Genomic DNA, 284988 nt, shown 5'->3' on the forward strand with positions numbered 1-284988 from the left:
TATTCTAAAAACTATAGATCAAAAGTCTGATTAATTTTTATAGAATATCTGACCAATCTACTGATTACATTTTAATTTAACTGAAAATATTCGATATTTCTGAATCAGTAAGTCAGCTGATTAATTCCGATTCTAATTTCTATAATCAAGAAATACCATAAAAAATTCTAAAATTTTACATTTATGTTATGTAAAATTTGCAAAATATAAAGATCAAAATTAAATGAAAGAATTATTATTATTGTTATTGTTTTTAAAGGAAAAACTTAAAAACACTTGTATGGAACTTGAAGTCCCACACGGCCACACCTCAGCTCTCTACTACACAAACTGCAGTTTTATCTGTTAACCAACACACAGTTGAGCCAAGAAAAAATGAAGCTCTTCTCTTCTTCAACCTCTTCAAACCCCTCAAACTTAACAATCTTCTTACCAAAACAGACCCCATCACCATCAAAACTCCTCATCCCCACACCCTTTAAACCCATCCACTCAAAACCTCCTTTCCACACACTCTCAGCCCATGAGTCCTCCTCATCACTTCAAGAACCCAAGGCCTCAACTGAATTATTCAGTGAAGATAAAGATAAGCTTAATGAAGAGATCAGAGCTAGTAGACAGTCTTTAGAGGAGCTTCTGGTTGTTAGAAGACCAGTAATGGATTCATTGGTTGAAGATGAGGAGGAGGAGGATGAGGAGGAGGAGGGCTTGTCTTCTGTTGATGCTAGTCTTGCAAAATTTGCAAAAAAAGTAGCTTTTTTTGAACCTGAGAGAGTTGAGTCCAGGGAGGAGAGGCCTTTGGTTGTGAATTTGGACTTGGCCCTTTATAGAGCTAAGGTTTTAGGCAGGAATTTTCGATATCAAGAAGCAGAGGAACTTCTTCAAAAGGTAGAATTGTATGTGATGATCAATGTGTAGAAGATCAATATGAATGTTGTTGATTGTTTGTTTGATTTGCAGTGTATATATAAATGGCCTGAAGATGGGAGGTCTTATGTGGCTCTTGGAAAGATATACAACAAACAGTCTAAAGCAAATGAAGCTAGAAGTGTGTATGAGAAAGGTTGTCAGGCCACTCAAGGAGAAAATGCCTACATTTGGCAGGTTATTTCTTTTACAGTAGTACTATTTTTCGAGTTTTTTTACAGAGTAAACTTGTAGCATGATTATAGAAACTGGGAACCGGAACTAATTGGTTGAATTGCTGATTCTGGATGTATCGGAGATTTTTTCGATAAATCGGGGATTCTTAGTTAAATCGGAGTGTAATCGATATATCAGTAAAATATTTATTGAGGATTAATCGGGGATGTTTAGAACACTACTTGTAGAGATATAACTTGTTTTTTACTAGTAATTCACTTGCCCTTGTACATTTCTCTCAATTCATCCTAAATTTAGATCCCAGTGTAACTTATCTTTCTCCGTCAGTGATAATATGCTGCAGCACAAGCACAAATTTGGAATAATATCTTTTGGCACATCTACTTTTAAGTTGGTAACTTATATGACTCGCAAGATAAGGTGACTGTAGAATTTATCAATGAATTGCAGTGTTAGAAGCATGATATGTGTAATTTAAGCTGAAGACATATGTTTCCACTGTGAACTCTATAGGACAGCTCTAAAACATTATCCTGATTGGTGGGACAAATTATTTAGCTCTAGCCTACTAGAACTGTAACGAATTCTGGTATGCGAAAATAAATCTTTCATATATTCTCTTAATTCAAATTACCAGAAAGCTGCAAGGCTTCACCACTTCAGAACTTATGGAGAACTGCCTTGTGCAATCTCTTAATTATTATTTCTTCCACTAATACTTGCAATGAACACCTAGGATCAAATCGATGTCAGGCCATTGCATGTACACAACTAACACTGATAAGAATCATATTAGGCAAGTTTCTTACTGTTCCTTAATTTCTCTAAATTAGTGATCGTGTTCCTTTGGAACAGTGTTGGGCTGTTCTAGAAAACAAGATGGGAAATATTAGGAAAGCTCGAGATTTATTTGATGCTGCCACAGTTGCTGACAAGAAACATGTTGCTGCTTGGCATGGATGGGCGGTCTTAGAGCTGAAAGCTGGAAATATTAAGAAAGCTAGAAATTTACTTGGAAAAGGTCTCAAATACTGTGGTAAAAACGAGTATATCTACCAAACACTTGCAATGCTTGAAGCTAAAGCGAATCGGTTTGAGCAAGCGCGTTATTTGTTCAGGCAGGCTACGAAATGCAATCCTAAAAGTTGTGCTAGTTGGCTTGTAAGTGTTCTTTCAAATGGAAATTATTGGTTGAGGATTGACATATATCCGCACAATCTTTTATTATATCCCTTGTCTTCAATTCCTATAGGCTTGGGCTCAGGTTGAAGCTCAGCAAGGCAACAATATAGTCGCCAGGAAGATTTTTGAGGTTACCAGTGCTTTCCTTTATCTTAATGAACTCCAATATTAAGTAGTAGTCATGTACATATGATGAATTCATCTTCTCAAGCAGAAAGCAGTTCAGGCGAGTCCTAAGAATAGGTTTGCATGGCACGTGTGGGGAGTGTTTGAAACTAATCAAGGAAATGTTGATCAAGGAAGGAAGCTCTTTAAGATAGGTCATGCACTAAATCCAAGAGATCCTGTGCTTCTTCAATCTCTTGCCTTACTAGAATACAAGTACTCAACTGCAAACCTTGCTCGAGTCTTGTTCATAAGAGCATCTGAATTGGATCCACGACACCAACCTGTGTGGATTGTAAGAGCCCGTTTAGTACATTGTTCACTACTTAGTCATAGCAATCTTTCTAGCTCTTCCTACGTAACCATGTAGATCAATGAAACAAATATTTAGCATCTCAGAGTGCACAAGTTGTATTATAGAAGCTTGACTTGGTTCTAATACAGGCTTGGGGATGGATGGAGTGGAAAGAAGGAAACATAGACACAGCCAGGGAACTATACCAAAAAGCATTGTCAATAAATTCAGCCAGTGAAAGTGCTGCTCGCTGTCTCCAGGCAAGGGAATCTCAGAGCTTACTTGATTTGTTTTCTCTTGATCCTTAGAATATAATTTCAGAGTGGTGCTAGTCTGCGAGCAATTATATCGTGTCTAACATGAAATGATATATAATAAATTCACAGGCCTGGGGTGTCTTGGAACAGAGAGCTGGCAATCTATCTGCAGCTAGAAGGCTCTTTAGATCTTCACTTAATATAAATTCTCAGAGCTATGTAACATGGATGACTTGGGCATCATTGGAAGAAGACCAGGGGAATGCTACACGAGCTGAGGAAATCCGCGACCTCTATTTCCAGCAGGTATAAGCCATCAAGTATTTTATTCTCAACAAAGTTCTTAGGAATAAGACCTTTAGCTTATTGGTCACCAGACATTGCTATTTGCCCATACATACACATGGTATATATCTCTAATTGCTGATACTTAAGTTCCAACCATGGTTTTTTTTGGAAGAAACCATGGTTTTATTTTATATATACACAGAAGATTTGGTTCCAATTGGAAGCCTGGGGTTCTGCACTACAAATTTGCAGGACCGCTACCTAAAAATGTGCAGAGCTTTGGTTTATGTTGTGCAGAACCTTTGGTTCTCACAGTCGTCTGGTTCTCTGCTGAAATGTGTGTGTGTGTGTGTGTGTGTGTGTGTGTGTGTGTGTTATATCGCAATTAGGTATCAATGCTACTTGATTGTTCCAAGTAAAGCTCTTAATACCGTAGTGACTCCTAAGTACTTGACTAGCAACATGTTTGGTTTTGTCAGATTTTAGGCCTGCATTTCCTGAGTTTACTGGCCAAAGCCTTGTAGTTGTAACTAACAATACAATATACTAAAATATATATTGTTTTTTCTTGTGAGACAGCGTACAGAAATTGTTGACGATGCATCATGGGTTATGGGGGTCTTCGATATCATAGACCCAGCAATCGACAGCATTAAGAGACTCTTAAACATTGATCAGAATTCATATTACAAGGCAACTAACTTTGATGATATTAGTAGCATCAAAGAAGAATCTTCTGGCTTTTCCACTGATCTTGTCAGTGGGAGTGGTTTCGAATTGGATACTTTTATACGGGGAAAGCTTTCACTGGACCCGTCTAGATTGGACATTATGTTGGAAAGGACATTTCAAAACCGAGTCTCAGGAAATGCCAACTCTTCGAGAATATGGAAAAGGTCTTCCAAAAAACTTGCCAATGATCCAAGACAATAAATGGCAAGGAGAATAATACAGGCTCAGCTGTGCAGAAACAAGTTTGGTCGCGATTAGTCTTGCAGCATATTCTTTCTCTGTGGATCCTAGAGAATTCCCAAGCTTCACCATGAAAAAAATCTAGTGGTGATTACTTGGACTGCATATATTTGAAGTTGGCACTGATAAAATGTAATTATAGCTCCAATCGCAGACCATTGCTTCAGTTCTCCAGAAAGAAACAGATATAGAACATGTAAGTTGCTGTCCTGAATGTACATTCACAGCAAATAAATTATACAGATTAAAAATCTTAATGTTCCTTCCCATACAAAGAAACCTATATCAGACTAGTTGGTCTGCACTTTGCTCTGTGCATTTAAAGTGAACATATTAGCATAACATAAAGCAACTTTTCATTCTTCTGGAGGCTGAACATACCAGATTAAACATCTGACAGAAATTCACAACTTTTTTCTATATCTTAATAATGGCATTAAACATCCACAAAATTATTTAGAAAACTCAATGTATATTTCCATAAATAATAATCAAGAAATCATAAAGGTTTTCATCCCATCTAGCAACTTTTTGTAAGAAACAAATTACTCTTCCATGCGATTTTCCTCGGACTGCTGGGGAACCTTGACCTTGATTTTTAGTAATGTAAGCGATGGGTCTTCTAGTGGGACTAAACGAGGTTTGATCATGCAAATATTCTGTTCCAGCTCCTTTGCATCTTGCTTGCGCTCCATGGATTTCTTTCCTTTCATCCTAAAAGAGGAAAGCGTAAATAGAAGAGTTTAAAGAATAATTACTATGATTAAACAAAATTGATCAACATAAAACCTATTCTTATGGTGGTCTTCCGCCCTAGCAACTCTAACTTTATCAATCTTCTTAATGGCCTTCAGTGTATTCTCAGCAAGATTCCTGTCATATCTCTCTGGCCTATTACGCTTCCTCTCATATTCAGATGTGGAATCCTACAGGAGTAAAATTTACACATATACATCAGCAACCACAAATATCAACAGTGTCAAGGATTTGGAAAGCCTTATGGTTACAGAATAGAAGGTTTTCTCACCTGAGTCATTTCCTTCCCATGTAACCGCCTATAGGCTTTAGCCCATTTAACTTTCCGCGGGTTCCTCTTCATCTTGAAATTCTTGTGGCATTTAGACCTACAAAATCGGAATATCTGCGCAAGGGAAAACAAAACAAATTTCCAGGTAAATTATTCAACATCCTTTTAACAGGATATATATACCAACATAACATTAATTTCAACAAAGCGTAATTCATCCCAAATTAAGCTTTTACCCCAGTTCAGACAAATTCCGTAAAAATAAAACATATGATCACTGCATCTCAAAGAAAAGACCTTCTAACATTTCAAAGTTTCCTTTCAATTCAAATTTTACTATGAAGCTTAAGTTAAGGTTGGGAAGAAAAGAATAAGAGATGTGGGCTAGCAAAGTAAAATTACATAAGATCGATGAATCTTGAGTGTAAAACAAATATTTCGAGATCAAAGAATCCAACAACAACAAAAACCTAGCAGAATTGGAATCCTTTAAGATACAATTTTATCACTCCGAAATTCCTACATAACCCGAAAAATCCTGGTTAAATGATATTTGCATACTATTTAAATTGATCACAGAAACAGTGAATTCTCCCAACCCAAGATATAAACCCTTTGTGTCTATAACAAAGGGTTTATCATAATCACATATTTTAAAGTCTATATTAAAACCAAATAACATACACATATAATTTATCATAATCACATATTTTAAAGTCTATATTAAAAAATATATCGAAAATTAATCCCTTCAGATAACATGATTTCATGTGTCTGATCAACTACTACTTATCCAAATTAGAAAATTTCAGTACTTTATTCCGCAGAATCAATTAACACATATTATATATTATTCCTGATACACGACACGAAAACACGAAAACAGATCGTACCTTGGCATCGTTTCTGACAAACTGAATACCGTGGCCAGGATATACAGTTGAAGAACAGAACCAACACTTCTCCAATCTCATCTTCGCTCACTCTGTATTATAATTAAAACAATTCAAGAAACAAATAATTAAAAAAATATACACATAAATATTCAAATACAAATAAATTAAAATACAGACTTGCAGATTGAAAAGCAGGAGGCGGCTTCAGGAGACTTGTCGGTTTGTAACAAGGAGCAAGCATGCAATTCCTTATTTTCAACCCCTAAAATATTCCTCCCTCCGTCCTTATTTATCTGCTAACTTTTAATATTTTCACGCATATTAAGAAAATTTAAGTTTGATAAGAAACTTCTATCAATACCCTTATTTAATGCCTTAGTAGTAGGAAAATACTAGTGGGATTATTCCTTTATCCAATACAAATTTGATGAATAAATAGTCATGATATTTATAGCATGAAGAACAAAATCAAAGACTCTTCAGGTTATTAAATGAAAAATTTTGCTTTGGTTATATAAATGGACAGATAAATAGGGACAAATTTTTACTTCCAAAGTGAACAGATAAATAGGGACGGAGGGAGTATATATTAATGGATACCTAAAATATTGGGGATCAAAAAGCTATTTTGCTCCAACGATTTTCCCTATTTGATTCCCTATATTTTAAATTTATATATACAACTCAAGGAGAGAGAAAAATTGCACTAATAAATAACAGAAAAATAAGAGGAGATATTAGCTGGTGATGACATGGAGCATATAGGGGGTTGCTTTTTCATCCCTCAAATAAGTGGTTGAACTTTTTCTCACCTCAAATTAATAGGGGATAGAGAGTTGCCTTGGAGGAGCTCTTTTTGTTCTCAATCCTCAAATCTTGTCCAGGTAAATCAAATATAGGTAAGAAATGGGTGCATTAGAGTTGCTCTTATGTTGCATGCAACTGCTTAAAATAAAAAACCAAACAAAATATACGAGGGCAGCGGGATCCAGAAACCCCTTTACTCTGAAGAAGGCTGTTTTAGTGTATCAAAAATAAACTGAATTAAAATCAGAAATTAGTTATATATATTTTTTTTGGTAAAATTAATCTTTTTAGAAAAAAATTTATACACAAGTTATTCATAAATCACTATTATATTTATTCTTATTATTTTTTTAATAAATCACAATTCATTAATTAATCAAATTACCCGAACAGATATTTTAAATTTTAAATAAGGGTAATTTTTCAATGATTGTTAAGTGAAAATGGTAATATTAGAAATATTTGAATTTAAAATATAATAATTAATGACATATTTGATATTTATATGTTTGAAAAACAAGTTCAATATCTTTTTCAAATATAATTGAATGTATATTTTTATTATTAATTATGTAAACTAAAAAGGGGAGTTATATATAATAGGGCTTTTCTCATAAATACCCAAGTTTAAATGATTTTTTGCAAAATTACTTTCATTTTCTAAAACAAATTGCAAAAATACTATACTTCAAAATATATTTGCAAAAATACGGTGGTTGCATATGCAACCATATATGCTAGCAACTATATATGCAATCAGAAATGCAACTTTGAAATTGAAAATTACGTTTAGTTGTATAATAAGTTGCAAGTTATTGCAAAAGTCGAAAAATGAGTGCCTGCGGGACCAAACATTATAACCTAGAAAGCAACTAAAACAACAAACTGGAAACCACAAATCAACCAAAATCTAACAAATCAACCAACAAACCAACCTTGCGAAACTCTCCCACGCCTACTCATACCCCGGGCAATCACGACAATCCCCCACCTTCTCATCTTTCATAACCAACGTAAGCAAAAGCACGTCGTGAGGACATAAAACTTTTACTCCGGCCTTTACGTCTTCTGGACTCGTCTTGTATGTGTCCGTCGTTTTTCTCCACTCATCTTTTTCGCCTATTCATTATTTTTTGGCTGAGATCTGAAATCCTAATTAAAAAATTATTTCATCAATTGAAATTTGAGAGAGCTAGCAATGAAAAAGATGAGAAAGAAGGAGAAAAGAGCGATAGAGAGAAGAGAGATGAAGGCAGAAGAGAGAGGCATGGGAGAGACAGAGAGTGAGTGAGACATGGAAGGAGAGAGACGAGACAACCACATCGTAAAACTGCAAAATGTTCATAGTTTATGTGATGAGAACGTATATCTGCACTTATTCCAAGCAAACTGTATTGATGCAAATAGTTTCTTAAAAAAGAGTATAGCTGATATATTCCCTAAATTATAAGTGTCGACGCTTTTTTTTAGCTCAAAATTAAGAAAGAATATATAGAAAAAAAAAGAGAAAATGTGACTTGTAAAGAGTTGATATAGCACAATGGTTAAACATGAAGCTTATATTAGGAAATTAAAATTTTAATTCATATTGTCAACAAAAATGCATTTGTTTTAGCATAAATAATAAAATTGTGATGCTTTTACAATTTTTATTATATAAGAGCAAAATTGTAATGTCACGAGTTTCATTTACTTCATGTTAAATCCAGCAAACAAAGACCGTCATCTTATATCTAGAGTTACTTGTTCTCTTAACGACTGCAGTTCAGAGACACTTATGTAATTTGACTCTCGAGTTAATTGAAAAACCAAAAAGGTCGGATCATTTTATATATAATATTTTGTAAAATAACTTTTATAATTTATGTAACAAGAAGAAAAAGAAAAGGTTCTATTCCTAATTAATTAAGCAAGACATCTGAGTGGCCTAAATTAAACTTTATTTTCATTCATGGGCCTCAAGTAGTACAATTGCATCAACACACAGAGGATAATACATGATTAATCATTTAATCAACTAACCGATGACCAATATTTCTAGCTAGCTAGTCTAAATGTATATTCATGCAGGCATATGCAGTAGTCTAATATTAGAAGTCTCTGGGATCAACAAACACATTCCCCAACTCTCCTTTCAAAACTAAATCATCATCTTCACTGCTGATATTATTGATCTTTTTTGCATACCAGGAGTCATCAATGCATGCTGTAGAGACTTCTTCAGGAACATGCTCTCGAATAGGATCCGAGAAACCTAATTCAGTTACTATTGCCTTGCAATCCTTCACATTTTCAGCTATCTGCAATGCAAAGCTCCAGAGAGTTTTCACAAGCTCCCCAAGTCGATCTCCCTCCCCAAGAAGCCCGAAGAGGAAGAGAAATCCAAAGGGTTTCTCAATCGAGTCGCATGCCATCTTTTTAGGGTTTTCTTCATCATCTTCGATTGCATGGTAAACTGGTGATGAATGATGATTAGTTCTTTTTACTTGAAGCTTATAAGCTTCACAAGTATTCCAAATACTGAATATCATCCATGAGTCTCCGGTAATTTTGTTGTCGTTATGATTAATCTTCACATTATCCTCTTTAAAGTGGCATAACCATGTGCCAAGGCTAAGTTTCTCCTTCAAAATCATGTCAATATCTGTAGGATACATGTCTTTGGCCCCGAGACGTGTCTGGTAGAAAGAAATGGCTTGATCAGTAGGCAACTGCTCAAAATTTACGCCTTCTGGTAGATCATCAAGAGGTGGATTTAGGCGTTGAACAAATATGGATAGGGAGCTTAATTTTATGTAATTGCGTCTGAGAGTGAAGAGATTTGTGGAGGCTGCATTGTTCTCCTCAGTGGCAGCAAATGTGTAAGTTGCCCCATTCTTACTCAACCATTCTTCTATTGATTGGACAAGCTTTACTCCTACACCCTTACGCCTGTTTGACGATGAACTAACATCATGCTTGAATAATTTATATATGGTTGGCTTAGTATTGTATGTGGCCACATAAGAAGAAAGAGACTGAGAATCTTGATAAGGTTGATTATCTTCATATATGGGAGAGAGAAGAAGAAATGACCACAAAGTAAAACACTATCTGATGCATAGTACTATCAAAGTAAATTTTTTTTGCAATTCATATCGCTGCATATATATATGATGGATAACTACACATGTGATGAATAATTAAAATCTTGGAATTTCAACTGGTGTTATGTTACTTATCAGATTCGGCCCGCCCATCTTTGGCTACTTATCACTATCTATCACTTATTAGTTTATTAACATTATACGTATACTAATATACGCAAATTGCAGGCAGAATTTGGCTGTAGAAATGATGAGTTTTTAACTCATGACATTGTTTTGCATGATAAGTTATACTTTCAGTCTAAAAACTACACCATAATATGAATTGTAAGTAGAGCTTAATTATCTCAATCCTCAATCCTCCCCATTGAGACTACATTCTACCATAACAAGCATAATGACATCTTAATTTAATCACACTCGACTCGTGCCATAATCTTCATAACTTTAACTACATGTACTAGAATTCACAACACACACACACACACACACACACACACACACACATATGTATATGCTCTTGTAGAGATAGATTTTACCTATGAGTGGGAGATACCCTGAGGCCTAGTATTGAACCCATTGTGACTTGTCTCCGCCTTTCATGAACTCCAATTTCCACATACTTGATGCATCCTCGAACAATGCCAACAATTTCTCCTTCACTCAGTATCTCCGCAATCTGCAACTCAGACCATTCAAGTATTCAAAAATCAATGCAAAAGAATTCAAGCATGTATTCACCTGGTACCAAAACACGAGAGACACACCAGCAAAACATGAAGAGGGTAGAGCCTAATTCTGCACAAAGGATCATCTCCCATCATATTAGAAAGTATAGACATTCCTTCATTACTAGGAGATGCTGTAGTCTTACAGCTCTTCTCAAGTTCCACCACCATTTTAAAATCTCTTTCCTCATCATATTCCCTTACTAAAACCTCCTCCATCTCTCAAAACAAAGCTCAAAGAACAGCTAGGAGAAGCTACTTATTGAATTATGAAATATACATGAAGGTGACTTGTCATATATACATGCATAAATGAGCACATGTATATACACCAGATATGAATACATATGTATACTCAGATACATTTAAAGCAGCAGAGAGGTGCAGTACATTTATCTGGTTGATCGCACGACATGTGTCCCCAAGTGTGTTGGATTGTATATAGGTATTCTGATTTTTGCAGGGATCCGTTTGACTGAATTTATTATTCCAATTTAGGTGTATCTTATATCTTTCAAGTGACTAGGCTAATTCCAAAGCCAAGACACTGGTTTTTGGTTATAGCATGCATGCCGATATGATATTCTGAAATCAAACGTATTCAATTTATGTGGTACTCTCATTTAGTAGTATAAATAAGCATGGACATGGAGGCTTTAAATCTCAAGGTAACATGAGTTTAGACAGTGCTGCTTGACGTCATTTACGACAGAAAAGACGGAACGCTAAATTTACGATAGAAAATCAATATTCGTCATATGTTCTCGTCAGTTCTTGCTGCATATCCACCTTCCGTCGTATTTACTCTGTTTTTCGCTAGAATTAAGGCTCGAACTAATAAAATATAATAAATTTTCCCCGCGGAACCGTCGTAAGTTACGTTTTCGTCGTAACTAAACCGTCGTAAGTTAACATATTTAGCTAATTAAAAACACAAAATAAATGAAAATAAAATGGTTCCGATTCCGTCATACTACATCATCGTAAGTTCACATAATTATATAATTATAGATATTTAAAAATGAAAATGATATGTTTTATTTTTCCGTCGTAACTAAAAAGTCGTAAGTTAACATATTTGGCTAATTAAAAATAAACAAATAAATAAAAAATGAAATAAATTATATCATGTTCTAACTTACGACGGATTAGACTCATGCGTTGAACTTGGCGGTGTTCACGAAAACAGTATCCTTACTCTAGCTAATAGGGTATGATTTACGTACATTTTTTTGAAGTCAATTTGCGCGCACCTCGACTAGTTATACTCATACCCCCGAGCATGGTAGCACATTAACTTCCGAAGCGCCGAGAGAATCGAACTCGTGATCTTGTGTTAGCAAGCCTTAAACGCTATTATCGAATCATCTGGGACAGTACCCGTGAAGGATTTAGGTACATTTTACTCTCCTGAAATCCTCCTCTAACGGAATATCCTGTATATTACTCTCGTGCAATCCCACTCTAAGGAGGATATCGTGGGGGTAGTTGGCTTGATTTGATCCCATTTGTTAGCATAAGCGAATATATGTCAAATTGTTCGATTTTGGGTAGAAAGTGGAGATTATTAAACATAAGCCATCATTTTTTGGCTGGTCGGTTGAACTTGAACCTGTTCTAAAATAAGATCTGTTGTCAGTGAAAGAATAAGGCCCAACTCGTTTAAGCATAAATCACATTCTAAATGATAAAATGCCGAACTCTCTTGATACTACTCTTATACTTGACCTACAAATCTAAAAATTATATTTCTTGATAATTTTTATTCAAAATCATGAAGGATCTCAGTGACTGAAATGTATATTAATGGGTTTTCCCACATGTTTGAGGGACAATATTGTATATTTTATATTGGGAAAAGTCGCATGAGAAACGTACGATCTTTCATTCAATATTCTCCATAAAATATTAATTAAAAAGCTCGATAATATATTGCATTCATACCTTAGAGTTTCGTTAAGCAGTTTAAGGGGACAGCATCTCTCTCTGTCCACAAAAAGGTGACAGCTCCTTGTGTCAAAATCATAGTATTCGATAATGACACTCTTCGTTACATTCATATATCGATCACCTTCAGCTACAAGCATTTCGAACTAATACAAAGCGAGAGATAATTTGTTAAAAAAATTCATGCCATTTTTCTTCAGCTTTTGTGGGACAAATTACATACGGACATTATTTACATGTGGTGTGGTGCACCACAAACATGAGTGATAGTGTCACGGATCTCTGCACCAATTCTGCACCAAACTCATACATCTTATTTTCTTGTACCTTCTTGTTTTGATTGGTTAGCAATATGTCCATCTTGCATAGCCTTGGATTTTCCTCTTTACCTCAGAAGCGAATTAGGTGAATCAAGTAAACATGGATTAGAAGCGAATGAATGTGCTGTCGGCAAATTCAGATTAGTCATTTGGTCATGACTAAATTAGTGAAAAACTTATCAATGACTATTATCTTATGTTTTCTTATATATGTTTTATTAATACTCTCTGGTTTTAGGAAACTGGTCACTTAATGTTGACACATGTGTAACAGCAGGTACAATGGGTTACCCATAATATTAGTTATTAATAATATAAAATAATGAGTTTTAGTGATTCAGAAAACCTACTTTTAGTGTCAACTCTAATACTCCTTCCGTCCCCTTTTACATGTCCATTTTGACTTTTGACCAGTCAAATTGACTATATCATTAGAAAGTATATATAGTCTATTATAATATGCAACTTTCAGATTTTAGAAATAATAAATTGATAATTTGCAATGCTTAGTCAAAAATTGGTCAATTTGACTTCTCAAAAAGCAAAATGGACATGTAAAAAGGGACGGAGGGAGTAGTAATCTCCATTTTTTGTTTTTTATTATTATTTTATTAATAAATTTGAGGAAATAAGGTGGAAAAGGAGGGAAAAGATAAAAAAGGAGGGAGATCAATTTTTTATTCATAAATATTAAATAGATAATGATTAGAGATTACCTGAAAATAGATAATGGTTAGGAAATTCGGGGATGTACTTTAGATAATCACGTTCTGTAGTAGCTTTTTTTATTATTATTGATTACCTAATGGTGAGTTTAAGAGTTCATTTAGCTAATCTATTATCCTTGCTCTAAGTCCGCATCCTTCATTCATACTGAGGTTGACAAAATATATTCCTAGTGAAAATAATAAGAGAAATGACGTGCTAAAAAACTGCTAATTTCCACATGCAGTTTTTTTTTTTTGGCTAAATAATTTCCACATGCAGTTGTCATGAATTGAAATGCAGGTTTTGTACCGTCTCCGGAAGAGTTGGTCTGTTTCCCAGCAGAATATAGATATTATTTTAACAAAATCAAAGAATCATAATATCACAAAAATATCAAGGGTTTGACATTTAAACATTCGGATTTTAAATAACATAAACTGAAATTATTCTTATTCATGTGCAGTGCTGCCACGACACAACCCCTGATCTTTAATGTATTAAAAATCATTGGAATAGTATAAAACCTAGGTAGCAAAGTAAGTCAAATTTACCCGGCATGATTTGAGATACAAATACACACATAGACCAAGTTAGCCGAACAGAAGAAAGGAAAAAAAGAGAAACAGATGGACTGAACTCAAAACAAACACTTTTCAGTGTCGACAGCTGCTTGGTGCTTGTAGCAGTAAGATACAAATAAATATATACAGAGAGACTATACATTATAACTATAAAGGAGCAGAGCTTCTTGGACTCTTATACATGGACAAGGTTTTACTAGGGCAGCCATGGGATCTGCCACTTATGGAAATCACACTACTGGTGGGACATCAAATTTCGCATCATATTAGTGTTAAATTATCTACTTTTTCATTATACTCATCCTCACTAATTAATAAGATTATGAAACCATCTCAAAGAATTATATTGGACTTGGTCTGTTAGCCAGAAAATATTTTCACATATTTTTTGATATTTGTATACCTTCTTTTATTTGTCAGAATATGTTTTCTCTCATTTTCCGGTATTTACTTATCTTTTAAAAATGTTACTCCTTTCATCTCATATTATGTGTCCATAGGGCTGTAATTCGAGTCGGGCGGCTCGCGAGCTCGCCCGGCTCGAACTCGTTTAAGTGGGCTCGGCTCGACTCGTTAAACGAGCCGAGTTCGGGTAAAGGTTTCGGCTCGTTTAATTAAACGAGCCGGCTCGACTCGACTCGTGAAATTAAACGAGCCGAGTTCGGGTAGAGGTTTGGGCTCGATTAAGTGTAAAATTATACGAGCTGGCTCGCTCGGCTCGTTAAAACCGGCTCGTTCATCTAAACGAGCCGGCTCGACTCGACTCGTGAAATTAACCGAGTCGAGTTCGGCCAAAGATTTAGGCTCGATTAGTTAATCGAGCCGGCTCGGCTCAATTAAAGTTGGCTCGAATTAGGCTCGGTTCGAAACTCGCCCGGCTCGGCTCGAATTACAGCCCTATGCGTCCACTTTTGACTATTTGATGGTCAATTTGACCAAATTTTGACCATTAGTTAAAGAAAATTTATTAATTATTTTTAAAATTCTGAAAAGTGGATTTTGAAGGGAATTAGATATATTTTCTAATAAAATTAATTTTTTTAATTTTTTAAGTTGGATAATTTGTATAATTTGTGGTCAAAATTTAGTCAATTTGACTCTTGAGTAATCAAAACAAGACACATAATATGAGATGATATGAGATGGAGGGAGTATCTTCTGCAGAATTTTGTAACCTAGAAGTTAAGCAAATGCAGCCTATAAGCAAAAATGAATAAACTGTTATTGTTACTAGATTAAAGTGGTTAAAGATATAATCCAAAGCTGGACCCAAGAATGAGATTCTGATTTGAAATGCTGACATTGAAGAACGGTTGGCTCTAACGGGAACAAAAAAGTTGATGAACTGCAAGATAGGACTTTGATACTACATATATAATTTGTTTTTAAACTACACAGCTTGCACAAGGACTTGAAGTTGATTCCCCATCTTTGCTCAAAGATGTGGCTAGGAGTGATTTATGTGGTGCATATACGTTTTGGATCTTATGGTGCCTCCAAGATCTTATGGCCTTTCTTTCTAATCATATACTATCATCATTTAAAAATGACTTTTACCTGTTGCAAAAGACTACCTGCTAGACCATGTGATAATTTGTACCCGATCACTACTCACTTCGGCATCTTCTCACTCTCTACTTTATTCGATAAAGATCGAGAACAGGATGAAAAATTTACGACCAGTAGCAACGTTCATCAGAAGTTGATTCTACTTACAATAATCAATTTTGAGTGTCTTTGCATGAGGATCCAGGATTTCTTGTCTACCTGGGGAGATAAAATCTATCTAATATTGTGAAATAGAGTAATATGATAAAAACAAAAAACAACTAAAGGAGGAAGTATATATAATAATTTTCATTAACTAGAAAATCTCACTTGCTCACTTAACACTTAACTCTTGTGAAGATGAAAATAAAATATAAAGATGAAGAAACTATATGATAATTATCATTAACTAAACGCGCCGTGTTTATAAGAAGTTACCCTAACTATGTTACATTTCCTATTGTTATATTATTAATATTACTAGCCTTTAACCCGTGCGAAGCACGGGCGATTATATTATTCTTAATTTATTATTTATAATTTAAATTTTAATATTATTTTAGTATTATAGATTAATGAATTGGATTTATTATAAATTATATTTAAAAGGATAATGATAAATTTTTTGTCTTGTAATACAAGTTGAGTGTTTTTAGTTTTTAAAACTGTTTAACAATCTTGATACGTTGTAGACTTCTGCTTCGGTAGAAAGAGTACCAAACTAAATAAACATAACCAAACCAAAAATTTGTCCGACTACAAATTATACCTATGTTGGCTTATTATAGTATAGTATAGATGAGCGAAAAACATGTCTTCTTGTCTTATATCACATTAATTAATCTTGTTTTATCATTTGAATATCTCTTAGAGCTTACTTTTAACCCAAATGTACTATAGAGATTTATTCTTTTGACTTTAAATAAATAAAATTTGGACAAAATCACACAAAAAAACTTGATAATAAAATTTACACATTAAACTAACAATTAAATAAGGTATCAATTAGTTATATTTAAGTTTCAAAATTAAATATTCATTCTTTTATATGAAATTAAAATTGGGGTTTTTTCAAAAATACCATAATTTTTTATTTTCGAAAAAAATATTAAAAGATACAATTTTTAAGAAAATTTTTCAAAAATACTGTTTGTAATTGTTACAACCATATTTTCAACCGTATAATCAAAATCAATAATTTAATACTAAAATCATATTTGGTTATACAGTACATACTACATAGTATGCTGCATAACAGTTGCACACTTAAGCGCACTTAAAAATCCCCCCAACCCAATCATTATCACTTCGCAACAGCATCATTACTCAGAAAGGCGATCTATGTCATCAAAACTCATATTTTTATCAACTGCATATCAGCTCCTCCCTTAAAACTAGGTCCAGCTATTTGAACCCCAGAACTTAAATTAATAATAGCATCAATCTTTATGGTGCCTTATTTCTACATGAAACAGGTATCCTACTACTATGAATTTGTATAACACAGAGCAATTCGGAATGTGCATATGATTATATATATTACTCTCATGTGTCCTTGGCATCGATTCAAAAGATATGAAGCGGCATTAATACAAATTAGATATGAAGGATCAAAATTGCGGGAAACAAGGCTTCAAATTAGATATGAAAAGGGATCGAAAAAAATGCTTGAATGTGAATACTAGACAATCCAGACTTTTAAACGGTAAGAAACTAAGCTCATTTGTAGTACTACAAACTAAACTCTGTGTAGTATTAAAAAAAGTGATCCTTGTGCAAAGCGTTTGCCTTTAGTTAAGAACCTAAAGTTTCAAGTTTCAAATTTTCACCACTTACAGATTAAAAGAAACAATACCAACTAATCAAAGAATGCTAGAGTCATCCATTTTTCTTTGATCGGATGATAATACGTGTTTAAGTACTAGAACCGCAAAACTCCTCTCCGACATCGATGATCAAGAGGGTCTCCGGTTCCAGATCCCGATCATTCAATTTTACGTCAAAAAAATATTTCGTGGAAGCACGAAGAATGGACCCCGTGAAGATCATTCAATACTTAAACATAGAGTTGTACTAATTACATATCTATATTGCTACAGGTTCTAAACTCGAGAAAGCTCCGAAGGCAGACGTTATTTTGTCTTGAGAATTTTGATAATATTTGCTATTGTAACTCTGTTTTTCAGGTATCTCTTCGTTTTTTTGTTTGTTACTTTCATTTTCTGATTTATTTTGAGTCGAATTGCGAAAAGGTGTTTGACTTTAATCTTGTTTGTTTGTGGGTATTTGTTTGTTTATTTAATCCTTGTGTTTTGTTTGGTTTTTGGTGTTTTTGGCGATTTTCGTGTTACAAATGAGACGCTTCGTTGTTTGCTTCGCATACGACGAGGCAACTTGACCGATAGCACAGCGGTGGTGGCCGATGGTGGCGGTGACGGCGGTTTCGGGACGAGATCCGGTTTCAGAAAGGAAAGCGCTAATCGGGCGTTAATTGTGCCTCCTAATTAAGGGCGTTAATTGTGCCTATTTATTAAAGGCGTAAATTGTGCTTCTTAGGCGTAAATTGAGCCTCTTTATTGAGAGAGCGTTAATTGTGCCTTATTTGAGGGCCTTAATTGTGTCTTAATTAAGGACATTAATATTTTATTATTATGCCTTAATTAAGAGCTTAATTGTGTCAATCATGAGTTATCATGATTATGGGAATATTTTGATATAATCTATTAAATATATCGACCTATATTCTTCTTATTTCTCTTGTTTTATTTTCAGGATTCTTGGAAGAAGACCGGTTTTTCTTTTCGGACATTAAAGTTTTATTGTCTAAATTTCCCCGGTCATCTTGCATGTCCGACGGTTAGATAATAAGCTTTCTTGAATGAAAGAATTATCACGGTGAATTGTCGATTCTCGTTGAGATTTATTCTCATTTTCAAAAAAAAAAAAAAAAAAAAAAAAAAAAAAAAAGAATGCTAGAGTCACTAGGGGCCTCACCAACATACTACCATTGGGAAAGGTCTTGTTATCTGATGCCAAACAAGCGCATCAGTGAGTTTCACAGCTAATGACTGAAGTCAAATTCATCTTACTGAGGGATGGACAAAAAGACTCCTCAATCTCAACTAATATCACACCGACTCTTTTAGCATGTATTTGTATCAAATATGCAATTATGCACACATGTTAACATATTGACTTCATAAGTACATGTAAAAACCAATTCCACGTCTCACTAGACCCAATGGACGCTGCAGCCTGCAACCACACTCTGCGAGGGGTGGGCTGAAACATTCCTCTGCTGCCTCCTCTCTGACCCTCTGGATTGAGACTTCTACAGCCTTTGGACCTGGTTGGGATTAGCCACTTACGCTCTGACAATGCGACTAACAGGCAGAACCATTATTGCCCATAACCACAACAGACAGTTCCTCTTACATGGCGCTTATGGAAGAAATTATTTTCTGGTGTGATTCTTGGAACATTATGCTAATTTACCAACTTTATTATGATTCATGCTGTTAGTAGAATCCACTAACTGGATCTTAGGTGTCCATAGTTCGAGAATATTGTAAAAAAGATCATGATAAATTAACTCTGTTTGCGCTAGCTAGCAAAATACTTAAGTTTTGCGTTCTCAGTTCTTCTCCAGCAATCTTCTCAACAATATCCAATTAGGTTATACCACATAGGTTGTAAATAGGACAGGGTGATTGAGAAGTAATTACTATCCTAACTAGTTTTCTGGTTAAACTGATCCCAACAAATTCCAGTAGTTCTAACAGATGAGCCCTTTTTCCCAGAGCATCTGATTCCAAGTTTCCAACCTCACATCATTAACCACTCTCAAGAATTCTATTCCAGATGCTCACTTATTAAACACCGACTAAAATATATTCGATCAAATTTGTACCTATAGTTGGTTGAAGAATATGATTCTGTGTTCCTGTCAAGTAGACAAATTCATTAGGTGGTCGTTTAGTTCTACTTATTCTTAATAAATTTAAACTTTTACCTATTAACCACAACAACTGCTCAAGTATTCTTCTTTTCCAACAAAAAAACTTACACATTCAAGATCAGGAAACACGTGAATAACGTTTTGAAGAACTTTTTAAAGTATTATACTTTGATATCAAATATATATACTTTATACAAGTTAGCCTTTGTACATTTCCATGCCTTGTGATGTACTTGAACCTCAAGCTTTAATACAATTTTGTGCCTTTTCATGCTACACTTAAAGTTATATCCTGGATCTTTCATAGCATATAAACCACCTGAACAAGTCATGATAATGCCTGTCTTTGTCTACTTGCCTGTCTGATACAAAGATTTCTCAAGAAGCAACTAAATGGTTTCGAGTTCTCTGAAACTTTCTGTATTGTAAAACACACCTCTTTTCTTTTGTAATTCACTCTTCACTGGTTTCCATTTACATTTAGTAAAGCAGAATCGAAATTTGAGTTAAATGAACAAGAGTATTTCAATATAACCCGATACAGTAACTATGGAACTGTTCAAACTATCCTATTTTGCACTCAACAGAAAATACGAAAACCGAGTTTTAAAAATGTCCTAGTATTATATCAACAAGTTTTCTTTGATTCTGAGGGTCCTCACATGTATGTTATATATACTCTTGAATACATTAATATATCTGAGCTTCTGTTGTGCCTAGGAATGGTACCGAATCAGGCAGCAGCTATATTCTCGTTTCTTATGTATATGATCAGTTCTTGAGCAGGTGACTCTTACTCTTCTTCCTAAATATTACAGCTTTTAGCTATTTCTGTAATGCCACAACAAATTTATTACATGATTGTTTGGCAGTTTTGTGTCTCTAGCTTCTTAAAATAGAAAGGAACACAGTAAAGTTAATAGTGGAATACTGCAATATGAGGTCTTGTTATTTTGATTAGGCCTAGTTACATTGGCAAAACAATTTCTTATTATCGCTCAATGTTTGAACAAATTTCATTAATATCACATACTTAATTACTGTGAAGGCAAGCCAGATTCCAGAACAACTATCATTGCTGCTAATATGCTTAGTCTGCTTTCACTGGTACAGCCATTCCTTGCTTTTATTAAGGTTAATCCAGACATACGCGGAAAAGTGCATAAAGGTAAGCTCTAGTCTAATATATTATTTTCTTGGGAGAGTTGTAAGGAAGCTGAGATTATGGTAAATATATCCTCCCCTCTCTGGAAGATATTAATAACTTTGCAATAATTTTATGAAATGATGATGCAGGAGTATTCTAGTCTTAAACGTATTTCAAAAGAGCACGGCCTAAGATATAAAATAATGGAAGCAGAAAGAAGACCAAGAAGAGATGCCTCAACTGAAATTGCTCAAGGACATGAAAATTTTGTATTTTCTATCAGAGAGAAGATGGAAAAGGTTTCGCATTCGGGTTGCATCTGCAAAATCCCAGATAAACTTTTCAGCCATGATGAAGAGAAGTACACTACCCCTACCCTAGTTTCTATTGGTCCTTTACACCATGGTAAAGAAAACTTGACATTCATGGACGGTCAAAAGTGGTACTATATCAACACACTTTTAAGTCGAACGCCAAACTTGGAGAAATATTTAGACATATGTGTTGAGAAGTTGAGAGAATTAGAATGGAAAGCACGAAATTGCTATGAGGATCTCAAGCTTGAGACCAATGAATTTATAGAAATGATGTTGCTTGATGGTCTTTTCATCATAGAGCTGTTTCTCAAGTTGGCTGTCAAGAGTTTGAGACGCAGAGGCGATATTATTTTCAACGCACACGAGACTTTCATCCGTTTAAGAAGTGACTTAATACTACTAGAAAACCAAATACCCTTTTTCATTCTTCGTGAACTTTTTACTCTTGTTCCAATCCCAGAACAATGTAGTCTATCCCTAACTCAGCTAGCCTTGCACTTCTTCAGATCTATGATTTCAGGAGATGTACAAATTCTTCAAAAGAAGTTTGGTCAGGATTTCAGCCATTTACTAGACTTGGTCCACCAGAGTTATCTCCCAACATATCCTATGGTGCAACACAGTGAAGCGGAAACTAACTTGCACTGTGCAACAAAGCTTAAGGCACTAGGAGTTGATATCAAGAAGTCCAAGAATGATATCTTACTGAACATTAGTTTTTTCGATGGAGTTCTCCAAGTTCCATATCTTAATATTAATGATCACACTGAAATCCTACTGAGGAATTTCATCGCGATGGAGCATTGTAACAAAAATTGCTCAAAACATGTTACATCTTATGTTTACCTCATCAGATACCTAATGCAATCTGAAGAAGATGCCAGATTACTACATCGAAGGAGCATTTTTACTGGTCTGGAGGAAGAAAAAATTGTTATAATGTTCACAAGAATGCACGTGGAGATCGAAGTTGAAGAATTTTACTACAAGGGTCTTTGTGATCAAATTGATAAGTATGTCAAAGCAGGAAAGCAGGTATATGACTATGCTCTATAAATTTCAGCTTCTTTGTCGCATACCGTAATTATTAGCAACCAGAAGTTTCTTTTAACACTTAATAATTTCCGATGCAGGAAAAGATGTTGATAGGTTTTGCCAGGTTTTGCAGGAAAGCAAAGGCTTTGATCACCTAGCTCTGCTACTGCTTCTGCCCCTTTTCTCTTCTCATCAGTGACTAGTTATTATTATATAGTTTATTGCAACCCGGTAAGTTTAAAATTTTACGTGGAAGTGTGATTTTGACTGAATAAATCTTGAACCTACATTTTGGAAGAATTTGTTTCGTGCAATCCTTATTTGCCAAAACTCAATATAGAATAAGGTCGTTTAATATAATTATAAAATTTTACTTTGAGCCAAGTTTGTGTTATTATAGTTTGAATGATTCGGTTAAGGTGTATATAAACTGTAAACATTTGGGTTAATTACGAAGATTAAATGAAGTTAAAGAAAGATTTTGAAATGTTTATGATATAGAACTGGATAGGACCTCCTAGAAATGAGAGTGCTAAGACAGAGTGGGTTCTTGTTGATGACAAAAAACACACTACAAAGTACAAACACAATATAGATTTATATCATAAAGTTCTGTCAATTTTATTGAAATTCAAGTATAGAGTAAACACTAGTTGGTGGCAATGGAAGAACTAAAGAATGTCATTAAACCAATTTGATCAAGACGATGAAAAGATCTGATCAGCCTTGTGGCCTGCAAAGATCCCCTCTATGATATAATGTTTGTCCTTGAGGCCTCGTGTGATCGACTACTGACAGGGTGTCAAGCAAACATTCTTGTCTCTAATCAAGCATTTTAACAATGGACATGTTCGTCTCTATAAATTTGTTGTTTGTCTAGAAATCTTTGTTATTATGATTATGATTATGTTCTGCAGGGTAAAAGTTATTGCTTCAAACAAGTGCTCAAGGCAATGACATTGCCTGTTGGTGGCATAAGATTCTTCCTCATTTTTGAAGCCTCCGACTTTCCATTAGTATTGTTGTTAGTGACCATGTTGGTACGGGTGCTTTCCAGCCCAAAGTTCTCTTAAAGATTCCAGACCCAAGTAATGAAACCTACTGTCAGGAAAAGTTTCCATTAGTATTGTTGTTAGTGAGCGTATGTGTCTGTCTTTTTAATTGATGCTATCCAGAGTGTCCCCGATATTGAATTATGTATTTGGTTTTCTATGGTATTTATGGATATTGACACTTTCTTCTCCAAGACTTGTGAGAGATACTTGTGCATTGTGAGTCCAGAAGTTTGAGCAGGAAGGGCCAGCTAGCCTGTTTCGTAACGCCTTTACTAAAGCCAATTTATAATTCAATTTATGTCACACCAGAAAGATCAAAACTTCAATAGTGTGTAAGGTTTTGTAAAGGAAACCTAAAGATAGAACTCAATGACACTTAAGTGACTCGTAGTTAAGGATTACTATTTACTTATTTTTTTAAAAACACAAGGATTACTGTTTTTTGCAAGTTAAAGCATAACTATGCTTGTCTAACTCCACTCAGTATGAGATATTAGGTACATCTTTAACTAAACCGAGTATGATGTTGTAAACTGGTAACGCATCATAATATTCGAAAAACATAAAGCCCGATACAACTGGCACAAACTATTATTTTGGTACATACAAGTAATGTATATGGGATACCTGACTCAGAATTTTCTGCCAGTCCACACTGTTCGGCAATAACTATTGACAAGCACAACCTAAAGCCACACACAAAAGGATTCACAGTTCCCATTAGGTTGGGTCTATATTACTGAATATAAAAGGAAAGAGCTATACAAATTAGAGACTTTCCTATCCGTGAACAAAAGAGTTGCTTGAAGTTCATATTCACCTCCGCTGTAATATCTTTACGACCCATCCATGAAGACGGTACCAAATTCACTAGCCTTTAAGAACTTTTTCACAAGAAGATAAGCAATAGCAATGGTCAATCCTACAGCAGCTAACGTGAACAGCCGATCATCCGCTGACCTCTGAACTCTAGTCGCTGGCCTCTGCAGCAGCTGATGCTGCTCGCTTGGGCCCCCGGTAGTGACCTGTCTTGCCACCACAATTCTTTCAGAGACAGGGTTTGCATTTAAAGGAGCGTCATCTTGTTGCTCGACAATCCTATCATCTATATTATCTACAACAGGATTATGGACTTCTTCAGTTTCAGCTTGCACAGCAGTAAGTTGAGGATCTGCCTCTTCCACTGTAGAGTCTTCTTCAGCATCCTGGGCAGAACCAAGTTCAGGAACGGGTGGTGCTTTGCTCAGCATACATTCATGAATCTGCAGAACTAGCCGATGATAAGTCATAATTCCTTGCATTTAGATAAAGTTAATATGAATCAACTGGAAATAGAGAACCTCATCAATTAGCTTTTGACGTTCAGGATTCCCAAACTTTGGTGCAGCCTCACGAGACTTAAGTGCAAGAACACGCCTTTCTTCTTTCTTATAATCCAATGAACCCAATGCACCATTTGGATTGGTGGGCATAAATGCGATTAGTGCTGTTAAAGCTGTACGAACTGCCAAAACCATAACAAAGAACCTTTATAATTTGAAATTACAAGGATACCATGTACATTTACAAGCAATTCACGCATGTTTATATACCAGCTTCCATTCTACATGACTTTTAGCCTTTATTATTGAACAGCCTACATTATGAGTCACAAAAAAAAAAAAAAAGCAGATGGCACACAATGTATTATGAATTATCTCCATCAAGTCCTACATGTGATTAGACAAAATACCCAAACTTTGTTTCCCTTGCAGCACTCGCAGAAAGTTACATATAATAACATACAGTTACACACACAATAACATTTGTTAGATACCACACTAAACATAATCAGAATAATAAATATCTCGGCACTGAACATAATCAGAATCAACAATCTGGACATTCTCCAATTTGTATAACCCTTAACCAGCAGAGAAGAAAGGTTGCAAATATATATGTTCCTCCATGATCAAATAATTATAATGCAAGCAAGATCAATTTAATTCAAGTGACATGTAAACAAAAATTACCACTCCATGATGGTTGCCAGTGCTCAGGATGATGATTTGATATGCTTAAACATATCTTGGTTTGGGTTTCAAATCGGCCATTCGGCTGAAACAAAGAACAAAATCTACTTAGCAGATCAGAGATATGTTAAAAAAAAATACCAAATTATACCGAAAATATATAATGAAATTATACACAGTCAAGAAAATTATTGGATTTTGTTGAGAAGAAACATTACAGTCAATAGCATAAATGAAGGAGGCTTAAAAGGGTATTCTGATGGCAACTGAATTCTTCCATGATATATTCCTCCCTCAAATTCTGTTTCACTAGGTCCCCTGATTGCAAACTGCCATTCAAAAATGTTCTCCTGACAATATAATTAAAAAGGCTATAAGACTGGTTTGTACAATATACTACATCATCCGTCAATTATTTCCGTTTAGTAAAGCAGAACAGTTCAGAATGCATAGTAAATTTCTATATCTATAAGAGTTAGGATGTCATAGTTTGGCAGAGGGAATTCCCCCATCTTAGCATTAACATACGAATTGTTGCATTGCACCTCTCCCTCTAACTCTAAATTGTAGCATTTTAACCTCTCTCTCCCTCCCTCTAACTCTGAATTGTAGATTTTTAACCTCTCTCTCTCTCCCTTCTCACTCTCTCTCCTATCTATCAATATCTCCCTCTCTCTGACTTATAGCATTCAAATTTCATCTTAGCATTAACATATGAATTGTTGCATTGCACCGCTCCCTTTCCCTCTAACTCTGAATTGTAGAATTTTAACCTCTCCTTCTCTCCCCCTCTCACTCTCCCTCCCTCCTGAAATTTAGAATTTTAACACTCTCTCTCCCAGTCCGCCTCTCTCTCTCTCTCTCTCTCAAATCTCTCCGTATATATTCAATCAGTTCCATGACTACCAATCAAATTCAACCCCAACAAACTGAATCACAAACACACATCTATAATCAGTCCCAGCAGCTCATAATAAAATCAATTACAATCAACTAAACACACACACACACACAATCAGAATTCAATCAGTTCCACAACTAATAATCACACAAAACAAAGCTAATCAAATAAAAACCCTAACCTCGAGAGGAAGACTCATGAAATCATCGCAAGGATCATTCTGCATCTCTTTCAGCTCCTGCAAAATCCTCTTCACCGATGGATTTTTGCGATTGTATTTCTCATCCGCCATTTTTAGATCTAACCGCGCCTGATAATTTTTCCGATAACAGAAACGAAAGTGATAAATAAATGTATAGATACAACGCATAAAAATGTATACACACAACACAAAGTGTGGACACGCGGAATGAGTCTTCGTTGACCTCTGCTTACCTGTCACTTTGCACGCTGCTGACTGCTGTGGTGTGTGTTTATTGCTATTATATCATCAATTTCAATTATATAAAATTTATTTCAGCAAAAATAAAATTTGTCAAAGCGGCTTATAAAAAATATACGAAGTAAAAGTGTAAATTCACTGCGTCAAGTATTATAAATATATTTTAAAAGCGGTTATTTATTATTTAAAAATAAAATTTTATATTTTTGTTATCTAAATACATATTTTTTTAGATCCCGTAATTTTAAAATATATATTAACACAACAACACCTTGCATCGAGAATCAATGTCTCAAAGGGTTTTTTAGAACATGACCCTGGGATATGGGTGATAATTTCGAGTAACCGGTCGTGTTCGTGTTAGCAATCGGATCTACTGGAGCTACTCACTTTGATCAATTAGCCAAGATTTTGACCGGATACGCAACCGAAGGCTGAGGGTGTTTCGGTTCAAGTCGATTTCGGGTCAAGATAAAATCACTTAATATTGAATAAAAATTGAAATTGAAATTATTAGAAATGAAATTTTAATTTTGGGTCATTTCGGGTCAATCGGATGATTTCGGGACAAGTGGAAGAATATGAATAAGGTGACTGATAAAAAACAAAAACTGCTTAGTCTTGAATCAAGTGAAGATAAAACAGATAATCTACTTGCTGTTGCGTTCAATAAGGTTAGTTGGTAGAAATATATTGGATAAGTTTGTGATGAAGGATAAGCAAGCTTACAACGTTGCAGAGGGTGTTGGGTTCAGGGAAGGGAATTAGTTTAAGAATTACAATCAAAGTTTGTTATCCCAGGTAATATTACAATTACTAAGAGATATCTATCATTTGTTTTACAACAAGAGAATCAAGTTAAAGGAGTAAACCGAATATTACATGTGTCTCACTGTACAGTATATCATTTGTGATTGAAACTTGAAAGTTGCAAAAGTCAATAAAGATCTCAAAATTCTGATACTTTGTTGAGAAATTAATTCTCCAAAATTTTAAAGTTACAAATATGATATTCGGGTCGTTTGGCTGAGTTTAAAATTAGTGCTTCCTGCTTAATGTAATCAAATGAAATAAAAGTCAGAAGCAAGTTAAAATTTATAAGTGATTAAAGTGTTAGAGAAAGAAAACATAAGTTATGAAACAAGCATTCTTAACTTTTTATAAGTACTTCTTGACTTATTACACAAACAATACGAAATAAGTGCTTCTAACTTATAAACCCAGAAGCCGGCTTTTAAGCCGTGACCAAACACCACCATTATGTCTAACAGAGAGATCAGGATGCATATACCATCTGTATGCGTAAGATAAATCAATTGATAGACTCGTGAAAAGAAGATTCGAAGAAAAAGTATTACTACAGATACTTGTTAATATGTATTAATTTGAAAGGCACATGAATATAATGAAATGTAAACATCATGCATACACGAGGGACTTTTGAATTGTTATATTGCAAGTATTAAAAGGTGTAAGGTGCGATTTTAAACTTTACTCGTTGAAATTTAGCAAAACATGGTTACACTTTGAACCATTGGTTGACAAATAGCCAAGTCCGAAACTTATGAGGCTATGATAACATAAAAACACTCCTGTTAGCATGAAATTGTGTTTTTTTTTTCGAGTATCAGATTATCAAATTGGTGAAATGTAAGAACCAAGCAGCGTATCTGAAATCTCAGTCCCAATTTATCGGCTTTTGTGTGTTTGATACCACCCCATAGCATAAATTTCAGTATACATTAAAAAATTTAAAAATATTTGTCTACACATGAATGCTACTATCTGCTTGTCTCCATTCTCTTGTCTCTTATTTGCTTAGATATTAACTACAACAAATATCCTTTTGTTTCTTTTGTATCCAACTATATATAATCCATCCATGGCATATTCTTTCCCCGGGCTTTACAGTGATACTCTTTGTTTCTGAATGATATCTCATGACTGTTATAACAAAGCGTTAAGTAACCGATTTATCTAAGAACGTTGGAGAAATATCTCAACAGAATCTTATGTTACGATACAACAGACAGGGATCTTATACTTGTCTGATACCATGTTAAGTAAGCGGTTCATCTAAAATTTTAAGGCGTCGGAGAAAGACTCCAACAGGATCTTATGTTACAACAAACATTATTCAGTAGAAAAAACTTTTTTCCAGTTTTATAATCGTTGAATTTTTTCATTTGACAAGTTCTGCGGAATCTTTAACCAGACTTATTGTTCAAGACAGTTTTGGACTCTAGCATTTGTCCGAGTTGTGGGAGAGTAGTTTAAAACTAGATAAAAATATGAAATTTTGTTGACGATGAACATTCCATCTAAATCTGCCAAGGGGCAGGCGATGATATCGATACTATCAGCTTGTATTAATTTATGCTGTGAAACGATCTTGCACATAACGTGTTATTCGTGATACTTGGAGGATCTAATTGCTTATATAGTTGTCAGAGTGTAGTTGTGTAATATTTAGAATATTGTGAAAATGAGTGAGATACTTCCAATAGAGCAACTGAGTTTTACTGAAATTTACAATCATTGTAATAATTTTCAGACGCATGAATGGGGAATGTCGAAGGAGGTTAAGTATGAAAATCAGAGTGTTAAGGAAGAGTTCTTTTCCTCGGATCCTCTTCAGGAACAGCCAGTGGAGTTCTTTTCAGAGATTAAAGGCTTTGATGAGTCCTTTAGTGATATTAAATATTTACCTGTTGAACAATGTCACAAAGTAAGAAAGATTAGCAATGGTCAGAGAATGGCTGGTGCTGAATCCGTCAGAGAAACTACAAGGACGATCCCTCTGGCCGGCCTTGAGATTCTGAATAACTATGGGAGTAGGTTTAGTCTGTCACATGGTGAAATGGAAATTGCCTCCAGCTATGAGATTGCACAAACAAAGGTGGGCGTGCGCCAATTGACAACTGATGGAATTCTGCGGTTGGCTGGAGAAAAGTTCATCCGATCATGTTCCCCAAGAAACGCTGACCTTTCATTGCTTGTCGGTCCAATATCTAGCTCTTTCCCTTGCTTAACAGACGATGAGGTCAATGATGTTGAGCTTGTCCAAATTCTTCTCATGTCTGCTGAGAAAGTTGGGAGGCAACAATATGATTGTGCAAGCAAGCTTCTGGATCTTTGTGATGGCCTGTCTTCTCCAGAAGGAAATCCTGTTCAAAGATTAGTGTATTACTTTGTGAAAGCTCTACGAGAGAAGATTTATCATGAAACAGGTGTGATTCCATCGAATTGTCTGGATATTAAACACTTCTTTGATGTCAAAGAGGCACTGATGAGTCCGACCCCTACTGTCATTTCATTCCACAAAGAGGTACCCTTCTCTCAAATTAATCAATTTATCGGAGTCCAAGTAATTGTAGAAAATGTTGGAGAGGCCAAAAGGGTTCATATAATTGACCTTGAGATCAGAAGTGGGATGCAGTGTATGGTACTGATGCAAGCTCTTGTCAATCGACGCCAGAGTCCCCTTGATCATTTTAAGGTAACTGCCCTCGGAACTAAATCAAAAGAAAAAATTGAAGAGACGGGTAGAAGATTAATGACTTTTGCTATGTCCATGAACATACCCTTCTCCTTCAATGTGATCATGGTTGCAGACATGCTTGCTCTGAATAAAAGCTTATTTACGCTTGATCCCAGAGAAGTAGTTGCAGTAGTCTCATCGTACTACTTGTGGACCTTGCTTGCAGTCCCCAATCAGCTCGAGTGCCTTATGGGAGTGATCAGAAAGATCAATCCATGTATAATGGTGATCACTGAAGTTGAGGCAAAACATAATTCTCCGGTCTTTGTGAACCGTTTCACTGAGGCTTTGTTCTTCTATGGTGTGTTTTTCGACGCTGTAGAAGATTGCATGGGCCACAAGAATCCAAACAGATTGACAACTGAATCCATGTTTCTTAATCAGGGAATAAGGACTATTGTTGCAGCTGAGAAAGAAGAAAGAACAATTCGACATGTGAGTATAGCGGTTTGGAGGGCTTTCTTTGCAAGATTTAGAATGGTGGAAAAACAACTCAGCATGTCCTCATTGTATCAAGCAGATTTGGTGCTGAAGAACTTTTCTTGCAGCAATTCTTGTACACTTGTTCGAGATGAAAAAGGGCTTATTATTGGTTGGAAAGGAACACCAGTGCATTCCCTTACTACTTGGAAGTTCCTGTAGATAGAATCCAATAAGCAGTTCAAACATGTGAGGTCTTGCATCAAATAAGTTTTTGGGTATTTTTAAAAAATATCCAAGTTTGCACATTTTTATTTTCAAAATTACGGTTCAATCATATGTGCAACCTCAATTGTAACTATTGTAACTACAGTAATTTTGTTGTTACTATTCTAAACAGTCTCTGTTGCAAACTAAGTTAACAAAAGTAATGGAATGATCAGAAATGATCGAAACTTAATACATGTTATTTTTTTTAATGATTGATGGGTATTTAATATATGTTATTTTTGTTTTGCGAAAATTGTGTATTCAATTTTATGCGTGAAGCACTTTTCTATTATGAATGATGTTCCGGAGCCATGTAAACATGATATTTGGTGGCAGCTTGTGAGCAGGACACCTGGACAAGCAGGACACGTGTGCACTTACAGCTTCATGTTACTCACCACCGACTTGTCCTCTTCTAACAAAACAATCAATCTCTGTTGCAAACTGAGAGCAAGTTAACAGAAGAAATGGAAGGAAAGCATATGATTGAGAAGACTGGAATGATAGAGACTTGGTTAAGAAAGCACACTCTTCTGTACACTGGAGCTACCAGGCATCCTTTTCTTCTCAGCATTAGAGATGGCACTATTGATCTCTCCTCCTTCAAGAAATGGCTGGTATTTTTCAACATCTCTATGATTTTGTTGAGATTCAAGTTTTGGGTTTTATACTGTATAATATTTCATGCTTTTATTGACAAAAAAATAATAAAATATGGTGTGTTTTTTGTTTGATTTTGCTTACTGATTCAAGATTTATGTTTATTAGTATGTTTTTGAGATAAACATTGAACTTTTGCTGATTTATGTTATAAACAGTTCTTTATTTTTGAGGAACTAGTCACCAGAATGTGAATAATAATTTCTTAAATGTTGTGAGTTGTGATAGAGGAGTAGATAAGAAGACTTTGGTAATCTGGGATGGAAAGTTCTTGTTAATGAGCTTTGAATATTCGAACTAGTTATGTTTTGTCGATGTACATATCGTGAACATGAAATTCGGATGATGAATTGCAGGGATGTAGGCGAGCAATAAACAGTTAAACATGATTGGTAATATTACTATGTTTATGGTAATTTAATGCAAACTGATACTGCAGGGACAGAACATTATCGTTTTTAGAGCACTTGTCCCCTTCGTAGCTAGTGTGTTGGTGAAAGCTTGGAAGGAATCAGATGACAAATCAGATGTGGACATGTTGCTAAATATTATGGCTTCCATGAATCATGAGAACTCTTGTTTTAAAGAAGAGGCTTCAAAGTGGAGAGTTTCGCTGACTAGCGTTGTTCCAGAAAAGGCTATCCTTGAATACTGCAGGTAGCATAATTGGTATATCTGAATGCACTGTTAGCTGCAGCCTACTTCCCAGTATTAGATTTTCTAGACTTGCAATTTTTTAAAAAGTTAGCCATCCTGACTAATCAATGCTTTTTCCCCGATATGTCAATAATCAATGCTCATTATCCTAGATACCCCGCTGTGCCGTATCGCTTTATTTTCTCTCATGCTTAGTTTTGTACTATAAATCTCACTTCAAGCTTGTCAAGCGCTAGTGTTCTGATGAAAATGTGGCAACGACATGTTCTCTGGTGGTCTTTGTGTTATATGTCTACCAGTCACCTTTAGCTATTAGTACACAGGCATGTAACTTGTATACTGCAACTTAGTTTTTATTGTGAAATAAATTTGTCTGATCTACTCATAGTGTTCAGTTAATTTATGTGAAACATTAATGTTGTTCTGTCCTGCTATATATTCTGTACATTAGGCATGTGTAAACACCATCAACCAGCAATCCAACTTTATTTGTGCTGACCTCTAGTTTAAATACCAGATCCGCGTAAACATTGTTATATTTTTTAATCGATCACAACTGTCAGCTCCATTATGTGGCTAGTGGCTGTAAGATTTAGTATCTGAACTTTGGGGGCAGATTACTGAGTCCTTGGTTACTTTATCTTCTACAGCTTTTTGGAAAGCTTGATGAACTCAGAAGTGGAATATGCAGTGGCCCTCACAGTGTTTGGCATCATGGAAACCGCTTTTTATGAGGGCTTTGCTCATTGTCTAGAAAATGGGACTAAAATTCCAGAGGAGCTGACTGAGTTTTGCCAAAGATATGGAAGTGATGGCTTTCGTCATCAGTGCCAATCTCTTCAAAATGCAGCTAATCGTCTCCTGGAAAAAGCACCCAACGAGGTGCGCTCAAAAGCTGAAGTTAATCTGGTGAAGGGTCTTGAACATGAAATTGAACTTTGGAATATAAGCCGCAGGGAGGTCTAAATGCTGTGTGGGAAGACAAACCACTCTAGCTAGATCTAAGCTAGTTCTTGCAAGTCCATCAGAAGTTTATGTAATTAGCTTGTATGTGTGAACTTTCCTGCAACTTATGGCTGTTTTCATGAGTACGGTGTGTCGCAGTGCTCATTTTCGTTTGGATGTCCTAAAAACTTTACTGATCTGGTACTAATGAATCTCATATATATAATTACTATGTACTATGTGATAAGAGTATACTTCTGTTTGTTTATCAACTACAGATGATATGCTATGCAAAATCATTCATTTACTTGCTCATCACAAGAACATTATGCAGAACAAACTCTCCAGATACTGAGAGCTACCCCTTCAAAGCAACTGAAGAGGTGGAAATTAAATATCAAGATTTCACTTGTTAGTATGATTTATGGTATAGTTTTATGGAACTCATGCTATTTCAGAACTGGAAAAACTCGGCAGAAGTCATGATAGGCATGGACTGTGAAGGCTGCCACAGGTTATAATACCAGGGTTCCTCAGCAGTATTCACAGGATACCCCTTCGCTGCATCTAAATAGCTGGTAACAAGTTCCGCTGCTTCTAATCTTTTCCTCAGCTCTTCTTTCTGTGCTCGCATTATCCTGTTCTGATTCTCAATTGCTGTGAACTGTTCTGTGAAATTACTAATGCTCTGATTAATCTCAGTTCTTCTGTTCTTGTAGAACATGATCTGGTTATTAAGATCCTGCATGTGCTGCTGCCTTTTCATCCGTGAACGCCTTGCAGACTCGCGGTTTGAGATCATTCTCTTTCGCTTCTTGTCCTCTGTGATCATCATGTATCGATCATCTTCTTCAGAGCCAGAGCTGGGACGTTTTGCATGATCCATCTCAAGCCTTTCTGTAGGAATCCAAAGCCGGTATGTTGCTCGATTTCAAGTATATATATAAACCACCAAAAAAACAAAAACAAAAAAACAAGCCAGGTATTGTAAACTAGAATGAAATAATGTTTAAGAGATCACGTAAAACCAATAGAGAAAAACAACAGAAAAAGATTGAAGAAGCTGGATTCCGCGCAAAATGGTAGCTAAATTCATTAGCTGAGAAAATTCTCTATGGTTTCGACTCAACTCGCCTTATCCCCTCTAGGGGTATCTTAGTGTTTCCTCGTCTGAACCTCGCCCTTAACTTTAAGGTATCGTATCGTGCCCCGGGCTTGAAACAACTATCTGGTTTTGGTATTGCAAGTGTTAAGAAGTTTGAAGAACTAAAAATGTTGAAAGATTTGTAGATGTTTTGCATTAGAGTTCATACTATATATATAGAGAGCTTGATTTATGGCTAAACTGTTGAAGGAATTTTCTTTAGAAGTTCCTTGTGTACTATGGCAACCAGGGTCGTCCGGGACTTTTTTGAGGCCCTGTGCTAACTTTAAGAATGAGGTCTTTCCAAATGACAAAACAAAATTTTAATTTAGCTAAAATAACAAGATATCATAAACAAAATTAGACTACTACAACTGAAAACTGTTTTTTTGAGTAGTGAGACTTAAATATGTATGTGGCCGTGTGGGATTTACTGTTGTATAGTGTACTAGTATGTGGAGAGAGAGAAAGAATAAGAAGAGACGTGCATAACTGGGTCTTGGGAGTTGAGAATTGATTAGTGTTTAAATGAAACAATAGTAAAAAATTAAAGAGATACTAATATTATATTATATTTATCATGAGGACACCAAAAGATAGAAATAAATAGTCACGGACCCTAAAATTTCATGGGCCCTGTGCTGTGGCACTTGTTGCAGTCCCTCAAAACCGGCGCTGATGGCAACATAATATTGACTTGTGCTGTATTTCAAAAGCTGGCTACTAGAAGCTTATTATATTAATATAATTTTGGAATAATCTGAAAGTGTGGTTCGGATAAGGATAGCTGTGAGCTTGTGACATTGTATCTGAACATATAAAATTTGAGATTGAGACGTTAGCCTAATGGTTAGAGACGCATGTTATTTATTTTATGCGGAAGTGAACCATTTCATTGGGATTCTCGTATAATCTTAAATTAAAAAAATCCAGTGTTGTGGTGGGTTTGGGTTGTTATTGGAGAAGTATGTGAAAATAGTTTATAATTTTTTGTTGAAAATAGTTGTTAGTTTGTTAAATTTAAAACACCTTTTTTGGACAGTCCTTTTACCAAAAAAAATCTTTTTTGCGGGAAGTTTACATAGATTTTATTATCAATCTGAATATTATTCTTTTAAATTATAGCTCAAAATAAGTAAATATTAAAAAAAAATTGATCAAATAGTTATCTGCTTTTTTTAATAATACTTTTATTATCATATATTTTTAAATATAATAATTTTTAAAGTGACGAACAATTTCGAAAGATGGCCAAATAATATGAACTTTTGAATGGACAAATATTACAAATTGATAACTCATACAAACTTATCCTATAATTATAAGATGCTCTCAAACAAATTCGTGGGATGGTCAAATAATAAGAAATGATAACTTATACAAATTTATCCTAATCAAGAAAGCTAATGACATCAACCGTGCTGACTGATTTAAGCAAAAACTTGTTATATATTGCACGGTTCTTATATTATTTTTTTGTCTAATAATTTATAAATCCATATGTTTCATAGTCTATCGCGAGATGGCGAGTGAGGGTGATTAACTATCGAACATTTTATTAATTTTGTTCGCTTAGTTTTGATATCTAGACTCCCTAATAATTTGAATTTCAAGTTTAAAGTGGTGTTGTAAAAAGTGGAAATCGAACTTAATCGGTGAAGTTACGGAACAAGGATTAATCGGGAATTAATTGAATTGATCGGGGATTAATCGGATTGATCAGTGATTAGGCAGAGATTTAATCAGTTCGGCAAGTTACGGAACAGGGATTAATCGGTGATTCTTTTAGAACAGTTTTAAACACTTAAAAAGTAAATTGCTTTATTGGTTTGAGTTTCAGCTGGTATATTTGTGACGTTCCTTGTCAGTTCTACGTGTAAATAACATGGTTTACTTAATGTTTATAAAAAAAACATGGTTTACTTAATTTCTTCCTAGAAATAATAAAATTTAAAATTAGAATATCAGTGCTTTATTAGTCCATCTATCGACCTAGAACTTTATTAGGGAGACAATCTGTAGCTTTTTGATGTGGCGAAAAGCTTAGAATCGGAACTAGCAGCCGGAAATTCGGCACTGTTGGCGTCTATGAAACTCAACAACAAAAGGCTCAAACTTGGTTGTGTGCGGAAAAACATTCGATATCAATATACTCTCACTCTTTTTCGATGTGACTTTTTGATTTTTGACACAGTTATTTAGACGGTTGGACAATATGAAAAATTATTATTATTAGTTGATTTATCTTAAATTAATATTCTAATTACATATTTTTATTTTTAAAAAATGTCTGTGACAAATAAAAGCATCATATGAAAAATATATGAAATAAATGAATATAAGATTGATATATTTTTCTGAAACTAAATATATGATTAATATCAATTTATCTTTAAAAACAAAATTGACCCCAACTACCGGATTTCATCCCCCCAAAAACACTCCCTTTCTTTATTACATCTATCTATTATTAACATGTTATAATTGTATTGTTTCAATTAAAAAAAATTGAGTATAACATTTTATGATTGCATTGTTTCAATAATATAATTGAGTTGCCATTGTCATCACTATATATTGAAGGAGCAAACAGATGACATAAAAAGATGTTATTACTGATCTTGTATAAACAAGAAAACATTCCCACTATAGCTTGTGATACACAAAAGATGTCACGTATATCAATCATACAAGAACAGCTTGCTATTGCTTAGAAACTTGGTACTCTAAAATATTAACCTTATCTTAAAGTTAAGAATCCTGTATTATAATACCACGTGCCATCGCGATTTGCTGTGAGCGGTTTTTGACCTGGATCATTAAGCAGACTTTTTGTCTATTTGATTTGCATCGTTATCCTCCACAAAAAGACATCACCAAATGGTGCTGCTTTTACTAATTTGTTTTTAACAATTTTATATTTTAATATCCAAATTTCGATGCTATATGACTTGAGCCATGAGTATGCAAGTATGCAACCCCCGAACCAGAAAAGATAACCATTGTTGTCATTGTCTATGTTTAGAAATAGAGTTCCGCGTGCCTGCGGCATTTATATTATGGGCCCGTTGGCCCGTTTGGCTAATGTTAAAAAAATTGATTTATTGATTAAAGTAAAATAAGTAGATTATAAGTGAGAAATTGATTTGAATTTATAAATTGTTAAAAGTGTTTGGATAATTTTTTTTCTGAATTTTTAATACCCCTCTTCAGAAGTGCTTAAATTTATTTGTCAAAGAGGCATTCAAAAAGCATACCGCACTTTTTTAGTAAAAAGGCTGAGAAGCTGGGTAGCCAAACACCCACTATATATAAAACACTCTTCGTCACATCTTATTTAGAGGCACATTTTATATGATTTATAAGATGTTTAATTTTTACATAAAATTAACTTATAAGTCATATTTTTACAATAATATCATAAGATTTTCTGAAAAATTCACAAATAAATGAATATCATATCATATTATATATAAATTAGTCGTAACAATTTAGATATGAATAAATCATATAATTCAGTATATTTATATATGTTTAGTGGATAATTTTATTCTTATGTAATATAGAATGAAATCGAATTTGAATAGATTAAACTCATACACAACATTCTACAACTGAAATTTAAAATAAAATATTAAATATTATTTACAACTTAAAAAACTTTTTTTAGTTTTTTGGTTGACTATTTTTGACTTATCTGACTATCTGTTAATCACTTTCCTCCAATGAATTCGAAATTAAAAACTAATTATGATTTTTCTATATTCCGCCAAAAACAGTTTCAATTATTCGTCAAATACATTTATACTATCAGAAAAGTGTGTCTATAAATGTTTAGATAGAAAGACCTGCACACTATAAAATACTAGCATTTCTACTCCTTTATGATTTTACTCATTCACAGCGTACTATTCAGACCGAACAACCGATACTAACATAAACAGCAGATGGCTTAATACTTTATACACTGAAAAAATCTATACTCTTTTTTAATTATTGTCGACCTAAAAATGTATATACAATTGCATCCAATATTTTGCTTGATCATCTTCTGGACTGCGAAACAAATCTACAAGTGATCAGCCACAAGTTTATTACATACAGAATAGAGGCCAAGGGCAAAAGTTTGACAGTTTTATCATTATTACTACATCCACATCCTGCGTGGTATTACAACTAAACTAAAGCTACGGGACAGTTAACAAGTACATTATATGATTTGGGTACAAAAGAACCAATCCCAGTGCAGTGAGTTAAAATAAAATCTTGAAGCTCTCATGTTTCCAGAAAACAGGAGCCAAAACTACCTACTGTTAAACATCATATTGACAAGATGTACACACTGTTTACAAAACAAAGGTAGTAAAATGTGTGTGTTGCAGTTTAAGATCATTCCCCGTAAAGTTCTTTACTATCCCATGTCTGTGTCAGGATTCACTAGACCTTCATATTCCAGCTGCATATAACAAGGCCAAGTTGGTTAAACAATTTAAGTACTCCGGTGAGAAACTCGGAATAAGATAATCCCTACTGTATCCATAGATTCTACAGCAAAAAATTTAATGAAAGTCAAACTGGACAACTACTACTATATTGAAACGGAGGGGGTATGTTTGATTTTATTTGGTCTAGTTCCCGATATTAATTATCAACAAAATGAAAATTTTACATTCCACGTCTATTTGAGACTTTCCTTAAATATTAAGTTCTGATTCCTATTTCTCAATTGATAAGAGATTAGTTGAGTGGTGGTGCGTAGCATATCTATAGTATGAGTAATGATTAATATGATAAATTAATGCATGGAACATTTTTTCCCACATACAATACTAAATGTAAGAGATGGGGATGGCATTTGCTTACAGAAGCTTTATGATGTGCTAGTTTCATCTTCTGATAGTCTTCTTGAGCTCGCTTTGAGCGAAACATGGCTTGAACCCTTACAACAGATCGCTCAACACGCTCTTCAGCCTGCTTTCTGCTGACTTTAAAGAAGTCCTCCTCCGCATTGTTATTTTGTTCCACATCTATGGCAACTTCACCTGGACAAACCTGAAGACCGCGGAAACCTTTCCTTTTCAAACGCCAACGCAAGATTACCTTTTCAAGCACTCCCACAGCAAATATAATTTTCCTGTACTGTTTTCGGACTTGGAAACCCCTAAAGATAGCCTGCAGTTGAAGTAAACAAAATAAAAGCTCAAAAGCATCTGAAAAACTAATTAGTAGTAACACTAGCAGGTAGTTAAAGACAAGTACTAAATAATGATATATCAGTAACATGCATATGCAGATATATTATAAACTTCAATAGCAAAAGGTATTGTTGCATTTTATTAGCGAAATTGTCATGTATTTTTGCAGTCTATATAAACAACCATATCTCTGAATTTTAACTTAATAGCGCTCAAGCTTCAAGCCACTACAAAAATGATTAGTATAGAGTAAGTCATTAGATTCCTCAACTCAATTCAAGTTCTGAAGTAGAATCACAATAGTGGAATGGACATATATGAAATAACAAGTTGAAAGCCTGTAAAATCTCAATTAGTGAGTCAATCTGCCAAGTCGTAAATCTTCTTACTTGTATTCTGACGGTTTGGCGACGCAGATTAAGAAAATCTTTTCGTATCTTCCAAGTGTGGAACCTGTGTTGAATTCTGGCAGCTGCCAGTATCTTTTTCCGTGTTTCATGGTTCCGAAAGGCATGCTGAATTTTCATTGCTGCAATTATATTGCGTGCTTCATCCTCTGGATTGGACAACTGAATAGCATCTCTCTGCAATTTAAGTGACTGCTCCCTAAATGCAGCCTGTATGCGTGCTGCTGCATCAGCAGCAGTGCGGTAAGCTGCCAACGTATCTTTCAAGCATGTCTCTTCCTCAGTAAATGTCCCAGAGATATCAAAATTAGATGTGGTGATCTGTAGTGAGCCACTGACATTCCCAGCTATGCTCATATCCTTAAAATGTTCCACTAATCCCTTTTCGGCAAGATAAGCAGCCAAACCGTCATAACCATTCTTCGATGCAAGATCAGCTCCAGTGCATCCACCAGGGTTTTCTGAAGTGGGGTCAGTCACCAAATTTGGCTTTGCACCTGCAGATAGAAGAGCTGCAACCATGTCCTTCCTGAATATTGAGATTCGTTTAGACAATGATTCAACTAGATGTCATATATATTAGCAAGAAAAAAAGTTAAACTAGTTAAACACTCTGCCTCAATGCTAAGGTTTTCTTTTTAATTAAGTTTATCATTTGGGGCAAGGCCCAAAGTCGACTTGTGATACCAAAGGTAAAGGGCCAGACCAGCACCAAAATGATGGAAGAAGGCCTCAAACTGAAGCCCAAAGACACCTCTAAAATGGAATTAACAGATTTTAAACTCTAATACTATGATTACTAATATCCCTACTAATCAAATTATTATTTAATATACTTGGACATAATAATAAATAAAAAATTAACTTTTTTCCTAAATAATTATGCATGCGTACATACATACATACATACATACATACATACATACATACATACATACATACATATAAATATATACATACATACATACATACATACATACATATATATAAATATATATCAAAAAATAAATCTTTCAAGGCCTAGCAACGTGGCAACAGGAAGACAATTTATAATTCATTATATTGATCCACAATATTCGACGAATTCTGTTGGTAGAGTGGCATGCTGTACCGTACATCCAAACCGGGGGAATATGTGGCAACCAAAGAGTCTCATACATTTATACAATGGGAGCTAGGTAGCTTTTAAGTACTAAGGTATTCACCTCTCACCCAAGTGAGATACCATGAGGGTGAGCCAAGAAGCCACAAGCGCCGTGTTTATTTGACTGAAAGTGGCCATATACTTAGAGTTGTTCAACAATAATTTTGTAAATTTCCAGAGGAAACATAAAACCAAAATGAATAGTAAGGGTAACATTACAAGTAAATGGTGATTAAATTTTGCTTTGGATCTTCTGCCAACGTATAATAGCCTTATTCAATGTACACAGGCTGAAATTACAAAGAGATGTCTTGTCATTGCTTATATCTCTCTTGCAGACTTCATATATAGATATATTAAAAGCATAGATTCTTAAACTATCATTTGTTACTTTCTGAGCACGACTTAAGGGCGCATATTTTAGCGGCTATTCATAACATATGGTGTTTTCCTGACCATCTAACCAGAGGCAACATATCGAAGAGTAGCATAGTTGGGACCAAATATAAATAACAAAATAAACTTACTAGAGTAATATTCAATTGACACTGATATACTAGCACACAAAACAAGGAAAAAGTTCAAGGTCAAACCATTACAAAGTAAAACATAAGTTGAATGTGAGAATATGTGAAACAGACAAACAGTACATATGATGGGCAATATCACCTTGTACCTTCCATAAGATGAAGCCCAGTGAAGAGCTGTCCATCCATATTTATCCCGATAATCCAATGATAAGCCAGACAACGAAAATGGATAAACCGCCCATGTATATCCTAAAATTGCACAGTAATGAATTACTCCTAAGCCTTGATCATCTCGAACAGAGATCTCAGACCCTTCAACTATCCTATCTAACAGCCACTCATGAAGTCTGTTCTGCAAAGTAATCTCAAACAAGCTATCTTTAGCCCTTAGATATGAAAAGTTGCTGCTGTTAATAGATTTCACCAAGGACGTCCAATTATCAGAAATTTGACAAGTTTTATGAATAAATATTTTGGCCTCTTTCAGGGCATTTCGACCTGGTTTGCTAGACAATATAGTAAGCCTGTTTGATGCAGAGAAGAGCAAATGAGAAAGCCTCATCTGATATTGAAATTCTTCCTTCAATTTGTTTTCAGACAAATTCATCAACTTTTCAGTGACACAGTGATACTCGAAGGTCACAACTTGGCTGATGGGATTCTGCCCATCAAAGCTCAAATAAAGATCAACTAAACCAGGTTTATGAGGTGAAACAAAAGAACGATAGACTCCAGCTTGAACAAGGTCAGCAGAAATGCATTCATCCCCACAAACACAAAGTAGATTAGATTTTGCAAGAGGAGACGGATCTTGATGGAAATAACCAACAACTAGGATCTGCAATAACAATTGCTAAAGGTAAATGAACCACAAAATTCAAGCTATTACTTAATTGAATAATTATTATTTGTTAGTAAAAAGCTAGCCAGACTGTGTTTCAAGTGTTTAATCCTACATGTCCCAAAGTGGTACAAAAAAGAAGAGTGAAAGGAGACGAAAACAACCAGTTAAATGGCTGTGTGACTGAAGAAGTCTAGGCTTTTTGAAATTTTTAGATCATTAGTACTGCAGGTGTTGAAAAATCAGTAAGTGTTTGGTTAAGTGGTATAAGAAGCATCCCTCCAGGCTCCACTCTTCTTTTTTTGCAAAGCAACGCGTCTTAGTTAATAAACAAACTAGTTCTTCATTTCTACAAGAACATCAGTTAATCCAAATTAGTAGTGGACAAAAACACAGTGGGGAAAGAATAGAAAAAAACCTTTGTTTCTTCCGCCGATAAAGCAGATGCAGGTGAGATATCGGTTATGGTGAACATTTGCTCCGGACATGTCAAATTTTGGTGATCTGTTAACATAGATGGTTTAGTCTGATTCATAAATGTAGACAAATCTTGACCAGTTGAAATAAAAGATTCCAAATTTGGGTCATCTGCTACTTCAGGATTGGTAGAATCGGCCATGATATAGGTCATCCATCTTCCAATGCTGTCCTGAGTTTGCAGACCATCTTTGTTTATAATTCGCAAAGAGTCATCAGTGCCTGTATTCACTGCTTTGGAGCCATTGATAAGTGGAAGGTCCACTCGACCATTTGACTCAAAGAGACTGTTGTTTGAATCATTGATCTGATCAGAAATATTGGAACTCTATCAGAAACATATCAATGTGTGTATCGGCAATACAGGGTTACAATTTCGAAGATAAATTAGTATCAAATACATCATCTATCTAATAAATCAAGCACCAAGAGTCAACAACGGGAAATGGAAATCAACGACAGAGAGCGGGGACAGGAATAGTTTTTTTGAATTATTTACGATATAATGGTAAATAGGTCCTCATAATATGCTCTTACAAGGGCATTGTAAAAATACTAGCAACAAAATGTAAAAAGTAAAATTTGTGGACTGTTAATTTAGTGCAGAGTTGCCTTAAATAGCTTTGCAGCTTATCTGAGTATAATATAAAAAAATTTATAGAGAAAGAAAACTCTGCAATTCAAGAAAATGCGAGACCACTTTTAAACTCTTTACTTAGGACAGTGCATATGGTTCACGGTTTAAGTAATGGAACCATAAACTAGATCACGCGTCAGTACGATCAACTCTACTGAACCAAAATGTCACCGTTTGATCCGAAATACAGAAAAAAAATCCAACAGGAGCTTTGAACAAAAAATGCATACACAAAAGAAAGAAGAGGCAAAGACTATGAAAAACAGTTTCAGAGAGTTGGAAGTTATAACTCATTTCTCATTATTCTAATAATATCACATATCATAAATATATTTGAGCAGCACAATAAAATCATATACATACCTATATATATATATATATATGATATAATATAATATATAATTGTAATCACTTCTGCATATAACGAAGAGTTGTAATTTGCAATTAAAAATTTAATATAAGTGTATCTCCATACACTCTAAGAACTATGCATCAAGATATAATATCATCCTATTGCATATATATTTTAAATCTTTAATAATATGTTTTAATTAAACTTCAATTCGTATTCAAAATATTTAAGTTTCCTTTCGTGTTTGTAAACTAATAAATCTTTTCTTTGTGTTACGCTAAAAGTAACAAAAAAAAAAACATTATTCAAGGAACCTCGTATAAAATGAGTATCATGCACATGTACTTGTAACATCTAACATATACCAGAGTAGAATCTGGGAGGAGAACTTCTCAAACGACCAGACATGCTTTTTGTGGTGGGAATAGGGGATCCTAAATTCTGGATGCATGAGTTATATTATAGTATCTTGATATAAGGCATGTGACTTCGGTTTCTCATGAAGCCAATTAATGTAGAATGACTAAATTTAATGGTGTATATAGTAGATCAATATGACGACATAATGGTGTTAGAGCTAGCAATCATTCAAGCCTCTCCCACTTGATCACTTCTGCCATTTAGGTATATAACTTGGTGAACATTATTTTAATGAAAAAAATTAGAAAAACTCTTCACTCTTTAGATTTTAGATCCCTACTTCAAAGTTAAAATAGGTCACTACAAACTGAAAGCAAACAATGTTCGCAATTTAAGAGTTTAGATTTCGGGTAAAAATCAAAGTGGTCACTGAAGTGGAGGTATCACTTTGCTCACCGATCTTAACAAGCCATCATATGAATCACCAAAATCATAATAATATCAAACAGATACCTCCAAATATGTGTTCAGGGAGTAAAATTAATATTGATTGAGTTTTACACATTTTTATCGGATGTATTCACAACAAAGTAAAAAGTTGTGAATTCGAGTTTTAGGCAATATATTTAGATTTTAAAAAGTTTATTTACTATTCATTTTTAATATAAATTAAAAATGAATAGTAAATAAACTTTTTAAAATCTAAATATATTATCTGAAATACTAGAATTCACAACTTTTTACTTGGTTGTGATAACATCTATAAAAAAATGTGTAAAAATATTAATTCTACTCCCTGAACCCATATTTTAAGGTCTGTGTTTGATATTTATTACGACTTTAGTGATTCCAACAATACCCCGTTAAAATCAATGAGCAAAGTGATATATGACCTCCACTTCAGAGACCACTTTGATACTTTACCCATTTAGTTTTCAATAGATACTTATTCAAAAATTAAAATGCAAGACAGTGACATAATTGAACTATGAGCAATTTAATACATATCAGCATGTTGTACTTACATAACTTTTATGGCCATTCGTTTCAAATTCACTACTCCGCTGTTCAAAGCATAGAATGTTTCCTGCACAAATGCACAGATGAATGGTAAATATTTCTTGTGGATCACCTGGCTCTACAGCAGATTTATATATACTTTCTTACCTTCATCAGAAATAGTCAATTTATTCGGATCATCCGGTACAACAAGCTCATCCCATTCAAGTGTATTAATTTCATGAAGTCTTATTTCATGATGCTGAATGAACTTGTTAGGAGCCTCTGTACTGTTGCCTAGAAAATTAAGATGATATTATGACAAAAAGATCTAAAAGGAAATAAATATAGAAAAATTATATGATGTAGGACGATATCCAAAAATTAATATTTAAAAAATACACCATGACTTCATTTGTAGGGCTAACTTTGGTTTCTATGTATGAGAAGAAGAGTGGTCATATGCAAGATTACACAAACGATAATTGATGTTACCTATAGGGGCTTGGGTGCTTGCACTGTATGCCCTCACAACACCGGAATCGGATTCTTCGGGTAGAAGCCAGGCAGGTTGCTCAGAAAGGGCTGAGCAAGAGTTGGAATTGATAGATGCAATTGGAGAACCCTGTGACTGCATCTTAAAGAATAAATCCCCGCATCACTTAATAGTCATTATATGTGGGAGGATAAATTATAGTTTGAAGTTTATAAAGTGCAGCAATTTAAGCTTCTGATAAAGGAAGTATTTATCCCTACAAGTGAGTAGTAACAATCCTTAACAAAATACATACACTGGAATCCCAATTCCCGCAAAGTAGATACAAATAAGCAGATGCTACGATATAAGATTTTCATTGCAAAGCAAGGGAGGGAGAAAGTGCATGTAAAAATCCACATATCTATCTTTGAAACAGCTAACATGTTTCCATTTAATAGGATTACTGGAATTTTAGTGAAGATATAGTTACTAGGTTGAAAATGAAGTATGCGTGATATAATTATGGATAAAAGCTAAGCATGCAAGTAATGTGCAGGAGTGGAAAAATATTCATCTGCACACGTGCCAGCTCAAAATAAGGAAAACTCAAGATTGCATACTATTGTTAGAAGATGGAAAATGTTTGTCCATTAACTACTACACATTTATATATCAATCACACAAAAAAAAACTAATGGAAGTATAATGCATACAGGAACTGTTAGTACCTCTTGAGTTTCACGATAGTGTACAAGGACAATGTTCTCCAACTTCCTTTAACATCAAATTAATTACGTTAGAGTCTATGACTATGTTCATAACAATTAAGTTTGACATCAGAATAATGGTCAAGCAATTAGGCAGTAGAATATAATCATCTATAACAAAAATTATGGTGTCAACATACTTATCAAGTAGCCAGTAACATCTGCGAACAAAAGTCGTGTTATCTTGGCCATGTGCATAGTATACATGAATTCGCTCTTCATTACCAACCTGTAAGCAGTAAACACAAAAGATAGTTTAGAAAATTTGCCCACAGTTTCTAATTGAACTCCAGACCACACAACAAATACTTCAGGCTTCATTACAGACAAACATTTTGCTTGTGTAAAAAAATTCATTCAATAGCAATCCCATATGCAGACAGTAATGGTTGGTCCAACTATAAGCCTAATAGAACATATAAAAAATTAGGTAACATGCTACACAAAGTACTGTCTGTGTATATCAGAAAATTATTTTTTTAGCTTCAACATTCATGCATGTAAAAGAGTTCTCACCTTTAAGTGTTCATGTGCTTCTTTTACAGTCTTCCCGTCTTTTTTCTTCTTCCAACTATGGCCATCTTTCCGGAAATTTCTGAGTTTTCTACGGTCAAACAAAACAATAGTGCCACCTAGCAGATTGCAACAGACAAAATATATATAAACTATCAATTAGCTACAAAATTAATGAGCCTGGACTTTATGCACGCACAATTATCTTAACAAACACAATTTCATTGTAATTGGTGGGAAAAAATGTATGCGACGAAAAAGTGGTCTAGACAGAGGAAAGTAAAGCATACGCGTATTAGGATCATATACCTGATGGGAAGTTCACCGGCTTGACAAAAACATTAAAATATTTATGGTTACACAGTATTGCATGAACCTCATTTGGTCGGAGCCATCTTCCCTTGGCCTCCTCCATTATGTTGCTAATATCCAACTCTGTCCACAATTGAAGGGAGCCATTACAACAGGGTGATTACCAAAGAAAATGATAGTTGCTGGAATCTTGATGCTAACGAAATTACAGATATGGTTGCATGGTCATAATTTAGTTGCATGTAAATTATAAAAATTAAAACAATTTCAGTTTGTTGTATACTGTTTGGACTTCCATAACCATAGCTTAATTAAAACTAATACATTAATATGACAATCAGGGCTATTATACTAAACTGGAATCGACTCAAATTCCTAGCTTGGGAATTCAAGAAATTTGGATTCTTAAATTTGGAATCACCCCAGTCCAAAGTATCTAATTAAAGTCATTTCTCCAGAATTTGAATTGACAACCAAATTGTTGTCATTTGCAATGCATATGTTTCTATCTGATATCGCTGCCTGAAAATTTGTTATAAACACCAGTGCGGCAGTCAATACCAGCCGACCCTTTACAAGTTTCAGATGCAATCATAATTCAGTTTCATTATCATTTTGAACCTAGAATGATGTTAAATCAAAATCCCCCATATTAGCTATTGGTTATAAGGTCCTCCCCGTCATCAAATATGTAGTTAATGTATATGTAAACATACAAGTTCTAGTATGTATATACAAGGGGAAAGATGGCTCAGTGCAAAATGATAAAAAAGAGAACTGAATGGTATTTTGGCTGACTCATATACTCGCTGACTAAATTAAATGGAACCTTCATATTAATTTTCAATTTTTAAAATTTTCTTTGAGGTTTTCTTTGTTTGTTTATGTTTTATTATAATAATGATAAAATATACTAATAATATAAATCATAGCAAATATGAATTAACAATTATGTGCTTACAAACTGTTTCTCGATAATTTGTTGAATGTAATATGTCTATATTACATGTAAATTAAAATTTTCTATGCTTGTCAGAAAATGGTATAATTTAAATATTTTGGGATACTCGCATTCCAATTTATAATATTAGAATTTGAAATTCAGATCCAACTTTTTGTGTTGGCCAAACATAGAATTTGGTATTGAATCCCAATTTTCAAATTCTTCAATTTAATTCCACCGTTTGAAATTAAATCAGTCTTCCCAAATGCAATCCCCATTTTGTTGACCTTTTTTCAACAAAAGGTAAGTCATGTCAGTTCTTCTTACTGCTTATAATAATCTCATATTTCATACTTTGTTGGCCATTATTTGACAAAAGTGCGTCATTCTAAAATTTTCACGTCCAGTCCAATGTATTGCAAAAACTCAAATGCGGCTCAAACTTTTTGTGCCTAACTAAACATACCTAAATATAGTAATATCTACACTCGAACTCAAAGCAACATCAACAACTCAAACATGCACACTCAATCGCCTTAGCGTGCATTGCATTGCCACCGTCATCATATCTTATAGCTGAATTTTATAGTTAACAAGCTATATACTAATTTTCACCTCCTCGATATTTCCGATCCTAATTCCATCCTAATTCCATCCATAACCAATTCTAAACTATCCTTTAACATAAAACAAACAGTTCTCTCATTCAACACTTCACTAGAACACAATCGCGGTAAATCGAAGCAATTCTAAACCTATCAGCTAATCAAAACACTAGAAAAACATCTCTAAACACAAAAACTAAACAATCAATCAAACGAAGTGTTATATACCTTGGAGAGTTCGAAAACCGTGAATTTCGGAGGCATCGAGCAGTCCTTGAGCGGAGCTTTCCATGGCGAATCCAATCTAGATTAAAACAAAACAATCAGCATAGAAACTGATAATTAAACATGTGAGTAGAGATGAGCAAAAGATAAATTAAGATTGGATTGTGAGAAAAGATGAAGAAAATTAACCATTTCTAGAGAGAGAGTAAAGGCTGCTTTTGATTCGTAAAAAGTCTTTGTGATAGTCGAATGTATTATAGAAATTAGAAAGACTAGAAACGTTTTTTTGGTGTATTTTAACACATTATTTACCCGTCCCAACAACTATCCTGGTGGCCGTTTCTTTTACTGCATGGAAAGACAATAATCGATTATCAATTATTGCGATAATCGATTCGAAATAACAATTTTGATTTATTTTTTTTTTGGAATATGAAATAAGAATTTGGGTGAATTTAAGTTCTCATGGAATGTGTCTTTATGACGGTAAAGGATATATGAATGATGTTTTGGATTATAAAAATTGAAAATTGTAAAATAAATTTTCAAGTGTTAATATTATTTAAAAAATTAAAAAAATCAAATTATCTAGATATTAGTAATTTGTAAATCGTAACTTTCTTATCATTTGTAATAAAATTTATAAAAAATACATATATATTCCATCATTTTGATAATAAAAAAATCTTATATGTAATTATAGTCAATTTTTTCATATTATATATGTTTCGTCGATTTCTTGATACATGTAGCAAGATTTCATATCATTTATTATTAAATTAAAATAATATATTTTATTTATAATAATGTGAAATAATAATATTTTTATAACATAATCAAGTAATATAGTCAGTAACATCAAAATAACATGTCTTATAAATTGAACAAATTTTGCACAATCTTCTATTAGTCGAACCAACACTGTCAGCAAAAAACATGTGACATGCTAAATGAGAATTATAGATAACATGATTCCAAATATAATTAATATAAAATTATTGGATATATTTGGCCGACCACTAAAGACCTATACTAATATTTCGCATTATTTAAACGTCGAATTAAAATAATGTATTTTTTTTATAATGGTTTGAAATAAGAATGATGCACCATTTTTAATTATATTTAATCAATGTAATTACTTTTATGGTACAAAATATTTTATAAGTATGGAAAATTTTACATAATATTTTATAAGTCTAATTAAGTCAATAATTTTTAATAACACTACTGCATATGCACTTAGATACATAAAATTTGCAGGATTTATAAAAAAAGATACTTTCGAGAAACGACGAACATGACTGGAGTGGCGCTTCGGTCCCGAAGCCAAGCCATCAAACATCAACATCCTTTGATAAAAAGTAGGTTGGCATATCAAAAAAAATATAATCTGTTCCAACTAAACTCTACCATTTTCTCATAATTATAATCAAGATCATATGCATCTTTTTATATTTGTGGAAGCTCTACATATCTCCAAGAAATGTATGAAGGTTAGAAATCGTTTGTTAACATATTGAAGTGATTTATTTATAATAATTAAAATATTAATAAAATATTATTTTGAAATTATAGTTAATCAATACAGTCAATATCATCGAAGTAAGTTCAACAAAATTTACACAATGTATTACAGATCAATTTAGTTGATTTCTATAACTATTGTCATTGGAGAAGGGAAATGTACTGGGATAGGTAAAATTTGTCAAATGTGTAATATATTTTATTTTGATGATATTAATTATGTTGATTCTCCAATGTTGTTTTCAACATCTGGGTTCGGCTGCAACTCATCCCGCCAAGTATTAGAACAGACAGGGGTATAAGCCTAAATTGTCAAAAATAACTATGTTGATTTATTATATTTAAAAATTAATATATTATTGTCATTTCAATTTTTTATAAGTATAATATATTATTTCAAAATTTGATATGTCGACCTCAACGACATAATAGCCTACAAAAATTAACCAACTATTTAAAAAATAATCATCAGCGTGCATTTATGATACCACAGCAGAAAAATCTTTTTTGATTAATACCCTAAATAATATATTTTCCGAGATGCTCCGATATAACACATCAATCAAATATTCAAATTTTACTAAACAGAGCTGTAGTCATCGGAGAAGCACTGAAGCAGGCAAGCAGCCATATCTATTAAATAGTGATGGCTACAGGCTCAGATGGTCAAAATGTGACTCCATTCCATTGATTTCGACAGCATGGACCCACTTGCTTTGAAGAAATGTGTTGAGAGGATGAGTACAATTATTAGGTAGGAGCTAGCATAGCGTGGAAATATTTATATAATATTATAAATATTTTCAAATTCTTTTATTTTTTTCATAAATAAATCTTTTAAAAACAAATTATATTTTATAAATATTTTAAAATGAATGGAACTGGGAGAGTATTATTTTAATTATACATATATGATATATATATATATATATATATATATATTAAATTGTATAAAATACAAGTTCATAAATTATATTTTCATTCATTAATAAAATTTTAGAATCTAAATTATTAATAAAAAAATAAAATTTAAAAATAATTAGTGCAATAAACATTATTTTTCCATAAATTAACTGTTAGCATTTTTCTGTCCTAGAAATAATGCTAAAAAACTCAAAATTTTCCTGAAAATTATCCGAAACATATATGTGTTACTTTCACGACACTTACGGGGGTGTATTCGATTGGGATTTTAATGCATTGTTTTTAGTCCATGGATTTTAATGGATTGTATGAGATTTTGATTTGTGCGGATTCTTGATGAAATGTCGCAGAGTTGATAGGATTTAAGTACAATGCTTCAAAATCCCATTGAATTTGGTGGGATTTCAAAAAACTTAAAATACACTGAAGAATGCCACAAAATCCATCATTTTATGAAATGAAAAAAAATCCATGAGCATTTTAATACCATCAGATTTTAATGGATTTTAAACAATCCCAATTGAATACCATCAGATTTTAAAGCATAATTTAAAATCCCAATTGAATACCACCAGATTTTGTAGCATAATTTAAAATCCCAATTGAATACCTCAAGATTTTAATAGATTTTAAACAATCCCAATCGAATACCATTGGATTTCATGAATGCAAAAAAATGCTTTAAAATCACAATCAAATACACCCCTCTTAAATTTCACGTCGAAAAATACACCTCAACATTACGATCCCAAAATTTATCCACCGAGTGAACAAAATTATTATTATTATTTGGAATAGTGAAGCGATAAATTTAAATAATTGACCTGACGAGTGACGAGGGAGGATAACAAACAGTGACAAATGAGCTACTGGACCCACTAGTTCGACTAAGTGCCATGCCTATAAGAAAGAAAGCTTGTCACGATATTGAAAGAGAACAAGACCAAAAACAGTTGTACTACTAGACTAGTACTCACACTTCTCTGGAGAGATCGATCGAGAGAGAGCGAGAAAATGGGAGAGAGAGATATAGATGACCTACCAAAAAACAATGCAAACTACACAGCTTTAACACCGCTAGGGTTTCTCGAAAGAGCTGCTTTGGTTCATCCTAACCGCACGTCAATTGTTCATGGCTCCCTTTCTTACACCTGGCTCCAAACTTACCAACGTTGTCGACGCTTGGCTTCTGCTCTCGCCAAACGCTCCATCTCCTCCGGCAGCACGGTACCGAATTCACGTGTCACATATGTTTATTAATTCATCCTCGTATTCTAGAATCTTCTTTATGCGATTTTTGTGTTGATTATGTTTGTACCGAATTATATAATTAAGCTTGTAGATACTGTTTTTTATGTCGCTGTTGAGATCACTGATCCCTTATTCACATAATCGAGTTGAGACTAATTATATTGTGTTACTATGTGTGTTTTTATATGTGTACACGGTCAGGTCCACAGCTAACGTTGGTTGTGAGCTACTATCAGCGTTTATTGGGTTTATGATTTGTTAGTTTTTGCACATAGGGCTGCTAGATTCATACATACATGGATCATGCTAGGTACCCAAAATTTCCCAAAATTATTTACCAAATGACGTGGCAGTCAAGTGGAAAATTATAATTATGCAACCAATTAGATTTCGACACATCATTTGGGACAATTTTTTGGGGTACCTAGCATTTTCCTACATATATACATGTGTTATTGTAAATGATGATGTTTTGTGCTCTCTTTCGCTTTTTTTTTAATTATGACTGATCTGGATTTATAAAAGTTTCTTTTGCTATATGATTATTTGGATTTTTATTTGTGCATCCTAATCTGTTTTGCGTTGAAAGAGATATGTGATGATGTTTTGATGGGGATGAACTCAATTTCGTGCAAGTAGATATGATATACTTTCATAATTAAGGGAATTAATCAACTCAACCGAGATTAAGTGTGGTTTCAGAAGATTGACTGTTTGGCTGAATTGATATATATACCCCCACCCTGGTTTAGGGGCTGCGTAACGTTGTGTTTGTTCTCTCGAGTATGATTACTAATTGCTATATAGGCAGGAATGCGGTGAGCTGATTGAAGCTTCACGTATCTTTTTTGTACCTCTTGCTATTGCCATTACTCTTGTTGTATATCAGATCAAGAAATCTATATGTGTGTTGCATCTTTGGCGTAGTTTTAATTTTATCTTCAATTTTTTCCTCGTCCAGAAATCTAAGCTTTTCTGAGAGTATTATTATGCCTTCTGTTTTAGTTGTTTGATGTCTTTTCATGTAGTTGTCCCTTTTCTTCAATTAAAGCACATTTGGCATATATAGTTGTTTCATTGTATGGAACTTGTCACAATCATTACTAAAGAAGATACAGTGTAACATTTGGTGGTAACAACCAAAAGGGGACCATGTATGAGCCTCATAATTGATTGCTGAAAAGAATGTCCACATAGGAGTTTTCCAAGGGGCTGCTTGGTATGTTACCGTCAAGGTTAGGTGTCCGTCTGAACTGACCGAGGCTGGGGCTGAGCTTTACCTTCATTAGATTATGTGCATGCGTTATTCTAACTTGAATATATTCAGTCTGTTGCGTGAATCGAACACTATTAGATTAGCTTTAGTAGAGAATGAACCTCTGTTTGGACCTATTTTTTTCAACTGCATTAGTTAAAGCTTAACCGTGTGGTGGGCTTCATACTTTCAGAAGGAAGTTATGTAAATTGGAAAGTTAAGCTACATATTTGGCTTTGCTTTGGTGGAACCATCACCCTCTATTTTTACAATTGATATTGTCATTACTTCTTTTCATGATAAAAGTCTTCATAAATCTATCCATCCTATTGTGTTTTGGTTTGTCTAAGATGTCAAAATTTCCATATAGTTGCATCTCTGCTCTACCCAATAACATCCTTATCCTGTGGTTTGCTAGTTTTTGTATGACATATGTTTAATAATATTTAGAATGATGATAGACTTTTAAATTGTGTGAAGATTATTGTCCGCTAAAGTGAAGAGAGCTACTACAATCTGGATATGTCGAGTTATGTACATATGCAATTTTGTTTCCAACCTGTGTCTATGTGTTCTATCTTCTTGTTTTACATCACATGAAATGTACCTTGGTTTGGCATGTTATCCTTAGGTTGTCCAACTGAGTTGCATAGCTAGAACAGCCTCGATAAGCAATCTTATTTTTATTTAGTTTCACTTCTATGTGATTATTTATATTTCATGCTGACAGTTACATATATGTTGATGTACCCCATATTTTCTGTATTTATGGTCTTAGTGTTCTTATCAGTTAGGAGTATGTATGACATGATATATAACTTTATAGTTATATTTATATCCGTTGTCTGCATTTGCAGGTAGCAATTATTGCACCAAACACCCCTGCCCTGTATGAAGCTCATTTTGGAATTCCAATGGCTGGTGCTGTCGTCAACACTGTTAATGTTCGTCTAAATGCTGGAACTATTTCTTTCCTTCTAGAGCATTCACGTTCTGCAGTTGTGATGGTGGACCAAGAGTTCTTTAAATTGGCAGAGGAAGCTTTAAAACTTTTGGCAGACAAGGCCAAGAGCAACTTTAAGCCCCCAATTCTGATTGTTATTGCAGATGAAGACTGTGATCAAAAGTCACTTCAGTATGCGTTAGATAGAGGAGCAGTTGAATATGAGAAATTCCTTGAGACCGGTGATCCAGAGTTCTCATGGAAACCACCACAGGATGAGTGGAAGACTATTGCTCTGGGTTATACTTCTGGTACAACAGCTAGCCCCAAGGGAGTGGTGTTGCATCATAGAGGAGCGTATCTCATGGCATTGAGTAATGTAGTGATATGGAAAATGACTGAAGGAGTCGTGTATCTATGGACATTACCCATGTTTCATTGCAATGGTTGGTGTTTTCCGTGGACGCTGGCTGCTCTGTGCGGGACAAGCATATGCCTTCGGCAGGTGATTTTCTTGATCCCATCTTATAATATACAAAGGATCTAGAGCTTGCTCTGGTTACGATTTTCTTTGTGCTTTATGATTCAGATAGACCCTTGTAGTAGCACAACATACCCTATCTGTTGCAAATTTATTGAACATATGAGACTGAACTCTATGTCCATACAGAAAATCTAAGTGGACATTAATTCTCCTATCAACTGATTGAAAGTTAAACTACTGAGTAATTTACTGAACCCCTTCTATTGTCTCCTAACCAGCATAATTTTGACACTGATGAAATCTAGTTTCCATCCGCCCTTGTGCCAAAACTTTAAATGCCTGATAAATTAGGATCTGCCCTTATCTCCAATTCAGCTATATTATCGGTTTATGGTCTTAATGATATCAATCCAACTAAAAAGTTGTCCACTTCCCCATACAATTAATGCTACCATGGCGATTTGGTTTCTTGCAGGTGACAGCAAAGGGTGTTTATTCCGCCATTGCCAACAATGGTGTAACTCATTTCTGTGCTGCACCTGTGGTGCTCAACACTCTTGTAAATGCCCCACAAAACGAGAAAGTTGTTCCCCTCCCTCGAGTTGTGCATGTAATGACAGCAGGGGCTGCTCCACCAACCTCTGTTCTACAAGGTATGGCCCAACATGGATTTCGTGTCACACACACTTATGGCTTATCTGAAACCTATGGTCCATCAACGGTAAATGCATGGAAACCTGAGTGGGACAAACTATCCCTGGAAGAGCAAGCTAAACGGAATTCGAGGCAAGGAGTACGGTATGTTGGCTTAGAGGGTTTAGACGTTGTCAACACTAAAGACATGAAACCTGTCCCAGCAGACGGAACCACTGTAGGGGAGATTGTATTTCGGGGTAATGTTGTCATGAAAGGGTACCTAAAGAACCCTAAAGCCAATGCGGAGGCTTTTGCAAACGGCTGGTATCATTCAGGGGATCTTGCTGTGAAACATCCAGACGGGTATATCGAAATTAAAGACAGATCAAAAGACATAATCATTTCTGGAGGAGAGAATATCAGTAGTGTGGAGGTTGAAAATGTTCTATACAAACATCCAGCAGTTATGGAGGCATCAGTGGTAGCTAGGCCAGACGAACAATGGGGAGAATCTCCATGTGCATTTATCACTTTAAAGCCCGGAGTCAATCAATCTGATGAACACAAGATAAGTGAAGATGTAATGAAATTCTGCCGGTCCAATATGCCTGCATATTGGGTGCCAAAATCAGTAGTGTTTGGCCCATTACCGAAGACTGCTACTGGGAAAGTACAGAAGCATGTCCTGCGAGCAAAGGCAAAGGAGATGGGACCGGTGAGGAAGAGTAGGTTATAACCTGCAGAAATGATACACGAATAACCGGAATGCAATGGCCAGGCTTTCTTCCTATGTTTCTTGTGTATTTAGTATTTATCGTACACACATCAGAAATTATGGACAATCCAGGTGTACTTTACTGGAGTTGTAATAAATCATGAATCATTGCTACAAAGTTGGACTGTTTTATTTATTAGTATAAGCTGGTATGATTTGATGATTATATTTTGGTACAATTTGTAGAGTTTTATATGTTCAGATTGTTTGCCAGAATATGAAACTTCAGTCTTTAAAGAAAGCAGGCCTCCTGCTATATACCTGCACTTGTGGCCCCTGACTGTGGAATCACAATCCTGTATGAGACATTTTAGTGGATCTTTTTTTTTTTAGAGTATTTTAGTGGATCATTCTGTATACAATAAAAATGGGAATTCAAGGTTAGTTATAGATAATCTTTTGGATATTTTATAACATAGCTGTTTTACGGCTGAAATATAGAAATTTATCATAAACAAGACTTGAGTGTACGACAAATTCTCCTCTCTAAATTCATCTCGCTTGTTATTAATACTGGCCTTTAACCCGTGCCAAGCACGGACAGGTATATAATTCGTAATTTATTATTTAATTTTTAACATTATTTTATTAAAATTTTAGTATTAATGAGTTGCATTCTAATTAAATTATATTAACCAACTGATTATACGTTCTCACAAAAATTTAACTTTTACAATTTGTTATCTATTTATAAATATTTTTCTGTTGTTAATATGTGATGATTATTATTCAATTAATTTTAAATCAGGTTTTTCATATTTCGTATATATTTGTATGTATGAAAAAGATATTTATCGTGTAACAAATCAGAGTTAGAAAGGGTTACATAATAATTAGTGTTTGTATTGAAATAGAACACATTAGAGTTAAAAAAAAACGTTATATGAAGATTTTGTTAAAAAAAGATATTAAAAATTAGACATATAAAAATTTATTTTTAACATCATTATAAATTTTCTTATAATATATTATATGATAATGTATTAAATGTAATGAGTGTTCTTAAAACTATTTAATAATATAAGAGTAGGAGACATTCACATGTTGTAGACTTGTAGTTTTAGAGGAAAAGTACCAAATCAAAAAATATAACTAAAAATTTAGACTATAAATTATACATATGTTGGCTTATTACATGATAGTATATTATAAATATATTATTGTTAAGCTAGTTAGTTATAATATATTTTATAACATAAATTATTATTTCAATCCGATATATTTCATGACATTTGGGTGTATTTCATATTATTATTTTTGGATTATATTAATTTAATGTGATAATTGTCCGTTTGTTTGATCAATGAGCTGTTTGGGTGAGAAAATAAAATTAGTTGGTTAATATAATTTAATTTAAATTCAATTTATCAATACTAAAATACTAATAAAATAATGTATAAACCCTTAGGCTTAGCACGTGTTAAAGATTAGTATTAAATTAAGAGCTTATTGCACTTTGTAACCCCACATTTTGGCTGATTAGCAAATCAGACCTCACACTTTGAAACGTGACAGTTTGTAACCCTAAGTTTCATTTAGCCTTCGGTTTGTAACCCTGACTCACACATCCGTTAAAAACAACCGTTAACTTTAACTGTTTGAGAGGTAACTGTGTGTATATTATTTTAAATTGTTTTACATTGTTGTGTGTGTTCAGAAATAATTTCCAAATATGATACATAAATTTTGAGGGTCACGTAGAGTAAAAATAGCTGTTAGAAACTAATATACATATTATTATCTCTCAAACAGTTAAAGTTAACGGCTCTTTTTAACGGATGTGTGGGTCAGGGTTACAAACCGAAAGTTAAAGAAAACTTAGGGTTACAAATTGTCACGTTTTAAAGTGTGGAGTCTGATTTGCTAATCAGACAAAATATAGGGTTACAAAATACAATAAGCTCTTAAATTAAATAAAGAATGACTAGTTATTCACTCCATGATACCGAGATGTATACTATCTATTAATTGAAATCATCCCGCAATCAACAACCCCAATTTGCCACAGTGTACAAATTCTTCGCACATAATTTTGTGCGTACTACTCGTAACAATAACATTACTGCTGCCTGCTGGACGAGACATCCGCGAATCTCTCGCTCAATCGTCCAGATAACTCATCAAATCATATTCCTAAGGTAACCCGCTACTATCTCGACATGATTCGCGGGATATTTGGGTTTTTCGCGCCTATAGAAGCCGAGCCGTGCAAAAGGGTTTTCTGATATTTACGTTTTCAATTAGCTTCTTCTCATCCCTTCGGCGGCAACTCATCCCGGTATGCTTTCATCATCTCTACCGTAATATACTCTTTGTATGTGTTGGATATTACTTGACTTGTTTAAGAAAATTCAACCGTAAATATGCAAAAGATTTCATATACTCTTTTTGTGTGTTGGGTCGTTGGTGAAGTTGTGTTTGATACAGTTTAATGTTCTTTTGTTCTTATTACTTTGAGATATTATTCGAAGATATGGGTCGGCCGAATCGTGCAAAGGACAAGGACAAGGACGATGATCCTCCTCGTACCCAGGTATGCGATAGACCGACAGTTGGTACATTCTATACGAGGACATATTACATATACAATAGTTAATTTTTCATCCTAGTTGTTTTTACTCTTTAAACACAATTACACACCCATCCTGACAAGGTTCGAATCTTCGACGTCCTGTGATAGTTTTTCATCTTAGTTTTACTTGTTATCCTCTAAATTTTTGTTTATTCAGAATGCAAAAAGATTGGATTGTCAAAAGTCAATATCAGATCGTGAGAAGGCAAATTTAGATCGTCTAAAAGTTTCAATGCAACGTGCAAAGGCTTTGGGTGGTGAGGTAATTTACTATTTTCCTCTTGTTCTTCTTTAATTCCTACTTAAGAAAAAGTTATGCATGGAGACTATAATCTTTTTTATCATTATTCTTTTCTTTTTCTAATCTTTTTTAATCATCAGATTCCAATATTAAATAGTCTATCCCCTCAAATCCCAACTTCTGATTCTCAATTCCAGATATGTGGAAGAACACCGGTAAACTACACACTAAAATTATATTATATATTTATTTATTGTTATTGATTTTTTTATTATTTAAATGGATTCAAATATTATTTTGTCCCTTCAGAGTCTCACTGAAAGCCAAAGATCAATAGTTGCGGATGCATTGTTTGCTTTTCCACGGGGCTCAGGAGCACCTTGGGTAATTTTTAAAAAAAAAGTTAAGTCAAGAATTAATTTACTTTTTGCCAACTCACTTGCTATGATTCCTATTTTCCAGGTAGGATTTACCGCTTATTTTCTCTTTGAATTTGCTTGCGGGTATGCACTTTTTGAGGCCCATGGAGTGAATGAACTTCATATTTCAAACCGCAAACACCCTCTTTCGCTCCACTTTAAATCACATGAGGAGTATATTAACCGCCCTCACCAAACATTCACGCTAAAAGCTTTTCATCCCTTTTCATCAACTGCTGACGCTCTCGTTCAAATGAATGCAATATCCAATTGTAAGTTAATTACCCGAATGAGATCTTTAATGTATTTTGATCCTACTTCTTGCTTGTGTGTTTGTGTTTTATTGAAGCGTATTTTATGTCACAATCTGATTTCTAATTTGACTAATCAATTTTTCCACACATATATTTATATCATCTGTTTTATATAATTTTATAAAATCACCATTAAAAGTATAATACGGCTGGTCTAATATACTCTGTAGTTAAGTTCTCTTGGAATCCTACACCAGTCCTTCAAATCCTTCATACAAATGAGTTAAAAAAAACCCATAAACGAAGGAAGTAGAGAACTTGCCTTTGTATTTGTCCAATTCAATTTTCTTTTCCTCGTTCTCTTTTTGGAACAACTATTGAATTGTAAACCAGGTTGACAGGTAGCAGGACCATCATTAACCGATATTATGTCCTTCATATCATTCTAGTTGAGTAAATCATTTAAGTTACGCTATATATCACAAAGTAGTGCAGGTTATTACATAAACTTCCCATAATTTATAATATAATTCTTCATTTAACTATCACAAGCTTCCAAGTACAAATGTATTAGCAATGTTCCTCTATTCCCCAATTTGTTCCCAAATTCTATAACTAGTGTAAATTCGAGTTATCATTTGGAGTTGCTATACTCTTCTAAATTTTATATAAGCACAAGCCAAGAAAGCATTTAAAATTACTATTTCTTACATGGAATTAATAGTATATATATATATATATATATCTACCCCTGGAATACAACCTTTATTTATTATAAGAGAATATACTTTTTTTGCAAAAATAGGCAAATTTTCTGCATTTTTATTTAATAGTGGTCCATTACATTTATTTTTATTTTTTTGCAGCGACACTGAGTCAACAGTTAAGAAATTTCCTTGAGAATGATCTTCCAAACCCGTTTGATGGCCAAACAAGATATTATGTCTCAACTATGGATATGGATTTGGGACATAATATATCAAATGCATTGAGAATGTCCGTTGAGTGTGGTCTGCAAAATAATGATCTTATGCGTAGTTTACGGATGAACATTGAAAAATTCATCGATGGCTTGATGGTATACGTTTTATATTCTGTACATTGTTCAATACAATAATTATATATGTGTGTGTGTGTGTGTGTGTGTTTGTGGTTTCATACTAACATAATCTTGTGCATTTTTGTAGCCTAAAGACGTGGAAAATGCTCAACAGAATTTGGCACGCCTATATAGTAGACAAATGTGTACTTCAACGCACGCACAAAGTTCCACGAGAATTTCATCTTCTTCCGTACAACGAGGGTTGGTTGTACCATATAGATTTGAAGGAGTTTTCATCGCCAGGGGTAAGGAGGATTTATTTGTACCAGAAATTTGGTACCCGGTGAAGCTCTTTATGGTGAGGAATTAATATTTGTTCAGGTGAGTCAAATTATATATTATTAGTATTTAATTCTTAATTGATGGATGTAGTTCAGCATATTTATGATACGTGGAAATTATTGTATGTTGAGTTTTCTCTTTTGATCCTATGCCATACAGCCAAAGACCAACATATGTTCGTTCGAAAATTAAAGTTCAAAATAATTGATAAGATGCTCTTTATAATGTTATCCATGTTTATTGCATAATATTAAGAAGCTATATGTTGTCTTTATACGAAATCTGTGACATAGTTCTATATGCTGATATTTGTATCAATCTTCCAGAATGAGGGTGGAACCGAAGTTGAATACAGAGTATGGAATCCGCTCAGGTCGAATTTGGCTAATGCAATCATGTGCGGTATTACCAATATATGGGTTGTAAGTATCAGCTATGTTGCAAAAGCATGAGTTGTAAATTTAATTTATTAATTAAGTTAAATTTGCATTTAATTTCTTTTATCCTTTTTAGAAACCTGGATCTCGTATTTTATACCTGGGAGATGATGTGTGTCAAATTACACTTTCACATTTGTCTGATCTTGTTGGTCTGGTAAGTTCTTTGTTGCGTTCTTAATCATTGTATATCCTTGTCTACCTAAATGAATTTAAGATTTCTATCATATGTTATTTATGTCTTGCATAGATATGGAGATAAGATCTAGTACTAGTTTATGAATGTATGTTTAATTTACAGGATGGTTTGGTCTATGTAGTGGGGTTGTCTGATGTTGCAGTAAAAATGGCGGAGAAGAGGCCAAATGTTATAACAGTTTTCCAAAAACCTTCATGTTTTGGGAAGTATCGCATGGTTGTTGGCATGGTGGATGTAATTTATGCTGATATACATTCAGACGAGGTAATATGATTTGTAATACTTTGTTGACTATATAATTCCAGTTTCTTTTCAAATGTTTATCATCTCCGGAATGTGGGAGATGCTTCTTTTCTTGTATATGTAATGCTCTATCATCTTCTCATGTACAGTTCATTTTTTAACTCTTTGTTTTGGAGCTTTTGGTCATTCCATCTGCACTATATAGTTAGGTATTCTGGTATATTATCTTTATATTCTCTTTACATAGTTGTGATTTTAGTTCCTATGTTGTTCATCAGGTACATACTATTATTAGTAATGTTTGTTACTATCTTCGAGCTGGTGGGCATTACTTGGTCTACACACGGGTTTGTTTCTTAACTATGATATTTATTGAGTACACTACAAAGTAATAACGTTTTTTGAAGTTTATTTTAAATATGTTGATCTTTTGTGAATTATAGGCAAGCAACATCTATTTAACTACTCGAGGTAAAGATCCATTTGCTTACCACCCTCGACGGAAGGAGTTTACACCAATTGAAGCAGTCATGTTGGAACCGATTGACAGAGAATATTCAATGGCTGTTGGTGGTTTCCGTATGCCGGAAGAATAGATTTACAATCACAATTGTGTTTTCGGGAACTTTCTTTGAAACTTTGGTTTTCATTCCTTTCTTTTAACGAAATGAAGCTTGCATTCTGGGAACAAAGTTATATTTCTTTTTCCTTGTGTTCTTTTTGTGATTCACTCATTTTATCCATGTCCTGTGTTTGTAACTCACTTTCATGGCAAGTATCAGATTCATCGGAATAGTTTGTGAAATAGTAAATCAACCCACAAAATCTCATGTATTATGATGTGATTTCAAAAACCATAAAATACATTTAACAATTGCACAAAAGCCATCATTTAATGAAATCCAAAAAAATCTATCATCTGATGGAATACCACTAGATATCATAAAATTTTGATACATGTATTAAAATTTAGTTGAATACACCAAGATTTCATATATGAAAAAAATTCCTTTATAATCCCATTTCAATACACTCATTAACAAGTAACAAATTGGGGTTCGAATACCAAAGTAACAATAACGTCTATTTTATTATTAAATTTATAAGATCGTTTGCGATCCATTATAAAAGAACACGTTTTTAGTGACTCAAAAATGACATTAAATCTCTGACAAAAAATGACTTTAACTCGGATTTAAATCCCGCCCGGACTCTAAATAGAGTTGGAAATTAGGTTAATTATTTAAAATGATGGATTATTAAAAATGAAATATAAAATGGTAAAATGAAAAAGAGTGAATAATAATGTATTGTGTGAATAATAATGTATTATATTTAATATTTTTTTATAATTTTCATTGGACGAGTATAAACAGAAGTTCTGTTAACAACAGAGTGTCGACATAAGAAAGGTAAGAAAGCCGGTGTGACCATCTAAAACCAGAGTCTTTCTAATACTTTACTGAAAGTATTTCAACGATCTCTCCCCATCGCCGGAATATCTAAGTACCGGAAAATGAGGCCATCGGCGAAATCCATCAACATCGACGCCGTCGCTCGAAAGATCGACGTCGATAACCGAATACCTCTCCGCAATTATTACCGAATTGCCGATAATCTCCTCAAACAGGTTAATCTCTCTCTCTCTCTCTCTCTCTCTCTCTCTCTCTCTCCCCTCTCCCTCTCCCTCTCTCTCTCACACAAACACAAGTCTATTGTATGTATCTTTGTATTGCAACGCAATTACATATTTTGCAGCTGATATCATCGATTTCTGAATGTGATTTGTAGTAGTTAAGTTATAGTGGAAATTGAATTAAATTGTTTTGATCATTATTTCTAGTGCTTGTTTAATTACTACGTTGGATTTCGTATTCATTGACAGTTATATTGTGGTTGAGTAACTAAAATATTTAGTTGAATTGTGTTGATTATCTGATTTTAGTTTTTTTTTACGGTTTTGTGAATAAGTTGCTATTCGGTAGTATAATATGTATGTGTACTAGTATGAAGTTATATAATGACTGCTGCTATCTTCGATACCTACTACTAGGCATGTATGTCAGCTGTGTCTTCGATGTCTATTACTTGTGATGTTGCCGATTTGTCGCAGTTAAGTATCTGTGGTAATTGATTTATATCGTGTTCATTATCTGATTTAAATTCGCTATTGGTTTCTTATGATTTCTAGACAAATTGTTATTTGGTAGCTTCGGTTGTGTCTTGCACGCAATATATATTTACAGATGATATGATTGATATCTATTTTTTGATATGTTGTTGTAGTTTAGTACTGGGATGTGATTAAATTTGTACTGATTAACTGCTTTTAGTGTTTTTCTGATTGTAAACTCTTAATGAATGATTCAATATCGCAATCCTAAAAAAAGGTTCTCGCAATAGTATTGAGACCTCATTCTGATCCGCCTTTTTTTTTATTGTGCAGGCTAATATTTATAGAGGAGAGAAGAACATAATTGACTTGTATATAATACTTCTTAGATACTCAAGGTAATTACACAACAATGTTGTAATAATATTTGTATATGTTGTAAGATGTATCATGTTACGTGTATGTGCTTATTTTTATGTTTTTTACTCAGTTTGGTGTCTGAAACTATACCGTTCCATCGAGATTACCAGGTTTTGTACCCTAAAGAACGATCTAATCACAGGAAGGTGAATGCAACACTCATATCTTTTTAGTAAAAGTTTATGGCATGTTATGTGTGATATGATCATGATAATTTATTGGTGATTTCTTATGTTGTCACAGAAATTGTTAGCATTGATTGGTGAATTGGAATCTTTGAAACCTGAGTTTCATCGTCAAGTGGATGAACTCAAAAAGGCCAATGATTCTTCTCAATATCAAATTGAAAGCACGGATGTAACTCCATATGCATCAATATCACCTTTGGAGTGGCCGCATGTCAGTAGTAAATCTTCTTTGAGCTTCGAGAAAAAGCTGGTAAAAAAGCAATTCAGTATATACGCAACACATTATCCTCGAATTCTGGCAATTTTCAAATCTTAATGTTGTGAAAATGTGATGCGATTGCAGCCAAGCAGTACAACACTTGTGTCTACTTGGAAGCAGAACAATACTAGCAGTCAAGTTTGGCCATCAAACTCAATTGATGTGCAATTCCAAAATTTGTGAGTGGATGCTTCAAAGTAGATCTTATAATCACATCTTTTTGACAATATTAGGGATGAGTGTCCTTGGCGTCTAAACATATTAGATTCCCTTTCTAGCAATATATTGAGAGGGTGATTTATACAAATCAATGGGTTTATTTACTAGAAACAATGGTTGTAGCTTGTAGTCCAATTTTTTTGTCTGTGAGGTACTTGATCGCTTGATGGTAGAGGTCATTTTATCTAATTACTAATTTGAAATTGGAGCAATTGAACTATTATCTAATCGGTAAAAGTTTGTGATAGTAAGTTTAACTGTGTCGCAAATGGTTTTAATTAAAATTGTTTTGCAATCATTTGAGCTCATTTACTTCAATATCTTTTAGGTTTTAGCTGGGCGACTATGATTTTATATTACTGTTGCTATGTTGGTGGAAAACTACCTTGCAAGTTCATTCGTATTATATCTGAGTTATAATTAGGATAAACTACTTTTGAGTTTGCAAGTCATTACTACCCTTCCTAATCCTCTATATATCTGCAAGCAGACGAAGGCTGTCAAATCATTTACACCGTACTCCTGTTTTATATAAGGTGCTTTGCCTGTGGGCATAATTTGCATGACCCCACAATAAGATAGGAAGTGCTAGAAAAAGATTAAAAGCCTTACCGGCACACAAGTAAAAAGCAATGAGATAGATGTAGAAGGCATATTGCAATCTTAATAGTTAATTCTGAAGTCTTGACCACTCTTTCCGACCTTAGATATATGTGTCTTCGAAGTTGTGGTGCTGTGTATAAAACAAATTAGGTTATGATGTTGAATTGAGAAGATTTGATTCGAGAAGTAGTGATGTTGGAAAAAAAAATGGAAGCGATGTGGGTTTAATTTAAAAGTAATGGAAGAGACAAATATATTAAAAATATAAACCAAGCAGACAATAACTTATAATTCTAAACCAGGGTGAAAACATCCAAAAATTTCACTGATACTGTAAGCATGTAGCAATCACAACTTCATTCATATAATTATCACTTGATTAATAGTTTCCTCTAATTCAGGAACTACATGGCTGTTCTAAAATAATAAAGGGCTATCTGAAATTTTAATTTAAAAGCTACTAAGTGCTTGTCTGGTTGTTAGTAGCTATCTATTTCCTTTGGAAATGCTAAAACATAGGTATTTAATTTCTTCATGAAGTTCCTGGGAAATTTAAAAATATGTTTGGTTGAAAAGTAGGAAATGTAGGAAATTGTACTTCCTAGAAAGTGCAACTCACCAAGGTACGAGTGGGTAAGCAACTTCCTCATTGTCTGGTATTCTAATTTCCCATAACACACCATTTTCCATATAATTGTCAACCAAACAACCTTACAAACCGCAACCTCCTAGGAAATTGAAGTTCCTGGATATTTACATGCCGACCAAGCAACTAATAACAGTGAATTTCTTAACTAAATGGAATTTCTAGTTTAGTGGTGTACTTTTTTTCCTTATAATTCGTATCTAGTGAATCGACTCATTAAAAAGACTGAGTTAACTAACATCTTTTTGCTATATGCTAGTGAGCCTTATATGTGTGTATGAGAAAATGCTGACCTGCCAACATGCGTTGACATGTACAGATCAGTAAATTTACCTCGTCCAAAGAATGAGACGTTATCTAGACATTCATTTCTGGGGCAAACTGGTCTCAAAGGTCAATGGCAGGGGCCTACTGCGGAGATGAAGGTGAACTTCTTGTGTGACCATCTTGATCTGCACTCAGTATATATAAAAGTTACATATGTTCTCATCTTGATATATTTAACGTCCAAAACTTTGAGAATTTTTTTACTTGATGCAGGTTCATTATCCAAAGTACACTGATCTGACTTCTGATGAGACTTCAAGGTCAGGATGCTATAAGAATCTGTATATCTAAGTTTTCCACGCAAACTTACTACTGTACATCTGTATCAAGTTTAATCTGTTTAGTAAATACTAGGCATGATCCCAGTTTAATCTGTTCAGTACATACTAGGCATGATAATTCACGACCTGGTCAAACTGAACCAGTTATTTAGGTCTATAAATCTCAAATTGACCTTAAAACCTCAACCAACTTTAACAAAGCCAACAGTCTGGTACAATGGTTTGTTAGTTTGACTTTTTTCCTTTTTAATATAATAAATTACATAATAACAAAGATGACTATAACCTGCAAATGTTATTCTCCTGTTCAGATTCCAAGATATGAAAGGGTGGACACAACCAAATCTTTTAAAGTACAACAAAAATAAGTTATGATACAGTCAAATATATTATATTCAACTGATATCCTTTTAATAGAAAAACCAACATTGTCTTAGGGCGTAAAAAAATATTAAAATAATATTGCAAACACACGTTATAATTACTAGCTTTTAACCTGTTCGAAGCACGGGCTGAATAAATTATATTAAAATCATTAAAAAAATTATTTTATTAATTTGGCAGTAGAGTTTAGTAATAAGCTTTGTATTATTTCTTAATAATTTCTGATAAAATTTAATATTACTTGTATTATTAATACTTCTTTTAACTTAATAATTTTGTATAACGGTGCAAAATAATTTTATATATTTTATTTAGTTTATCAGTTTGGAATTTTTAAAAAGCTTAATGATAAGATATTTAGTTTTTTATGTTCAATTTAATTCTTTTACATTCAAGTTAAGTTGTCTATACTTCTATTCTGAGATTTAAATTTTGTTATTTATAGTTTTTATTTTGATCAAACCAACCTACCAACTAACCAATTATCCCCTATTTTAGTTATAATAATATAGTATAGATAGCATCATATATACGGTTAGGTTTATAAATGAGATGGTTTACGTATAAATTGAATTAAATCTTTTGGGTTTTTTCGGATATTAAACGGTATTTGGTACTCATCTCTACTTTTAAGTTCAACATGAACAGTGATCACCCCTAATAAATACAGATCCCTAGTGTGTTATGCATACAATATAACTGGAGCATATCGATTTCTTTTTGTCAGGTGGAGAATATCGATTTTGTAGTAATTTTTTTATGTGGAAACTTGCGGATGTCTAACGAGCTCTGTCTATTTTAACTTCGATTGTAGCTCGAATCAAACTATATTATACGATCATGGAGCAGTGAACGGTCTTGCTTCTACTGTCAATGGGTCCAATGCCATGGAATCAGTGCTCTCTCTTAATGATGGTAGATGGTCAATTCCCGGTGAGAAGTTTTTCCCACCAGCTAATGATGGAAGGAACAATCTGCCTGTAGGCATCATCAGACAACCTTCTCCACCGCCTGTTCTTGCTCAAGTCCAAACAGAGCACGTTCCAATTTCTCCTTCAAGAGTTGCTGATCCAAGACCTGGACCTGTAAAACCATTCCAGGAAGGAGCATCTACTACTGCATCGTACCAGCATTTGCATATTGTTAGTCTCATAATCCTTGAGATATTTGATGATATCAATGATCTTACAGTTCTTTCTTCACAATTATTCCATTTATTCTTTTGTAGCCAATTAAGTTGATGGAAGATTTTTTGAGGCTGGCACAAAAGAATACTGCAAAAAATCTGGAAACTTGTGGTGTGCTTGCTGGTTCACTGGTATGTTGCACATCTTTACTGTTGAGTAAATCATAAAAAAGCTATAGTGAACATGGCATATATCTGATTTATAATACATCTTCTTTATATTTGTAGAAAAACAGAGTGTTCCATATTACTACACTTATTATACCAAAGCAGGAATCGACTTCGGACTCGGTAAGATAATCATTTATTTGTTTTGGTTTTGTTCTAATGCTAATTTTTTTATTTTACGTTTTACTAAGCGTTTATTGCAATTTTGTCATTGTGAAGTTCAGAGCTGAGAAAATAATAAAATTCGTAATGTGGATTTTGCTCGTGGGCATTGCACAAATTTGATTGTCTGATACAAATTCTAGTGCTGATTGATTATCATAATACCAATATGATATCTGTCCTCTGGTTAAGTTATTTGTAGGTAGATCTACAATAATAGTTGATATTTCTGTGTGATGGGCATAACTTACTGAATAAGACATATATCTTTTATGTTTTTCAGTGTCAGACATTAAATGAAGAAGAGCTTTTTGAGGTTCAAGACAAGTATTCTCTTTTTCAACTTGGCTGGATTCATGTGAGTAACCTTGTACCTTGCTGGTGCAATTAATTGCTTCTCATACTCTGCATTAAGGTCATAAAGTTAATTAGAGCATGCCCTTTTATTTCTTTGTACTCTCTGGCTCGAATACTTGACTAAAACATATTTTAGCTTTGATGCCTTGTGAATTCTTGTTTGCTGAATTTATGACCTCAGAGGAGCTTCTGGTATATGGGTCCAAGACTGTATGTCTAGTCAGCCTTTTGAGGATCTTAGATATTCTTTTATGTAAAGGAATAGTGGATATATTGAATTTACACACACGATCCTTGAAAGTGTCAATTCCACGCTTATTATTCACTTTTATTCTGAATATGCTAATTTATCTTGTTTTGCATGATAGCAACTCATGGGTACACTATTTTTATTTTTCAGACTCACCCTTCACAAACCTGTTTTATGTCGTCAGTTGATCTGCACACTCATTACTCATATCAGGTAATAGTTTTTTATTTTGGTTTGTTTTTGTATTATGTCGTTTGATTTTTAAGAGTTTTGGATCTTTTTTCATGAATATATTGTTACATGTTTTAAACTATAATTGTATAAGTGAGGTATAAACTACTCATGACTTTATCTAATAGGAGAAGTCACAAATAATAAAACTAATTTGTCGTATCTATATAAATAATTGTATTTGTGTGATTTTTGAGAATGAAGAAAACAAAAAAACAACTTGTTAGTTGTACTTTTTTAATTTCATAGGATGGACAAGTAATTTGGAAGGGAAGGGCTATTTAAAAGTACACCAAAATACACCTCCCACTAAGTTCTGACTTCAAGTCCTTTTTTTTTTTGGTTAATTATCTTTTCAGTTATGACAAACGCTTTTTTTTGACAAAATCCCCAAACATCCTCAAAAGCTTTGTATCAGTTGCGCACTTCATTGTTTGGAGATACATATTGTCTCTTTATAGTGTTGTGATGGTTTAAAGTTGCGAATTGAGTATATCTGGAATGCACCAATATATATTGATTTCACATGCGCACCATGATGACAAATGCACCAGCTTGGATAGATATGTAAATCAGGATCTTCCGTGATGGATTTGAATATAAGATTTTACACTGATAGGAAGCCTCAAGAAATCACCACTTAAGAGATAGTCAAAGTATTACTCTGTTAGGCACCCTATCCCATTAATCTACTAATACAGCCTATTTGAATGCTACCTCTCAGGTCATGTTACCAGAAGCAATTGCAATTGTCATGGCTCCTACAGATGAATCTAGGTATGGTTTTGTATTCTTGATTCCCTTCCTAGATAAATGTGATCTTACATTTTCTTGACAAAAAAAAGTGATTTATATAAAGTTACTGGTTCATATATTACTTTCTGATCTTTTGGTAATTGTTGCCTATCCATGTTGGCATCATCTTGAATGACCATTTGTGGTCAACCTTTTTGGTGTGCTTACTCTAACATGTTAATTTGTCACAAGACAGGAGACCTGTATGAGGCTAATTTCCAGTTTGATATCTGTTTATTGTTTTGCAGTCCACATGGCATATTTCACCTATCAGACCCAAGTGGAGTTAATGTTATGCGAAATTGTCAGCAGCGTGGTTTTCATCCTCATGAGGAGCCTGAGGATGGCAGTCCACTTTATGAGCACTGTTCTCATGTTTATATAAACCAGAATTTGAGCTGTGATGTTGTAGATCTGCGGTGAGCATTTGTTACTAGGCAACCTTTGTAAACTTTTAGTATTGGCAAATTTTGGATCAGGGTAAAACATATAGACACTAGTCAAAATTGTTTGTCGTTGAATACTAGAGTATGTTGTATATTCCTTCCAAAGAGGGGTTTTATGTATATGAAAAATTAGAGAGTAGAGGCACTAAGCTTTTTACAAGTAAATGCAAGGTTCATATTAAAAACACGACCTTGCAGCTCATTTTAGAGGAATCCTGACAATGAGTAGGGTGGGTTTGTATTTTAAATACAGGCGGCTCTGTACTAGTCTGGTGGATGTCTTTAAGCAGAGTAGCTCGGCAAGGGGGTTGGTCCCTTTTTATCACAATTTCAAGAGACATATCACGTCCGAATAATATGGTCTCAAATATCACTTTATAACATTATAATTGTGATGTTTGTAACGTTGTTACTTTATATAACATTTGAAGCCTAAACTACATAAAATACATTTTAACCTCAAATGTGATATTTGGGGAATTTTCTCTCTGCACTTCGAAATCTTTTATATAAAGCACCACGTTTTACTCCAAACTGGAATTCCAACTTTTCACTGCTAGTTTGCTATCATATGATTTCAAAAGTATTTCCAGATTACAGAGAATTGCCAAGATATAAATAGTTTTAATCACAGAGCAAAATATTAACAAGTTGATACAAGGGTAGACAAGAATGTGCCCGGGAGCCGAGTTCTATAAAAGAAGCTGTGCCTAACATATAATGTTGTGATGAAGCTGCAAGCATTTTTTAACCGGCTAGAGTACCAAGATATCGGAGATAACTTCATTGAGCAAAGAATTCAGTATCCGGCGCTCGATTTCTGCTCCTAGTTCAGATGCTTCGACACTGAAGTCGAGCCACCTTCCACATTGACTGCTCATATCCTTATCGACGAGCTCGTCTACCATGCAATCCCCCATGGCTTCCCAGCTGGAAATCTCCCTATGAATTTCCTCTGCCAACCAGTCCTCTCTTCTTGCCATTGACAGTCCTTTCTCCCATGCTTTGTATCCTCCACCCACATACTTTCGGAATCTCAAGTCCATGCATTCGCCAACACAATCAAATATAACTTTCCGTTGTAAACAGAGCTCTCCTTTTTGAGTTTCTAGCTGATCAAAAAGACGGGGGTCTATGATTTCAGATGTCCGACCAGCTGAAACGTCCTTAAACATCGTCTCAGTGTTGCATAATATTGTTTTTACGTATTCCAGTTCCCATTTCACTGGTCTGACAGCATCGATCACCGCTATATTCGCATGCTTGGTAGCCACAACTCTGGTAGATGATGAAGACGCTGAATCTGATAACTCTGCATCAGTTTCTATTACATGGAATTTCTTTGAACACCTTATGTCATATACATCTTGTCCTTGAACTGATGAAGAACACTGCTTGCTGCTAACAAGACCTAAAATTTAAGCAAAAGAGGAGTTTTATGTTCAACCAATGGATTTATTTTTAAAAATACAAATAAATTTATTTATAGTTATGTAGCAATATATAACATCACGGACTGCTTTTACCTTCTATACTAAAACTATCTCCTGTATCTGTAGAGTTGCAACTTTCTGCAAAGATAGAAGGTTCAAGAATAGAGACTGGACTTGGATTTCGACAGCTGAGCATTTTTCTGGCTTCACTACTGCTTATACCACAATCAAACATATCTTCCACATCCTGAACAGGGTACCGAAAATCGTGTTAAGCAATGAAGTGCATCCTGATTATTATTCACAGACGGAATTGACACTTGCAAACAGAGCATCTAACAGAAACGTTATCCTATAAGCATATAAGCATGACTGAGATGAGTAGACATCAGTAGATATGTCTTCTGAAAGAGACATGAACACGATAAGTAAGAGGAAAGAATCTCATATTCTCATCTTGCTTGTTGGAAACTTAATAAATTCACATTCGAAAAAAATAGTTAATAATATCACTCTGTGTGCGTCCTCGTTACACATAAGTAACTTCTGAGGCGTAATAAGAAACAAATTTTGAAAAGCTTCATAAACCTCCAAATCTTGCATCAAATTGGTGCAAGTTATACTGTTTGGTTGGAGGAATTCACTTACTGCATATTGGTGCAGAAGTACTATTATACTTTTGAATTGGGATACCCTGACAGATACTTGCTTTGTATATATTTTTGAAAATTTTAATCAAGCAGACATATTTCATCATGTTCACACCATGACACATTTCCAATCCTTCAAATGTAACTTTCATGACTAAAACAAATATGACTCACCTTGGGCGAAATGCCATACTTGTTATAGGAAGCAAAACAAAATATGATTCAGCAGCAGAAATTAGTATTAGAAGCGTACAACGCATACCTGAAGCTTATGTTTGCTAATGCGTCCTTTTTCATAAGTAGTTGAAGAAAATACAGGACTCTGTTGTTCATCCAAGCTGTCTGTCCAAGACCCTCTTTTGCTTCCTTCAACATGTAATTTTGTTGGCTTTGCTACTGTCTTTAGTGGTGTCTGATCCTGAAAACTTGAAGCAGAACTACCAGCTTCTCCTGTTTTATGACCGGAAGACTCTACCCGAAGACTTAATTCTCTAAGCTTTTGTTCTAGTAGAGCACTTAAAGCATCACCTTCTATTACGTTACATCCCACTGAAGACGACCTTAAACCATTAGTACCACCTGAGTTAAAAAATACCTTTTTACCTTCGAAATCTGCTGAAAAGGCATTATTTTTTTCCAAAACATCCCTAGAGGTCTCAGGAACAGGCAAAGAGCGCCCCATTGGAGCTGTAAATGTAAAAGAAATAACATCCATTCCATTTCTTTTGCTGTCTTCGGCCCAACTGAATTTACTGTCCATCACACCATCAGATTGAGTTGCCTTTCCATTATTTTCATTGTCAACAACAGCCCGGTCTTTCTGAAAGTTAAAATCTCCATCTATACACCGTTTCTTCCTGGTGACACTTGTACTGGAATACGGAAGATCTTTACCATCATCAATTATCTCACGCCCAATCTTTCTGGAACCAACTTTGCTGTTTCCAGAATTTTTACTCGAGCTTCTCTGCCGCCCAACTGAAGAATCTCCAGATATCACCTTTTTACCTTGTATATTATTATAAGGCAGTGATTTTGAAGCCACCTTTTCTCTCTCAGTAGAGCAGTTTTGTTTTTGATTATTCTGCCTAAGTACGGATGGAGGATTACTTGTATGAGACTTCTTATGTGAACTCCTTTGCACACTCGGCTGACTTTTAAAGATCTGGTTTGACGTTACTTCACCCTGTTCTTTCAGACCAACTGAATTTCGGTTGCAATTAGGGGTTAGTCCTCTTTTCTGAACATTAACCTTTGCTTGGAGTGCAAGTGATACAGATTTCCCCTTATTCCGCGAGCCAACTGAACTTTCTGCTAAATCTGAGGAAGCTATAAATGTCTTTGTATCTAGCGATCTATTCAAATTCTTATCAGTGGATTGTCCCTTGATATTTTTGACAGCAATTGATTCAGCTGGTTTTTGAGAAGTTTCAGCAAGCTTTAAAGGTCTTCTGGCAGCTTCCGCTCTCTCTTTTAAATCCCTGACTTTCAAGGGAACTGAAGACCCAACTGGAGGCATTTTTGCTTTGGAAATAACCTGGGATCCTGACTCAATTCTCCGAGCAGCGGCTTCCATTATATGCACCGCATTCTTAGATGGATGGAATCCTCCACTCTTAATAGGAGACAAAAGCTTATGGTGAGTGAGTGGAATTGATTTCGCTGATTTGGGAGGCAAAACTTCAGTTTGAAACTTCTTAAATGGACTGCTTACAGTTTTTTGTTGCTTTGAATCTATGTTATTCCTAAGAGGCTCCTGCGTTCTATTAAACATGTTTCCAGAGTGCATGATTGGATGGTTGTCATTAAATTCCTCACTTCTTTTATGGTAGTAAGAATCTTTCAGAGAACGCGAGTCAAAGAATGGGGTAGAGTAGGCCTCAGAAAAGTTGGACGTTGGCAAGGAATCCAATCCCATAAGCTTGGCAACAACTCCAGGAGCCTTACTCCCGCCAATATCATCGTCTGTTACTGATGAAGCACAACTATAATCACTACTCCCTTTAAAACTGGACCCAGCTAGACTATCATCTTGATCCATCTGGAGAAGTAAATGAGGCAGATTATTATCTCAAAAGAAAACTTGATGGGACAAATCAATTTATTAGAGCAAGCACAAAGTAATATAGAGCCACAGATATATGACTTCCATACCAGATGTAACTGCGTTGTTAGATAGTTTCCATCATCTCTTTTTTTCTGCTTCAATCGCTCTATGGAAATGACATTGAAAATATGTATATTATACAGCAGGCAAGAATAAAAACTGAATTGCTAAGTTCTAACGAGACTAAGTATCACAAGCATAATACATATATGCTTTAGTTGTACCTGGTGGATCCGACTTGCTAGCAAACAATTTTTTCCGAGATTTTGTATTCCAATCAAAAAGATGGAGGAACCCACCAACATAACCACCTCCTGTCTTGGACCCTTGTTTATCAACCCCCATAACAGTACACAGAAACTAGAACTGGGAGCACTTTTAGGAATCCGATTCAACGGAATCCATCTGCAACTTTGTCAACGTCAACTACATTAATGATTCTTGGATTCTAATATAAATATTTGGACTAATTTGAACAGTGGATTATGTGAATTTCATATTAACTTGTATCTTACTAAAATACGTGTGAAGGTAACAAGTATCATTCATAGTTCCAAACTCTTTCATATTGAAACATCTCCATATGAAAGTTTCTATTATAACTGGAACTACAAAGAATTCTAAATTGATATTCGAAAGGTTAAATAAATTAACAAGAATTGGCCATGAAGAGAGTGACAAATTGCTGCGTGGGATACACATCCAAATGCACATTTTACAATTCAGCAACCATCCTCTTCGATAAACAAAAATAGATATACTTGTATTAATGAATTAACCGGAGTTAGTTATGGAACTAAGCAGTACTAATGAAAATGCATGTAAATGAACATATAGCTTGGCCACAGGTCCATGAGCCCTACATTAGCTAGTATTAAGAGCCTATATCTCTAATCTAAGTTCTAAAGCAAGTGATTTGCACAATTAAACCACTAAGGTTGCGTTCACTTGGATGGAATGGGATGATGGAAGAATGGAATGAAAAATTATAAAAAAATTAAAGGAGAAAGAAGAATGCCTGAGACAATAGTCAATGAGCATGAATGAGGTTAAATTTTTTATGATGAAGATTTGGGGGAAAATGGTGAAGAATTGGAATGGAGCATTCTTTCCAAACTACGTGGGTCAAATTTCTAGTTCAAATAGTTTAGAATGGAATGATGAAATTAAAAAATATATATATAAATATTTGCTCCAACCTCCCCCAAATAGAGTGCAAATTTCATTTCATTCTCCCATCATTCCATTCCATCCAATTGAACTCAGCCTAAGATCAATAGGTTGGACCATTGGACATAATCTGGCATGCTTAAGTTACCATCACCGACTTAGTTCAACATTTATTTCTTTTCATTTTCCTTCAACAAATTCCCGCTCTTTGACATCTTTTTTCTGCCTATAGTAAACAAACAGACTCTTCTGATTACACTGACACAATTGCAATTCATTACACCTTTGAATTAGTTTACTTGTCAAATATCGTAAAATCCTAAGGCCATGTTTCTTTTGATGGATTAAATCACTGAATAACAACCTTATATAGTCTAAATAAGACTGTTATCCCATAGAGCTAATTTCTATTATCTTTGAGCACAATTTAAGGGATCATAAAAGGTATCATAATCCATAGAAATCCTATAGGATAATAGTTCTTTGAATTTGATCAAAGCATCTTTAAAGAAGTCCATCACCGAAAAGCTCATTATTTCGTATTAAAGAGTAAACCACTATTCACTAGGAATCCATGCTATCGAGAACTTAAGACCTTACCTCAACTAAACTCTCATATCATATAAAATAATAAAATTCTAAACTCAATTATTCAAAACAATCCCATTAAACTCAAAACTTTACTACATGATCTTGCTTCATATACATAATGCAGCACACTTCACAACTGTCCACACCCTCAATCTCCTCCATTTCTGATCAAATTCACATCAATTAAATCAATCTCAATTCTCAAAATCAACCACCACAACCATAACCAATCATCAAGAAAAATACCTAAATTTAAAGGCCTAAACAACAGCAACAAACAATCCCAAACCCAAAAAAACACAAAAAACAAGAAAAAGAACCTTACTTGAACAGTTGAACACAAAGACTAATCAAGATCTGCAAATGGGCTACTTTCAAATCTCTTCCAGCTAAACCAAGCTTCTGGGGTTGTATAATTATAGACACAAACATACATACACGGATTAAAAGAGGGTTTTTGTTGTGGGTTAGAAGAGAGTTGAGTGTTCAAGCATTAAATATATTAAATATACTAGTAACATATTGAAAACTCGTTTTAACACACATTGTACTTCGTATGTGTGAATAAATGTGTGTATTTTAAAATCTGTTTTTGTAAAGTAATGCATGGAAACAAAAGAATAATCATAAACAAAAGGTTGAGTTGTGTAACGTCTCTTTGGAGAGAGGGAGAGATTTCAAATTCACAGTACATGTAATGTTAAATTGTTAAAACTGTGATGAATGGTTGTGATTGGTTTACTATTGGGTTGTCAAACATGTGGGCCCATGAGGTTTTTGAATGTGCTGGACCCACCTATTAGGAATATGTGTTTAAGCATAGATTTTCTATTTTGTTTGAATTCGCAATTAAAATAGAGCTGAAAATATTGGGTTAATTTCAAATGCTTTGGTTTTATTTGATAAAGAGCAGTATAATTTGTAAAAATTATCAATATTTTTAAATTAATTTTCAAAATATGGATCGAAGCTGTACACGAGTTGCAAAACTGACTGAAAGTAGTTTTTAAAATTTATATCGTATTTTTGGAAAAAAAAGTATAATATGAATAGTTTTTGAAAAAACACCCGAAAAGTCTTCTTTCATATTTTAGAAGAATATTTTTAACGATATTTTCGTGAAATTGATTTTTCTCGATAGTATCATCACTTTTGTGACTCTTAGAGCAAGTCCAATAGGTGTGCTAAATCAAGTCTTAAATCCAAAAATAGGGAATATAGGATAAAATTGCACTCCATTTTTAGAATATGCTAGCCACTTTTAAGAGCATCTCCAGCAGTGTCTTAGTGTCTTCCTTATAAATATTATAAAATATTGATTCCTAGTGATTTAGGACAAGATTTTGTATTTCAACTCCAACAATGATCCTTATAATTCATTCCTTATTATTATTATAATAATAAATTGGAAAGAGATTGATAAAAGATGGAAGGAAAAGAGAGAAAATAAGTTATAATAAGAGAGAGAAATGATTTTTTTATTAAAGAAATCAAATAAGGCATGGCTAGTGGTGCCTTAGAGCAAGTCCAAGAGATGCCCTATATCATGTCTTAAGTTATAATTTAGAGCAATTGACCAAAAAACTTGATCCAACAATGTCCTAGTGATGCCTTATATCACTAGGACAACCTCCCCAAGCCCTATTTTTGGGGCACATCTCACCTTGCCCTATTCAATATTTTATTATAAATTCTCATCACACTCTCTTTCTCTCTCTACTTTTACATTATGCTTAAATGATGAAAGAGAGTCTTTAATAATAAAATATTAAACATAGTGTGAGAATAAGGCACATTGTTGGAGTTCAAGTTAGTAAAGTATGTCCTAAATTACTAGGACATAATATTTTATATTATATTTGTGGCATGAAATAGGACACTCTTGGACTTGCTCTTATTAATAAGGCATGAAAGGAGGATCCTAGTGATTTAAGGCACCTCTAAGACACTGCTAGAGCACCTTATAATTGGACTTAGGACATGAAATAGGGAAGCTGCTGGAGTTGCTCTAAACTATTTTTATCATTATAATATTCATTTCCCTCTCTCCTCCACATCATTTCTCTCTCTTTTTTTTCCTCTTTCCCTCTTTTTTAATATTATTATAATAATAGGGAATGGATATAGGAAGTACTATTGGAGCTCATATGCTAAATCTTATGCTAAATCACTAAGACATATTATTTTATAATATTTTTAGGGAACCTCTTAGCATAGTGTTGGATTTGCTCTTATGTCTTACAAGGATGTACTTACATTATTACTTGGATTTTAGTAATGTATATTACTATTCACCAGCCACTTTTCATCTAACATCCATAAGTTATTACTTGAATTTTAGTAATATATATTACTATTCACGAGCCACTTTTGAGCAAATAATTATGTGCATTCCCGTTACATCGCTTAGATTACAGGATCAGATCTGGTGAGGTTTACTCAAACCCCTCCTGTCAAAGAAGAAAATGTGTGATTTCATTTGGGATTGTTATTAGAAGATCCAAAATGGAAACTGCAGCAGATATGAAAAAAGGTCATAAAATAATGAACACGCAACGCAATCTATGCTGAACTAGTTGATTGAAGGATAATTCTGTTAGGCCGTACAGTGATATGCAAACAATAACAGTTTGAGCAGATGATAATAAAACAGGAAAAAAAAGATTATTTTACTAGAGCCAATGATTCATCTTACCATGCTTCTGAAAATTATTGTTAAAAATTATGTTCCTTCATTCTTTCGCAAAATTAGTTGCTCATCATGGCTTAAACAAAGCACAGTCGATTATTCCTTGTTTTGTAACTTGTTGAACTGATTATATCTCTTGTTATTCAATTAATCGTCTGATTAGCCTCCGGTCAATTCAGTTATCTTCCATTAATCTTTATTCCGTGATTCGGGAGTCGGGACCAACCTTACTAGAGTGATTGTACATAATCTGAAATGTATGAGGTTGATTCAAAATCATATGACATATTATGCTTTTGGATCATCAGAGAACAAATATGACTACTTATACATTCACTAATAGCTTCTGCCATCACCAATCTTTTTAAAAGGATAATATAAAAATGACTTTCCCCCACTAATTCAATAAAAATGTACTCAAGCCACTAATTAAAGATAAGAACCCTGTGTGAAAATTCCCATGTAAAGCTTAAACCAAAAAGAATGTCTAAAGTTTAAGCAACCCTTTGTTCCAAGTGATACTAATCTTCCTTCCCTTCTCTCCATATAGAATAATTAACCATGTTTCATCCATTTGTTTTATCAACCAAAGCCTTGTTCTTGCCAAAAAACAAATTCAGACAATGGCAGTTACTCATGATGATCTTGCCCCGAGTCGTCGAGGCATGGATTTACGCAGCAGAACTGGTGCAGTTCTGATGATCATTTCAGTTGTGTTTGGCCTAATATGCTTCATTTTCTCCCTCATTGCCGAGGCCACTCGTTCACAGGTACCAATAAATTTCCGGAAATATGGTTTAGACGGGGTAGAGTGTACGCAGACCTTACCCTACTCTCGGAAATACATAGATTATTTACCTAAATTACTTGCAACATTTTTTTTGTTTTGTTTGTGTGTTTAAATGTTTGAGTCACCATTTTGCAGGTGAATTGGGCAAGCACAACTAATGGCGACGCAGAGAAACATGAGTGCACATACAGCAGCAGTGGAAAAACGCCACTTTTTTGTGCTTGCGGTGCCTTTGGAGCCCTGGCAATCGCGATGATTGTAGAACATACTTACATGCTCATCGCAGTTAGTAAATCTACTGATTTGGTCACTTGGGAGCCTGAGTCCAACTCTGCGAAAAATCTCACATGGCAAGCTGCATTTTTCTTTTTCACAACATGGTATAATAACTTCTTAATCTCTAAAATCTACAAATATTACACATATTATTCTCAACAAGTAACATCCCCATTTTTCCCTTCAATGCAGGATTTGCTTCGCGGTTGGAGAAATATTACTATTAGTAGGAATAAGTGTCGAATCAGGACACTTAAAAAATTGGTCGTCTTCAAGGCCCAACTGCCTCGTCCTAAAACAAGGTCTGTTTTTAGCTGCTGGAGTATTCGGATTAACAACAATACTACTTGCTTCTGGTTTGTACATAACAATTTTACGCGTGCAAAAATTGTTACTTGAAGAAGAGATTGTGCGACGCCAGGCTTTAGAGGCGGCTATGCTTTATGCATCCCCGCCAAGGTCACCAGGGCATAGACTCGAAACGCTCAGAAACGAAAGTCCTGTAATTAGACAGCACAATGAACATGATTTGAGTCTGTATATTTCAGCATTTAGCAAAAATCTAAATTTAAATTCTGTATAAACATCAAGAGGGGTACATTAATTTTATATTTTAACCACAATCTGATAGATCATAGATGAAATTGTAGATACTGATAACAAATTCATTCAAATTTTTATAGTTGCTTATTAATCTTGCTTGTTGTTTGTCACAATAGTCTACACAAGAACAGAATGTTAGTTTTAAACGGGATCCTCTGTTTCAACTGCAAACTATTTATCAGCATGTTTGGCTGACCTTGTTTTACGAATTAAATACTTATTTCGGGGAAATTTTCGTAATATTGTTTTAATATTACGTATTAAATAGCTGTTCCGTAAATGGGACTCTCGAATTTCTGCAGGCATTTTGTGATGTTCACAACGAGTATGTGATATGCATTATAAACAGAGATAAACTGTGATGTTTCACCAAATCCAGATAATTTGTGTAAATATATATTTCAATTTTTAAATAGTCGTTTGTGTGAAGTTCCTTCGTGTTTTGCAATAAAATGTATTTTCTCCTGCCTCCGAGTATTCGTAAGGTTGATAAAAGTGAGTAATCTTTAATGAATAATGAATAAACTGCAATTTATGTACATGCATTTTAAGCGAGACACCACTTGCAATATTACACTTCTAAAACCATCACATGCAAAATGCAATATCATAGTTCAATAAACCGCTACAATTTATGCAGTCCCGTCTATAATTCTTAACGACATTAACAGACAAAGGAATATTTTGTGTAATTTCACCTCTATAACTGCTCTTTTGTGCTTATTTTTGCTATTTAACGCAACCTCCCCCCCCCAAAAAAAATCATTTTACCGCCTCACGCAACTCTAATTTTCCAACTAGCATATGAGATAACTACGGGAAAATTAGGGTTGTGTGAGGCTGTAGAATGATTAGAAGGGGTTGGAGTTTCGTTAAATAGCAAAATGAAGCACAAAAAAGTCATTATAGAGGTGAAATTACACAAATACCCCTTTGTCTAGTAACGTCGTTAAGAATTATTGACGGGACTGCATAAATTGTATCGGGTTATTGAACTGTGATATTGCATGTGGTGGTGTTAGAAGTGCAATATTGCAAGTGATATATCGCTATTTGTTTATAGGAAAATCTTGCATTGGCTTTGGAGATAGATTTTAACATATTTATGAGTAATCACGAAATCCAAAGATTATAAATTTATGATATCCGGCTGAAATTAATAGCAGATATTGATATCATGCGTTTTACTATTATTTGGTTGCCTTTTAATTAACAATATAGAATTTCTCTAAATTTCACATATATATATCACAAGTGATAGTATTTCTAATTCATATATCATCAAAATTGCATCATTTAGATATATTTTTAAACACCAAATTTGATGTTTTTCTCACTATTCTCATATCTACAATTTTTTTTAAAAAGATTTAGTTACACGTCTAATTCTGAATTCATAAGTTTAAAATAAAAAAATTACTACATAAGAATATTCTTTCATTTACCTTATTTTGTGTTCTCCAAAATATTGTAATCTCTATAAATCACTTTTTATAATTAAAAAAACAAATATGACATAGTCCATGTTGAAAGTCTATCAATTTTTCCTTTCAAAGATACTCACTGAAAGCTCAGTTTTTGTGCTTATTTCTCAAATTCATGACTTAAAATTTCTATAATACTTTATTGGTACTCGTTTAAAATATTAAGATAGATTTGAATTCGTTCATTTCTATTCGAATATGAATTATATCTATTTTTAAAAAATTTAATCATGGTTCGAGCCCGATTATTCAGATTCTTTTTCAATTTTAAATTTAGTTACGTAAATAATTAATTCATAGATATTAATCTATCATGTGAACAATATATGAGACTTAGCTGAAATAATAGCTTATATCAACTAAATAAGATATTGAAAAGAATATAAATACAACAGTTTTAATGTATGTGGTTAATGCTTTTGAATAATAAACTAATTGCTTGTGTAGCTCGAATGGGTGAGTGATGTATTTGTACTGGAGATGTCTTGTGTTCAAGTCAGTTTATTTACTCAGGATGGAGGCTTGACATGTAACTGTTGTGCTGTTATACTCCCTCCGTCCCTTTTTAGTTGTCACCTTTGGATTTGTGCCGGTCAAATTGACTAAAGTTTGACTGAAACTTATTAATATTTTATCAAGTGAAAAAATAAAAAAAAAATATGTCATCGGAAATAAATTTTAAACTACTTTAAGATGTAATTTTCAGTTTTTTAGAATAATGAAAAAGTGACTTGTAATCTTTGGTCAAAAATTAGTCAATTTGACCAACAAAAATAGAATTGTGACAACAAAAAAGGAACGGAGAGAAGTAGATAAGTAGATTTGGGAATCGGAGATGGAGATAGCACTCGTCGATTTGATGTGAATTAGGGATGGGTATTCACCCCACCCCACCTCGATCTTATCGTCGTCCCATTCGGGTCGAGGATTGAGAAAATTTATCGAAATCAGGGTAGGGAACGGGGAAAGTTTAATAAAAAAAATCGGGGATTCGTGTCTCTACCCCTCATTATATATACACGTAAAATAAATAATAATAATAATATATTTATATATTATACCAAATAAATTATTAAAAATAGATACCTTTTATAATATTATTCAATTAAATCTTTATTTTTATCTATTGATTATTATTATATTGTACTATAATATATTTTAAAATTTTAAAATAATAATTATTCATATTATAAATCAATTTTATTATGAGATCATATCATTTTGTTAGTATCTATGATCTAGTAGTTTGTTTTTTATTAAAAAAAATATATTAAAAAGTATATCATTTTATTAGTATGTTATGAGTTAGTAGTTATTGTTCGGGACGAGGATCAGAGAGGAAAAGATTTTCCTTTCAAGATTCGAGGCTTAGTCGGGAATGAATATCAAATTTGAGGATCAAACAGAAATAGCACTCCTCGAGCCCAAAGTACACAGGTCCATCCTGCGAGAGCATTTTCTATTTTTCAGCTTGGCGCTCGAAACAAAAGAATTAGGCTCCCGTACAACCAAAATTCTCAAACACAAAAATTCACTAAAAACTGCCCGCCCTTATTTTGTTAGAGCCAAAAGTGGTTTTGGCGGGTGAATAAAAATGATTTTGTAATCAAGGGTAAAACCGTCAATACCTACGGCCAAGATGAGTCTAGGGTTTTCCACCAATCTTTATAATGAACCCTCAATTTCTTTTTCATTTTGCCGCTATTATCCCTTTTATTCTAGAGTCGGTTCTCTCTCTCTCATCACTCTCTCTCCGCCGCTATAAGCTCTCTTATACACCTTCATCATTTCCTCATCTCTCCCAGTCTTTATCCATTACCATCTCTCCCAGAAATATCTCTCCCGTGTAGTTTGAGTCTCTCCAGAAGTGATCATTTCAGCTGTTTCTAGATCATATGCTGTGATCACTCTATCCAGAGGGCGAATCACATAAGTTACTTTTAAGTTACTTAAATCGAGTCTAATTTGTTGAAGTTGATCTCTCGGAAATGGCGGATTCAAGTGACAGAGTAAGTGATTATGTCCTGTTTGAGTAAAGATTCGTGTTGTTTTATCCATGATCTCTGTTTTAATTTGAGTTTTGATGTGTTTACAGGGCTCGGACTGTGATGAAAACATTACCAAAGCTTGTGATAAAGTTGTGCGAGATGAAGCCCCAAATCAGGGGGCTAAAACTTGTGCTGATTGCGGAACTACTAAGACCCCTCTTTGGCGAGGCGGTCCAGCTGGCCCCAAGGTAGCCGATCTTGTCTATTTTGTGTTTGATTTTTGTCTATTTTGTTTTTGATTTTTGATTAGTGATTAATGGGCGGGCTTAAAAGCCTAGCTTGTCGGCCGTAAGTTAGAAGCAGTTTATTTATATCGTTTGTCTAAAAAAGATAAAAGTACTTATAAGAAGTTCAGAATGCTAGTTTTTGTTTCACGGATGGTTCCACTGATTTTGTGATCTGGGTTTTTATTTTTGTTTGTGTAATGCTTGTGGGATCATACTCCCACAAGCATTTAAAAGAAGTTTATTTGTATCGTCTATGTAAAAAAGTTAGAAATATTTATAAGTAGTTGAGAATGCTAGCTTTTGTTTCACGACGGCCTGACTTATTTTGCGATCTGGGGTTTTGTTTTTGCAGTCGTTGTGTAATGCTTGTGGGATCAGGAGCCGGAAGCGAAAGAGGGCTCTGATGGGTCTGAGCAACAAAGAAGAGAAGAAGCCCAAGAAGAACAACTCGAATGCGAGTACGATAACCAGCAGCGACGGATCATCTAGCAATAACGGCGAAGACGTAGTGGAGAGGAGGTTTTTGTGTGTGGACAGTGAGAACGTTTTGCAGAGGCCAAGATCGAGCATGTGCAAGAAGAGGAGGAAGTTTGGGGAAGAGGAGAGGCGAGCTGCGATGCTTTTGATGGCTTTGTCTTGTGGTTCGGTTTTTGCTTATTAATGAAAGATCTTGGTAGTATCTAGTAGTGTGTTATGTTTAAGTGTTGAGTCATATGTTGTAGGGGTTAGGTTTGATGGATCCTTGTTTGTAATAGTTTTGGAATGATGATGAGAGGAGAAACAAGGGTTATGAGAAATGGGAAAACTGAATTGTCCTAAATTCCGCAAGTTTTGTGTTTGAAATGTTTTGCGAAATTGTCACAAGAAATAAATTTGGATCTTGTCCGAGTGGAGTTCACTGGCTGATGGTGAGATCAAATTGGTTTGGTTCACTGGCTGATAGTGAGATCAAATTGGTTTAGGGTTGAATTGAAGGGTCCGGGTTTTGGAGAATGAGGGCCGAATTGTTTTACGGACTTATTTAAGAAAAATACATAAATTTTTTTTGAGTGTTTTTATTGATTTTAAAACATAAAAATGTTTAAAAAATGAATATAATCAAATTTTAAAGATTAGATTCATAAAGATTTTAAGCATGATATTGATTTGAACACTTATTCTGTACTATACTCCATTTGCGTTTTTGAATCGACAAAAGTCCAATATTCAATGAAATTTATCTTAATATTATTAGAATTTTTAATAAAAAAATTAGATTTTATACTTAAAATGTAATATATTTGTACTTCTAGGGGTAAAGTTCATATATTCAATTAAATTTATCTTTATTATCAAACTTCTAAAAAACATAGTATAAATTTAGTAATGATATACACAAGTTGTGTGGTGAAAGGATTTGAGGAATTGAAACATAGGAATCTGAATTTGGAACAGAGAAAGGTGTCCGATGACTAGATAGGTTATTCATTACTTAGAAATGTCACTCTCATAATATTTGTTAAGCTTGGTACAAATTATAAATCTAGTATTAATATGCTTTTTTGGCATAGTTGGTCTGGTTTGGGTTGGTGAAAGAATGAAACTTGTTTGGTCCACACTCCACACTTCTTAAGTTCTTATTACAATATTGACTATTTGTCTGTTTTTTTTAGTATGGGATATTAATTAAGAAATGTTAGACGTGTATTAAGAAATTGGTTATGAACTGTTGAACTCGAATCTTTTATTCTATTTTTGCTAAGTGGAATATTTTTGTATTTTACTTTTTTTTCTTATGGCATTTGTTCTTTGTTGGCAAAAAGATTCTCTCCATAAAAATATACTCATGACATTGGAAATACAAGAATACAGTGTAACTAAATATTGCAATGACAGTGCTTAAAATGGTGAATAAATTAGTTAAAAAGGAAAAGCAAGAGGTACTTTTACACATATGTGACTCAAAAGATTGACAGGTCGAGCCTGTATTTCTGTTTTCAGCTGATGTACCAACAAAATTGTAGAAGAAACACAAGCCATCCAAAGGGCCCGTCGCGGTGGTTTGGAATTTGAAATCAATACACTTATTTAGATTAATTTAAAAGATGTTTATTTTTTTATAAAGGAAAATGTGTGTATTATTTTTTAATAAAATGTAACTTTTAATATATTTTTAGATAAATTTCTATATTTACAACTTATTAAGTATAAAAATTATTAATTAATAACAATTTATATTATAAATTATATTTTAATACGATATTATATATATTATAAAATTAAATAAAAAGATAAGTCGTCGAAAAAAGTTATGATTAACGTCTGATATTCTTTCTTAGTGTTTTTAACTCCATTTTTATATAAATAATACAAATAACCGGTACGCGTAAGTTATTTCTTGGGTAGAAAAATGTTACACGAACGATTCCGTTGTTTCATTTTATATTATTACCACACGTCCACACATCCTTTTCATAATCTTTTGTTTTATTCGTAATATTTGTGCTATATAGTTTTTCAAGAATATAAACAAAAATGGAGTTGGCGCTGCGTAGACCACCAGTGACAATATCATACACGGCCACAAACCCGACCTAAGCTTGTTTCAATCCGCAACCGAATTTATTCATACAAAACTCGAAAATCATCCGATTGACTTGAAATAAATCTGAAATTGAATTTCATTTTTAAAAATTTCAGTTTTATATAATTTTAAGTGATTTTATCTTGACACGAAATCGACTTGATTGCTGATACGAAAATGACCTGTTACCCAAAATTGCCACCCAACCCAACAATTAAGTCCATCGCAGTACAAATATCGAAGCAACCTACACCTACCAATTATTTGATTTGATAAGTTCGGGTGTTGTTTAGTGGATGTCATTCTAAATAGAGAAGTTTTGTGTTGTATATGAGCAGTTAAAAAATTTATTAGAATAATTTTTTTTGGAGGAATTCAAAAATAAATTCGCAAGAGTTAACCGACAATATTTATTGCATAACATCACACAATTCATCAGCAGTAAATAGACATTCAACAAATACACATTTTTCCATAGATTTCTTAAAATATTACTCCTTTTGTTCCGGCAGGTCCTTTACATACTTTTTTTTGACACGTATGTTAGAGGTTTCTATAAAATATAATTTCATAATATTTTCTTAAAAATTATTCCCCGTGAATAAAGATTTGCTTTAAACTTTTATTCAAGTAAAAAAAATTAAAAAAATTATAAGTACCACAAAATACGTATAAAATATACGTAAACAATCATACGAGACGGAGGGATATGATGTACGATTTTCATAAAGCACATAGGTTGCTTTTGGATTATCAGTTACATCATATCCCGCCGTCCTGAATAATATAAATCCGATACGGGAGTTTGGATACGTATTTTAAAATCTTAATAGAATACAACTTTATAAATTCTTATATTTCTTTTAATAAAAGTTTATTATTTAAATTTTATTTAAAATATTATTTAAAAATGAGATATAAAATAAAAAATATAGTTAACTTTTTTAAAATATATGTTTAAGTAATAAAAGTTGTATATAAATAAATAAATGGAGGGAGAATAGAACAGACCTTTTTTCTTTTTATAACAAAGAATAGAACGGACTTGACTCTTGAGAACTGTAAAAAAGCAAATGGTAGAAACCAGAGAAGAGTGAGAGTTTGTTAATTTCAATGGGACACAGCACACATCCTTGTGAAGTGTGATTCCAAACTTTCACAAAAATGAATTTGTCTTTACATGTCAAGTGGAACATGCAGCGATTCATAGCAAATGCTCTCTCCCCCCACATGAATTGATTGTAAACTTTGTACAGTAGTAGCACACTGGTTTTCCCATGGATAACTCGACCTTTTCTTGTGCTTGCACCCCTAACATGTTTTTCTTTACACTGTACAACTATCTTATAATTCGGTGACAGTCTCTGGACACAATCCGTTTTTAAGAAAAATATATTTTTATTAGCATTTATATATTTATTTGAAAAAAAAAACCGTTATTATTATATAAGTTTGTTCTTATTGAGTTAAGTTCCATGTAGTCCACATATTTACTGTAGTACCGTAGATCACGTATGTTCTGCAACTATAGAATGTTATAAAAACATTACAAAATGTATGAAACTTGTTATTTTGTAAAATACATTCTATAAATATCACTATTTCATGAAAAAATTGAAAATCATTTATGTTCGACAAGTGGAACACATATGTTCTGTAATATATAAATATGTTCTGCAAACTTAACATGTTTTGCAGAATAATGTGTTTTTCACTATTTAACTTGTATAATGTTCAGGATTGTCAAAATTTTTAACAAAATAATGATGTTTATAGAACATGATTTGCAAAATAACATATTTTGCAATGTTTTTATGCCATTTTATATTGCAGAACATACGTGGTCTACGGTACTACAGTAAATATGCGGACTACATGAAACTTTGTTCTTATTTATAAATCTAATAATAGCGACGTTGGGCTCGATGCAATACACCAAAGAAAAAAGAGCCTGCCGATTCCATAGCCCAAAGGTTGACAGTGGGCCAAACCATTTGTAATGTACAATTTCTTTCTAATAAACTAATATAAGCCCATAACCCATTGTATGACCACCAGAGGCCGGATTCAAAGACCTAATATGAGTCGTTTGGTTCGAAGAGCGGTATGGGTTAGAAGGAGGAATCGGGTTAAGCCGTCCAAGGGTTGACAGTGGGCCAAATCATTGGTAATGTCCAATTTCTTTCTGATTAACTAATATAAGCCCATAACCCATTGTAGACCCCCAGAGGCCGGATTCGAAAAACTCATATGGGGTTGTTTGGTTCGAGAAGCGGTATGGGTTGGACGTTGGAACGAGAAATCAGATTAAACTGGTATGAGTTTAAAATATCCTATATCATATCATGTGTTTGGTTGAGTGCCGGAATCAATATATACAATTTTTATAAAAAAAATAAGTTTTTAATTTATATTAATTAAAAATATTAATAAAATTATTATTGTTATATATTTTTGCATCATTGATTTAATTTTGTATCAAACATTAATATTTCATTACTTAAATAGAGACGAAAAAAATCAAAAATTAATGCATCTCATATCTCCAACTCATGCCCACCTCCCTACTTGAGTATCAAAAACCCATACCCACCACCCTACTTGGGTATTTAAAATCTATATCTTAAAGTATAGGTTTGAGAGTCTATTTATTCCAACCAAACATCAAGTATGGGTAGCGTCGAAATTAGATTACAACTTAATTTTCATGCATAATTTATTTTGATGGATATATTAATGTATCAGGACGATGTAGAGCTCGAATTATATATTTTAGGGATATGCATTATCCCGGTCCACCCCACCCCAGCCCAATCCAATCATTTCATCACCCAATCCAATCATCTCATCCCTGGCCCAAATAAATGTAGTATTTTTTATAAAATTTATATTTGAAATATTAAATTCATAATTAATATTTTAAATCAATATATTAGTTTAAAAAATACTTGTTTATTTTAATAATATATAAAATAATATCAAAATATATGTATTTTGTAAATGGGTAGCGGTCCAGAGCCATTAATGGCTGTGGAGCACTTAACTAACACACACATTATGAAGCGCTGGACATAGGAATTTCCGTCCACCGCTAAAAAAGCGCTGGACATATTAAACTTTTAATATGATCTTAGCCGCTGGATATGCATCCAACGGCCCAGGATCTGTGTGTTTTTTAACCAGTCTCTGGCATATGACTGCTAGAGACCCGGACCCTTTGTATATATGTATAGTATTTTAAATAATTTTTTTGTGAATTGAGAGTAATCGAGATTGTTGTTAAAAATTGTTGTGCTGTCAAGAAAAGTATTGGTAAATAAGACGTTATCGTAGTAATCAGATAGTTGCTTGATTTTTTTTTTTTTTAATATTTACATATTTTGAATTGTAATATAAAAAGTTATATTTTGATGAAATTTGATAGTGAAATGTATGACTGGTTCCATCAAATGTTGAAAATATTTTCAGTAAAAAATTATTGTTAGTTATTACCATCTATAACAACAATACAAAATAATATAATAAAAAGTAACAAAATATTTTCGCATCAAGTTCGAGTCCATCGCAACCTACACTAACCCAAGAAACTCTAAAAAAAATTCATAGTTTGAATCTGAGTTGTACTTTTGGAGTCTTATTCCGCGGCTGTCTCCGATAATCTTTAAATAGGTTCTTAAAATCAAAATACAAGAGCACGAGAAATTTACAGAGTTTTAATAGAGTCGTAGAGCAAACTTAGAGCAAGTCCAATAGATTACCTAAATTTAAATCTAAACTCACACTTAGGTAATGTATTAAAAAAATACACTCCAACACTCTTCTAATGATTATTTAAATCAGTAGTACAACCTCAAACCTTTTATCAATTATCTATTTATAAGTAACCCCTAGTCATTACTTATTTAATATTTATGAATAAAATAATCATCTCTCTCCTTTTTCCTTTGTCTTTTTCCTCCCTTTCCCGTTTTCTCTCTCAAATTTATTAAAATAATCCTAGGGGAACAAATATAGGGATAGTTATTGGAGTTAACACTAAAAATAGATTACCTAAATTATTAAGACTAACTAAGATTCATTATTTTATATTATTAATAAGTAATGAGATAGGTAACATATTGGACCCGCTCTCAGCTACTTCTAAAAACACTATAAACCTCTTCTCTCTCCTCTATTTCAAAAGTAGATACATAACTCTTAGCTTATATTTTACAATACAATATTCACCTACAAATTTTGAATTTGAATTTTGGTTACAGTGGAATTCAAATAAGAATTAAATATAATGTTAGAAATGAGTATAAAGAATATTATTGAAGTTCACACGCCTCATAATGTATAAACTTGGTAGAAACTTAATATTTTGTAGCATCTTTCTACCCTGTGCTCAAGGCACACAATAAACATAAAATTTAATAATGTAATAAATTTTTATTGGTTGAATTGATACAGGAGGCCGTCCATATTTATGATTAGATGACTAATACAAATACAACAAACTCATAAAAATTAACATTTATTATGTGTTCATAAACACATTTTAAAAAAACAGTAATTTATATTATTTTTAGGGAGTCAAATTCCATTTAGTTCACATATTTACTGTAGTCACTAGTACAGAAATGACTTTCCGCGTCGCCCTTTTAGCGTCGGTTAAAGACAGAACCGACGCTGTAGATACTTTTATGCGTCGGTCGGGCAAAACGCCGACGCTGTAGATACTTTTATGCGTCGGTCGGGCAAAACGCCAACGCTATAGGTTCACTTGTAGCGTCGGTCGGGAGAACGCCGACGCTATAGGTACACTTGTAGCGTCGGTCCGGAGAATGCCGACGCTATAGGTTCACTTATAGCGTCGGTCACGAGAATGCCGACGCTATAGATTCACTTGTAGCGTCGGTCGAGCGAACGCCGACGCTATAGGTTCACTTGTAGCGTCGGTCCTCAGAACGCCGACGCTATAGGTTCACTTGTAGCGTCGGTGAAGAGAATGCCGACGCTTTAGATTTTATATTTATTTAAAATTATATTATTTTATATAATTTTATAACTATAATTTAACATATGATTATATGTATAATCTAGTTTTAATATTTTAATTGAAATTATATCGCATAAGATAAAACTAAAAATTTGAAATATTTCTTATTAAAAATATAATCTTATAATTCAATTAAATTAAATTATATATGTATATATATTATAATTTAAAAGTATATCTTTTAAAATTTTAATAACCAATTATATATAATGTAATTTTAAAACTTAAATTTTATAATATATATGTATATATATATATAGGGATAGGATCAAATAAAATTTTTTTTAAGTTACAAACTTACAAACTTTTTTTTATTCTCCCATCGTGTTAATCCTTAGTTATATAAAGTATATCCATGTTGAAAATTTTTCAAAAAACATCACAATTTTTAAAAATAACGCATAAATATATCGCGTTTTCAACACATTTATAACTGGGGTTCAACATCGGGTGTTGAACACTAATTATCATTGTGTTGAATATATCTAAAAAGATGTTTAAACTATACCTCTAGGGTTTGGGTAGGGTCTAGAAATATAAATATTAATTATATAATATGTTTACCTTAGTTCTTACATTTAAAAATTGGTTTATGTACTTATCCACTACTATTTTAATCGATGTTCAACAAAATATGTTAAAAAAATGTTGAACTCAAGTTATATATATATGTTGAACAAAAAAAGTTTGTAAGTTTGTACCAGAACCCTCCCATATATATATATATATATATATATGTGTGTGTGTGTGTGTGTATGTATGTATCGCTAATTATAATTATATCATATAAATATAATTAAAATTTTTAAATATTTATTATCAATATTATATGTTATAATTATACTTATAATTTAATTAAATTATGTACATTCTATTTTAAAATTATATATTTATTATAAATATAAAATTATATTATATAAAATATAAATTTTAAATTATAAATAAAATTGTATTATATATAATACAAATAGAATACTCCCCCGTCCCCTGGATAGTATACATTGGGGAACGGGAAGCTGCACGGACTTTAATGCTCCTGTAAAGTATAGTTGCGCAATTTATCTTTAAAATTTTCTTTTTATGAATTAATGTTTTGAAGTTAAATTTTTATTCATAAATTTTTTTTAAAAGTTTTTATTAATAACTTAATCTTATAATTTAAATTAATGAAAGTTCATATATTATAATTTAAAAATATATTTGTTATTATTATCTTAAATTTACTTTTATATAATTTAGTTTTAAAATTAAAAGAGATTTAATATTATTTTAAAATTGTGATATAATTTATAGTTTAAAATATATATATATTATAAATATAATCATATTTAATATTTAATATAATATAAAGAAAAATATATTATATAATTCACTTTTAAAATTATAATAAAAAAATATTAAAAAAATATATTTGAATAACTACACTATAGGATAGGATTTATACGAGAGTGCTAGACTGCCAGGTGCTGGTAGCCTGGTATACACACGTTCGCCTCACAGAACTTCTCGGCAAACTGTCGACTCAAAGAGTCAAAAGACCTAATTCACTCTCCATCCATGATCCATCAGTGATCAATCTTTTTTCAGTTTCCCACTCTCGATCTCCTCTCGCTTTTTCCACTCAATGTCACTTTCCCTTTTCGATATCTTGGTGGATGGTGGGATCGATTCTTCTACAGGTTCACTAGATTGCTCGGCTTCCCAAACTGATTCGGATGCTTAATTACGGGATTAATTAATTGATTTCACAGATGGATTGCTGGGCTTCTTGTATCGGTACTTTCTATATCCCCAAATTTAGGGATCAGTCTGAAAAATTGCATCTAGGTTTTGTTTTAGTATTGATTCTTGGTGGGTATGAGTTTAGTGTACTGTTTGATGTTGTTAATTTTATTCTAGTCATGTGATGATGTTTTGTGAAATGGGCATTTGTTGTTAACTCGATTAATTAGTGACGATGATTTTACTTGGCTATACTGTTTATTTTGTTTTTTTGACTTCTGATTTACTTGGCATTTCTGTCAATGTTATCGTCCACTGTAGGAATTTAAGCATAAGCCTGAGTAATTGAATCTGTCGTGTAGGAATAATTGTGCGAAGTTTACCTTTACTTTACAGTAAGAGATAAGTTAGAATATGAAGTAGGACTGTTCAAAAATGATATTTTATCGAAGCAACGAATATGAAATCTGATCACATGAGTTGATGCTTGTCACGGGTGAAAATTTGAAGTATAAAAGTTTTGAGGATAAGTTCAACTTGGTTCCAGAAACAAAAGTATTGCTACATTGTGTTTACAATTTTCAGAGCTTTGAAAAGTCAGAAGACTTGACTTATAAAACCAAGGTCAATATAGTCTTGTAAATACAATTCAGCTTTACTATTTGTTTGGAAAAGTCCGAAGCAATGCTAACGCCTACACACATAATTAATTAGATCATCAACTTTTATGCATCATATTTCTTTTCCTCTCGAGAATTATTATTTTTATTGTGATAACACATTTGAATGGCTATTCATGTTTTTGGCTGTTTTGTACACAGGGGTATGGTATGACTGAGACAAATATGATTAGTGGTGTTAGTCAATCTGGTATATCTTCTGCTAATGGCACAATGATGCCGACTCCTGGAATGGGTCAACAAGGACAATATTTAAACTTCTTTACTGTATTAGTGCTTGCTTCGGTTAGTGTACTCTTCTTCTCATTCTCATTTTGCCAACTATAATTTTGATATTCTCATCCTCATTTGTTATCTGAAAATATAGATACATCTATATTTCCACACATGAAATAAATTATAGAGCTCTGGCTCCTATATAGGAGTATCTGTCTAGCAGTTTATTAGCAAGTATTGCAAGGACTAATTCAAAAACTTTGGAAGGTACCAAAACCTCTGTTCGGCCTTGCTGGTATAATGTGGGTAGCTTTCGCCGAGAGCAAACAGGTATGTCACCTTGCAGTAGTTATATGTGCAATTTATATATGTTCATTATTCTTGTATTTAACTTTCATTGTTTTAGATCTATTAAGGAATTTTTGCCCGGTAAAAGCTGTGAATGCATCAAGAAATGTGGACACTGAAAACTGCATGGTCAACTAATAGATACAGTTTAATAGGGAGAAAGTTGCTTGTTTGGCTTATGCTCGAATCCAGGGTAAGGCAGCCCTTGCACCCAGTTGCTTGCTCTTGTGCTTTCTTTTTTCTTGTGTATTAAGTTGAGGTTTTCTCTTGCAGCTTCTCTTATCATCTTGGAAGAGATATATTATACCGGGTATATGTGGCATTCTTGGGGGTTCTTTATATCAGTTAAATTTTGTTTTACATCCGAAAATTGAAGGTGATCCAGGACTTTTAACATGTTCCATATACTAATACTATGGGAATACTTCTACTTTCATTTTTATACATATTTTGTTATAGCTCTGTTAGTTTTTTAAAGAAGAAGGAAGTGAACTTTAGATTAAATAATAATTTTAGTGGCATCAGTCTTATCTATTCTTCATATGTATCGAGAATAAAACATTAAGTAATTAAGACTATGTCACTTGAACTTGGCTGATAGTGTCCAAGTGACAAGCTCGACAACATATTTTAAATTTGCCCTGTTAAGTAAATATTAAATAAAGGGTAACTATTTTTATCACAGGCTTTCTGGTGCATCTTCTCTCCTGTTTTTAGTCCCCTTCTTAGTGCGCTTTGCTTACATATTTCCTATCTTTAGAAATAAGCTTACTTATATAAGGTGGAGCAACTGAATGTTTATCACACGCTTTCTGGTGCCTCTCCTATCCTGTTTTTTTGTCCCTTTTATCTTTCTTTGTTTTTTTTTAAAAACAACTTTTGTTGCACATCATACAATGGTAATATATTGTTAATGATATTGGTTTAATATTTCCTCACTGTAATTATATTGGACTGCAGACTTATTTACAATGCGACTTCTCTTATATGAAGAAGCTGCCTCAGTTCCCATTACCCACTCACAATGTTGTTGTGAGAGGACATTCTCCGCTGGAATTTGAGGTATGTTTCTACTTGTGTAAACTCCTGTAGAATTTAAGGCTGCCTTTTTATTGATTTTGGTTACTTGGTGATAAAAATGTAAACTTGTGTACTCTTTTCAGTCCAACCTGCTTTTACACATATTTTAGTCCAGCCTGCTTTATGCAATAGTATGATGGCTTTGCAGAGATCTGAAAAGTTACAACCTCACTTACATTCATTATTTTTAGATCTTCGTGCAACATATCAAGACATTGCTTTCGGGGCTTAAATTATGCACTAGTTTCCGTCGCAAAGGAGCATCCTAGTTATGGAACAGCTTTGTCTTCTGTGATCGAGGGAAAGAACGAAGAAATGTCTAACACCTGAGCTGTCTGGTGGAGCAAGAATTCATTATATATTCCAATTAATATTTGTGAAGAGTTTGGAGATGTTCTTAGTGTAATAAAAAAATTCATTATATATAACAATCAATATGCGTGAAGAGTTTGGAGATGTTTCTAATGTAATAAACAACTAGGTAATATTTTTTTATTAATAAGATCGAATTGTTTATTCATTTCTCTCATGTAGTTTGAGCACATTCTTATGATCGTGGTGAATTGTCAAAAGCTTACAACAAAATAAAAATATTATTATTATTAAAAAGAACACTTTAAGCGTCGGCATTTTAGACAGCTGACGCTATAGGTAAGGGCTATAGCGTCGGCATTTCAGACAGCCGACGCTATAGGTAAGGGCTATAGTGTCGGTATTTCTGACAGCCGACGCAGTAGGTTAGGCTATAGCGTCGGCATTTCAGATAGCCGACGCTATAGATAAGGGCTATAGCGTCGGCATTTCAGACTGCCGACGCAATAGGTTGGGATATAGCGTCGGCATTTCAGATAACCGACGCTATTGTCAAGACAATAGCGTCGCCTACTTAACCGACGCTAAAGGCATATACCTATAGCGTCTCCTACATTTGCTACGCCACTTAACCGACGCCTTAGGGGTTATTTGACCGACGCTGAAAGTCCATTCTGTACTAGTGAGTACCGTAGTCCACGTGTGTTCTGCAACTATAGAATGACATAAAAACATTGCAAAATGTATGAAACTTGTTATTTTGTGAAATACATTCTATAAATATCACTATTTCATGAAAAATATTGAAAATCATTTATGTTCGACAAGTAGAACACATATGTTCCGTAATATGTAAATATGTTCCGCAAACTTAACATGTTTTGCAGAATAATGTGTTTTTCACTATTTAACTTGTAGAATGTTTAAGATTGTCAAAATTTTTAACAAAATAATGATGTTTATAGAATATGATTTGCAAAATACACATCTTGCAATGTTTTTATGTCATTATAAAGTCGCAGAACATACATGATATACGATACTACTCTACGGTACTACAGTAATTATGTGTACTACATGGAACTTTGTTCTATTTTTTAGGAGTAAATTAAGACACCATTGACCATGCTCCGGTTCGCATGACATGAGTTCAATTTTACCGTGGGTAGGGTTATGTTCAACCTCTCTTATCTCTTGTCCACTCAATAATAATTCTTACCTTTTTGTCCTCCTTTGTGTAATAGGATCATAGGATTATGATACCATCAACCTACCATATCACCTAACTTTACCAATTTCAAAGGGGCCCATATCATCAAAATGCATGCTATCCAGCTAATTATCCACACACCCCATGTGTTGCCCTTTTGTCATCTTTATAATCTCTTCACATTTTCTACCGCATCACCTCCGCAAGCTCGGCCTTTTGACACTCCTGTATCTTGTGTCAGTCCAGTTTTATGCAAGGCTTATATTTCTTCATTCCTATCCGATTTAAATTGATTTTTAATTTTTTCATACTTTTATTTGAATTGATATTTTTTACATGTATATTAAAATGTATAAAAGTAATAATTATGCTCGACAATTTCTTTTAATCCTTATATCAAATTAAAATTAAAACTATAAATTTTTATTTAATATAAATTTTATATAAAATAATTATGTTTAGATGTGTTTTGTTAATTTACATTTTTAAATAAGTGTAAAAAATCAAAAGAAAAAGTAATATGATGAAGAGTAACTAATTAAAATTTTAATAAAAAATAATTAAACTTGATATAGTTCATATCATCATTTTAAAATTTGAATAAATATTATATTTAAATATCTCAAGGTGGAACACCTAAATCTAATGACATGCCTTGCTGAAGCATATTTGTTTCCCAAAATCTAATTAAGTTGTATAAGAGCATCTCTTGGTTATAACCGTTGGTTAAATGGGACCAGCATATTATGTAAAATTTGTTGAACCTGTAAGACATTTTACTTCCATGGTATTGGCTATATTGGTTAGTTATAGTTTAAAAATAGTATGTTGTTAATATTTTAGATTGTTAAAATAGAATATATCTATTCAATATGGTAATAAATGATGTGCAATCTTCCTACAGATTTCTTACAGACTTGGAGAGGTTCGACAAATTTAGCCATATATAGAAGGTTGACTAAAATTATAAATAAGAGCTCGGTATAGTAGGAGACTAGGAGTATAAGTTTTTCGAGCTGTTTGGTTAATTTTTTTTTATTTATGATATTCCACGTCACCATTTACCCAAGAGTCTTCGATGGTTGGAGACGTTCTCAGTTGAATCATTATACATAAACCACAATTTTCAATGACAAGAAAATAATAATAATAATAATAACAATAATAATAATAATAATATCTATTTATCATGATTAACGGGACTAAAATAATTCTAAAAAAAGTTGGTTCTATTTCAGAAAGAGTGAATGGTGCCACCTTTAATATGCCCCTTTTGAAAAGCAAATTGCATGTGATTGATATTTTCTTCCCTTTTCTCCAAAATGGTCCCTCTTGTCTATGTCCTCCTATCTACATTCACTACTACAAACACTGAATTGAATTATTAATAATATCCCACCTACGCAAATAACACTATCGAGTAGGTAAACTAGCTATGAATTCCACAGAGTTGTTCCCAGTAAATTAACACTTCACAAGTTCAATATATATCAACCAGCTTCATTACAATAATTATCGTAATTATTGTAATATATCAAAAATTTGCACTATATAATTTCTTACATCATCTTCATCACTATCTTATAAGTACATCTATTAATATCATTTTTAATGGAAATTATAACAGATAGAAGCATAAAAATTGTCATTGATTTGCAGAATTACTTACTCTTGCAGAAACAAACTTGATGAGCCAGGTGTGATATTACTCTTTTACCCTTCATCGCCTCCTAAAAGACCAACAATTCTTGGATAATCCTCGTTGAACAAGGGTAATGTTGGAAATTACGACAATGAGAGTTCTTGACTTCTTGTTCATGTTCCTGCAAGCTTGTAGATCTGTGAATCTGACACATGCACTTTATTTTTTTCACTTTAATAATAATTAAATTACCAAAATGAATAAAAATAAACCACTATAACATAAATTACAGTCACAAAGTTGACAACAATGGAGCTTCTTGAAACGTGAGCAGACGAAGGTGGCGGCGGGCTGTGGTAATAAAACGGAAAGTAGGGCACAATAGGGTTTGGCGGCGGCGGCCGTACGTAGTACTTGTCCGGCGGCGCGTAGTAGACGCCGGTGTTTCCCGGTGGTGAGGTCCCGTAAGATGGCTGAGTCGGTGGTGGAGGGTAGTAGTAGTTATTGTTGTTGCCGGAGCTCGACGGCGGAGGGTAGTTTGAGGTGGAGGAAGACGGCGGAGGAGGGGAGGAGGTGGGCGGCGGCGGGGGGGAGTATGTGGTGGAAGGGGTGCATGGGTTGTCACAAGCGGAGCACATTGTGCATGCAACTTCATATTTTGAGCCAATCCAAGAATTTGAAGCTACATTTGATGCAAAAAATAGAGTGATTATGAAGAAAGTGAGTAGGGGGAGTGTAGAATTTGTGGTTATTTTCATGGTTGGTGAAGGAGAGTGAGTTGAGAGGGAGTGGTGATGAGGTTGTAGTGAATATTTAATACTCTCTTGGTTCCATCTAATTATAAAACCTTTTTTCGATATCAAATTTTGATATGTATTATAGATTTTTATGAAATATAATTGTTTTTTGTGTTTTAAATATAATCTAAATATTACTCCGTTTCAATTTGCATGTACACTTTGGAAAAAAAAAAAATTGTTTCAAATTACTTGTCCACTTCAACAGCTTTCAATGCAAAATTATATTTTCAAAGTCAATTCTACTCCACATATCTCTTATTTATATTTCCTATATCAATCTCACTCCACATATTTTGAATGCAAATAATTTGTGAACATCCACTTTTCTTAAAGTGTGTGATTTTTTTAAAGTGGACATTTAATTTGAAACAGAGGAATCAAATATCATAAGAAAAAATTAAAATAATTTATATAATCATATTTTATAAAAATTTTAAAATATGTGCCGAGTCCTTCGTTCTAAACATATACTGTTAAATGAGATGGAGGGAATATAATCTGTTGTATACAAGATATTTGAATGAATTAAGAATTATATATAAATAATTACGACTAAAGTAGGAATCCGAGCGGTATATAAGTATGTGAACTTTAATCTTTATGTTTATCATTCTTTCCTTTGGATGAGGCACAAAGGAGGGGAAAGGTAGTAAAGTTTGTATATTTTTTACTAGTATGCGAGTGATTGTTAAAAAAGTGACACCGACAGGCGACAAGTTTATGTGTTTTCTTTGTGGTGGTGGGCTACATTTGTAAAGTTATTGAAGATAATTGAAGGGTACTATGGGATTTGGCACTGCCTAACTGGAATTTGATGATTTAATATGTTCGCAAGTGTTTATTTATGCAACAATTGAAATTATATTTCTATCGTCAAATTTTGTTATACTTAGAGTATCTTCAATCCGAGATCCTTAACTAGAAAATTTTATGCAAAACAAGTGAGTTATTTAAATGTCCATCAGTTATTTATAACATGAAGAAAAAGAAAATAATGAAGTGTCTCAACAGCAAATAACAACATGACACTCTTCCTTCTTAAAATTTACCCTGTTTTCCTCCAAAATGAAACTTTCTGTATCGTTAAAGGATCCGGTAAACTTTTAATGGATATGTTGTAAATTAAATGCTCCTGTTTGAATAAAAGTTGCTGTTCGATAAATCTATAAATATCAATCTTAAATCATCAGGGTTTCCCTTTCAAAAAAAATCATCAGGGTCTCCATGTAAAGTCACCACTATAAATCCATAATCATAATCATATGGAAATCAACCTCCAGAACTGCATGTAGTTTACTAAATGTCAAACTAGTAGGTCGATATAATGATTGTATTATTACCTTTGTTGGACCGTAAAAAACTCATTGAATTTGTTTTATATATAAAATCGTATGCATGCTCGCATATCTTCAAACTGAAGTCAGGTTAGATAGAATTATGATCCCGAATTACGTAACCTGAGCAGCGGGATTCTGGGTAAAAATTTTATTTAAGTGTTAGAATATTATCCTGATAAGACCTCTTCCTAACATATTTTAAAGTTTTAGGAAAATCAGTCACTTAATATTAAATTTTTAAGCTTTTTACTACAGAAATATAATTTTCAGAGAAAAATATACATGTGTTTAAATTTATTTTCAAAAATACGGTTGAAGTCGCAAGACAATACTTAATTTATAGGTTGCACCGTATTTTTGAAAATAAAATTTGCAAGTCTTAATTTTAATTACTTAATATATTTAAATTTTGTATAAAAAAGTGATTTAAATAAAGCAGGAGAACTTTTTTTACTGGGTACAACTTTTTGACACATGCTGTTTTTCTCTCTATACTTTTTCAATTTAAAACTTTTACACGTCCTATACATTTTTTCGGTCGGTATTGCGTTCCCTTTATTTTTATTTTCCTTCGAAATTTTCTTAATATTTTAAACAAGGATCTAAACTTTCGTGATCATAAGGAATTTATTTCGTAAATACATTTCAGTTTTAACATAAATTGCTCTAAAAATATGAATTAAATATTCTCCTAAAAAATGTACACTCATCATACATCCGTATTTAAGATTACACAAAAAATGTAATTAATAATCGCAACTATATTTAGTGACATCAAAATTAATAAATTAATATTTAAATAACAATGGCTTCTTAATTTATATACAGATAATTGGGCCTTTTAAGCCTAGTACCACTAAATATTGATATAGAAGATGGGCCTTAAGCGTTCTATCATTCTATTTTCAGGTTTATCTCTTTTAAGTTTTAACCGAAGACCATCGCGCTTCTTACATGGATTAAATTAGCAAAATTTAAAATTTGCCAGCGTCGTATAGAGCACATGGCCTGATGGTCATGTAAAATTATTTTTTTTGGTTGTTTTTTTTTTTTTTTAAAAGCAGAGAATGTATTAAAACAATGTCCATGAGTTTCTTACAAAAGGACCTACCAACTAAGTTAGTAAGACAAAAACAGACGCAGCTGTTCTAAGAAAAGAAACCTGAGGACATCGAACAAGAACTGGAAATAAACTAGACTTGAACATGATTGGGAAGAGTGCCCGAACTGAGATTAAATCTGGCCAGGCTTTGCTGCAGAGGAGGAAGATGAAGCCTGGACAAATGACATAAGACCTTTGATACCATCAAGGGTGGCTAAGAGCTTGTGGGTGAGATTGTTCATGGTCCCCGCCAGAGCATGGAGAAAGGAGTCTTTAGCCCTGGATCCAGCGCCCCCTACAGAAACTGTGTTATTCACCGCCTCTTCAATGTCCTTATCAGCCTGCATAGTGTCGGAACGGTACATCGGAAGAACAGGAGCTAGCTTTTGTTTCTTCAAAGGAGGAGGGCCATCCACGACTTCGCCATTGTCGAGGAGCTGGGACGCTGGGATGAGAGTTCTCCCCATGTCTCTTGCCAGGAAGTGATCAAGCTCACCAACTGAATGGTTGATTTCCCCAAACTCGGTTACATTAGCCAGGCCGTAGTTTGCCAGATATTCCGCAGATCCATTCATAAACCCAGGGATGCATGCTACTTTCCTCTTAGTGAGCCCTTCCTTGAAATTATTGGCTAAGAGAGTGTTGAGTTTACGGTAGACCTCAAGTTGATCTTGGTCGAGGAAGATGTGCTCCTGGAGACTAATGGTATCATACACTCTAGGGCTGGTGGTTTCAATATGAGTTGCATCCCAACCCTTGGAGATGGCATGCTCACAAGCAGCATGGAGAGCTGTAACAATAGCTTGCTCATCGGTGAGGTGAGAGAGGGAGCCTAACGCAGCCCAGAGTCTCTCCCCGGTAGGATCTCTGATGATTACCCCGACACCATTACGATTCCCATTAGGCATAGGATTTTCAACAACAACACAATGGACATTGATTTTGACAAAACCAACAAGAGGAACTTCCCAGAAAACATCCATGAAGAAGAGAGGAAGAAAGAAAGAGAGGAAGAAAGAAAGATGAAGTGGAGTATGGGAGAGATGAGCATGTAACTCATGATAAAAAGGATGAAATGACGGCAAATTTGAAAAGGTCTGACAAAACCCACTGTCCAAGGAAACAAACGGCTGGAAAAACTGCAGAGAGCTGTAGAAAATGCTTGAGAACTAGCAGATAAAGGAGGTGACTGGGAAGGACTACCTATAATCGTACCACACAATCCAGTCTGCCAGAAAAGCACTGCTAGAAACGATTTGGTTAGATTTTATGAATCCTCAGGACGAAGAAAGGTGGCATGCGAGGCTTCTTGTGGACTTTATGCTCACTTACAAACTTAAAAAGCCCAAAACTCTGCAATTATCAGTAGGCAGACTGGGAAAGAAAGAGTAGTGGGCCATTAGACAGCACCAGTCCAATGGGCTGACATGATTGGGCGGCCCAAACCTTTTTTAGCAAGAGAGTCCGCGTTCTCATTTAGTTCACGCGGGACAAACTGAATAAAGATAGAAGAATTCAGTAGATGCTCAAAACTAAAACCCGGGTCTAGCAAAGGAAAATCGACATGTAATCCCTTGTTAAACGCATTCACCCCTATAGTCGAATCCGAGCAGATAACTGAACGCGAAGAAGTGAGGTTGTAGTTGATAAGGTATCAGATAACAAAGAGTATCCCTTCAATTTCAGTGTGGAGCGCGTTCGAGGAAGAGACGGGACCGGAAAAGGACAAGATCAGAGAGCCCTGATTGTTGTGGATGGTACCTCCAATACCTCCACCAAGTCGACCAGAATCTGAAGTTCCCCAGGCGCCATCCACCGCACAAATAAAATCGAAACCATGTCTCTTATGCAGCCAGAAGGAACTGCACTCTTTAAAAGTATGGAGAGCTATTGCCCCTTGAGGGTGGACTTTCCATAGGGGAGTGTCACCATAGTTTAGTACTCCTGAGGCTTTACCCCATTTTGAAGTTCTAATATAGATCAGTTCCGTCAAGGATTGTTTATTGACCTTGACTTTGGAGAAGACAAGTTCATTCCTAGCTAGCCAAACTGTCCATAAGACTGCAGCCACCACTATAATCCATATGCGCTTCGCCTGTCGAGAGACTTTGAAATTCAGCAATCTTGATAATGAAAATTGTGAAGATTCCTGAAGAAGATTAGGCAGACTCCACCATTTACTCACAAAACCCCAAGCCCATCTCGATAATTCACAGTCCCAGAAGAGATGAGTTGCTGTTTCAGCGGCCGAATTACACCAAGGACAAGAGCTAATAAAACCTTGAATGCGAGTCTGCAAGAAAGCTCTAGTTGGGACTATTCCATTGGACTCTCCATAAAAAATATTTGATTTTTGGGGGAACCTTACTTGACCAGATTACATCCCATACACGATTAGCTTGACCTGAGAAATTTGATCGCTTGTGCATTTGAAGATAGCAGCTCTTAGTGGTAAAAGGGCCAGCAGAATGAGACCAAATCAGAATGTCCGAGCCAGGTTTTAAGGAAATAGAAAGCAGCAAAGTAGAGAGCGAGCCAAAATCAGCTGGATGGATGGCAAGAGGGCATTGTTTCCAGAGATTATCATCCCCCCAGAAGGATAGAAAATCGCAGACAGAGAGGTGATGTTTAGCGGCAAGACCATATAGATTAGGAAATTTAGAACAAAGAGGTTCATCATTATACCACCAATCCTCCCAAAACAGGATCGAGGATCCATTCCTCAGGACCCACTTGAAACTACGTCTGTCGAGAAGGGAAGAAATGGGGGAACACTGATGAGTAAAAACGATACTCTTGATGATAGGAGAACAGCCTTTCGGATTTAGAAGATTAATATCGAAATTCCAGGCTCTACCATACTTAGCAGATATAATTTTATTCCAGAGACTGTCCCTTTCTTTATGGGCTTTCCAGACCCATTTCGCTAACAAGGCAAAATTTCGTTGTCGTAAGGGAGTTAAGCCTAGCCCTCCTAGCACCTTAGGTGCGCATACTCTATCCCAACTCAGACAATGCATTTTTCTTCCGGCGTCTGACTCTATCGTTCCACTCCACAGAAATTGACGCCGGACTTTTTCTAAATTGTTTAGCACTGTCGCTGGAATTTTGAAGAGACTAAACCAATAAGTTGGGATGCTGTCAACTGCTGATTTAAGAAGAACCGTTCTCCCAGCTAAAGATAGAGTGGAGGAATTGTAGGCTTTTATTTTAGAGCGAAACTTATGCAGCAGGGGGGACCAGTAATTAATGGAGGTAGGGGATGAACCCAAGGTCGCTCCGAGGTATTTTAGAGGACCATTGCCAACTTCACAACCCAAGAAAGAAGCCCATTTTCTTGTGAAAACCTCAGATTGTCCATACCCATAAAGAGCGCTTTTTGAGAAGTTAATCTTTAGGCCCGAAATAATCTGGAAGCATTGTAGAACTCGTTTTATTCCTACCATAGAGCTCGGACCAGGATGGAGGAAGAGGATTACATCGTCAGCAAACTGTAAATGAGTAATGGGTTTGAGGCCTTCACAGATCGGAATACCCGAGATGATTTTGAGGTCAACTGCTCGTTCTAACAGTTTCGCCAGAACTTCACCTATCAAGTTGAATAAGAGCGGGGATAAGGGATCCCCTTGTCTCAGACCTTGAGAGGGAGTGAATTCGTCCGAAGGAGTGCCATTTACAAGGATAGAAATCTTTGAGCTTTCAAAAATCGCAGATATCCAATCCACCCATTTCTGGTCAAAGTTCATGCACTTTAGCACCTCAAAGACAAAACTCCATCGAATTTTGTCAAAAGCTTTTTCGAAGTCGATTTTCAATACCATACCAACTGATTTTTTGGACTGCAAGGAATGGATGACTTCACTTGCGATTACTATGCTATCTGAGATATGCCTGCCTTGAATGAAGGCAGACTGAGAGGGTCCAACCACGGAGTTCATTACAGTTTTGAGGCGCCTAGCCATTACTTTGGAAAGGAGTTTCATTATGGAGTTCATCAAACTTATTGGGCGGAACTGGGAAGGAGAAGAGGGATTGATGACTTTCGGAATCAAAACCATGAACGAAGAGTTGTAGCCTTTTGGGATGTTATGAAGGCTGTGGAAAGAGGAGAAGAATTGCATAACCTCTGCGCGAATTACAGGCCAGAGAGAGCGAAGAAAACCCGCATTAACACCATCCGGGCCCGGCGCTTTAGTGCCATCTGTGGCGGCCAGGGCATCTTCAACCTCTTGTAGCGAGAAAGCCTTGATCAGGTCATATTTTTCCTCAGGTGATAACGAAGGTAGTAGACCCTTCCCCAGGAGGAATATATTGTCCGAAAGAGGTCGAGTAAGTAGAGATTTAAAATGGTCAAAAAGGAAGTTTTTGATCTCTATAGGTTTGAAGATCAAATTACCGTCCTTCACCAGAGAAATAATATTGTTCGAGTGGTTCCTCTTTGCTATAGCCCTGTGGAAGAATTTTGTGTTTCTTTCCGCTTTGAGCTCCCAGTTTAATCTAGATTTCTGGCAAAGGGCCCCCACTTTCACCCTGATTAATCTATCTAGTTCATCCCTGAGATTCGACTGAAGACTGGTATGGTCGTGATCTTCATCAGCTTTGTTCTGTTGTGATTGCAGAGTCTTGATTTTTTCATCTATTGATCCGAACTCCAAATTTCCCCATGACTTCGCCACCTCACGTAGCCTTCTAAACTTCTGTGTAAACCCCTTCAATCGACAATTAGACCAAGAGTGCCTTAGGAAAGAAGTGAAGTGAGGGTCTTCAAGCCAACTGTTAAAGAGTTTAACTGGTTTTGGACCCCAATCAATTGGGTTTATCGAGAGACAAAGAGGCCTATAATCAGATGTAACTCTGTCTTTAGCTGATAGGGACCAATTCCCTAGCTCAAAACAGTCGCTAGATACAAAGACACGGTCGAGACGGCTACATTTATTTCCAGGGCCATACCACGTGAAAACAGAATTGGCAATATGTACTTCCAGGAGACCAGAAGCTGAAATGAAGTTATTGAAAGAAGAACTCTCTCTAGAGTTAAAGATTGAGTTAACCCTTTCTTCCTTTGTGCGTACTGCGTTAAAGTCACCCATAAGTAATACAAATGGTTCTGTGGCCCCGGTTAGAACCTCAAGAATTTCCGTCCAAACTCTATTCTTCGCCGCTAGAGACTGGGGGGCATACATATTTATCAGCAAGAAATGACTATTGTCCACTACTAGAGACCCTCTTATGAGAGACCAATTGGATGTAGACAAGGAAGAGGAGATTGAGAAAGTATTCTTGTTCCAAAGAGTGAGCAGCCCCCCAGACAGACCAACAGAGGGGGATTCAATCCAACCGTACGGAGATGGCATACCAAGAGATCTCAGGTTTTTCTCCGTCCATGAAATGCACTTGGTTTCTTGTAAACAGACAATTGCCGGTTTTGACCGACTTATTAGCTTCCTGATTAAGAATCTACTAGCTGTGCTGTTTGCACCTCTTACATTCCATGTTAAGAAGGTTTGTAAATCCATAAAAACAAAGGGTGGGATGGAAATAGAGAGGACGGGGGCTTACTTCAGATTCTCCTTGATGAGCTCCAAAGAACTTGCCTTTGAATTTAGGGGTAATAATCCCATCAGCACACCTGTTTCATAGATAGCCTCTGCCTCATCATGTTCTGAATTTAAGAAGAAGTGAGAAATTTGTTGAAGTCCTTCGCCCCGCGTTTTCTTACGTCTGGGTAATTTGAAGTGCTTGTTTAACTGAGGTCGTTTGTATTTTCTAGGTCGCCCCCTCTTTACTTGAACCTTGAGGTTCTGAAGCTCTCTGAGAACGCCATTGGAAATAGTGAATGAGTCTGATAGTTCCGGGTCTCCATTATTCTCAACCATTGATTTGCTATCCTCGCTCACCGACCGAAGTAGAGATGGAGAAGAGTCCTTATCCCTAGGAATCCAGTTAGACGTGAGTATCTCCATGTCAGGGGAAGCTATTGGTTGTTTGGTTTCAGAGTCCATGCTTCCCAGATTAGCCTGGAATTCTGTTCTTGGAGTTGCTGGATTGATGCAAGATCCATCCTCCCCTTCCGAGTTGTCAGCATTCTCTTGCATTGCTCCGTCTTCATAGTTTGTAGAATCTTCATGATTGTCACTTCCAGTGTCACTTCCATTGTCATCCCTCGTATCTGAGTTTGCATTAACCGAAGTCCCATGATCCTCGCTTGCACTGTCGTTCAATGTGTCTGTGGATTGGAGGATACAGGTTTCAGGGCCACAGTCCATTTCAGTGTTAAAGACATGAAAGTCTACTCCTGGAATTGAATCCCCACTTGAGGGTTCTGGCAAATCTTGTCCTGTCCCATAGGTTTCCACAATATGTATAGGTCTTTTCTTGCCTAGAATGACGACTTGAGTTGTAGCTTCAATTTTCTCCAGTGATGCCGTCTCAATCAGCACCTTTGGTGTAACATAGAAAGCATCATCATCTAGAGTGCGCCCATAATGGATAATGTTGCCCCAAGGGCGCAGCAATAAAGCATAGTTTGCCTCAGTCCAACCCAACAAGGGGAGTCCCCTGAGTTCTACCCAGGCCTGTCGTGGTACAATTAGATCATCCTCTTTAATCTTGCGTACCTCCAAGAAACCCAGACCTAAGAACTCCAGATCAACCTCCTCTAAACTAGCCACCTCAGTGAAATAAGCTAGGAACTTGGTATTTGAGATACCTCTGATGATTACCTCCTTAAAACCCAGACCTTCCGCTATCATCTCAACATTTCCAACGGATTCTTTTTTGGCTGTGATAAGCAGAACACAATTTTTTAACTCCTTTGACAGTTCAGTATCATAGGAGAGATTGACAAAATTGGAAGGCTCTTTGTCCTCGACTCCCTCTGAAAATTGAGCGATGTTGTCCCTCTGATTCTTCTTTCTCCTTGCTGTAGAAATGCGATCCTGGGAACCGATGGCAGGGCCATTTCCTCCTTCGGACTTGCAGTTGAAAGCTTTTGATTGGGGTGCTTCCGCAACCTTGAGGGGCTTTGGATATGTGTTGGTTGAACTCTTGGTATGGTCCCGGTTTGCGAAATTATTTGGTTTTTTTGCCATTGCCAGGTATATAACATATTTGCCTAAATTTTTCCCATTCTGAGATCCGATGATTTTCTTTGCTTCCTCTACATTTCGGGTGATGACAAAACCGTAACGATTGCCAAACTTATCCCTCTTCCTGGGTAGTATTATGTCCTTGATGGTTCTAGCTCTTTTGAACCATTGCCACAATGAAGGAACACTAACCATATCATCAAAACCAGTAAAGAAGATTGAGGCTGGACCAGAAGGTGTACTGACCTTGGTGGGGGTTTCAGCACGAAGCGGTGTAGCCGCGGAGGGAGAGAGAATTGCCTCCTTGAAGGATTTAGGACCTGCCGGGAGGGTTTTGTGGTGGATCTGTCCAAGAGCCAAGGACAAAGCCTTCTCATTTCCTTGCAACGCGTCTTTGAAGACCGAGGGTTCTATCAGTTGTTCAAAGCTAAGGATGAAGTTCTTCGCAACCTCCAGTTGTGAGCTGATAGATAGTTTTTTGGGCTTCGACTGGGGGTTAATTTGGGGTTTTTTAGCAACCCCTTTCCGTGGTGCCCTTTCTTTTAGTGAACCATAGTGAATTTGATTTAGGGCCATACGTATACCTTCACTGTCTCCCTCAAGAGCTAATTGACGAGTATTAGGGTGAATCAGATGTACCTTAGCACGAAGAAATTGAAAGAGAGGGTCAGACCCTTTTGGACACTCCGGACCTTCATCTAAACTTATTTTGAGAAGCCGGGCCCTTTCCCACCATCCGTTGTTGTAAAGAAAACGATGAAGACCCCATAGTGATTCTTCATCTCCCTCTAGGCATTCGGAAAGCAGATCTTTAGGAACGACGCCTACAAGATAATCAACTCTCGCCAAAGCTCCTGGGACTAGGCTCAAATTCCCTTTCCTGATTGCCGATACATAGTCGTTTTCGAGAAGAAACCAGTGCTGGTAGACCTTATCCAGTTGTTGTTGCAGAGCATCCGCGGAGTTTCCTTTTTGCGAGCTATCTTCCTTATCCCCTGGACTGCCCAGTCTGTTCCCCTTTGAGCTTGCTAGGTTACCCCCTCCATCGTTCCTACTCTGGCTAGATCCATCTCCGGTGAGCTTGCCTTATTTTTTTTGGTTGTTACATGGCCATGTAAATTAAGTGGGATCAATAATTTAAAAAATAAAAATCAGATTTAATCAATTAAGATACAGAATAAAAATTAATAAGAGATTATTTAATTTGATTGAAAATTATTCAAATAATTAAATAAATAATCGGAATTTTATTTAATTCGACAAGTAAAGAAATATCAATTAATTAATGATTAATCATAACTAATCGCCAACTTGGAACAATGGATGCGAGTCATTTTTAGGGCATGAGTTGTATAATATATGTGTTTGGTATTTTACCGGATAAAAAAGAGATTTGGACAAAAAAGAATTAATTTTGATAAGGCAGCGTTAGATGTTTGACATGTATTTTGTTGAGATTATTGCACTTTGTAATCCCAGACTTTAGGTCATTAGCAAATCAGACCCCACATTTTGAAACGTGGTAAGTTGTAACTCTAAGTTTCAATTAGCATTTACTTTGTAACTCTGGCCCACACATTCGTTAAAAACAACCGTTAACTTTAATTGTTTGAGAGGTAATATTGTGTATATTAGTTTCTCACAACTACTTATTTTAAAATTTATTTTAATTTTTTTACATCGTTATGTGTATTCAGAAATAATTTCAAAATAATATGATACATAAACTATAAGGGGTCGCAGGGGTAAAGTAGCTGTTAGAAAATAATATACACGCAGTTACTTCTACAACAATTAAAGTTAACGGCTGTTTTTAACGGATGTATGGGCCAGGATTACAAACAGATAATCTAATTGAAACTTAGGGTTAAGAACTATCACGTTTCAAAGTTTGAGGTCTGATTTGTTAATGAGCCAAAGTCTAGGGTTACAAAGTGCAATAATCTCTATTTTGTTTATAAAGAGCTATTCATCAAATATTTTCATTCAAAATAACTAATTCAATAAACAAATTTTTTATTTGTGAGTAGTATTGTACAAGGTATAAGATAGAATTCTCTGTATTCGAACCTACGACCCGACTAGTCAGTTAACAGTGACCGCTCTATAACGGAGCAACTGACGAACAACGGATTTAAGGAAGCCGGCTCTTGTTCTTTGAACAAACCTATGACCGAACAAAAAAGAGTTTGTCACTCCTTTTCACATACGCCGGGAGAGAGGGTTAGATAGCAAGTCCCTCCCCCGCCAGAGAGCCTCCAGAACAAGAAGGCGGCGATCAACCATCAACTCCCGAGTTTGGGAAAAAATTTATTCGAAAGAATTTATAATCTAGTCAAAAGACATGTAAGTAGAACTTATATTCGAAATAATCTGAATACCTGCAATTAAGAATATAAATATTATCAATATTATATATTTGAAAAGGTCAAAACATACGAATAAATCTGATTTCATAAAATAAATCATTTCATTAGACATATAACCAAATAAAGTCATCTAAAAATGATCAAATACATCTTAAATGATATTCAATCATCTTCGTGTATGATCACGATGCGGTCAAGTATGTCCAAAATCCATCAAAAATTTATATTTTTGTATAAGCACGAACCGTCATCAAGTATGATATAAATTTCAATATAATAAGATGTATCTATAAATAAGTCCAACTAATTAAATAAGTGGCAACGTCAATATAATAAAGAAAGATTATTTAAATAAGAAAAATCAAAGTAAATAAAAGAGTTCAGTAAACAACCTGATTAAGAAAGTTGTATACAAGTATTTGCACAAAATTTAATACCTAAGGGTCCACACAAAAAAAAATCAATATACTTATATAAAGGAGAAGTGAGGGGCGTGTAGGCGGCGCCTCTCACATCGCTCCGTTCTATTTTTCTAATTTTCTGGAATTTTTGGATGAAAAATATCAAAAATTAGAACTTCCTTTTTTAATTTCGGGTACATTAGAAGCAAGTTTTAGAATCTGATTTTGTTTCAAATTATTTATGGAATATAGTTTGTTGAAAGTTTTAATCTAATTTTGCTTCAGATTATTTAATTATGAAAAAGACAAATTATTTATGGAATATAGTAGCTTGAAAATTTTAATTAGATTTTGTTTCAAATTATTTATGAAATATAATAGCTTGAAAGTGTTAATCTAATTTTGTTTCAGATTATTTAATTATGGGAAATACAAATTATTTATGGAATATAGTACCTTGAAAGTTTTAATTTGATTTTGTTTCAGATTATTTAATTATGGGAAATACAAACTATAATCTGATTTTGTTTCAGATTATTTAATTATGGGAAATACAAATTATTTATGGAATATAATAGCTTGAAAGTTTTAATCTGATTTTGTTTCAGATTATTTAATTATGGGAAAGAGTAGCACACAAGTCTCTCTACACCTATAAATACCCTTATAGATCGTAGGGTTTTGGATCATCTAAACACAACATCCTCTCTCTCAACACTACAACCCTATCTCTCTCTGGTGATAGTCTTTCGCTCGATTTCTAACTCGGAGGTGTCGTTCTTCTGCAACGATAAGTGAATGCTGTTTATACAGTACTAAAAAAATAAAGGTTGTTGCAAGGAAAGGTAGTTATAGACCGGCTATATTGGAGTCGACAAATCCAAACACGGGAAAAGAATATAGTCTTGACATGATATTGATGGTTGATATCAATAAATTAACTATTAGTGATGTATGTTTGTGGTTATTCTTTCATAATATTTGTTTTGTTCATCAGACATGTTTGTTGTTGTTAATTTTTATATGATTTACTTTGTATAGAGGAAAAAATTATTCATGCATTATCAATTTGCACCGCTCAAAAAACTTTTAAGTAAAATTTGTTTATACAGTATTAAAAAATAAAAGTTGTTACAAGTAAGGTGGTAGTTATAGACCGCTATCTCACATATTTAAGTTAGATGTGTTTGTGCACAATCGATCCAAAAAAAATTGGAGGAAGGTGACAATGGAAGAACGTGATTACTTTTAAAAAAAACAAATAAAATTAAGATTCGTCATGCTATAAATTGTTAATTATGTGTATTTTTATTTTCATTTTTTTAATTATGAATTATAGTCCAAATTTGCAATTTTATATATTAGTATTGGTATTAAATCAAGATTTTTATAATAAAAATTTATTGAATCCTACAAATATTAATTTTGAAACACTAATATATTAATATACTTTTAATAGACAACAACAAAATTATTTTATTCTACAAATATTAATATTGAATTATTAATATGATTTTTATAGGCCGCCGCAACGCGCGGCTTCTCAACTAGTTGTCTAAAAGATCAATTACAATTTCAACTGAAAAAAGCAGTTTTAATCAACGAGAATTTATTAATAATATAATATACAATTTTTTTTTAAATATTTGCTAACTTAGATTGTAACGAGGTCTTCGGACCAGATATAATAAAGTGATATATACTATGGTAGATCCGGTAGCTTGGCTTTTATACACATGTACAGGAACGCGTTTGAGTTAACTTCAAAAAATGGCTTTTTAATTAAAATAAAAAAGTGTGAGAAATAAATTAATAATTATAAGTTGTGAAAATATTTGAAAAATAAGTAGAAGTTGTAAAAAAAAATTAGCATTTTCTACTTTCAACTTCTTTCTCGCGGCTTCTTAAAATTAATTCTTATTTCTTTACACAAACGGGTTAAAAGAAGCCGATAAAGAAGCATGTTCTGCTCTCCCAGCAGGGCCACCTTTTAGTATTTGATTTTTGAAAATTCAAGTTAAAGGCAAGTCTAGCTTTTGTCACTCTCATGGTCCAACGGTCCAAACCAAACGGGAATTAAAAAAGCAGTGTTACATTTCGAAATTTAAATACTGCTAAGCTATAAACATTTTCTTCTATTGGGCTAGCCAGCATAAATTAGTTTGTATATATTGATTAAAGACTTGTTCTTTATTAATCCGAATATTTATTAATACAATAAACCCAATATCTACAATATTAAAATTTCAAGTACATATAATCACTTAATTAAAATCATTTATCACGACATTCTAGAAAAGATATTATTATACATTATTATACAACATTACTAACTCGTAAACATTAAAATTTAAACATTGTTATTTCTTGTTACTGAGATATGATACCTTGTGTTTTTATTTCAGGTTGTCCAGAAGAAAGGTGTTTTCTGACAATTAAGTTATATTATCTAAGTGTCCTCGGTCATCTTGCATGTCCGAAGGTGAGATGATAAACTTTCTTGAATGAAAGGAACTCCTCGGTCAAGATCTTGCCGGAGCCCTCGTTGAGATTTATTCTCATATTAAAAAAAAAAAAAAAGAATAGGACCACCTCCAAATTAATACACGTCCACAAAAATAAATCAGTAACCGAATCAATTTTTTCTTGACAACGAGCGACCCACTCAAACACGCCAACGCTTCACATCAAATCTAACACGGTCACGCACGAACTCTACTAACAAGAATAAAAAACTCACCAAAACTAATGTACATTTAATTATTCGAACAAAACACCGTTCATTTAGACAGCTTCTCCCAAGCTGTTCCTCTTCAGACACTTTCCGCATCCGCGTTTTAGGTTTATTTACTTGTCTACACTTAGACATTATTCACACGCATGTTACACACACATATAAAAATTCAATTTATTCTTACAATCATTTTGAAATTCAAACAAGCATGGCTCTCTTTACTTTCTTCATCATCACCATAGCTCTGCTCCTCCCCATCTCGGCCCCACAGCCGACGGTGGCCCCACCGCCGTCCTCCGCCACCTGCAACGAAATCTTCATCTCCTACACAGTCACCTCAGTGAAGAAGATCCCACCGACCCAGAAGAGGAATCAGCCTTATAGATTCGAATCGAGTCTCTTTGTGGTGAATAATGGGCTTGATGAGCTGAAATCTTGGAGGGTTTTTGTGGGGTTTAGGAATGAGGAGGTTTTGGTGAGTGCAAGCAATGCTGTGTTGAGTGATGGGACGAGCTTGCCTGGGAAAGTGGGGAATGGGAGTGTTTTTGTGGGGTACCCTAATGCTGATTTGAAGACTGGGGTGGAGACTGCTGGGGATTTGAGTCAGATGTCTGTGAAGGTTGATTTGGTTGGGACTGAGTTTGGGGTGGGGGCTGGGAGTTTTCCTTTGCCTAGTAATGTTTCTCTTGTGAATGATGGATTTCTGTGTCCTAAGCCTACTCTTCAAGGTATTTTCTGATCACTTGTTTGATTTGTGATTTTCGATTTTCGGGTTTTTTTTGTTAGTCCTTTAATTTGTGATTTTCGAATTTTCGGGTTTTTTTGTTAGTGCTTATTATTGGAATGGGAAGTGAGAAGTGGTGATTTAGATGGAATCACTAGTGATTTGTGTGGTTGGATGTGATGATTTGAATTAGTAGTGAATTGTATGATTGGAAGTAGCAATTTGTTTTGCATCCAGATTGCTTGTCTTGCTGATATCTACACATCACTATGATTTTAGAATTAATTTTGATCTGAACAGAGGTGTGTGTATCAGTACAAGATTAGTATGAAAAGATTTAAATCTTGAAAGTTGAATTGTTTTTGTTTGAGATATATTGTGTCTATTAGGTCAATTTGTAAACAAATTAGACATGTCGATGAGAATTTCTTGAATTCGGGATATGTTTGTGTTCCTTTAATCACGGAGTGATTTATTCTGCAAACTTCAGATGTATTACAGAGTGCAGATGATTTGTAGTTGTGTGATTGTGAGTGATTTGTAGCTTGTTTGTTGACAAATATGACCCTATATATATTATACACAAAAGTTTTGGCACCTTATTCCCCTCAGTTGACTTTGTCTTCAATGTGGTAAATTTTAAGATTAGTGTCATGATAAAGTGGTTGCTGGCTAATCTTTACACATTGCCATGGGGATATTGTAAAACAGCATGAATATATTTAAATGAGAATCAAGACCTCTAATGGAGGAGAGTGTTTTTAAGGGAAATAGTGTTTCTCTTGTACAGGGCCGTTCCATACCTTTTGAGGGCCTAGGGGCGAAAGAAGAAAATGGGCCCTATTTTTTTTTACTTCACTAAATTTGATAAAATATGACCTTGTAGCAATGCAAACTCAAATTTTAGTCAACTTCCGTAAAAAAATAACTATAAAATAATCAAATTTAACGATAAAGTGTACAGGATGTAAGAAAAAAAAGATTAAACAAATGTTTGATGACATTTATCTGTTAGTGCATGATTGATAGTACCATTAGTTTAGGTACGGACGTAGTCACTTAGGATAAAATAGGCTTACAGGACTGATATATATTAATAACAATACATAAATTATAAAATTTTTGGGCCCCTAAATTTTTTGGGCCCTGGGCGGTCGCCCTGGTTGCCCTCCCTCTGGGCCGGGCCTGCTCTTGTAGGATCAACTGTTATCGCGTACATCTTGATTGGTATCAGATAATATATAGGGGTCTAATACAGCAATATTTGGTAGCATGCTGTTTGCCTTATATCTCATAAGCTCCAATACGTGCTATATCTTGAATCTCTAGGAAATTAGGCAGAATTGAATGGTTCTGAAGCAATAAACTATAACTTATAAGCTAAACTAGAAGCATGTTTATTTTTGTAACATGCTTCTAGTTTAGCTTATAAGTTTTGCAGTATGACTTCTTATTTCTGCTGTATTAATTTTGCAGTATGACTTCTTATTTCTGCTGTATTTCTTTAGCAAATGCAAATATACAAGAATCTTAGGTGGTTGTTATCTAATATTAGTTTTTTTATCTTCTTTATTGGGTTCTTACATTCATATGAATCTGAACATGAATCTTTGTTGCTAGTATAATTTTTAAGATTTTTAAATTACTCAGACAGGGTTAAACTGTTTTATCTCTATTATATTTTCTTGACCTCTTTGTTGAGCTATATTTTATCATTGTTTTGCTTATATAAGTTTCATCTTTTCCAGGTAAGAACCAAATGGAGTTATGTTGTACAAAAGACCCTAAATTCAAGAGCAACGTCACCGAAGATGAAGAATTTTTGCGTCGGCAAGATGGTGATCTTACAATAATGTATGATGTGACCAAAACATATGAATCGTATTACTGGGCAGATGTTACAATCTCAAATCACAATCCTCTTGGCCGTCTTGATAATTGGAAATTAAATTGGGATTGGATGAGAGATGAGTTTATCTATACTATGAAAGGAGCTTATCCCTCAGTCCTTGATTCATCCAATTGCATATATGGCCGACAGGGTGAATTCTACAAGACTATGGACTTCTCGACAGTTATGAACTGTCAAAGACGGCCAACTATTGTTGACCTTCCACTAACCAAAACCAACGACACAGCCCTCGGTTTAGTGCCTTTCTGTTGCCGGAATGGGACAATTTTGCCGCCCACTATGGACCCAAGCAAATCTATATCAGCATTCCAAATGCAAGTCTATAAGATGCCACCAGATCTTAACCGTTCCCAGCTCAGTCCACCACAGAACTGGAAAATTAGTGGCAGACTGAATCCGGATTATGTATGTGGTCCTCCAGTTCGTGTTAGTCCTAGCCGTTTCTCAGACCCAAGTGGTTTATCAGATTCAACTGCAGTTGCAAGCTGGCAAGTGGTGTGCAACATCACCCAGGCGAAGGGATCGAGTCCTAGATGCTGTGTGTCATTTTCTGCTTATTATAATGAATCTATTATCCCATGCAAGACCTGTGCTTGTGGCTGTCCAAGTAACACTGCCCGTACTTGTAGTACCAGTGCCTCGGCTCTTCTTCTACCATCTCAAGCTCTTCTAGTTCCTTTTGAGAATCGGACCAGAATGAGTTTGGCTTGGGCTGATATAAAACATCTGCCAGTGTCAAATCCATTGCCTTGTGGAGATAATTGTGGTGTCAGCATTAACTGGCATTTATTGACAGACTACAGAGGTGGATGGTCTGCAAGAATGACAGTATTTAACTGGGAGGACGAGGCATTCGTCGACTGGTTTGCTGCTGTGGAACTGGATAAGGCAGCATTAGGGTTCAAGGAGGTGTACTCGTTTAACGGAAGTGCATTAAATGGTGTCAACAATACTATTTTCATGGAGGGTCTTCCTGGCTTAAACTATCTGGTGGGTGAAACAGACGCACCCAGACCTGATAGGGACCCGAGGGTGCCAGGGAAACAACAGTCTGTAATATCTTTCACGAAGAAAAAAACTCCAGGAATTAATATTCCCGCTGGAGATGGGTTCCCTACAAAAGTGTTTTTCAACGGGGAGGAATGCTCACTCCCAAGAATACTTCCATCAGGCAATTCTTACAGATTGCACTCATCAGTCTCGACGTCTTTCGTATTAGCTCTAGTAATCCTGGTTTTGATTCAGCAATAACAATTTGATCTGAGTATTGCTGCCTGTTTTGGTTATGGATGATATTATCTTCATTCTTTTGGTTTATATTGTCTGTATATTACTGTTAACTCGAATTATTCAACCACACTTGAGTTGTTAATGTATGGTTACGCTAGAATCCTATTCACATTCTCCTTCTTATGTTGTGTTTGGTGGGGCTGACGAATAAAAAGAAATAATAGAGGGCAGAAGGGAGGACTCGAAAAAAATGAATAGATTTGAATAAAAAATAGGTATAATAAAGAATGAAGCATTTATAGATAAAAGAAATAGGTATAATAAAGAATGGAGCATTCATCTATAAACCGGAGAGCCTAACTCTAGTTTAGGGTGATAAAAATGGAAGGGTGGAGGGAATAAAATTATTACACATTTAATTAAATTATAGTTCAAATTTTATTCCGTTTCTTCCATTTTTATTCACCCCAACCAAATACTCCACAACATTATTATCTCTTTATCTAAATACATGTACTTAATACAAATGATTCGAAAATATATAGGCTATAATATACCAAGCATGCCTACGAATTTTAACTTCATTTGAAATTCTGAATTTGATTAAATGACATATTTGGATAAAAAGAAAAGAAATTTGAATTTTATTCGAAATTCACGACATTCGAATATTAATACAAAACTAATAGTTTGAAATGACAGCTCAAATCATGTTGAAATCCTAAATTTAAAATTAAATATATTCTCAAACGCAACCAAACGAAATTTTATGTACTCCTCGCCACATTCACGCCCCTAAGAGCATCTCCAACAATCTCTTAAGTCTTAATCATACTCATCAAAAATAATATAAAAAATTTACTCCCAGCTACTTAAGACATGCTATTAGAGCAAGTCCAACAGCTGCCCTATTTAGTGTCCTAAGTCATAATATAGGGCATTTGATGAAAAAACTTGATCCAACAATGTCCTAGTGATGCCCTATATCACTAGGACAACCCATTCAAGCCCTATTTTTGAGGCACTCTCTCTCCTTGCCCTATCTCATATTTTATAATAAATTCTTACCAACACTTTCTTTCTCTCTCTATTTTATGTTATGTTTTAATGATGAAAGTGAATTTTTAATAATAAAATATTAAACATATAGTGAAAATAAGGCACATTGTTGGAGTTGAAGTTAGTAGAATATGTCCTAAATTATTAGGACATAATTTTTTATATTATATTTAGGGCTCTAACTAGGACACTGTTGGACTTGCTCTTACCTTTCATCTCCGATGGTTTCTTCATCTATACCTCCTAAATAACTTTTTTATCATTAAATGTACGCATGATACTCCCTCCGTCCCTATTTATCTGTCCACTTTGGAAGTAAAAATTTGTCCCTATTTATCTGTCCATTTATACTTTCAAAACTAATTTAATGATAGTTTTTCAAATATATCTCCATAATTTCAATTTTCAAGGCTTGACTTATTTAAAACTTGGTTGAATTCATGTTTTCAAGACATAAAGTAGGGGTATTCCACCATTTTTAAGATATTAATTAGAGGTATTTAATGAAAAAGTTTATACAATCAATTATTCCTTGGTATGTGTTTTTTTTTCCAAAATGGACAGATAAAAAGGGACGGAGGGAGTACTAAAATAGAGAAAAGTGAAGGTAAAGAAACTAGAAAGAAGCAAATAGATTTATTAAAGAATGAAGTAAGGAGAGGAGAGAGACTCTTAGAATTGAGGAGCATTGGAGAGCTCTTAAATATACGAGGAGGAGTTACGAGGCTCTTGGAGCTTTGTTTTGGACAATCCTTCTCAAATTATAAGTAAAGAGCTTGAGTAAGGAACTCGTTAGAGTTGCTGTAAGGCCTGTTTTCTATCCGGTTTAAATATTTTGAGTTTTTGAAATACACCTAGATTTTGAACTGCATCTCAAAAACTCAAAATCTCATAAACAAATCCACTCAAGGACTGTCGTATTCATAAAGTCATAAACACTAACTTTGTTTTTTGTGACAAAAGGCTTCTATTGGCATCTAAATCCATAAGATCGTGTTCAGTTGTTGAGGAGAAAATGGGGAAGAAATTTGTATGTAAATCCATGAGATTGTGTTCAGTTGTTGAAGAGAAAATGGTGAAGGAATGATATGGAAAATCCTAAACAAATTCTATAGGAATAGAAGAATGGAAGAGAGACAGGTGAATGGACATGAGAAAATTTTGAGAAAGTTTAAATTTTCGATGATAAAAGATTGAATGGAACACTCCAAAATAGTGGGCTATAATTTTAGTTCAAATAGTTTGGAAGGAAATGAAGAAATAAGAATTGTAAACGTTTTTCCTAGTCTCACCCAACAAGAAGCCGAAGCGGCAGATTTGATTCCATTTCCTTATCATTTCATTACATCCAAGTTGAACGCAACGAGTTATCTGGAGCCACTGAACTCTTTACGTGAAAATAGTCCAGACTCCAGACATGCTGTAAGGTTATGGTATGTAACCTCAATTACATAATTCAAAATTTTAACATGACAAGACATAGGCATACCAAAAAAACCCAGCAAAAATATTGCAAATTATCAAAGACAGCAAAGACATAGGCATACCAAAAAGACTCCAGACATGCTGTAAGGTTATACTGTAATTATCATTTAAGAGAAACTCGAACCCGCCAATGAGATCCCATAGGCATACCAAAAAAACCCAGCAAAAATATTGCAAATTATCTACCAAAAGTAAAATCAGAATAATATCAGAAATTTCCCTTTCCGCAAGATGAAAGAATTTATCCAAAAGGTTTTTATTTGAGATTAATCAACCAACTTCAAAAATTTGAATCCATAACCGACACACTTTGACGACTAGTCCTAGAGATATAATGTTCATCCCTAAAAGTTGGTATATTTTTGGCATAGCATACGCTTTGCATATGGTGTGATAGCAAAGCATAAATTCTCCCTATGATGTAAATGATTATTTAGTTTCAGCAATCTCTAAACTCCTAAACCAACAAGAAAAAGTGAGATCATCCCCTTCTTGATGGCTGGCCTAAAAAAGAGATGACATGAACTTTGTTGTTTGATAATTGCTAAGTTTGAATCAGACTGCATCTAAACTTTGTACGCGCCACAAATTGCAGTCACTAATATAAGAAGCTATGAAATATCTATATTGGAAGATGATCCATGGAATACCCGTCAAAGCCAAACTCATCTTCGCCTCTTCCAGTTCCGTCTTGCTGTTACACGAGATGTTAAATTTGAGTGAGTACACGCAGACACTTGTTTAATATTTTATATAACAGTATTGGATAGAAAAAAACTGACCTGTTTTAGTAGGGCACTCATGAGATCCTCTTGCCCTCCATTTCCAGGTAACAGAGCATTCTGATAGCTAGTTTCAGGGAAACTTTTAGCCTCGACTTGAAATGAGCTTTCAGTATTAAGCACAGTAGGCTGCTGACCAACAATTGGCATATTCTCTTCCCCACTGAGGAACACTCCCTGACCAAGTGACGAACTACTGCTGTTCCCAGTACTCAGGTTACCTAGAAAATCCTGCTGACCTAAAAAGGACGGGAATGTACCAAGGTCTCCTTGCATGTTTACAAGTGGGGATGCGCCAAAGGTCAATTCCGGATTCAGTGAACTCCAATCTTGAGATTTCTGCTCAAGCAGATCATTAATGATATCATAAGTTGTTCTAGCATCTCCTCCTGATCCTTCCACTTCCATACTAGCATCTCCTTGGAACACCCCTGTTGATAAAGTGGGTGGAATATCTGAATTGTCCCCAACAGAAAAACCATTCCCCAATAAATCTGTACTGTGGTTCACAGAGAAATCCATGGCAGAGGGTTGAGAAACTTGATCATATGCTGGTCCTTGGACATTGTTAATTACTCCATTGTATCCCAAAACACCATTTGCTATCCCATTTGATGAGATAGGAGTTGCTATAGATGATGAAAACATTGATGCAAGATTACCATTAGTTTCATTCTGTATCTGAGCGCTTGCCTGTTGAGTCATCGGCACCATTGAAGAGCTGCTCTGGTTTCCTTGCATCATGCCCGCAAATAAATTTGCAGTTTGATGCATATCGGAAAGCTGCTTGGGTTCCATATTTGTTGGGATACCAGGGAGGAAGTTCATTTGCTCGCTGTTACTGCTTAGTTGCTGTTGTCCCTCTACAAAATGTAAAGTTGGGGACTCAAAGCTGAATATATTTCCCTGATCAACCAGGGGAGAAATAGTGGATTGTGACACATCTTGCAGTGCAGCAAGACTTTGTTCTGGGATTTGACCACTAGCAGCAAGACTTTGCAACTCCTGACCATTGAATGAAGACATGGACCCAAATGGTGCTTCCTGGGTCCCTAAAAAAGAGTCACTTAGCCCATTCTGTTGCTGTCCACTTACTCTTTTAAGATATATCCGGTATTTCTGCAAAAATTGACAAGTTGTAAGGGGTATATCGAAACAAGGTGGCAGCCGATTTATAAAGATATATACAATTGAACAATTGTGAAGTTATCAATATATTGACTCTCTCTCTCTCTCTCTCTATATGTATATATATGCACAAGACAATAGGCTAATAATTTGTTCATAGGACACTGTCCAAACAGTTTATTAACTTCTCATGTACTTGCTCTCTTTATTGGTATAACCAAGCTATGTGTAGAAGAGTACTTAGAAGTGTCTATTATAGCAAAATATTAACATCATACACATCCCCACTCATAATATAAACAAATAGAAAGAATATAAGCATATAATGGTAGCTTCAATGACTTTTTAAGTACAAAAACTTTACATTAAGAAAACAAAAGACTTACCTGTAGGTGGCTAGCGACATTCTCTCTTGTAAGTCCGGGTACATTCATATTCTCAAGAATTTTCTTTGGAACAGCTTCTGCATTCAAAAGCAATACATCAGAAAACACGTCTACCATATTCAAAAAAGAACACAAGGCAAATATTAGTTTGCTGCCTTGCCATAACAATTCTCCCATCACAAAATAATAAGATCAATGTAAATTTTACAATAAGTTTATACTGAGAAGATCATTGATTTGGTTTCAACAGAAAATAAATTATAAGACACAGATTTATAGTCTACAATATTCAAATGAATCACTACTTTTTATTAGCTCCCAATTTGTGATAGACTGAAGATAGTTAATAGTCATCTATTTAAACATGAATTAGCAGATAAAATTATCTTATTCATCTTGATAACTTATATACAACTTGAGAGAGAATATGAACTATTTGTGTGTGTCTGTTCATGTGTGCCTATGTATTGTGAAAGATTTGTAAAACGTAGATGACAATTGTAGCATCTCTTTTTTCATTAAATGCACACAGATTTATACTTACTATAAATTATATCCCTTATGCTATATAGTGTAGAATAAAAACACATAATCGGATAATTATGCTTATGGAAATGAATGGAACCAGACACGGTATACACTGGACATCGTCTACTTTCTCCATAGCCATGTGTATAGTTGTATAAATAGAAACCGGAAGTCAAGCAGTGTGTGTATAAATGTAAGAAACCAAGTGAGAGAAGTAGCTACAAGGTTCTTACTATCTAATCCCAGTTGATTAACAGCTGCCACAAATTGTTGATGAAGTTCTACCGACCAGACAACCCGAGCTCTCTTGAGCGAAGTTGTATCATCCTTGTCCTCAGATTCATCTTCGTCGTCCTTCCTCTTCTTGATCATCCAACTTCCTTCATTTGCAGAAAAAGAGTAGTCAGCTTCTTCAGGGGCCTTTTGCTTCCGGTCTCCATCTTCCACACTTCTTGATTGCTGAAAGTCCTTGTTCTCATGTTTCTTTTTGCGTAGTACATGCTGCCATAAGGTCTTCAGAGATTCAATACGGATTGGTTTGATTAGATAATCACATGCACCATGAGTCACTCCCTTCATCACGACTTTATTATTATCGTCAGCAGACATCACTGTTCAGTCAAAATAGAACAAACTTGTCAGATCTTGATCAAATCAATTAGACAAAACAACAAAGTCAAATTAATGAAATAAAACAAGAGACAGAGGCAACTAACTGATAACAGGCAGATCCATTTCCAATCCAATGTGCTCAAGCAGTTTGAACCCATCCATATCAGGCATGTGAACATCACTGATCACAATATCAAATCCACTTTTCTTCTCCCTGAGTAGGGATAAAGCTATGTCTGCTCGATGGCATTGGGTAACTGAAAACATAAATAATAACTAGATAAAATGTGCAAATAAATACCACGTGAAATACACAAAGGAGATATGTATTTTGTAAAGGGGGGAAAAAACCACGCAATGCGCAGGGATACACAGCTCCAAATGCATATCTAAGAGATGCACATCTCCCAAATGCGTCCTTGGCACGTTCAAGGAGATGAAGACTCCCAAAATTTGCCAATGACGCACTTGTATCTGAACTTGTTTTCAGGCAAATAGTAATGATTGTATTTAGCAAAAAGGAAAAATGTACCACACATAACATGCATATGAAAAATGTGTATTCGGTAAAGGGTGCAAAACGAGCGCGCAATGCGTGCGGATACACACCTCCCAAATGCATATCTGCGATCTCCCAAATGCATTTTTGGCACATTTGGGAGATGCAGATCTCCCAAAAAGCTCTCAGATATGGTATTTTGGAGTCTTGAACACAGAATTATTATTTCGTCGTGAAGGGAGAAAAAGATTATCTACCAAAACTACACAAGGCAAACTCCACCAATTCAATAAACTTCAATAAAGTCTCAATTCCCTTCATTCCAAGCATTCACTTGAAAACATTATTCATGCACCTCAATTAACATATAAAATCACATTCAAAGCCAGCGCGCAATGCGTGTGGATACACACCTCCCAAATGCATATCTGCGATCTCCCAAATGCATTTTTGGCACATTTGGGAGATGCAGATCTCCCAAAAAGCTCTCAGATATGGTATTTTGGAGTCTTGAACACAGAATTATTATTTCGTCGTGAAGGAAGAAAAAGATTATCTACCAAAACTACACAAGGCACAAATGAACAAGGCAAACTCCACCAATTCAATAAACTTCAATAAAGTCTCAATTCCCTTCATTCCAAGCATTCACTTAAAAACATTATCCATGCACCTCAATTAACATATAAAATCACATTCAAAGCCCATCATCTAAACCATTGCACCACCCAATTCCCAGTCAGTAATTAATTCAAAACTCATAATCAAACCTCCCTCCCTTTTACCCTTCATTTTTATCTATCCTTACTATATAATCCAAAAAAAAAAAAATCCAAAAACAAGAAATCACAAACAAAATACATGTACACACACACACACAAACGAATTCCATCTACAAACATATATCAAATCATACAAAAGATAAACATAAACTTTTTTTTTAAAAAAATTAATAAAAAAAAGTGCAAACAAGACACACACACACACACACACAAAATCAACCGGATTCCATCTACTAACATATATCAAATCATACAAAAGATAAACATAAACTTTAAAAAAAAAATCAATAAAAAAAAGTGCAAACAAGACACACACACACACACACAAAATCAACCGGATTCCATCTACTAACATATATCAAATCATACAAAAGATAAACATAAACTTCAAAAAAAAACAAAAAAAAAACTGCAAACAAAAAAAACATTCAACAAGAGTCCATTCACTAATTAAAATGAAATGATCACAAATAAATGATACCTTGATAACCACAACTTCGAAGCATCTTCTGCAAGATCATTAGACAAGTAGGGTCATCATCAACAATCATCACCCTGAGCCCCTCCGGAATCTCGTCGGAAACCCCATCTCCGGCCGACTTCGCCGCCACACTCGAACTCTGCATAGTCCAATTCAGTAGCTGACAACTACACAGACACTATTCTATACACCCAACACAATAAAACATGTACTTATATAGCTATACAGATATACACACACCCAAATGAGGCAAATTTAAAAATTAAATCCTCTGGGCCAAAATTCACAGAAAATTTATTGCCGAGAATAAAAAATACCCAGTTTAAGAAAATGCATGGAACGTTTTCAACAGCCGTTGAATCTTTTTTGTTCGGTTTCGGAAAAAAACAGCACTTGAATACATGTAAAGTGGTTGTAAGTATAATTGATTTGTGGGTGATTTATGAAAGCATGTCAGTTGTAAGAATTGAAACATCATTTTGTACTTGGGAGTTCAAGTTGTAATGAATCTTTTATTTTGAAAGAGAATTTGGTTGTGGGGCCAGACTTGTTGGGCGTGAATCCAGCTCATCTGAGTACTTGACTTGGCTCCATGCATTGCCAGCAATATTTTTGCTTCTCGTTTCTTAGTTTTGGAGTGACATTCTATTTTACTTCTAATGTGAGAATGGATTTTAATTAAATCTCGAGAGTTTTCTGGATTGTTTGGTTTAGTTCAAATATTTGTTTCACGGTTTTAAGTGAGAAGTTTTTATAAGTTAATAGTAATTTTTATATTATGTATTTGGATAATTGACTTGATATTTATAAATTATTAGTATAAAAATCATTAATATAGTAATTAAATATTAAAAAAAATTTAAATTGATGTTTTATATCTTTTAAAGATCAAATTTTAAAACAAAAATAAATCACTAAAAAATGATAAGATTTTCAACTTCTCACATAAGATTTTGTAAGCCAAAAATTGACTTACCAATTTTCACGCAAAGTTATTTCTGATTTATAAGTCGAAAAACTTGGAAAAAAATTACTGTGGTAATTAGTTTAATAAGTGTTTTTAGTGCAGTTGTTCTGTTAAACTTGCAATCAGTTTATATCAAAATTGTTTCTAAGTCGAGAAACTTAAAAAAAAATTACTGTTTTAGTAAGTGTTTTTAGAGCATCTCCAATGGGGTTGGCTATAATCGTTGGCTAAATTGGACATGTAAAACATTATGTAAAATTTGCTGAACCTGTAAGACATTATGCTTCAATGATATTGGCTATATTGGTTGGTTATAATTTAAAAATAGAATGTTATTAATATTTTAGATTGTTAAAATAGAATATATCAATTTAATATGGTAATAAATGATGTGTAATCATCTCACAGATTAATTTTAGACAACAAATAGATATGGTTGGAGTGTGGTTTTTTAAACAAGTTGGCTGTATATTTTATTTTTGGCATGATAACTCATTTTTTAGCTAATGGTTTTTTTATGATTGGAGATGCTCTTAGTGCAGTTGTTTTGTTATACCTATAATCAATTTATACCCCGAACATGTCTTAATTACGTTTTCTTAATTTAAACTTTTATATGTGGCCTAATTGGTGGTTTAATAATATTCTTTTATGTTTCGAAAAAAGAGTTTAGAATAAAAAATTAATTAAACACTTGTTTACTAATCTGTCTCATACAAAATACTCTATTAATTAAACCAGATATTTTGATTAGTCACCCAAAACAATTAATTCAATATAATAATTGTTAAGGGTCAATGCCCCGTAACATGACCAATATATTTAAATATAAATTTTGAACTTTAAATAAACTCATTTCATGCTAAATTTATTCTCTCTCTTAAAAATAAGTGTTCCACAAATAAATGATATAAGTTCTAAAGTGTCTTATTAATCTAAAATATGGAACTTCGCTACCATGCGAAAGTCGGATATCCGGCCCGGTTAAAAATAATTAAACTAGATACATGGATCATTAAAAATCTAGTTTAGTTTGGTTTGGATTTGGGTTTAATCAGATATCCGGAATTTGAATATTCATATCGAAATTAATTACATATAATTAAACATAGTTTGTAAATTACTATGCAATTTAGTCATGTTTTAATCCAACACAACTAAATTTAAGAACTAAATCGATTAACAACTTAAAAACTAAAGTTTCAGATTTAACATCTATAAATAATTTTTTCTATATTTTATTTTAATTTAGTAATATATATAATTCAGTTCTTATAATAGTTCACATAAATGATAGATGTGATTAACAAATTATTGACTATATTCAATTTAAAATAATGAATCCTCTGGTACGTGTTATTAGTTAAAATTTTGATTCATTAAAAAATCCGGATCAAATATCATGTCTGGTTTTTCAGGTAAAATCAAGGGTGAGCAAAAAACCGAATAAATCCGAAACCGTAACCGAAACCGTTAAACCGCTAAAAACCAAACGGAACCCGAAACCGAAAATTTAAAAACCGAATCCGAAACCGATTCTTCGGTTGCGGTTATAGCTAGGAACCGATCCAAAAAAAACCGATCCGATCCGATTTTTATAATAAATATTATATACATATATATTATTGTAATTTATATAAAAAATTAATTTTTAAAAATAAGAACTTATACGTTACATGTATATTAGTTAATTTAATTAGACTTTCTTTAACTGAATAACTTACCTGAGCTAATTCTGAAACAGTTAGAAAATAAGTATGAAAAGTCTTTGTGATGATTGTTGTTTCTCTGCCTTCAAAGGTGTTTTTTTTTTAGTTTAAGAATCTTAACTACATGTGGAAGATGATCTTGGCAATGTTATTTAATGTAAAATGATGTAAATCTAATATGTCCAGAAACATATTTGCAACCACAGAGACCACAAATATTATCTTACACATTAGTATCAGAACTTTGCACAAGAGCAGAAAATTAGACAAGTACTTCGATAAAAAATGGTTACTATACGTATAATTGTTCTTGTTTTTTTATGCGGTTTTTTAATCGAAACCGAACTGATAGGAACCGAATCTGAGATTTTGAAATCAAAATCGAAACCGATGATAAAATTGCGGTTGAGGTTTTCGATTTTTAAAACCGAAGACATGTGGTTTCGGTTGCGACACCGAAACCGCATCCGCTCAATCTTAGGTAAAATATCTAAATTTCGGATTTTTTTAAAACAAATACTCAGAGTCTCAGACAGAAAATTGAGATGATTTGATTTTCAAATATTTACGCTCACCGCTCCACCACGTCATGAAGCAGAAGGCTATGTGTCAGATGATATGTAACTGGACCGACACGTGCTATTGTCTTTTGTATAAAGTGTAGGTCCAGTTGACAGCCCAGTAGTCTATATAGTTGATGGGCCAACGCGGTTCAAAGAGTTTGGATGGTCCCACTCCCATCGCTTTGGATGAACAAGGACTGCGGGTCCTCTAGTTGTTATGTGCGTGCAACTCAAGAACTTCACCCCCTTTCATTACTCGCCAGTATGTTTTACGGCTTTTTGAAAATAATTAATTTTTTTTTTTGAGTATTTAAAACTAACCGGCTTAATTAATTTGAGTTTGGACGATCCAAATGAAAAAAATTGATAAAGCATGGGGCGCCATATTCACATTGTTCATTTACAAGAGTACTTTAATTTGAACAAAATAAATAAAAACATGATGACCGCTGCTCTTCAATTCTTGGCTGAATGGTTTACCTAACCATATATCATACCTACAAATGCATTAATTTTAATTCTCTTAAAATTATTTAATGTTAATAAAATCTAAATTTTAATTTAATATATTATAATATTATTTTGTATCATAAATTTCTTAAACAAATAAAAAAATCAAAATTATATTTATACAAAAATTTAGCCATACAGATAATCAATTTTAAATTTAAAAAAGGAATCATAATTTACTATTCAGAATATAATTCATCCTTCTCGTTGATTCAGAAAATATGATTCAGATTTAACAAGTGAGTTTGATTAAATTTAAAATATATTTATATTTTAAATATATTTTGTGTTAGTAAAATTATATTCGATAATATTTTATGTAACGTCAGATATACTTTTATAAAATTTATCATACACACGTAACTCACACACATATAAATTAATATGAAACATATTTCTATTTCAATATATTTCTTGTACATACTATTAAAACAAAATATTTTTTGTAATAGAGAATATGTTATTCTCTATTATAGAAAATAATAATATAATAATATAATATATATTAATATAATAATATAATAACAAAATATTATAATATAATATGATATAATATAATAATATATATTGATAATATATTATACAATATATTAGTTTAATAATATAATATATTTTGATAATATAATGTGTAATATATTATTTTGATTATATTATCAAAATAATATATTATAATAATATATTATTTCGTTGTTGGGCAAGATATTCAGTGTTTATATCTAATAATGTTAAGGTGAAACTCGTAATCATGTCGTACATCAACAAAGACAAATTTCATAGTTACATGAGTATCAATTAAACACAAGCGAAACGTAAAAAAAAATCTTGAAGCAGCGTATAACATAATATTATATTATATCATCAATATATCATTATGATATTATGTAATATATTATTTAATATCATATAATAATATATTTTAATATAATATAATATTATATTATAATAGTTATATTATTATATATAATATTATAATATAATTATATACTATTATTTAAAATTATAATATAAAATATTTTGGTTCAAAATATAATAAAATAAACAAATTTTAAAAAATATGTCAAAGTACACGTAATTGTCAAAGTTCAAAATACACATAACTTTAAAAAACCACAAGTGTCGCCCGTGTATAGGGTGACCCATGCAGCAACATAAACTTACACCGGTCGTCCTGGGCGAGCCGTGTGGTGTTCACACGTGGCCCAAATTCCTTTGTATTATACTGGTTAGTTTTAGTTTTGAAAACTGAAAAAAAACGAGTTGTTTTTGAAAAATGATTGAACATACTGGTTAGTAATGAAAGGGAGCCAAGAACTTCACTTCCATATATGCTCTATGCTCCGAGCATATGCATGCATATCCAAGAGCATCTCCTGTGTAACACTAAAATATCAAAATGATGTCACATTTGGTGTGAAATTTGCTTCAATTCAATACCAAGATAAAATTCGCAATGATTAGAAACGTAAACTTAATAAAATTAAAAAGTTATAAATAATTATATTTTGCTTTTGGGTTTTTTTCATAACTGCCTAAACTCTTAAATTTTTTTTACGAAAATATTGTTGCAAACTTTTAATATTTTAAAAATATCATTTTCTATAAATTATTTATAAAAATACGACTTGCAACTTCTGCAACCTCATTTACAACAGTTGCAAATAGTTGCAAATGAGAATTAATTTACAACTTTTATAACAAATACGACTTGCAACTTCTGCAATCTCATTTGCAACGCCATTTAAAACAGTTGCAAATGGAAATTTCATTTGCACCTTATCCAACTTCATTTGCAACTTAGGTTGCAAAAGTTGGTAATATTTCAAGAATGTCAATATCCATGTATCACATCACATATCTGTATAAAAACACGGATAAATTATAATAATATAATATAACACAGCTTGTCGGAATTGTTTAATTATAATGTATAAAAACACGGATAAATTATAATAATATAATATAACACAGCTTGTTGGAATTGTTTAATTATAATTTACAGGAATAGATAATATTAAATTAATATAAAACTAAGCCATAAAATATACTTTTGCAAATAAATATGATGATCACAATATATAATAGCTAGCCTTGGTGATATGTAAATTATATTTAGCAAATATTTTAATAATAATATATTATAAAAATATATTTTTAATATTCTCATCTTTAATTATAAATCATAACTAACAAAAAACTGGCATGGAGCAGATGAGCCCTAGACATGAATGAACATGGGCTTGTAGTAGAAAGGGTTCTCAATTTTTTTCAGAAAATGATGTTCGTCACGTTCGTATTGATGATTCTGTTACAAATATAATGAGTCCCTACTTAGCAAAATATATATATATATATATATAGGGGATTACTCCAATAGAAACTAAATTAGCCTAGAAACTAGAAACTAGTATCTGACCAATTTTTTATCACTATTTTTGACTGCAAATATCACTCGTTTGTACATCACAAATCACTATTTCCTATACAAGAAATCTCAGAAATATAGATATATAAATATACATATATACAACATATGTCATCATCATCTTCACTCATACCACATTAATGAACCTCCGGGCATCATTATCAACCCATTCCACTGCTACTTTACCACCACCACACACCTCATCTCATCATTTTTTTACCATCATAGACCTCCTACAACTATAATTGATCATCAATAATCGATAACCACTAGCAAACATAAGTAAATTTTCTCAATTATCAATAATAAAAATTGCTAATTTAACTGCATAAAATAGTGATAAATAGCTTATAAACGAGTGATATTAGTAGTTATAAATAGTGATCATGGGAGTGGTTTCTAGTTTCTAGAATAACATTAGTTTCTATTTGATCACTTGCCTATATATATATATATATATATATATATATATATATATATATATGAGTCCCTTTTTTACTAATTAAAACATATCATATGTTTTCTACAAGTTATAGGATCCACCACTGGCGGACCCAGAAATTTTTTCTAATGAGTTTATTGTTTTATTTTATTACTATAAATAATAAATATTTAATTAAATATTAATTTTTAGATTTTTGATATTAATATTAAAAGTTAATTTAAAGAACACCGGAAATTAAAAAGTATATAAACTATAGTTATACAAATATCTTAATAAATACAAGATTTTAAATTATTTCGAACACCAGTCACCCAATAATTAATAAGATTTTTGAATTATTGAGATAAATTATGAGTTTGGTAAATATATTAATAGATTTCTACTAAATTTTAAATTTTTTAACTGAAATTTACCTTTTTTTTTTTTTGAGAATGAACTGAAATTTACCTTATAATTAAACTTCAAACGGAAAGTTTAGTGGGAAAAGTTGAGTGGGTGAGGCTATGGATCCGCCCTGGGATCCACACAAGCTAGTTTTTTTTTTTTTTTTTGACGAAAAAAAAAAAAAAAAAAGTTTTAATATAATAAAATATTCAAATATAATATGAACCCACCTGGAAAGATTTTGGAATCCACTGTAATAAAGTTTGGAGCCATCAAGTTATTCGAGCCCATACTAAAAATGAAGCCCAATTCAAGTAGTTAACAAGAAATGAATTACATCTAGGACTTTGTTTCCCTCTCAAAACTAGCCTAGCTCAGGTAATAAGACATTTAAAAAAAACGTGATGACCAAATTGATGATAAATTTGCAAGTGATTGTGTCATTTAGGCATTAGAAAAAGACGGCGTTGTCACTTTAATACTAGAGATGTAACAAGTCGTTTTTAAAAGATGAAAATTCGTAAGGAATTATAGAACGCAAAACTTGGTATTATATTTCATTAAATGTTATCATGTCCATATGATAATTTACTTTTTATTTTTATAATAGGAATTCATCGAAACAAAATCATGTTTATATTAGGAATCCACCAAAACAAATTCTGTATCCGCCATGCTTTTCTAGCTTTATTCATCTTTCTATATAACATAGTCCCTCTTGTATTATATCAATGTCCTTCCCGTCCCTTTTCAATTGTCATATATGACTTTTGACGAGTCGAATTGATCAAAGTTTGATTAAAAATTATTAATATTTTATCAATCAAAAAAAATATGTTATCCAAAATAACTTTTAATCTGCTTTAATATGTAATTTTCAGTTTTTTAAAATAATGTAAGAGTGACTTATAATCCTTCGTCAAAACTTAGTCAATTTGACTAATAAAGATAAAAATGTGACAACTAAAAACGGACGGAGGGAATATCTATTATGTATCTAATTTTCTAAATTAATCCAAAATCGATATTAAAGAGATCAGACTTTGATATTATAATTTACACTCTTCCCGGTAATAAAAACTGTAAATTTCTTAAAAACAAGTGTTATAAAACTACAGTTTACTGGTTGTCAAAGTTATTTTTTTTTAAAAAAAAACAATATGCCAAGGTACCTCAAATTTATTTCCAATTTTTTTGTCAAATTAACAAACAAGTGACTCGGAGGTCTTATTATTATATATGTGAGTGAAGCTAATAAGACATTACGTACTGAAATTTGAGGATAAAATGGGATCCAATTTTGAATTATATAGCATATTTTTTTTAAAAAAACAATAGATTGTGGTAAAATAATGCTAACCGTTACCTAAAAATATCACTTCCTAAAAGCATTTCCTCACAGTTTTACTTGAAATCCAATTCATCTTAAAAATAAAATCGGGCCGCAAGCTAGAAAATAAAATTGTAAAGCCCAATTGTTTACAGATTAGTCTGAGCTACATTCTTACCCCGACTCGCGATCCCAAATCGTTGAGCCCAATTAACGCACTGTATCTCTTTGAAAGCTACGAGAAAAACAAGCAAAAAAAAGAAAAAAAACAATTTCAAATGGGAGATAGTCTTTATACAACAACCCATGAGTTATTCGTTGTTTTTCCCGTGGTTCTAAAAACCCTTATCGAATTTGTCAAAAAAAAAAACCCGTTAATCGGATATAATCGCTTAAGGACCTTTTAGAGTTTAATTGGTAAATCGGGGATTAATTGAAAAGATTAATCGGTTGTATTTTAATATTCATTTTCAAATATAAAAATATATATTATTGATATTATATATGTATAATATTTTTATAAATTATCTATCATTCACAAAAGAGTAATTCATTAATTTGGTGGACCGCAAATACATAATCAGAGTCCTTGCAAATGTTCATAATATGATATATTGATATAAATCACAAACCACTGCCAGTTCTTAAAAGAAATCAAGCGTCTATACATGCATCTTGCACTATTTTACATGTTTGAGCATAAGCAAAAAGTGAGCTGTTTAGATTAACTAAAATCACTAACCGGATCCATGTACCACCATTTTACTATAAAACAAAATCTACTCTTTACAATTATGAATACGTTCAAATAATCGAAATTCTCATTTTTGTAACACCCATTCAAACTAGTACAACCAGCATCATTTTTTTCTAAACGTAAGAAGTTAGTTCATTAGAATTATGAATTCGTTTCAAAAGTGAAAACAAACATTCACACATTTATATTGACACAACTACGACTTATATTTTTAAACATTTAAAAAATAAACTTATTGTTAATGTGCATACATTCAAAATTTCGAACACCCATTTTTGTAACTCTCATTCTAATTCTACAACTAATACCATACTTTATATAGGAGTAAAAATATAACTCATCACAGTTGCTAACACATTTTAAAACTCGCAACTAACACTTTTAAAACTCGGAACATAATATTATCTACTTATAAGATTTGTACAACACAATTATGAATGTGAATTTGTACTTAAATTATATATATATATACATATATATATATATATATATATATATATATATATATATATATAATACAATATAAGACAATACTAACTCATTACAATTATGAAATGTTCAAAAAATTGATACTTCAATTTCAATAAAATAATTATCATCATAATTATTTGAAGTAATACACAATTTGAATATATTTACAAGAATATTGGTTGTACTCTCTGAACACATATTTAGAGGTACTTATTTGATATTTATTATGACTATAATGATTTAGAAGATATCTCGTTAAAATTATTGAGGAAAATGATATATGACCTCCACATCAGTGACAACTTTGATACTTCACCCTAAATAGAACAATTATTGTTATTCTTTTAATATAAGACAAAATCAACTCATCACTATTACAAAAACGTTAAAATACTTGAAAGTTCCGCTATAATTTTCTTTTTAATATAAGACAAAATAAACTCATTACAATTATGAATACGTTCAAAAGCTCGAAACCTCTACTTTTGTAACTCTTATTCTACTTAATACAACAACTACTATCATACTTTTTAAAAATAGTAGAAATTTAAGTCATGATAGTTGTGAATACATTTAAAACTAGGGGCTCACAGTTTTAACTCAACTACTACTTACATCTTTCACAATTGTACAAAATTAGCTCATTATGAATGCGAATACGTTCAAAAACATGAAACCCCGCGGCCCCACTTCTATAAATTGAATTATTATTGATACCATTTTATTTAAATTTAAGACGAAATCAACTCATTACAATCATGAATATATACGTTAAAGCCTCGAAACTGACACTTTTATCATCATTTTAATGAAGACAAAATTTACTCATTACGCTTATGAATTCGTTCAAAAAAGCGAAACTCTCATTTTTGTAACTCCCATTTTAATTAGTGCAACTAATATCATACTTTTTTAAAGGATTAAGAATTTAATTCATTAGAATCGTGAATACTTTTCGAAAGTGGAAACCGACACGCGCACACACACATTTATATCAACACAACTATTATTTACATTTTCAAATATGTACAAAATAAACTTATTGTCAGTGCGCAAATTTTTCAAAATTCCAAACTCTCATTTTTGTAAATCTCATTCTAATTCATATAATTATTATCACATTTTTATATAATAGTAAGAATTTAACTCATTATAATTGTGAACACGCTTTAAAACTGCAAACTGACACTTTTATATACAAGCACAACTACTACATCAACACAATATTATGTACACGTATAAAATTTGTGCTATAAACTCACATGAATGTGAATTCGTTCATAAACTCGGAACTTCCACCTATATTATTATTATATATCATATGATATAAGACTGAACTAACTCATTACAATTATGAAATGTTCAAAGAATTAATACTTTCCTTTCAATAAAATAATTATTATCATAATTTTTTAAGTAATACAATTTGAATATATTTATAAGAATATTGATTTCACTTCTCGAACACATATTTGGAAGTACTTATTTCATATTATATTATGACTATGATGATTTAAATGATACCTCACTAAAATCATCGAGGAAAGTGATATATGACATCCACATTAGTGACAACTTTGATATTTAATACACAACCGAACAACTATTGTTATTTTTTTAATTGGAGACAAAATCAACTCATCACCATTATAAAAACGTTAAAATACTTGAAAGTTCCGCTACCATTATTTTTCTAATATAAGACAAATTGAGCTCATTATAATTATGAATACGTTCAAAAATTCGAAACCCCCACTTTTGTAACCCTCATTCCACTTAGTACAACAACCACCACCATACTTTTCAATATTAGTAGAGATTTAAGTCATGATAGTTGTGAATACATTTAAAACGAAGGGCTCACAATTTTAATACAACCACTACTTACATCTTTCACAATTATAAAATTAGCTTGTTACGAATGTGAATACGTTCAAAAACATGAAACCCCCATTTTTATAAACTCAATTATTATTGATATTTTTTTTAATATAAGACGAAATCAACTTATTACAATTATGAATACGATCAAAAACTCGAAACTGATATTTTTATGACCATTTTAATATAAGACAAAATTTACTCATTATAATTTTGAATACATTCTAGAACTCGAAACTCTCATTCTAATTAGTACAACTGTCATCATACTTTTTAAAAAGTATAATAATTGAACTCATAAAAAACGTGAGTACGTTTCGAAAGTGAAAACCGTCGTGAATACGTTACAAAACTAGAAACCGACAAATACGTTTCGAAACTCAAAACTCCTTTTTGTAACTCCCACTCTAGTTGTCCAACAATTATCATATTTTTATAAAATAAAATTAATTCATTATAATTCTAAATACGTTTTAAAACTTGAAACGAACACTTTTATATATCAACACAACTACTACCAACCTTTATAAAAAATTAATAAGATAAATTCGTTATAAATGTTGATTTGTTCAAAAACTCGAAACCTTCATTTAAACTATTGCACATATAATACAAAAAAAAATACTCATTAAAACTATGAATATGTTTAAAAAATTTGAAACTTCCATTTCAGTAAACCAAATATTATCATATATTTTTTAACCAATACACAATTTGAAATTATTTATAAAAATATTATGACTCAAAAAGGCTCGAACAATTAATGCAAAATTAGTATCAAGAACGCGAAATTTCCATCCTCGTCCACACCATACTATAGTTAGCTAGGAGGGAAAAAACATCCGTCACCCAAATGGTCATAAACTGACACGTACACCAGTTGTAACAGAAATTTCTCACACGTGCGAAACCTGACAAGCTTCACATTGCATCATCCAAAACTTCAAGGCTTCAAGACTAGTAGTGGCATGCATGTAATTAACCCCAACTTCAAGCCCTCTTCCATAAAAGGCCAATATAAATAGACTCAATGACTGTCTTTGTTTTGCAGACTTGCTTATGATGAGAGCTTAAAGACTGGCAAGCAAGAGAGCTCTCTCTCTGTATTAATTATAGAGATATAATTAAAGGGTCTGTATTAAATTAAACATTTGTAAGTAATTATTATAAGAATATAAAGGAGGGACCTTTATATTCAAGAAAGTTGAATTACTTAAATACCCAGATAAAGAAATTGCAAGATTCTTCAGTGCTGCTCTGTTTAAAATGGCTTCTGATACTTGGACTCGATTTTCTGGCTCTTCAAGGCGTTCCCCTTTTCAGCCAGGTGATTTTGCTGTTGAGGAAAATGTTGAATTTGATCAAGAATGTGTTAAAGTTCTGATTTTGTTGTGTAGTAAGCAGAAAAAAATGTTCTTGAATTTTTTTTTTTGGGAATTTGGGATTTTGTTGTTGATGTTTGTGTGTGAATTTTAGCTTAAATTGGAGTTGAATTATGTGTAAATTGTGTACTTAATGTTGGTTTGTGTATGTGTGCAGACCCTTTTAGTGAAGAAGAGGATGTGGAGGGGGGAGAAGAGGAGAGGCCAGAGTACACTTGTCCATTCTGTGCTGAGGATTTCGATATGGTGGGACTTTGTTGTCATTTGGAAACTGATCACAAGACTGAGACTAAGAATGAGGTATATCTCATTTTTAAAGAATCTTGTGTTGAATTTTCGAGTTGAAGCTATATGGTTACTGTGTGTTTAAGTAGTTCTTTTAGCTATGATTTAAGTTGGTGCACATGTGCTGTTTTGGATTTAGATGTTGTAATGTCGTATGGTTTTCGAGTTTTGAATCACACTGATGACTTATAAACCGTGATGTTTTTTTATTTAGTTGATATGATCAAGTGCTTTTTGTCTATGTTTGAGGATTTAAATTGTTGGTGAGTCACTAACTTACATGTAATTTGCGAGAGAACTTGAATGTTGTGGTGAATAAATGTTTATTTTCAGAATGGCAGACATTTGAGTGATCACGTTTGTTTTGATAAAAACCAGTTCGCTTTGTATGAGTTACATACTTTTGTCTGCACTACTTATGATTTAAAGCAACTTATGAATATTGTATATCAGTGTGAACATTAAATGTATTTAAAATTTAGTCTAATGTTTTTTTAATATGCAAGGCAAGAGGATTTTTTCTACAAAAAAGAATATCTTAAAAGTAAGATGCTTTGCAAAGTGATTATTAATAATTATTCTAAATCTTTGGTATAGCCACTGCGTTTTTACTATTGATTGTGTAGTTCCCTATTTGTGAACTCAAATTGTTCCTACCACATTACACATCAGATAACTAGAGCAGTTTGATGGGTATATGGTCACTCAATTAATTTGGCACCTAATATGTTTAAATGCCTTTAGATCCATGCTATATATCGTATTTATGTGCTACTCCTATAGGTTTGAAGTGTTTAAGTACCAATTTCAGTAATTTTCTGTAATTGTAATGCAGGTATGCTCAATATGTGATCAGAAGGTCGGGACGGATTTGGTTGGCCACATCACCATCGAACATGCTGATCTCTTAAAAATATCCTTTACTAATATTCATTTATTTAAATAATGCTTGAAACTGTCATTACTGTCTTATTAAATATTATTGGTATGAGAGATTTGGAATAGTTTGGCTGATAAATGACTTTTGAATTTCAGTTATGATCTGATCTGTGCAGCAGGTTAAAAGTAACAAAAAGATTAATTAAGTTTACACAGGTTTAAAGTCCTTTGTGAGATAAGTATGTGGACATAACTCATGTATAATTATGGGATCAGAAATTCATACCTGGTTAAGACACCTGGTTTGTTCCAGCAATTATATAGTTGAACACTAATCCTTGCTGAGCAGTTAAATGAATAAATTGCAGGTTTAATTTTCTATGAAGGAAAAGGTTCCTCAGCATATATTTTTTTCTTCCCCTTCATGATCAGCGCATGGCGCGGACTAGAGTGTAAATAAGTGTCATTTGGAGCCCAAGATGGAACTAATAAATGGCCGCGCATTGCGAGCTACACAGATATTAAGTTGTTTGCGCAATGCGTCAGTGGCTTCATACCATAAGATAATAATCAGGGTTCTGGAACTCCAAAAATTTGTTACCTTTTATCTGTTTTGGTGAATCAGTTCAATTTATTATCACATTAAATAAACTACATGTCGATTGGAAATCGAATCTTTTTTTACTGGATTTGTGGTGTCTCAATTGTTCGTCACTACACCTTCCTGCATATTTTTCCTAGACACCTTCTGGTTCACGGCTTTATAAATTAATTGGAGTATTTTTTTTTCTTTGTTAGCTATAAGACTAGTACTACAGTACATATATGAATGCTAGTTCCACCATTTCAGTTGTCAATTATGTGCAAATAACATTTTCCATATCACCAGCTTTTCCTTGACTAACATTACGTGCAGCGCAGAAGGCGTTACCGTAGGGCTTCATCACTGAGCTTCATAAGGAGAGAGTTGCGGCAATTAAATCTGCCTAATGTTGCTGAGGGATCTAACTGGGCTGCTGCTGCTGCTAATACTGATGCTGATCCATTGCTGTCTTCGTTTATGTCCAATCCACCTGCAAAGGATGAACAAACAAGCATTGAACCTCGTTCTTCAGAAAAAGCTGTGACTGTAGAAGGAACCTCCGCCGGGAGCTCCTCCGAAAGGTATGAGCTGTTTGATATATGTTTCTTAATTAGTTCCCATGGGTTAGTATTTTCGTTGATGCTTGAAGTGACTAGAGATAATATATACGTAATAAAAATGGATAAGATTGTTACTTGCATATGCATCAAGGTTCAACGTTCAAAACAATCAGTTCTAATTGTAGGCAGGGTTGCTCTAATACTATACTTTTCACACACACACACACACACACACACATGAAAAGCTGAAACTAGACTTTCCTGTTTTATGTTCAAACATGGGGGCAGAACTCATTGTTTGTTGATGTCCAAGCTTTGTATCACTATCAAAATCCTCTCTAGTTTTGCTGATATGATGACTGTGCTTGATAACAGCAGAGTTCAACCACCTGTGCTTACGGAGCAGGAGCGTGAAGAGAGAGCAGAGAAAGCTCGGAGAAGTAACTTTGTCCAAGGGCTGGTGATGTCAAGTTTCTTCGGCAATGATGACTTCTAGATTGAGGATACAATGTAGCAGCAGGAGCAATTCAGTTTCATCTATTAAATTATAGTTTAAAGAAAAGGAGGAGATAATCTGGTTTATTTTGTCGTTTAAGTTGTTTAAGAGAACCACCTAAGCATGAAGATAACATTTTATGCTTAGACCAGTATGTAAAGTTTGAACTTGTTTTAATCTTGTTATTCCTGCGCGGTACTTTCTTCAGTTTCGATGTCCATTATTAGCTTGTTTCTTTCACTGGCACTGTAATGCCAGAGATTATCCTCTTTGCAGTGTTATGTGATCCTGAGGTATTTGCTAGTTAGCTATCAATGTCATTTGTGTTGCAGGAATTTGAATATGACAGGTTATTTTAGTACAGGAAATAGTTCTAAGTGATTGTTAATAACAATCCGTATTTCTTAGAGTTCAGAGCCCTAGTGTGCCTTGGGCTGATGCCTTTTGGTGCAAACTGAAGGTCAGACGTTACTGTTTTTTTATCTTGGCTTCTATGCCGTGACAGGGTGAGCACTAGAGTGGTGCTTAAGGACTCGCAGGTGCTTGATGACAGCTCCTGTATTTTTTGCGTTAATGGAACAGAAGAGGTACAACATTTGTTTATTTCTTGTCCATATGCTTCTTTTATTCATGATCATTACCTTAAAGGTGTTCACCAACTTCAACCTGATTACTATAGTGAATGGAAGGGGATGCTTGTTTGGATCCTTCGAATTCGGGATGTTGCACAGAAACAGGTCCTTCTTCTTTATCTGCAGACTTTTGCTTATCATATGTGGAGGGAGAGGAATGCTCGTCTTCATGGAGGCGGCTCTTTTGGTCCACGGAAGCTTCTGGATGGAATTCTTGTTGATATTCGGAGGAGAGCTTCATCTTCTACTTGGCTTTCTAAATTGATATGTAATAGACCAGTCATTTGTACATGGTTAGTATAGCTGCTAGCATGTTTTAATTTGTAGTTGGGCCTTTGGCTTTGTTTGGGCGCCTCTGCCCTTGTTTGAGCTGCTTTCTATTTGTAATCTTTTCTTTGAAGATTGTTTATAGAAAGTTCTTTTTGTGGCTAGCCTTCGGCATCTTGTATATCTTCTTTTCTTTTTATATATACTAGCCTATAACCCGTGCGAAGCACGGGCGGGTATATAATTCACAATTTATTATTTAAATTTTAATATTATTTTATTAATATTTTAATATCAATGAGTTGATTTTTAATTAAATTATATCAACCAACTGATTATACTCTTAAAAATTTTGCTTTTACAATTTATTATCTAATTATAAATATTTTTATATTATTAATATGTGATAATTTATTATTCAATTAATTTCAAATCAGTTTTTTCATGTTTCGTATATGTCCATATGTATGGAAAAAAATTTTTCGTATATTTTTACATTTTTTCATATATTTTATATATCTTCATATGTATGAAAAAAGATATCTTCAAGATTGGATATTTATAATTTTATTTTTTAACAACATTATAGTTTTTATATAAAATTTTATATGATAATATATTATTATGAGTGCTTTTAGTATTTAAAACTATAAAATAACATGTGCAAAGCACGGCGACCATATTATTTATATTTTATTATTTCTAAGCTTAATATCATTTTATTAGTATTTTATTATTACTTTAATATGATGGTATTAGATTATATTAACTGATTGGCTTTTGAAATTTTGTCTTGTACAATATTTTTTTATATTATAAAATATAAGTACGAACAATCAATATTTATATTTTTCAGCAAAAATCCATGTTTCTTCAAAAGGTGGTGGGTCATAGTAGAGGTACTTACTCCGCTTGTCCTCATTATTCTTATCATCTAAACCTTAAGGTATATTCACATCAAGCATTTCAACAATTTTGTAGCTGCAAATCGACTATCCTCATCTTCATATTTCATCACATGCCCAGGTGTTGCACTGAGACGCTCTTTACTACTATCTACTTTTGGATGACCTGGTTGCCAGACCTTCTTGCGTCATGTATATCATCACTATTGTTATGAACAGAATGAGATATATTTACATTACACTCTTGAGCACCGGTAACCTTTTGGCCAATGACAGAACAGTTCTCCACAACTGCGCTTTGATCAAATGAATTTTTATTACTATCTTTAGTTCCAGCAATTTTGAAACTCTTCAAATCAGCATTCTCATTTTCTTTCACCCTCATCCGAGTTGTACAAATTTGAACTTCACCCATTTTTTGTTCCTCAAATCTTCCCTCATCAGTCCTCGAACCTGAGTACTCGAGTTGTTGAATACATTCTTTAGCTGCAGTACCTTCGGACTCGTGGAGCATCTACAGTCTCTGCAAGAGGAATATTACAAATTTTTGCAGGAAAGTGTTGAAGCATGAAAAAATGTAAGCATTTTGATTCTTACTTGCAGTTGGTGTCAAGTTATAAATATATTAACTTGGGTAACATAGAGGGGAATTGAAAGGCACGGAGGGGAAGGAAAGAAGCAAATATCAAAAGGACAAAGATAGCCACTAAAATCCTATAAGCTGTAAACTGGGGATATATGTGAATTCAGGGGACAATAGGGTTTATTTCGATGTACTGGAGCTTGTTATGAAAGATTAGAAATGGCAACTTCACTTAGAATTATATTCATAAGCAGAGAACATACGGCTGAGACAATGTTGAGGAATTCACAACAGGCTGAGACAGTTCAGGATTTGTATGCACCATTGAACGTAAAGCTTGGAACTGGAGCACATAAAAAGAAGCATAGTCAGCCTTCTGTATATACAATTCAAAATTTTGCTTAACTTTCTTAGCAATCTAAAGACACAAATTAAACATGCATAACCACAGTAGAAGGCATAAAAACTACGAAGAACATAAAGATCAAGTGAACTCACCATCCTGCAATGCTATACTAAAAAATTGAATGGATAACAGCAGTAAAAATATCTGAAACCTCTGATCCATTACAGAATTGTATCAGTCCAGTGAGATTGTTTTTGGCCAAATTCCTATCGTAATTTGACCCTTCAGAGATATATGGAGCACCGGGGAGTGGATAGTAGTCGACCTGGTGAGTAGTGATCAATGCTCGGATAGTAGTTCTTTAAAACAATCTTCTGCAATCCTTTACTGAAAATAATTAATATATATTATAAATAAATAAAATATACAGATTATGTGCAAGAATCCAATTCCAATAGTACATTTTCATTATTTATATATATAGCCAACCTCTTATTATTAGTTATATTTGTCGAACCTCTACATAATCATAAAAAAGAATTTATAAGAATTTATAATAACCTAAAATATTAATAACTTACTATTTTTAAAATCAAACCAAATAATACAATCAATATCATCGAAGCACAATGTCTTACTAAATTAACAGATTTTGCATAGTTTTGTAAGTCCAATTTTAGTTAACCCCATTGAAGATGCCCTAAATAGACCAATTGAGATTTATTGTTAGCAAGTGATATATATTTTACGAAATGTGGATGATTAAAGTTGTCATAATTTCTCCACACAAAAAAAAGTTTGTAATAATTTCTGTAAATACCTTGGCAGCTACAAATGTTGAATCACTGAACACGCATACAAATATGAGACGATATGCGCAGTTATTAAGATTCTGAAATGAATTTACAGTATAGATAATGTCAGAGAGCACTAAGATACTCGATACTCCCCTCATGCCATTTAATTACACTGGCACTCCTAATAACACCATATACACTACTGTGGAGCTGCTGAGCCTTTTTGCTCCGGAGTTTGTTTCTCTATATGTTGATTGTGCTATTTAAACATAATTTTGGTTCGTCATATACAGTAATAGTGGTAACAATAGTGGTAACATGCATGTTTATTGTTCTATTTCTTTTTAAATGTCCTCTCCGTAGTCTAATTACGTGACCACATGTGTATCCCTGCATATAAAAAATACAAATCAACTATCACCTGTGCAATTCATTAAGCTGCTATATATGGTCCAGGTGAACAGAGACATTTGCCTAGGACTGTAAATCTCGCCGTGCTAGGCCAACTACCATTTATCTATACTTGCTATTCATATTTTATGTATCTATACTGCTTGTTCTTCTTTATTGTATATATTTTGCAAATTTATTTTCTTCCATGTAAAATTCTGATTAAGTGCCTGACTAAAAGTCTACTCAGGCGAGGTTCACCAAGCCTGGAAAATGATTTTGGAATGGTTTCATTTAGTAAATCGTTGGGGAATTAAACTCTTTCAAAGGCTTGCACAAACAACAGAACATAGTCAATCAATATTACACTGTCTATAGACTAATCTATATATCAATATTACACTGATCCTAGACTAATCTATATTACCTTTTAATTGTAAATCTAAAGCATAATCCAATAAAAACCTAAACAAATATCAATTAAGAAAAGCTATATCATGTTTTCAACTGTTATAAAGTTTTTCATGCTTTGTCCTTAGAGTATACATTGGCCATTGGCCCATTACTACTCACACTCCAAAACAATTATCTACCGTACATTTTATCCTTATCTTCCATGTGTTATATCTTGCTTAATTACTCTGCACAAACAATATTAAATCAATATACATAATGATTTAAGGCATACAACATTATTCATGAGCACATTCTTTAAAATTCTGGGAATAAATGGTTCAAAAGAATAACATACCTATGCGACGGTGGAAATACAGTCGGATAGATGAAGATCCCTATCACCGCGTAATTTCTTTAAATTCCTTATTAATATAATTTTATTTAATAATTCCTGTCTCTGATGATACATAAAAGGTTATTATTATTAGTATTGAGAAATGAATGTGGATATGTTGACTAATGACAAATAAATTAAAAAGGGACAATACACTTATCAATATATCTGGCATAATATATTATATTATATATTTTAAGCAAATGAACTTTCTGTTGTCATTAAGACAAAAAAATTAATGCAAATCAGTGTAATTTAAGTTTAGAGTAACAATAATGTTTTAGTACTTGTTGCAGAATACTCAAACAGCCAACAATCTTTCCAATATAAAACTTATTGTTCTGTTTCTTTTTAAATGTCCTCTCCGTAGTCTAATTACGTGACCACATGTGTATCCCTGCAGCAGTGGCACTCCTTATGCCCTTTCATCTTGCTAATACTAAACGAAGTCTGCTATTCTCTGTGCTCTAGTGCTCAACTCATATCAAGAAAGCTGGTCAGAAGCTCTGCCCATTAATTATATCAGCTGTAAGCAGGGCAGTTACATCCTGGAGATTGGTCCTAGCTAGAAGGTTTCGACTCCTCGATGAATGGTGCAACTTTGTTGAGGTACTAATCAGCAAAGCTGCTATTAAATGATGCTTATTTAAGTGAATAATATTATTTAATAACTAAACAAAGAAAAAGGTGCTTGCTTTGAATCTGTAGCACAAGGGAGATATTTTACATTTTGAACCACTGGCTCTTTCACTTGACACCTTTTTCTTTTCAATTTGACATGTTACTTTTAGTTACAAACGTTGCTTTTGGTAACATAACATTTATGTATAAGCTTCATCTTGCTAATACTAAACGAAGTCTGCTATTCTCTGTGCTTTAGTGCTAAACTCATATCAAGAAAGCTGGCCAGAAGCTCTGCTTCCTAAAAACTACTTCCTGGTGTTGAAGTATACATTTGGGACAAAGGTAATTAACTCCTAAATTTGCCAAGCGTTTATTGTTAGGATTTTAAGGACTTGGTTATAAGCCTCTTCATATAATAGTATCATGGCCGGGTTTCGGAATAAGTTAATGTTTCAAACAACTTTCGGATCAAACACTTTACGTGCATTACCAAACACAACAAAGATGAAATTATCAATCCTTATAAGCAACCTAATTCTTAAAACTTATTTTGATGAACCTAATAAAAACTTTATTAAGTTTAAACACATCTATCGACCTACTTCATATAGACCATTTTAAAGAACATAATTCTTAAAGAAAAACTAATTAAATTAAAAGACACATAATCTTTTAATACAAACACATCTTTTTAAAGCAAATAAATACAAATATAAAGTTAAATATTAAAAAATAGAAAATAAGTGAACAAATATTAAATAACCATGTAATATAAGCACTTAAAGATGTAATATCTATAAATATTTGATAATCAGAAGATTATGTAAATTTGATAAAACAAAATTATGAAAAAAAATAAATTTTAAAGAGGACTTACAGTGGCAGAAAAGAAGAGAACTACAGGGACTTGCAATTCAATTAATACCAAGCTCCTATGACAATATAGCAAGCAATTAACTACAGAAATGTAATCTGGAAACAGTATCTAAAACAATTTACAAATGAAAAGCATATTAACCTGTGCCAAGTGCCAATAGCTCTCCATTATGGAAGCAGACTGTCAATCTCTAGCCTGTCAGAATACAATTTGTACAAAAAACACTGCTGGCATAATAGTAAAATACTGCCAGCAATTTGTATAAAAAGAAAATGATGCAAATCAAGTTTAAATACAACACAATATTTTACTACACTATTAAAAGTCCTAGACAACCAAAACTTATATACCAATCGACGAAAGAGATACATGAAACATAGTCTGATTCAAATGAAACAACCATAAAACAAAAATAAGTAGTTATAATAGAGACTGCCATTAGCTTGCAAAAATATTTTCAGGGGTTTATAACCGTGAGGAGGTGATCAGATATCGCGCCTGCTTTCATCATTTCCGGGGAGGGCATTGCTGTTGCAATGGAAATTAGTAGCCTTATATACTCAGTAGTTTGAAAATTAGAGTTATTGAGACTGCAAAACAAGAGAACCTCTGGTCTATTAGCAAAATGGAAGATTTGTTTTGGGCGACACATTTCAAATTGTTTTGGACGACACATAGAGTTGTTTTTGACACTGGTGGCATTCGAGAAATGCATTTCTAGCACCTATTACATTAGATTAGCTGTCAAAGTACAAAGTCCTACAATAACATGACGAAACCCTAGACTCACCAGAACAAACTGAGAAGACATGCCTAGTAATCACTGGAACACTAGACAACTTTAAATCAATTAATGAATCTAGAATCATATAACTGAAAAGAAAGAAAATCTTAGCAATATCATACTTGAGTTTAAATAGGAAAGAAACCCGAAAATAAACAGTGAACAGATTTGGCAAGAGATAATACTTTACATAATAATTGCGCACTTGAGCTGTTCTCAATTTTCCAATACATACAAAGATTGATAAAGAATAGCTACGGGTGTACATAGAACATATAGACATCATCAAACAGACCTGATCATTATCATCTACAGGTTCTGAAGGGGACTTCTTGGTGTCGGACGGCTTATCAGCCCCACAATTTTGTCTATTGCACTTTGTCCTAAAAGGATAATTGATATTGTTGCATTTCTCACACTTCCAGCTCCCCTCGGCATCTCAGGTTCTGTAAGATAATAGATTATTATAAGCAATAGTTAAAACATGAAATATATTATGATTTTTCCTAGAGGGGATAGAAAAAACATAATATGGACATCTGATAGTTAACTTCAGTACTGCACATGGGGGTTCTGCCTGTGTGTATGTGTGTGTTAATGAGGGAGGGGAGGATAATAAATTGCTAGATAGAATATCATTTTAAGTAGAACAATACAGGGATAATGCCATCTGAAATTCGCAGCTTAGTCAGTTCAGTAGCAGTTATTTTAAGCTTCTCAGCCGCCTGCAAATAAAAGAAGTAAAAAAAAAAAGCTTCAGCAAATTAAACCAGCAAGCCAAGATCTCAAAGTTAAAAATAAAGTTTCTACAACCTTCGGAGATGCTTTGGCAGTCTTCTAGAGAATTGCTGCGCATGCTTCAGTACTGGAATGATATCTACGAAGGCAACAAAGATTAATACATTAAACTGGTAGATATGTATATACTGGATCTGGAGGCATTCAAAGGAATAAAACAACCTTGTTCACTTGCTAAAACAGGGTACCACTAGTTAAAGTCTGCAAGATACTCTACAGATTAATAAAACAAAAATCCCCCAAGTATATTTCTTGACAAGTCTGGATCAGTTCGAGATAAATAATTTTACTTCTTTCCATTGCAATTTAGATGAAGTTTTCCTTTTTACACAACTCAAATGCACCTTCACGAGGGTTCTTTGTGAATATGACATCTGCCTTATACTTTGATTAAATTATAAATTAAAATAGAAAGAACGCAAATTACTTGCACATTAATCTTCGTAAACAAACTTTCACTCATTTCTAATCATTAGACAAACTACAATTCAGTCGAAATATACTGCTGCCTAAATTTGAACATATGACCATACCATATAGCAAATTTTCTCATAGAGCATCTACAATTGCATAAAATGTTTAGTCATTGACGATGCCAGGCGCAAAGAGCACATGGGTTTTAAGGCAGAAGGCAACAACACAAAGCTTATTAAAAGTGTCAATGCTAATTCTGATTATCTGATGTGAATGCTGAATTTTAAGGATAGTGATATTACCCAAGTACTGAAATTGTCATACTACATAAAACACTAGAAAGAGAATGTGCCATAAAACCAGGGGAAAACCTGAGAAAAGCACAGCAGCAGAATGTAAATACAATAGAAAGGTTACAAAAGGAACTCAGGGGGATTTATTTGAAAATCTCATCCACTTTAGATGTGAATGATAAGCTAGCTACATAAACACTTACTGAAGCAGATGAATTTGGTCTAGAGAATAAATATCTGGAGGAAATGGTCCATCAACCCAAGAAAGAGGTTGAGTCAGTTCAGGGCCTTTATGAAGCAAAATTGCTTGAACTTTTAAAGCAAATACATTCCAAGACAAAACGAATGGAGCAGGTACAATTACAAAGTTTCTCTGCTATTACCAAAAACATGTTGAATTTTGGAGTGTTTCTGGCAAAGATTTCTCTTGTGTGGAGGCATCCAAGGGGGCTCATTGTTATAAGTAGAATATTAAGCTAACATAACCAGAGTATCCAAACGCACCAGAACTAATTAAACTCCCGAAATTCAAACTAAGCTCACTCAAGTATGTTAATTTCCCCGGAACAACACTATTGGACGAATTACCATTCTGCCTACCTATTTCTGACACAACTTTGATGAAATTATCAATCCTTATAAGCAATTAAATTAGATAACAAAGAAACCTAGTTATTTAGAACATAGGAACTCATATTCATCTATATGTATCCAGAACATACCTTCATGAGAGATGAATTAAGTAGTGTTCTTGATAGATGGAATGAAAAGTAGCACATGAGCTTGCCTAGATGAAGAGAGAGACAGCGGGCTATGGTGGTGATAGGATCTTGCACGGTGGTGCTGCTGTTACGTGGTGTATTTGGTTGTCTGCAAATATAGACTTGTTGATTTTACACTTAATTTCTAACATGCCATCTTAAGAACAGATAAGCAGACGTAAAGATAAATACTTTATCTCATAAGTAAAATTTTAAAGCTTCTCAAATTCAAGTTACACAAAACCAAAAACATACGGACAAGAAAATCTCTTGGAAGTATAGGTTGTTTTAATAGAGGCAGTCAAGGAAACTAAGCAGCTGACATCCTACGAATAAAATAAAACACTAGATGATAGTGCTTGATAACTTGAAACCTTATCTGATTTAAACCATGCTGCATGAATTTGAGGACACAAATTTTGCATACCTAAATACACTCCTTGGGACAGCAGATGATCAGCCTCCTTGGCTTGCTTGTATGCCAGTTCCTCAGTGAAAGTGATTACAGCTTCAAGAACAGGATTATACCTGTGTTAATATCCTAATACGTATTAGAAAGCAATCTTGAGTAGCAATATGGCCCGGAGACTCTGGCATATTGCTATTACCTCTTCAGCCTCTTCAGGAAAATCTTTGTAAGCTCCTCAGATGAAATTTGTTTGGTCTTAATGAGTTGCCCCGGTTCAAGAACCTACAACCAGAATGTCATGCATATTACACGTCAGAGAACAATAGGACTTAAAATTATCAACTACTGATCATGTAATCATCATAAAAAGCTCTTACAGTCATAAAAGCAATGTCTTCATCAGAAATTGGCTTCTGCACACCTGACACTGATGGATAGTTGAATCTTTTGTTAGGACTTGGTGCTCCTTTAGAATCCCACACAAGATTAAATATCAAATAAGATGGGTTCTGCAAGCCCCCATTGTCCGAAACAACCAGTTTCCTGTTGGCATCGCTGGTGGGGATGTTAAGCTCTTTGGCACCATTATTAATCTCCAGCATCTATGCAAAGAACAGTATACAAACAGCAGTCATATACCAAAATAAGCCAAGTACCCCAAATTTCAAAGTACAAGACTGTTCATGCCAAAATTACCTTAGTATCATTGAAAAAGTCTGCACCCAACATCCTAAATCCACACTTGAGCAGAACAGCTTCATCACATTCGTCTTCACATCTTTCAGATTGGATTTTTGCATTAACCTTTCCTCTGTCCTGATCAAAAAATACAAAGTATAACAATGTAGGATTATGCTATATACAAGTCAACCTCCTGCATTGTATTCAATTCCAAATTTCTGATGGATATGACTTCAAATCCAGTACTTCAATTAACAGCCCTAAATGGAAGGATCTTGAAATGGCCATTAATTATTGTGATCGACTGATTGTGACAATGAGTCAATGACCCATGAAAGTAAGTTCTGTTATACTACTATTGGTATTAATCAATAGTAGTAAATACATCCCTATTACCATCCTCCCTAGTCCCTCGCATTTAAAAATATAAAAATAAAAATTAATCCTCCCTACCAAATGCCAGATTGCTAGTATATACTATAGTAACCACATCATTCTCCGCCTAAATCAACAAAAAGTACCATCTTAAACTCGGATGAACTATGAATCTATGATATTAATCAATATTGCTTAAAAAATTACACAAGTCACATATCAAAGTAACAGAATACAGCAGGATGTATTTATACATAGGGGGAATAGGAGACAGTTAGTACTTAGTATAGCACTGAGATGGTGATTTTAAAAAAGTGACCAAACGAAACGAAAAAAAGTGAACAAAAAATGGGACTACAAATTATACCCATGTTGGCTTATTATAGTATAGTATAGATAGTATATATATGGTCCAAGTCGTTATGTGAAATAGTAGAATATTTGGTTGTTACTTTGTGGTTGTTATGTAAAATTGGTTGTTATGCAAAGCACACACGTGTAGAACGAAGATAATATATTTTTATTTGAAATGAAAATTATTTTGACAGAAAAAGACCACCAGAACGGCCTATACGTGCATGTTCTTCAGCTTTTGACTTATTTGTTTGTAACTGAGCAACAACAGTTCCTACTTGTTCATAACTGAAATTGCGATCTCTTTGTGAATGGCGAGTCTTGTGACGGTTACAACATGTTTGATTTTAGTGGTGTCATGAGTTGTTATTTCATGCCATTTATTATAAACCTTACCCCTATCAACACTCATTCTTTCTTGCAACCCTAACCATCTTTCATTCAGAATATATACAATTATTTATACCAAGTTAACGAAAATATAATTTCAATAATTTCTAAATTATCAAAAAAATTAACACATCAGCACTAATGTCACAAGCTTATATACCAGAAGCATTTCATAGCAAACTCTGTCCATCTTCTAGAAAACAAAGAGTTCTTGACAGCGAGAATTTCGACTAGAAACGAGTACTAATACTATCTTATTAAAAAGTTACTCATAATTAGCACTAGAAGTACCCAATTTTCTTGTTTTGAGTTCTTACCCCATTTAACAGCAAAGCAAACACCAAACACACATTAATAATCTACACTTAATTAACATGTACATTTGCAGTAGATACAACTTGTACGTTGTCTTAACAAATAAGCCAAACGTTGTTTGACCCTCCCTTTCTCTCTCTTAATATTCCATTTTTCATACTTTTCTCCCTCTTCTTCTCCATTTTTTCACCCATCTCCTATTCAATCCCTCATTTTTTCACTTAAAAATCCAATCTTTTTGCGCTAAATCACCAAGATTTGTTCGATATAGAGATTCATATAGTTCTTGTTTCTTGCTATGTTTTTAAGCATAAAGCTGCTGAGTTATAGAGAACTTGTTTGTCAAAAACAACTCCAAATGCAACTGCGTTGCACATTACAGATCGCTCAAAAGTTAATGCATGATTTTTGCTTCACTTCACTAAATAGGACTGGGGGTTTTCATTCGAAAAATACACCAGAGAAAGAGGTGGTTGGTATGTAGACCATTTTAACAATGTTCTGCTACAAATAAATTGCAGTTGAATCAGGGCATGATAAACTTGTATAAAAAATGCTGCATCTCAAACAGATAAATAATTATATATCACACTGATTTCATACACTTGGTTGAAAAGATAACTAAAGCAACTTGCACAATTCTAATGATTTTAAAAACGAGTTAATTTTTCAAACAACTCTCAGATCAAACACATTACGTGCATGATTCATTCTTAGTTTAATCAATCCTTATAAGCAACTAAAAACAAAGATCAAATCCTTATAAGCAACTAAAAACAAATTCCTCAAGAAATTAACAGCAGATGATACTCACCAGCATGCTTACGATCTTGAGGCCGCCCAGACTTGATAAGAACCTTAAGGTCCACAAGACCAAGAGACATAAGGCCAGGAGTAAGGCCAGCCATAAGCCCAGCAAGCAATACCAAACCCAAACTTGCAAACACATACAGCACAAACTTTGTTCCACAATAGGGTATATCAGCTCCCATCTCTTCAATTCTTCAAAAATCTTGGGGTTTTAAAGAGTTTTTGTATATGGGTTTTTGTTATATTTTCTGTATCTACAGCGGGCTAATTAGCGGACTGTTAAGTGTTATGAGTAGTATTTGGTCTTGTCTGCAAAGTTAATCTCTGCTGGGAGAAAGAGTCACTTGGTCGTATGTGGCTGACGGAGAGGAAGAAAGAGGGCGGTGGTTCAAGTATCTGTTTTCTATATTACTTGCTTTAGTTTGGAGAACCAGTGTTCACTCTGAAATAGAACTCTAACAGGACCGTGTAATAGTCCAGTAACGAAAAAAGAAACGACGAAACCAAAAAACGGGAAGGAAAAGTAGGACTACAAATTATACCCATGTTGGCTTATTATAGTATTCGCGGATAAGATGATGGGTTACTAAACCATGATTGGGTTAAGAGTCCCTTGTGTTTCTAGTATTTTCCCTTGTGTTTCTAGTATTATGTTTTTGAACCAAAAACAATTGTGGACATATCTTTTAAATAGTTATCTATCAGGATCAGAACCATCTTTTATTATTATCAAACTTTTTTATGACTATCCGATCATTTTATTATTATCAAACTTTTTTTTTACTATAGGACATATCAATCTACTCATTAAATTTTTTAGAGATAATTTATACGCAAAAGTATAAACTTCTAGCACATTATACGCATATACGTATACACATATGCAACTACTTGACCAAGTCCTCTTATAGTTCTGGAATGAAAAACCCAAGTTTTCAACTATAGCCACACAAGGAGGTCAAAGGCTTACACTTTCCTTTCAATTTCCAGAAGTCACAGTTGACCAACACCTTCCTTCAAGTTTCCTTTGTGAATCCCCTCTATAAAAGCCTCTCATTAAGCATTCTTCATACACAAAACTAACTTCTCTATCAGTATCAATATTATACCTACATCTCAACTCACATTACAATCACTGGTGCATACAACTAGTCTAAGTAAATTTGGAAGAATATGGCTATTGTATTGGAAGAAGTAGATACATTGGTCAAAATGACCCTTTTTGTTGTAGTTCAAGCTTTGGTCTACTTTATTCTCACCAATTCATCTGATGTTTTCTCAACCAAAAAGATGATCAGGTCTTTAAGCTTCAAGCAGCCAGGTCGTATTAGCCTACGTCGTATGCTTTCTACTATATCTGAGGTCCCAGAAAGCGTTGAAGAATCTACATCTTCAATCCAAGATTATCAGAGCATCAACCAAAGTATAGTTTCTTGAGTTTTAATAGCTATACACAGAGCTAATACCAAAGGGACAAATGTCTTCTGGTTTGATTGTTGTGATTTCATTGTATTTATGTAACAGTAAGACATTTATACAAGCAATTATTTGATTCTTTTATGATGTCTTATATGTATGAATTTGGTATGTAACAGAATTCAGACTGAAGTCGAAACAATAAACTAGCAACAACGACTGATAACACAACTGAATTAGCTTCTCAACCATAGGCACGCAACTTCACTTCTATTGAAGATTTTCATCATTGATAATTTCTGTATTCAGTTAACAAATCTGTCTCGATATTATTTAAGGCATTTTGCTAGCCAGGCTTCATAAAATCTGGTCAGCTGATAAGCTCACCTAACTAGATTACCACTATATGCCAGAGCCAATACAATAGAATGAAAGCCAAAATCAACCTTAAGGTTTTGATCTCTGCCTCATAATTGGTTACTGACTTCCATAATCTGCATTTTTCATATCTATGCAGCTTTATGGTGCCTGCTTACGGATTTGATCAGATTGAAATTCCTGTAAAAGCTTAATGGACTGGTGATAGAGATTAAGATCAATGCCATCTACATTTCTACCCACTCTTGCCTTTAGCACCACCTGAAATGTATAACTGCAAAAGATTAATAAAAGATGCCAAAATGAATAGCACATTGTTTGAAAAAAAATGTAAACAATTTTTCTTCGTTGCTTCTGAACTAACACGGTAGGATATATAATTAGTCTACCGGACACAGGAACATGTTACATTCATTTAAAACTAAAATGTCTCCTATGGTATTACTTGTGACCAAGCTTACTCTGCTAGAGGATCATGCTCACTGTAGGAGGCCCTTGACTCATGGCACAATGCCAATTGGTGAACTAGTAAAAGCCTACTGTTCATTTGTGTTCTGCAAGTTCTTGTAAAAAATTTATAAAAGTTGAAGTTTAAGAGGATATCATACCTCATCTGGGGAATCAAAATGAAGTTCTCCAATAAATTGATAGATGGAACTCATTCGAAAGTTGATTTTCAGGTGCTGAGTATCAACCTTTAGAGTGGCAGCGCCATCATTAATTATAGCAATTGCAGTCTCCACATTGTAGTCTTGTAGCCTAATAAAACACAAAAGCAATTCAAAGTTTGAAGTGGTCAAAAATATTCAATGTTATTCATACGATTAGTTGGTTTCAATTTCACTACAAGTACATTTTACACGAAGCCATTCATGTATTGCCACTCAAAGAAGTTCCAACTAATTTAGTTGCCTTTCTTAAGTTCTTTATTTAGTAAATGAGACATGAGAATACACATTCAGCTATTTTCAGTGTTCCAATAACAGAACCTTAAAGAATAAGCAAACCATGTTAGAGGTTTATATCAGCTCTCTTTAGGTTAGAACTGATAATTCACAGAAGTTGATCCCTCACTACATTCAGAATATGTACACATGTTTTTGTTTTATTACTGTGATTAAAAGTATAAGGCAGCTGGTCCAGAACATAAGAATGATAGTAGCATACGTCTAGCGGGAAAAAAGCACGGGACATTAAAAACCCTAAAATGAGGTAATTTCAGCTGAATAATACTTTAACACCCCCTTGTATATACATCAAAAACTTAGAGTTAAGCAATCCAGCGCTTTTTTCTGCTGACCGTATGCTACTAAACATACTTATGTCAAGGACCCAGACCCAAAGTATAACTAGTAAAAGGAACTTATGCAAAACGTAAGATATATATAACCACACTGAATCAGTATCAAAGTGCTCATAGAATTCTATCCTATAGTAGTAGCAATTACACACAAATCGGGAAAATCACAGACAGGACATTAATAAAAAACATAATATTTGCCATCAAATAACTGAAATATCATAAACTCTAATAGCGAGTCCGATTTAGAACCCTAATCAAGTAGTAGTAGGCCTTCATTACTGCCTTTTAACTGTGCTCATCAACACTAAATTGACATTTTCTTCTAGAAAACAAAGAAACAAGACCAAACTGAAACGGAAACAACAACAAAGAAATCTACAAGGCAGTTTCGGACAAAACCACCCACTTGCCAGTAACTCGAAGAGATGCCCCTTCCTTGAAGTGCTGACTTGCGGATGTCAGTTCTTCTAGGGTAACCAATGCTCCAAAGCTTATTATGGGGGCTGCCATTGAACACTTCCAACTCACACTTGTCTGAAAGAAACAAATTGAAATGCAATTACAAAAGATAAAATAATTTACAACAGCTTAAAAGAAAAAATATATCATTACAAATTGCGCAGTTTTTGAGCAGAGGAGAGCACGGATCGGTTCGACGCGATTTTTAAAAACTGTAAACACCAGAATTTTTGTATAAATAAAAAACCCGACACGAACCCGACTCGATTAGTTAACCGCAATATGCCCCTGAAATGAACTGTCTAACATAAAATATTTTACAAAACGAAATTGACGCATTTACGGAGCACACATGTAAACTAAAGATTAGAGCTAAAATACGATGAATCGAAAATATAGCAAGGAGCACAAGATGGGGGCACTTACAAGTTTTCGCACAACTGCGGTGTGTTGCTTGGTGATGATGGAATTATAACGGACGATTGACGAAGCGCCAAACGTTACTTGTAGTGTTGCTTCCTTGCTTCTAAAAAAAAGTTCAAATATATTTTTTAAATCAGGTTTAAGTTTAATATTATTACATTTGTATTTTATGCTTGAGGTAAAAACAAAAAATTGAAGTTTTTTTTTTTTTTACATGGTAGTGCAGATTTTTGTAGAGTAAAGCAATAATTTATGATATGTTAAGATAAAATATATTTTTACCTTTATTTATAAGTTTCATTTATATTGACTTTGACAGTATATTCTTGACATTCATTTGAGATTTTTAAGGATTTTGTTCAAGATAATTTGGTTGATTTTTGAGTATTTTTTCTTGAAATTTGATATATTCTAATTTTTAAAAATCTCTTCATAATGATCAGATTTTTGAACCGCTACGTTAAGCCCGACTCATACTAGGTTCCGCATAAGATTAAAAAATAATAGTTTATTAAAATTTGTGAATCATTATTAATTAATTAAAATATGAATCAAATATATATACCATATTTATATTTTCTCATCTAGAGCCGCCATTTTTATTAGAATGAATCATCAAGTAAAGACTCTTCTCCATCCACATTTCATCTTGCTACCAGATAAAATAAAGAGCTCAAAGTACTGTGAATTATAGACAACCATTTGCTGAGGTTTATAAAAATCTAAGCTGTACAATATACATAAACAATGAATAAATAATTTTAATAGTTACATGATTACATCCACCCACCAGACCCCCTATATATGGGATGCCAATCCGTGGAATGAATATCCCCACAAATAGGCAGGAATAACAGAACTGCAATAGCTACTGCAATCACATGAGGATGAGGTGCAGCAGTGCATTATATACAGCTTAACTGTGATTCTCTATACATATACAGAATTTTCTACACTACACAGATCCTCTCTCTTCATGTATTTATTTATCTTTCATGTGTGTTCGTGTTATCCCCTTTGCAGGCGAGCGACAAATGTTGCATAAATTACACTTAATGGAACACTTGAGGTGATGCGTAATATTCACTCTCATTGTATCCAGGTCTTAGATCTTCTTCGCACATAAAATTTAAAGGGAAGGAAACCAGATGCCCCTTCACAGACTTCAGTCTTTCCATGGGATCAATTTCTATTATATTTCCATCCTGATATGATTCCAGGGTCATGGGCGCTATTCCTAAATCATTTGTTGTGTGACCAAGTTTCTCTTTCCAGTAGGTCATACTTTCTCTAAGTGCAGCTCTGCATCAAATTGTTGCAGCTTAGTAAGGAGACAAAAAAAAGAGGGTGACTGAAGATGTAAGTTACGAGCCTCACCTTGATTGTATGAGATCATTAGGAATGCATGAAATTACATCTTGATATATCATTGTATTTGTCTGTCATATGAGAAATTACGCACACTGTAGTTATTTACAACCGCAAAACTCAAAGCAGAAGCTATATCAGATATTTCATTTTGCAAAAAGATAAAAGTAGATAAAAAATCATGACCAAGTACCTTTGCAGTTGCCATCCATATATCCTTGTACGTTGAATCAATCACTGGGTCGATGATTTTGCCCAACTGAAAAAAGGGGTAAAACAATATAAAACATGTAATCAGTTGAATGATCGCTCATGGTACCATGTCTGTGCAGCCAAAAACTACATTGAAGATGCTAACCTCTCCCTCTTGAAGACCTAAGTGCTCAGACCAGAGTGCCTGACGAAGACTAGAAGCAAATTTTCCAGCCTTCCATGGCTTCCCTCCCATGTATGAATCAACTAATTCTTTATCTTCGATAAGGACACCAATCTAGTGTAACGATTATTTACAAAATTTAGTTAGTTTTGGATATTTGAAGTGGTCAATTTACAAAATCAAACTTTCTAGGTTTTTGAGCCACAGTTGTAGAATAAAAGATTCAAGATACTATTTAAAATATCAAAAAGTTTCCATTTACAACTATCATATGTGTTGCGGAGGTACTGTGAAGATACTAAATCTCCATTAATGATATTAAGAAATGACAAACTGCCATGTACATGTTCTCGGTTCTCCAATCACAACAAATAGTGTTCAGAAGTAATCCTTGCGCCCGTTTGGTGTTCCTTACAAGTAACTTATAAGTTGAAAAATGCATGTAAAAATCACTTTTCCAAAAGGATCTACAGTTCAGATAACTTTATGATTACACACATTACAGCTCTATTTACTCCCAAGTCAGTTGCCATATAACTTCCGCTACAAGTTGAGAACCAATGTTGCCCACTCAGAACCAAGCAACATAATATTTAAAACTTCTATGTGAAGAAAAGAGAGTTAGATGGCTTTATAAATTATCGATTGAGAATCCTTAGTTAAAAAATTGAACCAATTAGTTAGTTTAATCAGAAAGAGGAGGAATAAACATTCCAAAGAGTCAAAGACTCTAAACTTAGTTTGTACATAGGGATTAGAACTTCGATCTAATGCATTTGTTGGTTCATGTTAAAGACACACATTGCTTTCGCGGTAAAGGGCACTGATTCCAATAACTAATAGTTTCAGTGCAAAAGGAACCACAGATTATAGAAGTAGAACCTCAGAGTCTCTCGATCCAAGCAAACTTCTATCATTGATGTTAGCTGATCCAATCAAGACGGAACAGTCATCAATTATCATAACCTTGCTATGGACATAAACCTGGAAAACAAATGAAATATTAATAGAATGGATGTAACTTCCACCAATTATTTACAGGCATTAAAAAAAAGGAAAGAAAAGAATATGTTAGTCTAATGGTGTATGTTATATATACATCCTCTGTTGGCTAACTAGAAAATTTCTAATTGCCACAGTTCCTAGATATTTGCATGGAGGCTCAAATAAGGGGGGAATCTCATGACAGATAATGTGTGTGCAACAGCAGATATATTTCCTTGGTTATCTACCTTAGTTTCTTAAGGGGTAATGATAATAGCATAAAAACTTGGATGCCTTAGGTCATTTCGTTTTTACATCAGAAATACCTGATATTTCACATTTTGTTTTTGCGTCTATGTGTCCAATTAGTAAGCTCCATCTTTCCAAGATGGTCATGTTTCCTATGATCACAGACCCAAAGCCGAACAAGGATCTAAGACAATAGCTACTTGCTAATATCGGTCATGTAAATAACAAACTACTCGAGATATCTTTACTTGTTCGGAATATAACACACATTTACATCACAATTCACAATCACAGCATCTCTGACTGACCTGGACAGCAGCAGTGAGATAAATGTAAAATATCTTTTGCATGAAAGGTGAAAGAAGAAGTAACATATATAAGAACAGAAACGTAGATTATACCTGGCTAGAAGCCACTGGACCTTTGTCAGAGAGTCTACCATAAGATCTCAGACCATAAAAGGATATGTAATCATGCATTTTAGCACCAAGAAGATCGTAGAGATTATGCAATATAGAATTTTGTCCTCTACATATCGTTCGATACTGCCAATGCATGATTGCTCGCACAGATGCAGCACCAGCATCATCAATACCACCCTGCAAACATAACTTTTCAGAATTTTTCCATGATCTAAAAAATTGGAGGACAATTGATTGTTTTAACCTGGAAACCGGGGAGAAGTGGTATGACAATTATAACTCTAAAGGACTTTTTTTCATGATGTGCTCGAATAATACGTCTATACATTGATTCTAACACACGGTTCTGTATGGTATCATCTCCCTTGAGACCTGAGATGAAGAACTGGTTCTGCAACAAGAAACCAATATATATTAAGAAGTGGGCATAAATATTCTAGTAGAATTGTTAAGATTTTGAAATTAGAAATGGAGGGAAGACAACACCTAATGCCAATATCAGGCATGGATATGAAAACATCCACATATACAGCAAACTATATATAATGGAAACATATGTAAACTATGTGATTGATTAGTCATTACTACATTACTGTCATCTTTTTACCAAACATTTTAGGAAATATTAAGGTCCAGTCACACGGATAAATCATTTTTTCTTTCTGGTCAACTGGCATTTCAGAATTCTGCTCTATAAATCAGAGCTTTTGTCAAACAAGAGACGCTTTGATTTGCCATATGAGAATAGCCCACATTCTTAGTGTTTCAATTATATAACTAAATTTTTTATCTGCCATTATTCAGGTAAGTACAATAGAAGAAATTTTCAAACATAGTCCTACAGAGTTTTTCAACATATTCACAGATCAGACAAAATTATGCCAGAGTATGATAAATCTGTGAATAAGTTGCTTACTTTCTACTATGTGTTTGTTTCTAAGAGATATACCTTTAGGCTATGCTTGTTTCCTGGGATAAATAATCACCAGACTGTTGGCCTATTTGCTTATAATGTATACTCAACATAGCCCATTTATTCTGTGAACTTAATAAATCACTTCATTTTTATTAGTAATTCCAAATATCTCTTTCAATGGACTTCTTCCTAATATGATTTTCCTTTACCCCATTACTATTGTGCTGACCTCAATATAGACAAAGTGTTCAGCCTTCTCGATAAGAGAGCGATAAGTTCTGTGGATGCTTTCTTCAACCTGGCTTGTCCCAGTAGACCACTGGCTAATACTCCGTATAACCTGGAAAGGAGAGAGGTTCTGGTCATAAAATAAGAAATCAATGTCGGAGAGAAAACATAAAAAGTTCCAAACTCTCAAAGGTCTTATCCATGGAACATTTCACGCCTTATTCACATGCACTAGCTCTACAAAGATAGCTGCTTTAGAGGTACAGTGGATGGGTTTAAGCACTCAAACAGATTTTGACTGAAGAAAATAAGAAGCAATCTCATCTTTGGAGTGCTGTAAAAACATTGTTAATGGCATTGAAAGCCCAAAAGCCACAAAAACCTGAAGATTAACACCACTTCTGAGATTTCAATCTATAAACTCTTCCTATTTGACCATACAAGCCTGTGAAAGAATGCTGCAGTCCACTTAACCATGTGTCATACTACACAGAACAAAGCATACTATTTTCCAGTGTTATAGACTTAAAATTAATGTGTAAAGGATGTGGGTCAAGTTATTAATAGCTGTACAACACATACATAAATTGGTAGAATGAGGAGAAAGACATCGAATATCACTAAAATAATACCAAGAGGAATTAGGAATTCCAACTCGCATCACCTGACAGCGACATGAAGCACGAGGACCAACTTGTCCAGTTTCATCTGCAGAAACAACTTTATCACTTCGTTCTTGTGTTTCCAACCATTTGTTTTCTGATGTCTCGTCGCTGGACTGCAGAACATCTAAAGAGAAATCCTGCTTAAAAGTAAAATAAATTAAGGTCATCTACAAATCCTTTCATTGGCGTAGTTGTAACTGAAGACTCATTTTTTAACTTCCTAAATAAGAAAGGAACCTTGCTGTCCTCTCTTGGCTGATCATTAAAATCATGGTTCATTTCCAATTCGTTTAATTTTGAGTCTTCATTAGAAGCACTCGGCCCATCAGCTTCTTGAGGTATTAGCAAAGGGATATCTTGGAAAGATGATAGCGAGGAATCAGAATCCTGTCTTTTAATATTTTTATTGGTGCCTTCTGCAATCCTCTTTTCTTCCACCATTTCTTTGCTATTTCCCATATAATGTGGAATAACCATATGCTGCTGAGGCATTAGCAGGGGTATTGTTTGCTCATTTGGAGCTTTACTTCGCTGGCAAAAAAAAAATTGTAAAATATAACATATATCAGACTTGTAAAAGAGCAAACGATTTGTACTAAAGCGGGATACCTTGGCATGATTCCAGCGCTGAACAAAGTGCCGGGCAACATCACGACAGGGTGGGCCCCAAAGGGCACAATGAACATCATGCCACGGCATACGTGGATATTTTTCACGATCTATTTCATCTGTCATAGTATCTTCCCAAGTATTTGGTTCTGATTCCCTTACATAGAGAAAATAAATATATTTTAACATAAGCTCGTGCTTAGTGAAGTTAAAGATACAAATAAAGCTAGTCATCAGAATGTACAAAGATATGTTGAACCATTTAAATCGACCATTGTATTTTGCCTAAGTTTATCATAGTCTATGAAAAAATAAAGCATATACACATGAATTGGAAAAACGACAATACTACATTAGTTATGAAATTTAAAAAATGTTAAAAGTATTCCAAGGTTTGTCCCCTCGATTGTTTTGGTCTGTATTAGTGTAACTTCATGATTATAAAGCTGAAACATAGCAAGAAAGTGAAAACAATAAGGACAGCCAGAAGACACACGGAATGGACTTTGAAAAGTGACATGAAAACCAAAATCTTTGCATCACTCATCGTTTGTGGGTGTCAATCAATTTGTTTGAATCAAAATCAAGTATAGACTAGGAACCAGAAGCCATGTACCTGGGGTTATAATAATCCTTTCCTGGCCAGATGTTGGGTGGAAAATCACCCACTTTATGGTCAGATGAATCATAACGACCAAAACATAGATCCAGTCCTCCAATAAAACAAATGTAATTATCGATAATGACAAGCTTTTCATGATGAGACCTACATGTAATAATTTTTTGTTCAGTAGACAGCATAATTATGATTCAAGTTGAAACAAGATAAGTAATTCACCCTAAACCACATACCATAGATAGACACCGCTAGAAAAATGATCAGGATAACGCAGTACTTTGATATTCTCATGGATGCCTAGAAGCTTTCTTTTACTGTACATGCTATTAATTTTCAGGGCAAGAGCAACCTCTTTGTACAAAAGGATATATATCTGCAGTAAAAGATAAATAACAAAAAAAATAGTTACAGGCATCCATAACATAAGTCTTACGTGACAATAGGAGAATCATATGGAAAAATGCTGACAATTTTTACCAAGAGAACAATCAAAAAGAATGTAGGAAACCCATGTATATAAAACTTGTCACCTAGGAAGCACCGACTCGGGTACGGCGACACGGGACACAGGACACGGGATACGGGGATTCGCCAATTAGCAAAGAGTCCTGGATACGGGACACGGCAAAAAATAAATAGTATTTATAAAATATATAATTTGTTGAATATTAAACAACTTCACACTTGAACTCATTGTCCCACTCGTATATTTATATAATCAAGTGATCTTTAGCAAATAGATATATAGAATGATTTTATATCTAGGCTTTTGCGTATGTATATCAGATTAAATGATGAAAAACAGAGAGAGATAGCTAAATAATTATATACATATAGAATCTGTATACATATAAAAGACGTCTGGTATTAGGCTATAAACATTACTGGGCCTTTTTTAAAGTTGGGCAGAGGTTTTGGTTGCATGTCGGCTGCATTTGCGTTCCGACACGCCACATGGCGTATCGGATACGTACTCAGCCGTGTCGGTGCCGTGTCCCCGTATCAGCCGTGTCCGACACGCATACGGCAGCCTTTTTGCCGTGTCCGTGCTTCCTAGCTTGTCACCATAAATTTCCCAGGTAACATAATAACAAAAGGAAGAGTCCCATAATATTGACAAGAAGACATACTAACAAAAATAATAGTTCTAATAAAATTAACAGAAGGGGACCTTGCTATCTACCATCAGCCCATCACACTAACAGCTGATTACTATCACCCATAAAAAATTAGAAAGAACGAAAAAACAGCAATATTCACCTAAGCATCTTAAATAATAATGTTTAATACATGAGTCTGAGTACCTGCACACCTTTCTTCGCTTTTGCTTCCAGCAAAGCATCAAGCTTGGAGGAAGCATGAGCATGAAATGGGCGTCTTAGATACAATTCAGGGCAAACCCACCAGCCACAAATGAAAATCTGCATGAAACTCTTAATCATTAATATATAGCACTAATCTATATAAGAAGAAACCAATGCAGGCTGGACCGACAATAGCTAAAGCTGCACCTCCGATTTTGCTCCATTGATAGCTAAAGCAATAGAATCAAAGGCTGCTTGACCATCAACAAACCACTGAACCTCACTACCATCTTCAGTCAAACCCCGTGGAGGAGCATAGGAACCAAAACGATGAGGATGACACCAGCCCTCTGGAAGTCGGATTACAGCATCATTAATTGCAGCAACCCAGTCTTTTACTTTAGCACTATTCTTACATCTTAATCTTAGGCTCCTGTTTCCACAAAACACCTGTAGTAAATTTACATTGTAGAAAATTATGTTCTATAAGTGGTAGTACACTTAAATGAAAAGAAATTTCAGCATGAATCAATGAACTCATAATAGTAGAATGTGAATGAGTTACATAATTGTTTTCCAGGTCTTACCAAAGTAATATAAATTATAAACCCTCATGTTAGCTACATCTATCTTATGTAGTCTAGTAAAGAAGATATGGACCTATTTAACAGGAATTTACAAAAAAGGAATTTAATTTTTTTGCCCTTCGATATTAGCTGAAAGTCCTTGAATTTCAAATCTTGAATAGCTTTCCAGCCAAGTCATGGAGTTGTAATATAGCTCCCAAAAGTATCATCTGTGCCTGGATTACGGTACTGACTGTCATATACAACAAGGATTTGAGGCCCTGTCTTTAATTTGGACAAGGGTGCAAGATGATCATAAGTTATTAATAATGACTATCTTCTTTTCTTTTGCTTTTTCTTCTCTTCTCTTCTCTTTTCCTTTTCTTTTTTGTTCTTTTGCATCCCAACATCATTTCATATGTCCTTTCAGTTGATCAAATTATCCAAATTTATTAGAAAGGATCTATCTTAGAATAAGTGTTGTGTTTGAGTGTCATTGCAGCCAAAACCGAAAGGTCAATAGAAGAAAATAATAAGATTTTCAGAAATTAACACATAACAGTTGCCCAAACTTTAAAACAGATGTTGCATCAGTATTCACTAGCCTAATGCCCAACAGTAGTGCGCCAAATTCAGGCTAAAAATTGTTACCAACTGATCATAAGCATAACCCAGTACATTAAAGGTGTATCTTAACCATTGGTATAATGCTGGAGACGATTTGTACCCCCAAATAGGAATCAAAGTATAAATTCCATTTTAATGGGTAAATAAATTTTAGTTTGAAAGAAAAACAGACAAGATATATAACCTAAGTCACCTAGTTTGCTGTAGACCAATGATACAAATTAAACCCGAAGTAGGAGAGAAAACATTGGATAAGCCAGAGAGATAGCAACTACTAACTTTTTCAGAAAGTAAGAGAGTTATATCAGAATTACTTCAAAAGAATGACGCAGAGGATTCCTTTCTTTAGTGTCTACTGCTAAAGGTACTCTGCCTCCAATTCCATCTGAAGCCGGTAGAACATCGAAAATAATTATATCCAACGGTTTTGGGTCAAAAGGATCTTTTAGCAGAGCCAGAAATCCAGGTTTCAGAACAGCCCAGACCTGTGCAAATTTCATTAAAAAGAGCGTTAGTGTGTACTAATACCACAAAGCAATTGCATAGAACAATAATGACATAAGTCACTATTTATGCTTTATACAGAACTAGATAATTCCTAAAGTTGGCTGTTAATGATCATATTGAGATCTTTGACTGTTCATCTTTCATTAAAAGATTAAAACTAGATACAACCGCTTTCTTCCAAATAGCGTACACATAGGATAATAATTTAATCAAGATAGAGAATATAAATAGGTGCAGCTACAACCACATGTGCAAGAATGACAGTATATTTCGAGTAAAGGTTTAAAACTGTTTAGATACTGATCCATATTAACAAACTCTACGTTCATCAAAGTAAGTGTTATCAAAACACATAATCAGGTATGAGTTGTCTGGACTAAAATATAGCAATGAATGTAGGAATGATCTTTGGTTTAACAATTAAGGACAACATACTTCAAAATGCGAATATGGCATAGTTAGAGGACACGAATTCACACTGAAAGCCAGGGGCTGCCTTCCGGGTTTTTAATACAACGATTATTTCTAGCTAATAGACCCATACACAGGCACTTACAGAGTTAGTGCTACTTCAGTTTAACCCAGAATTGAAAGAATGGGCTATATAATTGTAAAATTCATGACAACTATACAATAAATAAATGCAAAGATGCACGTGGGCTATGGTTGATATTTAAATATGAACTGGTAGAAGGCAACATCTACCAATTTCTTGAAATTTGAGAACCAGAATCGGTGGATTCTACTTTTCCAAGCACGCCCCACAAGTAGGCTAAGCAGGCACTGATCTTTCTGTCTTAACATTTACCAATCGTTAAGTTCCTCCAACAAATTTAAATCTCAATACAAGATTTCACCCACATCCCTTGTATACTAGAGCTAAGTATGATGACTGTCAGTTAGACTTTCATACCTTTTGCCAGTTGTCGCTACAGCAATTGAACCATTGACATGGCGAACACATCCTGTGATCCTTATCATCTAAAATTGTTGATAAATGATTCACCATCACATAATCTTCTTTTTGCTTGGGACCGTACTCTGGGGAAAATGATAATCTAGAAACCTCCAAAAACTTGCAAACCTACAATAACATATATTTTGCAATTGTAGGCATCAAAATATTGCTCACTCTTGCCAAGTATATAAGAAATAATATCCCAGAAACAACTAACATTTTTTGAACTTGTATTAATAAAAGCTATATCACCCCTGTGTACCTCTCTAGAGTTAACAATATCCAAGTTTCCAAGAAAATGATTCAAATATCCTTGCATTGCAACCCTTGCCCTGTCAGACATTGAGTGCTGCCTTCCAAGTTCTGGACGAATAATCGGCAGAGCAGCTCTAGAAGGAACATCACTGAATAAAAAAGCACCTGTAAGAACTATATCAATTATGGAGAGAGAAGATATCATATACATATTCAACTAAATTCTGAGAAGTTCTACTTAATCAGCACTCACCGACTTCGAACACTTCCATCATGATTTAAAGGAACAGTTTCATCATCATGTTCGTTTTCATCATGCACCATTGCTGCGTGTTCTCCAATTCCCAAGTTTTGCAGCCATTCTTTAACCTTGCAACACAATGACATAATAAAAAATGCAGCAAATCCTTACACGATTATGCAATGAAGGCTCAAAGTAACACTGTCACACCTGCTCTTGCTTCTCATGGATCTCCTCGATGAACAAACGTTTCTTCAATGCAAAGTGCAGATAAAAAACTTCTGCAGCTTTCTTCTTCAACTGCCACTTGAACTATAAAACACATACAAGAACAAAATGTAGCGTTATTTAGTTTTGTGAATATCTACAGCTAAGAACGCTTACAGACTATAATGTTATAATCACGATACTCTAACTTAGCGTAAGCTGAGAAGCAATAGATTAACCGTAAACTGAGAAGGTATAAACAATTTAATTGAACACTTGTTTATCTTCTATCATGATCTAAAATATTTTCTACACTTCATTTTGGCAATGAATTAATAAACAGTCTCTCTTTATAAAGGAGTAAAGTAATCTAATCTAAACTGTTGTCAACACTGTTGAAAATAATTTAAGGTGACTTGGAGTAATTTTTAATAAATCTCTATTATTACTTGATGGTTAGTAGAATAAGTAAAATAAATTGAATCATCAGAACAAGAAACTTAACAGTGATGATTATTAGAGACGAAAGAACTAGGATATGCAAGTCTTCAATCTCAAGATATTTTGAGGCTTTAGCATGAAAGAAAAATTGAGGTTTAAATAGATATATAAAAGAATATTGTGATAAATTAATAGTTGTGGTGAATAAAATTCATTCAATGGAAGAGGATCTACCTTAAAGCAAAGGTGTAAATAAATTTTTTGTGAATTCAAAGGCTTAAGACAAAAGTTTCGTCGCTTAAAGATTCAAAAGATAGAAAAAGTAATCTTATCACAGCTAATTGATTCTTAATTGGAAGCTGGTGATAAAGCAATAACATATGGATTTAATGAGACTACTAGAAGAAAATAATAATAATAGTTCGTTGGGGAAGCGCTACAACTAAAATAGGAATAACAAAAAATACATCCTCGGTCACAAATTTCACAACTATGAATAAAGAGGGACCGGTGGAAACAATCCGAAGTTGATTTGAGTGATTTTGAAATATTTGTATTATTATTTAATGGTTAGTAAGATAAGTAGGACGAGTTCCAATAATTGGATTGAAAGTCTTATTTGTGGTAATTATTACTAATTAGAAGTCATTGTGGCTACTATCAGTTATTAGTATGCATTAGCTTATAAAAATTGTATAGATTTGTGTATTCAAAAAAAATTGATATTTAGTATGGCACCATTATATGATTGGCATCTGCAACTCGTGTTATTGCCTTTTGGCTTCTAGTAATAGTACCCTTGAAATTCTACTTTCACGTAGAGAAACGTTAAAAGTATAAGAGCATCTCAAGGGTATTAGGTAAATTAATTAGCTAAAATATTAAAAAAATAATTGTTACTTAAATTTGTTGAACCTCTAACGTGAACGTGGTGTACTCTAATGGTGTTATCTTTAATAATGATCAGTCAAATTTGGATAGTAGTATATATTGTGTAATGGATCGGTAGTAATTGATTTAAAAATCAATATTTGTTTTTGCTAAAATAGGAGAGTTGTTCATGCATATTATCATCTTTTTTATCCCATCCAAAAAGTAACAAACACCAAAAATTTACCATCTAAAACAATATTAGTACCATTTAGAACCGCTAATACTTGCAACCTTCAAAGTAATATATGTTCTTTTTCAGAATATAATATGATACTACACTATTAAATAATTTTTTCCATGTTTATAAGAACTAAAAAAATCATGTCATAATAACAATAGCTTTCTTAAAAAAAAAGCATATAATTTATAAGAAACATGACATTGTGCACCTTATTCTAATTACTAACAACATACAATATCGTAGAAACAAAACATGTTATCTAGTTGCAGACCGATAAATGAGTTGTTGATTAAACACACATCTAAGACTAGGTGCTTCTAACTTGTTCTCCTTTGTAGTAAAATATTTGATTCTCTCCAATCCCTTGTCATCAGTTGAGTTTAAATATGAACAAAATATAAATAAATCTTGTTATTATATTTAAGAGTGAACTAGGAGTCTTTCCGAGATGATTTTAGTTATTGGACAAAGTTATGATATGATCATAAAGTATATAGATGAATTCACCTATAAAGTATAATGAAGCTTGAACTAAATGAAAAAATTGCAATTAAGTAGTACTAGTAGTATTTAATCTCCAAATATAACATTAATGTTGTCCCTCCTGCAACATGACATAACTAAAAAAACAAATTAATTGCCAACTACCCCAAATTTAACCAACATTCCTAACCATCCAATTACTCCCACTTACAGGAAAATCGAAGATGATCAATTCAACCGAAACACAATTTGAATGCTTATCAGTAATCACAGTTTCAATATAAATCACCAGTTTCAGTTATAAAATCCTCAATTCTCAGTTCTTATTTTAAAATGATTTTCATTAGACTCTCTCTCCCCCCCTCCCTCTCTCCCTCTCCCCCCCTCTCTCTCCCCCCCCCCCCCCCCCCCCCTCTCTCTCCTTCCCTCCCTATCCCTCCTTGAACACAGAAACTACACAGATGAGAGATGTATTACCTGTTTGTAGGAGAACTCAATAGTGTAAGACAAGAGCATGGGAGTAATATCACTAGCATCAGGACGCGACACTTGAACAATTGTAGCACTAGGCAACTCATCAAACATCCGAGTTGACTCACTTGAACCATGACGAAACGACGCCGCATCCGATTGCATTTGAACGTAAAAATCGCCGGAACTCAATCGCTCCGTCGACATCACTTCCGATCAGGAAAAGTGAAAATGCGTATGCGTATAATACATACAATGATAGAAATATAATGTATGTATAGTTGAGTAATTGATTGAAGTAGATCTAGAGAGAGAAAAAGTGGTGGGAGGGAAGAGCACGTTAGTTATGTGGTTTGATTTTTAGTTGAGTGCCTGTTTGGGGTTGTGGTTTTCAACCACAACCACAGCTTTTTATCAATATTTGTCTATGAAATAATGAATAAAATATTACTCACTCCGTCCCATTTTAGTTGTCACATTTGATTTTGTGCCGGTCAAATTGATTAAAGTTTGACTGAATTTTTTTAATATTTTATCAATTGACAAAATAAAAAAAATATATCACCAGAAATAACTTTTAATTTACTTTAAGATGTAATTTTCAGTTTTTTAAAATAATGAGTGAGTAACTTATAATCTTCGGTCAAAATCATTTTGACCAACAAAAATAAAAATGTGACAACTAAAATGGGACGGAGTGAGTATTTTATTATAATTATAACTCTGAACAGTAGTTTAACAAAAACTTTACCAAACAGTTTGTTTTCAGCTTTTATTCAAACAACACATTTGAAATCAAATTTACCAAACAGTCTCAGTTTTTATAAACAGCACTTTTTAAAACAGCACTTTTACTCACAGCAACAACAATTTTCAACAGCAATCCCAAACAGACCCTGAGTATCATAGAAGTAGGTGTATGTATATATCAATGTTTTGTATGTATTGACGGAAAGGAAAAACTGCTGTTTGAATTATGGAGTCTTTTCTTTACTACGGTCAAAATTTGGTCAGGACGAGATTTTTCGGATCGTGTAAAAATCTATTTATTTTCAAGTGGATTTGTGATTTTCATTCCGTATATCAAAATTGTTAATATAAATATGTTATATATGTTTAATTTGAGTCTCTAGTTTTCATTAATCGTATTCACTTATTATAAAAGAACCCTCTTTATCATCATCTCATTAGTAAATATTAGAAAAAAATAAAAATAAATTATAATTAAAGTTATTAGATTTTTCTAATATTCTCAACTAAACTCAAAATAAACGATTATGATATCATCTAAAATATCATAATTGAATTTATGATGTTACTCATATCTTTTATACTCTCACTTTCTTCTTGAGATAATTTAGAAATAATATGAAATCAACGTAATGACAAGTATTAATAATTATGAAACTACTCCCTCCATCCTTGTTAGGAATCAATAATTTTTGATGATAACATAAACACTTTGTAGCATGTCTTATTTAGAATCTTTATCAAAATTTCAGTTGTAATTGTTATACTTCTTATCTTTGAGAATTATCAACGGATGGGTAGAATAGGATGACCAATTGTAAATATCCAATGCCATGTAATTTTATCTAAATGAAGGATATTCAACTGATGAGATGTAACTATTCAACTGATGAAGACTGGATCATGTTTCAACTGATGATGACCAAGCATTCAACTGAAGACAAAGTGTTCAACTGATGATGCTAGAGAATTCAACTGATGAGACTGGAACAACATTCAACTGATGAAGTTTGTAATTCGTTCAACTGATGAAGGAGCTTTCAACTGATGAAGTCAAGAGCAGTTGAAAGTGACCAGAGCTTTCAACTGATGAAGCAGAGAGCAGTTGAAAGTGACTTGAGTTTAAGCCTGACAAATCACATGGATCGAATTACACTAAAATAGACATGGAAGCCTGATTAGGACAATAAAGAAGAGCCATAAACATTCTTATCTCATGCAATGCAATCTGGATCAAATCAAGATGATGGTCAAAGATAAAGACATCTCATAAAGCATGCATAAGACAAAGATGTGCAGCATTGTTTAGATTAGAGTGCAATTTGTATTCTAGTTAAAAACTTTGTAAAACTTGGAGTATATAACCAAGTTAGTAGCATTAGTTGAAAGTGTTTGAAAAACTTGAGAGAAAATCTGAGAGTTAGAAACTGTTCAAGTGATGAACCTGCAGCTGTGCGAATTGTAATCAATCCACAGATTTTTCAATATAAAATCTCACGGGTGGATCATTCAATCCACCCGTATTTTTAATACTTGGTGTTTTTTTGCTTTAGTGTTTTAAAGTGTTTATGTTCTTGAATCTTTTAATTTGTAAAAGATTGTATTCAACCCCCCTTCTACAATTTTTCTCATAGTTGGTGTAAAATAACAGTCCCTCCCATTTCTTATCAAATGGGTTGGGCACGAAGGTTAATGAATATGTATAAAATAGTGGAAAAGAAGAAGAAAAGTGGGTGAAGTGATGTGACACATTGATTTTTAATGTATAAAAAGAAGATAGTGGAGTAAAAGTAGTGTGAAAAAGAAAGAAAAGTGGAGAATTGGTGAGACTCATTGGCTATTTTTGGTAAGTTTTGAAATGTAAAGAATTGGATGGGACATTCAAAAAGGAAATTGTAAAGAAATAAAAGGGACGGGGGAATATGTCTTTAAAAAAAGTGTGATTCGATTACGAATGTTTTTTTTTATAAAATGAATGATTTTATTTGTTTTGAGTGATACGAAAATGTGAAACATAGAGCGAAGTACGAACGATTAACATGTTTTTGTGATTATTTTGGACAGTTCTCACACTATTATTGTACTCTTTTGAACAGTAATGTAGCAACAAATTTTAGGCAGAATCTTTTTTCTGATTCTGTTTCGAGGTGTTACAGCTGGAGAAAATACAAGAAGCTCACATTTTCCATGAGTTTCTGAACATAAATATTTCGAGCTGCATTGTTCAGAAAATTAAATCAATAAATACGCAGAATAAATGAATGGTTAAGAATCGAATGGGTAAAGGCCTTATCATGAAAACCTTATCTATGCAGTGTTCAGTTGTTCACTTAGTACCTATGTTGAAGAGCATAGATAGATGGAGCACAATCAACTCATCATCATATTTTTGCTGGCCTTCAGTTTCATGCAAAAATGTTGCTACTGATTTTAGTTGCATTAGGCAATGCAATTCAAAAGCAGGCAAAATTCGACATGCTTCCTGCATTGTTGTCAATGCCAGGCGGAGAATTCGCTATGATGAGGACGACGAAGAGGACGATGGGGAGGAATATGGGAACAATGAAGATGTGGCAATGCTGGAATATTACAGTGAGAGTGTGAAGGAAGTAGCACTTCTTGTCAAGGCAGAGGTGGATGAGCAGGATGTCCAAATTCTTGTCTTTAAGGTTAGTAGCTGTCAAAAGCATTCCATTTTGGAAAATTTGCAAAAATACTCACGTTTTCAGATTTATTTTCAAAAATACGATTAGTTACAGCACAGTTGATGATTTCAGGTTAATGGCGTTGCAAATGAGGTTGCATCGTATTTTTGAAAATAACTTCTGTAACTTGGGTATTTATAAAAAAAAACCATGTTCTTTTGCTTGTTTTTTGAAAATCATTTCAGTTTGAGTAGGCTTAACCAGCATCCGTGATGCCTGTGATTTTCTTGTAGATTGTTGATCGGATTTTTATTTTAAGCAAATATAAGTAGTTATATCAGAATAGTATTTGTGTCGGAGTGTATGACACGGTCTATGGCTCTGTACTGTATTGATCAGGGATTCTCGTCGAGTTTGAGCCACAGTACAAATCCAGATCCTTCAAGGAGTATACTTCCAGCAAGGGCTAAGATCAAGTCAATAGACAGAATCAAAGGGCCATTCAACCCTTCCAATATCGAATACATTGACAAAGGATTATCTTTGGAAACCTTCAAGTCCCAGTTTCTATCCAAGTGAAGAACCAAGTGTTTGTTGTACCTTTGAAGCACACTGCAACTTTCATGCTCAAATTTTGTGGCATTAGGTTTTTTATCTTTTGTTAAACATCACATTGACTGTGTCGGTGACAGTAATTACATTGACTAAAATTATTGGCAAAAAAAACCGTTAGGGCTGCACTCTGCGGATAACACATTTTAGAGTGAGAACAATTGTTCTGCACAATTATTAATATTGTGATGCACTTTTTTTAGGAGTGCAGAGTTCTCAGTGAAAGCACTCTCAGATCTGTTATGCACTCTCAACAATTCGATGTAACTAGTACCCTCTACAACAGATGACACAACAATTTAATTCAATCTCTGCCATTTTATTGGTTTCAATTTCGATCAGATGGATTTTGAACTAGCAACCACTGCCTTCATATAATTATTTTATGAGTTCGAGTAACATGCATAGAAAGACAGTAGCCTGCTTGTTTTTTTATTTATCGCTTTATGTATAAAATCTCCAGGGTGTAGCCATAGAGGTAAACAGGCAAAAGAGAAAATTCAGGCGAATCTCCTAAAGAACCAAGTCAAACTACAATCTAAAGCATCGAAATTTATACAAGCAGAGTTGGCAAGATCTGAGGCCTGAGTGATCAATCTGTCAATTTTGAGCATTTCCAATCCATTTCAGTTATAACTCTATAATCAACCACACAACCGAACAAAACAGGAAGATTGCAGGAAAAATATGAAGAAAATGACCCCATAACAGTGAAATGGGCTGCTGATGTGCTATACCAGCATCACCAAGGGCATTCTTTTGTCCTTGTCGAGATCCTTGTAATATAATTTTTTGATCATTAACTGGCCGGCCTAATAGTTCAGCATGCAGATCGGTCAATGTTTGCAGAGGAATTGGACGAGATGCTGCCAGAGTTTGGGGATCAGATATTTCCCGTAGGCTTAGTCTTGGATCATGTTTTACATGACCATAAAATGGAAAAGGCATCCCCATCGGCTGTTGGAGAACACTTAACCTCCTAAAATATAGCCTGAATCTCTGTAAAAAGAATCAAAAAGAGATTCAGATTGAATATTATCCCAATACAAGTAGAATTTTTAGCATGCGAGGTACCAAGCACATACATATATGATATATCAGTCCAAAAGAGATAGCAATTTGATATACTTCAGTTGTTTGCTTGTGCTTATAAAGGCCACAAAATACTGTTTATCTAATCGGTGTTGGATGTGTTGAGCTAGCACATTAATATTAAATTAGCTTTAATCTAATCGATGGGGATGTTACAAATTAAGGTTAACACATCTAATGGCATTAAACAAGGCAGCAAATTCATCAGTATGTACAAGTTATACTCTTGAACCATGTTACTAGTATCTGAACGCAGTCTCTCTCACTCCCCCCTCCCCCCTCCCCCTCAAAGTTGAAAACATAGAATCTAATATCTCCTAGGGCTGTTCTATCTGCAGCTATAGACCAACGGCGATAAAATACACAACTAATACTTATTAGTAACTAGCACATGCTTATTAATGTTTAGGGACACAGAAAATAGCAAAATTAATAGTGCAACACCTGTAAGTGGCTTGCAACATTCTCTCGGGTCAGGCCCGGGACATTCATCAGTTTGAGAATTTTTTTTGGTACAGCCTCTGAAAGGGAAACAAATTTTTTTGAGTAAGCATCAAACACACATTTTAATCTTTTGATAATACAGACTATTATAAGCTAACATTATAAGGATATGGTTGTGTTCATACTATCTATTCCAAGTTGGTTCACTGCAATAACAAATTTTTGATGAAGCTCAACCGACCACAGTTCAATTGGCTTCTCTGATGCAGATATTTCATCATCTGACTCGCTGCCATCTTCATTAACAGCAGAAGCATGTTCTAAATCACTTGTTGCGCTTCTGTTCCTGTCTTTTTTATCCAAACTGCTAAAAATTTCCTGTTTTTTGGTCTCATTGCACTTTTTCCTGACTACATGCTGCCATATGTTCTTTAAGTTTTCCTCGTGTATAGGCTTGACTAAGTAATCACAAGCCCCGTGTCTTATACCTCTTATAATAGCACTAGTCCTTCCATATGCGGACATCACTGAAATACCATACTATATAACATTAGTACACGAACATACTAAACCAAACATTCCAAGTATATATACTCCTTAAGCAGGGTCTGGGGAACACATATACCAATACCCTTTATTAAAAAACTAACAACTTACTAATGACAGGAAGGTTCATTTCCAAACCAGCGAGCTCAAGGAGCTTAAAGCCATCCATATCAGGCGTCTGAACATCAATTAGGACCAAATCAAAACAGCATTTCCTCTCCCGCAGAAGGTTTATAGCAGCAGTAGCCCGGGAGCATGTTGTAGCTGCAAGCACAAATTCGCTAAGTGAATATAATCAATCTCCAATAATCATTAACACATGGGTATCTAAATCCTCTGTATCAGCATTGCAGCAAAGTCATAATCACAGTAAAAACAATAGGAAGCAACAGATATAATTGATTTATGAGTTTATTATATCAAGCTTTTAAAGATTCCTTAACTAATGTCTGATGTCCACAAAAAAGTCACATGTATTATGATAGATATGACAGCTTAAGAAATATTCAAGCAAACAGAATACCACAGATATCACTTTAAGTGTGTTAACTTCCAAGCATTAGTACTAACTAAAGTACCAACATCGCGAATAAACAAACAAGATTCAATACATGTATCCCAGCCCCAAACACATAACAAATTTCGCTGTAATCATCATATCATATATGCATAAAGCTCCTTAGCATAACTAAGACAAGAATTATCTAAACTTTACAGCAGGCTTAACATGTTTTAACTAGTAAGCATCACCATTAATCAAACAAAAACCAAAACTAAAAGTAAAGCTTCCAAATCAACAAAATGAAAATTACAGATTTAATCTAAAACAATTGAAGAAGAAGAAGAATAAGAAGTGGGGTCTGCTTACATGAATAATTGCATCTTGTAAGCATCTGCTCCACAATTTTCAACCAAGTAAAGTCATCATCCACTACAAGAACTCTTACACCAGCCGGAAAAGTGCAATCTTTGCCGGATACAACCCCATAATTATCAGATATACTAGCCATATATAAACGTAAAACGCAAAACAATCAAATCTTTGAACTTCTTCAATCAACAACAACAATTCTTTTTGGTCTACACAATTTATATTACAAACCACTTAAAATAAACTTCTGATTTACAAATAAGGGGACCATGATCTTGTAAGTATCTGCACAAATGGATGCTGACATTGCTCAATCATGGAGGAAGGAAAGAGAAGAAATTTTGTGAATATTTTTATATAAATTATAAGGGAACTACTTTATGATCAAATTGTCCTATTGCTTTTTAATATATGAAATTGTATGCAGTTAAAATAGTCAACTTGTATTATACTTCATCAACAAGTATATATCCAACAGCTGCATTTGCCATCCAAGGAGGTCACCTCAGGAAAGTAGATGAACACTAAATATATAAAAATTTAATATCGGTTATTTATATATTTATATGAATTTGTTTTTGGGCTTCTCCCAAAAGGAGATAGGACCATACAATTAATTAACAGGATCTTCCTAGCAAGATGATAACAAACTACATTCAAATTTATTCAACCAAGAATCTTCCCATGGATGTTGTTATTTGATAGATCCATAGAGAACATAAATTAGAGTCTAGAGGTGATTTTTTGCTCATATCCTTTGACATCATCTATCATCTCTTAATCATTGTCTAAATATCTAAGTAGTGATCCCTAATCTCGCTTGTAATTTAAATGTAATTCATCATAACACGTATAGGGCCATGATTACAAGCGACATAATGGATCACTATATAGCAAATGGTGAAAGGATGATAGATGATACGAAAGGATATGAGAAAAAATTTACCTCTACATTCAGGTTTATGTATATAGATTTATCAAACAACAACATCAGTGAGAAGATTTCACAAGGGTTTACGGAGGACCCTGGCATCAAAGTCAGTCACTCCAGTTGCTGAATAGTCCAGTATGGTCGAAATGCATACCGGGGACTATTTTACTTTACAGATAGGTGATCTGAGAGAGAGAGAGAGTTGCTGTATAAAAATGTATGAATGTAGTAAAGAAGAGGGGTCTGTCCATTTATTTATAGCTCCTATTCCACCAACAATTTTCACGCAAGAGGGACAGTTATTGGTGGTCCATTTGTTCGCTGCATTGTGTATTAGTGGAGGGTGCATTATTACAAAGCTTTCACAAAATGCAACATGCGCTGATAATTATGCATTTTATGTTAGACTACTGATGGCTCTAATACAAAACTCAAAAATATCTATTGGCCTAAAAACTGAACTGAAAAATGTTACTATTCAGCTATAAAAACACTTGCACAACGCCTTTAGCAACTGTACCTAATGATCAGCAAGAAGGAAAAATCTCAGCACCTGCAGAAACATTAAGACAGACAGTATCAGGAAGAAAAGGAATGAGATAACTTAAGGGGACGTTTGGATTAAGGTCGGGAATGGGATAGGAGGGTATGAGAATAGGGGTTAACGGGAATGAGAAATTGAGAACTGTATGGAAACCCGGGGGTTGGATGTGTATGATTTTTAACCATCTAAAAGAATTGAGGTTCCCATTCCATACAACCATATAAATAAACCAAACACCTATGCATGAGATTGAGGTTCTGATTCCCGTTAACCAAGCTCATTAACCATGAACCACACACTCACTGGCCACTGCACCAAAATCTCACAATATGAAGTGGCAGTAGGAATATATAGGACGAAAAAAGTAACAAACATAACTTCTTGCAAGTCTTACAACTCCTCAAATGGATTCTTTCTGGAACAGAGGTCTAAATTTGTCCCTGTTTTTTGCCTAATGGCATGCAGTTGAGCTTCTGTACAAAAATGTTAACTTGACCAGCTATTACCCTACAGCTATCAATACATGACTCAGACACACATTGGCCAATGGCCATCAACAAAGAGGTTGCACGTATTTTAAGTTGCTAGAAAAACACATCACATACAATTACTTTTTATAAAATTTATATCAATTAAAAGTTTAGAAACTTTTTTGTTGAGCGTAACTATAATATGAAAAAGTCAAACATCAGTTACAATAGGACATAGAAAATACACTAAGACTTTATGTGGATTTTAAACAGTGTTGATTACTTAGAGAACATGTTTTAAAGATCTGGACCAGTAGGGAACTTTAACTAGAATTTGTAAATACTATAGAGAACATACATGGAGTGATCATGCCTTTTTACAGTCAGCGACAAGCTTTTCATACTGTCCAACTTGTTGTAACATGAAACCCTGCTAGACAGGACCTCATTATTCCCATCCTTATTAGAAGCCTTTGCCGAAAAGAACCAATGCGGCCAAGAAAGCCACATTTAATGGCATCAGGATATAGCCCCTTCCTTTTTTTTTTTTAGGTAGGAACCCGCAGCCTCTTGTGACTAAGAGGATACAAGTCACCTCTTTAACCAGCTGAACCAACCCTTGCAGGCAGTCCCTTCCCTTTTTCTTTGCTGCCGTAGCAGCAACTCCGGAAGGTCGTTTTTAAAATTTTAAATAAATAATTTGTTCGAAAGAACTTCTGATTTTAAGCTATATCTCCCAAATTTCTCCGGAATGTCAAGATACTTTAGTTAAACACGCTCTGGATGTTTTATAAACTTTTAGTGATCTGCGTGGTTCTTGGACATGTGATTTATGACAAACACACAGACCTTTTTGTACTGAACAAGTAAATACTCAATTCAGTCATCAAGTTTAAAAAAATGTTGGACAATTAAATATTTATTTATGCCGTATAGCTAAAAAAATCGCTGAATAGGTAAATATTCATTTCGGTATCTAGCGTAAAAACACAGTGAACCTGGCCTAATTTTGTTATAATCTTGTCCGTTGGATCATCCAATGATCCAAACTCACTATGTTACATATGCCCTCCTGACATACACCTACGAGGAACCAAGACCCGTAAAATATAATCATGTTCCTTGTGAATCAATAATGGATCAAAACCATATACGTTGAGATTGCGGGATCTAATTATATAAAGTGAAGTCGACATGCAGACGTTCACACAGAGGTAACCATTGCCAATTAATATAAGCTTTATGTTCCACAATATCAGTACCAGTGGCCCTGGATTCTACTTGTGAATTACATTAAGGCCACAGTACAGCAAGCTACTCAATCTTATTTTAGAACCACAACACACACACACACACACACTCTGACACACTCCGTTTAGATTACATGTAGCTAGTAATACATAGAAGGTAGTTACTTGTAAAACTTAGGCAAACGCATGAGGGGTTTCTTGGTCTTGCGATACTCAGCAATCACAGTCCCACCGTACATCTGTGCAGCTTGGTAACAGTCAATGGACACCACCTCTTTCTTTGCCTGTGCCGCGACGTTGGCCGGAATAATCACCTCAAAAACATGGCTTTTTGGCTGCTGATACTTGTGGACATGCTGCTCCAACATGGCAAACCCTTCTGCCGCAATGTTCTTAAGGTTCTGCTTTCTTTGAGACATTTTCAAGTAGCTTGCAAGAGATGTATTGTGCAAGTAGCTGGATCACTTATTTATCTTGCTAGTTGCAGGTTTGTTTGATTTGTGTGGTTCTGCAACTCATGTTTATATAGAAAAAGGAGACTACTGATATGGTAAAAGTTAAAACGAATATCTAATGATCCAATAATACACAGTCTAGAATCACATATCATGAAACCTCCATATCAATCTTAGTTAACATATATTCCTTTTTATATGTTGAATCCCCGCGGGATTCCCGGCCCCGTCCCGCATATATCTAATATCTAATATAAATAAAGGGCGATGTTGAAGAGAGAACTATTAGAAAGACACTGATGGAACCCTTATTTTATTTCTTCCATTAGTTAGGGTTCTGCCTTCACATGCAAAAAATGTAAATATCTATATATTATATTAAATTATTTTTGAACATGAAAAACAAAATCTATTTAAAATATAGAATTCTGCAGATGGTTCTTTGATTCTTTTTTAAGGACCGGTTGTCTATTGATGAGCGTGACCCTTGTATATAATCCTTCTCTTCACCACAATATCATGTATATTCTTTGGAACTATTCGCATCATTAAATTAATAAATGATTATCATTGCAATAAATTTTTATATGACCAACAATCAAAGAGATAATATTAAATATAATAAATATATATAAGGGTCGTGCTCAATAAAGAACACGTTCTTAAAATAGGACCAGAAAACTACTTAGTTCTCTAGAATCCTAGTTTCAAAAAAAAAAGTTATGTGGAATCCTAAATTTTAAATAAATTTTTAGGATCTAAATCTAAATATATGTTTTTTCATTATTGTGTGTGTTCAAAAATAATTTTAAAAAATATACATAAATATTGATATTTTTGAAATACGAAATTCTGCTGCACAACCCTAACTAATGCTAGAAAAAAATAACGGTTCTATCATCAATGAGTTTAGTCCGTGGAACATCACCGGTATATTATATTAATTTAACCTAAAACTATCACTTTGAGATAGAAGTTGACAGTACTGTAGTATACAATATTCTGCGTTTAATCCAATGAATATAAAAGGCATATGTACATAAAGTATGTTTGTATATAAGTACGTTGATGGAGCTGATGACTTGGCTAGATGACGGGAAATGATGACAAATGTAGATGAACAAGTCACATGCAACTATATATATAATTTGGATTGTTATGATGTAATTTAGATATGATGCCCTTTTATTTATATCAATTTTAGTTCAGAATTATAATTCTAGATTTATCAAGCTAGATGTAAAAATTTGTAGATATGTCAATTTTCAATATTCTAATTGATAAAACTGATGTGAATTTAATTCTTTTTATTATATTTAATTAGACAAGTACGTGTATTAATAGTTGAAAGTAAATTATTCTGTAAATAATTTAATTTGTAAAAATCAATTTTGCAGTAGTGAAAAGCACACTATGCTTTAACTTTTTTCATAATATATATTATAATTAAAATATTTTTAAAAAGGCAACTTTCATTCTTAAAAACATAGACAAGACCCTCGTTCTCCCCCATGCTACGATAATTACATCTGTTATGTATCACATGGCATGTTCGAATGGAAGATATATATTCGGGGCAAATCTCAAAGACTTTAAAGAGAATGGAATTCTAGATCCTAAAAGGATGGTGTGCAGATAAAGATTAAATAAAAAGATTTATCGTTTAAAGGTGAAAGCATTATTCATTTCCCACTGTGAAGGCATATTACATATATAGAGACATTTTGTGTGAGAGATTCTAACACATATATCATGGAATATAAAAAGTGGTGTCTCATGGGGAGAAGAAAACCAGAATCGATCTCTTTCTCTCTTTTTAAGTGAGATATTTTTTTAAGTGAGATATATTTGTCAATACGCGAGGAAGGTGCTATCAAATATCATAAGCAAATTATAATTTATCTATTTTTATATATTATTTTTCAAACAATGACAAAATAAGTCAAGAAAATGGAAAGGAAATACTCATTATATTACATATAATTATAAAATTATCATTATATCATGAATTTATTATATTTAAAATATTACATATAAGTAATTAATGTATTTACAGAATAATTGTCAATTTTTATTATTCGTAATACTTATTTTTGACCACTTCTTTAAAAAGAAATTCATTTATACAAGATATGTTAAATACTAATGTAGTTAGTTAATTTACACAAAATTTATTTATGTGAATTGAACTTGAGATATTTAAATAAATTCTCATCTAAACTCTACAATTATAATTATTAAAACTAAGATATCATGATTTTCATTTTATTAAAAAATTATTAACATATTCTCATGCACAGATATCTCATATTATTTTCGATTTAACTTGATGTTTATTCTAATATAGTACGGGTCGCACTCAAGAGAGAACCGATTCTTAAAACAGAACCATAGAACCGCTAAGGTTTCATTGCAAAACCCTATATATTTCATAAATTTTCAGGATCTAAATCTAAATACATGTTATTTGCATCGTTGTGTGTGTTTAAAAGTAATTTTAAAAGATAATACATAAATAAAATATTTTTTTCATTTGAAGTTCTCGTGCAGAACCCTAACTAATATTAGAAATAAGATAATGATTCTAAGGGTTCTCTCATGACCCAATATAATACTTCTTCCGTCCACCTTGAAAAAATCTCACACTTTAACAAAAGTGAATGTTGACAAACTAGTTGCATCAAATGACTATAATATGTGGAATGAGATTGATGTAGGAAATATAAATAAGAGATATGTGGAGTAAAATTAAGTTGAAGTGGACAGCTAATTTGAAGAAAAAAAATTTCTTCAAAATGGACATGTAAATTAAAACGGAGGGAATAATTTATTTGTTCTCATACTTTTTACAGAATGATTTTGTTTACCAATCTTATTTTCAATAGCAAGTATATATATTTCTTTATATATATGGTACAACAAAATAATTTAGACCTATGTCTTACTCCCTCCGTCCCAGATGTGCACCGTTTAGAGATTAAATTATATATATATATATATATATATATATATATATATGGGAGAGTTCTGGTACAAACTTACAAACTTTTTTTTGTTCAACACATATATAACTTGAGTTCAACATTTTTTTAACATATTTTGTTGAACATCGATTAAAATAGTGGTGGAGAAGTACATAAACCAATTTTTAAATGTAAGAACTAAGGTAAACATGTTATATAACTAATATTTATGTTTCTAGACCCTACCCAAACCCTAGAGGTATAGTTTAAACATTTTTTTAGATATATTCACACAATGATAATTAGTGTTCAACACCCGATGTTGAACCCCAGTTATAAATGTGTTGAAAACGCGATTTATTTATGCGTTATTTTTAAAACTGTGATGTTTTTTGAAAAATTTTCAGCATGGATACTTTATATAACTAAGGATTAACACAATGGGAGAATAAAAAAAAGTTTGTAAGTTTGTAACTTAAAAAAGTTTTTATTTGATCCTATTCCTCTCTCTCTCTCTATATATATATATATATATATATATATGTCTATGTATCACGTGATAAATTATAGTATACGTTATGAAACTATGTATAACTTTGCTAAGGTTAAACAATTCGGTTATTATGTTTGATCTTTTTCATATTTTAAACTTATTTTTTCAAATTTTTGAATTTTTAATGTATATTTCGAGTTGGACCGATTGGCTCGAAGCTTATTTGATTCATGCTCAAAATCAAGTTATCATCCAACTATATAAAATTAGTTAGGAGAAGAGTCCGCATATAAGTACTCGGCCGAGTTATTGGTCACCGACTGCGGACAACATACTCAATAATTGACTATTAAGCATAAAATTACATATAAACTGTTCAGAGTATAAAACTATATATTCTATCAAATATCGATAAACTTAATTCATAATAAGGTAACAATAGAGCAGTATATAATCGATAGATCGACTAATGATTAATGTATCACTAGCCGATAATTGATGAATAGTTAATAAAACATACTAACAAGTAAGATATATAAATATGCAGAGACTTACTAGGCGAAGAAAGGGAGAGGAAGAGATAACAAGCAATATGTGGTATCTTCACCATATGAATATGAATGACTCATATAATTAAATATGCTCTCCACTCTCCTTTTCTAACTGAAATTAAATATGTTACTTCTCCTTCTTCCTTGATTATCTCAGATCTTGTGTGTTTTGTTTTGTTTTGTTGAATGCATGTATTTACTGTGTTGAATATTGATCGTGACTGTTATCTTCAAAAACTAATAAGATTAACTGATATAATAATTGGTAAAACTGGAAAAACTAACACTTTTATGAAGACAGTATAGTAAGAGTTTGATTAATAATACAACACATTCAATCGACATAGACAACAAGCCCTGGTACACATATAGATGCATGCATCAAGTATATTTCCTACCGAATACATGAACATGTTACTAATATGTGTTAAGATACAAGAAATAAAAATGGAGCTAGATGCCTAACTTGTGTCTAGCCCTAACACAAAATCCCAAAGGCCAAAAAAACCCCTTCAAAAAAAAATCTCCTTCACAGCAAAAATACATACTATCTCAAAGAAACCGACCTCAACATCTTCTAAAAAGGGTGTAGTTGTCAAGAAACCGACCTCACATGCACACACAATGTCTATGTTAACTTTACAAGAAACAAGTTTTAAAGTCACAATGGTTTAGGTGGAAGCGGACTCTGGTAAATCAATTCTACAAATACAAGTACCGAATACCAAGTTAAGAGTCTCACGTTTTCTCGGACTCTAATGATGACATATTTTGGGAAGGTATCATGGACATCAGCCAAAAGGATTATTTTCAGCATATTGAATTACCATCTAATGATGCATTGATAGATCTCTTTATAATACTGATATGAAAATCCTGTAGTTGATGATTTAATATAATCAAGTGTGGCTAAAGCTAGCTAAGGATATTAATATTTCTATAATAGAGGCTGTCGAATCTATTTTAAGTTATCAAGTTCTCACCATCCTTAATAGTTGTAGCTAAAAAAATCATTGCTGAAAAATCGTGTAGAGCTCGATCCATAGTCGCTGATTTACCTAAGGGTATTCTTCAACTAGACTCTGACAAATCTCACCATAGGAGACTAAGCAAAAGAAAATCTCAAAAGGTAGAGTCTATTGCCGAGAAATCTGCGAAGGAGTTAGAAATACCAGGGTTTTTAAACGAAGCATTGATCGGATGAATGGGTCACCTACAAGCAGACATATCTATGGGTTCAGAATTGATGGAGTTTATCAACCAAAATCTTGACCTTTTCAAAAATGCTTTTCTGTATCACACCTTTGAAATCAAGCTAAATCTTGTCAAAGATGCTTACCACAATAATTTTAGAAGAACTAGAAGACATGTTCACATAAATGGGGCTCAATCTTTAAAGTTGTTTATAGAAAACTCTTCCTTGGAAGTCTAAATCTTATGATCAAAAAGACAATTAATAGTGGATCTTCCGGGAATATAATAATAGAGGAAGGTGGCGGTGATTTGCAATGAGGAGAGGGTACTGTTGCTCTAGAATAAACCCTGATAGTGGAGTACATGGGACACAAGACTCTGCAAAGAAATAAGATAGTACGGGTCCAAAAGATAGTGTTCTTAACTTTCAGATTAATGAAGGACTTCCCCTCTGTCAAAGTGTTTCAGGTACTAGAGCACTAATCTCTTCTCAACCCCCTTCTTCTATAGGAATTTTGAGTACACAACCTAATTTGAGTGAAACACATCAAAATGAAAAGGTTGCTCCTAACTAGATAAAATAAAAGGTAATAATAGACAAAATCCTAAAGGTTTTAAGCGAGACAGAGAGTGTGCGTGTCCAACTCCACAGTGAGGAAGAGACTAGGAATCTTATTGACAACTTGCACATGGTAGATTATAGTGTGATTTCACTATTTCTGAGTCAATTGCTAAGGTAGCTGAAGATTCTTTTGTACTAATTTATGCTCAACCAATGAGTGGAAGGATGCCATTAGAGTCTTTTGAATTTTGATCACTCCGAGAGGATGAGTCAAAGTCTATATATGACACACTCATATTCCACATTCTTATCTAACAATTCAATTCCAAAACTTCATCCAGTTGAGACTACAATCTTGTTGTTGACTAATGTTCTAGAGTCTAGTACTATAAACGCTGTTATTCCCGTGACTGTTGAAAATGTACAAGGTAATGAAGCTTCAGTTTGTTAGAGTTCAGATTCCGAAGACATTGAAGATTTTGCAGTTCCATATCCATGAGAGCTTTGATTCTAGTGCTTTAGCAAGAGCTAGGCAAATTCAGGAGGAGCATGCTGAGATTGAGATTTTTGACGCTAAATCATCTTTATTCACTCTAACTTTGGACATTGACAAGAGACACTACACCGGGTATTGAAACGCTTTTTTAAAAACCAAGTGTTACAATAGCAGGGAGATTTTGACATAAAATAACACTGCTCAATTAGTATTACAATGGTTGAAATTTAGTGTTATAAAAGACGTGACAGTGTTGCAATGGTGTAATAACACATTCAACTCTTATAATAGTTTCTTTACATATATTTTTATTACTGCTTATAACACGTGTCATGCGATTTATAACTTTTATAATTTTATAATTTTATATTTTAAATTTAATTGAGATACAAACCGAACATACTGGTCGAAAATTTTTAAATATTTTGGCTTAATTTATAATAAAAAGGTTTATTAAAACTCGTTATATATTAAGGAAACTCCGTAGAATAATTCCGCCCGACTGATAAAACTCGACCGACCAATAAAATTATTTATATTTCAGTTTTAACATAATAATAATAATAACAATAACAATAATAATAATAATATAGTATTGTATAGTATTGTATAAATACATAGTATAAATCTATGATATTGCTTTTAAATTAATAACGTAAAATAATTAAAAATAACATTAATATATATAGTTGAAGTATATCATCGCTTATATATTAATAATTATGTATAATAACATTATCTTTTTTATATGCATGTATATTGCATGTGTTACTTTTTAGAAAAATGATATTTTAGTAGAATTCTGAAAAAGATAATGTGCTTATGGAATGGTGGTTGCTATGTTGTCCAATTTTATTTCTACAAAATTGAATTTTTTTAGTTAGAACATATAAAGAAAATAATATTTTGGCTAAAAAAGATAATTGATTATATAAGTAAACCTATTATTCGGCCAAAGTACCAACCAGGCGACCAAACTTTTAATATTTCAGCTTTAATAATATAGTATGGATCTTAATTTGGATGGGTCACAAAGTGAGACCCCACACCTCGGGCCCACAAAAGTATTACAATTATTGATATAGTGTTGAATTTTCTATTTTCTATTTAAGTAATTAAATATTAATTAATCAATTAATTATTAAGTGGGCCCCATGTGTGGCTCGCTTAATGGACCCCGCATATGGACGCTACTTTAATTAAACAAATAATTATAATTTAATCAATTAATAATTAAGTGGCCCCACGGGTGAGCTCCTCTAGTGGACCCACATGTGGGCCCCATTTTAAATAATTAAATAATATTAAATGGGTCCTAAGTGTGGGCTCTCGTAGTGGACCCCACGTGTGGGCCCTACTTCTATTAACTAATTAATTAATTAATTATTAAATAAATAATTATTAAGTGTGTCTCATAGGGGAGCTTTCCTAGTGGCCCCACGTGTGAGCCCCACTTTAGTTAATTGATTAATTAATTAATTAATTAATTAATAAGTGTGTCCCACGTGTGGATCTCCTACTTGACCCCACTAACTAAATAATTAGATAAATAATAAATTAATTAATTAATTATTAATTAATAAGTGGACCCATGTGTGGGCCCACTTTAAAAATAAAAAAGTAAAAAATTAGTAATTAATTAATTAATTATTATGGGGGTCCCACGTGTAAATTCTCAGTAATCTAGAAATGATTTTATATATGAAAAAAATCTCTGACATTATCATAAAAAGAAAAGTTCAAGCCATTAATAAGAACGTTATCTTTAAATAGGTGAGTTGGTGGTATAGATAACAAAATGTAAGTTGTAGATAATAATTATAATGTGCCACCATATACTATATAAAAAAATATAATATCAAACATTCTTATCTATGATTTATGTAAACAATGGCATACAGATAATATGATTTGAATAATAGCTATAAAGATACACCCTACCTATTGTATAAATAGAGCTCTTGGTCGATATACTATAATTCATAACAAGTCTTGCCATTCATCCCATATAGTTTTTTACTTATAGCCAGAGATAAGAGACAAAAATGGCAAGAAAAATAATAAACATTATGACAATGTTAATGTTGATAATGATGTTGATACTTGTACAACCTACAACTTGTCAGTGGGCATGTTGTCAAAGATGTGGGAAACAATGCACTATCAATGGACAATTTGATCCTGTATGCTTCGATCATTGTATTTTGGAACATTGTGGTGACTGTGATAAGCCAGGTATTTTTTTTCCTCTTTTACTCATTGGATTAGATTATATACATGTTGGTGACAAGTATATACTATTGTTTCACAGGTGTTCTTGAAGATGGAAAAGGATCTCATAAAGTGAATAGAAGAAATTAGCAACACATACTTTGGGAAGCATGTGAAAATATTTCAATCTAAATAAGCTATGCATAATTGTATTGTCTTATGATTAAACTAATAAAATAAAAGTGGAAAGCACTGCTATTGAGATTATAAGTCTTTATTGCAATCTCATCACAAGCATGTATTTATCTATCTTCTAATAATCATTTATGTCTTGATGTTTCATCCTTATTAGTTATTCTGTTCTTTTTGTTATGTCATTTACTTCCCCATAAGTTGTATGTTAGATGAAGATGCAACACCAATCTTGTGATCAAATAAGCATGTTTTTATATTGCTAATTTCTTAGGAAGACATCGACAACCTTAGGATTTGTACGAACATGCAGAGGAATGATAATTTTAGACTTCATATTGTCTCGAATAAAATGACAATCGATTTTTACATACTCCCTCCATTTCAATTTACATGTCCACTTTTAGAAAATCACACAGTTTAAGAAAATTGAATATTTATAGATTAATTACATTAAATGACTATAATATGTGGAATGAGATTAATTGATCTAGGAAATATAAATAACATATATGTGAAGTAACATTGACTTTGGAAATATAATTTTACATTAAAAATTGAAGCGGACAACTAAATTGAAACAAATATTATTTTTAAAAATGGACATGTAAATTGAAACGGAGGGAATATCTCTTATGTTAATGTGAAACTAGATTTGGAGCAGTTATCAAGGCGGCTCAATTTTAATTGTTAAGTGCAATGAATTGAAGATTTTTAATTATGATGTCATGTAATAAAATTGACATCCAAGTGACTTCACAATATACAAAAGTCATATCCTTACACTAATATTTTACACTTGTTCGTGCCAAGAAAAATTGTTTCTTAAAATTCCAGGATATTGGAGATGCACAGAACATGATGATAAAAATATGATATTTTTTTATTATAATTTAAAATTCTTGGCATGAGTTTTATATAAGTGTTTGCAACTAATCAAAGAATAGCATACTATATATAGTATGTGTCAGATTAGAAACTCATCAACCCATGAAATACATTTTATATAAGAAGTTGGTATTTTTAGGTTTATCAAACAGATAGTCTTTGTATTAACAATGGATGTGTAATTAGGGTGACAAATTATAAGTATTGAAAGTGTAAATTATACAAGTGAAGTGATGATCAACGACTATCTCCAAGCTCTAGATGAAGAATAAAGAAGTCTCTAGTATTTGCACATCAATCAACGACTAATAAAAGCTAAGAATGATTATTCGAGTATATTTATCAATATACAATCTTATATAGTTATCAATGATTGTATAAAGAACTACCAATGGTTAGTTGGAGCTTAGCCGTTGCTAACAATTATTCTGAATAATAAGAGAAGTGTCATATGAGTTGATAAAAAAGTGCATAACAACTGATAGAGCATATATTTATATATGTTTTTATATGATTTTATTCCCATAATTTTAGTATTTTGTAAACAATCGGGTTATTACTAATTGATTTTAAGTTTTTAATGGCAGGAAAATAAATATTCCTAAAGTTGGATTAAATGGAGCTTATTTGAGCTTAATCAGATGAAAATTCGGACTTTATGGATAGCCTGGGAATCAAATCTTGTTTGGGCCGTAACTTGAGTTCTGGACGTCAGAATTGGGCGATTCAACAGCCCACGCGAAGATATTGAAATTCTCTACAAGTTTAAGGTGGTCCAGATGTCAAAATCCAACTGGATCAGCCCAGAATCAGGCCTGAACAGAAGCCTACGAATTTCAACATCAGAATCCAACCCGCTTTAGCATATTATTTTATTTTCTTGTAAATTAAGAAAACTCTTATATATATTAGGGTTTTGATAGAGATTAGAGACAACTAACTTTGTATCATATAGAATAATATAGAGATAGCTTTTTTAGAGAGAAAAGGGAGAGAAGCACTTGTGAGAGATATTGGAAGAAGGAGTGAAGGGATTCATCCGGATTTCAAGCACTTTCGTCAAGCTGTATTCTTCGTGCTTATATTCTTACACTCATGGTCTGTGGTATAAATACATATTTGTTTCATCTTATCATGAGTAGCTAATTCCTTGATCCAAGAGTTAGGTAGTATTCTTTGGCTTATTATGTTTGTTTAGTTGGATTGTGTTTTCTCTTGATTTGTTAATCTGTCATTGAGCGCTTTATACAATTAAAAGAGTAGCTAACTTTTAATTGAATCTCTAGGAGTTATAAAGAATCGGGAGAGGATTTATAATTCTAGTACATGATATGATGGACACAATTTGAGTATTAGATCGGGAGATTGATATGAGAATTGTGAGACATAAAATCCTTGGTTCTTAATAGTTTACAAGTGTTCTTTGATTGACCATGGGAGTGGCTTTTAATGGATAATTGTAGGCATTATAATCTACCTTGGGAGAGGATTTTATAAATATTAGAAGGATTGTTTTTAGCAAACAAGAGACACAAATTAGACATTCATGATAGCCATTGAAGAACTCTAATTCTTGGGTTGTTTTCTCTCATATTTATTATATTATTAATTTATTATATTAATTAGTTGATAAATAAAATCCACCAAATTCTTCTCCACACTTCTGAATCATAAGGGATAAAAGACTTGAAATTGGTATTGATATTAGTCCTTCCCTGCGAACGATACTCTCAAAATACTCGACAACAAATTGGCGCCGCTGCCGGGGAAGGCAGCAATACTGATTTTAGGCTAATTGTTTCTTGTGGTTTAGATTTTATTGTTGTATATTATTATTATTATTATTATTATTATTATTTCGTCTTTTGTTGTTTTTGGTGTGTCTACAGGTTCTTTGAGGTTGACACCAAAAAAGTTGTGAGCTAAAGAGACGACATGGATTACAATTTTGGTTGGAATAATGCTCAGAATTTCTACAATGATCAAGAACGATATCTAGATTATAATTCTTTTCAGGATTTTAATGCGTATCAGGTGAACTCGTTTGATTGTTGCAACTCATATTACCCTCCATACCCACCTAACATTGATTGTTTTTATGCATCTGAAAATCTATGTTATGATCCTTACCCATGTTATGATGTTGATAAAAGCTTAGTTCAGTACAATTCTTCTTTAATGTCTATGGGACTTTTTGCACATATTAATGAACCAAAATTTGAAGTTGCTAATAAGCCTGATATAATCTGTCAAGATTCGATAAGTTGGTACGAGGAGAATGCTAAAAGAAATACGTTTATTATGGATGTTCAACTTGTGATGCATGATGGTTGTTTTAGGATTCCTCCTTGTGTCGATTTTCCACTTTGTCATGATACTTATTTAGCAGCTGATGAAAATTTAGTGTCTGATGAATCTACTTGTCTAGATGACAATTGTCCCTTGCTTGAAAGTGATATATTGGATATATGTAGCTGAAGTTCTACCGAATTTAGAAGATAATGTTGTGCTTAATGAATTGGTAGACGAGATAAAAATTGATGAGTATCCAATTCTAATTGAGAAGGATGCGTTAATTGATGATTTTGCTTTTGAATATAAGGATCCGATTTGGGAAGAGTTTATGAGACGTACTTATGATGATTATTCTGACGACTTTTCTAGCTACTTTGATTTTTCGAAGTCTCTTGAGCAAGTGTGGTCCATTTTAATTTTCTTACATGTTTGTGAACCAAAGATATATTTGCACATCATAATTATATTATTGATTCGTAGATATGTGCACTTATTTGCTTTTTCACCACATTAGTTTTGCTACTTGTTTGTGAATAAGTCGAGCTAATGACAATAAACAAGCGCTTCTTGGGAGGCAACCCATGATTATAATATTAGGTAGATTTTGATTTGTTTTTACTCCCACAAGTTACCTTGATGTGTTTGTTTGAAGTGGCTGTTACAGGTGTTGAAACAAAAAAAATTCGCAGCAATTTTTCTGGTTGCATCAGCTACCTTATTTTTGCGTTTCCCGGAGTTCCAACGGTCGGATCGTCCTTAATTTTTGACAGAATCTTCCTGACTCCATTATCTAAATTCTGAACGGTGGAGATTGGATTTTGAGGTCCAGAAGGTCAGTTTATGAAGCCCGGGCAGAATGATTTGCACCATGGGCATGGTTAAGGTGCCCGCGGTGCATCGACTTAGAAGCAACACACTTCGCTTATTTTTCAAACGGCACTTCATGCATGTGCATAGGGGAGTATTCTTACTTTTATTTTATTTATAGGAGGAGTATTAGTGTGTCATTGAGGACATTGACTCATTTAAGTGTGGGGATGTATCTCAATAGTATGATTGATAAAAAAAAACAAAAAAAAAAAATTATAACTTTAAAAATTAAAAATAATTCTAGCCTTATAAAATAGTTAGATGATCATATCATGCTAGGATAAACACTCATACATTGCATACATTAGTTCATATAGTTGCATAACATGTTAGTTTCATTGCATAACATAACATAGCATGATCCTATATAATAGTCCAGGTTAATTAGTAACCTATGATGATACTATGTGTGACTTGTTTTTGATTAATTCTTGCTATGATCACATATTAGCGATGTTACATGCATAGTGTCACTAGTGCAGAGCTTCTTTATTGACACAAGCTTATTATGCTCTTAAATATCGAATTGAGACTTAGATATACTTGCTTCTTGAGGGGTAGCCGCTTGTTGATGATTAGAATTTTGACTATTCCCTTTTGAGCTTAGTACGTAAATGCTTGAGTTTGAGGTGATTGTGGGGTGTAAATGTTTTCTTCAAAAAAAAAGAGAAAAAGAAAAAAAAATGCAAATAAAGTATCAAGTACTCCTTTGAGATCAATGGATGACGAAAATGAAAGGGACGACCCATGTACTTGTGCTGGTATTAAGTGCAATTGTACTAGAAATATAATTTTCTTGGTGACTTTTCATTATCCTTGATTACTGGAGAATATTACTTGACTTAAGAAAAAAAAGAGGAGAAAATTGAGCTTGTGAAGTCTTTTGGTGGTCGTAACTCACTTACCCTGAGGAGCGTCTCGACCTTAGACCAAGCATGTGAAAAAAAAAAGAATAAAAAATTATATATAGTAGTATTATAGAAATAAAAAGAAGACATAGAAATCCCTTGTAAATTTGAATGATAGCTAGTTCCAAGTAACGAAGTGTTTAAGATCTATTCTAGTACTCAACTTGGGAGTTATTAACTCGCATGACTAGTCATGTTGAAACTTGTGTGTCTTTGTTCTTGATTCAAAGAAGAGCATGTCGTTAAGCTAAGCACACACGCACACTCTGTACTTGTGTTCACTAAGTGGTTTTGTTGCGGTGTGAGCCTGATGTGTCTAAACTTGTTGCATAATCTGATGGTTATCACTGACTTGGAATATACTATTATTATTGGGATCAATACATTTACATTTATTAGTTGCATTCATGTGGTTGCACTCAATGCTTGTGTTCTTGTGGTCATCTATATTATTATTACATGAGCTAGATGGATTTTGTGGGTACATTCACTATAGGCCCTCACGAGACCTTACTCGTCCACTAGGGCTGCCTAGGGGTTTAAAGGGCTTGTTGCATATGCCAAATGCAACCGTGATCACCTACGGAAGTGGTATATCTATTAGGTGTTAGTGTTATTTATTTTATTTGCCCGAGGACGTGCAAAAGACTAAGTGTGGGGATATTTGATAGAGCATATATTTATATATGTTTTTATATGATTTTATTCCCATAATTTTAGTATTTTGTAAACAATCGGGTTATTACTAATTGATTTTAAGTTTTTAATGGCAGGAAAATAAATATTCCTAAAGTTGGATTAAATGGAGCTTATTTGAGCTTAATCAGATGAAAATTCGGACTTTATGGATAGCCTGCGAATCAAATCTTGTTTGGGCCGTAACTTGAGTTCTGGACGTCAGAATTGGGCGATTCAACAGCCCACGCGAAGATATTGAAATTCTATACAAGTTTAAGGTGGTCCAGATGTCAAAATCCAACTGGATCAGCCCAGAATCAGGCCTGAACAGAAGCCTACGAATTTCAACATCAGAATCCAACCCGCTTTAGCATATTATTTTATTTTCTTGTAAATTAAGAAAACTCTTATATATATTAGGGTTTTGATAGAGATTAGAGACAACTAACTTTGTATCATATAGAATAATATAGAGATAGCTTTTTTAGAGAGAAAAGGGAGAGAAGCACTTGTGAGAGATATTGGAAGAAGGAGTGAAGGGATTCATCCGGATTTCAAGCACTTTCGTCAAGTTGTATTCTTCGTGCTTATATTCTTACACTCATGGTCTGTGGTATAAATACATATTTGTTTCATCTTATCATGAGTAGCTAATTCCTTGATCCAAGAGTTAGGTAGTATTCTTTGGCTTATTATGTTTGTTTAGTTGGATTGTGTTTTCTCTTGATTTGTTAATCTGTCATTGAGCGCTTTATACAATTAAAAGAGTAGCTAACTTTTAATTGAATCTCTAGGAGTTATAAAGAATCGGGAGAGGATTTATAATTCTAGTACATGATATGATGGACACAATTTGAGTATTAGATCGGGAGATTGATATGAGAATTGTGAGACATAAAATCCTTGGTTCTTAATAGTTTACAAGTGTTCTTTGATTGACCATGGGAGTGGCTTTTAATGGATAATTGTAGGCATTATAATCTACCTTGGGAGAGGATTTTATAAATATTAGAAGGATTGTTTTTAGCAAACAAGAGACACAAATTAGACATTCATGATAGCCATTGAAGAACTCTAATTCTTGGGTTGTTTTCTCTCATATTTATTATATTATTAATTTATTATATTAATTAGTTGATAAATAAAACCCACCAAATTCTTCTCCACACTTCTGAATCATAAGGGATAAAAGACTTGAAATTGGTATTGATATTAGTCCTTCCCTGCGAACGATACTCTCAAAATACTCGACAACAACAACTTAAGGCCAAGACAAATCATTTGACTTGGTTATTTTGAAGATCTTGAAGCTTCCATTTCTGCCCAAATATTTTCAGAGTATTGGAGAAAACACTTTAACAAGACAAATATATCCAAAATACAAATTTCAAGGAATGTGCATTGTAGTTGTTCTTACTACAAATAGAAAATTAGGATATGTTGTTTTCTAATAGAATTGTAAAGTCGGAGTATATAAGTACATAACCAAGTAGTTTAGTGATATTATCCATTAATACAACACAAGTGAATTGCTTAAACATTATAGGAAAGTCTTGTACATGCAATTTCACTAAAACTGTTTCTGTGATCACCCCTCTCTCTAAAAGTTTAAATTTTTAGAGATTATCTTTGACTCTCTTTATACAATCCTTACCTCATACTTGAACTATTATTATGTGACAATTGGTTCCAATATAGGCTTTTAACATACAAAAAGTTTAAGATACCGACAATAATCAATCATGAGAATAAAATATGAGGGTTTGAAGATTCCAATACTTTTAAAAAAAACACTTTCACTCGAAAGTAAATTTGCACATTCATCGATCTCTTGTATCTTGATGCAAACTACATTAACTACATAGAGAAAGGCCCGGATATTCCTATAAAAATTAATACATTTGCAAGACTTGATGATAATGAATTTGAAGATGAAGAAAATTTCAAGACACATGCTAAATAACACATGAGGATGAGAAGAAATACACAATGACAAAAAGAGCATGAATATCATGTTTAATGGTCTTGATGTTGACATGTTTGACAATGTTATCAACTACGTACTCAACTATAAAACAAGTATGTGATACTATCTAAACTCTCTCTGAAGTTATTAGAAGAGAAAAGGAAAAAGCAGACGCAACTGTTTGCTCAGTAATATGAATACTTCCACATCAAGGATGATGAGTCTTTTTATATTCAAAAGGAATATCAAATTTTTTAAAGTTGTATGATGGGGGTTTATCAGACAAAAGACTTCAATATCAAGTTTCTAATATCTTTGCCAAAAGAGTGGAAACCCATAATAGTTAGAATAATGCAGTCTCATAACTACGTTGAATACACTTTTGAGAAGCTCTATACGATTCTGAAAACTTATGAACTGAAAGTTTAGCAAGATGAAGAGATAGAAACATGATTAAAAAAAAAAGACAAGTCCGTTGCATTAGTTGCACAAAAATAAGGAGATCCAGAAGCTAAGGTGAAAGCTGACTTTGACAAAGCTATCATAAAGACGCTTGTGAAGATAAGCCTTAAGGCCATCAAAGAAAATGGCAAGATGACTAATGATTCCTCAATAATGAGATGAATTAGATGATACTTATAACATTTGTCCTTTTTGTCAAGAGACTTTTTCAAGCTCAAGTTGAGAAAGAAATCTTGCAACATCTAAGTCATTCATAAGAGACAATCAACAAGGATAACAAAACCTTATTGATAAATCTAAGTTTAAGTGATATAATTGTGGTATAGCTCAGACATTTTTCTAGTGAGTGTAAATCCAAGATTGAAAGTAAGATCAACTCATTAGAAGTTGTTGATATTATTATCATGGAAATTTTAGATTTTTCATAATTTTTTATCAATTTTGTTTTTATAGTTTATGTTTTGTTTAATAAATAAATTTCAAGAAATTATATTATATAATACTAGGTATAGAGAATTTTAATTTTTATCTGAAATATCCAAAATACCTTTATGATAATATTATTGGATATTGTTATATTATAGGTGATATTAAGATTTAATGCTCAATATTTCTAAAGATTCTTTTATTAATTTTGTTTTTATAGTTTATGATTCTTTAATAAATTTCAAGAGATTATATTATATAATACCAGATAGAGAGAATGTTAATTTTTATTTGAAGTATCTGAAATATCTGTATGATAATGTTATTGGATATCGCTATATTATAGCTGATATTAAGATTATATTTAATGCTCAATATTTCTAAAGATTGTACTACTAAATCCTAGTTGATTTCTTACATCTTATTAATAATCAATAAAATCAAAAGATTATAATATGCTCTATAAATAGTCATGTATATATAAATATTTTTCCAAGTCTAGAGTATTAGCTCCTTTAATTTAATTTGAAGAAAAATTAGAGGCTAAAAATGGCGGAAAGATCAGTAACATTCATGAGAATAATATTGGTGACAATGTGGCTATTGATGCTTACACAACCAATAAGAGCTAATCTTAAGTGTTGTCAAAAATGCGCTATTACCTGTAGAACCATAGGAGGAATCAACTTTACATGCTTGCATAATTGTCTTTCAAAATGTGGCGGATGCAATACCTCCCCAATTCCAGGTAGATCTTCATATCTCTATAATATATTTCTGTAATATATATATTGTGTGTTTATACATTCATTCAGATATAAACTCAACTTTTAATATATATATATATAAATTGTAGGTGGTTATGGTTAAACATAATATTTAAATTCAACTCAATTTGTTGTAATTTAAATTTTTTTGTGATTTGTATCACGTGATGTAATTTAATTTTTCTATATTGAATATTGCAGGTGTGGAAGATGAAGAAGGAACTTTCAAAATAAACACATGATATTAGTTTAAAATAATTCATGAAGTATTAGTACTTGATAGATATCGGTTATAATAAATTTTGTTTGATATTTATGTTTTTGGTGAAAGCCTTTATTTGGCAATGGAACATGCATATGAAGTCAATTATACAATCATCATGAGCTTTTATATCGAATTTCGAGTTTAAATACTATTAATAATTATGATGCAATAATATATCCTTCATTTTGAAAATCTTAATTTAAGAACAAATTCTAATTTATATCCGCTTGAGAAAAGTATATTATAAATATACTAATACCCAATAAAAAGTATGTAATCTTATTCATCAATTTTTTATGTTATTAATATTTGTGCCCATTTTATTTTTCGTACTCGAATTTTTTCTCGTCTCAATTTATAAAAGTAAACGTTTTTCGTTCTTTTCTTGATATATAGATGGTCAGTATTAAGTAGCATGTAAAATATTGTATAAAATTTTATGATATTATGAATGCATTAAATATTTAATAAAACTTTTTTTAATAAAAATATTGGATTTCTTATAACAAAATTCGGATATTTAAATTTCGAGGAACTATTGACATAATCTTCCTTTGTTCTGATAAATGATTCATCATAATTTAACATAATCTTATGTTTTTTTTTGACAAAATGCAAATTCATTCCATTAAATTAAAACAAGTCTAGTCGGGACAAATCCCCAACTGACAATGCAATCAGGTTGATAAACAATAAAACGAGCTAAACAAATAGCCGCATTGTTTCCAGACTGCTTAACACACTGAATCCAAAGATTCTTGAAACTGAAAATGAATACAAAGGCTTCTCGAGTAATCCAGCTAGCCTACATCAATCTCGAAAATAGTAGCTTCACAATTGACCTTCACAATAGTTTCATGGCCGTTGCGGTGTTCAAGCGACTCAGTTGTAAAAACTAAGCAATGAGGAACAAGAGTCCTCGAATAATGAACAACTATAATTTGTTAAAGGTGAGCACATGCGATCGCCACCGTTCCAAGCATACCCCAGCTATCTACATGTAGGGAGTCAGCTATAGACATGCCGATTAATGATGCGATAAGCCAGATCTCCCAAAACTCCATCCGAATCATTCTCATTGATAACACAGAAAGACATAACAACCACAAATAAAACAACCACTACACCATAAACGGTCTACTACAACATTTAAAGCTAACGTTGCCATTGTTTCTGTTGCCTTTGCCATTCATATTTTGGCTACCACAACATTGTCATCTATCTGTTGCCTTAGACATCCAAAATCTGTTGCTAGTAACTGTTGTCGTAGAGACTGTTGCTTTAGGTATGAAGATTTGTTGCCATAAATATTTATTTAAAATATAAATGCTGACGTGGCTCTAGTGTTTCCTCACCCTTGGACCCACGGATGCTGATGTGGCAGTGTGGGTCCCAGTGCTGCTGACGTGGCATTGTGGGCCCCACTGCTGCTGACATGGCACTGTGGGCCCCACAAGTGGGCCCCACTGCTGCTGACGTGGCACTGTGGGCCCCACTGCTGCTGGCGTGGCACTATGGGCCCCACAAGTGGGCCCCACTGCTGCTGACGTGGCACTGTGGGCCCCACTGCTGCTGACGTGGCGTTGGGGGTCCCACAGTGGGCCCCAGTACTGCTGACGTGGCAGTGTGGGCCCCACTGCTGCTGACGTTGCATTGGGGGGTCCCACAGTGGGCCCCAGTACTGCTGACGTGGCAGTGTGGGCCCCACTGCTGCTGACGTGGCATTTTGGGTCCCACATGTGGGCCCACTGTTGCTGACGTGGCAGTGGGTCCCACTGTGGGACACCTCGCTACTGATGTGGCATTGGGGGACCCTTGTGGGCCCCACTCTGGATGACGTGTCAATACTGTTGTGAGATGTGAAGAAAATTTTTTAAGGTTGAGGAATCGAACCCCCAACCTCCCATGAGAAAGTATATGGTGCCAACCACTGCACCAAACCTTGCACTTGGTCAAAAATTCAATTACTTTAATATAACCTGTTTACAAAATCTTGATTAAATCAAAAAAGGTAGCATTACAACTATTATTTAAAATCCGTTTTCAACGTTCCATCCGTACAGATGTTAAAGTCTCGTGACTTCGGTGATGCGAGAATTTTTTCGAAAAAATATGGATTTATTCGATGCCGTCTTTTAACAGTCAAATCGGTCAAAGCTGCCAACTCGTGTCAATAGACTAGTGCAGAATGAAGAAAGAATTTTTTTTAAAAATCCGTTTTCAACGATCCATCCATACAGATGTTAAATTCTCGTGACTTTGGTGATTCGAGAATTTTTTTGAAAAAATCTGGATTCACTTGATGCCGTCTTTTAACAGTCAAATCGGTCAAGGCTGTCAACTCGTGTCAATAGACTAGTGCAGAATAAAGAAAGCATTATTTTAAATCCGTTTTCAACGATCCATCCGTACGGATGTTAAATTCTCGTGACTTTGGTGATGCGAGAATTTTTTCAAAAAAATATGGATTTATTTGATGCAGTCTATTAACAGTCAAATCGGTCAAGACTCCCAACTCTTTTCAATAGACTAGTGCAGAGTGAAGATTGTATTTTTTTAAAATCCATTTGCAACGATCCATCCGTACGGATGTTAAATTCTCATGATTTTAGTGATGCCCGAATTATTTCGAAAAAATATGGATTTATTTGATGCAGTCTATTAACAGTCAAATCGGTCAAGACTCCCAACTCGTGTCAATAGACTAGTGCAGAGTGAAGATTGTATTTTTTTTAAATCCGTTTTCAAAGATCCATCCGTACGGATGTTAAATTCTCGTGATTTTAGTGATGCCCGAATTATTTCGAAAAAATATGGATTTATCTGATGCAGTCTATTAGCAGTCAAATCGGTCAAGACTCCCAACTCGTGTCAATAGACTAGTGCAGAGTGAAGAATGTATTTTTTTTAAATCTGTTTTCAAAGATCCATCCGTACGGATGTTAAATTCTCGTGATTTTAGTGATGCGAGAATTTTTTCGAAAAAATATGATTTTATTTAATGCGGTCTTTTAACAGTCAAATCAGTTAAGACTCCCAACTCGTGTCAATAGACCGCATATTTAAATTAATCATGGATCCAAAAACTTAATTTTGGTATTAAATATACATCAAAATATTAATAAATTGATTAAGATTATTAATAAACAAAAAACAATAATTAAAATTATCTTATTTTAAGTAAATAATTAAACAATTTAATTGAAATAGAATTATTATATTAATGTTGTTGCTGAAAATTAGGGGAGCGGTAAAAACAACCGCCTTTCTCTCTCAGCTCACTCTCTCTCTCACCTCACCTCACCGCACCTTTCTCTGCTCAACTCCTCACCGCTCCTCCGCACCTCTCCGCTCACCTCCTCACCGCTCGTCACCTCCTCTGTACTCCTCACACACTCACACTTATCCTCACACACTCACACCTCACACACTCACACCTCACCTCACGCTCATAGAAATTAGGGCTTTTAATATAGGGCTTTTTAATGTTCTTTTTTTACTATTTTGCTTGCTGATTAGGGATTTCATTTTATCTCAGGTTCGATTTGGGTTCGATTTTGCTTGCTTGCTTGCTGATTCCGGTTCTATTTTGCTTGCTAATTAGGGTTTCGATTTGGGGCTTTAGTCGGTTTCATCTCAGATTCTTCGAGCTTAAGGTAATTTCATCTCTTGTATTCTCTTTGTGTTTTGTGTTCTATTTATTATTTGTGTTCTAATATGTGTTCTGTGTTATATTCTGTTTTTGGTGTTTTGTTATTATATATTTTTAAATCGAGTTGGATGTGCTGAGTTAGATTTTTTTTTTAGTTTTGTGCTTCTCAGTTGTGCTAGGAATATTTATATGTAAGTAGTTGTGTTTTTTGTGTTTTGTGATTATATATTCTGGTGCTTTAGTTGAGATACTAGGAATCATCAACTAGATTTAAAGTTTATATATATGTTGTGTGCTCTGTATTGTGCTCATTTTAATGTTTATATGCTCTGTGTTTATATGCTCTATTTTAACATTTTATATCCTCTGTTTATATGTATTATGCCATGTTTTAGTTGAGGATTATGTTTAAGTATTTTAGGTGAGGATTATGAACTGTTAGTAATTAAGTTGAGTGATTATATAGATATTACGTATAGGTTATATAGTGTAGGCATATGTATGTTAATGACTTAATATATACCAGAACCTACAGGACATAAGAATCATGTATATAGTCATATGAGTTCCAGGTCTAACTTTTAAGTTTTATACTACACTTTATACAAGGTCCTTAACAGCAATTTTCATTGATAATCTTGTTATAATATTCAACGTATATTATAATATTTCTATGATTCTTATTTGTAGTTATGGACGACGAGGAAACTATCTGGATAAATCTTCCTAAGTTTAGTGAGAGATACGTTAGTGGGGTAGAGGCATTCATTCAAAATGCATTCCCCAAATTTTCCGTAGGTGATGAAATAACCTGCCCTTGCAAGAATTGTAATAACCGCAAGTGGTATAGGGCAGATGTGATCTACAATCATCTTATATGCAGTGGTCCATCCACATTATATGCTAATTGGGTTTATGAGGTTTCACTTAGATCTGATAGAGATAGTGAAGATCTGATAGATTGTGAAACCAACATAAATTTTGGAGATACCCTAGATGAGATGCTGCATCGGACTAATGGACCAAATGATGATGTCAAAAATGTTTTTCGCCATGTTCAGGAGGGAAAGCAGCCTTTGTATCCAGGCTGTGCAAAGTTTTCGCGATTAAGTTTTATCGTGAGACTTTATTCCTTAAAGTGTGCTCATGGGATTTCAGAGTCGGGATTTGGGGATATACTAGGGTTGATAAGGGAAGCTTTTCCACAGGCACACATACCATTATCTTTTAATGCTGCGAAGAATATCATTAAAGATCTAGGACTTGACTATAAAAAAATACACGCTTGTCCTAACAATTGCATGTTGTATTGGGGTGAGAATGAAAAAGAAAATTCCTGCAAAACTTGTGGTGTTTCGAGGTGGAACATAGTGGAAAAAGAAGGGACCAGCAACAATGATCCAAAGAAGTTGATTCACAAAGTGCCGAAAAATGTCATGCGCTATTTTCCACTTAAGCCAAGACTACAACGAATGTTTATGTGCGAGGAGTTTGCAGAACTTATGACATGGCATGCTTTTGGACGGAAAAATGATGGCAAACTTAGACATCCAGCTGATAGCGATACTTGGAGGGCAATGGATGCTAGGTATCCTCATTTCTCGTCAGAAACTAGGAATATAAGGTTGGGTGTTGCTGCTGATGGATTCAATCCTTTCCGAACAATGAATACTTCACACACCACCTGGCCTATTATTTTGGTTAACTATAACTTGCCTCCTTGGTTATGTATGCGTCAAGAAAACCTTATTCTTTCAACCCTCATTTCTGGCCCGGAATCTCCATCCAATAACATTGATGTTTTTATGCAACCTCTTATTAGTGAGTTAAAAGAGTTATGGGAGGAAGGGATAGAAACCTATGATTCGTTTACTAGTCAGAATTTTAGGTTACGTGCTGCTGTGATTTGGACCATAAGCGATTTTCCCGGATATGCAATGTTATCCGGTTGGAGCACCAAGGGCAAATTGGCTTGTCCAGTTTGTAACTACGAGACCTCCTCAATGTACCTAAAGCATAGTAGAAAAATATGCTACATGAATCATAGGAAATTTCTGGATCCCGAACATAAGTGGCGGTTTGATAAAAAAAGATTCAATGGTGAAGTCGAAATGGGAGGGTGCCCTGAAATTTTAACAGGATCAGACATTGAGGAATTGCTATCAGGCTACATAAATCACTTTGGGGGGGATCCGCACTTACGAAAAAAGCGTAAGATTGACTCGCCTTTCAAAAAGAAGTCAATATTTTTTGATTTACCTTATTGGAGTCACAATTTACTTCGGCATAACCTTGATGTTATGCACATCGAAAAGAATATTTGTGACAACATAATTGGTACGTTACTGAATATTGCTCACAAGTCAAAAGACCACGTCAATGCTCGATATGATTTACAAGATCTCGGCATTAGAAAGGAGCTTCATCCCATTGAATCAGGCGATGGGACGCGTGTTGAAATTGCTGCTGCCATTTTTGATTTGACAAAGGAGGAGAAAGATATATTTTGTGCAGTTCTGAAAAATGCAAAACTGCCACATGGTTGTGCATCGAACATTAGCCGTTATGTGCACACGAAGGAGGGAAAAGTATCGGGCTATAAGAGCCATGATGCTCATTTTATGTTGCACTATTTGTTACAGTTCGCGGTGAAAAAATCATTGAAACCTGAGGTCGCAGTCCCTTTAATTAGATTAGGGGCATTTCTAAGAGGTATTTCGGCCAAAGTCATTGACTTGAGTGAAATTTCTAGGCTGCAGAAGGAAATAATTGAAATTCTTTGTCAATTTGAGACAATTTTCCCTCCAGCCTTTTTTGATGTTATGGTGCACTTGCTAGTTCACTTATGCAGAGAAGTACAACTGGGTGGACCAGTGAATCAACGCTGCATGTTTGGAATTGAGAGATATCTCAATAAATTAAAGTCATATAATCGCAATAGAAGCAAGCCTGAGGGCTCCATTGCAGAGGGTTATTTGGCTGACGAGTGCTTAATATTCTGCTCACGATTCTTGAATGGTAATGAGGGAGCAACACAACTCAGAAGCTGTCCACAAAAACAAGAATTTCCTATTGGCACGAGAAGAAACAAAGATGGAACAGCTGTTCACTTAGAAGAATCTGAGTTAAAAGCATGTCATCAGTACATTTTATTCAATTCTGCCAGCAAAGAAATTGAAAGTTTGATTGAGTAAGCTTTCAAACTCTAACTTGTGCTGGTACTTTTTTAATAAAATCTTTGTTATTTTTTTTTATTTTTAACCAAGTAACCTAATTATTTTAGGGAGCACCGTGCCCTTGTCGATGGTCAGTCAAAGTTAAAAAGATACAAGTGGGAGAGAGAGCATACTGAAGATTTCTCAAAGTGGTTAAAAGAAGAAGTTGCAAAAAAAGAGAATGTTTCAAAAGAATTACAAGTGCTCGCAATGGGACCGAATCCAACAGTTAAAAGGTTTAGTGGATATGTAATTAACGGATATAGGTTCCATACAAAGTATAGGGATAGTAAATGTACAACACAAAATAGTGGTGTATTCTTGACTGCCTTGACGACTAGTTTTGCAAGTTCAAAAGATGAAAACCCGCTGGTTGGGGATGTCAATTACTACGGAGCAATTGAGGACATATTGGAGGTTGATTATTGGGGAGAATTTAAGGTGGTATTGTTTAAATGTTGTTGGTACCAGGAGGAAAAAGACTTATATGGTCTGATTCGAGTAAATTTCAACAGATTATTCCATAAGTCTGATCCCTATGTTATGGCTACACAAGTTCATCAAGTATTCTATATACAAGATGCAACCGAAAAAATGATGTGGAATGTTATCAAGAGATTGCCGAGGGACTGGTGTGACTTCGAGAACGAACAGAGGAATGAAGATGAAAATGATCCGATGTCACATGAATTTCATACTGGTGCTGGGATCGAGAATGAAGTCAGTGATTTTAATTGGCGCAGAGATGATGTGCCAACAAAGACAATTATGTGCTGAGCCTAATGAACTCAAAAAGAATGATTAAATTCTAGGGGCTGAATTTGAATTATAGACTAGTTATTGGTGTAATTCTGATTAAGTGAATGCTTAAATGTACACATTTAATTGTGGATCATTTTTTGTTATTACTTGGTTATGCAGCTTTGTGATTTATATTGTGGATTCTGTTTATAATGCAATAGACTATTTTCAAAAATTAAAATGTGTTATAATTGTGTCAGTTAATTCATTTTATAATGTGTTATAGTTATGGATTCTGCTTATAATCTGTTTAAAATGCAAGCCTGTTTATAATGTGTTGGACTATTTTTTTTTAATTGTCTCCGGTTTCTAATGTGGTTTTGTATTTTCATTCTGCATTTCACGTTTCTAATGTGATATTAAATTTTAACTATACTTTCTAATTGTCTTTAATTATGGTCTAGAACTATTTCTAATGTAGTTTTCTGCATTTTTTGTTAGATGGACGACAAAATCTTGCATCTGAGATTTCATCACAAAGGGGAATTTCAAAAAAGCCGCTACGTTGGTGGAGTACAAACACTGATAAAGGGAATCAGTGCTGATATATTCTCTTTCACTGTGTTGATGGAGCATGTGAAAGACGACCTCCAATATTCAGAAATTGGAGGAATTTATATAAGCAATGGGAAGGCATCCGGGGGGGTGGACGATGGTCAGTAAAGATGCAGAGCTGGCTGCACTGGTTGATAAAGCCAAGAGTGGTGATCATATTGATCTCTATGTTGACACGGTTCTTGATAATACCAGTGAACCACTCCCACAAATGCAGCCTCATGTAATTATACGGCCAAGGGAGAATATATATGCAGGTATCAAATAAATAGTCTATATAGCTGAACATTTTGATAAAAAAACTAGCACATATACGTATATAATTTATGAAACTCCTGCCATCTGATTATATCTTAATGTAATTTTCAGATCAGAAGCAAATGAAGCGCATGTATGTTACTGCTCATCACTTGAAACAACAACAATTGAACAAAAAATCTGTTCAGGTTGGTAAGAATGTGAAGATGCCAACTCGAAAGTCGCCAAGACTGAATAAACAACAACAAAACAACGAAGCAAGTGCGACTAAAGATTGTGCAAGTGCTAAAAGGAAATTGGTTTTACCTGAGCCATCACATGAAGATGAATGTATGGGAGATAATCAGTTGGAGGTAATAGTAAGAAATATTTTGTCAACATTCAAATTTTTGAGTTCTCTTCATGTTTTAGAATTTTAACTCCTCCCCTTTATAGTGACAACTTTGAAAATACTGTCTTGCAGGGGTCCGCTCTACCACCTCCACCCCCTCCACCACCGCTAACACCAGCAAATAAAAAGTTTGCTATGCGTATAGAGGATTATGACAAAGGTCTGACGGATTATGAAAAACAGAGAGCTGCAAATCTGAAGAAGAACAATGAAGTTCTTATAGCCCTCAATTTGCCTACCTTAGCAGCTGCAATTAAGCCTCCAGACTTGAAGAAAAAGCAAAAAGAAAGGGTGCAAGAGGACAGCGAGGATTATGTTCCAGAGCATACGGAGGAACATGATGATGATAGTGATTCTGAAGTTCCGGCAAAGGTGTGTCACATCTGGAGATTCAATTTACCACTTTATAACCCATAAAAATGCTTAAATATTACCATGTGTACCTAATTATATATATATATATATATATATATATATATATATATATATATATATATATATATATATATATATATATATATTGCAGAAAACCAAAAATGTGAAGAAGACCAAGTCTCTTTTTGGACCAACAACTCGTTCAAGATCCAATGCTCCTCCTGTGAAAGATGTTACAAGTGACAAGGAAGTGAATGATGCAAACCACGAGGAACATGTCCCTATTCAGTTACCAGAAGCGGGTGGAAAAGGTACGGTGGATGATTATATGGCTATGCGGAAACGCCAAAGGGAGAATTCTGTAAAGGCTGCCACAACCAAAAAACCACCTCAACCTGCAGAACCTAGCTTGGCTGATTACGAAGATGGAGAAGAAAATGAAGGTCAGCATATATTCCTTTCTTCATTTTTCTTGTACAACCTTGCTATAAAAAAAATTTCACAAAAATTGAATTTGCCTGATTTTATCGATGTGAATATTTATGATTTTTGTGATGTCAAATTAAAAGAATTCACATCAGTAAAATCAATAATATTAAATATAATCTATATGTCACTAAAATTCTTAAATGGTATTTAGAAGAGACTGAAAGCACTGAATTTATAGGTATTGGCATTGTGATAACATATGGATATCTATAAAGCTAAATTTATGTACACATTATTATTAGTCTTGACGGCTTTATAATGGGGTAAAGGGACTAACCCAAACCATATACGGATGCATAGTAATTTAAATGTGCTGCAAACAGAAATGTTTTCATATATATATGTCCGAGACCTGATATGCTTTATTTTTTTATGTAATGTTTTTTTGTTCTTTCTCTAATTAATGCATCATCTATTTTGTTCATGCACCTAAAGTTGAAGTTCCAAAGAGATTCCGAGGAGGAACAAGAATGGATAGAGTTCACTCCAGGCCCTTTGACAAGAGAGTTGTGATTGACATGAATAGCCGTTTCCAGCCTATTTCAGATGACGACAAAGTTGTGTCTGAACTTAGCAATTTTTTGGGGACAATGGCGAGACGTTGTGTGGCGCTAACTTATGTAAGTTGGCGTCATGTTCCTAAAAGCCTGAAGGACACAATGTGGAGTTATGTGAAGGTACATACTGACTTTAAATAAATGTAAAATTTTGTTTTTTCGTTAGTATTTCAGGATGTACAGTAAAATATTCAAGATTAGTTTAACATATTTTATGTTCAACTTTTTGAAGCAACGGTATATTATTCCTGAGGAATTGAGAGCATGGTCGATGATGACAATTCAAGAATCTTGGAGGGGGCGCAAGTGTCGCTTGAAGAAGGCACATTACACTCCTTATGACAATGATGAGGATAGGCTGGAAAATAGGCCTGAAGATGTTCCACTTGAAACTTTCAAGTCGCTGATAAAATACTGGGGAGATGCAAAAGTTCAGGTATATGTGTTACTTTAAAACTCTCAGCATCCTTGTTTTTCACTTTAATAGAGATAAAAATTTAATTAAAAAGGGATAAACGTAATATGATACTGTGTTTATATTTGTGGTCTTTTTCTAAAAATTATAAGCGATGTAATGTTATAAAATTTTTATTTCAAATATTTTTTGAATGTGATATTTGCGATATTCATAGCATTCATGTTTTTTGCAGGAAAATGCGAGGAAATGTGTTGTGAGCCGTAGTTTTGTGGTTGACACACATACTGCTGGTCCTAGATGTTTCTCACAAGTAAAATACAAAATGGTATATCACTTCTTGAATGCCTTGTTTTATTTATTATTCATGTGTTCTTAAATTTTCATGTGTTCTTAAAATATACAAAAACATAAAATCATAATCTTTCTAATAATTCAGTTATATTCAATTTTATGTATACGCTCTATCCTAAATTTCCTTCGAGTTTATGTACTAATTTATTAATGGAGTTTGCGTCCATAGGCTGTTTATAAATGGAGTTTGTATTCGAATTTGTGCTTTTTTCTAATTTATATGTGTGCTATGACTAAATATCAAAGTTGAAGTCATGTTGTAAGTTTATATGTATTCCAAGATAAATAAATTTGATGCTAATAGTACTTTTTAAAATTGTATTAGCTAATATGATCGGATGTTAATGTGTCATCTAATTGATATTGCTATACTTGTGATCTTTTCTACTAGCAAAAGAAGATGCAGCAGACTATGCCGGATGCGGGTGAACCATCAGATGCGAAAGTTTTTGTTAAAACTCGTAAACGACACCCAGGACGCACATATATGACTGAGCCTTCTGTAATGAAGTACAGAATTGTAAGCATTTAGTTTTTTTTAATTAAATGCTATGCAACTGAATTACTAGTGTAACTTAGAACTTGATATATTTCATTGGTTTCGGTCTCCTAAATTTGTAGGATAAGATTAAGAAGAAGCTCAGCACAGTAGAAGAGGGGATTGATGAACTGATCACAGATGGAAAAGAACATGGTTCATCTTGGCTTGTAGGAAGATCAGTGGAGCCATCCAAAATTCCTGCCGCTGCTCCAACACAGACGTATGTGCAGGACCTCACAAGCAAGATAAGGGAAAGTCTGGTGGAAGAAGTCGAGGCAAAAGTGAGTGAGAGGGTGCAATCAGAGTTGGATGCTCAGGTTAACAAAAAGGTCCAGGAAAATTTGACATATGTGCTTAAAAAATTGGGTGAAGCAAACCCAAATATCAACATTGATCTTGGGGAGCTTTGCACGACCGTCTCGAGTGACCAAGAAAATGGCACTCCTACGACTGGTGGCACTAGCTCTTAGTTAATTATCTCTGCTCTATTTTAGAGAATTTATCTTTTGCTTATAATATTCTAACGTAGACATTGTGCATTAACTATGGTTGAATGGTTTGTACTTGGTTAATTAATTCGGTGGATTTCTTGTAGTTGCTTGGGATATATTATGTAGTTGTTGGATTATTTTGGTGAATCTATGTAGTTGGTGGATGTATGTAGTTGGTGGATTCTTTTGGTGGTTTTATGGAGTTGGTGGTTTAGTTTGGAGAATTGTAGTTTGTGGATTCTATATACAGTTGGTTGTGTATTGATGTTTTATTGGTAATTATGCAGTTGGTTGTGTAATGGATAGGCCACTTACAAACATGCTATTTCATTTTTTCATATCTAAAACTGTTGGCATTGCTATTATAAACTGTTGGCAAAAAGAACAGATTTATCAAAAAAATGTTGCTAAAATATGTTGCAGTTGCTGAAAAATATGTTGGCAAAAACTGGGGACCAGAGGTGGGCCCCACTTAATGACGTGGCACCTGTGGTCCCCACTGCTGCCGACGTGGCAGTGAGGGACCCACCATGATGACGTGGCAAATGTCCCCACTGCTGCTGACGTGGCAGGGTGGGACCCACTATGATGACGTGGCATATGGGCCCCACCTTTGATGACGTGGCACATTGTGGGCCCACAGTTGATGACATGGCAAATGTGGGGCCCACATGTGATGACGTGGCATCAGGGTCCCGTCACTGCTTATGTGGCCGTGGTGGGTCCCACAACTTCTGATGTGTCACTTATGGTCCACACACCTGCTGACGTAGCAAAAGCGGTCCCCACATGTGGGGCCCACTTCATTTTTCAAAAATCTGTACGCAACGCCAACACATATTTGTGTTGGTATAGGCTAACTGAATCGTTGCTGCTGGAGCCTAATAAAACATAAAATTTGATGTTGGCATAGAGGAATGCAGTGTTGCCATAAAGAGCAAAGGCAACATCGAAAAATGCAACGCTTATATATGTTGCCTTTGATCGATTTTTGGTCTATGGCAACATATTATGAAGCTAAAGCAACGTTTCATGGGTGTTGCCATATGCATTCTATGGTGTAGTGAACGCAGAATCACCCAAAAATTGGGTACTAAATCAACACACGCCAAAAGGCGAGACAGGAAAACACAATCGGATCTTTGATTTCAAAAGATCTGATTTATTCAGAAAACAATCAAGCCCAAGCTCAAATCCGAAACAGATCCGAGAATAAAACTCGATTGGATAATGTGCAGATTCTACCCTGATGATCATAATGTGCATATTCCAAAATTACCCTGATGATCATAATGTGCATATTCTAAAGTTATCCTTTTGTTTTTATATTGTTTTGATGATGGTTTTTTATGTATTTTAACTTGTTTTTGTTGTTTCACTTAAAATTATACAAACACATGGCATAATGTGTATCATTAACTTACATATAATCCATAACCTAATTGAACTTGTTTAATTTGAAAAGAAACAAATTCACCATATACATATTGCAAGCATAAACACAAATAATGTAAGTAAGTGAAACAGAGATACCTAGACAATTACAGAAAAACATATTTTGTTATCAGCAGAAAACACGATCATAGCCTCCGTTGCCGAGTCAGAGCAAGTTATAGCAATCTGAATTAGAAGTAGCGTGGGAATAGGTTAACAGATGGTGAAATTAGACACGCTGCGTGTAATCTTTGATGTCTCCTGACTTAACTAATGAATAGCTATAAAGTATTAAATATTAAAAATAAATATAATTTAACTACTAACCATGGTTAGAACTCTGGTTAATTAACTAAAAAAATGTTATAATCTGATTGGTCTAAATTTTAGGAACGATTTCCTATCGGCGCTAAAATAAATCAAGTTTTCTGATTGGTTAACTGAATACCTGGGTAGACTCAGGTATTATAATATCGTGTGTTGATTTAGTACCCAATTTTTGGGTGATTCTGCGTTGTTTTATTTGTGGTTGTTATGTCTTTCTGTGTTATCAATGAGAATGATTCAGATGGAGTTTTGGGAAATCTGGCTTATCGCATCATTAATATTTTCGGCATGTCTATAGCTGACTCTCTAGTGAAGAGAAGTTGTGAGGAGTGATGAGGGGAGGGGTGTATATTTATAGTGAGAGAGGAGGGATGAGTATTGAATACAAGATACAAGGATTGGTTGGTTGCATAAGATATGTCAGGTGAGAGATAGAGAGATCTGGTGTATCTCCAACAGTTATCCATCGCAATCTAGTACCATAAATATTATTATATTATTAAATGCTCTTAATAAATTTACGATCTCTCCTTTTTTGACTCAGCTCTGCTCACTTTCCACAGTGGCCTAAACAATAAGTCATCAATAAGTCATCAATACCCCGAGAATTATTAGAACAGATGCTAAGTTGTAAGGCATATAAGCCTGCATTGTAAAAAAAAAAAAAAAAAAAATACTTGGCCCTTAATAGAAAAATAAAGATAACCAGTAACGGTAGCATTTAGGTTTCTTATGTTAATGATATTGACACATGAGATCGTCAAATATACTTTTTTTTTTTTTTTGAAACCAAGATCGTCAAATATACTTAGTTATGTTTTGATATTGATTTTCAATAAATTTTTGAAATTAATATATTGTGGTTGATCTGATTCTACCTAAAGTCTGGCGAAGTTGATGGTGGGTCTTGTAGAGTTGATGTAGGGTCTATCGGATTTAAACACAGAAAATTTAAAATTCTCATGAATTTAGAATAGATTTCTAAATTATTAAAAAAATTAAATAATTCTGTAAAAACAATCAATTTTTATAATATTTATAAATTCTGTTTATGTTTGAATACAATTAGATTATAAATAAATTAATGAAAAATTAATGAAATCTTGATTAAATATCTAAAATTTTAAAAAATATAGATTTTCGAAAGAATATAAATCTTTGTTGAATACCAAAGATGTTAATAATAAATTTGAAAATTTTAATTGAGTATCATGATAATTGAGTATTCTGAGATCTTAGTTGATCTTTTAAAATTTTAATAAAATACAATTAATTTTGAAAATATGAGAAGGGATATGAAATTTTAAATTTTCAAAACAAAAAATTCAATTAACTGATTGAATAAGGATATGTAAGATTTGAGGAATAATTTATATAATACTTGTATTTGAAAAAAATGATAATTTTTTTCTAGAAATAATGAGTTATCGATATCACACACCTAGAATCGAATATTCACGAGTGACAATGATAACACTTATATATATACCAAAATCATGTGAGCCAATTCAACTTCATTTTCCTCTATCCCAGCTTAAAATGAGTTACCCCACGTGCGAAACTTGCCATAGCTAAAGTATCAACACATAAGGGCCTGTTTGGTTGGGCTGAAAGGAATGAATTAAGGATGGAATGGAAAGGTCCATTCAGCCCATAATTTTTTTGGCTGTTTGGTTACTCCAACAGAATGGAATGGACCATTCTTAGCCTCATTCCTTTCCGTTTGACCCACTTAAGTTTTATTCCAACTCAAAACACCGGGACAAGCCCATTCCTTTCTCAGTCTAAAAATTAAAAAACCTCCAAATGCTCTCTCGCTAAACATATTCGCCTCTGCTCGTTTCATTTCGGATTATCAAAACAATTTCTCGAGCTTGAATCTATCGAACAAACAGGTATGAAATCGATCCAAAAAGAACAACTAATTCATAAATTTAGCTTTGTGCGTGTTCATAGCTTATGACGAGCCTAATCTTACACATTCTATCTCGTTTTTGTTTTGTTTTTTTTGAATTTTGTGTGTTTATAGTTGATTATTTGTGTGTTTATGGTTGATTTGTATACATATGTGTGTAATATTAACAATTTTAATTTTGATTTGCTTGTGTTTATATCTCACTGTGTGTGTATATGTGTGTATAGATGTAACAGATCTGTAATTAGGGATGGCAGTTTTACCCGACCCGATGGATACCCGACCCGTTCGGACCCGATTGGGTCTACCCGAACCCGATTTTTTTGGATCTGGATCCGGATCTGGATCTTATTTTTGGACCCGAAAAAGTTTGGATCTGGATATGGATCTCAGGTATTCCGAACCGAGACCCGACCCGAAACCCGAAACCCGATTTAAACCCGATCCGAACCCGAAACCCGATAAGACCCGATACAAAATATTATATATATATATATATATGTTATATGTTAATGTAAAATATATATATTGAAATATTATGAATTATTAAGTATGAATATTAACATTTTACTTAATTTGATTTGCCCAATACAGAATTTATATTCATTTCATCAATATTTTATTTTTCTCAATTATTGTGCATTAAAATATCTAAAAATAATAAAATATAAATGATAAGTTGAATGATTGTATACAACTAAGTTAACATGTTTCACGTGTTTATTGTACTGACTGAAACCTGTAAAACCTTTTTTTATATTTCTAATTTTTTTTAAAAAAAATCAATCATCACATGTTTTATAGATATATAATTTTTAACTTTTTAATTTTTTAATTTTAAGTACCTAAATTAGACCCGAACCCGACCCAAAACCCGAAAAAACCCGATGGTTCGGATTCGGATCTTCATTTTTCAAACCCGGACCCGAACCCGACCCGACCCGAAATATAATGGATCGGGTCTGGATCTCAAGAAACCCGACCCGATCCGACCCGTTGCCATCCCTATCTGTAATTGTGTTCATAGCTTGTCTTTGTAAACTGATATGCAATTGTGTTCATAGCTTATCTTATCTTCTGTGTATAGATTTGTATATATCTGCAGTTGTGTGTATTTTGTATATATTTATGTACCTGTATGTTTGATAAATATCCTCAAAGGATCAAATCTGATCATATGCAGTATGGCACGGCTTCCACTAACTAGAAGAAAGACTATTCGAAGGAAGAGACTTATTTTATATTTGGAGCAGCTAAAAATGATTGGGTCGGTTCATTGATTTTTTCAAATGATTGTGTTGTTAGGATTAAGGGTAGCATTAAGGCCTAGGTATTCCATTTTTAAGATGGAAAGAATTAATTATGTTGATAGCTAGGTTAGTTAATCAAAGTGATGACATTTGTGTTAAGAATCTTAGAATGAACATGGGAGCATTTCATAAATTATGCTATACACTTGAATCACGAGGATACATACGTGATAGTAAGCATATGAATGTTGTTGAACAAGTTGCCGTTTTTCTATACATATTAGCGCACCATAAGAAAATGAGTGTTTACTATCACGTATGTATCCTCGTGATTCAAGTGTATAGCATAATTTATGAAATGCTCCCATGTTCATTCTAAGATTCTTAACACAAATGTCATCACTTTGATTAACTAACCTATCAACATAATTAATTCTTTCCATCTTAAAAATGGAATACCTAGGCCTTAATGCTACCCTTAATCCTAACAACACAATCATTTGAAAAAACCAATGAACCGACCCAATCATTTTTAGCTGCTCCAAATATAAAATAAGTCTCTTCCTTCGAATAGTCTTTCTTCTAGTTAGTGGAAGCCGTGCCATACTGCATATGATCAGATTTGATCTTTTGAGGATATTTATCAAACATACAGGTACATAAATATATACAAAATACACACAACTGCAGATATATACAAATCTATACACAGAAGATAAGATAAGCTATGAACACAATTGCATATCAGTTTACAAAGACAAGCTATGAACACAATTACAGATCTATTACATCTATACACACAGTGAGATATAAACACAAGCAAATCAAAATTAAAATCGTTAATATTACACACATATGTATACAAATCAACCATAAACACACAAATAATCAACTATAAACACACAAAATTCAAAAAAACAAAAACAAAAACGAGATAGAATTTGTAAGAACAGGCTCGTAATAAGCTATGAACACGCACAAAGCTAAATTTATGAATTAGTTGTTCTTTTTGGATCGATTTCATACCTGTTTGTTCAATAGATTCAAGCTCGAGAAATTGTTTTGATAATCCGAAATGAAACGAGCAGAGGCGAATATGTTTAGCGAGAGAGCATTTGGAGATTTTTTAATTTTTGGACTGAGAAAGGATTAATGGCTTTGTCCCGGTGTTTTGAGTTGGAATAAAACTTAAGTGGGTCAAACGGAAAGGAATGAGGCTAAGAATGGTCCATTCCATTCTGTTGGAGTAACCAAACAGCCAAAAAAAATTATGGACTGAATGGACCTTTCCATTCCATCCTTAATTCATTCCTTTCAGCCCAACCAAACAGGCCCTAAAGAATCAGTACTCGATAAGCTATGGGACATCAATGTGAAAACTGCCATCCTTCTTTTAAAGACAAGTGCTTTGAATCATGCATTAGTTCTTGAGTGCAACAATGCTATGTCATGTGTGATCATCAAAGATATCACTTTACTGTCCTCTTATTCTGTATATGATATAAATATATTTTTGTTTGTTGGAACGACAATGATGATGACAATGACAATCATCATCTTCTACTCGAGCTTTTCCTTTTGTATATTTAGTATCTTGTTTCGCAATTTTTCTGATCACATGAATGTTGTTTTGCAAAACTGATGAATTCGCTAGGTATGAAACTGATCACCAAGCAAGTTTTGGGGTAAACTAAGGAGTAATAACTTTTCTTTAGATGTATGATGCAGATATACAGAAGCTGGGGATAGGATAATGTACATTGTCTTTTGAACTTTGAGCTTTTCGACAAAATCAGGCAAGAGTATTGCTATCTGGACGTATATGGCTGAATTTACAGATTACAAGTTATGTACATAAACTCTGCCAAATAGATTTAGAAGAGAGATACAGAATCGGAGAATATAAGAGTCTTGAGGAAAATATTATTTTTTTTTTTGAAAAAATATTTCAAAATACTCAGGAAAAAAAAAATTAATATTGTGGGGTGCAAAGTGAAAACCTGAAATCTGTTAACTTTAACGGTCAATTAACGGAGAGTGGTCAAAGGGGTGCAAAGCGAAGCGCTTTTCAAACTTCAGGGTGCATACTGTCAAAAAAAATTGTTTGAGACCAAATCGAAAAAGCGCCTAAACATAAGGGGTGCAAAGTGTCAATCACTCATTAAAAAACTAATTAAACTTGTATTTGGCACAATTTATAAGCTATTATAATCTAAAAAGGAAATTCTTTGGCACAAAATTTAAAACTAAGGTTTCTAATAAAAGTTAGATATATAAAATTCGAAAGGCGACATCTTAACACCCGAAAATATTTCATTATATAATATAAATATATTGATTATTTATTTTCATATTCATAATTGATATAATCTATAAAAAAGAGCTTAATTAAAAGTTGTTCAAACTACGATTTTCAATTCTGTTCTATTTTTTTATAGAACCATTGCCCTATTTGATAGCCAACTGAAATCATATATATCAAGAAAGTTTAGTAACTATAATTCTACTGCCCAATTAAAAATCACAGATGATAAATCTTATCTGATTACTCCTATCCATTTAAGTTGTACACAAGATTACACATGATAACAAAATCTAAATTACCAATGAGTTTTAACAACTAAAATCAACTCTATATAAAGCTGTGAGTGTCAAAAGAAATGTCAGAAGTAAAGCTTGTTAGCTCATCTACTTAAATGGCTGTGAAATCAGCAAGCATAATGACCATGGTGATGGTGGTGATGGTGCTGATGCTTGCGGAAACTGCAAAGTCTGACGGTTGTGACGATTGTAATCGAAAGTGTGCCAAGAAATGCTACATCAGAGGACAATGGGACTTTGAATGCTTAAACCATTGTGTAACCAAGTGTTTTCAAAGTCCTGTATGTAATGGTACTCACTCGCTTCCTGCAGGTAGTTTTTCATCATACATTTTGTTCATATACGAATATAGCAAACAAGTATTTTGTATAATTACTCATCGTAACTAACTCTTTTACGTTGATTTCAGGTGTTGATCGAGATGGAAACAGAGGTTCTGGTGGAATATTACAGGGAATAAATTAGAGTACGATGATACGATAACTTGGTGTTGGAAGTATGTGTGTGACAGAGCTCTGAATTGTTACATGTATCAGTTATTCAGTTTAATAATGGAACATGCCTGAGTTCAGTTGTTGTTTTATTCTCGTCACTTAACATGTTAGAATACAATATGATCGTAGTAAGCTCTTCTGCTAACATATGTAAATTTCAAGAGATTTGGTCAATTAACATGTTTTAAAAGAAAACGAGGACTTGGAATAATCATTAAGACTGAACTCCCCAACTAAGGCAACTGCAAATGCTGTTTCATCATCTCCATTCGTAACACATAAATTCTTACAATGATACAGACCAGTAAAGTTAGACAAGTAAATAACACAAAGCCCATAAATTCTAAATGAAATATAAGGAATTCAGTATTCAAGCTTACAGAAATATTCCAGTAAATGAGGATTACATCTGAGCATCTGTGGCTTCCACCGGAAATACGTTAATAAAATAAGTACATATTCCTTAATTCAATGGTAAGACTGAAAATGTATTTTATACAATTTATTTTAACATTGTTCACTATAAGAAATGATAATAGGACTACATATTCCTTAATTCGATGGTAAGACTGAAAATGTATTTTATACAATCTATTTTAACATTGTTCACTATAAGAAATGATAGTAGGACTTTTCGCACGGTCGGTTGCCCACGATACGTATCCCCTAAATAATTTTTGACATATTTTTTTCATTCTAAATTTTACAAATTATATAAGTGTCCCCAGAAAATGTAGAAATATACAAGTTTTTTCTAGAATATTTGTTTGGTGTCCCCGAAGAAACCGATCCTAGATCCCCCCATGAGTCTTGCTCAGAAACAAAATGGTCGGTCCACAAAGGTCACATATATCCCCTCCCAACGGCGTTAACCCGACCAACTTACAATTTTGCTGTTAACAAGTCTTTTCTGTCCAAATTTTTCAGATGAATGTAGTGATTCTATTAGTACTTATTACAGTTACAGTGAAGCCCGAAGACCGATGAATAAGGAAGCCAAGACAGTAATGAAAACTTAAGGTAGGGAGGTCGCTACAGCACACAATTACATAGATATATATTGTCAATTGTGACGGATACAAATGCAGAGACTCAATCCCAAATACAGAACATGCAATTGCGCATGCTGATTGCAGACAAGTACTACTGCGCCGCTTCTTTATAAATCAAACCAGCGTTCATATAAAATACATAACATAAAACAACCTCCATCTCAAGCCAGATATAAGGTGAATTAGCCATATCTACGCGCTTCTGGGAGCTTCTTGGTGATTGGGTAATCCACGATGACCGTGCCATTAAATAGCTTGGCTGCCTGGTAGCAATCAATAGTAGCTGTTGCGGCCTTTGCCTCCTGAGCAGGAACAAGCACCTGATAAACATGCGGCTTCTGTGGCAGCTGCTGATTCATATTCATAAATTGTTCATGTTGTTTTTGTAGCGGCTGTGACCGGGCTTTTCCTCTCTTTCTCTCGAAGTATTCATCCAACATGGCAAAGCCTTCGTGCGCAGCCTTCATAAGGTTCGACTTGCTTGGTGCCATATGTCTCTTGAGTTAATTGAAAGCAAGTTTAAGTTTGTATGTTTGGTGCATGTAGTTCTATAAACAAAAGTCCTATATATAGAAGGTTTATCAGTAATGTGAACAGAGAAAAAGTGAAATTAAAATATGAATTAGGCCGGTTACGATCTTCTAACTTTTAGTAATATACGATTCTTAAAAGATAGGCATGGAGCTGATGAAGCTTGAAGATGAATCATGAATGGAATGAGTGTAGAGAATATAATCCCTTGGCTTTTATTGTTTCCTCTTTGATGATAGATATTTTGTAGTGGAGACACGAGTAGTCGAGGACAATTTATTTTCTTTAAAAGAAAAATTAGTAATAAAGTTCTCAGGTTCTGATGGGAAAAAAAGGAAGAAATTCTTTTGCATATTCCATGGGATAGATTAACTCCGGACATATATGCCATAAAACAAAACACCCCATTTTTTCCAACGGTCGGTTTTGGATTGGTCGGAAAAGATCCTGTTTCTTGTAGTGGCATAAATATTCCATGTGAATTAAAATTTTGCTGATACAAGTGATAGTATGTATACTTTAGCAAGTTTAGTTGCAGCATATCCGTATAATAGATAATGATTGTATTAACATTCGATCGGCCTGAAAGTACTGGCATGATCTTTATTCTTGCTGCAAGACTCAGTGGCTTTGCCGCATAGGCAGAAGAATATATGAGTGTGGTTGTGGCTTGTGAGTGCCATAATACGGGAAGATGTTCTTGGGTTGATTTGGGGTTAAAATGTAAAAAATGAATTATTAAAAAAATCCTCAATGTGCCGACTGTCCAGAATTGTGATATTTAGTTCAAATAGGAGTTATCACTTTCGATTTGTATAAATATAGATGTTTGTCATTAAATTAAACGAGCTGTTGTTATTTGTTCAGATCCAGAAATTTCAAAAATAAAAAAATAAGTCAATAAAAGAAATTGAGATTTTCAACTTCCGGTTATAGGTCAGAAATTGACTTATAAGTTATAACTTTATTACAGGGGCCGTTTGGCTGTGCTTAAAAAAAGTGACTTATTGCTTAAAGTAAAGAAGTGGATTAAAAATGAAAAGTTGGTTTAGACTTATAAGTTTTTAAAAGTGTTTGGATCCTCATGGCTTATAAGTTACAAAGAAGCTCGAAATTAAAAAAAAAGCTAGGTTTTCTAGCTTATTTTTCTTGCTTTTTAAGCACCGTTTTAAGTACTTCTATTTGCTAGCCAAACGCTCCAAAAAAAAGCTGAAGCCCACTTCTTTTGTAAATAAGCCATAAGCTCATGTTGCCAAACACCCACCATAAAAGGTACCAATAAACTTAAGTTTCATGGGTTCTACTTTTGTTGTCTTCAGCGTATATAAACATATAGATCTCTATAGAATGGGGTCGAAGTGTTTTGCTGGCATTATCTGGCAGAGTCAGTCGATCTGTCATAATGAAGGAGGCTCTGAAATGGGTAAACCACTACATTGTCGCCCTTATCGGTTTTCTTAACTACAAAAATCCGATTGTCATATATTTTTTAGCCGTTAATAAAGATGAATTTTGGCCTCATTACATTTGCTGCGAAAATTCGATTGTCATTTGTTTTCATATGCTGTGAAAAGATTTGCTAACTGAACCCGCTCATTTTCTTGCCAGACAGTATGTAGCTGATCATGTAATCATAAATCGTACTTGATTGTTATGATATAATACACAGAAATTGATCATTTTGATGAAGTTGAATCCATTTTTTTTGGTCCCATTATACCTACTTACATAGTATGCATTCCTACACAATCTCAAATCTATTATTAAATATAAATGAGTCGCATCATTATACCAACTTTTCATCTAACTTTACTCATTTTGTATACAAATGGTTGTGACGGAGGGAGTATGCTTTTATTAAGAAGAAAAAAAATAATTTATGAAACTTTATAATATAAGAATTTCAAAATGTGTCTATATATATGAGTCCCAAATGTATATATATAACTTGCGCCGAAAGTGAGTGATGGAGTATATAATATTGATAGTTGATTTTTCCCAAAAAAGTTAAGCTACCCATTCTTATTCATTTTGCCATATCACATGACCAACATATCTCCCTAATTTATCATATATAAAGCTATAAGTCATATTTACATTGGTCGACAATATCTGATCCAACCCGATAACCGAAGACGAATTCGCGACCCGTAAAATATAAATTGAGGTTTGAGTTTTTCGGGTTTGATTCGAATTTGGGTTGATTTAAAATTAATTTGGAAAAAAAAAAGTCATTTTCGGTTTGAATTTGCATTCCCCGAAATAACCTGAATATGAATATATTATTTGAAAATCATACATATTTATAAAAAATACTTATATTTATATTATTTTTTTAATATCTATCAGTTGGATTTAATAACATACTATATGATTTATTAAAAATTTAATTATTTAAATTAAAAAGACATTTATTTATTATTTTAAAAAATATTTTTATTAATAAATATTATGGATGGTCTCGGGTTCAGGTTACCCGCAGGTAGAGCGGGTCAGGTTCGGGTTGAATATTCTGACTCATTAAAATTTCAGACCGGGGTCGGGTTGGATACAAAATTGACTCGCGACTATCAATCTCGAACACCACCCGAAACCCGAAATTGCCGACCAAATAATTTACATGTCCAACTTGTTGAGTATATAATTTTGAGATTTTTCAGACATTATGTTGCCCCTTGCATTTTCAAATTGGGTTGATCACCGTTGAAAGATATTGATGCTGGTTCTAAATTTAGTGTAATTGTAATTCTATGATTTTGAAGAAATGTGTGAATACAAGTACCCCAATATCATTCTCACAAAATTTAAACCACGAGCTTCACATTTTCTATTTCTGTCATGCCTTTACTTATGGCTATATTAGCGGTGTTGAAGGATCGATGAACATACTTGTTGTGACTAATTAGACCGCCTGTATTTGCGTCTTCTCAAAGAGGGGGGGCAAATATGGCGAAACAAAAAATTGCAGTGATCAGCGTTTGTTCGATTTTGTTGTTAGCCATGGTGGTTGCCGTGACTTTCACCTCGAGCGGCGAGAATAGTGAGAATAGTGATGATACTAATACCAAAAGCGCAATGGGAGTAACGACGTCCCAGAAGGCAATTAAAGACATTTGTCGCCCTGCGGATTTTAAAGAGACTTGTGAAACGAAGCTGACCGCTGAGGCTGGCAATACCACGGACACGAAGGATTTGATTAAGGCTGCTTTTAGAGTTACTGAGAAAGAAATACGCGAAGCGATGCAGAAGTCTCCTACTATTCAGAATGCTGCGAAAGATCCAAGTACGGCTGATGCATTTAAGATATGTAAGGAGGTTTTGGGGAATGCTATTGATGATCTGTATCGGTCTTTTGAGAAATTTAATATTTCGGATATTGAGAAGTGGGATGATTATGCTTTTGATCTTAAGATATGGTTGTCGGGAACTGTGGCAATGCAAGAGACTTGTTTGGAGGGGTTTAAGGACACAGAAGGTGATTCGGGAAAGAAAATGGCGGAGTTGTTAGAGACGTCGAAAGAGCTGACAGTTAATGCACTGGCTATTATAGATGATCTGTGCAAAGCCTATGAGAAGTTAACTACAGGATCTAAACGGAAACTTCTTTCTGTTGAGGAGTGCGTCGTTGAGGGGAGGCGGGAGCTTCTTTCTAACAGAAAATACGGTGTTGAGGAGACCGTATACACAAGGCGCACTCTCCAGCAGTCTCTTGGGGCACCTGTCGGGGCTCCAGCTGGGGCGTCTGGACCAGCTGCCGGGGCCCCGGCTGCTGGAGCACCTACTGGGGCGTCTGGACCAGCTGCTGCTGGAGCACCAGCTACCGGGGCGTCTGGACCAGCTACTGGGGCACCAGCTACTGGGGCATCTGGACCAGCTGCTGGGGCATCTGGACCAGCTGCCGGGGCCCCAGCTGCGGGAGCACCAGCTGCTGGGGCGTCTGGACCAGCTGTCGGGGCCCCAGCTGCTGGAGCACCTGCTGGGGCCCCAGTTGCTGGAGCACCTGCCGGGGCATCTGGACCAGCTTCTGGAGGAACTGCTTCACCTTTTGGTTCACCTACCGGGGCACCTGCAGGGGCACCTTCTTCAATTCATTCACCTACTGGGGCACCAGAAGTTGTGCCGGTGGTGGCCGCACCCCCGGCTCCACCTCCAGACCTAACGCAACCTAATGCTGTTGTTGCTCAGGACGGTTCAGGAACCTTTAAAACTATAGATGCAGCCCTGCAGGCTATGCCTCCCGGGAATACAAAGCGCTATGTTATTCATGTCAAAGCTGGCGTTTACCAAGAATACATTCGAATCAACAACACACAGACCAATGTTGTATTGGTTGGTGATGGACCAACGCAAACCAAAATTACTGGTAACAAGAGCGTTATTCTCGATCATCTCAAGACATATCATACAGCAACCGTCGGTATGTTTCAAACAAAAATGTCTTTATTTTGACCTTGCTCTGTCCTTTTTTTTATATTAATTATTCCATTTAATTTTTGTGTTCCCCTGATTTATATAGTCAGATCTAAGATTTAGACATTTCTAATGTGTCGCTAATCTCTTAATACAGGAGTTGATGGATTTGGATTTGTTGCCAGAGACATAGGCTTTGAGAACACTGCAGGAACGGGAGGGGAACAAGCTGTTGCGCTACGTGTTTCCTCTGATCAAGCCGCCTTTTACAACTGCAAAATTGATGGTTTCCAAGACACTCTCTACGCTCATGTCCACCGTCAATACTATCGTGATTGTACCATCTCAGGCACAATTGATTTCATCTTCGGAGACGCTGCAGCACTCTTCCAGAACTGCACCCTTGTGGTCAGAAAACCAGGTGTAAACCAGGCCAACATGGTCACAGCTCAAGGCCGTAAATTTGATTACGAGCCTACCGGATTTGTCCTCCAAAACTGTAAATTCACAGGAGAGCCTGATTACTTAGCTGCTGCTGCAACATTCAAATCCTACCTCGGGAGGCCCTGGAAAGATTACGCAAAAACAATGGTTTTGTACTCAAATATTGAATCTGTAATCGATCCTACAGGCTGGCAACCATGGCCACCAAATCTATACATTGACACTTGCTGGTATGCTGAATTCGGGAACACTGGACCTGCTGCAGCTACTACGAGCAGAGTAACATGGCAAGGTATTAAGCATGTTGCAAAGGAAGAAGCTGAAACTTACGTACCAGGAAAATTCCTTCGAGGCGACGACTGGATTCCTGCAACTGGGGTGCCGTATACTTCTGGGGTCATGCCGGCTGCCTGATAGTTTATAATGCCTTAACGGAATTATGTACATAGATTGTTCCCAGAGTACTCAGAACATCTGAGACCAAGTTTTGTGTGGAAAATTTGTGGCCAACATTACAACTATGTTGTGCTTAAATTCCATCTTAGCTTGTGCCAACTTGTAACAAGTTGGTGTATACTGTATATTAGTGTTAGGAACATTTTCATTTTCCCCTTTTATTCATCAATTATGTATAATAATTGTATAAATATATAAAACACAGTTTTGCAAGTCCCATTGAATCTTTATAAATATATGGATCACTATATGAAAAGATAGCATTTGTTAAATATAGAATCAACAACGTACACGTATTTCACCAACCAACTTTTTGTGAAATTGTAAACTCGAATTTTGTCAAAAACAAGATATAGGTTTACGTAGTCTCTAGGAACTCCAATACTTCCAACAAACTTTCAATCCAATAAATAATTAAACTCCAACATAAACAGAGCTTATAAATCCTAATTATGCATTTCCCAAAGAATAAATATGTACGAGAAATTGTAAGTGGCCAACAATATGCATATTAAATAAAAGAGTTAATTCCATTTTGCACCTCTACACTCGAGCAAAAAAATATTTTAGTATGCAAATTTTCGAAATTTGCATATCGCAATCCGTTAGTATTTTGTGCGCTTTATTATGCATCCCTTCCGTCAAAACTTAACGGTTCAGTTAAAAAAGTGAGGGCAGTTGAGTCAATACAAAAATTAAGATACAAACTCACTATTAGTGGGTAAATTAGACCGTTAATTAGAATCCTGAATAATCAAACTCATCAAAATTAGGCTTCTTCATTCGCTCGGGTTGAAATTGCAGCCCCATGATAAACTTACCCTCTTCAGGATATCAGGATCATAAAACCCTTCAACCAACCCATCAGGTGCAAATGCCATAGACATGAAACTTTGAGCCAACTTCTTCACTCCTTCATGGTGATAACTATTAACCCCCAATCTCCATTTCCTCATCCTCCAAAGAATCCTTAAAATTAATCACCGAACGGGGTGTTCCTCGGCACCTTAACCACGTGCCTATGCCCATTATAATTATCATAATCCATATGCACCACCCTCGATCTTTAGAAGAATTTCTTGTCAATTCCCTACCAACTTGATAAAGGCCCACACACACAACATTCAAGACCTGCTAACCCCTGCAAATCCCCAAATAAGGGATGTTTCTCTCGAGACAAAACTTGGCCAGGCTCAACTCAATTGTGTCTACCTCTTTATCAATTGATGTATTACTAGCATGCACCTTCCTAATCTCTTCCAACTCCTCCAACTAATAGTACTCTGTAAATTAGGGCTAATACATATATATATTTAGGGTTTATATACTATTAAATGAGAAAGAAGACCGTTAAAATATGGTATTTCTGTTTTATCACCGGCTTAAGTAACGTCAAACATGGATATTTAATGAAGGTGGACAGAAAGGATGCAGAATGTCGCGCACAAAATTCCAATGGCCTGTGAAATATAATTTTTAAAGTTTGCATACTAAACTCGCTGCTCCAGGTCTTACACTGCTATCTGGAGCCACGTGGACCCAAAAACCCAACACTTTTTTCTCAGCGGGCGATTTTAGGCGATCGGTTTTGCCATTTTTTTTTGTAGTGAAATCGGTGTAAAACTTTAAAATTCACTCTTAAAAAAATGTGGGCCTTCGAGTAAAAGAGACATCACATTAAATATTATTTTTTAAGTGAAAATTATCAAAATGAAAATATTTTTATGCAAATAAAATACTTTGGAAAACATGTTCGTAGGATAATAGACTCAATACTATATTTAGTTCTTGTGATATTCACTATATATAATCCTCAGCAGGCATAGAAGTGATCTTGTCACTCTTGTGATTAACATGATTAATATCAAGGTTGGAGAGGTGGTCGGATAGTTGTTTGAACTTATACTACTGTTTTATTTACACAAAACGAGGTGAAGTTTGAGAATATGCATGCATGAAAATTTTACCAAAAAATAGGAGGCATTTCCTGGTGTCTTATAAGTATTGTTAGCTATACTATAGGCTTTCTGAGTGATTAATAATCACTCAAGACTTTCTAAAATTACACTACTATGGTAAGACCATGAAACTGCTAAATGCTAAAAAAGGAAAATTGCCAAATAGAGGTGATCATAGTGTGTTAGGCATATAAATATTGTTTCAATCTTCTTCGACACTCGTATTTCACAATATCTGGAGGGATAATGGGTCTTAATAGAATAGTTGGGATAATATGTTTGTTTTTGGTCTTGCTACATGTAATCTTGGTGGCTGCGCAAGACATCCCCCAGCCGCAAGGTGACCCTGCAGCCGCAGCCGCAGGGGGAGGTGACCCTGCAGCCGCAGCCGCAGGGGGAGGTGACCCTGCAGCCGCAGGGGGAGGTGGAGGTGCAGGAGGGGGCGGAGGCCCTGCTGACGGGGGAGGAGCTGGAGGGGCCGGGGGGCTTGGAGGTGGTGGAGGGCTGTTCGGGGGGCCGCTTGGTGGGGGAGGTGGCCTTTTTGGTGGTGGGCTTCTTGGTGGGGGTCCTGGGGGAGGTGGGATGCCCTTGTTGACTGGAAACCCACAAGATGTAATTAAGGCTGGGATGCATTTTACATTGAACCACCTGGAGGAGGTTGTTAAGAAATCACCACTGCTAGTAGAAGCGAAGAATGATCCAAGAACAACCGCGGCTTATAATGTTTGTATGAATGTTCTTGATCGATCCACTAAAGATTTACAAAGAACTATAGATAGGATGAATCTTTTTGATTTCGATTTGGATGATTTGGACGATCGCCTTTTTGATCTCAAAGTGTGGCTGTCCAGTGCCAGTAAAGGCCAACATACTTGTTGTGATGCTTTTGAGAAAACAAGCGGAGAGGCAGGCGAAAAAATGAAGGAACTCTTGAAAGTATCCCAAGAAGTGACAGTTATTGGTTTTAATATGATTGATAAATTAACCATTGTTTTCCAAGGTTTGCAGGGGAAGGCAGGGGGACAGAGTATGGCGGCTTCGCGAAAACTATTACAGGATCCATTGCCACCAGATCAGGTTCCTGCCTGGGTAAAGCCGAATTGGAAAAATCTCCTTTCCGGTGATGCTGCCAAAGCCAAGGCTAATGCGGTTGTGGCAGCGGATGGTTCTGGAAAATTTAAGACTATCTGTGAAGCTGTGAAAACAATTCCAGCAGATAATCCAGACATGTTTATTATATACATTAAGGCCGGCGTGTATGCAGAAAACGTTGTAATTGGACCTAATCAGCCTAACGTGATGGTAATCGGGGACGGGCCAACAGCAACTAAGATCACAGGTTCGAAATCTGAGAAGTCAGGTGCCAACACATTAGAATCTTCAACTTTTGGTAAGTGGCACTTATATTTTCTCTCCCACAAATTGCAATTACTCTCTCCGTCCTCTTTTACATGTACTCCCTCCGTTTGAAATATAAGTCGTTTGACTTTTTTGCACTCATTTCTAAGTCCTTTGACCGCATGCTAAAAATCATTATTTTTGAAATTTTCTTTTTTTGAATAAAAATATATGATTGATATTTTTATTCAAAAAAAGGAAATTTCAAAAATAATGATTTTAAGTATGCGGTCAAAGGACTTAAAAATACGTGCAAGAAAGTCAAACGACCTATATTTCAAAACGGAGGGAGTACATTGTTACTTTTAACCAGTTAAATTGACTATACTTTAACTGAAATCTAATTATATAATATAATTAATAAAATATTAAAAATTATATCATTAGAAAGTATATTTAGTGCATTTTGATACGTAATTTTCAGATTTTTAAAATAATGAATAGATAATTTAATATTTAGTCAAAGTTTAGTCAATCTGACTCCTTGAAAATCAAAATGGAAATGTAAAAGTGGATGGAAGGAGTATCTAAGAAGCCGCGTCTATATAAATGGGCGTGTTTGTGTAGGAGCGGAAGGATTCAATTTCTTGGCAAAGGACATTGGATTCGAGAACACATCACCAGCAGATGCAGGTCCTGCAGTGGCGCTTCGCATAGCATCGGATAAAGCAATTGTGCACAACTGCCATATGAGTAGTTTCCAGGACACTCTGTTCGCTCAGGTTTACCGCCAGTTCTACCGTGATTGTGAAATCTCAGGCACCATTGATTTCATTTTTGGAGGCGGGATTACCATCTTCCAAAACTGCAAAATAATTACCAGAAAACCTGCTCCGGGCCAGGCCGACCTGGTCCTAGCACACGCACGTCATTTTGCTAATGATGTTTCAGGAATAGTACTTGATGGCTGTTCAATTAGTTCAGAACCTGATGTATCTCCTGATAAAGGTGTTCAAGTCTACTTGGGTCGCCCTTGGAAACCTTATTCGAAAATGCTTGTTATTAATAGCCAAATTGAAGGCTCTCTCAGTCCAGCTGGATGGGACGTTTGGACTGCGAATGAGCCAAACACTGAAAATTCATATATTGTAGAGTATAACAACAAAGGCCCGGGTGCTGATGTTTCGAAGCGGGTGACATGGCCTTCTATCAAGAAAATTACTCCTCAAGAAGCTTCTACTTATACTCCTTCAGGTTTTCTCAAGGGGGACTCATGGATTCCAGTTACTGGCGTCCCGTCTTCGGGGTGTACTGGAGGTGCAGCAGCTTCCTTCCCAGATGCTACCGCTGCTTCACCTGGCGCCAGTGCCCCATCAATGGCCTCAACGGCACCTGCAAATGCGCCATCTCCCGGTGCTGCAGCATAATCTGGCTTCAAGGCTTCAGGTTATGCTACTAGCAGTGGCGGAACCAGAGGGGGCTAGGAGATGCTAGTACACACGTTAGCTTCTAATTAAAATGAAACATACACTGTGACAAATTTCAGTATAATTATACTGAAGCTTCACTTCTGCATAGTTACAAGACAAAAAAAAAAGTTTATGCAGGCAAACATCATTAATCTGCCGCTGCAGACTTGCGGTAATGGATTTTGATTAAACTCATGATTAACTTTTACGTAGAGTTTCTTCAGTTTTGAAGCACTTGGATTTTTCTAATTTAAGGAAATGTAAGTTTCATTAATATTTTTTCCGGCTCTAGTTTTAGTGATTATTATCTTCTGTATTCCAGGAGTCTTAGTTTATCCCCTCTTCTTCCTCTTTATTGTGTCTTGGCAATAGTGAAATTTCATGACAAGTGTGAATAATATTAGGTGTATTTCATAATGTAACTAAATTGACTAACTTAATTAAATAATTATCTTTTATGTGGAGATAATCTTGAAAGTATAATTAGAGACTAAATGGTTGTATGTTGTATAAACTTATTCATGAAATACAAATTGTTATGTTCAAAATTTTACATGGATTTAACTGAGATGGGTCAGGCCCACTCTAAACTCGCACAAATGCACGATATGAATCTAATACTCTAGTTCCTGCACAAAATGTAGCCTCGGAAGCAACACTACTAATAGGGATAACCAACAAATCACGAGCAATTTTCGATAAAATTTTATACTTTAATTCATTGGCTTTCCACCATGCTAGCATCAAATTGAGAATTCTCTTCTTCATTCTGGTATCTATATATAAACTCCCTCTTCCAAATATATATCCAATTATGATTTTATCGGCACACATATCTCAATAGAATCCAAATATTGAACAAACCTGGATAAACCAGAAGGTCTGACATCTTGTTTCTGATTTGACGGCCTCTGGCTATGACTAGAAGAGCTCCCCTTACCAGTACAAGTTGTTTGCATTGCGTACTCATTGAATAATTCATAAAGTGAATCACGCACATTGTTTAATTTAGAGCGAGCATCACAAGTAAGATATATTTTCTTGAAAACAAAATTAACAAGAATTAACTTGTATGTAGGATCAAGAACAGTAGCTATAGTCATCAAAAGATTGTTTTCACCCCAATACTTATCAAATCCGGCTTCCATTTTTTTAACCATGATTTGGATAAATTCTTCTCAAGTTTAATCTTTCTCGTCCAACACTTCTTTAACTCTCCAAATAATTCAAGAAAAAGATTTGAAGTCCGATAATCACTACCCGACATGACGTGAGTTGTCTCATAAAATACTTCAAGAATTTTAACTACTTACTTTCTAGTTCTTGTAAATATCCGCTTTAAAATTCTAAGAGCTACATTATTATTTGATGCATTATCAACGAAGATCGTAAATATCTTATTCTCAATTCCCCAGTACTTGATACACTTGAATAAAGCATTAGATAGATCAACACCTAAAAATGTTATTTGGCAAATAATTATTAAACTAACCAGGTTACTACATTCAATATATAAAGTAAATAATAACAATTAATATTATTTAATACCTGTATGATGAGAAGGGAAATCCACGAAACTAAGACCACGAAAAAACGAAAATATGAAAGTGTTATACATCCAGGGGAAATGCAAAACAACATAACAAAACAAGAGGGTAGATATGGAGATGGACTTGCACGGATTAACCGACATGGGATATGTGGTCCTGTGTGTAATTGTCAATTTAAAGTGTATAAAAGAGGAAGTATACACTACGCATTAACACATATATGTATTTTTTTTTTTTTGAAATAAATTAACACATATATGTATGTAAATGCTTTTTAAAAAACATAATAATTATGATCGTCGGATTAAAATGTAATAGACGGTCTAAATTTTGGAATCCAATATTTCCAATAATTTATGGTCTCCGCTGAATTTGGACCATTATTTTATGTGTAGACATTCAATACATATAACTATCACAAATTATAGATAAGGGGAGTGTAGCGCGTTGGAGTATATATATATATATATATATATATATATATATATATATATATATATATGAGTTTTCAATGAGAAATGTGTATTTTTTTTAATATGTTAACACATTTTTTAGCTAAGGGCTTCGAAGCGTGGATGTACCGTTGGCCTCGGAGAGATTCAACTATTTTTAAGAAATTGATTTGAGTTACGAGCCAACAATATGTGTATTTCTTACAATAGAGTTAGTATAGTGGTACTATATTTAATCCTTACATATTCACTATACTCTTGAGTAGGGAGAGAAGTGTGGCGATTAACACGATTAACGTCTCACACATTAGTTGTTTGAATAAGTTTGAACTTATATGGCTCTTGAATTTGCATGAAAAGTTTACAGGAAAATAGGAGGTGTTTCCTGGCATCTTACATGGTGATTGTTAGCTATATTACAGGGTCTCTGAGTGATTAATAATCACTAGTAACCTTCTAAAATTATACTAGTGTGATAAGACCATATATAAAATTGCTAAATGCTAAAAAAGGGAAGTTGCCAAATAGAGGTGAAGTGTGTTTAGGTGTTTAAATACTATGTCAATCTTTTGTGTCATTCACATTTTACATCTGGAGGGATAATGGGTCTTGGGAGAATAGTTGGGGTAATATGTTCGTTTTCGGTCTTGCTACATGTAGTCTTGGTGGCTGCGCAAGGTGACCCTGCAGGAGGTGGAGGCGCGGGAGGGGTCGCTGTGGCCCCTGAGGCCGGGGGAGGTGCCGGAGGGGTCGCTGTGGCCCCTCAGGCCGGGGGAGGTGCTGGAGGGGATGGGGGCGCTGAGGCCGGGGGAGGTGCTGAGGCTGGGGGTGGTGGAGGTCTCCTTGGGGGATTTCTTGCGGGGCTTGCTCATGGAGGCGGTGGAGGCGGTGGAGGTGGTGGAGGTGGTCTTTTAGGGGCGCCAAGTAAAATGATGAAGGCTGGGATGAATAACGCATTGAACCACCTAGAAGAGGTCATTATGAATTCGCCACTATTACAAGAAGCTAAGAAGGATCCCAGAACAACAGCAGCTCATGATGTTTGTATGAATGTTCTTGATCGATCAATGAAAGACTTGCAGAGAACTTTGGAGAGGATGCATGTTCTCGATTTTGATTTAGATGACTTGGATGACCGTCTTTTTGATCTCAAAGTTTGGCTATCTAGTGCTAGTAAAGGTCAAAATACTTGTTGCGATGCTTTTGAGAAAACAAGCGGAGAGGCAGGGGAAAGAATGAAGGAACTCCTGAAAGTATCTAAAGAACTGACAGTTACTACTTTTAATATGATCGATACATTAGGCACTTTTTTGAGAGGTTTGCAATCAATGGGAGTGGTACCCGAACAGGAAGCACAAGGACAAGGTGCCAATACACAAGGACAAAGTGGAAGTACACGAAGACTATTACAGGTCCCATTGCCACCAGATCAGGTTCCTGCCTGGGTAAAGCCGAACTGGAAAAATCTTCTTGCAGGCGATGGTGCCAAAGCCAAGGCTCATGCTGTTGTTGCAGCAAATGGATCTGGGAAATTTAAGACTATTAACGACGCTGTGAAATCAATTCCACCAAATAGTCCAGAGATGTATATCATATACATTAAGGAAGGCGTTTATGCTGAAAACGTTGTGATTGGGTGGACGCAAACTAATGTGATGGTAGTTGGGGACGGCCCAGAGAAAACTAAGATCACGGGTTCAAGATCTGAGAAGAGAGGTTACAACACACTGCAATCTGCAACTTTTGGTAAGCTACACTTGTTCAATCTCCCACATATTGCAAAGAAAATAATTTTTCAGCATTAGTGGATAATTAATCAACATATATCCACCACATACATAACATGTGTTAAGGCCAAATGAGGACCCTTATATCAATCCATTTGGAACATTAAACAAAATTTGAAAGTGTATTCTTGAAATGAAAAAATGGATATTTTGAATACCTTTTGGCCGCTATAGAATTGCCTTTAATTAAATGTTTAAAACGGCTATCTAGTCCTACAGGTCCAGTTTAGCCAACCATTATATATAGCCAACCTCGTTAGAGATGCTCTTATGATATTTCAGGGTGTCCAGATCAGAGCCAGGGGCGGACCGAGTGTACGACCATGGGTGGCCATGCCCCCCCCACCCAAACACCCTTCCAGCAGCATAGTAGTAGTACTATATAGTCTCTATATAATCTCTATATAATCAGTTGTAAAATCTGAAAATGCCCCCCCCCCCACCACATGTTTGTTTATATACATTTGCCCCCCTTATACGTCTAGTCTGCGTCCGCCTCTGATCAGAGCTGTCAGTTGACTCTACTAGATTTGTATAATAATGTGTGTGCGCTTGTTTGTGCGTTGTTCAGGAGTGGACGGATTCAATTTCTTGGTAAAGGACGTTGGATTCGAGAACACAGCAGCCCCAACAGAAGGCCCTGCAGTGGCACTGCGCATAGCAGCAGACAAAGCAGTCGTGATCAACTGCAAAATGGATGGCTATCAAGACACTCTCTTTGCCCAGGTCTATCGCCAATACTACCGCGACTGCCAAATCTCTGGCACCATTGATTTCGTTTTTGGAGGCAGTGTTTCCATCTTCCAAAACTGCCACATAATGGCCAGAAAGCCTGCTCTTGGACAGGCTGACCTGGTCCTAGCCCAAAACCGCGAATTTGCTAATGACATTTCAGGAATAGTACTCGATGGCTGTACCATCAAGGCCGAACCAGCTCTAACTTCTGATAAAGGTGTCCTATCATACTTGGGCCGCCCCTGGAAAGAGTACTCAAGGATGATTGTAATGAATTCCGACATTGATGGTTTTATCAATCCTAGTGGATGGGATATATGGCTCCCTAACAAGCCAAACACTCAGCACTCGTATATCGGAGAGTATAACAACAAAGGCCCGGGTGCTGATGTTTCACAGAGAGTGAAATGGCCTTCATATAAGAAACTTTCTCCTACTGAAGCTGCTACTTATTGTCCTTCAACTTTCCTTAAGGCCGATTCCTGGCTTCCACCTACTGGTGTCTCTGTGAAGTGAAAATCTTCGGCCATTCGATATATCTCAACAACATTATGTATCTGACATTTTGAATGCATGAACAATAAGGAGGCAAAATGAGTCTCTAATTTACATGGTGCCGCTAAGAGCTGTAATGTGATCCTGAATAGAACAGTACACAGAGGTAGGTTTATCAATTTTTTCATAGGTTTTTAATGTAAACTTGTCAAGTGTTAGTTTGAGATTTCCCTCATTACATTGCATCTTATAATCAGATTTGATTGACTACGATTTCAGTTCTGGATGCTAGCTTGTTCTTAATTTAGTGTTGATCGGTCTATAACTATTTTTCTATTTGTTTGGAAATTGTAAATATTTGTATATAAAATTTCTAGTCATCTTGCTCAGCCTTAGTCACTTTTTAATGCATTTACAAATTTTGAGTACATAAAAAGGAAGATCAACTTATACGCTTTCTAAGTTATACCATATTTATTTGGGTTTTTTTGCAGAAATATCATGATTTCAGAATTTTTCAAAAAATAAATTTTTCGATTTTTAAAAAGTATTTTCAAATATACGGTTTGCAACTATTACAATCATATTTGCAACCGATCCACAAATAGAATTTTAAAAATTTAATACTTGAACTCATATTTGATAATATAATATGTCGTATAACAAATTGCGCTTGCAGTTCATAGCTGCCGCAATATATACTTTCACCTCTACAAACAGCAACAAACTTATAGCGAGTCGCGGTTCATAGCTGCCGCAATACTTTCACCTCTACAAACAGCAACAAACTTATAGCGAGTCGGAAAAGCTTGAATACTGAGAAATGTGCAAGAAGTACATCAAAGAGAAACACCACTATCAACGTCTCGGTGAAGCCGAGAAAGAGGGTGATGAAAATCCATATATTTCAAGAAAAAACACTACGACAAATTTTGAAACAAAACAAGAGCACCCGGAGCTGCGCAATGCTTGCACCTCTACAAACAGCAACAAACTTATAGCTAGTCGGAAAAGCTTGAATACCGAGACGTGCAAAAAGTATATCAAGAAAAAACACCGACGTCAAAGTCTCGGTGAAGCCGAGAAAGATGGTGATGAAAATCCGTATATTTTCAAGAAAAAACACTTTAGTACAATGATTAAGAGTGATGATGATGAGGTTGAGCTCAATTACTCGCTTCTGAAAGACATTGAGAACAAAATAGTAATTTTGGAAATTAAATTTCGATAGGAGTGATGTTCTTATTGATCTTCAAGATTGTATTAGATTGGAGTCTATTATTGAATAAAACTTCCAAGCTTTTGTCAAAAAAAAAAATCAAATTTGTATTTTCAATTATAAAAGTTGCTGATAGTATTTTTTGGAATGAAACTTAAAAAGTAGTAATTTTGGAAATAAGTTTTAAAATAACCGTATTTTTAAAAATACTTTTAAAAAATAGTATTTTCAGTAATTTCCATATTTATTTATACAGTAATGTAGACTCCGGTACTTAGTCACTTACACCATATTTTACATGTTTTAAAAATAACTTACACCATATTTTTACCTATTTTTCACAAAATAAGTCCATATCTTAAAAAAAAATATGTAAGTATGTATTTTTTTTCCTGAAATTAAGTACCTATTTAAGCTAAATAATGAATATGAAACAGGTTAATAAGCAAATATATGATCTAACTGACCCCAACTTCCAGTTTCGTTATTAAACTAATAAAAATTTGCATTTACATGTGTTATCACGTTTGACTTGATAGAAAAGTATGACCCATGTAAACAAATAGTTAAAGGTGGCACTTGTTCCATACAAAAAAAAAAAAAGAAAAAAAAGGTGGCACTTGTTAGTCCACAACAGAACACGACATGACCCATTTTGGAAGGCCAAATATATTTGAGTCTTTCGGTATAATATAACGAGGATGTGGGACATGACACATTTTGGAAAGCCAAATATATTTGAGGCTTTCGGTATAATAATCAGGATGTGGATTTGGCCGTCACCATATTTGGGCATTATATATCAAATAGTACTTTTCCTAAATGAGCCACAATTCTGGCTATTTATAAGAAGCTTACAATTTGAGTTTGAAGCATGTGTGGTTGGTTGTCCGGTAAGTTAGAATTTATAAGGCAGTGAAAGGCTGTTGAATCTGCACCATAGGAGTTGACATCTGAGGGCATGCATGTCAAAAAATAGGAGCTAAAAAAAGATAATTGCCAAAATAGAGGTGAAGTGTTTAAAGGTAGTTAAATACTGTGGTAATCTTCTCTTCATTCACATTTCACAACCTCTGGAGAGACAATGGCTCTCAACAAAAAAGTTGGGATTATCGGATTCTGTTCGGTCCTCCTGGTAGCCATGGTGGTCGGTGTGGTGTACACTCATGTTAACAGCGGTGACAGTGAGGCAGAGGAGGGTAAAAAAGACCAAATTAAGGAATCGCGAAAAGCTGTAAAATCAATTTGTCAGCCTACACAATACAGGGAGACCTGTGAAAAAAATCTCATGCCTGTGGCAAAAAATGACACGGACCCGAAAGATTTGATTAAGGCCGGGTTTGATTTTGCAATGCAACATATACATGAGACAGTTAAGCAATCGAAGCTGTTGCAAGAGGCGGAGAAGGATCCGAGGACAGCCTCAGCTTTTAAAGTTTGTAAGAACGTTCTGAGGCGAGCATTAAAAGATTTACAGAGATCGTTTGACAGAATGACTGATTTTGATTTTGAGGACCTGGATGATCGCCTTTTCGATCTTAAAGTATGGCTATCGAGTGCCAGTAAAGGTCAGAACACTTGTTGTGATGCTTTTGAAAAAACAACAGGGGAGGCAGGGGAAAAAATGAAGGAGCTTTTAAGAATATCTAAAGAGCTCACAATTAATGGTTTCCAAATGATTGATGAACTAACCCGTGTTTTGAAGGATATGCAAATACAAGGCACAAATACGCGAAAACTATTGCAGGTTCCTTTGCCTCCGGACCAAACACCTGCTTGGGTGAAGCCGGAATGGAAAGATCTCCTTAAAGGCGACTGTGCCAAAACAAAGGCTCATGCGATTGTGGCAGCGGATGGTTCTGGCAAATTTAAAACTGTTGGCGAAGCAATAAAATCGATTCCACCAGATAATCCAGACGTGTATATTATATACGTTAAGACTGGTGTTTATGCTGAAAATGTTTTGATTGGACCTAATATGCCTAATGTGGTGTTGGTTGGAGATGGCCCGACTGCGTCGAAGATCACGGGTTCCAGATCGGAGAAGTGTGGTTACAACACACTGCAATCTGCAACTGTTGGTAAGTCGCACTTGTTCCATCTCCCACAAGTTACAATTTGGGAAAATTAAACTATAGGTCCCTGAACTATTGACATTTTATTGTTTAGGTCTCAAAATTAAAGATTCCGTATTTTAGACCACTTAACATATGGAAAAGTTAAGTGACCTAAAATACGAAATCTTTAATTCACTTAACATATGGAAAAGTTAAGTGACCTAAAATACGAAATCTTTAATTCAGGGACCTAGACAATAAAACGTCAATTGTTCAGGGACCTATAATTTTATTTTCTTTTAGAATTTTGTAAGAGAAAAACTCTTCTCAACCTTTAAGCTCTCATGCGACTAGCCAACTTATATATATAGTTAGTTAGTTAAGTTCTACGGAGACTCGTTGCACAATGTTTGTTCTTAGAGGAAAATATGTTATCTTATAAAATATATGCTAGGAAGAACACAATTATACATATTATATAACTTAAAAGTTATCTAAGTTCTGCAAGCAATAAACTGCAAAACATATTTCTGCAAAACATGTTCCGCAAGTTATAGAACATGTTCCAGAATATGCAAGTTATAAAACATGTTCCAAACATGCGTGAATTTTATGATTTTCAATGGAATAGTGATCTTTATATAACATATTTAATGGGAAAAAAATTATTATAATTTAATCGAAAAACATATATGATCTACACGGTCTCCAATAACATATATGGAGTAATTATAAAATTCAATAGTTGGAATACTTTTGGTTGCTGTAGAAGTAACTTGTATTTGATCTTTATAGACCTGTTAAACATTGTTCAAATATGAGATTGTCTATGTTAACATTAAATATCTCAGGTGTCCTAAGCAAAACAATCAGTTCACCCTAAATTGATTGTGCCTAAAAATATACAGGAGTGGAGGGATTCAATTTCTTGGCAAAAGACATGGGATTCGAGAACACAGCACCAGCAGATGCAGGTCCTGCAGTGGCACTTCGCATAGCAGCTGACAAATCAGTTGTGATCAATTGTCGTATGGATGGTTTCCAAGACACTCTCTTCGCTCAAGTTTACCGCCAGTTCTACCGTGATTGTATTGTATCAGGCACCATTGATTTTGTTTTCGGAGGTGGAATTGCCATCTTCCAAAACTGTCAAATATATGCGAGAAAACCTGCAGTAGGACAGGCTAACATGATATTAGCACAAAATCGAGAATTTAAGGATGACATTTCAGGAATAGTCCTAGACAGTTGTTCTTTGGGTCCACAACCTGATCTCGCGGCTGATCCTGTAATCCAATCTTTCTTGGGCCGCCCCTGGAAACCGTTTTCGAGAATGATTGTTATGAATTCACAGATTGAAGGTTTTATTAATGCGTCAGGATGGGATATTTGGCTCCCTAACCAACCAAATACTCAGGATTCATATATTGTAGAGTACAACAACAAAGGCCCCGGGGCAGATGTTTCGAAGAGGGTGACATGGCCTAGTATTAAGAAAATTGCTGGTGATGAAGCTAATACATATACCACTACAGCTTTCCTAAAAGGGGACACGTGGATTCCAGCTACCGGTGTTCCTTGCACGGCAAGTGGTCCACCTAGCCTTTCAGCTGCTCCTGCAGGTGGCGGTGCCCCTGCTAGCGGGGGTGCCCCTGCCAGCGGGGGTGCCCCGGCTAGTGGGGGTGCCCCGGCCAGTGGCGGTGCCCCTGCGAGCGGCGGTTCCCCTGCTAGCGGCGGTTCCCCTGCCTGAACCACCACTGCCACTAAAGTGTTGATTGTATAGCTTTTGTAAATAGGCAGAAATGAAAACCATGCAAGCATGTCACCGCAATTATTTATTTTTACCAAAATGATTATAATGTTGCCATATATAATTTGGCAATGTTGTGCAATTTATGTAGGCCTTCAGGATGTACATCATCTTTTTTTTATTGGCATGAGTCATTTATTTTTTATATATGTTTTTCATCTCAGGTTTTAAACTATTCTTCACAGTCTTGTTATTAAAAATTTTTGCACTTTTAGAATGTTATATTATACTGGAAGCATTTCTTATGGAGTTAAGCACGTATGTAATTCAATTTCATTTGGTTTTAGAGTAAAACATGTGACACTAGAAGATCATTCATGCAAAGTACAGCCTGAGATGCCAAGTCGGCAATCGATCGATACAGCTCCTAATTTTCTTCTACACGGATTGATTCCATCATTTTCATGACGAATGCTTTGTCTACAACAAATTCATCTATTCATGATGTTAACCATCAATGTCATCTTCATAACTGTGAGATAATCCTTGTATGACAATTGTAATTCAAGTTCTTACTCAACAAAAAAAGTATTGGCAATAAAGTCATCAACAATGAAATCATGCTATCAAGTTAGATAGTATGCTAAACACAAATTAGGGCTAGCTGCCAAGTAATATGCTAAACTTAATGTAAATTCTGCTATGTATACTTTTGAGAAAGGTTGCAATGATATGACTATTGTTGTAAGACCTTATGTCAGGTGATGGTTACCCTCCCTCTAACCATTGAAGAGAATTGTAGTATCATATAATTATTGTTTGAGTGATTAACACTTTGCACCCCAGAAGTATTTTAGGTGTTTTTTCGATTTGGTCTCAAACATTTTTTTTTCAATACGCCCCCAAATGTTTAAAAATCGCTTCGATATGCATCTCTTTGACCATCTTCCGTCAAGTTGACCGTTAAAATTAACAGATGTGCGGTTTACACTTTACACCCCATAAATTTAATTTTTTTTCATCAATATTATGAAACAGAGCACCTGAAAAAAAAGAACTATCACATCACAACTCATGATTAGCCTAGCTAGTCACGAGTTGGCAATACACCAGATGATACCAACCGGGAAGCACAAACATAATTCTAGTTGCAAGTATTTGCTTTTCCTCGTATCATCTTGAAGCCCTTAGGTTCCAACCATTTCTTGTTTTGCGAAAATATTAGTGTCTCTTATGGACAGAGACGGATCTTAGCAGGGGCAGGAGGGCAACTGACCCCTTAAATTTTTATTTTTTTAATATTATACATATTTTTAGGTTGTAAAATTGAAACTGACCCTCTTAATTTTTTTTGACTCCTCTTAATTTTTTTTACAAAAAAATTATCCCCTTTAACTTTACAGAGTCAGATCCGCCACTGCTTATGAAGATGGTGAGAAGAAGTAATTTGTAGAAACTTGTTATGTTTACCGGTGTCAATGTCGAAGAAGGGTCTTGTTATGTTTCTTGTGCACTATCCTTATATTTCAATTCTGCAGCCTCATGTGGACTTCGGGCTAAAATTGCTTGGAGCAGATGCTATGTCAATTCCTGGGCTGTATAGCTTTTTCCAGGTATGTTCATTTGGTCAGAGCAAGTCCTAAACTCATATTTAGGTAATGTGTCAAAAAAATGCACTCCAACATTAGAGCTGAACAAAAAAACCGGGCCTAAAAAGACCGTCTGGCCTGGCCCGGTAAAAAGACCGGATAAAGCCCGTCTACTAAAAGCCCGGCCCGGTCTTTATCTGGCGTGCAAGTCCTTACAAGTCCTTGATTTTTTGTCAAAAATCTGGCCCGGCCCGGCCCGGCAAAAAATCTGGCCTGGGTAAAGACCGGGCCTGATAAAAGACCGGTCTAAAGCCTGGATAAAAGCCCGAAAAGCCCGGATAAAAAGCCCGATTAACCTATAAATCGGAGTTTTTTACACATCCAAGTCCATGTATAAATATTAAACATATCCCCACATCAACTAGACTAATTAATGCTACACGTACTGACACAAATTTATATACAAAATTTAAATTAATTTCAATCAATTCAAGATATGTATACATATATATCACGTCAATTCATTTATACAACTCAAATTTCAGTTAAATAGAATGATATGGAAAAACTCAATAAAAAAAGGTCATATAATTATTTAAAATCATAACTAAAAAAAGCCCGGATAAAAGCCCGGTTAAATCTGGCCCGGCCTGGTAGGCCGAAGTAGGCCTCATTTTTTCATAAGAAATCTGGCCCGGCCCGGCCCGGTTTTTGAAAAGCCTGGTCCGGGCTTTTGAAAAAAAGTCCGGGCTTTTGAAGGACCGGTCCCGGGCCTAGTGGGCCGGTCCTTTTGTTCAGCTCTATCCAACACTATCCTATGTTATCCTAAATCACTAGCACAACCTTAATTCTCCTAGTCATTACCTATTTATAAGTAACCTAGCCATTACCTATTTAATATTTATGAATAAAATAATCATCTCTCTCCTTTATTTGTCTATTCTCTCCTTTTCCCTTTCTTTCTCAAATTTATTATTAAAATAATCTTAGGAGAACAAATATAGAGATTACTTTTGTAGTTTACACTAAAAATAGATTACTTAAATCACTAAGACATACTAGCACTTATTATTTTATATTATTTATAAATAATAGGATAGGTAACCTATTGGACTTGCTCTTAACGATTGTCAGTACAAGACCTATATCATGCTAATACTAAAGTGTGGGCAAGAATAAATATTAAACTTACCATTCCAGAAATCAAACGAACCCAAAACTTCCATCTGCACAAATTGAATACACAGTATATTTAGGTTATTAATTTGGGTGCTGATTATAAAATTATCTAAGCACTTCAATTCACAGAATTAACATTTGGAACCGATAAATTTAAAGATTAGTCGTCGAAGATCTGATCTTATGTCAAGCTCGATCTTTTTTTATTCAGGTGCTCGTTTCAGAATATTCATGAAAAAAAAATAATTAAACTTGTGGGGTGCCTACATCTGCTAACTTTAACGGTTCAAGTTCACGGAAGATGGTCGAATGGATGCATATCGAAGGGTTTTTTAAAGATTCGGGTGCGTATTGAAAAAAAAATTGTTTGAGATCAAATCGAAAAAACGCCTAAACTTCTGGGGTGCGAAGTGTATACTCTTATTGTTTTACACTTTTCTTATATAAAATCTGTTTTATGTAAAAACTTATTTTTGCACAAACAAAGATAGACTTTTCATTTGCCTCCCTGTATTAACCCATTACTGAAATTAGTCTTGTATAACTATTTTTTTTATATATAAGACTTATGTTATATAAATGATTATATTTTTTTAAAACTAGGGACGTTTTATGTATAAATATTTTCTTGTTAAATGGAAAATATTTTCTATTTCAAATTTGTAGATTATTTAACAAACTAGTGAAAAAAGCCGCGCTTCGCGGCGGCGTGATAAATTTTGATATGAATCAGAATTATAATAGGATAAAAATTATTTTGAGTCATCTTCTCATTAAACATATCACAAATGAAAAATACTATAATTGATATAAAAATTTGTTTAAGTGATCATCCTTTCAAACACAATACTAATAATAAAATTAGTTCGAACCCCCCTCCCGTCAAAGACAATATTAATTCATAATTATTATTTTTATGATAAATTAAATATTATAATTTAGATCAAAATTAGTTTGAGCCGCTCTTTTGTCAAACACAATACTTATAACAAAACATTATAATTTAGATATTAGTTTGAGTCGTTTTACTGTCAAACACAATACTACTAAAAATTATTCTAATTATGACAAAATTAAAGATTATTTTGAATTGTGTAACAAAAAAAAATATTATAACATAGATAAAAAATTATTTTAGCGACTTTACCGTCAAACATAATACTAATAGAAAAATTTATTATTATTTGGATAAAAATTAGTTTGGGCCGCCTCCCGTGCCCGTCAAACGAAATACTAATCAAGAACCATTTACATTATCATAAAATCAATATATGATACCTATTTTTTATATATTATTTTATTTGTTAATTATTTTTATTTTTTGATTCCTATTTATTAGTTAAAAATTATTATTCTTTTATAAAAATTATTTTAGCGACTTTCCCGTCAAACATAATACTAATAGAAAATTTATTATTATTTAGATAAAAATTAGTTTGGGCCGCCTCTCGTGCTCGTCAAACACAATACTAATCAAGACCCATTTACATTATCATAAAATTAATATATGATTCCTATTTTTTATATGTTATTTTATTTGTTAATTATTTTTATTTTTTGATGCCTATTTATTAGTTAAAAATTATTATTCTTTTATGGTTCTAATTTTTGTTGCTATCAGTGTTTTTAATGATTATTATCTTTACAATCCTTTATTTTCTATTCGAAATTTAAGAAAATTATAAGACTAAATCGATAATAAAAATTGTACGTATTACCTTACAAATCTTAAATATAAATTGTATTTTATCTATAATTTTGTTAGTTTGAATAAATATAATCATATTTCTATTAGGATTACTAAATAGGAAAAGAATTGTCTCATCTTTAGAATTCAATAAGAAAAACTAAATAAAAAAAGAATTGTATCATATTTAGAATTCGATAAGAAAAGAGTTGTATTACTTTTAGAATTCTTGAACCTGATTTTTTGAATTATAACTATATTTTTTATCCTTCGCGGCTTTTATAAATTTAGATAAAATATTGTTTTAGCTACTTTCCCGTCAAACATAATACTAATAAAAACATATTATTATTTAGGTAAAAATTAATTTGGGCCGTCCTCCGCTTAAACACAATACTAATAAATAATCTTTTTTATAAATTTTGATACGAAATAATATTATAATTCCATAAGAGTTATTTTCAGTCGTGTTCCCGTTAAACATATCTTCAATATATTATATATTATCGAAAATAAGAATTGCATATATTACTTTACATAACTTAAATATAAATTGTATTTTATCTATTATTATTAGTTTGAATAAATATAATCCTATTTCTTTTAGGATTACTAAATAAGAAAAGAATTGTATCATCGTTAGAATTCTATAAGAAATACTATTGTATCATCTTTAGAATTTAATAAGAAGTACCAAATAAGAAAAGAACTGTATCATCTTTAGAATTAAATAAGAAAAGAATTGTATTACTTTTAGAATTCTTGGACCTGATTTTTTGAATTATAATTATATTTTCTCTCCGAAATTCAAGAAAAATTAGAAGACTGAATCGAACAATTCTGGAGACGCGCATCCTCCTTTATATATATATATTGATTGTTATGAATCTTAATTCTTACATGCTCACCTAATCTTGCTCTTGCTCAATCAGAGCTCACAGATGCAAGCCCTTAATAACATGAGGTGCATGAAACAATATAGGAAGTTAGAAACATTGTTCAAGTATACAAAAATAGAACAAACCTTAAATTTGAATAGTTGGACGCAAAGCTCGTACCATAAAGAGATGTTGAATAGAACAAATTGGAGTCAAATGTTCCCAAAATGGATTACTCCATCTGTAATCTTTCAGACCATAACTGGACCATTTGTTCTAAGCCTCAAGTTTCCTAAATGTTGTATTAACCCTCTTTCTTGTCATGCTTCTCTCTCCTTTTTTCACACTATATATATGTGCATCCATGCAATTGTACATTTACCCAGAGCCCTGCAGGGGTATCAAGCTAATAAAGATATCCCTTGTAAGCTCTGTGAAAAAAACTCATTCTGGGGGCAGAGTTTTTTTCCTTATCATACATGGTACAATTTAAAAAAAATTGAAAAAAAATAAATTTATAATGGGATTGTCAAAAAAGGCGACTGTTATAGGGCTATCTGCGGTAGTTCTGGTTGGGGTGGTGGTGGCGGTGGCTGTTATTGAGTACAAACACAGCGCTCATCATGGCAGTGCTAGCGGCAGCACGGCCACGAATGATGTGTCTACTTCTAAGAAAGCCATAATGACCATTTGCCAGCCAACTGATTATAAGGATGCATGCATCAAGAGCCTTTCCTCGTCCAACTCGACTGATCCGAAAGAACTTATCATGACTGGCTTCAAGGCAGCCATGAGTGACATTGCAGATGTTATTGGCAAGTCCAAGACTCTTCAAGATGCTGCAAAGGACTCGCGAACCAAACGAGCATATGAATTGTGTAGCGAATTGTTGAAAACATCTGCGGATGATCTTGGGAGATCAGTGCAAAAGCTTGCTAAATTTGAAGCTACTAAGATGGACGGGTATGTTGCGGATCTTAAGACATGGTTGAGTGGTGCTATTGATTATCAAGAGGCGTGCATTGATGCTTTTGAGAACACAACTGGTGATGCAGGGGAGAAAATGAAGAGTTTGTTGAAAACCTCCTCTGAAGTAACCAGCAATGGCCTTGCCATGGTTAATGAGCTCACCTCTATGCTTTCCTCCTTGCATATCCCGAATGTGCAAAGAAGGCTTCTTGTCAAGAAAGACCGTTCAGAGGTGGATCCTGATTACGTGTGGCTGAGATCTATTAATAAACGCAGACTATTTTATGATGATTATGGTCCTAGACTAGAACAACCTCCAAGTGAGGACACTGGAGCACGAAAACTCCTTAGCACGGATAGTCTTCCAGAGTGGATGAATGCACACCAAAGAAGACTACTTGCAGCTAAAGTAAAACCAAATGTTGTAGTTGCTCTAGATGGCTCTGGCCAGTTCAAGAGTATCAATGAGGCCCTCAAGAAAGTCCCAGCTAAGAATGTCGTCCCCTTTGTTATCCTTGTCAAGGCTGGTGTTTACCGTGAGTATGTTGATGTTCCGAGGCGTGTAGACAATGTCGTCATGATTGGTGAAGGCGCAAGCAAAACCAAGATCACCGGGAACAAGAACTTCATTGATGGAGTCGGTACCTTCAAAACAGCAACATTTGGTACGTGTTTGTCTAACACTTTAGACCCCAATTTAAAAAAAAAAAAATGTAGACTAATTGTTAAATGACCAATTCTCCCAAAACCTGAAGGTGTTGGGAGGAGGATCATATTATATTTTAACATTCCCCCTCAATCGAATGAGCCTGAGTTCTGATACCATGTTAAGTGACCAATTCTCCAAAACCTCAATTATATTATATTCTAACACTAATGCAACAGGCTAATAACCTTTTGTTCATGTTTCTACAGCTGTGAATGGTGATGGTTTCATGGCCAAAGACATTAGCTTCGAGAACTCAGCAGGAGCTGCCAAACATCAAGCCGTGGCTCTACGTGTGTCTGGTGACAGGGCTATCTTCTACCGATGCCAAATGGATGGTTACCAAGATACCCTTTACACCCACACCTACCGCCAATTCTACCGTGACTGCACAATCACAGGCACCATCGACTTCATCTTTGGTGACGCTGCTGCAGTCTTCCAAAACTGCAAAATGATTGTGCGGAAGCCACTGGATAACCAAGGGTGCATGGTCACAGCACAAGGTAGGAAAGACCATCGATCAACCGGTGGCCTTATCCTTCAGAACTGCTCCATCACTGCAGAGCCAGCATTCTTGGCCGCTCAGCCTCCAATCAAGGCCTACTTGGGGCGCCCCTGGAAGGAATTCTCAAGGACAATAATAATGCAATCATATATCGATAAAAACATCGTCCCCGAGGGATGGTCTCCATGGACAGGTACCTTTGGTATGGACACTTGCTACTATGTTGAGTATCAGAACAGAGGACCCGGATCCGACACCTCGAAAAGAGTGTCGTGGAAAGGTATCCAGAAGACTGTTTCTCAGCAAGATATTCTTGAGTTCACTGCTGGAAGGTTCTTCCTAGGTGATGCATGGATCCCAGTCGCCGGCATCCCATATGACTCCGGAATGACACGTCTTTAAACTCAGAATTTACTTTTTGTTGTTCCCTAGTCACATTAATTATGTACCATGTATGATATGATGCCTTTGTGCAGAGCTTAATATCTATCAAATAAACAGGGCTGAATGCAGAATTTCTCACTACCATGCACTCTGGGGCGCGCGCACACTGATAAAAGCTTAAATGAGAATATAATCACTTAATTCATAACAATTACAACTTAACTATTATCCTCAAAAATTTGTAATTGTATCGATATACCAAAAACTTGGATTTGGTTAGCCATTAAGGTAAATAAGTTGGTCAAGTCAAGTAGACTTAAACACAAAGTTATTAATAATTGTAAGATCATCTTAAATGAGGGATGCTCACAAAAATCTTAAATCTGGATTATTCGGTATTTTGATCCATATCCGATTAAAAAATTTCAGAAATTCGGATATCAAATGAGAATAAATGGAGCGGATATCCGATCCATCCCTATCTTAAACACTGTAAAACCTAAAATTGAAGGAAAAGTATCATATATAACAATATATACTATATAAAAAGTTCCATTAAAATTATTATTAATAAATTATTTTTATAAACAATATATTAATAATTTTTAATTTTGTAAAAATAATATTAAGAGTCTTGATTCTAAATCTAGTCAATTTCAGTGTTTTTTGCATATTCACCAATGATCTGGATCTTTAGAAGCATGTATAATATAACACGTCTAAACATCACAGACTACTACTGACCATACTTCAAATAAGTTGATTCCAATTCTTACATGCAGTTAGTTAACGCTCAACTCCAATATTTAAAAGAGTTGATTCTAATAGTTATATGTATCTAGTTAACGCCGAATTTCAATTCCTACATAAATCCGTTAATGCTTCTTGTTTAAGTTTTATTTAAGCAACTCCAAGACATTAGACCTCGTACGTAAAACTACTTATGTGACACCTACATGGCATCTATATCTATGTGGCACATTTTAGATAATAGGTAAAAATTCAACACTCCAACCCCTGGACTACATACTCACCCCTATCTTAAACAGTGTAAAACCTAAAAATGAAGAAAAAGTATCGTATATAACAATATATACTATATGAAAAGTTCGTAACAAACATTCTCTTTAACTAAATTCTTTTTACCCAACTTATTAATATTGGCTATATATGCCGAATATGTACTGAAATCAAAAATCATTGTTAATGTGTTAATATAATATAATATAATATCATATAATATAATATATTTACAACAACATTTTTTAATTTATGTGTTTGAGTAATTTTTTAACATTTACAATTTATTAGGTATAAATTTTATCAATATAATAATAAAATATTGTATATTATTTTTTACCAATTGTTAATTATATATTGCAGATTTTAAACAGATAACTAAGCACATGAAATAAATACTATGTTTAGTCACGCATGAGAGGAAATGACAACAATACGATTACACAATCGATATATAATTACTTTGGTTATTTTTGGTGTGAGTTATATTAAATTTAAGCAAAGACAAATATTTTAAGTAACTGAAAATAGATTAAGAAAAGATTTATTATCTTCAAAATTTTTAATCTGATTATTTATTAATCATTCAGATGACTTGAATTTCTTTCATTAGCACGAATTTTATTAATAAAATCACTTATTTAAAAATCAAAACTTTATTCTTCATTTCACTTATAATAAACACTTGTATATAGAATTACAATACATGGTCATTAATCATTTCAAAAAAATTTCGTATTACGACTATTTATAATCTCAGGTATACTAATCTTCAATTTGGTATCGTCATAATTTGATCCGAAATATTTTTATCAATATTTTTGATTTTTTTTGTTTGCAATTGGGTTAATAATCAAGTGAGTCACCAAAGTGAACTCAATGTATCAACTTGGTCACTGAACTCAAAACCGTCTCAAATTGGTCACTTAAGTCAGTTACATGTATCTTTAAATACGAGTTCAAAGAATAAAAGTATTATTTACATAGATTTACACATTATTCTTGAATGTTACCACAACTTAGGACAAGGTTATGACTTCTAGCATTTATGAAAATATATTTAGATTTTATCAAGTTTATTTGTTATTTATTTTTAATTAAAACAAAGGAATTAACTATATAATAAAAGATAAATAACAAATAAACTTAATAAAATCTAAATATATTATCATAAATAGTAGAAGTCATAACCTTGTACTAAGTTGTCGTAACATTTAAAAATAATGTGTAAATCTATGTAAATAATACTTTTATTCCTTGAATTCGTATTTAAAGATACATGTAACTGACTTAAGTGACCAATTTGAGATGGTTTTGAGTTCAGTGACCAACTTGATACATTGAGTCCACTTTGGTGACTCACTTGATTATTAACCCGTTTGCAATTTGATCCTAACTCTGTCTGTAATTTGATCTGGTATTGGGATACAAATATTTTTAATTTTGTGTCGTTAATTTTTCATCATCCTAAATATTCAAGTCATCGTTCTTATCATATGAAAGCCGTTGTAAAAGAAAACTGATTTAAAAATCGAAATATAAATATTTGTCAATTGCCACCACCCGCATCGACCACTTTCTTCAATTCCTCATCAGCAATGAGAAATCAAAATAACAGAGAACGAAGATATAATATCAGATATAATATCCTATCAAAACTATCCATAAACGCTTTCTGTAATTCTGTTTATCACTAGTAGCAGACGACGAAATAATATCCCATCAAAACTATCGACACACGCTTTTTGTAATTCTGTTTATCACTGACAACTTTCTTTGAGTCTCGTTGAAAAATTTATATGCTGAAACATCAGACAACAAAAATACGATATCCGATCAGATACATAAACATCAAACTCAATTGATCCATCTCCTTCATACTTCCTACAAAATTACTTCGTTTTCCTACTTCAAAAATAAAAAAACTATCCTCATACAAAAAATCCAAAATCATCAGATAGAACTTGACCAACAGCTAGTCCATCGTAATTAGTGTGGCTCTTAAAAATTTTTGGGCCATGAAGTACGGTAGGCACACACTCACACTCACATTCACAGCCCAAAAGTTCTGGCACAGTATCAAAGCGGGAAAATCATCATAAAAAATTGAAGCGCTCTTTCTAATCTCAAATACAGTATCCGCAAAGGCGTATCTGCATAGGCGTTTTATCTATAAGAATTTCACTCATATCTAGGGTTTTCAAACGGCGCTTGTTCTTGAGTCTCAAACAAAAAAACCCCAAGTTTCACATGAAAAATTGACAGGAAATGAGCCAAAACAAAGAAGATTCTGGGCCAGGGGAGAGGTTCCAGATGATACAACCCCATCGTGATCTTGAATTGAACTTTGAAATTGATGTTGCAAAGACTCTTGAAGATTATCTCCTACGGATTTGTTCTGGGGAAGGCGATAGTGAAGAAGATGGCCCTCCCTCTATTAATTTTGCTGAAGGTTTGGTTCTTTTTGTGTAATTTTGAAATCTTTCATTTGGGGTTCTTTAATTTTGTTTGATATAGCTGGGGTTTAGTGTTTGTATGTGTAACTTTGTAAATTTGAAATCTTGCATTTGGGTTTTTTAATTTGCTAGACTCCGGGGTCTATTTTGTGTGTGTGTGTGTGTGATGTAGTAAATTTGAAATCTTGCATTTAGGGTTCTTTAGTTTTGTTATATATAATTGGGATTTTGGTGTGGGCGCGCTCAGGTGTGTGTGTCTGTAATTTGAAATCCCACATTTGGGGTTCTGTAATTTTGTTATAGGTTTTTGGTGTGACTGTAATTTTGTGAATTTGAATCCTTGCATTTAAGTTTCTTTAATTTGCTAGATTCCGGGGTCTATTATGTGTGTGTGTGTGTGTTGTAGTAAATTTGAAATCTTGCATTTAGGGTTCTTCAGTTTTGTTATATATAATTGAGATTTTGGTGTGGGCGCGCTCAGGTTTGTGTGTGTGTTTGAAATTTGAAATCTCGCATTTGGGGTTCTATAATTTTTTTATATATATAACTGGTGTTTAGTGTGACTGTAATTTTGTGAATTTGAATCCTTGCATTTGGGGTTCTTTAATTTTCTTTTAATATATTGGTGGTAATTATAATGTGTGACTCTGTGTGTATTGTTAAAAAATTGAAATTTTGCATTTGGGGGTTTGTGTTGTAGCCGCGATGCTGCTTCAGAATTCGATACAAGTCTACAGTAGGAAAGTGGAATATCTTTATTCCTGTGTTCTAAATACTTTGAAGTTTTTAAAGCAACAGAGGTAAGTTTTTAAATTTCCAATATTCGTGCCTTATGTTTGATTTAATTTTGAGCATTGTAATTGTCAAGATTTGATTTTTATGATATATGATTTGTTTTATAACTTTGGTTATGTAAGCTGTAGGGGATGAAATTAAGTTTTGCATTTTTTTCCATGAATTGCAAGTGACCTGCCTTTTGTAGGAATCATTTTTTGATATCTGATTCTCTGTATCAAAATTGATGATTTGTAATTTCCTACGATATTTATTGAATGCGGTTATCATATGATTAGTTTATGCGTGAGTTTCGGTTTTCTGGAAAGTGGGACTATGATTGCGTATTGGCTATGTAAATGTTCACTCCTATTAATGAATAAAATGATTAAATCGTAAATTTGAACTTTATTGGACTGTTTTGTAATGTTTTTCGTATGCTAATTAGACTGTAGAGTAATTTATATCAAATAAATTCCTCTTTATAGAACTGATTAATTATATATTGTTGATAACATGGTTTTTAAATTGCCGCTTAAGCGAAAGTGCACCTATTGGGCTTTGCTTTTCCGAAGCGCAGAGCAAATACAAAAGCCACGCTTTATGCGTGCTTAATGCTGAAGCCCAAAGCCTAAAGCTAAAGTGCGCTTTTGTGTAAATGTTTCTTTTTTTTTAGTTCTGGACATAATTTCAAAAGGCGGGTCACTATTTTATTTTAATGGGCTTGTTTAAAAGCCCAATACATTATACTCACTCGACTTTTAGTCACGTATACACTCCAAAAAACCTAGCCGCCTCAATCATCCCTCCAATCATTAACAAAGCACTGGTATAAGACTTCAGAACAGCCACAAATCTTCAATCCACACATTCATGAGTGGCCACTGGCCCACTGCATCGTATCCACTTTTAAATACATTTTAGTACCATGACACATGGGCCTAGTTTTTTCCTTCGAGTAAATAAAAAGTAAATAGCATGTCCAATTATCTTAATAAATGAATATTTATTTTAAATTATATACTGCTCTTTGTTTACAAAAGCCTGTGCTTCGCTTTGCACTTCACGCTGCAGGAGACCCCTTACGCTTCGCTGCACTTTTTGCATTTGCCTTTAATAACGCTACATGATTACTGGTGCTATCAGTCATGTTTGGAGATTTTCAGTATATAATTAGGTACTGGTAACTTTTGTTAAATCGCCTTTGCTTGTGTCTTGTCTATTCCGATTGATGAATAACTGGCATTTATGGTGTATGGCACACAATCAAACCTAACAATAAGATTTGTTGTCTTACCTTTTAAATGGCATAAACAAGATACTCCCATGTGTTTTGTAAGATATGGAAGATTTTGCTAAAAGTCGTACATTGCATATGTGTGTGTTTGTATTCATTTCTTTTGCCTGCATTTTTTCCATGTTAATATGTTATAAAAGCAGTGAACCCAACCAATCGGAGGATGATGGTGACTCTAGTGACGGTTCTGCTCGTGATGAAGGTGGTGGTAAACGTCCTGCTCATGATGATGCAAATATTGATTTTTGGGTCCCAAATGACATCCCAGGTACATTAATTAAATATATGCTTTTGCCAAAGAGTTATAGTGCATTGCTAACAATTATTCTTAATGCAGTGGAACCAAATATCACCCTTGAGAGTGGAGCTTGTTGTATTTTAGATGACTTTGTGAAGCCCCCTGCAGATCTTCTCTTGCTTGAAGGTGACTGCTTAGATGCTAATGGTGAAGGCGGAGAATTGGATTCGTATCTGGTACCTTAATGCTTATAATCGCACTATAGTAATCATGTCGTTAATTCCTAGACCATTAACTTACCGCTTTTTCTAGCAATTGGATTCTATATAATTTTGATCAATTTTCATCTTTCTGTGCTTTTAGTTGGCCAAATGCGAACTCTACAAGGATTTCATTTTGCTGGACCCCTCTGATGCAGCAGCAATTGATGAATATCTGAAAGAGAATCAGGAACCAGAGGTAAAGCAGAATGGTGTCAGCAGAGGAAGCTCTCAGCGTTCTCACAAGAGCTTCTTATCTCCGACTAAAGAAAAGGGGGGATCTGCTCTTAAAAGTCCAAATGCGCATTTTGACCAATCTCCTGGTCTTGATCATGGCTTTGATTTCATTGACTTTAATAATAATGTTCCCCAAAATAACAACAGCGAATTCGAAATGGAAGGCGGTGGGTATCCAGGATCTGAGGATGATGATGATTCAGATGAAGATGATCTTTGGAAACCCTTAAACCCCCACGAACCGGGGAATTTGAAAGTTAAGCCATTTAAGGAAGGTAACTGAGTTTCCTTTTGTCCGTGTATATGTGATTTAACACTTTGTTATGAAGGTGACATGCTCACATCATGTTGCTTCTGCTCAGTGAAAGCTAACAGATGGGATGGGTCAAAACCCAGTAAGAGAACCTCTGTAACTAAAGAGTTTCCTCTTGCACCATTTCATGGTCCCATCAGTTCTGATATTGCACATGTATGGGAGTCACGGCGCCATCCTTCAGGAAGTCAGCAGTCCAAATATCCTCTCTACGAAAAGGTTATATATTTGGTGTACTGTTGCTCTGTTTTCAATCCTCAAAAAGATCATTTATTTATGGTTCTTCTGGCACTTCGTAGATTAGTGATAAGGCCTAGTTTTTTTATAAGTGAGGGATCTTAAAATTTCTGGGCAAAATTTATAGGCAGTGTGAAACAAAATTTAATATTGTGCATATTTTCTTTTTTCTTAGTTGCATTATACTGAATTTGTGTTTGCAGCTGCGGCAATCACTTGTTCTTGGGGAGCATGATACATTTGACGAATATAAGTCCAAGGCTGTAGATGAGGACAATGGATATGATAGTGAGGATGACTATTCTGGACCTGAATTTGACATGCCTGAGAATACATTCATGAATGAAGATGTTGCATACATGAATGAAGATGTAGGTATTCCTGTGATGTGGTTAGCCAAAAGTTTTATACCGGTCAATCTGACTGTCTGAACCCATAATAAGTCTGTCTAACTCATCTATATGTTTTATATATATGTAGAACAACAATGGCGGTGCTCCTTTTCACACTGATACTGCTTCTGGCAATGACGATCCAACTCCGGATGCAAATCTTGAAGATCTTTGTCACAAACACCTTGTATGGGCATTTCTTTCACTCAGAACATTATCTATTCTATAAATAATTATTTACTCCACACACCTGCACACACACACACACACATTTATATGCTGTTGCATTCTATTTTCAGTCCCATTGTAGGTTTCAATTTGCAGTTTACACATTTAATAATATTCAGATTGATATTTACGTGCTATAAAAATTAGTAAATTATCATTATTATGCCATGTGCAGTCCATAACTCATTCTTATAAACCAAGAGTTTTATATGGCAGTATAGTTCTGTACCCACTAAAATCAGAAATCCAGGACATAGATTTAAATTATATTATTAGAGCGTGTCGAAGAAACAAACTATATAGTACACAGCCTTGGGGCATTGAGATAGAGAAGAGGTGAATGTTTGTAAATTTGAATTTTGAAGTTTGGAAATAGTTCCTTCCTGGAATGGACTGTAGATTGCTCGCCCCATTTAAGATATGCCAGGTATTCAATTATAGGCTCTACATAAGATTGATCTAAATAAATGAAAGAGATTATTGCAGTTTCTAACCCTTAACTTTGGCTCGGCAGAACCAAAAATCTCCCTGAACCAACACCTCATATTTAATTATAATGGAAATTTTTAATGAAAGGGTTACAAACTACAACACATTATGAACTTTGGAGTGTCAATTGTCATTTTTCAAAGTATGGGTACTCATCTGCCAATGAGCCAAAGTCAAGGGTTACAAACTGCAATAATCTCTAAATGAAAATATAGTCATGGGCCTCATGGCAATGCTCATTATATATGGTTTCTTAATGGAACAAGTCCTCGACTTTGACTTTGTATCTTCTGACTTTTGCAATTCCTTCATTGTTTCCCTTTTTGCATTTATACATAAACAACAATAATGTGAATTATGTTATATATCAAAACTGTTCCTAGTTTATGGATTTTTTTTTTAAGTTTAAGATCAGAACATTACTGTTTTTATTATATGAAATGAGTTATAGATCCATAAATTTCTTTGTTTAATGTTATGACATCATTATTTTTTCAGGATTCTCTTGTCCCAAACCTTAAAGAAATTGAGGAACAGAATGAAATGGCTGTTCGGGTGTCAACATGGAAAGATCGAATTGAGCAGAGCTTGGAAGAGCAGGTAACTCCACTTGCTATCTCAGCATCTGCTGAACTTTGATACTGTTGAGTTTTTTGTACATTTATATTTGATTCAATCAAGTAATGAATGACCTTCAAATGATAGGATGCACTCCCTCCCTTTGACATACATACATATGGTGAGAAACTTTTGGAGAAGTTGTCTGTGGAAAATGAAGGTGAAAAGACCATGTCTTTCACTGATGTTGTTAAGGGACAAGAGAAACACGATGTTGCTCGAACATTTTGTGCAATGCTTCAGTTGGTAAGTTCCCGATGATCGTTGCAAGTACCTTCCGCAAAATTATCAAACAGCTGCATTTTTTAATATCAGTTGTTATTCTTATTTTTATGTAGTGTACCCCGTATCTTTATAAACTTGTGTGACTCTGTACTACTTATATCTCTCCAGGTGAACAATGGAAATATTGATTTGCTAAGAGTTGAAGATAATGGAGATAAGGAAGATAATCAAGACAAGGAGCGCAAATGCTACACTGCTAAAAAACCATTCTACATTAAGCTCCTTAGGCACAAGAGACGGCAAGAGGTGCAGCTTCGATCATCGAAGAAGGCTAAATCTCCGGCAACAAATACAAAAGCATCAAAAGGGAAGGGTAAGTCTGCGAAAAAAAAGCATTGATCTATCTTTCTCAAATGCAAAGACATCTGAACTGAATGGCAAGTTCTCTTCAATGCAATGAGAAGTGGGTCCTAAATGGTAGGGCTTGTAAGCTGTAATGACAGTTCTAGACAATGTTGAATTATACCGATATACCTAGAGAAGGAATTTTAACCATATACTCCACAATTTAAGCTTAGCTTATAATGTGGTGCCCATTGGTTTTTTTTATATAAATTTTCTTTGAACATAATTTTTTCGGGTTATTCAGTATTACATATTTACATTAAATGCACTGCTGTGAACTACCTTCTGTGCTAGGAATAATTTGTAAGCTCTTGGGTTCTCCTGTGCTAGACGAATAATTTGTAAGATCTTAGGTTCTCCTCCTGTGCTATAAGACTATGTTACCCGGACTCTCCATTTTCGTGCCTATACCCGTGTCCACTGGACATGACATGGGTGTGGGTATAGGATCTGTGTCGGATCTTTCTTATTACAACCGGATACCTCACCTTGTAACATCCCCGGTCAAAATGAAAACTTAGGTCTTGTTTCAACTTGTTTCTAGAGATCAAGATCCATGAATGACTTGTTTCTATGTTGTTCTATTGATTTTTATGCTTCAATTTTCAGTGTATGTGCAGTAGCACTAATTTATGGATGTGCAATAAATCGGTCTATATAAAGTTTTACTTGCGTGGAGCTTAAGTGCCAAGTCCCTGTACCCGAGTCTAATTTCGGGTCCATGTCCACGAATCCTAATTATCCTAAAACTACGAATCTGACTCTTGAATCTGTACCTGTGTCCGATACCCATACTCTTGAATCCTAATTGTGCAGTGTGTTCTTTACCTAGGTGGAATGTTTTTTTCCAGTAGTTAAATAGGACATTTTTGTTCTGCAATTTATCTCGTAATATGCACAATGTGCTTAGAGAAAAATATTTTGTAAACTTATTACTCTTACTTGAAGCTTTTTTTTCAAGCTTCCACTCAAGTTGAATTCTAATGTGCTCTCAGCTGTACTTGTAATGGTTAATTAGGCCGCGTATAATGTTGTCTGTCCAATGAGTTCATCGAAATGTTTGCGATATGCTTGCACAGACACATAGTGCTTGTTTGGGAACCAGAAGCAACTTTGCTTCTGGCGCTAGCTTCTCTCTCACAGCTTATGTTTTTTTTCCAAACACTTTATTAACTTATTTATATTTTTTTTAAGTTTAGCCAAACGACCCCATAATTACATTCCAAAACTACTGAGTGAGGGCTCTATAAGCCCCATCGCGAGGGCATAAGTACTACTCCCTCTGTCCCATTTAATTCTATACGTTTCTTTTTAACTGCTCGACACGCATTTCAATGCTCTTATAAAATATAGTTCCGTAACTTATTTTCGAGATTTTCTTTTTTTTGTATAAAAATATAACATCCAAACTTTAATTCAGAAAAGAAAAATTTTAAAAATAGATTACACAACTACGCTTTATAGGAGCATTAAAGTCCGTGCCGCGTCCCCGTCCCCCAATGTATACTACTCAGGGGGACGGAGGGAGTAGTTTGCTTTATAGTAGAGATATTGATCTGCACCAAAGAATTCAATCTACTGAGTGAGGCTCAAGTCTCAACTACCAGGGGCTTGGAGTCTTCGGTAGGGATGAGCAAAAACCGAACCGAAAACCGAAACCGAACCGAAAACCGCAAAAATCGCATGAAACCGCACCAAATAAAACCGCACCGAATAGAAACCGAACCGAATAAAAACCGCACCGATACTTTGGTTTTGGTTTTGGTTTCGACAATTTTAAAACCGAATACAAACCGAACCGAACCGCAATAATATTTATATTTATTTAATTATTTATTTTATATATTTAAATTAAATATACAAATCATATGTATTATAAAATATATAATTGGATATGTGATACACTGCCTACTGTATGGTGCTTAGTTAATTTATTTGCAGGTCTGCTTATGTACTGATCACTTTGGTTATGTACTGATTTGATATATATATGGGCCTGCAATTATGTTTTTAAGGATTACAAGAAGTTCAGTTTTTCGATTGATCTGATCATATCATGATTTTTAATTTTTCGAACTTTTCATGGTTTGAAAACCGAACCGCACCATGTGAAACCGAAACCGCTCATATTATAAACCGAACCGCACCAATAGTTTTTGGTTTGGTTTCGGTTTTCGATTTTATAAACCGCACCTTCGTGGTTCCGGTTCCGGTTTTAGGTGCAAACCGCACCATGCACATCCCTAGTCTTCGGTATCCACTATCTTTGACTGATGTATGATGTATGAGTCTAATACATTGAAGTTTTTAATTTGGCTTCTTCAACGCCTTCACTTTGCTTTAATCCGCAAAAAGTGGTTGGTTTGTTGAGCACACCTAGACCTCTCAATCGTGGCATTTTTGTGTTTCGTAATTTGTGTATCTAATTTCAAAACTGTGTAAATTGTGTGGTACATTTTCATGTATATTTAATATTGCTCTCTCTCGTTTTTTATACAGGTCGTTTGACTTTTTACACGTATATTTAAGAGGTTTGACTACATATTCAAAATTGATATTTTTTTAAAAAAATTCCTGAATAAAAATATTTATGTTATATTTTTATTAAAAAAATTACAAAAAAATATATTTATTTAGTGTGGTATATAAACCGAAATCGTACGATTTAATAATCAAATCGAAATTGTTTCAATTCATTATATAATAATAATATTTCTCTCCATCTTCAGTTTACCTAATTATATTTCAGTTCGGTACCTCAACCCTGCAGAGTATCGTATCCTCATTATTAATACGCGTTAATGAATATAATAACAATAATCATCAACTAAACCACCCACCAATCATCAACCAAACCAAACCACAACGAATCAACAATCATGTATGCAACTCATTTTATATCGCCCTGATTTGTAGCAATTTTTTGTCTATACAGCAAAGCCGGAAGAAATTAATTTACAATCTTAAATAAAATAAATAATTTTAATTTCCAAACGAAACTTAACATCAAAAGCAAATATTCTACGCTAAAATTTCTAAAGTTTTTAGTCAACATAGACTGCCCCTGCCCCCGTTTTTTCTTGAACGTGTTGAAACTCTTTGAGTCTTTGTATCCCCTGGCCCACCGCCCCCGGTTATTTCGGCATGGGAGTTCGAACTGAACAAGACTCCTAAGAGATTCCCAACTCGACATCCAACTCAGTACCACTCGGACAACTCGTTCCGGTTTCACCGGTTGGAGACACAGCAGCCGGTTTTCTTTTCATACTAAGCATTTTCTTTAGTGATTGTAACCGGTTCCCGGGTGACATGAATCCGTAACTCGCGGGTGAACTCGGTCTCGGCTCGTCCACTAACTCGGGCCTACTTGGCACCTCGATTTTCACACCAGCTAAATCCAACCCATTTCTTCTCTCAGCCAATGGCACCGACCTCGAACCGGAGGGTTGAACCGGCTCCGGTTCAAGTTGAACCGGTTTACCGACCGTTACCAGAACGTCCTTATTCCGGGTCGGGTCAACCGGTTCGACCTTCGCCCGACAAATGGGGCAAGTAGAATGCGAATGAAACCACATATCAATACACTCAACATGGAAACTATGCTGACAGTTGGGTAAAACCCGACCCGTTTCGCCCTCTTCAAACTCCGACAAACAAACCGCGCAGTCGAGATCATCTTTATGAGTCAACTCGGTGTAAACAAACAACGGCAGCGAGTCACGCACACTCGCTTCCAGCCCCCGGTTGTTCCGACCAGCCGCCGAGCTCTGGTCCACATAAAACACGATGTTTGAAGCACGCTGACGGCGTGTACGATGATGATGACGACGGCGAAGACGATGAACACGGTGCAAGTACCAACGTGCGTACATGTGAAGAGCTATCATCAGGACAACAACGGCAAAAATAACTACTATTGCACTCACCATGATCTTCCCACTGAGCGCGTAGCTCTTTGGTGTACTCACATATATTGGTCGGACAGTCGCATTGGGATTGCTGAAATTATTGTCGAAAGTATTGTCCGACATCTTCGATGACAAAATCAGAATTCCGAAATACTGATATTTGTATTTTTAAGAGTACGTTTTTCGGAACCAGAATTCTGAAATACCCGAGCCTTATATCTCTTAAGAGTATTTTTCTTCGAAAAGAAAAATGTGAGAAGTCTTTGTCTAGGTGATATTTGATTTGTGGAAATGATATATATAGGAGTAGATGAGCAGGAAGGAGAGAAGAAGGTTCATATAGTGGAGAAGGTGACTGCTAGTGGGGAAGATTCCTAATAATTTCCGTTTGATCACAATTTTTTCTTAATTTTTATTTTATGCAGGGATTTAGTGGCCATCTTTTCCTTTTTATGGTATGACAATTGTATCTGTGGGAACCTGCTTCGATTTCTTCTTTTTTCTATTTACGTGTCTATTTTAATAATATATGAAACAATCTTTGGACAGAAATGGTTAGAATTTTACTTGATACAATCTCATTTGATAGTGCCTGAAGTGGTGTAATGTATTTACAAGCTTGCATTTGGGTTCTGAAGTGGTGTAATGTATTTACAAGCTTGCATTTGGGTTCTTTAATTTTCTATCTTATTGGTTTTCTTTTGCGCGTGTGATGTACTTTGAAATCTTGCATACAGATTTTTTAATACTAGTTGAGAATCCGCGCGTTGCGGCGGCCTATAAAAATTATATTAATGATCCAATATTAATATTTGTAGAATAAAATAATTTTGTGACTGTCTATAAAAAATATATTAATGTTTCAAGTTAATATTTGTAGGATAAAATAAATTTATATTATAAAAATCTTGATGTGATACAAATACTAATTTATAAAATTGTAAAATTGGACTATAATTTATGGTGAAAAAATGAAAATAAATTTATATACGTAATTATCAATTTAAAGCATGACGAATCTTAATTTTATTTGTTTTTTTTTTTGGAAAAGTAATCATGTTCTTATATTGTCACCTTCCTCCAATTTTTTTAGATTGATTGTGCACAAAAACATTTAACTTAAATATAACTACCCTCCTAAAAGTTGCTTGAATGGAGCAAACAGATAATGCATGAATAATTTTTTCATGTATACAAAGTAAATAATATAAAAATAACAACAACAAACATGTCCGATGAACAAAACAAATATTATAAAAGAATAACCAACAAACATACATCATTAATAATTAATTTATTGACATCAACCATGAATATCATGTCAAGACTATATTCTTTTCCTATGTTTGGATTTATCGACTCCAATATAACGGTCTATAACTACATTTGCTTGCAACAACCTTTACCGTAACATGCTACCAGCCTTCACTTATCGTTGCTGAAGAACGACGTCTCCGAGTTAGAAATCGAGCAAGAGAAAAGTATTTCTAATTTTTGATAATTTTCATCCAAAAATTTCAGAAAATTAAAAAATAGAACGGAGCGATGTAAGAGGCGCCACCTACACGCCCCTCGTTTCTCTTTTAAAAATCGAGTAAGAGAACTATCAGGTAGGTTTGTGGTATTGAGAGAGAAGGTTGTGTTTAGATGATCCAAAATCCTACGATCTATACGGGTATTTATAGGTAGAGAGAGACTTGTTTGCTACTCTTTCCCATAATTAAATAATATGAACAAAATCAGATTAAAATTTTCAAGCTATTATATTCCATATATAATCTGTCTTTTCCATAATTGAATAATCTGAAACAAAATCAGATTAAAACTTTAAAGCTACTATATTCCATAAATAATCTGAAACAAAATCAGATTCTGAAATTTGCTTCTAATATGCTCGAAACTAAAAAAGGTACTGAAACAAAATCAGATTAAAACTTTCAAGCTACTATATTCCATAAATAATTTGAAACAAAATCAGATTCTGAAACTTGCTTCTAATATACCCGAAACTAAAAAAAGGTAGTTCTAATTTTTGATATTTTTCATCCAAAAATTCCAGAAAATTAGAAAAATAAAACGGAGCGATGTGAGAGGCGCCACCTACACGCCCCTCGCTTCTCCTTTATATAAGTATATTGATTGTTAGAGAAAAGTGCACTTTGTGTACCTGTATTTTAGAGCGTCTTGCACTTTCAATACTTGACTTCTAAATCTAGCACTTGCAATACTAAAATATTAAAATTTTAATTTTTGTGTACATCCGTCAATTTTGTCTAACGGCGTTAAGAAAGCTTAGAGTAATTTTGTCATTTACCATCTCCTTTCCTAATTAAACTTAAAAGAGCGCAAGTTCAGATCAGTTACCAAAAGCCAGACTATATTTCTCAACATAATCCACATACACATACATGTTATATACACAGAAGAGAGCTCCAATTTAACACTCATCATCCACTTTTCTCACCCTTTTTCATGTACAAAAAGTTAACCCACCCGATTCAGTCATATCTAGGGTTCATTCTTCTGCTTTTAATTAGTTTAATTTAGCTCCTAGATTTCAATATCAATGAATTTCATAATGAAGTGAGTTTGATTCGCGAGGTTGATGTTTGTGATGGTGAATCTTGGGATTTACCTGGTATTTTTTTTATTCATTCATGTGTTTTTTATGCTTAATTCGTGATGAATTTTATGTTGTGCTTGTTTTTAATTTAAATTTGGGGTACTTTTTGTGTGTATATGTATATTGAACAAATTGCTGAAAGTTGAGTTAGAACTCGATAAATGAATCAATTGTCTCACCTGATGTGGTTGTAGATTTGTGACTTGTACAAATGATTCTGTTTCTGTCTCAAGGATCGTAAGTATGAGAGCGGGCATCGATCTAACAAAGATACAGTGATTAACAGGAGGAAGAAAATACTAGTCTTCTATACGGGTCGGGCTCGTAAAGAATAGAGAACTCATTGGGTGATTCATGAGTATTCTTCCACTGATCAAGCTAGAGTGGCACACGTCCTGACCAAATTCACATTTGAAAGCCCTGTAAATTGTAATAGGTATTTGGACTAATTAAGCTTTTTTCTGTTTAATTAGAGTAGGGAATGTTAAAAGACAAAATTACCCCAAACATTCTTAACGCCGTTAGACAGAATTCACGGATGTGCTCAAAAAAGTAAAATTTTATTACGTTAGTATTGCAAGTGCTAGATTTAGAAGTCGAGTATTTAAAGTACAAGACGTCCTAAAATACAGGTACACAAAGTGCAGTTTTCTCATCTTGTTATGTATAATTGGGCTTTAGTGTGCCTGCTCTAAACTTTAATGTCGTAAATTGAAATCATGCATTTCAGGTTTTTTATTTTTTTTTCTATATCAGTGTTAATAATTATTGTGCGAGTGCTTGTGACGTAAAGAGATTGGAATTTTGCATTTGGGGTTCTGCATCAGAAAAGTGGAATTTCTTTATTTTTTAGGTCTAAATGCTTGGGAATTTAGAGCAACTTCGACCCTTTTCAACTGGTCTAATTGGCTGTAAACAGTAAGAAATATCTTGATTTATTTGTTCTTTTATTTTACTCTGAATTAATTTTGATTTGAATAATTGTCAAGATTCATTTTTTTTTTTTTATAGATTTATGATCTCTTTTATAACAAATTATAACATTTGTTATATAAGATGTAGGGGATGATATTAAATTTTACATTTTTCCCTCTCGACTTTGCAAGTGACCAGGGTTTTGTAGGAATCATGTTTTGATATCCAATTCTCATATCAAAGTTAATGATTTATTGTTACCTGTGATATTTAGTGAAAACTGTCTATATTATAATGATTGGTTTAGTGCAAGTAGGGGTTTTCTGAATGGGGAGAAATAAAAATAGTTTGAGCTCGACTCTAAATAAGTATTTAGCTATATGAATCTTTACTCCTATCAGTGTATAAAAATCTGAATTTGCAATGTTAACTTTGTTGGATTGTTTTGCAATGGTTTTCTACACTGATAATATTGTAAGTGATAATTTTATTTGAAATAAAATTGAAAATCCTTTGAATATAAATGATTTATTATATATACTGGTCTGGTCCTATCTGTCGTATTTGGAGCTTTTCAGTTTATACTTAGTTACTGGTAACTTTTGTTAAATCGCCTTTGCTTGTGTCTTGTCTATTCCGATAGGTGAATAACCGGCATTTATGATGTAAGGCACACATTTGAACCTCACAATTAGTTAGATTTGTCATCTTACTTTTTAAATGGCATATAAAAGATACTTCCATGTCTCTTATAAGATATGGAAGATTTTGTTAAAAGTGGTACCTTGCAATATATATTCAAGTATTTTGCCTGAATTTGTTCCATCTTAGTAAGTTACGTAAGCCAGCCAACCCAACCAATCGGAGGATAGTGGTGAGTCTGTGTGGCTGTTCTGCTCGTGATGAAGAGAATGGTGAACGTTTTGCTCATGATGGAATGATCATATTTGGATCCTAAATGACATTCTAGGTGCATTTATTTTATAAATATGCTTTTGCCAATTAATATTGAAGCTTGTTGTACTTTAGACGACTTTTCCTCTGCAGATATTCTAGTGCTTAAAGGTGATTGCTTAGATGCTAATGGCAAAGGCGGAGGATTAGAGTCAAATTTGGTATCTTTATACTTATTATCACACTATAATAATCATGTCCTTAATTACTAGACCATTCATCTTAGCTTACCTCTTTTTCTGGTGATAGGTTTAGATATGATTTTCATCAGTTCTTTTCATCAATCTGTTGGCCAAATGTGATATTTACTAGGATTCCATTTTACTGGACCCGTCTAAAGCAACACCAGTTGATGAATATATGAAGGATAATCAAGAACCAGAGATAAAGCAGAATGGTGTCAGTAGACGAAGCTCTCAGCGTTCTCAGAAGAGTTTCTCATCTCCGACTAAAAAAAAGAGAGGAGGAGGGGGAGGGGGGATCTTCTCTTAAAAGTCCAAATGCACATTGTGACAAATCTGCTGGTCTTGATCATGGCTTTGATTTCAATGACTTTAATGATAATGTCATCCAAAATAACAACAACTAATTCAAAATAGATGTTGGCAGGTATCCAGAATCTGAGAATGAATATGATCATGATTCAGATGAAGATGATCCTTGAAAACCCTCAAGTCTCCATCAACCAGGGAATTTGAAACTTAAGTCATTTTCTAAAGATAACACGAGCTTCTTGTTGTCTGTGTAAATGTGATTTAACACTTTGTTATAATGGACATGGATTTGTCTGTTTGGTAGAGTGAGAATAGTTTTCACGTAATTGAAGAAATGGGATTAAAACGAACTATAACAACACTATATTAAGGATGGAAGATGACGATTCTCTCATTGTTTTAGAGTAAAGCACGCAAACATGAATGGAGAAAGTTGCAATAGTAAGAAGTTCATTAAGTTGTTAAAGTTTTAGTCAATTTTATTTTAATTAAATTTGTTATATCAAAAACTGGGCATGTTTGGATTTCTAGTTGAAATATCTAATTTTATAAAAGGATTAACGAAGATGGTAAAAAGTATAGTCCTTTACATCAGTTGGCTCCACAAACTCTCAAAGAGGTTTTACTATTAATCAATTTTGATTATAAAAAATCATTAACAAAACCACAACATCCATGAATCAAATTAATTCTATATCACTATTTATGTTCCTCGTCCTATTTGTATAGTTCCCAATTCTAATTTTACTTGTCCTAGTAATAATATCAAGATTTATGATTATTATGAATTTATTAACTTTTTTGATTTATATTCTTAGAATTTTACTTATTAATATTTTTTTAGTAAACAAATGATGAATTTTAACAAGGACAATAAAAATGAAGTGGACAGAGAATTTATTTATACTATGAACACCAACAGAAGTAAGAAATTAATTGAAATCTAAAGAAATTAAGATTTTTAATTTCATCACATAATTTAAAACTAAAGGACCAAAAAAAGAAAAATTAAGCGAAACTTAACACCGAAGGCATATATTCTAAACTGATTAGTTAATATAGGGTTCCCACATTTTTTTTCAACATCTTCGAAATTGCAATATGTACCCCTTGGCCCACTTTCTTTGTTTATTTTGGTGTAGGCGTTGAAGTTTAAACTTGTTCACGAACCTTTTGCTCGAATATTCCTAGCTCGATATCCAACTCAGTTTTACTCGAGCAACCCGTTCCGATTTCAGTAGATGGAGAAACATCAACTAGTTTTTGATTAGTGCTAGTCATATTCTTTAGTGATTGTGATGGGTTCTCAAGTGACGTAAACCCATAACTCACGGGTGAACTCGGCATTAGCTCATCTATTGACTCAATCTCACTTGGCATCTCAATTTTTACACCTTCCAAATCCAACCCACTTCTCCTATCAGTAAATGACACCTCACTGTAGGTCGAACTAGAAGGTTGAACCGGTGCCAATTCAACCGACTGAACTGGTTTACTAACCGTTTTCAAAACGTCCTTATTTCGGGTCGGGTCAAATGGTCCAACCTTTGCCCGACAAACAGGACAAGTAGAATGAGAATGAAACCACATATCAATACACTCAGTATGAAAACTATGATGACAATTGGGTAGAACCCGACCCGTTTCATCCTCTTCAAACTCGGACAAACAAACCGCACAGTCAAGATCTTCTTTATGAGTCACCTTAGAGTAAACAAAATTCGGTAGTGAGTTACGCACACTAACTTCAAGCCTACGATTTTTTCCTGTACGCACAGTAGCTGGGATATGGTCCACACGAAACACAATATTCGAAGCACGTCGACGACGACCAAGACGACGGCGTTGACGACGACGTTGACGACGAACACGACGTGAATACCATCGTGAAAACATGTGAAAACATGCCATTAAGACAACAATAACAATGACACCGACAATAGCACCTACCATGATCATGCCACTAATTGCATAGCTTTTCGGTGCACTCACATAAACTGATCGGAGAGTTGCATTGCTATTATCTTGACTATTGAAAAAGGTGTCGTTGAAAGTATTGTTAGACACCTTTGACGGAACCATGATTTTGAAATATCTGAAACTTATATTTTTATGAGGAAGTCTTTGTGTATGTGATATCTGATTCAGTGAAACCAAATTTATAGGTGTGAATAGAGGCATGATGAGGGGAGAAGGTTCATTTGGTGGAGACGGTGACTAGTGGGGGAAGATTCTTGGTAATTTCTGTTTGATATTATATTTTATCACACTTTATTTTATTTTGTTCTTTTATGCAGGGATTTTATGACCTCTTTTTCCTTTTTATGATATGACAATAATTTACTACAATTGCCCATGATCTCATTTTATTTACTTCTAAATTGTATAAGCTAATACAATCTTTTGATTGAAATGGTAATAATTTACTTCGATACAATCTCATTGGATTCCTAATTTGATAGTGCCCAAAATGGAGAAAGTGCCACAGTTAATGAAATTATATATACCTTTTTATTAAAATATGTCAATAAAATTTTAATATGACACGTATTTCGATTTTAATTTAAAAATATTACTGTTATTGAAAATGAAAAATATATATCAAGCAATAATAAACCATGAATTTTACCATTGAAGAAATTTCCGAGCAACTTCTCAATATATAAACTTACATGCAACAGAATAAATAATGTATGAACAATCTACCAAACATTCATCATAACGATAATGTAATTACGAGTCGTGCATATCCATACTTACGTTATAGTTTGACAATATGTCTCTGCAAGATAAACATCAATGACGTATGATGGCTCCACTTCAATATATATCTTCTTTTTTTCGCCGAAGCATATGACCCTATTTGGCAATTAGTTTTTAATAGTTAGCTATTAACGTATTGGATTAGTTGTTTTAACTAGCTAATTTAAATAGCTATTTTGCATGAAATTGTTTAGTAAATAACTATATACTTAGCTTTTGTATCTTCAATATTAGACACATATAAAACCTCTGATGCAAAACACCTCCAAGTAGTCTTTTTCAAAATTAGCTTTTGGAGTCCAAATCGCTAACTACGAAACACTAAATTAGATGATTCTTTTGTTCAAACTTCCAATATGGTCCAAAACTCTAATTTTTCATAAACCTATAACTTCCAAGCATGGTTTAAATCTAATAAAATTTTATGCGAGAAGATTTTGTTGGAAGAGATCGGGAGTCGAGAGTGTAACGTCTATGCAAATGCTCATTTTTGCATGGCTTTTTTTGTGAAACTAGTCTAATAAATTTTTCACAATACTTTCAATCCCTTGTCGTTATTTCTCAATAAATTCTTCAATATATCATTAAACATGTCTCCCTTGACTACAATTCAAATAATTTATTATGACCTTGATTTTTCTTTGAGTCTATATTCTCAAAATCATTTAAACAAGTACTATTTGACTACAAAGTAAGACTTTTGATGACATGACTAAAATAATTTAAAATTCATCAAACGAGCAAGTTTAAACAAATTGTTATGCATGAATCGTTACTTAAATGATATATAATCAGAGTAATTTTAGGAATGTATATTATATATAATCCTTCTCTTCACCACAATATCATGTATATCCTTTGGAAATATTCACATCACTAAATTAATGAATGACTATCATTGCAATAAATTTTTATATGAGCAACAATCAAAAAGACAATAATAAACTATGTGAGCACTTGAAAAATTTCCAACGATCTTCGCACTATATATATGTACATGTTGCAGAATAAATAATATCCGGAAAATCTACCAAACACGTCTATATACTATAATATGATATTACTATCCGGAAAATCTACCAAACACGTCTATATTATTATGTGTATTTATATTTTTTTTTAATTAGCTAAAGTGTGTGTTTATGTGTGGAGGGTGGGGGGGGGGGGGGGACATTACTTAAAAAGAACATCTTAAAAGAAGAACACTTTATAATCGAATATAGAATCTTATCTAAAACTTGAATTGAATTCTAATTATAAGCTAATTAAGCTAATAGATATAATATTTTATAATGATAATACAAGCAGGTTGTGGCGCCCTCCAAACCCGGGTCAGAAGTTTGGGGTCCACAACATAATATAAACCTGTAATTAACATAATATATGCAATGACCCTTAAATATCCATGGATCGCAACAGGTTAAAGTGTAAAACAAGCCACAATATAACTTAATTATTACAAACCCAAATCCCAAAATATAAACTTAAATCTTACAAAGTATCGTTCCTACAAAACTTACACGCCACAAATGTCCAGTTACTCAAACTAGTTTATATATATATAGCCAAGTGCTGCTGATAGCTCCCTCTGTCTCTCAGCCTGGAATCCTGGCCTTACCACTAGTCTGAGGGTCGTCATTACCAATCTTCTCTGCCTTCACTGGAAAGAACATGAAGTATCGCAAGAGTGAGCTAACTAGCTCAGCAAGTATAACAATAACAATTTAAATATGAACTATAAGCTGATGATAACCATTGTTCAATAGGGTCAAACCAAGGTATTAGTTTCATTCTGGGATATCAATTAGAATTGGATATTTAAGTTTATTTTTAAAAACAAAAGGTTAGGCTGCTGATCAGTCAGACACTAACCCCGAGCAGGCCCCGCCATGCTCTATCACTGGATCCAAGGCACACATTGGCCTAATGCGACCACTCATCTGGTCTGACCACTCATTTGGTCCAAGTTTAGAAAACTATCCAATTCTATCACAATCAAGATGATCAACAATAAAATAGAAACACCAACATCATAAATAAATTTTGAAGCAGAAGCAGAATACTATTCAAAGTGTCTCAGATGTATTTCAAAGGAGGAATGAGGAATAACTTTAGGGTTTATCAAGGAATCAAATATCGCATAATTGGATGGCAAAGCATATCAAAGTTTATTGTTTATATGAAAAAGGGTTCTAGGTTCACAAAAAGGATCCAAGTATAAATGAATGCTTTTAAGATCAAGAAACTTGGGTTTATGGAAGGGAACAAACAACTGTAAGGTATATGTCATAATAGACGTTATTTGGTGTTGATCAACTGGTTAAGCTCTGAAGGATATGTAATTGATAAGATGATTGAGGTATCGAAGGTATGTCATTGAAACGAAACGAGGTTCAAATGATAATCATCTAGAAGTTTCAAGAATTGAAGGTTTACAATTGAAATAGGTTTCGTAGCAGGTATCAAAGAATCTGGTCAAAGGTTCAAGAATCAATAAAGTAAATAATCCATATTATAATTCAAGGAATCTGGTTGAAGGTTCAAGAATCAATAGGATTAATAATCCATGCTATAATTCAATAGGTCACAGGGCTTAATCAGAAAGCTCACTAAATAATCACAACAGATACAATATATAATTGAAGGAAAGTCTCAGGGAACTTGCCTTATATAGCTGATCTCAAGTTTCGATTGCACTTGCTCGATATACTACTCTATCACCACTTGCTTCCCCTTTCTACGTCTCGCTTCTTCTGCTAATCACAACAATTATCTATCAATATATGATCTCATACTATTCTTATTATCACACCTTCGAAACGAGTTTCTATCTACCCTTCGTTTCACCCAAATCCGATTTACGGAATAAAAGATATGTCAAAACAATCATATAAGGTTCACATAGACACGTAACACATCAATCAGATATCACATAACACATATCACATAAGACATTCAATGAAATTTATCTTTCAAAGAGGGTTTGAAGTCAAAAGGAGTTTTCTGGCATTTGATATGGATTTTGAAACATTTTTCGAAATTAAAACGGGTCAAAGAATCATTTTATAAATAAATAATAAATTTTGGATACTCGAAATCAAGTCCGAAATCATTTGAAATTAATTAACGAGCTTCAAACATATTTTAGAATAATCTTTCAAAGCTCGAAACTATTTTTCGGAATTTTAAAATCATTTAAAATAATTAAATCTAATTAATAAATCAATTAAAATCAATTAATAATTAATTAAAACAATTAATCAATTAATATTTAAATTAATTGACCAATTATAATAATTAATTATTAATTAAAATTAATTAATAAATTAAATCAGATTTATTTTTGAATTATTAAATAACTAAAAATTATTTTTGAAATTAAAATAAATAATTTTCGAAATTAAAATTATATAAATAAAACTTTTAAAAGATTTTAAAAGTTCAGGGTTTAAAACGCAAGAAACAAAACTGCAGTACAACCAATGCATCGTTTTCACAACTTCAGGTACTAAACTGCAATTTGGCCGTCGGCTAACTTCCCCCTCGCCGGAGACGGCGTTACAGCCCTCCATCGGCCACCAGAATGTGCAGATACACCCTACACATCACCACGAACCTACCCCTGCAAGCAATTTCACCAAACACGGCCAGAATCAACCGTAAAACTCTGGAGAAAACTCGCCGCCGGCGAACTATTCTCCAGAATTCGGTGACCTCTACAGGGGTCATACGGTTAATCTGATGGCGCGTACAGACTCCTCTCTTCATGCTCAATCCAACCATATCAACCAATTTAACACTAGATTCACGGATAAGAAACGCCTAATTCTAATTGAAAACATTCATACGAATTATAAACCCTAGTTTTTTGAATTCGAAAATGAAACTCAAAATTAACTATGTTACCGACCTCCAAATCATGCATATGATATACCAAAATGATCACAATTCAATTCTCTACAACATACAATCAAGAAATCATATAAACAACTTAAAAATCAAAAAGCCTTAATTTAAGCTTAATTAATCCGAATTTAAAATCCAGAATCCGAACCTACCTGATGTTTCTGCACTAAAAGTAATGCTGGATTATGATTCTACGCCTTGAGGCCTTCGATTCGAGTACTTGAACGTCAAAATCCGAGTCCGATAACGCCTTCAAATCTTCGTTTGAATCCAAGAACACGAAGAACACTCTCTGGATAAACCCGTATTTAACTGATATTATGATTTCCCGAATGAAATAAAGTACGGTTAAGACTATTTATATTTACGAATAATTAATACCCCTCTGGATCATATATGATACGAAAATACGATGTTTAATAGCTTTATATTAATAAAGCGGGTCCAATCGGTACCAGTTTTCGAGATAATTATTAAAACGGGGCTTTTTAATCAATCATTAGTATGCGGGTCCCGTTTGCACGTATTACGATAAAAGAAATAATATAATAATCAAAATATCTGGTTTTCACGTATATCGAGATAACCTGATAATTGTCGGTAATTAAAATGCCCGAAAAGCTTCGCCGGACCGACTACGGGGAAAACCGTACTCCGGATCGAAAAAGTCAAAACATGAAAAGTGTCCGGAACATTTAAATTAGGCTAAAGGTGAATTTTGTCGAAATTTTCGGGAAGAAAAATCGCGGTACCGTTACGGGTTGACGGTTTTCGAAAAATTAAAATAATTAATAATTAAATATAATATACGTAATTAAATCCATAAACCAAATATAAAATCATACGACAATATATAAATCGATATGAAAATATCTAAATAAACTATATTTTGTAAAGAGCATATAAAAATTGATATTCCTCAAATTTAATCAAAAATACGTAACCAAATTAATAGAACAGGAAACAATTAATTCACAGAAATTCATTAAATATTCACATAATATTCACTAATCATCAAAATAATTACACGCATAATCCCAGATGTTACACAGGTCCGGGTTCATATGCATAAACTCTTTAACTTAGTTATCATAGTCTAATAACTACAAAATATTAATATTAATTATATAAGTGAAACTTACAAATATTAATAACATATTCAAATTTATAAACACTTTGTTCATTCATTTATTTATTTATTTTAATTTGTTTGACATAAGTCAAATATAACATGTAACAAATATTTAATAACATATTCAATTTTATAAACACTTTATTTCAACATTAATTTATTTTAATTTTAATAATATATATATATATATATATATATATATATATATATATATATATATATATATATATATATATATATATATATAGGGTTGAGTTCCAGGGAGACCAGCACTATGAAGAGACCTAAGAGACTCTCTCTAGACCGTTGATTAACAAAAGATTATACCATGTATCATAAGGGCAAGCTGGGCAAAAATTTATAAAATACTGTACATATCAAGCACATACGATGCGTATAAATTCAAAAAAGGAAAACAATATATCATCCTTCTTTCTATCATCAATCAAGAATCTTTCAATTAAGGAAACTGCTGCAAATAAAAGTAAAACTAGTAATCATCGATTTATACATTATTCTATAACAATACAATAACAAAAAACCCGATGTAAGTTTGAGAAATCTTTATCAAGGTCAGTAATGGTGGTGAAGAAGACGCAACAATGGTACGTACGTTTTTAATGATGTTCTTAGATGGACCTCTGATGTGGTTTTTGGTATTCTTTTATCTGATTTCAATTCAATTGACATGGCTAAGCGGAGGGATGGTCATTTAATGAGAAATTGGCATCCATGGTTACAAGTGGTGTTTGTGAAGAGATTCAGAAGGAGTTTCAAGATGATCCTGATGGGACACCAGAGGTCCCGTAAGCATTGTATTAGTGTTCTTCTTGTTTGATCTAGTAAGTGTTCTACCAAATATATGAGTGTCATAAGTATTCTATTTTCTATCTTTAAATGTTCTCCTACCTATGTTTGATCTAACAAGTGTTCTACAAAAGTGTATATATCAATTTTAGGTCTTTTATGTATAGTTGAATAACTATTTTATTATCATTTGATAATTATTTCTTGGGGTATGTATTTGTAGTTGCTTGGATGGACTGCAAGTCAAATTTTGGATGCCTCCGTTGTGCCCAAGGGTTTTATTGCTATAAATTTGAGTCTGCTTCATGTTTGGAGAAATTTATTTATGCTGGTTTGTTGTCCCGGTTTTGTGCTTTTGGCTGAGTCATGGAATTTCTGGAGGTTCAAGAGGTTATGGTTCTACATGTCTTTCTGTTCTCCGTGCTGGCTTGCTATTAATCTGGGTTTAGGTGAAGGTATATGGTCTGATTGTTGATAAGTTATGCCTGGTGGCTTACTTTTGGTTTTTACTTAAAATATGAAGTGTTATGTACATGTCTGTTTTTTGCCTTGGACATCATGAATATTGCGGTTACTGTGAATGGGGCTACAGGTTTTCTCAAGAGTGTTTGGAAATTATTCCAACTAGTTTAGGCTTTCATTTTAATATTCTTCTTGTTGCTAAAGTGGAGAATTTTTTGGTTTTGAATCATGGGACTATTTGGAACTTGCTTCACGATTGTAGCAATGTGTTGTTGAGGAATTTGGTAAAGATCCATTGATGCAGTAGTGTTCATTTTAAACAATTTTATTCATTACACGTTCAGAATACTAGCAGCATATCAGAGAGCAATCTCATTCATTTTGGTCAGGGTATTGACGAGGGATATTGTATTGAAAGAGATAGAAAAAACATGCTGTAGACGGGCTTGGAGATAGAGAAAACATGTTGTAGACGGGCTTGGAAGGGCAAATTATGTTGAAGAACACATTAAAGAATTTCAGAGAATTTAACGTAAAAGAACACATATATTATTTAAAAAATTAATTGAACAACTTAAAGAATTCCATATTATTTTACATACATATTTATATTTATTATTATTATGAGTTATAATGAATTAACATCAATAACGTACTTATATCTATTCATATTTAATAAAATTTCTACATTATGGCATTACATGCTTTCTAAATACACAAGAATCTTTTTATTTTTGGTAATGAATTGATAACAATCTTTTATATTTTTGGCAATGCATTGATGCCAACATAAATTTCGTTTTAATTACATAAATATTAGACAACAAGATTCATAATTTAGATTCTTTGAACAACAAAATTATAATTAGACTTTTTAGAACACATACTCGATTAAAATGTTTACACTGAAATTTAGTAGTCACTTTGTAGAATTAAAAAAATATACTATAATGAATTTTGGTAGAATATTGAGACAAAATAAAATATTATATTTTATACTTATATTACTTAGCTGATCATTTAGCAGAACAAAATAATAATTAGAATTTATAAAATATTTATTGACAACTGAAAATTATATTAAAACACATATGAGACATTTATCATGTTATCTAATATACTAAATTATATTATACGAGATTTAGTAGATCACTACCTAGAACTCAAATAGATTATAATAAATTTTGGTTATAATATTATGGGCTAAAAAATTATTGAATATGTTCATGAACTTTATTCGATTTAAAAATTATTAGGTGCTCTTTAAAAATTATTTATCATTCAAAATATTTTGTATATTCATCAATAAATTATAATTAGATTTCTTATATTCATCCACAAATAATTTATAATTCAGAAAGAATTTTTAGCATTCCCCTTTGTATTATTGATTCTTAACATATAAAACACTTCATAGAACACTTAATAAAACACGTGTAATATAAGAATTTAAATAATTAATTATTTTCCAACCTTTAATATTTAATTCACAAAAAATCTTAAATGTTATTAGGGTATTTGATCTTTGACATCTTGAGTACCATGTAATTTAATTTAACATTCATAAAGAATCTTGAATTCTTATTAGAATACTTACTATATAATATATATTGCGTTTTAATAATATGTAGATCACTCGAAGAACTCAAAAGATTTATAATAAATTTTGATAGAACATTATAAATAATATTTAGAACACATACTCGATTAAAACATTTATACCGAGATTTAGTTGTCATTTTGTAAAATTCAAAAACAAAATACTAGAATGAATTTTGTTAGAATATTGGAGACAAAACAATATATTAAATTTTGTAAAACCGGTACTAAACTAAAAGATTTATACCGGAATCTAAGTAGATCGCTTAGCAGAACAAAAAGACTTATATACCGGAATCCAGTACTAGATCGCTTAGCAGAACAAAAAACCTTTATAGTAGATCGCTTAGCAGAACATATATTACCTTTTAATAATATGTAGATCACTTGAAGAACTCAAAAGACTTATAATAAATTTTGATAGAACATTACAAATAAAAAGACTTTATACCAGAATCTAGTAGATCGCTTAGCAGAACATATATTGCGTTTTAATAATAGGTAGATCACTTGAAGAACTCAAAAGAATTATAATAAATTTTGATAGAACATTATAAATAATAAATTATAATTTTTAGAACATATACTTGATTAAAACATTTATACTGACATTTAGTAGATATTTTGTAAAATTCAAAAACAAAATACTAGAATGAATTTTGTTAGAATATTGGAGACAAAACAATATATTAAATTTTGTAAAACCGGTACTAAACTAAAAGATTTATACCGGAATCTAGTAGATCGCTTAGCAGAATAAAAAAATAATTAGTGTTTATAAATTTTTTAATTACAATTGAAATTTATATTAAAATATATACTAAACATTATCAGGTTATTTAATATACTAAATTATATTATACGAGATTTTAGTAGATCACTATGTAAAACACTTAATAGAGCACTTAATAGAACACTAATAATAGAAGTATTTAGTATACATAAGCTTATACTACTAAAGTATAAAATTTTTAATCGAGTAAGTGGTTTAAAAATTTTAATATAATTTTTGTTTTCTATATTCTAGCGAAACTTATTATAATCATTTTGAGTTCTTTAAATGATCTACATATATCAGTGAACTCAAAAGACATATAATAAATTTTGATAGAACATTACAAATAAAAATACTTTATACCGGAATCTAGTAGATCGCTTAGCAGAACATATATTGCATTTTAATAATATGTAGATCACTTGAAGAACTCAAAAGACTTATAATAAATTTTGATAGAACATTGTAAATAATAAATTATAATTTTTAGAACACATACTCGATTAAAACATTTATACTGAGATTTAGTAGATATTTTGTAAAATTCAAAAACAAAATACTAGAATGAATTTTGTTAGAATATTAGAGACAAAACAATATATTAAATTTTGTAAAACCGGTACTAAACTAAAAGATTTATACCGGAATCTAGTAGATCGCTAAGCATAACAAAAAAATAATTAGTGTTTATAAATTTTTTAATTACAACTGAAATTTAATTATATTAAAACACATACTAAACATTATCAGGTTATTTAATATACTAAATTATATTATACAAGATTTTAGTATATCACTATGTAAAACACTTAATAAAGCACTTAATAGAACACTAATAATATAAGTATTTAGTATATATAAGCTTATTCTACTAAAGTATAAAATTTTTAATCGAGTAAGTGGTTTAAGAATTTTAATATAATTTTTGTTTTCTATATTCTAGCGAAACTTATTACAATTATTTTGAGTTCTTTAAATGATCTACATATATCAGTATTATATGATTTAGTAGATTAAAACCGGGAACTAATTAATTTTGTTGTCTGATTTTTTTCTCAAATGAATTTTAGATTTAGTAAGTTAAAGAGTTACAAAATATTTATAAAATTGAAACTTAGTATATGATGGCATGAATGCATCACTAAAAATATAAAGACTGCTATCAATTCATTACCAAAAATATAAAGATTCTTGTGTACTAAAATCTTTAAAACAACATATATTGTCATAATGTAAAGATTTTCTTAAATATAGATAGATATATACACTTTTTGATTTTCTTGGAACACTTAATAGAACACTAGTAATATAAGTATTTAATATAAGCTTATACTACTAAATTTAGGTATAAACTTTTTAATCGAGTGAGTGGTTTAAGAATTTTAATATAATTTATGAACTTTAGATTTGGTACGTAAAAGAGTTGCAAAATATATTTATATAATCGAAGCGCAGTATATGCTGGCATGACTGCATCACCAAAAATATAAACAAAAATATAAAGATTGCTATCAATTCATTACCAAAAATATAAAGATTCTTGTGTATTACAATTTTTAAATCAAGATGTATTGCCATAATGTAAAGATTTTCTTAAATATGGATAGATATGTACATCTTCTTATTTCCATCACTATTTATTTTAATTTGCACAAATAAAATAATACTATAATATGCTTAAAAAAATAGAAAAAGTTGTTTCAATATAAGTTGTTTGTAAACTGTGACATTCAAATATCCAATATATTTGACACATAATGAAGAACCCAAGACACAACTTAATAAGCACATGTAGATTATAAGAACACCCGACAACTTACATACAAACATTTGCATCTTTTCTTTCATATACACTTTATTGAAAGTCAATAATGACAACAAAAAATAATAAAGAGACAATGAGAAAATACACTTGATAAGTATGATCGGTTTATGCCTAGCTACAAAATTCATAGACTAATGGTGAAAATGATATCCGTTGGATAAGAAATCAGTTGAGCCTAGCATATTTTGACATTGATTTTGGCCGCCACACCAACCCAGAGAATGTTTTAAGCTATCTCAACACTATCTAATCTCTGCTCTGTATATAAACTCCAAAATCTCTGGCTTGATTTTGATCATCGAAAATATTGTTGCTCCGAAAAAAATGAAAAAAACAAACCAGTAGTGATCGGGGTATCTTCATTGAATTTTTGGTCTCAATTAATTCTTGAAAGAGATGAGAATACAATATAGAAGTGATAAAGATACGTTTTCAATATAAGGAAATCTTAATAGTTGATCAGCGTTAATCATGGGATATAAATATGTATTAATATCTACTTATAATAGGGAACCTGTAAAATTAATTCTAATTTAATACGTATTCATGTAAAAATACTTGACATTGTTCACTATACTACCCTTATACATAATCTTCAATTAATATACAATTTAAAATAGATTAATTATGATCACAGGATTAAAAGACATCCAACGGTGGCAGATGTGGTCTCTCGAGTCTCCCACTATGCCTCGGTCTCTTTTGAACCTCCACCTATATTATATATATATATATATAATATAGGAGGAAGATCCTAAGAAAACCCAGCTTATCAAGATTCCGAGAAACCCATCTAATCACCGTTGATTATATAATCATGATCTAATCAGTATTTTTTAAAAAGAGCAATTAAATCTAGTTAATAAGGGTCAGTTTAGGCATACAGATTTATACATATTCAATCAAAGATATATTCCATATTTAGAGAGATTTTTATTTTTGTTAAATATTTCTATCTTCAATCAGACATAGAAATAATATGAACAGTGCGTTCCACATTCTATTAAATCCAGTTACAAACTTAACATCTTCTTCAACCATGGCAGACGAAGATATTGATCTCAATCAAGGTTAGTATTCTCGACATTTTATTTAGTAGAATAGTAGAAGGAATCGGAGAATTTTAAATGAATTTTGAGAATAGTAAAATTTTGTATTGTGCTTAACAGTTATGGTGCTTAAAAGAATCTTGTATGGTGCTTAATATCTTAGA

General features: G+C 33.8%; 32 protein-coding genes and 2 long non-coding RNA genes across 62 annotated transcripts; 21 read left to right on the forward strand and 13 right to left on the reverse strand.

The window, feature by feature from the left end:
* Positions 1-282: 282 nt before the first annotated feature.
* Positions 283-4514, forward strand: LOC108203049 (protein high chlorophyll fluorescent 107). The gene is made up of 8 exons (XM_017371753.2): positions 283-888; positions 961-1104; positions 1960-2265; positions 2357-2416; positions 2501-2746; positions 2896-3006; positions 3133-3309; positions 3871-4514. Exons 1-8 carry the CDS (start codon positions 376-378, stop codon positions 4222-4224), a joined length of 1911 nt encoding a protein of 636 aa, XP_017227242.1. The 5' UTR covers positions 283-375; the 3' UTR covers positions 4225-4514.
* A 141-nt stretch (positions 4515-4655) lies between these two features.
* Positions 4656-8383, reverse strand: LOC108203050 (probable ribosome biogenesis protein RLP24). 4 transcript variants are annotated; one of them, XM_017371757.2, is made up of 5 exons: positions 7929-8383; positions 6184-6275; positions 5291-5404; positions 5053-5189; positions 4656-4977 (listed from the first exon to the last, which is right to left on the reverse strand). In XM_017371757.2, exons 2-5 carry the CDS (start codon positions 6262-6264, stop codon positions 4809-4811), a joined length of 501 nt encoding a protein of 166 aa, XP_017227246.1. In that variant the 5' UTR covers positions 6265-6275; positions 7929-8383; the 3' UTR covers positions 4656-4808. The 4 variants fall into 4 exon arrangements, with proteins under 4 accessions (XP_017227246.1, XP_017227247.1, XP_017227243.1 ...); XM_017371758.2 differs by lacking the exon at positions 7929-8383 and adding an exon at positions 6999-7338; XM_017371754.2 differs by lacking the exon at positions 7929-8383 and adding an exon at positions 6364-6979.
* A 571-nt stretch (positions 8384-8954) lies between these two features.
* On the reverse strand, positions 8955-11106 carry LOC108202204 (probable N-acetyltransferase HLS1-like). Its single transcript, XM_017370594.2, has 3 exons — positions 10847-11106; positions 10619-10758; positions 8955-9924 (listed from the first exon to the last, which is right to left on the reverse strand). Exons 1-3 carry the CDS (start codon positions 11024-11026, stop codon positions 9084-9086), a joined length of 1161 nt encoding a protein of 386 aa, XP_017226083.1. The 5' UTR covers positions 11027-11106; the 3' UTR covers positions 8955-9083.
* Positions 11107-20194: 9088 nt separating this feature from the next.
* LOC108202909 (UPF0481 protein At3g47200) lies at positions 20195-23609 on the forward strand. 6 transcript variants are annotated; one of them, XR_010287582.1, is made up of 5 exons: positions 20195-20655; positions 20918-21037; positions 21166-22368; positions 22467-22599; positions 23286-23609. XR_010287582.1 is itself a non-coding variant. In XM_064084433.1 (5 exons), exons 4-5 carry the CDS (start codon positions 21220-21222, stop codon positions 22524-22526), a joined length of 1209 nt encoding a protein of 402 aa, XP_063940503.1. In that variant the 5' UTR covers positions 20196-20655; positions 20742-20811; positions 20918-21037; positions 21166-21219; the 3' UTR covers positions 22527-23609. The 6 variants fall into 6 exon arrangements, 5 of the variants coding, with proteins under 5 accessions (XP_063940505.1, XP_063940503.1, XP_063940501.1 ...); XM_064084433.1 differs by adding an exon at positions 20742-20811 and having other exon boundaries at positions 20196-20655; positions 22467-23609; XM_064084435.1 differs by having other exon boundaries at positions 20983-21037; positions 22467-23609.
* A 335-nt stretch (positions 23610-23944) lies between these two features.
* On the reverse strand, positions 23945-26783 carry LOC108202910 (ubiquitin-conjugating enzyme E2 32). The gene is made up of 5 exons (XM_017371519.2): positions 26518-26783; positions 25654-25785; positions 25436-25520; positions 24764-24927; positions 23945-24685 (listed from the first exon to the last, which is right to left on the reverse strand). Exons 1-5 carry the CDS (start codon positions 26704-26706, stop codon positions 24260-24262), a joined length of 996 nt encoding a protein of 331 aa, XP_017227008.1. The 5' UTR covers positions 26707-26783; the 3' UTR covers positions 23945-24259.
* Positions 26784-29263: 2480 nt separating this feature from the next.
* Positions 29264-30961, forward strand: LOC108201579 (DELLA protein RGL1). The gene has a single exon (XM_017369868.1). It carries the CDS (start codon positions 29264-29266, stop codon positions 30959-30961), a length of 1698 nt encoding a protein of 565 aa, XP_017225357.1.
* A 462-nt stretch (positions 30962-31423) lies between these two features.
* LOC108200312 (probable bifunctional TENA-E protein) lies at positions 31424-34249 on the forward strand. The gene is made up of 3 exons (XM_017368422.2): positions 31424-31626; positions 32109-32326; positions 32977-34249. Exons 1-3 carry the CDS (start codon positions 31477-31479, stop codon positions 33290-33292), a joined length of 684 nt encoding a protein of 227 aa, XP_017223911.1. The 5' UTR covers positions 31424-31476; the 3' UTR covers positions 33293-34249.
* LOC108200313 (bZIP transcription factor 53) lies at positions 33726-34157 on the reverse strand. Its single transcript, XM_017368423.2, has one exon. The coding sequence runs from the start codon at positions 34155-34157 to the stop codon at positions 33726-33728; it is 432 nt and encodes a 143-aa protein (XP_017223912.1).
* A 4232-nt stretch (positions 34250-38481) lies between the features above and the next one.
* LOC108202451 (calmodulin-binding transcription activator 6) lies at positions 38482-49506 on the reverse strand. Of its 2 annotated transcripts, none has more exons than XM_017370836.2 (14): positions 49390-49506; positions 49204-49279; positions 47425-47550; positions 47119-47234; positions 46743-46831; positions 46564-46609; positions 45853-45988; positions 45526-45654; positions 45384-45445; positions 42951-43316; positions 41838-42529; positions 40000-40546; positions 39279-39587; positions 38482-38871 (listed from the first exon to the last, which is right to left on the reverse strand). In XM_017370836.2, the coding sequence occupies exons 1-14, from the start codon at positions 49390-49392 to the stop codon at positions 38827-38829; spliced, it is 2742 nt and encodes a 913-aa protein (XP_017226325.1). In that variant the 5' UTR covers positions 49393-49506; the 3' UTR covers positions 38482-38826. The 2 variants fall into 2 exon arrangements, with proteins under 2 accessions (XP_017226325.1, XP_017226324.1); XM_017370835.2 differs by having other exon boundaries at positions 45853-45994; positions 49390-49469.
* Positions 49507-52580: 3074 nt separating this feature from the next.
* On the forward strand, positions 52581-57174 carry LOC108202452 (acetate--CoA ligase CCL3). Its single transcript, XM_017370837.2, has 3 exons — positions 52581-52878; positions 55015-55605; positions 56060-57174. Exons 1-3 carry the CDS (start codon positions 52666-52668, stop codon positions 56954-56956), a joined length of 1701 nt encoding a protein of 566 aa, XP_017226326.1. The 5' UTR covers positions 52581-52665; the 3' UTR covers positions 56957-57174.
* Positions 57175-58978: 1804 nt separating this feature from the next.
* LOC108200633 (uncharacterized) lies at positions 58979-63452 on the forward strand. 3 transcript variants are annotated; one of them, XM_017368853.2, is made up of 13 exons: positions 58979-59273; positions 59454-59528; positions 59725-59829; positions 59949-60023; positions 60118-60192; positions 60271-60499; positions 61348-61559; positions 61669-61904; positions 62192-62287; positions 62379-62459; positions 62604-62765; positions 63023-63091; positions 63188-63452. In XM_017368853.2, the coding sequence occupies exons 2-8, from the start codon at positions 59469-59471 to the stop codon at positions 61891-61893; spliced, it is 981 nt and encodes a 326-aa protein (XP_017224342.1). In that variant the 5' UTR covers positions 58979-59273; positions 59454-59468; the 3' UTR covers positions 61894-61904; positions 62192-62287; positions 62379-62459; positions 62604-62765; positions 63023-63091; positions 63188-63452. The 3 variants fall into 3 exon arrangements, with proteins under 3 accessions (XP_017224342.1, XP_017224343.1, XP_017224341.1); XM_017368854.2 differs by having other exon boundaries at positions 59183-59273; positions 59467-59528; XM_017368852.2 differs by lacking the exon at positions 58979-59273 and having other exon boundaries at positions 59370-59528.
* Positions 61946-63340, forward strand: LOC108201580 (rRNA 2'-O-methyltransferase fibrillarin 1-like). Its single transcript, XM_017369870.2, has 6 exons — positions 61946-61951; positions 62192-62287; positions 62379-62459; positions 62604-62765; positions 63023-63091; positions 63188-63340. Exons 1-6 carry the CDS (start codon positions 61946-61948, stop codon positions 63338-63340), a joined length of 567 nt encoding a protein of 188 aa, XP_017225359.2.
* Positions 63453-64114: 662 nt separating the features above from the next.
* On the forward strand, positions 64115-71966 carry LOC108200235 (AMSH-like ubiquitin thioesterase 3). The gene is made up of 14 exons (XM_017368312.2): positions 64115-64374; positions 65191-65255; positions 65348-65423; positions 65521-65715; positions 65809-65903; positions 67512-67617; positions 67733-67779; positions 68999-69326; positions 69413-69502; positions 69599-69661; positions 69984-70058; positions 70458-70520; positions 71263-71315; positions 71582-71966. The coding sequence occupies exons 1-14, from the start codon at positions 64261-64263 to the stop codon at positions 71754-71756; spliced, it is 1545 nt and encodes a 514-aa protein (XP_017223801.1). The 5' UTR covers positions 64115-64260; the 3' UTR covers positions 71757-71966.
* Positions 71967-72314: 348 nt separating this feature from the next.
* On the reverse strand, positions 72315-78361 carry LOC108203091 (uncharacterized). Of its 3 annotated transcripts, none has more exons than XM_064084481.1 (6): positions 78056-78361; positions 76194-76395; positions 76017-76075; positions 74125-75903; positions 73306-73459; positions 72315-73190 (listed from the first exon to the last, which is right to left on the reverse strand). In XM_064084481.1, exons 2-6 carry the CDS (start codon positions 76312-76314, stop codon positions 72535-72537), a joined length of 2769 nt encoding a protein of 922 aa, XP_063940551.1. In that variant the 5' UTR covers positions 76315-76395; positions 78056-78361; the 3' UTR covers positions 72315-72534. The 3 variants fall into 3 exon arrangements, with proteins under 3 accessions (XP_063940551.1, XP_017227307.1, XP_017227308.1); XM_017371818.2 differs by having other exon boundaries at positions 76194-76374; positions 78056-78360; XM_017371819.2 differs by having other exon boundaries at positions 76194-76380; positions 78056-78360.
* Positions 78362-80841: 2480 nt separating this feature from the next.
* Positions 80842-82122, forward strand: LOC108202027 (uncharacterized). The gene is made up of 3 exons (XM_017370391.2): positions 80842-81189; positions 81345-81589; positions 81678-82122. The coding sequence occupies exons 1-3, from the start codon at positions 81043-81045 to the stop codon at positions 82066-82068; spliced, it is 783 nt and encodes a 260-aa protein (XP_017225880.1). The 5' UTR covers positions 80842-81042; the 3' UTR covers positions 82069-82122.
* A 3147-nt stretch (positions 82123-85269) lies between these two features.
* On the forward strand, positions 85270-86667 carry LOC108200607 (GATA transcription factor 16). The gene is made up of 3 exons (XM_017368824.2): positions 85270-85581; positions 85668-85808; positions 86200-86667. The coding sequence occupies exons 1-3, from the start codon at positions 85561-85563 to the stop codon at positions 86506-86508; spliced, it is 471 nt and encodes a 156-aa protein (XP_017224313.1). The 5' UTR covers positions 85270-85560; the 3' UTR covers positions 86509-86667.
* An 8262-nt stretch (positions 86668-94929) lies between these two features.
* On the forward strand, positions 94930-98017 carry LOC108200567 (uncharacterized). Of its 2 annotated transcripts, XR_010287765.1 has the most exons (7): positions 94930-95227; positions 95995-96138; positions 96337-96399; positions 96476-96610; positions 96691-96793; positions 97411-97479; positions 97689-98017. It is a non-coding gene; the product is annotated as an uncharacterized LOC108200567 (long non-coding RNA). The 2 variants fall into 2 exon arrangements; XR_010287764.1 differs by having other exon boundaries at positions 95995-96399.
* An 18493-nt stretch (positions 98018-116510) lies between these two features.
* On the forward strand, positions 116511-120445 carry LOC108202892 (COBRA-like protein 7). Its single transcript, XM_017371495.2, has 2 exons — positions 116511-117220; positions 118965-120445. The coding sequence occupies exons 1-2, from the start codon at positions 116701-116703 to the stop codon at positions 120377-120379; spliced, it is 1935 nt and encodes a 644-aa protein (XP_017226984.1). The 5' UTR covers positions 116511-116700; the 3' UTR covers positions 120380-120445.
* A 2689-nt stretch (positions 120446-123134) lies between these two features.
* LOC108200178 (two-component response regulator ARR2) lies at positions 123135-128587 on the reverse strand. Of its 3 annotated transcripts, XM_017368232.2 has the most exons (7): positions 128418-128557; positions 128101-128239; positions 126443-126595; positions 125960-126337; positions 125199-125275; positions 123685-124803; positions 123276-123596 (listed from the first exon to the last, which is right to left on the reverse strand). In XM_017368232.2, the coding sequence occupies exons 2-7, from the start codon at positions 128168-128170 to the stop codon at positions 123525-123527; spliced, it is 1869 nt and encodes a 622-aa protein (XP_017223721.1). In that variant the 5' UTR covers positions 128171-128239; positions 128418-128557; the 3' UTR covers positions 123276-123524. The 3 variants fall into 3 exon arrangements, with proteins under 3 accessions (XP_063940770.1, XP_017223720.2, XP_017223721.1); XM_064084700.1 differs by having other exon boundaries at positions 123135-123596; positions 128101-128587; XM_017368231.2 differs by having other exon boundaries at positions 123135-123596; positions 125199-125272; positions 128101-128552.
* A 12001-nt stretch (positions 128588-140588) lies between these two features.
* On the forward strand, positions 140589-144010 carry LOC108201895 (protein DEHYDRATION-INDUCED 19 homolog 4). Of its 2 annotated transcripts, none has more exons than XM_017370231.2 (5): positions 140589-140866; positions 141079-141221; positions 142042-142119; positions 142996-143249; positions 143604-144010. In XM_017370231.2, exons 1-5 carry the CDS (start codon positions 140806-140808, stop codon positions 143722-143724), a joined length of 657 nt encoding a protein of 218 aa, XP_017225720.1. In that variant the 5' UTR covers positions 140589-140805; the 3' UTR covers positions 143725-144010. The 2 variants fall into 2 exon arrangements, with proteins under 2 accessions (XP_017225720.1, XP_017225721.1); XM_017370232.2 differs by having other exon boundaries at positions 140602-140866; positions 143607-144010.
* A 1475-nt stretch (positions 144011-145485) lies between these two features.
* LOC108202397 (uncharacterized) lies at positions 145486-156849 on the reverse strand. Of its 4 annotated transcripts, XR_010287265.1 has the most exons (12): positions 156324-156849; positions 154091-154210; positions 153772-153996; positions 153594-153676; positions 153413-153513; positions 151533-151596; positions 151376-151444; positions 151015-151165; positions 150077-150115; positions 149936-149990; positions 146375-146844; positions 145486-146051 (listed from the first exon to the last, which is right to left on the reverse strand). XR_010287265.1 is itself a non-coding variant. In XM_064084019.1 (8 exons), exons 2-7 carry the CDS (start codon positions 154121-154123, stop codon positions 151423-151425), a joined length of 528 nt encoding a protein of 175 aa, XP_063940089.1. In that variant the 5' UTR covers positions 154124-154205; positions 156324-156849; the 3' UTR covers positions 150790-151165; positions 151376-151422. The 4 variants fall into 4 exon arrangements, 2 of the variants coding, with proteins under 2 accessions (XP_063940089.1, XP_063940088.1); XM_064084019.1 differs by lacking the exons at positions 145486-146051; positions 146375-146844; positions 149936-149990; positions 150077-150115 and having other exon boundaries at positions 150790-151165; positions 154091-154205; XM_064084018.1 differs by lacking the exons at positions 145486-146051; positions 146375-146844; positions 149936-149990; positions 150077-150115 and having other exon boundaries at positions 150790-151165.
* A 1139-nt stretch (positions 156850-157988) lies between these two features.
* LOC108200786 (CST complex subunit TEN1) lies at positions 157989-160413 on the reverse strand. 2 transcript variants are annotated; one of them, XM_017369036.2, is made up of 4 exons: positions 160302-160413; positions 159823-159950; positions 158722-158872; positions 157989-158374 (listed from the first exon to the last, which is right to left on the reverse strand). In XM_017369036.2, exons 2-4 carry the CDS (start codon positions 159924-159926, stop codon positions 158255-158257), a joined length of 375 nt encoding a protein of 124 aa, XP_017224525.1. In that variant the 5' UTR covers positions 159927-159950; positions 160302-160413; the 3' UTR covers positions 157989-158254. The 2 variants fall into 2 exon arrangements, with proteins under 2 accessions (XP_017224525.1, XP_063941655.1); XM_064085585.1 differs by lacking the exon at positions 160302-160413 and adding an exon at positions 160029-160087.
* Positions 160414-161009: 596 nt separating this feature from the next.
* LOC108202625 (phospholipase D zeta 1) lies at positions 161010-174290 on the reverse strand. 7 transcript variants are annotated; one of them, XM_064084360.1, is made up of 22 exons: positions 173915-174288; positions 171403-171504; positions 171205-171320; positions 170959-171100; positions 170652-170822; positions 169546-169716; positions 168246-168488; positions 168047-168155; positions 167212-167342; positions 166968-167107; positions 166732-166881; positions 166116-166272; positions 165744-166037; positions 165506-165643; positions 164843-164953; positions 163942-164088; positions 163677-163874; positions 162925-163026; positions 162025-162156; positions 161860-161925; positions 161676-161737; positions 161010-161600 (listed from the first exon to the last, which is right to left on the reverse strand). In XM_064084360.1, the coding sequence occupies exons 1-22, from the start codon at positions 174113-174115 to the stop codon at positions 161351-161353; spliced, it is 3333 nt and encodes a 1110-aa protein (XP_063940430.1). In that variant the 5' UTR covers positions 174116-174288; the 3' UTR covers positions 161010-161350. The 7 variants fall into 7 exon arrangements, 5 of the variants coding, with proteins under 5 accessions (XP_063940430.1, XP_017226598.1, XP_063940432.1 ...); XM_017371109.2 differs by lacking the exon at positions 167212-167342 and having other exon boundaries at positions 168039-168155; positions 173915-174287; XM_064084362.1 differs by lacking the exon at positions 173915-174288 and having other exon boundaries at positions 170959-171116.
* Positions 174291-176900: 2610 nt separating this feature from the next.
* Positions 176901-178232, forward strand: LOC108200363 (uncharacterized). The gene is made up of 2 exons (XM_017368489.2): positions 176901-177327; positions 177703-178232. Exons 1-2 carry the CDS (start codon positions 176920-176922, stop codon positions 177880-177882), a joined length of 588 nt encoding a protein of 195 aa, XP_017223978.1. The 5' UTR covers positions 176901-176919; the 3' UTR covers positions 177883-178232.
* An 84-nt stretch (positions 178233-178316) lies between these two features.
* Positions 178317-181301, reverse strand: LOC108200362 (two-component response regulator ORR21). The gene is made up of 5 exons (XM_017368485.2): positions 180866-181301; positions 180109-180261; positions 179637-179978; positions 179452-179528; positions 178317-178914 (listed from the first exon to the last, which is right to left on the reverse strand). Exons 1-5 carry the CDS (start codon positions 181005-181007, stop codon positions 178546-178548), a joined length of 1083 nt encoding a protein of 360 aa, XP_017223974.1. The 5' UTR covers positions 181008-181301; the 3' UTR covers positions 178317-178545.
* Positions 181302-222258: 40957 nt separating this feature from the next.
* On the forward strand, positions 222259-222909 carry LOC135149743 (uncharacterized). Its single transcript, XR_010287943.1, has 2 exons — positions 222259-222638; positions 222736-222909. It is a non-coding gene; the product is annotated as an uncharacterized LOC135149743 (long non-coding RNA).
* A 4379-nt stretch (positions 222910-227288) lies between these two features.
* LOC108201582 (probable pectinesterase/pectinesterase inhibitor 21) lies at positions 227289-229931 on the forward strand. The gene is made up of 2 exons (XM_017369872.2): positions 227289-228820; positions 228971-229931. The coding sequence occupies exons 1-2, from the start codon at positions 227350-227352 to the stop codon at positions 229669-229671; spliced, it is 2172 nt and encodes a 723-aa protein (XP_017225361.1). The 5' UTR covers positions 227289-227349; the 3' UTR covers positions 229672-229931.
* A 1986-nt stretch (positions 229932-231917) lies between these two features.
* LOC108201583 (pectinesterase/pectinesterase inhibitor) lies at positions 231918-234436 on the forward strand. Its single transcript, XM_017369873.1, has 2 exons — positions 231918-233061; positions 233637-234436. The coding sequence occupies exons 1-2, from the start codon at positions 231918-231920 to the stop codon at positions 234434-234436; spliced, it is 1944 nt and encodes a 647-aa protein (XP_017225362.1).
* A 2959-nt stretch (positions 234437-237395) lies between these two features.
* LOC108202297 (pectinesterase/pectinesterase inhibitor) lies at positions 237396-239782 on the forward strand. The gene is made up of 2 exons (XM_017370686.2): positions 237396-238226; positions 238839-239782. Exons 1-2 carry the CDS (start codon positions 237410-237412, stop codon positions 239516-239518), a joined length of 1497 nt encoding a protein of 498 aa, XP_017226175.1. The 5' UTR covers positions 237396-237409; the 3' UTR covers positions 239519-239782.
* Positions 239783-241771: 1989 nt separating this feature from the next.
* LOC108201585 (pectinesterase) lies at positions 241772-244756 on the forward strand. Its single transcript, XM_017369875.2, has 2 exons — positions 241772-242797; positions 243682-244756. The coding sequence occupies exons 1-2, from the start codon at positions 241801-241803 to the stop codon at positions 244521-244523; spliced, it is 1839 nt and encodes a 612-aa protein (XP_017225364.1). The 5' UTR covers positions 241772-241800; the 3' UTR covers positions 244524-244756.
* Positions 244757-250236: 5480 nt separating this feature from the next.
* LOC108202056 (pectinesterase) lies at positions 250237-252570 on the forward strand. Its single transcript, XM_017370427.2, has 2 exons — positions 250237-251490; positions 251741-252570. Exons 1-2 carry the CDS (start codon positions 250377-250379, stop codon positions 252439-252441), a joined length of 1815 nt encoding a protein of 604 aa, XP_017225916.1. The 5' UTR covers positions 250237-250376; the 3' UTR covers positions 252442-252570.
* Positions 252571-255572: 3002 nt separating this feature from the next.
* On the forward strand, positions 255573-261838 carry LOC108200620 (condensin-2 complex subunit H2). Of its 2 annotated transcripts, XM_017368838.2 has the most exons (11): positions 255573-255895; positions 256600-256699; positions 258114-258238; positions 258308-258444; positions 258572-258980; positions 259068-259237; positions 259459-259626; positions 259736-259834; positions 260863-260964; positions 261070-261228; positions 261376-261838. In XM_017368838.2, the coding sequence occupies exons 1-11, from the start codon at positions 255712-255714 to the stop codon at positions 261604-261606; spliced, it is 1884 nt and encodes a 627-aa protein (XP_017224327.1). In that variant the 5' UTR covers positions 255573-255711; the 3' UTR covers positions 261607-261838. The 2 variants fall into 2 exon arrangements, with proteins under 2 accessions (XP_017224327.1, XP_017224328.1); XM_017368839.2 differs by lacking the exons at positions 255573-255895; positions 256600-256699 and adding an exon at positions 257699-257850.
* Positions 261839-264782: 2944 nt separating this feature from the next.
* Positions 264783-265643, reverse strand: LOC108200605 (RING-H2 finger protein ATL2). Its single transcript, XM_017368822.2, has one exon. It carries the CDS (start codon positions 265641-265643, stop codon positions 264783-264785), a length of 861 nt encoding a protein of 286 aa, XP_017224311.1.
* A 6015-nt stretch (positions 265644-271658) lies between these two features.
* Positions 271659-272588, reverse strand: LOC108201587 (RING-H2 finger protein ATL2). The gene has a single exon (XM_017369876.1). It carries the CDS (start codon positions 272586-272588, stop codon positions 271659-271661), a length of 930 nt encoding a protein of 309 aa, XP_017225365.1.
* Between the last annotated feature and the right edge of the window lie 12400 nt (positions 272589-284988).

Source organism: Daucus carota, chromosome 9 (genome assembly GCF_001625215.2).
Source record: "Daucus carota subsp. sativus chromosome 9, DH1 v3.0, whole genome shotgun sequence".
NCBI classification, from domain to species: Eukaryota; Viridiplantae; Streptophyta; class Magnoliopsida; order Apiales; family Apiaceae; genus Daucus; species Daucus carota.

What these genes read in the sequence shown, in the direction of transcription:
- LOC108203049 (XM_017371753.2), top strand. Translation starts at nt 376, where the DNA reads ATGAAGCTCTTCTCTTCTTCAACCTCTTCAAACCCCTCAAACTTAACA. An exon ending in TCGCCAGGAAGATTTTTGAG is followed by an intron (nt 2,417 to 2,500) that starts GTTACCAGTGCT and finishes CTTCTCAAGCAG; the next exon opens with AAAGCAGTTCAGGCGAGTCC. An exon ending in GCGACCTCTATTTCCAGCAG is followed by an intron (nt 3,310 to 3,870) that starts GTATAAGCCATC and finishes CTTGTGAGACAG; the next exon opens with CGTACAGAAATTGTTGACGA.
- LOC108203050 (XM_017371757.2), bottom strand. Translation starts at nt 6,264, where the DNA reads ATGAGATTGGAGAAGTGTTGGTTCTGTTCTTCAACTGTATATCCTGGC. An exon ending in TTGTCAGAAACGATGCCAAG is followed by an intron (nt 5,405 to 6,183) that starts GTACGATCTGTT and finishes TCCCTTGCGCAG; the next exon opens with ATATTCCGATTTTGTAGGTC. An exon ending in GAAGACCACCATAAGAATAG is followed by an intron (nt 4,978 to 5,052) that starts GTTTTATGTTGA and finishes TTCCTCTTTTAG; the next exon opens with GATGAAAGGAAAGAAATCCA.
- LOC108202204 (XM_017370594.2), bottom strand. Translation starts at nt 11,026, where the DNA reads ATGGAGGAGGTTTTAGTAAGGGAATATGATGAGGAAAGAGATTTTAAA. An exon ending in ACCCTCTTCATGTTTTGCTG is followed by an intron (nt 10,759 to 10,846) that starts GTGTGTCTCTCG and finishes TCTGAGTTGCAG; the next exon opens with ATTGCGGAGATACTGAGTGA. An exon ending in AGGGTATCTCCCACTCATAG is followed by an intron (nt 9,925 to 10,618) that starts GTAAAATCTATC and finishes ATCGTCAAACAG; the next exon opens with GCGTAAGGGTGTAGGAGTAA.
- LOC108202909 (XM_064084435.1), top strand. Translation starts at nt 21,220, where the DNA reads ATGGAAGCAGAAAGAAGACCAAGAAGAGATGCCTCAACTGAAATTGCT. An exon ending in ATGTCAAAGCAGGAAAGCAG is followed by an intron (nt 22,369 to 22,466) that starts GTATATGACTAT and finishes TTTCCGATGCAG; the next exon opens with GAAAAGATGTTGATAGGTTT.
- LOC108202910 (XM_017371519.2), bottom strand. Translation starts at nt 26,706, where the DNA reads ATGCGTTGTATCTATACATTTATTTATCACTTTCGTTTCTGTTATCGG. An exon ending in CTGGCAACCATCATGGAGTG is followed by an intron (nt 24,928 to 25,435) that starts GTAATTTTTGTT and finishes TGGTTTTGGCAG; the next exon opens with TTCGTACAGCTTTAACAGCA. An exon ending in GTCAAAAGCTAATTGATGAG is followed by an intron (nt 24,686 to 24,763) that starts GTTCTCTATTTC and finishes CTAGTTCTGCAG; the next exon opens with ATTCATGAATGTATGCTGAG.
- LOC108201579 (XM_017369868.1), top strand. Translation starts at nt 29,264, where the DNA reads ATGAGTGAGATACTTCCAATAGAGCAACTGAGTTTTACTGAAATTTAC.
- LOC108200312 (XM_017368422.2), top strand. Translation starts at nt 31,477, where the DNA reads ATGGAAGGAAAGCATATGATTGAGAAGACTGGAATGATAGAGACTTGG. An exon ending in CCTCCTTCAAGAAATGGCTG is followed by an intron (nt 31,627 to 32,108) that starts GTATTTTTCAAC and finishes CTGATACTGCAG; the next exon opens with GGACAGAACATTATCGTTTT. An exon ending in GCTATCCTTGAATACTGCAG is followed by an intron (nt 32,327 to 32,976) that starts GTAGCATAATTG and finishes TATCTTCTACAG; the next exon opens with CTTTTTGGAAAGCTTGATGA.
- LOC108200313 (XM_017368423.2), bottom strand. Translation starts at nt 34,157, where the DNA reads ATGGATCATGCAAAACGTCCCAGCTCTGGCTCTGAAGAAGATGATCGA.
- LOC108202451 (XM_017370835.2), bottom strand. An exon ending in AAGCACATGAACACTTAAAG is followed by an intron (nt 46,832 to 47,118) that starts GTGAGAACTCTT and finishes TACTGCTTACAG; the next exon opens with GTTGGTAATGAAGAGCGAAT. An exon ending in CGAATGGCCATAAAAGTTAT is followed by an intron (nt 43,317 to 45,383) that starts GTAAGTACAACA and finishes ATTTCTGATCAG; the next exon opens with ATCAATGATTCAAACAACAG.
- LOC108202452 (XM_017370837.2), top strand. Translation starts at nt 52,666, where the DNA reads ATGGGAGAGAGAGATATAGATGACCTACCAAAAAACAATGCAAACTAC. An exon ending in CCATCTCCTCCGGCAGCACG is followed by an intron (nt 52,879 to 55,014) that starts GTACCGAATTCA and finishes CTGCATTTGCAG; the next exon opens with GTAGCAATTATTGCACCAAA. An exon ending in CAAGCATATGCCTTCGGCAG is followed by an intron (nt 55,606 to 56,059) that starts GTGATTTTCTTG and finishes GGTTTCTTGCAG; the next exon opens with GTGACAGCAAAGGGTGTTTA.
- LOC108200633 (XM_017368852.2), top strand. Translation starts at nt 59,427, where the DNA reads ATGTTCTTTTGTTCTTATTACTTTGAGATATTATTCGAAGATATGGGT. An exon ending in GGGGCTCAGGAGCACCTTGG is followed by an intron (nt 60,193 to 60,270) that starts GTAATTTTTAAA and finishes CCTATTTTCCAG; the next exon opens with GTAGGATTTACCGCTTATTT. An exon ending in AATGAATGCAATATCCAATT is followed by an intron (nt 60,500 to 61,347) that starts GTAAGTTAATTA and finishes ATTTTTTTGCAG; the next exon opens with CGACACTGAGTCAACAGTTA.
- LOC108201580 (XM_017369870.2), top strand. An exon ending in GTATTACCAATATATGGGTT is followed by an intron (nt 62,288 to 62,378) that starts GTAAGTATCAGC and finishes TATCCTTTTTAG; the next exon opens with AAACCTGGATCTCGTATTTT. An exon ending in ATTACTTGGTCTACACACGG is followed by an intron (nt 63,092 to 63,187) that starts GTTTGTTTCTTA and finishes TGTGAATTATAG; the next exon opens with GCAAGCAACATCTATTTAAC.
- LOC108200235 (XM_017368312.2), top strand. Translation starts at nt 64,261, where the DNA reads ATGAGGCCATCGGCGAAATCCATCAACATCGACGCCGTCGCTCGAAAG. An exon ending in GATGTGCAATTCCAAAATTT is followed by an intron (nt 65,904 to 67,511) that starts GTGAGTGGATGC and finishes TGACATGTACAG; the next exon opens with ATCAGTAAATTTACCTCGTC. An exon ending in TTCAACTTGGCTGGATTCAT is followed by an intron (nt 70,059 to 70,457) that starts GTGAGTAACCTT and finishes TTTATTTTTCAG; the next exon opens with ACTCACCCTTCACAAACCTG.
- LOC108203091 (XM_064084481.1), bottom strand. Translation starts at nt 76,314, where the DNA reads ATGGGGGTTGATAAACAAGGGTCCAAGACAGGAGGTGGTTATGTTGGT. An exon ending in TAGCAAGTCGGATCCACCAG is followed by an intron (nt 76,076 to 76,193) that starts GTACAACTAAAG and finishes TCATTTCCATAG; the next exon opens with AGCGATTGAAGCAGAAAAAA. An exon ending in TAACAACGCAGTTACATCTG is followed by an intron (nt 75,904 to 76,016) that starts GTATGGAAGTCA and finishes TTACTTCTCCAG; the next exon opens with ATGGATCAAGATGATAGTCT.
- LOC108202027 (XM_017370391.2), top strand. Translation starts at nt 81,043, where the DNA reads ATGGCAGTTACTCATGATGATCTTGCCCCGAGTCGTCGAGGCATGGAT. An exon ending in CCGAGGCCACTCGTTCACAG is followed by an intron (nt 81,190 to 81,344) that starts GTACCAATAAAT and finishes ACCATTTTGCAG; the next exon opens with GTGAATTGGGCAAGCACAAC. An exon ending in TTTTTCTTTTTCACAACATG is followed by an intron (nt 81,590 to 81,677) that starts GTATAATAACTT and finishes CCTTCAATGCAG; the next exon opens with GATTTGCTTCGCGGTTGGAG.
- LOC108200607 (XM_017368824.2), top strand. Translation starts at nt 85,561, where the DNA reads ATGGCGGATTCAAGTGACAGA. An exon ending in TGGCGGATTCAAGTGACAGA is followed by an intron (nt 85,582 to 85,667) that starts GTAAGTGATTAT and finishes ATGTGTTTACAG; the next exon opens with GGCTCGGACTGTGATGAAAA. An exon ending in GCGGTCCAGCTGGCCCCAAG is followed by an intron (nt 85,809 to 86,199) that starts GTAGCCGATCTT and finishes TTGTTTTTGCAG; the next exon opens with TCGTTGTGTAATGCTTGTGG.
- LOC108202892 (XM_017371495.2), top strand. Translation starts at nt 116,701, where the DNA reads ATGGCTCTCTTTACTTTCTTCATCATCACCATAGCTCTGCTCCTCCCC. An exon ending in TCCTAAGCCTACTCTTCAAG is followed by an intron (nt 117,221 to 118,964) that starts GTATTTTCTGAT and finishes CATCTTTTCCAG; the next exon opens with GTAAGAACCAAATGGAGTTA.
- LOC108200178 (XM_064084700.1), bottom strand. Translation starts at nt 128,245, where the DNA reads ATGCAGAGTTCGAGTGTGGCGGCGAAGTCGGCCGGAGATGGGGTTTCC. An exon ending in TCGAAGTTGTGGTTATCAAG is followed by an intron (nt 126,596 to 128,100) that starts GTATCATTTATT and finishes TTATGTTTTCAG; the next exon opens with TTACCCAATGCCATCGAGCA. An exon ending in TAATCAACTGGGATTAGATA is followed by an intron (nt 125,276 to 125,959) that starts GTAAGAACCTTG and finishes TTTTGAATGCAG; the next exon opens with AAGCTGTTCCAAAGAAAATT.
- LOC108201895 (XM_017370231.2), top strand. Translation starts at nt 140,806, where the DNA reads ATGGCTTCTGATACTTGGACTCGATTTTCTGGCTCTTCAAGGCGTTCC. An exon ending in GCGTTCCCCTTTTCAGCCAG is followed by an intron (nt 140,867 to 141,078) that starts GTGATTTTGCTG and finishes GTATGTGTGCAG; the next exon opens with ACCCTTTTAGTGAAGAAGAG. An exon ending in AGACTGAGACTAAGAATGAG is followed by an intron (nt 141,222 to 142,041) that starts GTATATCTCATT and finishes ATTGTAATGCAG; the next exon opens with GTATGCTCAATATGTGATCA.
- LOC108202397 (XM_064084018.1), bottom strand. Translation starts at nt 156,458, where the DNA reads ATGTGTTTGCAAGTTTGGGTTTGGTATTGCTTGCTGGGCTTATGGCTG. An exon ending in ACTTTTTCAATGATACTAAG is followed by an intron (nt 153,997 to 154,090) that starts GTAATTTTGGCA and finishes TTCTTTGCATAG; the next exon opens with ATGCTGGAGATTAATAATGG. An exon ending in CTGCCAAAGCATCTCCGAAG is followed by an intron (nt 151,445 to 151,532) that starts GTTGTAGAAACT and finishes TTTTATTTGCAG; the next exon opens with GCGGCTGAGAAGCTTAAAAT.
- LOC108200786 (XM_017369036.2), bottom strand. Translation starts at nt 159,926, where the DNA reads ATGGCAGCCCCCATAATAAGCTTTGGAGCATTGGTTACCCTAGAAGAA. An exon ending in TCTCTTCGAGTTACTGGCAA is followed by an intron (nt 158,873 to 159,822) that starts GTGGGTGGTTTT and finishes GTGTTTTATTAG; the next exon opens with GCTACAAGACTACAATGTGG. An exon ending in ATTTTGATTCCCCAGATGAG is followed by an intron (nt 158,375 to 158,721) that starts GTATGATATCCT and finishes TATACATTTCAG; the next exon opens with GTGGTGCTAAAGGCAAGAGT.
- LOC108202625 (XM_064084360.1), bottom strand. Translation starts at nt 174,115, where the DNA reads ATGTCGACGGAGCGATTGAGTTCCGGCGATTTTTACGTTCAAATGCAA. An exon ending in AGCCAAGAGAGGACAGCAAG is followed by an intron (nt 165,644 to 165,743) that starts GTTCCTTTCTTA and finishes ACTTTTAAGCAG; the next exon opens with GATTTCTCTTTAGATGTTCT. An exon ending in TATGGATGGCAACTGCAAAG is followed by an intron (nt 161,738 to 161,859) that starts GTACTTGGTCAT and finishes CTCATATGACAG; the next exon opens with ACAAATACAATGATATATCA.
- LOC108200363 (XM_017368489.2), top strand. Translation starts at nt 176,920, where the DNA reads ATGGTTAAGAATCGAATGGGTAAAGGCCTTATCATGAAAACCTTATCT. An exon ending in TCCAAATTCTTGTCTTTAAG is followed by an intron (nt 177,328 to 177,702) that starts GTTAGTAGCTGT and finishes TGTATTGATCAG; the next exon opens with GGATTCTCGTCGAGTTTGAG.
- LOC108200362 (XM_017368485.2), bottom strand. Translation starts at nt 181,007, where the DNA reads ATGGCTAGTATATCTGATAATTATGGGGTTGTATCCGGCAAAGATTGC. An exon ending in AATGAACCTTCCTGTCATTA is followed by an intron (nt 179,979 to 180,108) that starts GTAAGTTGTTAG and finishes ATGGTATTTCAG; the next exon opens with TGATGTCCGCATATGGAAGG. An exon ending in ATGTTGCAAGCCACTTACAG is followed by an intron (nt 178,915 to 179,451) that starts GTGTTGCACTAT and finishes TTCTTTTTACAG; the next exon opens with AGATTCAGGCTATATTTTAG.
- LOC108201582 (XM_017369872.2), top strand. Translation starts at nt 227,350, where the DNA reads ATGGCGAAACAAAAAATTGCAGTGATCAGCGTTTGTTCGATTTTGTTG. An exon ending in ATATCATACAGCAACCGTCG is followed by an intron (nt 228,821 to 228,970) that starts GTATGTTTCAAA and finishes CTCTTAATACAG; the next exon opens with GAGTTGATGGATTTGGATTT.
- LOC108201583 (XM_017369873.1), top strand. Translation starts at nt 231,918, where the DNA reads ATGGGTCTTAATAGAATAGTTGGGATAATATGTTTGTTTTTGGTCTTG. An exon ending in ATTAGAATCTTCAACTTTTG is followed by an intron (nt 233,062 to 233,636) that starts GTAAGTGGCACT and finishes GTGTTTGTGTAG; the next exon opens with GAGCGGAAGGATTCAATTTC.
- LOC108202297 (XM_017370686.2), top strand. Translation starts at nt 237,410, where the DNA reads ATGATGAAGGCTGGGATGAATAACGCATTGAACCACCTAGAAGAGGTC. An exon ending in ACTGCAATCTGCAACTTTTG is followed by an intron (nt 238,227 to 238,838) that starts GTAAGCTACACT and finishes TGCGTTGTTCAG; the next exon opens with GAGTGGACGGATTCAATTTC.
- LOC108201585 (XM_017369875.2), top strand. Translation starts at nt 241,801, where the DNA reads ATGGCTCTCAACAAAAAAGTTGGGATTATCGGATTCTGTTCGGTCCTC. An exon ending in ACTGCAATCTGCAACTGTTG is followed by an intron (nt 242,798 to 243,681) that starts GTAAGTCGCACT and finishes AAAAATATACAG; the next exon opens with GAGTGGAGGGATTCAATTTC.
- LOC108202056 (XM_017370427.2), top strand. Translation starts at nt 250,377, where the DNA reads ATGGGATTGTCAAAAAAGGCGACTGTTATAGGGCTATCTGCGGTAGTT. An exon ending in CTTCAAAACAGCAACATTTG is followed by an intron (nt 251,491 to 251,740) that starts GTACGTGTTTGT and finishes ATGTTTCTACAG; the next exon opens with CTGTGAATGGTGATGGTTTC.
- LOC108200620 (XM_017368838.2), top strand. Translation starts at nt 255,712, where the DNA reads ATGAGCCAAAACAAAGAAGATTCTGGGCCAGGGGAGAGGTTCCAGATG. An exon ending in AGCAGAGCTTGGAAGAGCAG is followed by an intron (nt 260,965 to 261,069) that starts GTAACTCCACTT and finishes TTCAAATGATAG; the next exon opens with GATGCACTCCCTCCCTTTGA. An exon ending in TTTGTGCAATGCTTCAGTTG is followed by an intron (nt 261,229 to 261,375) that starts GTAAGTTCCCGA and finishes ATATCTCTCCAG; the next exon opens with GTGAACAATGGAAATATTGA.
- LOC108200605 (XM_017368822.2), bottom strand. Translation starts at nt 265,643, where the DNA reads ATGTCGGACAATACTTTCGACAATAATTTCAGCAATCCCAATGCGACT.
- LOC108201587 (XM_017369876.1), bottom strand. Translation starts at nt 272,588, where the DNA reads ATGGTTCCGTCAAAGGTGTCTAACAATACTTTCAACGACACCTTTTTC.